Here is a 288,358-nt window from a genome sequence, read left to right as displayed (position 1 = left end):
TAACATTGTTATTAGTATAGACAACTACTGTGTTAAATATTCAATCCTGAATTTGAGGGCAGGATTACTAACACTCTGCACCATGTTTGCTCCACAAAAGTGACGCAAACCAGGTGTTCCAACTCGAATCCTGCTTTAGATAGTAAAATAGCGATAAACACTTCTGTGCATGAAGGTGGCGTACATGGGGTTCACCTGGAATCACCCATGGGCTGTGATGCTAATCTCTAGTGGGCAAAGTATTTTACTTGTCAAAGCATATTATTTTATACTGGATGGGGCATCCTTCTGGTACAAAACCTATGCTTGACATGCACACACTCTTGCACGATGGTGCAAGGGTGTGTACATTGGTGCAAGGCATCCTAATGTGTGCCACCAATAATGCTAGCCAGAAAACAGAAATGGGCCTTGACTCAAAATCAGTCAGGCTAAGTCAAAATAATCTAAAGAACAATATGTGTGCCAGGACTGATAGTTGTTGGAAACAGAAACTTTGTAATGGCCCTTATGAATGAAACATAAATGTCTGCTTAATCATTTGCATCATTTAATGATATAGCTTGCATTTTTCTTTTTTGTACATTTTTGAAAGAAATATTCTTTGTGCAAAAAACCTTATATGACAAATTCTATATACAAATATGTACACAATATACAAGACATTTACAATTGAACAAATTGCACTTACACCACATACATATCTTTTTCAAACTTCACATACACACTACACAATGGTCCCTAGGTACACCATAATAAAGTCAGAAATTACACATCAGGAATGAAACCGATTGTAATAAAACATTTAAAATAATTTTTCGATTTGTAACTGTAAGTTAAACTAAAGAAACAATGATGGCTCCTCAGTTCGTGTGACCTGGGACCAGGTCGATCCGTTTCAAACCCTCAAACTGGTGGGGTTCTCATCAGGACCAAAAAGACTCTAAAAGACAAAACCAAAAACCTATTTGAGGAGTCCTGTGCACTTTGCATGTTCTTCATCCGGGCTGTACTACAGCCTGGGTGAAGAACATGCCCTGGCCGCCAGTCCCTCTCTGAGTGCTGAACAGCGGCACTCAGACCAATCACAACTCGGCTCAACAGCGTCGTGATTGGCCAGGGGAGTCTGGAAGCCTGAGTGCTTATTGTTCTGAGTTCCTGTCCCTGAAAGTGGGCATAGAGGACCGCGCGGCAGCAGCCTGCCTGCTGGTACATGCTTTTTAAATGAATTATTTTGTTTTGTTTACCCCAACCCGAGAGCCCCTCCACCCCCAGCGCACCCCCACCCCTCCACCCCATTAAGTTGCGACCGCCGCTGCTTAGGAAAAATAGCAATTAATGATGGCCATAATGATAATTCAGCGGGCAACAGAAACCCCTTTTATTCACATCTTATCCATAACCCTAATAATTTATATGAGCACGCTTGTTGGAACCTCACTCATTTTGTGCCTGAATGAACTTACATCTAATTTCTCCTTTACCCTAATTTTATCTTCTGCACAAATCAAGTTACCTCGTAAGCTCGTAAGCTGTGCATTATTTCACCCTCCTGAGGCGGAAGCCGGGAGGTTTTCTACTCTCTATTTTATACCCTGTGTGTTTTTAAACTTGTCACCACCACCTTATCTCGCTCGATTTACAGAGCGTTTTAGTGCCTCCTAATTTGTGGTGCCTTTCCGCTTGATTTAGAAGCGTTTCCTGGCAGACACCTCAGACGCATTTTTCCGCTGCCTGGGCCCGCTCTCAGCTGAGTACTGACACTGAGAGTGTGGTCCCGGGGAGTTGAAGCCCAGACAGCGGCCATCTTGGGTGGGAGTAAGCGCTCTGCTGCACTCTAGCTTCATAAAAAAGGGGCTTCTTTGCTATCAGCGCCCTCGTAAGCTTTGCATTATTTCTACCTCCTGAGACGGAAGCAGGGAGGTTTTCTCCTCTCTATTTTATACCCTGTGTGTTTTTAAACTTGTCACCACCACCTTATCTCGCTCGATTTACAGAGCGTTTTAGTGCCTCCTGATTTGTGGTGCCTTTCCGCTTGATTTAGAAGCGTTTCCTGGCAGGCACCTCAGACGCATTTTTCCGCTGCCTGGGCCCGCTCTCAGCTGAGTACTGACACTGAGAGTGTGGTCCCGGGGAGTTGAAGCCCAGACAGCGGCCATCTTGGGTGGGAGTAAGCACTCTGCTGCGCTCTAGCTTCATATAAAAGGGGATAGCCGTTCTCCGCGTAGTGGACGCGTCTGGCGGACGCGCCGTACTCACGCCGGAGTCATGCCAGAGTCCTGCCCGTCTGCGCCTGTCAGTGCTAAGGAGGCGCTAGGGGCCATGGACCCTGTATTATTTACATCCGCTGGTGGTCTGTACACTAGGGAGGAATTACTCAGTCTCCGGCCACTGCCTTCTAATTGTGCGCATCCCCCTTTTGATCCGCTTTGCGGCCCCTCTCAGTGCTCATGTAACAACTTTGTGCTGCCTTCCCCCGCTCCTATTAGCGTCTTAACCAAGCCTCCTCATATTGTTTCCGCACCCCCTAAGCATGCGGCTGCCCGTGACCTAAGGATCTGGCATCTTAACGTTAGGTCCTTGGTCAAACATCTTGCCGAAATCCATGACCTTGTTATGGATGAGGCCCCTGATGTTTTCTTCATGACCGAAACCTGGTTGCATGATGATGCCAACGTTGTGACGAACCTAGCGACCCCTCCGGACTATTCGATCTACACCCAGAATCGCAATTCTAGGGGAGGGGGCATTGCAGTGATGGTTAAATCATGCTACCCCTGTGTTTGGAAAAAACTAGTTGTAGTCGGCTGTGAGAGTGCTCAATTTGCCATTTCGATTAATGATCACTTTACCTTTTCAGGTCTTCTGATCTATAGGCCTCCTAGCAGTGACAGTATATTTAGAAAGACTTTCCCAGATATAGTGAGCTCCTTGGCTGTTGGGTATTCTAACTTTAGTGTCTCCGGCGACCTTAATCTTCACTTCGAACTTTGCCACTCCTCTGCTATCAGTGGTATACTTGCCGACCTAGAGGCACTGCAGTTGAGACAGGTAGTCACTTACCCCACACATGAGGGTGGGCATACCTTGGACCCTATATTTACCAACCTGACTGGGGCTGTGACCTTGCCGCCAATTCCGTTGGCTTGGTCTGATCATCATCTGTTGAAATTTCAACTTGCTATCAGTGCCCCCCCTTTTAAAATATCAGATAGGGTCATTTTCAAACGTCCTTGGAAGAAGTTAAAGCTCGAGGACTTTCATCGTTTGCTCGGCGAACATCCGCCTGGCCCTTTCAATGACGTTGAATCTGGCTACGATATCTTTTGTGACTGGGTCTCTCGGGCCCTTGATCTTCTGGTCCCTGCAACTTGGAGTAAATGTTGCCGTGGCGAATCTAGTCCTTGGTTTGATAGCGCCCTCTTGCTTTTAAAAAAATCATGTAAGCAAGCCGAAAGAGCTTGGCGTAAAACCTATGAGACAGAGAAAAAATCTCTTTACTTAGCCAAAGTTAAGATATACCACAGGGCCATCTGCAGGGCCTGTGCGGCCTTTTACGCTCAAGAGTTCAAGCGTGGCTCCAACCCCACGAAGCTGATTTTTAAGGTCCTCAAAGATCTGACGGCTAAAAAAGCCCCAGCAGCTGAGATCTGTTCTGAATCTCACTGTGAGGCACTTGCTGGCTTCTTCCTGGAGAAGGTGCAGGCCATCTATCGCTCCTTTTCTAGCACTGCCTTCCAGAGTGAGGATCAGACGCCCAGTCCCACCATCAGTGTGGCCTTGTCTATACTCCCAGGTATCTCTGAGGTGGAGCTGGACAGGCTGGTGGCAAAAGTCAAATCAGGGTCTCCGGCGGATCCACTTAGACCTGCGCAGATGAGTGTCGGCTGCTATGTGTCTTCTTCCTATACGGGATCTTATTAATCTTTCTTACTCCACTGGCATAGTCCCCACTAAATGGAAACAGGCTCTATTAAAGAAACCGGTGCTGGACCCACTTAAACTGGAGAATTACCATCCAATCTCTCTCCTCCCCTGGGCAGCTAAGCTCGCTGAGGCTCATGTGAACGAGACCCTGTCTAAACATCTTCAAACTGCCAATATCCTTGACCCCTGCCAAAACAGGTTTCGGCCTGGTCATAGCACTGAGATAGCCCTCCTTGCCATGACGGAACACCTACGTACCGTGTTGGACTCCGGACAGACTGCGGCACTGGTGTGACTTTACCTCAGTGCCGCGTTTGACACGGTTTCACACACGATACTGCTGCTTCGTCTAGGAGAAGCAGGTGTCTCAGGGAGGGCACTGGATTGGTTTCGATCTTTTCTATCTGATCACACCTTCCGGGTTGCTATTCCCCCATTTGAGTCCAAACCCCATTCCATCGAGCAGGGAGTACCTCAGGGGTCGGCACTCAGCCCCACGTTATTCAATCTTTATGTTCAGCCGCTGGCTGCGGTCACCAAGCAGTGGGGCCTGAATATGGTCTCCTACGCTGACGACACGCAGCTGGCAGTTGCCCTCAGTGGGGATGCCGACTCCATGGCCTCTAGGTTCAGAGAGGGTCTGATAGGAGTGGCATTGGATGACGGAAAATTGTTTGCAGCTCAATGCAAAGAAAACAGAGGTTTTAATCGTGGGTAAACACAGCAACCTCTGGGGCGATCATTGGTGGTCATCCGAGCAAGGCCCTACCCCCATTCCAGTGTCTGAGGTGAGAAATTTGGGTGTCTAGCTGGATCCTGCTCTTAGTTTCTGCGGACATACCAAAAAAGTAGCTGCTACCTGGTTTGGTATTTTGCGTGAGCTTAGGCCGGCCCTGAGATTTTTTGACTCCCTGACCAGACAGCTGATAATCCAGGCTGTCATATCCTCGTGATTAGATTATGCGAGTTTACTTCTGCTGGGGGCCAATCAGGCAGAAATCATTTGTCTGCAGCGTTTACAGAACGCTGCGGCGAGAGCCTTGGTGGGCCTACCCAGGTTCTGTTCGGCAAAAGCTACTATTTCTAAGCTCCATTGGCTACCTATGGCTCAAAGGATCGAGTTTAAAACTCTCTGCCTTTCTTTTAAAATTCTCAAATTGTCTTCCCCCTTGAATTTGGCTAACCTTCTTACTATGTATGTCCCTTCTCGTTCCTTAAGGTCATTGGGCCAAAATATGGTGATAGTTCCACGGGTCAAACGCTCTCGGGCTGGAGGCCGATCTTTCTGCTACCTCGCGGCTAAGCTCTGGAACTCTCTACCTGCCCATATTCGTGCCCTTGAAGACTTGTATGCTTTTAGGAGAGCCATCAAGACATTCCTCTTTCCTTCTGGCCCACTATAGTTTTCTGGTTTCTTTCTGTGCTTGTTTAGTTGTGTTTTGATATTTTCTGCTGCCAGCTAAAGCGCCGGGACGCCCCTTTGCTGGGACAGCTGTTTTGCGCTATAAAAATCTCAATAACATAACATAACATAACCTTTTGATGTCCTAGCCTTTGCCTAAACACTTTTGTGTGTCTTTGTATTGTTGTCCTCCAAACCATGGTCTTCTGATATAGGTAGCACACCGTCAGGGGTGTTGGGTCTCGTTTCACTCTTGCACACCACCCATCCTAAAATATGAATGACCCTGAAAACTGTGCATACCGCGCCCTGTCGGAGCTCTAGCATAAAACAAAAGAGCTTAATTTGCAAACAGTCAAATCACCCTGTAGTACGGTTGGGAGATAGCAACGTCTGGTTCCCCCACATACTTGAATGTTTTTGTGAGATGACAGCAATGTTTGCGTCTTCCTTCCCCCAAAATCACATGCTCTGAATTCTTAAGGTCAGATCTACTAACGCTTTACACCACGCAGCAACCAAAGTTTCTGCGCTGTGAAGTAGCGAGAGCAGAACAACAACACATCTCTTAAGTTATGGCGCTGTTTTCCTCTCTCCCTGCTCTGGTACACTTTCGGCAGCCATGCACTAAAGGAGATGCCCTTGCATCGTAGTGCAGGGTGTGTGCCTTCTCTGGAGCATTGGTTTGGTCCTGGAAAGAAGCAGAGACTTTTTAAGTCATGGGCAAAGTGATCTCTGGCCCAGGGCCTCAGCCTTTCAGGGACCCCCTCACAGAGCCAGCACTGCTCTGCAGAGAGTCTTGCCCTGATGACATTGAATAATTCTTAAACATATTGTATTAAATACATTTTCCTTTCATTTATTTTAATGTGGGAGATGTGTGAGTCTATTACAGACATTTTGCAGAGCAATTTGACGTTTGTTTCATGCAATATTCATAAAAAAGTTATTTTAGATCAAAGCAAGACCACGCATGTGAGAAATGGGGGGGGGGGTCATAGATTATTTGCAATAATATCAGTGAGCTGCTGTTGTGGTACAATATTGAAAACACAGGTCACTATCCAGTGGTGCAACAAGAGCTCCTGCGGTGTGGGGGGCCCAAGCTCCAGGGGACCCCCTCAAGCACTGTGCACGGATGACAGGCCCCTGGTCTGAGAGCTCCTGACTGGGTCCGGAGCGTGGTGGGGGGGCTTCATGTACTCTGCCAGGGCCCCCCTCAAGTTTTGGTACATCACTGTCACTATCCCTGGATATTAGATTTAAACACATTTAGAATTTGGACCAGTGTGTGTCTGTGCACTATCAGTGACCTGGCGAGAAGGAACTGAATTTGGATCATAAATTCAAAGCTATTCCAAACAGTGACCCCCAAAATACACATGGCCCAAGGCCCCTAATTTAAGATGTCCCTAGAAGGGGCCCTTCCAGTACAAACGCTATGCTTTAATACATTTCCCACTTTGTGTGTGTGCTCTACAGCGAGGCACAGAAGCAAAGTTGGAAAAAAATGTGGAGTTTTTTCAAACCTGTTCCACAGTTACACATTCCTGTCTGCCAATGTAGATAAAGATTTGTGTCAAAATCGGTTGCATGGGAACACCTGTTTCCCACCCATGGAACACCCCATTCATACAAAGTACTGTGTTGCTCTGCTTTACATTACATTAGTCACATTTCCACCACAAATCCTGATTTGTGTTGGAGAGTAAATAACAACACAACACTTTAAGCTGGCTTTCCCTTATAAAAGTAATTAAAAACCGGAGCAAAGCCTTAGTAAGTGTGGGCCTTGACTTGCAGATTACCATGGGGGCATATTATCAAGAACAGCGTTAAAATTATCGCCGCTTTAGCGGCAGGAAACTGCCGCTAAAGTGGCGATAATGGGCGTGATAATATGCCTTAGAGAATTCCCATAGAAGCCCATGTTCACACCAGAACATGGGCTTCTATGGGAATTTACAGGGGCATATTATCAAGCCCTTTATTGCCACTTTAGCGGCAGTTTCCTGCCGCTAAAGCGGCGATAATTTTAACGCTGTTCTTGATAATATGCCCCATAGACTATGGTGTTCTAAACTATGTTGAAATTACCTTCCGTTGCCAAATGATTTCCAAATATATTACAATGCAAGTCCAATTGTGACCACGCGAGGGCACTGTGGTATTGTGAATTGGATCAGCGGAACCCATTCCAAGCCGGTTATCCAGGCGAATGCGTAAAACTGAGCAACTCGTTTGGAACCTGCTGGAATGAAAAGCAGGCATTAGACCGGGATAAACAGAGTCAGTGGCGGGCCCTCCAGGTGGCTTCAGAAGCTTCTCCACCAGGCTGGCCTGTGTTATTGATGCACGTGAAACAGCGTCCCGTGGACTTGCCTAATTCATAAATGGAATCTCCCTGGACAAGCCATAGCGGCGGCCCCACCATCAGAGCAGAGGAGTGCCGCCACCACCCACCACTCCCCGCAATCACCCGCAAACAAAACTATATTAAAACGGGTTTTCATTTTTAAACCCCTTTTATTTTAGTGTCCCAGGACCCGCCCCCAGGACTCTGACTTGTCTTGGGGTCGGGTCCAGGAGATGACACTTCTGGCGGTGGGGGGCACTCCCTTTATTTTATTTATTTTATTTTATGTAATGCAATTTTATATAGCGCTGACTTCACCCAAAGGTGTCAGAGCGCTTTACAATAGAACATCGTAAGTTACATGAGGAAATGTCCATACCTACACGTTAGTGATACAAACGAGATAGATGAAAAAGTAAAATAAAACAATAGGTGGCAGTCGCACAAAAATCAAAAGCACATTAGGATTAGGATCGTACAGGCATAGATTACATATTTACAACATTGTAAGAACTTCCTTGAGGGACATGAAGAGGGATGTATTCATTCTGGAAGTGTCTTTGGAAGAGAAGAGATTTGAGGTCCGTTTTGAAGGTCCGGTAGAGGTGGTGGTCGGAGTCGTGGAGGAAGCGAGTTCCATATTCTAACCGCATTGCCTGAAGGATTGAGCCATTAAACTTTCCATTTTGAAGGTAGGGGGCTCAAGCAGTAATTTTTCCACATTACGTGAAGGTCTAGAGCCTACAGAGATTTAGGGCCCGATGTAGGTAATTCCTATTTACCGACTCTTAAATACCGAATCATACCGATTCGGTATGTAAGAGTAGGTAGGTAGATTCCTATGGGCCATGAAGCCCATAGGAATCAATGGGAAATACCGAATCCTGCAAGGGTGCAGACGGTGTCACTTTGACACCCTCTAACACCCCACGTACAGGCTTGTGTGACATGTGGCACACATACATGCCCTAAGGGCATGTCTGTGTGTCACATGGCACAAGTGTACATGCACAGATGTGCATGTACACCTGAATTCGGTATTGTACCACCCAATTGTATTGAGTGGTAAAATACCGAATTCTGAAGGCCTGTAGCACTGTAAACAGTGCTACCTACATCTGGGATTTACCGAATCGGTAAAATTACCGATTCGGTATTTTACAGAATCGATAAATTTACCTATTCGGTAAATTTACCGATTCTGTAAAATAATGCCCCCTACATCTCAATCACCAAATACCGGTCGGTAACGGCCGAATTCGGCCGTTACCGACCGGTATTTGGTGACCTACATCGGGCCCTTAAAGTTTATTTGCCAGGTATCGAGCAGATGAAGTGTGCAAGGCTTTGTGGGTGATACAGGCAATCTTGTAAATTGAACTTGCTTTGATGGGAAGCCATTGAAGAGAAAACATGTATGGGTGTGATTGGATCAAGGTTTTTAGGTCTTGCTCCAGAAAGAAACGTCGAATCCCCCAGGGAAGGCGCAGTTGGTAAGTTGCATTCTTTGCAATGGAATTGATGTAGCAGAGTAGATTGAGCCATTTGTTAAATATGACACCAAGAGATTTAGCGCTGTCGACAATGATAGGAATGTTGTTAAGTAAATTCAGCTTATCCATCCGAGATGCATCAAGGGGAGGAGAGAGTGAGGTAGAGAGGAGGAGGGATTCAGTTATGGAAGGATTCAGAATGCATTGATGTGCTTGCATCCAGTTTTTAATAGAGTTGAGAGTAGTGTTGAGGATTGAGATACGGTAGATGTGGGTGTTATCTGCATAGAGGTGGTAAAGGATCCCAGATTTCCTTAAGAGATTAACCAATGCTTCCAAATAAAGATTGAACAAAGTGGGTACAAGGATAGATCCTTGAGGGACGCCTTGACCTACCGCTATTGAAGACGAAAGGCTGTTCTCTATTTTAATCTCTTGAGATCTGTCCGAGAGGAATGAAGCAAACCATTGAAGCACTGTGCCTTCCAAGCTCATTCTCTGTTTTAACGTGTTTAGGAGAGTGTTGTGATTAACAGTGTCAAAGGCTGCAGAAAGGTCTAGAAGAATCATAAGACAAGACTCCCCCGAGTCAAGTAGACACAGGGCATCATCGATCACTTGCAGCAGGGCTGTTTCAGTGCTGCAGTCTTGAATGAAACCAGATTAGAATTCGTCGAGAAGATTATTATCCTTAAGATGTAGGGAAAGTTGTTTCGCTACACATCTTTTAGGAGGACACGTAAAGCCGCCCAGCGTGGCTTTTTGTGTTGTTATAAATACATACTCTTTTCACACAGCACTGTGTGTGAAAGGGGTGTCCCCTGGGTGTTGCTGTGGGTGTTCCCATGCAACACTCATGGCTTCTGATGCATTAGCAGATTAACAACCTTTCATAATCCTCGGAATGAATCAGAATGTTAGGCCTCCCCACGGGAGGCATAACGAGGAGAAATATTTTAATTTCTCCTCATGTTTTCCTCTTTCAATGAATGCTGCATTCTGCAGCACACATAGAAAGAGGAACTCATCTCTCATAATTGTTTTTGTGAAGTAAGGTGTCCCTTCCTGCACAAAAATAATCTCCCCTGAAATGCAGAGACCCTGGCACCATGGTGCAAGGGAGACTGCATTGGGGAATGGCAGACCATTGTGCGCCAGCACAGGGAAAGCAGAGGGATGCAACATTTTATTGTAAATATGTCGTATCCCTGAGCTTTGAAAGTGACAGTACGCAAATGGCTTGGGGTGCTACTCTGAGTCACTTTCTTGTAAATAAGGCCCTGGAAGTCAATGACGCCTCCCAGACAACCACCTGGCATCAATCGGTAGTTATTTGCACCAAAGTATGCCGCACTGTTGCAAGAGGAGGCTAGGGTGTCTGACAAAGTATCCTCTCGTCCTTGGATGGGATGTGCTGATCATAGCCACCCGAGACCTTTTCATAGAGGGCATGTACCAGCCCACTCTACAGGTAGCACTCTACTGCCATCTGGCGATACTGGCCAGGAAATGGTGCCTCGAAGGAACACAATCCCCCTCTAACCTTCCGTCATCTGTGAAAGTGCGAATAGCTGCATTCACACGTGCGACTTTCTGTGTTGGATCACTTGCTGCCTTAATTATGATTCCTGCCAGCCCCTCTCCATAGTTGTGACCACTGTCCCTTCCATGCCTTTGCACATTACATGTTTCTGTTAAAAGTTTCTTTTTCTTAGTTTGTTGAACAGAGTGTCAATACTGCTGCTGATTATCTGGTGCCTGTTTAGTTCAATACAGTACTGGAACGGAACTGTTCACCTACTGGCACGGTAGACGCTTTGAGCCAACCCTTATCTTCTTTCTATGGGAAGACTAAACTCGTAAAGACTAACAAACATAAAGACCCCTGGACCCAACTAGAAACTATCTGTGGGTCTGAAGGATTCCCTCACTGCTCAGCCTCCTCTGTAACACACAACCTCAGGAAGCAGCCCCAAAGTGTCAGCAGCTTATCTGGACCTATCTCTTTCAAACCCCCTCCCAGGATCATGTTTCCCCTTGCTCACCGACACCACTATTTTGAGACCCAGGATAGAAGTAGACCCTCCTGTCGGTCGAGGACATTCTGCTCTCATGTTAGCCCTTGTGGCCCTATCGGGAGGAGATCTCAGCCTTGACTCAATATAATCCTTCACCCAGGGAGAGGGAGACCACACCGCAGAGTTGGGATGTCAGACTCAGAGACAATAAAGCATAAGCTGACCCTGTGCCTAATTTGTAAAAACATAAGTGCCAGGGCTCTCGTAAGGCCACTGCGGCTTGCACCACACATTGCCCCTGCCTTGCTAGCAATTATATTAACAACACAACTACTAAGTATCACACTCCTACAAGTGTGACAATTCAGACTCTTCCAGGCCCCCAAAGCCATAAGAGTGTCTGTTGTTGGTGTCATCTCTAAATTAGCCAGACAGCACCATCTTGTGGCAGACTGTCACAAGCTCCATCAACAATTGGGGCAATTCTTTTGCCCCAAACCAGTGGCGACAGCTTTTTCTCAAAAAGTGCATTTGCCTCTATTCACTTAACGCTCGTGTATTTTTAACCACTATTAATTAAACACGTTCATCCAAAGAATTCTTTTCTCCATTCATTGTACATCCTCCTGCAGCTTGATGCAATTTCCAAAGTTTCTCATGCTATGGTCGGCCTTTCGAACCTTTCACCCCAAGCACGCACTGAAGCATGGTTCTTCCAAAAGCAGTTTATTAAAACCCAATGCATTTCAAACCCCACCGGGTTCTTCGTCAGGGGTGCACTGTAAACAACAATAAGACAAACTTTGTTTTAAAAAACTGATATATGTACATATTCTCTTTGTTTTCTACCTTGATTAAAAATATGCTCACATTAACATTACTTTTGCAAAACTATTTACTTGCTTTCATTTTTAGGTGTAGCCCTTCTTTACCTTCAGCTTGTTATCAATAACTGCTCACTCCTTAAAAATACACGAGCGTTAAGTGAATAGATGCAAATGCACTTTTTGAGAAAAAGCTGTCGCCACTGGTTTGGGGCAAAAGAATTGCCCCAATTGTTGATGGAGTTTGGTTCAATACGTGCTGTTTGGGCTTGGTACGTCAACAGTGAGCACGCTACCACGAAGAAACTGTTTGATTACATTGGATTTGAAATTTGATAAAAGGAGTGCAACCCGTCTAAATAATGAAGACTGTCACAAGCACCTGTGTTGACAATTAAGTGCCTACATCAAAGGCTGCAGATGTGCCTATCACAGGTCACAGAAGGGCCTACATCAGAGGACACAGAAGTGCCTACACCAGAGGCCACAGAAGTGCCTACATCCGAGGCCACAGACGTGCCTACATCAGAGGCCACAGACGTGCTTACATCAGAGGCCACAGAAGTGCCTATATTAAAGGCCACAGAAGTGCCTAAATCAGATGCCACAGACGTGCTTACATCAGAGGCTACAGAAGTGCGTCCATCAGAGGCACAGAAGTGTTGAAAGCAGAGGCCACAGAGGTATCTACATCAGAGGTCACAGATGTGTCTACATCAGTTAAACAAAAACGCTGAGACAGACACTGACGTCTCTCCTTGATATCTCCAAGTGATCGTTACGGCGGCACACACCCTAAATCATTCCACCAGCCGGGGAAGAAGATCCCTACTAATCAGATAAGATTTGACCACTTCAAGATAGCCTTAAGAGGGTGTCGGCTAACATCCCTGCTAATAGGACCCACGTAAGACATTTATCATGTGTTTTCAGGCTGTCCAACCTCCCCCCCAGTCCTGATGAAGACCCGACACAGATGCATATGAGTCTGCACTACTACATAGGGTTGAAACGTTGACGTTGCTTATGTCAATCCGTCCACGCAAGGTCTCAACACAAATAAGGAAATACTTCATCCTGTTGTGGCTATTGTTCTCAAAAGTGGACACTTAAGAACAAATGTTTTAGCTTTGTACATCACTATGTCACCAATCACGACCAGTCACAAAGTGTTTCACAGTCTATGTGTTTCTCTGTTGCGGAGAGCTATATATCTTTTGATTGATTCAGAAAAGGTATATACTAAAGATTTACCTTTGGAACTAAAATTCAGTGTTGTGTGTCTCTTTGTATAATTCATTTGATGTGTTTCATGATATGTATTAAGTACAGTGAAACAAAGTATTTGTGATTCCCGACAGAAGCACTGTTTTTGTTTAGCTTTAATACTCAGGTTCTTGGGGTTACTGGGTTACCACATTATACACTCACACGCCGAGGGCTTACCGGCGTCTTCCTACGATCGCTGTCGACATTGCTGTAGCTGTTGCTGCCCTTTGCTACAACTAGCCGCACCCGCTCCGCGGGTGCCGCGTCGCAGTTTTGGTTCGTGAGGCTGTTGGGAGCACGTTTGCTCACAGCCCTTAGGAAGGACTCGAGGGAGCAGGGCCACGCTCTATCCTCCAGCGCTGCCGCTGCAGGGACTCAACTAACCAGGAGCCCCTGCGTTCCGGCACACCTGCTGACCTCTTGCCCCTCCCACCCCTCGCTCAGAGGGTGAAAAAGAAGCAGAACCCTCCACTCCAGCGGGACACTCACATGCCGAGGGCTTACCGGCGTCTTCCTACGATCGCTGTCGACATTGCTGTAGCTGTTGCTGCCCTTTGCTACAACTAGCCGCACCCGCTCCGCGGGTGCCGCGTCGCACTTTTGGTTCGTGAGGCTGTTGGGAGCACGTTTGCTCACAGCCCTTAGGAAGGACTCGAGGGAGCAGGGCCACGCTCTATCCTCCAGCGCTGCCGCTGCAGGGACTCAACTAACCAGGAGCCCCTGCGTTCCGGCACACCTGCTGACCTCTTGCCCCTCCCACCCCTCGCTCAGAGGGTGAAAAAGAAGCAGAACCCTCCACTCCAGCGGGACACTCACACGCCGAGGGCTTACCGGCGTCTTCCTACGATCGCTGTCGACATTGCTGTAGCTGTTGCTGCCCTTTGCTACAACTAGCCGCACCCGCTCTGCGGGTGCCGCGTCGCAGTTTTGGTTCGTGAGGCTGTTGGGAGCACGTTTGCTCACAGCCCTTAGGAAGGACTCGAGGGAGCAGGGCCACGCTCTATCCTCCAGCGCTGCCGCTGCAGGGACTCAACTAACCAGGAGCCCCTGCGTTCCGGCACACCCGCTGACCTCTTGCCCCTCCCACCCCTCGCTTCACGCTTCCACAAAGGAACGCCTCCATCCCGCTGTGCGGGAGCACGCGGGAGCATCGCGGGAGAAGCCCGGGACAAGGGCGGGACCATCTTTGGCCATCAGGGGCCAGAAGAGGCCGGGCCGGGCCACATCTCTTGGCTCTGCTAAGCGGGCACGCGAATCGCAAGAGCATGGCCACAGGCACTAGAGCAAGCAAATCAAGGAAAGCTGCGGGAGACGTTGTCATAGGCACAATGGACCAATTTATAACTCGGGCTGTCTCCATTGTAGAAAAGGAGATAATCCTTGCTGAACGAAGATTATCCCGGGACTCCAGGGGCCTATCTTACAAGCACTCATCTCTGGGCGCCCTTGCCCTAGCCCCCAGCCCTGTAAATGTACCTACAACACCATTGGTGGTAATTGACTCCCCGGACATTGATGAGAGAGTGAGTCGGATTAGGGCAAGCCTAGAAAGGGTAACTACCACTGCACCAGTCATTGCTCATGACTCAATACACCCTAATCCACTCGACCAAACTGACCCTTCCCCGGGGGCTCAAAATTATGATCTTGATTCCGAGATCAACAATGCCCTTAGCCCCTCTGCGTTGCCCAATGAAGCCCCAAATCCTCCCCTCACAGTCGTACCTATCGAAGCTAGCACTTCCCTAGCAGTGGCTCAAGAAACTACCCCATTAGGGAAACTTGCTCCAGGACTAGTTGCACAAAAGAAGAGAAAGCGTCCTGCCAGTCCTCGCAGGGGGGGCTCTCAAAAGCCGCACAGTAAAGTAAGTAGGCACAATGTGACCAAAGGGGGTACCACTACAAACCATGTCCCACACCCAAAACCTCTACCACCCACACTAGAGATATTGTACCTGAGGGCATACCAGGCCCGTTGGCTTCTCTAGGTACCACCACACTCCCCCAGGCTGTGCATACTGATCTAGATGTCGAGAACATAATCAGGTCTGTGGTGATGCCCCTTGTAGACAAGATTGACAGTCTCACACGTAAACTAGCTACCCTTGAGCAGTCAATGCTGGATAATTTTTACGCTGTGAAATCACTGGTTAAATTCCACGCCAAGGCACAGGGCGAAGAAAGTGGCGGGTCAAGGAGTGGTGCTGTCACCTTAGTTCCCTCTGAGTCAATGTCTCGCCAAAAAACGCCTGCACCGGGGGAGGCCACTCAGTCACATCAATCCCACACTGGAACCATCCCTGCCCCACAAACTCCTACTCTTGAGCCCAGCTCGGGCCGCCAAAAGAAAAAACCCAGTACCCAAGCGCTTAAGGCCCCCAAGGTTAACTTTGCTCCAAATCCCAAGCCTATAGCGTCCAACTCTAAAGCAACAGGAAATTTGCCGACCACGCCGAATGGAAACATAACTCCATCCCTTTCCACTCCTGGCAATCAGGCTGCGCCTAAACCCCTAGCCAAACCCTTAGCTAAATCCCCGGCTAAAACTCCAATAGATAGGGCAAAAAGGCACACACCCAATGCTAGCCTCCCCCCTGGTTGTAAACCGTATGTGGTAATTCTAACGGGAGTTCCGGAGCTCGAAGAGGGTTCTTGTGAGCTGTCCTCTGATCTTAAACACAAGACGCTCTCCTGGCTCAAAGCAAATAGACCCCTCCCAGGGCACATTGATGGCAGAATAGCCTATGTTCGTCGTGTGGGGTGGATCGGCAATAGACGTAAGGATCTAACTGGGGACTGCGTGCTGATCAATTTTAGCGATCCTAGAGCAGCAGGTATGATCTGCAGCCAGCAGTCGCATCACAACTTTTGCGACATTCAAACTAGGGACTTGGGGTACTTTTACCGTCCCCCCCTTCATCGGGGCACAAGAAGTTTTTGCCGGATGGGGGCAGAGGCGCATGGTTCCCGCATTACCCAACCTTGGACGTTAGAGCAAGGGCATGGACACCGACTCAAGCAGCCCCATCACAGGGTTGGGGTTGGTGACTTGGTGATAAAGTGGTAATAAACGCCCCCCCACCTAGGGTTATTACACCATGCATAGCTGGGAGGGCCTCCCCGTCACTAGCTAACATCCCTGTGCCCCAACCCACGCCCAACTCCCCCATTCCCTCTTCCTCAGGCTATCGGACTGAGTCCACTGAGTCCGTGGATGGAGTACAAACTTTGGGTGCACAGGGTGGGGAAGCTGGACGTGCTGAGTTTTCAAATTGCCCTACCCTGAAAGCCATCAGCTGGAATGTGGCAGGCTTAAATAACAAGTTGGATGCCCCGGACTGGGTGGCGCTCACTGAGCCCCACGCAGTCTGTGCATTCCAAGAAACGTGGAGTGTGGAACCAAGGCATAGAGTAGGTTATGCTACCTTCTCTGTCCCGGCAGGTATTCCAGCATCGGGAAGAGGGCCCCCATTTGGAGGCCTCCTAGTCTGGGTAGATATATCTTTAGGTTGGAGAGTACACCATCATCCCCAAAAATCTCCAGACCTGATGCGGCTCACTGTAAAATGCCCAAGGAAAGCTGAAAAGCTGGAGATTTTCAACATTTACACACGCGGGGTTTCAGGGAGGGCCTCGTCACCAACCCTCATGGCGTTGGAGGCAGCTTTAGGGGAGTGCCGTGGAGACTCCCTAATTCTGGTTATGGGGGACTTTAATTGCACATTTGAGCCCCTGTTGACCGACGAATCCTTGGACCTGTACGACGAAGATTCAAGGAGAGGCGTCCCGTCCCTTGATCTTCCAATCGTCAAAAGATGGACCCCTAGAATTGTTCAATTAAACTCCCTCACACTAGAGTACGGCTTGAGAGCAGCCAACGGGAGAACACGCTCAGACCTAGCGGGGGCACACACGTACAATAGGGTGGGTCACTCATCTAGGATAGATTACATCCTTTTAAACTTTCCTTTGTGGGCCCACATGAAGGACATGATAGTTCTACCTTCCTTGGATAGTGATCATAATGCACTCTCATTATCCCTAACATACTGGTGGAGGGACGGTGGCTCATCTTGTGGAGACCGTGACGTTTCTGAGCTAAGGTCATCGGGGGGGGTGGTCCCCTCAAATTGCCTCAGACGCTTAAAATGGGACAAAGTGGCTATCGATGAAGAAAAATTATCCTGCATCAAAGCCGTTACTGCTGCAGCTTGTGAACTTCTGGAAAGTCAGCCTCCCAGTCCGCACAAGATTTCAGCCATGTTTAGTGAGGTTTCGACGTCGATTGGGGATTTGTTCATGGTTAAACTAAAAAAGGGAAACAATAACCTTGACAAGCGACAGGGCAAATCAGGCTGGTACTCGTCGGAGTGCCGTGCTGGAAAGAGAGCCTTAATACTGGCAGTAAAGAGCGGTGATGCAACATTAATAGCTACCAAACGCAAGTGCTACAAATCTGTGCTAAAGGCAGCAAGGAGAGACTGGGAAGATGCCTTTTGGCAGGAACTCCGTGTCGCCAGTGTAGAAAAAAATGCTAAAGGTTTTTGGGACTTATTGCGAAAGAAAAACAGACCCCTAGACACTGTCATCACATGCAATATAACCGAAGATCTGTGGTATTCACACTTCTCAAAACTGTACACAGCATCTGCAGTAGAAGCGATGGACTTCCCACTACCACAGATCCTTCGAGGTGATGGGAGCTATGAGGAAAGTCTGTTTACCAGGAAAGAAGCTGAAATTGCTATAAAATCTCTGGTCCCTCGTAAAGCAGCTGGTCCTGATGGCCTTCCTGGCGACCTTCTTCGCGCAGACACAGGTGATTGGGGTATGCTAATCGCATCGTTACTAAACGCTGCTATGGCAGGGGCCCCCCTCCCTGCTTCATGGATGGCCGCCGAGGTGGTCCCCCTGCACAAGAAAGGCTCAAGAGACGACCCAGCTAATTACAGGCCGATCAGCCTGATAGATTGTTCCCAAAAAGTAGCGGGCAAGGTCCTCTTATCCAGAGTTCAGCAATGGGCAGATGAAAACAAGATACTCTCGGACTTCCAGGCTGGGTTCAGAGCTGGCACAGGAACAATAGAACAATCGCTAAGGCTGCTCATGATCCACTGGAAGGTCGTCACGATTGGGAAGGGTACCTTATACCTGGCCTTCATCGACCTCCGGACGGCTTTTGATTTGGTACCCAGAAACAACCTATGGAAGGTACTGTGTGACCTTGGTATGCCACCCTACTTGCTTCATTTGATCATGAGGTTCCATGAAAAGAACTACGCCCAAATACGCTGGGGGCCAAATGGTCAAAAGACCCCAAGAATAGAGGTGAATAGAGGTGTGCGGCAAGGTTGCGTACTTGCCCCAACCCTATTCTCCCTCTATGTAAATGGGGTGGTGGACTTCCTGACCAAGTTACCAGCAGATGCGCCCCGTCTGGCAGGCCGTCTAATCCCTACCTTGCTCTTTGCTGACGATACTTTACTACTGTCAAAATCTCCAATGGGCCTCCAGCAGCTTCTCTCTGGTTTTGACGATTTCTGCAAGCAGAGAGGTCTCTGTATCAATACAGATAAAACAAAGTATCTCATTTTGAACCCCCCGCAAAAACTCGGCCCCCCTCCAACACTGGGGTCCGTTGCATTGGAAAGGACCAAGATGTTCGACTACCTGGGCATCCGGCTGGTGGACTCCATGAAATGGGACTGTCACTTGACCAAAATGTTGTTGAGCCTGAAAAGAGGGACTGGGGTCCTGCTGAAAGAGCAGAGAGCAGCTTCCACAAAACCAATAGCAGCAGTAATGGACATTTACTCGGCCAGAGGAGTAAGTGCAGCACTTTATGGGGCAGAGCTCTGGGGGATGTCAAATATGAAAGAGCTAACTCGAGCTGAGAACATCTTCTTGAGAAGTCTAATGTCTCTCGGTCCCTCTGTCCCTATCCTACCATTGCAACTGGACATGGGCTGTCGGGCGATTGAAGACCAAGCAAAGTTACGCCCCCTGCTATTGTGGGCCCGCATCTGGAGAGTGCCAGAGCTCTCAAGTTATGCGGATGGCCTTCGGGAGATAATCAAATCCACAGGTTGGGCAAAAATAAAATGGCTAAGGGACATCAAGGCCCTACTTGCCAACCTGGGGCTGGAAGAAGCATGGCATCAACAGTCAGCCCCGCCCAAATCTACGTTAAAACAACTCTATTGGACATGGGTGGCAAACAAAAGAAACTCTTCGGCAACGACCTGCAAATCGACTAGAAACTTTGTGGAGTTCAAAGATGTCCCTATCAGAGAGTTGTATTTGGACATTATCTCCGCCCCATGGGAAAGAACCCTGTACTTTAAATTCAGGATAGGTCTTCTCCCTGTAATGGAGCTCACATGCCACTGGAAAATTCCTTATCAGACTGCTCCATGGTGCCCCTTCTGCCCTCAGCGCCGTGAATCTGTCCCCCATTTGTTATTCGAGTGCCCTGCCTACAAGGTTCCTCGTATGAAATGGATTAAACCAATGTGTCTCACCTTGGGCACCAGACATTGCAACGTGGCACTAAGAATACTACTTACAGACACTCGCACATTTTTTGCATGCGCCACCTCGAAATACCTTGGGTGGGCATGGCGGATTCGGTCAAAAAGACTTAGGCAAATTGTTTAATCATGATTTTAAACTTATGGTCTGTTTTCGGCCTATCTCTTTTAGGTAATTTATATAATTCCCCCTCCAGAAATTGTAGGAAAAAACGCTGATTCCTAGTACGTAAGGGGTTTTTTATGCTTTTTATCTAGCAATGTTTAAAATTGAATTTACTATGTATTGTATGCTTTTTAAGATATTTTTTATGTCGAAATAAAGCCTATTTGACTTGACTTGATTATAACTAATGGGTGTCTACATCAGTGGCACAAAAGTGCCCTCATCAGAAGCCACAGAAGTGCCTACATCAGAGGCCACAGAAGAGGCTACAGAAGAGGCTACAGAAGTGCCTACATCAGAGGCTACAGAAGTGTCTATATCGGAGGCCACAGAAGGGTCTATATCAGAGGCCACAGAAGTGCCAATATCAGAGGCACAGGGATCCCTACATCAGAGGCATAGAAGTGCCTCCATCAGAGGCCACAGAAGTGGCTATCAGAGGCCACAGAAGTGCCTACATCAGAGGCCACAGAAGAGCCTACATCAGAGGCTACAGAAGAGCCTACATCAAAGGCCACAGAAGTGCCTACATCAGAGGCCACAGAAGTGCCTACATCAGAGGCCACAGAAGTGCCTACATCAGAGGCCACAGAAGTGCCTACATCAGAGGCTACAGAAGTGCCTACATCAGAGGCTACAGAAGTGTCTATATCAGAGGCCACAGAAGGGTCTACATCAGAGGCCACAGAAGTGCCTATATTAGAGGCACAGGGATCCCTACATCAGAGGCATAGAAGTGCCTCCATCAGAGGCCACAGAAGTGGCTATCAGAGGTCACAGACGTGCCTACATCAGAGACCACAGACTTGAAAGATAAAGAAATAACCTAATGTACCAACAGAGAGACTCACGTATCATTGAACTCACGTGACTCCTCTTCACTCACCTCCGCCCTCTGACCCTCTGGAGTCCATTTCAGAAAACCCATAATTTCAAAATTATACTCTCAAACAATAATATCTTTCTACGTCAGTACTGAAATCGCAGGCTTGAATTCTTGCTTGAAATACATAACCTGAGCCACCCTTGCAGTTTTATAAACTAAAAAAAACAAAACCACATTTATGAGCTCCTAATGCAAAAGCAAAGAGAGCAGGCTTGTAACGCAAGTCCCAGAATGCATTTGTAACGGGGCAAAGCAGTCAGGAAGCCCTGGGTGTTAAATATGTCTCAGATTACCATTTAGAAAAATAGTCAACAGCTACAATTATGTATTTATTTCCATTGCCTAGCACTTTGTATGGACCAGCCTAATCAACTTCAATGTTCTCCCAAGCTCCTTTCGGCCATTCAACTGGACACAAAGGAGAACTGGAAGGTTTCCAGGGCTTACCTGAGCTTAAAGATGCGCCTAAACATTCATGACAGCCCTCAACACATTTCTTAACTTGCCCATCAATGCCAGGCCACCAGGAACATTGCTTAGTTTTTTTTTACTGTAGCAGGCATACCTAAATGTCCAATGTGTACCGTTGAAATAATTTTATCCCGTGATCCTACTGATGGCACAAAAACATCTTGTCTAACACCAATGTCATTGGCAAGAGAAAATTCAGCTGAAACTTGAGAAAATGCCTTTGTTTCAGCAATACGAAACTGAGAAGTAGCATCAAGAACCGTCCTGACACATTCATCCTCATATTGGTACTCTTAACTTGCTTCATCACCTCTCACAGGAAGGCGAGATAAACAGTCCGCCGTATATTTTTGCCACCCAGAATATATAAAATCTCAAAGTTGAATTCCTGAAGTCTTCAAAGTAGCTTGAGCAAGCAAGAGGGAGCTTTATTCAAACAGCTGCTACCCAACATATAAATATGGGGCTTGTGGTCAGTGACCAAATCAAACTTAGCTTCCCAGATGTACATCTTGAACTTTTCCGCCACCCACAAACACGCCAGGGCCTCCCTCTCAATTGTGCTATATTTCGGTTGAGCATCCTAGAAGCATCTGCTATTGTTCTTTCTTCACCATTTACAAACTGGCTATGTACAGCACCCACACTCTTGGCACTCTCATCAACTTTTCTTCTTGTGTGAAAGGCCTAATGGCAGATGTTTTAAGGACTACATTTGTGATACCATCAAAAGCTAATTGAGCTTCATTTGACAACATATATTTCATTAAAAAACGTCTTAAAGGGTGTAGTGTTAAAGAATATCCCTGTACAAACCTGGTGTAATATTCGCCAAGACCTAGGAACGATCAGAGGGAATCTATCCTCAGGAATAGGTGCTGCACTAATGGTTATTAAATGCTACACTTATTTTTCAATCTTTCAGGTGACAAATTAGGCCTGGGTTCCTGACGCTGGTTGTTTCCCTCGCCGCCGTTGCTCACCACCTAGCACGGCCGCCGTGGTGGGAAACTACAGCTCCCAGCGAGCTCGGCACTTAGCACCGCCCACTTCCTGGTCAGTCGCGCCCGGAGGCGCTTAAACGGAGAGAGCTCCCACAGAGGAGCGGGGGACACTGCTGACAACCTACCTGGAGGGTCGCTCCTGCCACGGGGATTTCCGCTGGGTTCCTGACGCTGGTTGTTTCCCTCGCCGCCGTTGCTCACCACCTGGCACGGCCGCCGTGGGGGGAAACTACAGCTCCCAGCGAGCTCGGCACTTAGCACCGCCCACTTCCTGGTCAGTCGCGCCCGGAGGCGCTTAAACGGAGAGAGCTTCCTCCGCGTCGCAGACGCGCGCGGGTGGCGCCGGGCTAAGCCCGGGCAAAGGGCGGGCCCTCTGTGGCCCTCGGAGGCACAAGGAGGACGGGACGGGCCACCACTCTAGGCTCCATCACAGGAGAAGGTACAGCCAGTTTTTATCCTTTCAACCCCTACCGTTCTAACTGCCTACACTGGTCCCCGGGATCCTGTCTTCCACCTACTATGTCCATCTGGTAAGAGCTGAATGCCCTGTGTGGCACAAACTATATCCCGGATGCTTCAACCCCCCCCCCCCCATAGTGACCAGAGTCACTGATCAAACAATTTGCATCCCCAGGCATCCCCCAATATTACCCTCTCTCTATCCAATACCTGCAGCCCCTCTATACCTGGCCCCAACCCAGCCTCATCAACGTTGGATAAAGCTGAGACCCGACCAAATGACTTTGTATCCCCCCTACAATCGACCCTTTTGGCCCAAATCGAGCGCCTGCTATACACTGCTCTATCTCCATTGATAGCAAAAATCAATGATTTGGGGGACAGGCTGTCCAGGATCGAAAAATCTGTAATAAGGTCATATCCACCAACTGGAAACACTGTTATATCTACATGTTCTATCCCCACTAACATCCAGGAAAGGTCTATCAACAATGCTCCCAGGATACCTCAAACTTGTGACTCCCCTGTCATACCACCCATTCAATCTGGTCGCAATGATACTCTGAATCCCGAACATGCCCCACATAGAGTTCCTATTATCTCACTAGAAAGAGGGCATCGTATTGATCTACCCCCTGAAGCCGCCCCATATGTTACCGTTCTTTCTGGGGTCCCTGCACTCAGCCCGGGCACACGCGAATTACATCAGGACCTACTGAATAAAGCCATTTTTTGGCTCAAAAACAATAGCCCATTACCATCCGCGCTAGACGGTGGGATACTGAGTATCAGAAGGGTGGGGTGGCTTGGTCATCTGCCCAAAAATGTTCCGGGGGACTTGATTTTAATCAAATTTAAACGCAGGAACATTGCCCCCTTTTTGCGATCTACCCAGCCCAAACTTGGAGATGGCTCCATCTGTATTTGGGACCTGCATGACTTTTACCCTGGTTCCAGAGTACCGAATTACCATAACACTGGATGAAAAAGGGGGATTCTGTGTATTTTGGGTTATTGATTTGTTTTGAATCGTTGATTTGCTAAACTATTTTAGTTGGGTTAAATGTATTCCCTTTTAATTATGCAATGTTATGTTGAGTTATCTTTGTATTTATGTATTTGTTTTTGCTGCTTTTATGGTTTTAATCTCAAAAGCCGAATAAAGCTTATTTGATGATGAGGCCCCCAATAATCAATACTGCTTCTCATGAATTTACATTTTTCACAATTAACTGTCATACCATATTTCTCTAGCTTCATCATGACCATGTTCCAAGGTTCTAAATGGTGAGGTCATCATCAGAGTATATAAGTATGTCATCCTACAATGCCTGAATATCATCAAGCCCATCAAAAATGTGATCTATTAACCTTTGGAAAACACTTGCAGCGCATGTAAACACAAACAGTAACCTTTGTACATAAAAGCGCCAAAGGAGGTAATGAATGTGGTCAAATGTTGAGAACCCTTACTGAGTGGGGTCTGGTGGTAGGCAGACCATAGATCTATGGTTAAAAATACTTTACTGGAACCAAATTCTACTGGCATATCATACATGTTTGGGACTGCATGATAGTCCACTAAAATATTATGGTTCAAAACTCTCAAATCCGCACTGAAACAGATCTCACCTGTTCTCTTTCGGGCAATTACAGTAGTGGCAACCCAACTGGATGAGTCAGCAGGAGTAATAATACCTTGGTTGCACATGTTATCTAATAAATCTTTCAATTCGTTACGCACAGACAATTGTAGGGTCTGACTTTTTGCACTACAGGAGATGCATTTGTTTTTAGTTTAATAGAATGTTCGAAACTTTTAATAACACCCACTCTCTCACTTAATACATGGGAACATTTTCTTAATAGAGTGTCATGTTTTCAAAACAAAGTGCTCAAAATACTCGTGAAACCACAGGTTTTTTCGTGCGGTTTTCTTCAAGTTCACGTGGCCACAGGCACGCGCTTTTGGGCCATAAACTTTCACGGCCATCTGTTCCCCAATGTCCCTCCCACCCTTCCTTTGATCTTGCCGCGAGTTCTTACAGGCTAATGGCCCTCCCCCTCCCCCAGCACAGAGCGCGCATCGCTTGTTCGATTAGCAATGCAGACAGCAAATGGTCGCACGGCGTGAATAGGCGTGCGTGGAGCACTGGTCCTTTCAATTTACACAAGAATATAACTATTGGGTGCAGGAAAGTATGTCAATTTACTGACTTGTTTAAATCTGAGTGAAATATGCGAAATACCAATTCTTGTAACTGTTTGAGTTTTGTACCTCGCTTAGAAATGGGTAAACACTTCTTACACATTTGCGACTATTTTGAAAGTAAGTTAGCCTTTCATTTGGCTCCCCGAGTTTCCTCATTCATAAACTGTAGCACTACTCTCACTTAATTTTCAGTTGGCGTCATTAAGAGGTGACGTCACTTTCCTCTCGTTTGCTAACTTCCTTCCGGTGTCGTGTCACTTCCGCGAAAATCAAAAATAGAATGGACACTGGTATCTACAAAACCTTTGGTTTGTATTCGAAAACCCTCATAGACATCCTGGTTTTATCGTTGCGGTGTATCTTTTATCCGCCCCCTCAGGAGTCATGGAGTATTCATAGGGTAGTCGATTAACGTGCTTGATGCCTGCCTCACCCGAGGCTACCTCCGGTACAGGTGGAAGTGTCCAGAGATAATAGAAAAAGATAAAAATTGGATAAAAATAGTGTCTCACCTAAGAATTTATTATTAGAAAAAAGAGGGGTAGGCACTATTGATAAAAGAAAGTGCGATATGATGGTAATCGTGTTACTGGATTACCGCATGTCTTAAAAAATGTGTCAACATGTTTCAGCTCTCTCGGCCCAGCCGGGTCTACAGAGCTTTCGTCAGGACAAAACACAAACGAAAAAAGGATAGACAGTTATTAACTCACACCACTTATGTAGTTTTGATGATAAGTATGGTCAACTTATACTTAGATTCCCTGTGCTGTATTGAGCTCAATGGTAGCTTCAACAGGGGTCGGAGAGTCGCTTGTGGTCTTTGCCACGAGGTTCGGCGCTGTGTCCCCTGTGCTGACTCTGCCCCTGGCTATGGCAAGTGTTAGTTTTGTTGATGTGTGATCCTCAGCATGGGATGAAATAAACTCACATGGAGGTGGTATGTAGGGGCAGCAAAACTGGCGGATCCGTCACCTGACAAACTATGTGATCCTGAACAAACAGGCTATTTCTCTGCGCGTCAATCCCATTATCTGCCAAGCACTGCTCTTTTCGGGACCGTCGGCGTTACTTGCGCTTGCAATAGGTGTCACTTACAGCTGAAGCCCGGGGCTATGTGACTCTAACCCAAAAATTTTGTACATGGGTCCCAGTGTGCGCCTTGGGGGTTTGGCCTCTGAGGACGTTTGAGGTACTTTGTAGGTGCGCCACTGCTGCATTTCTGCTTTCACCCCAAAGTCAGAAGGAACCTGTCACTCTGCCAGCCCCACTTTTTAGGTCTCGCCTTTTCCATACCGAAGGAATGGAAAATGGAGAGATTTCAAGGCACGCGCTTTTGGGCCATAAACTTTCACGGCCATCTGTTCCCCAGCTCCAGCACCTCCCGTCTCTCTCCCCGCACACAGCCTTACTTGGATTTCTCCTCCCCCTCCCCAGCCAGCTTCCCCCAGGCCGTGTTCCCTCCCACCTTTCCTCCTCTCTGTCCCTTCTTTCATTCACAACTTGTTATATAGATTATTACTGGGCATACAAATTTACAAATCTTAACACTAAAACTGCACAGTTTTTTGTGAATGGTTAAATGTATTTTCCTCTCCTAAATGCGTCTTCCGTGTATTGTTTATTTTATAAGTGCAGACGCGCTGCGTTCATCGCGACCTAGCGTCTCATGAGCACCTACGTCTTCTACCATTTTGAGATGATGAAACACTGTAAAACACTTGTGCTTTTCCGGATATCTTAGTCCTCGTTTATTATATTAAACATGTATTTCTCTACTTCTCCCGTCAATTGAACTGTTGTTGTGCAATTTACCTCATGTTACTCTAATTTCCTCCTGTGACTTTCAAGGACGTGCCATTGTTTCATTATTTTATGACACTTTAGTCTGGTGTTTCCTTCAGTTGCCGTCCAAGTAGTATATGACTGGCGTATTTTTTCTTCTTATCTTTACGCTTTTTTTATTCAGTGAAGTCATGCCCCCTCACATTTGATTTTGGCTGCAAAAATGCGGCTGCCGCCAGTATCAGCTCACTGTACACACACACACAGCACATGTCACTTCCCCAGCCGCCGGCCCTTCGGCGCTTTTTACCAATTAATGCGAGAAATTGCACAATTGTTCTAACAAAGTCTGTGCCCCTCCCCTCCAGTCCGTGTGTGGAAGGCGTGCCCCAGAGCAACTGTATGTTCAGGAAGGCTTCCCCAGTTCGACTTTACTGAGAGCGTTGCATAGAGTGCTGCGAAGTCCTGGTGATGGGTGCTTTATAGCTCCACCCGAAACTGCCTCATTTGGGTGGTGTTTGCCGCTTCTGTGAATTCTCATCGATAAATCACGGCTTTGCTGCAAAGAAAAATATACATATATATTCTACCCGTTATATCTGGTTGTGCGTGCACGTGCTGGCAAGCAGGAGGAGGCGTGGCGTCAGCAGAGATGCAACATTGTATTACTTCCTTAGTTCATCTTCCGTGGGGACTCTGCGGTTAAAGAGTTCAGCTGCATAGGATCTCTGCACATTGTTTACAATCAGGTTGTAATTGTAGAGTCCGGGCAGTGGGGGAGGGGAGAATGCCCCCCCTCCAGCTCAGCGCTACACTGTAATAAATAACAGAGTGAATGGCGACGCTACATCTCCAGGCTGAGCCCAAAACCTGTCTCCTAGGAGCCAACAGGTAAGATGATCTAAAGTCATATTGACATTAAACTTACACTATTCGTTGTTTTAACCCGAACGGGCTAAAATACGTTGTATTTAAAGCACAGTTTTGAGATAATAGTTCTTGCGGGGTCAACAAACGCCGAACTTCCTTGTGGGTGGCAGTACCTTAATAGAGCGCGGGGTACAATAAGTTGGATTTCTTTTCCCTTGGATTTGAGCTCTAGTTCCTTGATGACGGAATTGAATATCGTGATTATCTTACATGTATAAAGTGTTATCAATTTTAGTCTCTGCTATATCAACTGAATTTAAAAACTGCGTTTTTAATTAACTGTAAAAATTGATTACCTAACTGTTTTGGTTTGGAACGCCACCCGGATTTGTTTACATTTCATTGCCGTTTTTTTTTTTTTACCCGGGCCCTCCTGCTGGCCTTCCACCTACATATCCCCTCAGTGTTTCGTGCTTTTGTAGAGGATTGCCACCAGCAGCATTTCTCCTCCCCTTGCCTCCGAGAGCTTCAAAGGGATCTGCTTCCCCGCCCACTGCTTCACACTTCACGGCCTGGCGGCCGTGACTCGCATCAGGTCTGCAAAGCTACGGCCAGCTGCTGGGCAGTAAGGTTGCCTCCCCCCCCAACCATGGGAAGTCCCTCCAGTGAAAGCGCAAAGGCATATAGTGGGTCAGCCCCTGATTTTCAACACTGTTCTGTATCAAAACGCCAATACTTATTGTGGGTTTTATTAACCTGCCTTCAAAATATTTGTTTTGGTAAAAGTTTCCATAACAATTATGCTGAGATTTAGTTTGTTATGCAAACGCCAGATATTAATTTCTACCCTGTTTTCTGTGCCACAGTTTTTCTATTTTGCCACTATTTTATCTACTTCGGACCATTGCCATTATAAATTACAATCACCTTTATTTATGTATTAATTATTTAAAAAAATTAAAAGCCATTGTTATTTGTAATATAAATACATCTAAGTCATGTCAATACAAAACATGTGGCATTACAAATGTGTCACATTTGCTAAAGTTAAAAGAATTGGCATTGTAAATCACAAAACATAAATATAAAATGTAATTTACAAAACTAATAGCTCCAACTTTCCTACTGCGAGACCTATTGGCAACGCCAGTGCTTGTTTATGTCCGTTATAGATGAAACTGAAAAGTCACCTAAAACAACAAGCTTTTTGAAACCTGGTCTCAGGGTGATGCCTAAGCTTGCTTGATCCTGCCACCCCAAAATATCACTTCTGTTTACAGGTACGTAAACTTTCGTAAAAATGTTTCTACCTTTGGACGCAACAACATCATTAAAATACCCCTTTATAAGAATGTCATAATCTCCTAATGCCTTTGGATTGACATCCGCCGGAATCAACTATTTTCTTTACCACAACCTTTCAAAATATTTATCAGCAAGAATGGTAATAGGTGAACCCAAGTCCACCATTACACCCAATTTAACTGTGCAGATAGTTACATCACAAATGGGCTCTCTGCACCTTTTTCTTTGACACTCACAATGTTGATATCCGCTGTGCATCATACATTGTTTTGAGTTTCAAATAGTGTCTCCTCAGCAACATCACCCTGGTTAAATTTGGATTTCGGTTAGTGTGATTTAAAAACAGAATAAAAATGCCCAATTTTCTTGCAATTAGCGCTTCTTTACCTTGTGCAGGACATGTAGCACTATTACTCATGTGAGATTTTGACCCACACCTATAACGTCCAGCAACCTTTTTTCCTGTGTTTTTTTAAGACACTCTTGTTTTCAACAACATTCACTTCCATATCATCAGAATCTCCTATAGTAGCAACATGTGAAGTAACATGTGAGTCACCAGCCTTGATTCTGAGATCCTCTGTAAGAATCTTAGAGGATATGACAGAATGTCTAATGCGGACCCACGCCGGAGCCTCGTTTCCAGCAGACTGAACCCGGCTGCCGCTGCTATCGCCGTCACAACTATGGATGCATCTCCCCATTAAGTTCCCATGCAGCTCTCACTGCAATTGAGCTCACCCACTGGGCACACACCGATCTCACCTAATTGTCCAGCAAACTGACCACGAAGTTACATCGGAACAGCACCTCGCTGCCTCACCTGATACCCACCGTGGCTTACCAGTAGATTCATCCTACATTGTATCCCAAATTTGAAACCTGATGATGGCCTAACATTGTACAACGGCCGAAACGCCGTCGACCCCCACGGCGTAATTCACAGCGCCTTCCTCTGTGATTGCCCAGAAGGAATAATTTGTCCATAAATGTACCCGTTGTACGGGCATAACAAATGACAAAACTGTATATATAATTTTGTTGGCACCTCTTTCCTGCTGTACATATTCCTTTACAGGTAACCAGCGTCGTTCACCTTCACGAGCCCTTGTGCACAGTATCAAAGGTTACATGACATTTAATGTAACACAGTGCATTTCTGATTGTTTGTTTATTCATTTATGTTTTGACCGTATAATCAAATATATGTGGAAAGCAATCCCTTACATTTTTTCGCTCCACAGTCTTTTGTTTATCTGCTCCCCTTCCCTCGTTCTTGGCAATTCATTGTGCTTCTCAAACAATTTTCCTACCAAACTACACCCCTTGAGACTCTGGATTATGCTACACAACATTTAATGCAGCACAAAATAGCCATGACCTCATCCAGTGATGGATTTTTACACGTTAAAATACGTTTTTGAATCTTTTTACTATAACAATTTAAAAACAACTGATGACGCAAAGAAATGTCAAGACTGGGACCAAACTCCCACTTAGCAGCCACCACTCTAAGCACGGCTAAATAGTCTTCAATTGACTCATGAATCATTTGCTTTCGCTTAAATAAATGGTGCCTCAAGCATAACTGAAGGTTCATCAGTGTAGAGTATGGACATGCTAGCTACAGCTTCGAGATGCACATCCCAAGGAGCATCTCGAGAAAGGGGTGGACATACCACTGTTAAGTTATCAAAAACCTGCTGACATGTGTCACCTAAATTATTAAACATTAAAGCGGAATGACGTATAGTATTATACTCAGAAGCATCTATAGCAACAAGGTCGTTTTCTATAACCCCAAGGCATTTCCTCCATGGCATTGATGGTTTTCCAGGATTCTGGAAAATGGAGGTGGTTGTACCACATTGCTTGAAGAAGCCATGAATAACTAGGTAAGTGCATCAAATAAGTGAAGAAAGAAATGTATAAAATATTATAAAATAGGAAATAACAAAATAATACCAATTCAAGTGTGTTCCTGTCATTTGAGAAACAACTAGGATCCGTGAAGTGGGCCTGTCACTGGACAAACAAAATGAGCTGGTGCTTTAATACTTGAAAACGGAGCGTGTGTCAGACATCTAAGAACAAATAAAACATCCAAAAAGCTGATCTAAATGTTGAGATAACCGTGCAGAACTTGGAAAGAACTTGGAAATAAAAACAAGCATTGGAAATGCAATAGGTCTCGCATTAGGAAAGTTTGAGCTATTGGTATTGTAAATGACACTTTTTTTTATGTATGTGTATGTGAAAGTAGCAAAATTAATAGCGTTGTCAGTTACAATGTCAATAGTTTTAACTTTTGCAAATGTGACACCTATAGCATTTGTAATGCAATGTGTGTTGTATCTACGTGACTTAGATGTATTGATATTACAAATAACAATGGCTTTTAATTTTGTAAATAATTAATACTTAAATAAAAGTTATTGTAATTTATAATGGCAATAGCTTAAACGTTTGTAAATAACTTTTATGAAGATTATGTTCAGTGTATTTTATTGTGACGACAATCCAAGAACATTGCATTTGCACCTACACACACAGAGCAACACACATGTAGATGTGGTGGTGGTGGATCTGGGGGATATGGTGGTGGTGGATGTGGTGGTGGTGGTGGATGTGGTGGTGGGTGTGGTGGTGGTGGTGGATGTGGTGGTTGTGGATGCGGTGAAAGTGGTGGTGGAAGTGATGGTGGTGGGTGTGGTGGATGCGGTGGTGGATGCGGTGGTGGATGTGGTGGTGGTGGATGCGGTGGTGGATGCGGTGGTGGATGTGGTGGTGGTGGATGCGGTGGTGGATGAGGTGGTGGTGGATGCGGTGATGGATGTGGTGGTGTTGGTGGATCTGGTGGTGGTGGATGTGGTTGTGGTGGATGTGGTGGTGGTGGTGGATGCGGTGGTGGTGGATGCGGTGGAAGTGGTGTATGTGGTGGTGGATGTGGTGGTGGATGTCATGGTGGATGTGAAGGTGATGGATGTGATGGTGGATGTGGTGGTGGATGTGGTGGTTGTGGATGTGGTGGTTGTGGTGGATGCGTTGGTGGATGAGGTGGTGGATGAGGTGGTGGAGGAGGTGGTGGATGAGGTGGTGGATGTGGTGGTGGTGGATGCGGTGGTGGTGGATGCGGTGGTGGTGGATGCGGTGGTGGATGTGGTGGTGGTGGATGCAGTGGAAGTGGTGGATGTGGTGGTGGATGTGGTGGTGGATGCGGTGGATGTGGTGGTGGTGGTGGATGTGGTGGTCGTGGATGCGGTGGTGAAGTGGTGGTGGATGTGGTGGTGGTGGATGTGGTGGTGGTGGATGTGGTGGTGGTGGATGTGATGGTGGATGTGATGGTGGATGTGGTGGTGGATTTGATGGTGGATGTGGTGGTGGATGTGGTGGTGATGGTGGATGTGGTGGTGGATGTGGTGGTGGTGGATGTGGTGGATGCGGCGGTGGTGGATTAAAGAGCCTTCCAATGGGACAGCCGCCCGAGACCAGCCAGCTACCAATCATCGTAAAGCGCGCAGATGAGCCGGTAGTCCACAAGCATATTTATTGGCTGTGTTGTCGACCAATCAGCGCCTTGCTTGCTAAGGCAATTCCGCGGGCTGAGCTGATTAAAACAGGTGAGCGCGTCTCCACAGTTCACTGCGAGTCAGAGGCGGGGAGCAGGGGGTGTTTGAAGAGCTCGCGCTGGCCGAGGTAGCAGATTTAACTTCACAGGAGCGCCGCGATGAGGAGGTCCAACAACACTAAGGACAGAGAGCCCAGTTTGGCAAGAGCGCACGACTCACTTGGAATCCAATAGAATAGTGCACTGCTGCCTCAAGGCTCACTGGTACAGGAGAGTGCTGCTGTCCAACTGGACAGAGGAGCGCAACCTTAAACACCAGGTCAACCAAACGCTTGTTTTTGCGCGACCTGAGTAAATACTGCCCCAGAATAACAGAAACCGTGCTTAGACAGCGTAGGGCAGTGCGACGACCTAAGAAGGCACGAACAGCTGAGCTGGCGCACAGAAGTTTAACGCGGAAGAAAACGACCGGAGGAAAGCACATGAAAACACACCACATTTCAGTAAGGAGGAACACAGCCTCAACAAAGCACAGACAGCAATTCTCGAGGGTGTAGGAATCCAATAGAATAGTGCACTGCTGCCTCAAGGCTCACTGGTACAGGAGAGTGCTGCTGTCCAACTGGACAGAGGAGCGCAACCTTAAACACCAGGTCAACCAAACGCTTTTTTTTGCGCGACCTGAGTAAATACTGCCCCAGAATAACAGAAACCGTGCTTAGACAGCGTAGGGCAGTGCGACGACCTAAGAAGGCACGAACAGCTGAGCTGGCGCACAGAAGCTTAACGCGGAAGAAAACAACCGGAGGAAAGCACATGAAAACACACCACATTTCAGTAAGGAGGAACACAGCCTCAACAAAGCACAGACAGCAATTCTCGAGGGTGTAACAGAGTCTGGGCTAACATTGCACAAAAGAGAACAGCATAGGCCAGGAGAGCACAATTAGGGACCAAATTGCACTTATTATTATTGTAAGAGCACAAGCAAATTGGACTTATTGTATGAGCACTACGATGCCACACAACGCATGAGGTTGTTTCTTAGCCGGTCATGGAACTCGCCACCCAAGGAAAGAGACTCCGCACCTCCGACTAGAGTGTCGCTCCATGAAAGCGAGCAGTGTATAACCAACTGAGAAGCGACCAAGGCCACATCTGCCCGAATACGAAAGGGACATACATCTATTGGCTCCTCGTAGAAAGACAACGCCTCAACTCTCCTAATTAAACAACATTTTCAGCCAAGACAAGGAGGAGGCAGCGAGTCAAAATGGAGGGCATTGCTGTGGGGAGGGGGGAGGAGAAATGCGACGCGACATGGCAGGCAGGGGAGGGGGCGGAGCGGGGGTGTGGGAGGAGTGCGGGAACAGACGGCGAGGGGAGGAGAGTAGGAGGAGGAGAGTAGGGGAGCTGTGGGGAGGGGGGAGAAGAAATGCGACGCGACATGGCAGGCAGGGGAGGGGGTGGAGCGGGGGTGTGGGAGGAGTGCGGGAACAGACGGCGAGGGGAGGAGAGTAGGAGGAGGAGAGTAGGGGAGGCACGGCCTAGCGGCCGTGCAATCAAGAAGTGAGGGGGCGGGAGAGTAGGCAAGGCAGGCGGCTGGGGGCATGTGCACGCGCTTTTAAGCTCAATGCGCATGCGCATTGAGCTTAAAAGTCACAGGCACTGCAGGGAATCGCCACGATTCCTTGCAAGTTGGATAAAGAGTGGATAAGCCCCCATAGTCTCGCTTGCTCGATGCGCATGCGCATCGACAGGCGAGACCTAAAGCTGTTTTCAATAAGAAAAATACATCCAATATGGGCGCCGAAGCGCGTGCCAAGCATGCTTTTGAATGGAAGTGGAGCTTGTTGGGACAACATGCTGTTTCTCGACGTGCAGAGCGTGCTTTCCAAAGTGAGTGGAGCTTGTTACAAAGGCGTGCTGCGTCTTGATGAGTCACTAAGAGATTCAGCGTCAAGGCATAGAGGACGCAGGCAGCAACATGTGCAATACACCGCACCAGTTTCGAAATATGCAGTTGCCACACTCCAGGCTTGAAGGAGACGCAGCAGGGCACAAGTCCTAAAAAAATAAGTGGGGGAACTAACCTAGTTTGGTAGTATGGAAGTGACATCACGGCATGTGACATCACGGTGCACGACACTGCGACACACAACGTCATGCATGGCATCACAGGAATTGACATCATGGAAAGTGGCTTCACAAGCCATGACTTTACAGGAAGTGGCATCACAGGAAGTGACATCAAATCTAAAGCCCTCACATATATGTTTAGCAGGTCTATCATGTGTATGTTTGGTGCATTGCGAGAATAATAGCACAGTGAGCTTTGGAAGATGATATAGGACTTCTACACCCCCCACTCTTATGTACCATATCCTGTTCATTCATTTACAAACGTATAAAATGTATTGTACATGTTATATGCATATGTTGATGTAAAACGCTCTGACACCATGCATTGGAATGAATAGTGCTATACAAGAAAAAATAGTGGTACTTTAATTATTTCAACGCCTCCAATGGGGAAGTAAGCTCTATATAAATGCAATTTGCTTTGTGTAAATACTGGGAAAGACCAACACATCTGACATTCTTTCAGTGGATGCATATCTCCTAAAACAGGGACTGAACAAAGTGAAAAGCTGCCTTTCTTAAGTATGTGTGAAGTGCTAGCCTTTGTTCCCCTCCACTTCATTTGCCTCAGATGTGAGACTCCTGACTGCTCTAAGCCAAGAGACTCACTAAAGGAGGCCTGATGACCCCTCAAATGTGACCTTTGTTATGGGCCAAGCAGGAGTCTTAAATAAGAAAGCACCATCCCCGCCTGCACGTTGTTGCTTGTTGCAGATGGAAAGCAGACAACGTGCAGGCGCTGCTGAAAGTGTCCCTGTGTTTGGAAATTACACCGGGACGAGTTCAGCACATTATTCAGTGGGGCCCAAATTCTTGGCAGCGTTCACCCTGTGAAAAAAGTGGGTGGACACTGTCCACACCTGTGTATCCCCAACTTGTGTCCTGGTCGGCAGTACCAGCAGCCCAGCTGTTCTGGTTCCAATATAGTATTAAACAGTAAGCACTGTGCAGAATGCAGCAGCCAGACTACTCTGGAAAATTCCCATCACTACTCCAACTACCGAATACATTAGGAAACTACACTGGTTAAAAATTGAAAATCGGGTCAAATTCAAATCCCTATGTTTCATGCACAGGATTTCCACCAATACCGCCCCAAAATACCTACAAAGCCTGATGCGCCCCTACCGTCCCTCCAGATCTCTTTGTTCCTCTACGGCAAATAATTTTGAAATCCCAAAGATCAAGCTGTCACGCATGGGTGGCAAGTCCTTTTCATTTCTAGGACCCACACTTTGGAATTCAATGCCTCACACATTGCGGTCTGAACCAAGCTACATCAAATTCAGGAAAGCCCTAAAAACATGGCTATTCAACATCTAATTCCTGTAACCACATTGACACTGGGATCTGTTGCGCTGGGAAACCCTTTGTTGGGTAGCTGTGCGCCATATAAATGCAAACAAATAAATAAACTGTAAACACGCCTTCATGCTTAAACCTGGCGTCTTGAGTATATATCCAGAAAAAATAGCAGAAAAATAAAAAATAAATATGCAATAGGGCTCTGCAGAGTTTCTTTAAGAAAAGAGGGTAAATCCAGGAATACGCAGGGTGTTAGTGGGTCACAGAAATTCCCAAATCACTTGTAGCCAAATAAATGTGTGTTGTGAATAACACAAGTAAAATTCCAACACTGAGTAGTGTTTCCATAAGAAGGTGTTTATTCCAATACAGGACCCACAACAGCTTCCTTGCTTAACAGTCCATGAAGTGACAGCTTCAGGTTACAATCTAGAACTCTCCACATTCCTTATTAACAGCCTACATTCCACTAAAACCCTAAAATAAGCAAGGTAATAAAAGAACACGCCCACAGCATACAGGAACACTTTGCATACTCCAACACTACTACCAGATCATGCACCAAACTATATAATCAATACATATAAGAACACTGATTCCTAAACCCCTTTGCTGCGCGCGTCGGCCAGCGGCCGTTGCAAGCATTACCTCGGTTGTGCTGCGCACGTCCGTTGGCCGATGCGTCCCCGCCCACTCGGAATTTGCGCCGCGGTTAAGCGGTTAAATGTCATTAAGTTTCTTGAGCCTATATTTCATCTGGAGGGGTCTGTTAAGGAACTGGTTTCTGACAATGGCGCTCACTTCATTTTGGATGAAATGTCTACTTTACTTCACTCAAGGGACATCACACATATTAGAGTTCCTCTATATAGCCCTTCGTCCAACGATTTAGTGGAAAGGGCGAACTGCATGCTTAAAGAAGGCGTACAGACTGCAGTTTCTAATAATTTAAAGTCAGACAACGTGAACATTAGTTTAGTTTAAAAATGTGACACTCCTAAGACTGGAAGTGTATTGGCTCAGGGGAGTGCATGCTATAGGTGTGGTTCACAATACTATTTAGGTGATAATGTAAAATGTCTTGCTCAAGGGAAAAAGTGTAGCAAGTGCAATATGGTGGGACATTTTGCAAAAGTGTGCAAAGGTACGCATGCTAGCATGACGGTAAATTATGTTCCAGAGAAGAAGAAAACAGGATGTAAGTGAGTTTGAGCGTCAAGATGTGGTAGGCATTTCTACTACCACTGTTTTGACTGTGGATGTTAATGTGGATGCTGGAGATATTGCCAGCAAGAATGGACCATGCTGTGACACGAGGATCGGGGAGGTTTGTGAGAATATTATGGTGGACTCTGGTTCACCAGTAACTATGTTGTCGGAGAAAACTTTCTGTGCTTTATGGAAGGACATGCAACTTAATGCACCCGATAATAGAGCAATTGCTTGTGGTGACAATGAAACAGAAACTTTAGTTTTTTTGGGGGAGTTTTCAGGACAGAGCTTTTAGTTCCAACGTGTTTGTGGCAGTAAAAGGTAATGATATTCCAGGATGGATCGATCTAGGAAAGTTGGATATGATTTTAAAACCGGGTACGAAGGTTCCTTTTATTTTGATTGATAAAGTCTGCGATGAAGTAGGTGATATGGATACTATTTTAAAAAAATACCCCCAAGTTTTTGAGGACAAGATTTGAGAAGTGATAGTATTTTAGCATGAAACTATCTTAAAACAGAATGCTACACCAGTGGTGCACAAAGTACGCAAAGTACTCTTGAGTGTTAGGGAGGAGTTAAGGAAGCATTTGGATCAATTATGTGAAGATGGTATTATTGAACCTGTGAATGTGTCTGAATGGGTAAGTGCTGTGGTTATAGCAAAGAGGGAAAATGGTGGTATTTGCTCATGTGCGGATTTGTGTGCATTATATAAGAACATTATCGTAGATTGTCATCCATTACCTAAAATCCATGAGGTGTTAACATTGGGTGGAGCGATGCTTTTTACCAATATTGATTTAAAAGCTGCTTACCATCAGGTCAGATTGAAGAAAGGGACACAAATGCTTACCAAATTCATTACAACAATCAGGCATTTAAATATCTACATTCACCTTTGGTTTAGCATCTTCTGCTAACCTTTTTCAGAAACATGTTTGGTTTATTTGAAGATATACCTGGGGTGCAAGCCTTCCAGGGGGATATTTTAATCGATGCTAAAACCACTGAGCAACACAATTGTATGGTAAACAAAGTTTTATCCATTCTCTGTGAAAATGGCATGCCAGCTTCAAAAGACAAATGTAGATTTTTGACCAAACTTGTGGATTATTTGGGGCATTGAATAACAGTTTATGTTGTTAAGCCTGAAGAGGATCTTATCATAGCTTTGAGAGATATACCATGCCCGCAGAATAAGGATGAGCTCAAGTCATTTATTAGGTTGAGTGATTACCATGCGAGGTTTGTGAGTGAATACGCTACTCCTATAGCACCTTTGAAGAAACTTTTATGAAAAAAAGAAACATTTTTCTGGGACGGAGAACAAAAACAAGTATATGAGGTAATTAAGTCTACACTTGCTAAAGTGCCAGCGTTAAAGACTTGTTGAGTGGTGCACCTTGTACCGTATCTGCTGATGCTAGTGCAGTTGGGCTTGGTGCTGTCCTTTGTCAAAGAGTTGGTGCGGAAGAACATACTATAGCGTTTGCATCCAGATTTTTATCATATGCAGCAAAAAGATACAGCACAATATAGAGGGAAACTTTAGCATGTGCATGGGCTGTTGAGAAGTATAAAACATACCTTTGTGATACCAAGTTTGTTTTGTGTAGTAACCCTAAGCCGTTGATGTACCTGCTGAATGATAAGAGGTGGTCCGCTGCTGCTTCCAGGCTTATCTGTATTCTTTCTTAGCTACAGGAGTATCATTTTGAGATCAGGTACATTTCAGGAGGTAATAATGTCAGGGCGGATTATTTATCACGATTGCCCTTGGCAAGTGAGATGGAGGAATCTGTTAGTTTGAGTTCAGAATTTCTGGTTGCTGGACTTGATGTGGCAGAAGTTTGTCAAGGAACTATTACTGAGGAGCAATGGAACAGGGGTGTCCCAGAAGATGCCTGTCTTTGGAAGGTGATTGATTTTGTTAACAAAGGGTGGCCAGCACATAAGCATTTGCAAGGGGAATTACATCGCTACAGACAGGTAGCTTCCCAACTTACAGATGAATCTGGCATTTTGTTAAGATCAGGCAAGTTTGTTCCTCCTATTAGCATTAAATGTAAGATCATTGGTTAAGCTCATTCTGTACATTTAGGATCTAAATCTACCAAGAAAGTATTAAGATGTCATTTTTGGTGGCCTTACATGCAACAAGCAAGGGGAGAGGATGTAGCCTAACGGCTAGGGCAGTCGACCTAAAATCTGGGGAAGTGGGTTCCAGTCTCGGCAACGGCGCTCAACACCCTGTGATTCTAGGCAAATCACTTAATCTCCCCATGCCATTACAAAAATGAATGTAACAAAACTTGCGCTTATGTAAAGTGCTCTAATACCTTCGGGTCAAGTTTGCGTTATATTAAACCGAGGAAAAAATAAATAAAAAGTGCAAGAATTTGTGGATAGATGTGAGAATTGTTTGCTTTCCAATAAGCATTGGAGGACTGATACCTACTAATTTTTCTGAATATCCATGGAGTAAATTAGCTTTGGTTTTTCGGCACCCATTTCTCAACTAGCAGAGGAATGAAAATATATGATTATTCTAGTGGATTACTTATCCAAGTGGTTTTATCACACATTTGTGAGAGAAGTTTGTGTCTTTTTTTTTTTTAAAAAGATTTTTATTGCATCACCAATATAATTGTACAGACAAGATATTCAGCAAAAGTAGTATGACATGGACCAGTTCAATTGGCGATATTCGTGTTTCGTCCTGGGGGCTTCCCCCGCTAGTGATGCGGGTGGCTTCATCTCCGTCTCGGTCTCGTACTTCTTACATTGTCTGACCGCTTCATTTTGCACATAACCCTGGAGTGCTTTTGTGGTTTACGCCCCTCCCCCTCCCCAAATTTCGGTACCCCAACTTCCCTCCAAACCAGCTTCCTACCCTCCCTCCCCCGTGGTCGCGCTGCGCTTGAGTAACCATGTATCAGTGCTTGGTGTGTTGCAGGAGGAAGCAAACAATCGCTAAGGTGTGTTCTCCTGTATAGTGTTAGGGTCTGCTCCGGCTAGTTCGCTCTCGCCTTCCTGCCCCTCATCGTCCACATCCCTGAGCGCCTGCACCATCACCTCCCATGCTGTCGCCCTTTCTAGCGCTTTCTCGTCATTCGACCTCCAGGCCATCTGGTATCGTAGGGTACTATCACACGCGGCCCATCTCAGACACTCCCCATACCATCTTTTATACGTGGGCCCCACTCTGGACTTCCAATTTCGTGTGATCTCCCGCTTGGCCAAGATAAGCCCTAAGTCTATAAATTTGCTCGACATCGTATTTCTAGGTGTGTGCGGGAACCAGTGAAGGATGCCAACTGCTTTAGTATACTGGATATCCCGGTCCGTCGCACCGTTAAGGGCCCGCCCAACTTCCTGCCAATAGTCGCCTAAAGAAGGGCAATCCCACAGCATATGACACAGATCCGCCCCCGCTGTATTACATCTGGGGCAAGCAGCGTCGGCCGCCCCAAAGTACTGTTGGATTTTCCCGGGCGTGAGGTATGCCCTGTGGATAACATAAAAGTGGATCAATTGGAACCTGGCATTCCTCGAGCTCTTCCGCGCCCTCCTCAGCAGTTGGCCCCAGGTCGTGTCTGGTATCTCCACCTGGAGGTCCAGCTCCCACTTGGCCTTCAGGGCTGCCAAAGGTTGCAAGGCCTCCCGCTGCATCCTCGAGTACAGGCATGTGACGGCCTTAAAGGTTCCCGCCGCCATCATGGCGTACTGGCAGGCCATCGAGGTACCTGGTTCCTGCAGCCCTTCCCCCCAGTGGGCTCGCATGGCGCCTGTGACTGCCGCGTGCAGCAGATAGTCACCCCTCGGTAGGTCAAATCTCTCTTGCAGGTCCCGAAACGGCAGCAACACCCCATCTTCGTAGAGGTCACCCAGCACGTGTATTCCCGCCTCCTCCCACCCTAGCAAGCGTGACCAGTCACCTCCATGTGGGAGGGCAGTGACCATCCCCAGCGGTATTTCGGGGGCGTACATAAGGCGGACACCCGCCCGCTTACGGGCTCGGTCCCAACATAGACGGAAAGACTGCTCCTCGACCGTCAGGTCTCCCACTCGGAGTTTCCGGTGTAGCGTGATATAAGCCAGAACGTGTCGCGGGGTGCCTTCGACTCTCGCGTCCTCGGGGCCTCTATATACTCTCGCCACCTCCTGAGTAAAAGTCTGCAGCTGGGCAGCGAGGTAATATCCCTCGAAGTCCGGCACTGCCATACCTCCCTCATCTTTGGGGCGTAACAGCGTGTCGAGCGCTATGCGTCTCCTACCCGTGCCCCACAGGAACGCTATGATCAGTGACCTCAGGCGTTTGAAAACCGAGCTCGGGATCCATACCGGCAGTGTCCTAAAATAGTACAAAAGCCTGGGCAGGGCTATCATTTTAAGCAGGGAAATTCTACCAGCCAGAGAGAGCGGTAGGGTCGCCCAGAAGTCCATAGATCCACGCAGGGCGTTAATACAGCGTGTTACGTTGCCATCCAGCAGGTCGGACGGGGTGTGGTAAACATAGACCCCTAGATAATGGAGGCAGCGCGGCTCCCACCGGAGTTCCTGAGCAGTGAGTGGGCACGGCTCCCCCGGCCTCAGGGGAAACAGACAGGATTTAGGCCAGTTGACCTTCAGGCCCGATAACCTACCGAACTGCTCCAGTAGCCTCCGCGCCCCCTGTAGTTCGGCACCGGCATTGGCCAAAAACATCAACAAGTCATCCGCATAAAGGGAGATGAGGTGCGGCCTCCCCCTAAAAGGCAAACCTGCGTAGTGGCGGCCCAGTCTGGCTACCGCAGCGAAGGGTTCCATCGCTAACGCAAACAGTAGCGGGGATAGGGAACAACCCTGTCTAGTTCCACGCCTGATCGGGTATTGTCTCGAGATCAGCGCACCCACCCGGACCCTCGCTACCGCCTCAGTATAGAGGACCTTGGTCCACTGTAGAGAGAAGTTTGTGTCTTGAGGACGTTTTTACATTACAAGGTAATCACTTAGAGCTAATGGGGTGCAAATAATAACAACTCAAAAAATTGACACATTTCTTAAAGACAGAGGATCAAAAATTATTCTGTTGCACTTTGCAGCCCTAATGTCAATGGAGCTGTTCAGAGTGTGAATAGAATACCTAAAGAAGGGATTCAAATGGCTGTCACTTGTGATGCAGATTTGAAGACATTTTCAAGGAATAAGATGTGGACTTATTACAACAAACCTCACTCTGTCACTAGAATTTCTCCTTTTTCATTGCTGAGAGGTAGGGAAGCTCTTTACAGGTTTGCTACCCACATGGTTGGACGATAAAGTCCCTTCATGAGTGAAGCAAGAAAAGTTAACGTATGAAGAATTGAAATCTAAAGTAAAAAGTTCACATAAGAACAGAAAGTACCTTCAAGAGTGAACCAAGAAAAGTTAACGGATGAAGAATTGAAATCTAAAGTAAAAAGTTCACTTAAGAACATAAAGTACCTTCAAGAGTGAACCAAGAAAAGTTAACGGATGAAGAATTGAAATTTAAAGTATAAAGTTCACTTAAGAACATAAAGTACCTTCAAGAGTGAACCAAGAAAAGTTAACGGATGAAGAATTGAAATTTAAAGTATAAAGTTCACAGAAAAAAACAGAATGAAAAAATGCCAAAATCAAACACATTGTTTAAGTAATACCAGAATTAATGTCGGTGGTTGGGTGATGTTATAAATATGAGGTCTAAAAGGTCAAAAGCAGATTTTTATTTCAATGGACAATTTAGAGTCTAAAGTCGCTCGTACCTTTGGTCAGTTAGAAGACAACCGCTGGTGGTCAAAAAAGAATTTAGTTATTTTGCAAGATTTTCAAAAGAACATTCTTATGAAAAGGTTGAATATTCCTAAGAATAATATTTTTTTTCCAGTAGAAATGTTTCAAGACTGTGTTTTTCTAGACATGAAGATATAACACACAGGAATCTTCTAGGGGTTCCTGCAAATTATTTTGAGGAGTCGTCTTCACTAGAAGGATCTGCTTGGATTTCTCGTGATGAAGAAGTTGCTGTAGACAAATGTACGGAAGTTATCACTACTAGGTCTGGTTGTGTTTCAAAGAAATTGGGCTATTTACGTGATTATGATTAAGACTCCCTGTTTTCTGTGTTTACCTATTTTTACAGATAAATACAGACAGAAAACATTTATTTTCTTGTCTATTTATTTTTAAATGTGGATAAAAACGGAAAATGGGTTACTTTTTGAGTTACTCTAACTACAGTCTGCCATGACTGCCAGGCCAATAGCTTTTGGATTGATAGGTAAGGGAAAATGGGTTACTTTTTGAGTTACTCTAACTACAGCCTGCCATGACTGCTAGGCCAATAGCTTTTGGATTGATAGGTAAAGAGGCTTAAACAGCAGTAGAGATATGCACAAGGTTGATACTGAAATTTACATATTTTCTTAAAAGTGCATTAATTTATCTTCTGCAGGTGTTTACAGCATTGAAGCCTAGTAGGCATTTATGCACAAGTGCATATTTACCAGGTAAATAAATGTGGCAATATAATATTTTTAGCTTAATTTTTCCACAAAACCCAAAATAAATATGGATAAATACAGATAAAATTTGCAAAAAATAAATATGGATGAATGCAGATTGAAAGTTCAAAAATAAAGACTATAAACCCGATATTCCTAATTATGATGTATATTATGTGGGACATAAGTAATTATATCTCATGTATTTGTTATTATTATTGATAAGCGTGGCTCAAATCCACCCGAGTGACTTACCGCACTCACCTATAATTACCAAGTAAGAAGTCAGTCGGACAGTGGAGAAGAATAAAAAAGTATTTTATTAGGCCACAAACTCCCATTTGAGAGGGCCCTGTCCGACCTCACCCCTAGGAGTGCGCCGAGAGGACTGACTCATCTCATCACAGCAATACATTATAACATGCTACAGCAGAGTAAAACACGCCCATACTGGAAAAGTACTGGACCCGGGAGAGGGTGAACAATGGCCTCACACAAGAGGCATCTGCACCTGCAATAGCAACATTTGGTTATCTCTGCCCAAGGCCGCGGAGCCGGGCCTCAGCATCTCCAGCGCATGGGAACATTACTGATTAGGTTTTTGTTATTAGTTTCGGTCACAGTTAGCTAAGAAACGAAAACTGCTGCGTTCAGGGTTTTTCCTATTCCTACGGGAGGAGGAATGAGCGAGTGCGACTCGCACGCAGAGAGAAGCACCCAAAATGGTGGCACACAAGCTAAGCTAAGAAAACTGAATAACATCACACGCGTAAATGAATAATAAGATGGAGAATGCACACATAAATGCATAAATGAATACATCATTAGTTAGACACATAATGCTAACTCATAAATGTAAATGTAAGTGGGCGGGACATCGGAAAATGAAACCTATCATTATACATTTTTTTTCTCTTTCTTTTCATTTTCTTCCCTTTTTTTCCTAGCTTTTTGTTGTAAAGAGGGAGTTGTTGTATCCTCATATTGGGGTATGTTGTTTCTTTATGGAATATGGAGTGTGTGGGTTCTTGGTGTGACTCAGAGATTCCAGCTGTGAGGGGATTCTGACATAGACATTTGGAGATGCTGGCTGGTGTATATGGATTAAGACTCCCTGTTTTCTGTGTTTACCTATTTGTACAGATAAATACAGACAGAAAACATTTATTTTCTTGTCTATTTTTTTTAAATGTTGATCAAAACGGAAATTGGGTTACTTTTTGAGTTACTCTAAATACAGTCTGCCATGACTGCCAGGCCAATAGCTGTGTGGATTGATAGGTAAGGGGGTGAAAAAAGAAAGGAATTTTAGTTAAGAGGCTTAAACAGCAGTAGAGATATGCACAAGGTTGATACTGAAATTTACATATTTTCTTAAAAGTGCAATAATGTATCTTCTGCAGGTGTTTACAGCATTAAAACCTAGTAGGCATTTATGCATGAGTGCATATTTACCAGGTAAATAAATGTGGCAATATAATAATTTACCAGGTAAATAAATGTGGCAATATAATAATTTTAGCCTAATTTTTCCACAAAACCCAAAATAAATATGGATGAATACAGATACAATTTGCAAAAAATTAAATATGGATAAATGCAGATTGAAAGTCCAAAGATAAATACTATAAACCCGATAGCCCTAATTATGATGTATATTATGTGGGACATAAGTAATTGTATCTCATGTATTTGTTATTATTATATATTTTTTTTCTCTTTTCATTTTCTTCCCTTTTTTTCATAGTTTTTTGTTGTAAGGAGGGAGTTGTTGTATCCTCATATTAGGTTATGTTGTTTCTTTATGGAATATGGAGTGTGTGGGTTCTTACATATTTTCTTAAAAGTACATTAATGTATCTTCTGCAGGTGTTTACAGCATTGAAACCTAGTAGGCATTTATGCATGAGTGCATATTTACCAAGTAAATAAATGTGGCACTATAATAATTTTAGCTTAATTTTTCCACAAAACCCAAAATAAATATGAATAAATAGAGATAACATTTGCAAAAAATAAATATGGATAAATACTGATTAAAATGTCAAAAATAAATACTATAAACCCGATAGCCCTAATTATGATGTATATTATGTGGGACATAAGTAATTGTATCTCATGTATTTGTTATTATTATATAATTTTGTTCTCTTTCTTTTAATTTTGTTCTCTTTTTTCCTAGTTTTTTGTTTTAAGGAGGGAGCTGTTGTATCCTCATATTAGGGTATGTTGTTTCTTTATGGAATATGGAGTGTGTGGGTTCTTGGTGTGACTCAGAGATTCCAGCTGTGGGGGGATTCTGACATAGACATTTGGAGATGCTGGCCGGTGTGTATGGATGTGCGGATGAGTCTGCCTGGTTTACTCATTCAGAGGAACCAAAATAAAGAAGATTATCTTACCTGGCTATTTGTAACTCATTATAATGAACACTAGCAGTGGCTGGTGACCCGGAACCTCCCACAGAGAGTTCAACAATAGAGTACTTCATTTCCTGCATTCACCCTGCCACTCATGTGACATCACAATGCCGCCTACAGGTCACCAGGAGGATCCTTTGTCTCATGGCTGCCTGCTGATGATGTCACTGAGCTCTGCAGGCAGAGCCCTGTCCCTGGGATAGCTCCAATGTCCAGTGGGTCATGTTGGGTCCAGCTCAAAAGCGGAAGCCATTCGTGTGATCCTTCCAGCCTCGAAGCTTCCTTGCGCCACATTCCAAGATGTCTCTTGGCAAGGCTCAGATTACCAAGCCCGCCCCCGATTTCCAGGCCACGGCGCTCATGCCAGATGGACAGTTTAAAAAGGTCAAGCTGTCGGACTACAGGGGCAAGTACCTGGTCTTCATGTTTTACCCCATGGATTTTACCTACATTTGCCCCACGGAAATCATCGCCTTCAGTGACCACATTGAGGATTACAAGAAAATAAACTGTGAGGTGCTGGCTATCTCTGTGGACTCGCACATGGCCCACCAGGCCTGGGTCAACATTTCCCGCAAGGATGGTGGGCTAGGGCAGGTTGCCATCCCCTTACTGTCGGATCCCACGCACATCATTTCTAAGAACTATGGGGTCTACAAGGAGGATGAAGGCGTGGCATTCCGGGGGACCTTCATCATTGATGACAGTGGAATGCTGCGGCAGGTGACCATCAACGACCTCCAGGTTGCACGCTCGGCGGACGAGACCATGCGACTGGTGCAGGCCTTCCAAAAAACTGACAAGTACGGAGAAACATGTCCAGTGAGACCACAGGACCCTGCCTCAGCGGCTACAATGACGCCGATGTCCTCGCGTGCCACCACTCCTACTGCTTCCCGTGGCCCCACACCTGCTGCTTCCCATGCCCCCAGCCTTTCCTCTCCACAGAGCCCCAGGCAGTCCTCCCACCACAACCCTAGCCATTCCACCTCCAATGCACCCACTCTAAGGGGGCGTGGTCCATTCTGAGGCAAGGTGAATTACAGAAATTTGCAGAGATTAAAGTGCGTGCAAAATATTGCGCATTCGTGGCAAACGTGTAAAATGCAACCAATTAAATGACTTGCTGGTAACGACATTCTTGATAGGGGTGTGCATAGGTCTTCAGTGTGTGCTTTACTCTTAGTGAGTTCCCATCTCATCACAGTCCTCCATGTGCTTGTGTGTGTGTATATATATATATATATATAGTGAGAGAGAGTAAACATAGCCAAAAGGCAGTGGTACAACATACAGGGTCAAAGACAAAGATATAGTCCGCGTTTGATTGGAGAAGTAGCTGGTGTCTAAGAGTGACAGTCAACTGCATCATGATGTAGTGTTGATGGCTGTATCTTCAGAGATTTCCTAAATTCTAACAGGATTGGGGGACTCCTGATGGACACGGTTCATTTCTGATCCCAGGTTAAGTGATGGAGAAGTTGCCTTATTGTTTTCTTTTTTTGTGTGCACTTCCTCCTGTCCAGTCTGATGGTTTCCCCTCTGCGGGTGAGCCGAGAACCACCAGAGCGGTCAGTCAGAGGCTGGTCTTGATGGTTTTGTAGATGAAGCAGCTTATGTTGAGCAATCGGGCAGCGTCAGATGGGCCAGTCATACATTACGAAGAAAGGGTGCTCACTCAAATTGTGATAAGCTTCTTTTAATAATAGCTTAAACCCTCACACAGCAACAGGGAAGTGCTGACACGCTCGAGAAACTCTAGCTCAGCTCAAGACACAACATCACACAGGTCACTGTGTAGGCTGGTTTTGTGGGTGATTGTTGGGCTGTTTTGTTATCGTGTTGGTTTGTGGTTTGTGGAACAGTGCTATGAACATCTTTAACCCCTTGCGTGCTGCCGTCCGCCGTTGGCCGTCGCGAGCACTACCTTCGTAGTGCTGCGCACGTCCAACGGCCGACGCGGCCCCGCCCGCGCAAGCAAACGCCCGCACTGTGGCAGAATTACCGCCACGGTTAATGGGTTAAATAATGACCATGAGTCAATCGTAGGATTCAGGGGGCACAGAGATGGATGTATCACATGTTTTGCAAAAAGCGGCTTTGTGTCCTACCTGGTGTGCATCGGCATGCAGTGCAGTTCGAATTTGCAAATAAATCAAGTACCACCGAACCCCTATGACTGCCATACACAAACCACCCCCAACTTCCCAACTCTATCCTGCCATTAGTCACAAGGCCACCGAATACACCCTTGAATGCCAAATGCCCAATCCCAACTAAAACGTGGCAGGGTCTGTCAATCAGTGCTTATATGGGGGTGCCCAAGTGGTAGAGGACTCTGTGAGCCAGGCAGACAAACACGCTACTGTTTGATATACATTTTCTTAGTTTCATAGCCAAATTGTTTAAATATTTTGAGAAAATGCTCGAGTGTTTAGTGGTAGAGAAACATTCCTCAATTCTGCTTTCCACCCTTCACTATTGCAATGGCCTCTGCACTGGTTTCCCTAACAAATCAGTATTCAAACTCTGAAGAGTGCCCGACCACCCTGCTTGTCTCTTGTTCAGCCTTAAACAATATTGTATTGTATTGTATTGTAATTGCATTTATATAGCGCTTACTACCCCTGATAAGGCGTCAAAACACTTTTTCGGCGAATAGCACGCTACTCCGGGACCAATAATAGGATTAGCATTGAATTAGTATAGTGAAACATGCAAGTACATTTTAAGTGGTGAATAGGTTAGTCAGTTATTTGGATGTGGAATGATAGCAGAATGATAGAGGAGGGAAAAGGTTTGTATTTATATAGCGCTCGTTACCCTTAATGGGTGTTAAAGTGCTTTTCTGGCGAGTAGCACGCCACTCCGGAACCCTTGAAAGGATTAGTGTTGAAATTAGTATAGTAAAATATGAAGTATTTGCGTAGTGGATATGTAATTTAGTTATTTGGGTAGAGAAGAGTAGGTGGCGGGATAGAGGAGGGAAAGAGGTTTGTATTTATAGAGCGCTTGCTACCCCTGATGGGGTTTTGAAGCGCAAGTAGCTCGCTACTCTGGAACCCATCAGGATTAGTGTTGAATTAGTATGGTGAAACATGAAAGTAATTTTAGTGGTGGATATGTTAGTCAGTTATTTGGATTGAGAAGGGTTGGGAGGGGTCAAAAAGGGAAAAGGTTTGCATTTATATAGTGCTTGTAACCCTGATGGCGCATTGAGACGCTTTATTGGCGAGTAGCACGCTACTCTGAAACCCAATAAAGGATTCGTGGTGAATTTGTATAGTTGAATATGGAAACCAGTCAGTTAATTTTGATTGAAAGGGATAGTGGAGGGCTAAAAGAGTGAAGGATTTTTTTTTTAGGTCTTAGCAGTGGGAGGAGGCTTTTGGATGAGTAAAAAGGAGTTTTGGAGGGGAGGAGTCAGAGGGAAGAGTGTAGAAAGGTTTGTTTAAGGGGATCAGTATAGTAAAAGAGGTGTCAGATGCTGCAAGGAGGGGTAGAGTAGGAGAGAGTCTAGAAAGGGTTATTTTGGCAATCATAGTAGTGGTATGGGGTTTGGGATAAATGAGAGAGTGGGTGTAGAGGATATATTGATAGATGTATAGGATGAGAGATAGGGTAGTGCATTGGAAGGAGTAGTAGAAAGAAGTTTGAGATGAGTCAGAAGGTTGGGCTAGAAGATATAATGAGTGAAGTATAGGCTGAGAAATTGGGTAGTGTATTGGAAGTGCTAAATTAGAAGAAAGTGATAAATATATAGATCCATAAGTACATTGAAAGTATATAGATACATAAAGGAGGTATGTATATGTAGATTAAAGATATTGATAGAGGCACAGGATGAGAAATAGAGTAGTGCATTGTAAATGTAAATGTACAGGGATTTATATAGCGCAAATCACCGACTGATTTCTAAGCACTTGCTTAGGGAACCCGTCCTGGTATTCCCCTGTGAGAAAACCCCAGTAGGGTATCCGCAAGGTGAAAGCCAGGCATCCCACCACAAGGGGCCGTTGTGGAGATTAAGCAAGCTATTGCCCAGAGTCGCAGAGTGTGAATCCGTGAATCGAGTAGGCACCAGAGCGAGAATTGTCGAGTCCATGGACATTTTAGGACTCAAGACCCCGCTGAGCCGGGAATTGAACCCTGGTCCTGGGCTGACCTCTGCTTCCAGGTCTGCCTCCTCTAACCAGTGAGCCACATATTGGACATGCTTTTTCAGGAGGAAAGTAACAGACATACAGATCCAAGTACATTGCAGGTACATAGATGCACAATGGAAGTATGTACCTGTAGACCAAAGATGATTTCTTTTTTTTTTTTAATTCTCTCAACAACATAATTATTTTACATGTTTATACAACATAATACACAAAGATAGGTACATATCTATAGAGAAAACAAATGATTATATACAGAGGGATATGCTGTAAATTTCTGTTTGTGTATGGTGCTTATGTGGGGAAGAGCCAATTCTTGAGTAGTTTTCTGAAGATAAGGTGGTTGTTGGTGGACCTTATGTTGGAGGGTAAAGAGTTCCATAGTTTGGCTGCTTGAACAGAGAAGGATGTGCCACCCATGGTTTTTTTCTTGTATGGTGGGATTTTGAGGCGATATGCTCCTTTATAGCGCAGGTTCCTTTGTTGAATGTGTTTGGTGATTTTATCCCCGATGAAGAGCGGTCCCATTCCATGTATCGCTTTGTGGGAGATACAAAGCTGCTTGAACGTGGATCTTCTGGCAACCATAACCAATGCAGGGCTTTCAAGGCAGGGGAGATGTGGTCTCGCGGTTTGATATGCAAGAGTAGTCTGGCAGCCGAGTTCTGAATCCATTGTAGTCTTTTCATGGTTGTTAAAGGTGATCCGGGGTGGAGGCTATTGGTGTTATCGAGTTTGGACAGAACAAGGGAGATGGTAGCTTGGACCTTGTGTGGAAATCCCGAATGAGGGAAAATTAGTCGCAGCGTTTTTATAGTGACAAAACTTGATCTTGCTAGTTTGTCCACTTGGGCACAGCCACGGCCTGTGGAGGGAGTTTCGGTGGGGCGGAGAGGCGGGGCGGGTCAGGGTGGTGGGGGTGCTAAAAACTGGAGTATGGATAATTGAAGGTAAGTAAACAATTTAATTGATAAAAACAAATTTTGTAGCGCACCCTGCATCGCATGTTGCTGCTTGGGCATTCATTGACAGCTTGGAGTCCATGGTCATTCAGAGGTTTCTTACTTCCTTCGATACTTTAGGCGGTGATCCCAGTTCATTAGGCCATGCGGCAAGTGGGTCGTAATGTTTCCAATCATTTTTGAAGCATTCAATTTTAGATGGCTCCAAGTCATCCACTGATCCACGGCTCTGGGACAGCTGTAAATTGGTGATTATCCTATGTCTTTGGGGCATTCCAGTTGAAGGAGTATTTGCGTGTCATCTGCATAGTTACAGCACGTGAGGTGAAATTTATTGATCACTACTGGTAACGACTTCATGTAGATGTTGAAAAGCAGGGGCGCGATGATAGAACCTTGAGGGGCCCCTGCTTTTGTGGAATACGGTTTGGACGAGAAAGGTGGGGTATGGATGACATTAGTTCTGTTTCGAAGGTAGGGTGCGATCCAGTCTAGAGCAGTTCCCTCCATGGCGGCTTTATAAAGTCTTTGTTTCAGAGTGTCATGGTCAACCGTGTCAAAGGCAGCTGAGAGGTCCAAGAGGAGTAGCGCAACGGTATTCTTCAGATCATCCCAGATGGCAAGGAGGGCAGATTCAGTGCCTCTTCCCGGATGAAATCCTGTTTAGAAGTCTGAAAGGATGTCATTCTCTTGTCCAAGTTTGTTTTCTTCAGTAAAGGGCGTATGTGTGATTTTTTGAGTTCTTCTGGAAATATTCTGGTAGTTAAGGAATCGTTGACGATTCTTCTTACTGGAGTGGCAGCAGAGGTTGTTGAAAGAATTGTCTTGAAAGTTTGTGGTGGACAAGGGTCAGAAGGGCTGCCAGCAGGCCTGCTTGCTTTGACCAGGTCCATAAATTCGTGTGAGATGTGTTGGAAGGAACAGAGAGGCTTGGTTAGAGTATTCTTGGATTGTTGTTTTGTACAAGGGTTAGTGCTGGTGCTTTGTTTCTATTTTAGTAGGAGTCCAACGTGTCTGCTTTGTCCGAGTAATGATTTGCCAGTTTGTCTGTGAAATCTTGAGTAACTGGATGAGTTCCTTCTAGGCAATTTGGTTTGCAAAATTCATTGAGTATTTTATAGAATTCTTTATTTGCACATTTAGCATTTTGAATTCTGTCTGAATAGTACCTTTTCTTAGCTTTTTTGATAGCCGACTTGTATAATCTGTTAATTTTCTGTAGGTGAAGTTTGTCTTGTTTGGCGTTTGTTTTGAGCCAGGTATGTTGCAGCTTTCTACTTTGTTGTTTTATGTCTTTTATTTATATGTTTCTCCAAGGCGCTTTTTTTCTTTTGTTCTGTTGTGGGGTTTTGAGTGGTATCAGGATGTCAAAAGCTTCCTGTAGCCATTCATATAGATTTTGAACGGAATTTATTGTTTCCAGATCTGTACTTGATGTTAGTTGTGTTTGTAAGTGTTCCAAATTGAGTTTGTTCCACGGCCGATAGGTGGATGAATGTAAGGTAGTTTTAGGTGAGTCGCTTAGTGTTGTTTTATGATGGAAAGCAAGCAAGTGTTGGTCTGAACATGTGACTGGAGTTATAGTTTGAAAGGTAACTAGTTCAGTATTAGCAAAAAATGACATCTAGTATATGTCCAGCAGTGTGTGTTGGTTTGTGGACAATCTGATGCAGGTTCAGTGAGTCTAGGCCAGTGATTATTGATTTTGGATGGGTCATATTGGGTTTGTCAAACCAAATGTTAAGGTCACCCAGAACGCATAGGTTGGAGTGTATTGTTATCAGGTTTGAAGCTGTGTCTAAAAGTGCATCTGGGAATGTTTCCTTGCTAGGTGGAGGTCTGTAAAGGAGCAGGAAGTTACAGTAGGAAGACGGTGTAGGATTGCATCTTTATGGAAGAGCCTCACAACAATTCTTTATGGAGATGTTGCCAATTTTAGTGCTATGTGTTGTTTGCCTGAATACAAAAGCTAGACCACCTCCTTTTTTGGCTATACCATTTTGGGTGATTGTTTGATAGCCTAGAGGAATGGCTTCATGCCGGACTGGAGCCATATCCTCTCCCAACCATGATTCGGTTATGAATAGTATGTCTGGTTTTACATCAGTGAGAAGATCGTAGATGTGATGCTTGTTTTTAGAGAAGGATCGAACATTTATTAGTAGACAGTTTAGGTGATAGTGGGACTTTGTTTTGTAGAAGAGTGATCAGTATTGTGTGGGTTTGTAACAGGTGTGTTTTTAGTGCTGGCATTTGCTGTTTTGGATAGCAATTGTGTAGCTGTTCTGTATCGTGTTCCTCATCCAGCATGTTAAGAAGGCATTTTGATGGGTCTGCGTGTGTATGTGGTGAAGTTGTGAGGTGAGGCATGTTGCTTATATTTTTTTCATGTGTTTAAGGCGGAAGGTGTATGAGTCAGGGGAGGTGGTGCAGCATGTGGGTCATGTAGTAAGGTTCTAAATTGTCCAATGGATGAGAGACGGTTAGAAGAGAGTTGCTGCGTTGCTGTATCTGTGTTAGGTGTGGTAGAAGAGAGAAAGCTTGGCATTGGAGTTTGTTCCTTTGTGTGGTTGGAAAGGTGGGTAAATATGTTTGTATTTTGTGATGGTAAGTATTATGAGGTGTTGAGTTTTGAAGATCGTGTTGTGCTGGTGTGTGTGATGTGTTTTGTTTTTGGGAGTAGTGAAACGGGGTGCTGATGTATATGTTTCATGCAATGGATTTGGTTGTATAGTATTGTTTGTAATAGGAGGTTGTGAGGTAGAGGGGGTGGTGATGTGTTTATGAGTAGCGTGTATGTTGTGTGTAAGAGGGAATAAGTAGAGGTAAGAGTGTTTGTCTTAGACTGGTTTGTTGCAAGAGTTAAAAAGTGTGGTGGTGTGCAGCGTGTGTGTTGTGCATTAGTGTTATTATGGTAGAAGGGAGAGGAGGGTGTTTCTTGAACAAATTATGGAAGGATGATTATATGTTTGTTTGTGATAAAAGATGGTCTGTTAGGTGTAATTACAGCAGGGAGCGTGTGTCTGGATGGGATGTAGTTATGTATGGTGTTGATTGGCGTTGTGTTAGTGATGAGTGTATTGGTTAATGGCATAGGATAGAGTTGTGTACTGTTTGTAGGTGATGGTGGATATGTGTGGTAGTTGGGATAGTACGGTGTATAGATGTGGTTTGGTTGGGTTTGTAGTGCATGCTGGTACATTAATCTGTGCATAGGGTTGTGCGCGGTGTACATTTAAACAGGCAACTGCCCTTGTCCTCTCTGCCCTTAACAGGCTCAAACAGGCAACTGCCCTTGTGCTCTCTGCCCTTAACATGACAACATCACTCAATGGCTCCCCAGAAAGGAAAGAGGATATTTTAAATCATCAGCCTGATCCACAAAGTCTTAGATGCCAGAGTTCTAAATTCCATGTAAAAGTTGTTTCTCCCTTTCCTTCCAACCATGGCCCATTTACATCTAGGACACACTTTTAAGCATTCACACACAGGGACAGTGTGCACTATTACAATGAATGCGTTGCCCTGAGAGGTAGCTTTAAACTTGTGCTGCCCAGGGGCAGCACATTCAGTGAAAGTGGTCGGAGTGGCTGGTTTAAAGCTGCTCTGTGTTTTTTCTGTGCAAGCAGCAACCCACATGCACTTTAAAAAGGGGTAAGAATCCCCCCTGCAGGTGGGTGACTGCACCTGCCTTCAGGAGGATATCTGGGGTGGTCCATGAGACCCCCTTTCACCCCTCGAGAGGGCTACACGGAGGCGGCGCACTAACAGTACACTACCTTTTAGTGGTGCAGTGCCAATGCGCCTCCTCAGGGAATACTTGCCTCTGCACGGGCATCGGTAATAGGGCAGAGGCAAAGTGATTTCCTCATTTGCATGGGGCCACACCCCCATGCAAATGAGTGAACATCCTCTGAGGATAGTCCTGGTGCTTTATGTGTGCCAGCGCTATCAGTATTACAGAAGGGCTTACATAAGCAGATGCCACCCCTTTTTTAATACAATAGCACCTTCGGGAGTCGTAAAAAACGAGCTTACCCCAGGGCACCATGTGTACAAGGGCACCTGAGGACTCTCTTGCAATCTTAACCTACTGTTCATAACTTAAACTTGTTACAAGAAATTTGAAGCAATGTCCTTTCATGTACAAGGCTAATCCCCTTGGAACTCTTTACTTCTCTCTCTATACATGGAATCTACATTGCTCAAATTCAGGAGATTACCACAAAAGAAATCAACAAAAAAAAATTCTTCCCATTTCTAGCAGAATTTTCACTAGCTCCCACAACCTCCTCCTTTGTTCTTCTTTCCTTAGGTCTGTTGGTCAGATGGCTAAAATTTGTTTCAACCTCTTTATCCTGCAGATTCTTCACAAGGCTTTTTCAACTTTCTATCAGCATACGTGGTCGGGTGGATCGCTTCAGATGCTAATACTCCTCTAAGAGATGTTCAGTTATTATCCAGAACTTAATCCATTTCAGCCGTCTGTTTATCTGTTTCTTGCCAGATTGAGGCGACAAAATATTTTTTGACCGGGCTCAAGAAAAAACTAAAGAAATAGGAGGAAGGTAAACTAAAATAACTCTATAAAATAAGCAAGTGAGATAGGGAGTCAATGAGCATGTTCTGGTTGACTATTTCGCTTATCATGGGATCCTTTTAGATTCCTGACCTTTTTGGCAACGTCTTTAAAAGAAGAATTCCCCCAATCATGAAGCGGCTGTTACTGGGGTTGGCCTATTGGCAAAGCGTCTGGGTCACACCAATGTGGAGGCAATGATTACGGTCTTTGTGGCCAAGCGTGTGCCGTTGGCTTGTTACGGGTGTGAAATCTGGGGCTATGTTCCTGCTTCCCATTCTCAGGTTGTTGAAAACGTATTCTCAAAAGCTTGTTTAAAGTTCACTCTAGCACTGCTTCTGAGATGCCTCATGAGGAACTGGACCTGGGGTTTATTTCAGATTTCATTCGCCCCCTACTATTGTGGTTGAAGGAGGATCGGACTCTCAAAAGGCTTATCCTACGAGGTTGTTTGGCCTCGGACGGCTTGTTGAGTATTCCCTGACTTGACTATATTACGCGGATTTTTAAGTCCCTGGGACGTACAGAGTTGTTCACTAACACAGAATGTATAGCTAGAAGGGACATACCTTGGCTCAAACAAGCCTTTACCGACAAGATGGCTGCAGAACGCGAGGCCGCAGCTCTCCATAAACGTTCTGTGCATCATTTGGCCATTGTAAAATCAGCTCCTGGAGTGGAACCCTACTTGACACTGGAAATGTCCAATTTTCATCGTAGGCTATTAACCTGTTTTAGATTAAATTTTTTCCATCAACTTCTGCTGCACCAAAGGGTTTTAGTGTAAAGTCTCAGAACTACTGGCATGCTCATGTGACAATTTTTACCTCCCGGTCATTTTTCATATCGTCGTGGTATGGCCAAGATTCAATTACCTTCGCCACTGTTCTATCTGCCCGCTTCTGTTGCCTATGAATTTTACTCTATTGAATCTGCCTTTCTCTCTCTTCAGCTGCTAAAATCCCCTACCTGGTTTTATCTGACTTACTTTTTATCTGGGGTTGTCCAAGGGCAGTGATTGTTTGAGATTTTTAGAGGGCGTTTTCGACTGTGTTTTAACTTGCCATATGTTGTGTACTTTTCTTTTAGCATGTTTGTTAGTTTGTCATATCTTTTCTTGCCTTTTCCATGTTTTTATAACATTTGTAATTTGTTGTGGTGGTGATTGCATGTGTTCTTGCTTTTTGTATTATCATTGCACTTTTGTGGTTTTCTTCAAAAATGTAATAAAGTTTCACTATTACTGTAATACACTAGAATCTTCGGGAGTGGAAAACGCGAGTGCACCCCAGGACACTATGTGTAATAAGCCCCCTAGACTTTCTTGTAACCTTAACATACTTTTCATAACTTCTGCTTGATACAATACATTTGACGCACTGTCCTTTCATGTGCAAGGCTAATCCCTGTGTAACTCTTTACTACTGTGTCAATGCAATTCAGGAGATTACCAAAAAAAATATGCTTCCCATTTCTAGCAGAATTATGACTAGCTTCCCCCCACCCCTGCCATTGTTCTTGTTTCCTTAGGTCTGTTGGTCAGATGGCTAAGCTCTGTTTCAGCCTCTTCGTCCAGCAGACTTCACCAAGGCTTTTTCAACTTTCTATCTTCATTCTGTATATCTGGTTCTTGGCACTTTGAGGCTACGAAACGTTTTTAGAAAAAACTAAATAAATAGGAGGAAGGTAAACAAAAATAGCACTATAAAAGTGATGCCAACCAAGTTGTAAAAGTGTTTGTATTTATATAGCGCCTTCTACCCAGAAGTCTCATAGCGCTGTATTCATACCGCCGTGGAACCCTTCCTGGCTTTTCCCTGTGAAATGTCCACTCCTGGGCACCACCAAGGTGAAGCCAGGCACTGCTGGTGCCATTGTGGAGATTAAGCAAACTATTGCCCAGAGTCACAGAGTGGGACCCATGATTAGACTAGGTACCGAGGCGAGAATTATCAGGCCCGGGGAGGTTGAGTCCAAGAGCCGCCGAGGCGGGAACTGAACCCTGGTCCCTGGCCAGAGCACTGCATCAGGGTCTGCCGCTCTAACCATTGAGCCACGCTTCTCCACAGATAGACAGGCAGCCTAGGAGCTGGTTGTGGTTGATGGTGTTGAGATGCAACCGAGATGTCTTAAAGTCAGGATGCAGAGTGTGTCATGATCCCAGCTATTGAGTCGCTTGTCCTGGGTATTGATGACTGCAGACTCTGCCCTTAGGAGGTTTAGAACTAAATTGAAATTTACTGAGACAGTCATTGGATTCCAGATCAGAGGAAAGTTGACTGAAGTCTCCCATCTCAAGTGTCTTTAAAACACAGGCTAAGCCTGATAGAGTTGGTACTTAGAAAGATCACGTAGGACCGCCAAAGGTTCCTTTATGCTATGGGTTGATTGATTGATTGATTGATTGATTGGGAATTTATACCGCGCAACTTAGCCCAAGGGGATCAAGGCGCACAAACTAAACAGGGTGATGAGGACATGTTTGACGTCTTGATCCTGTATGGAGAGAGGCATTGATGGATTTGTGAACAATATCATTTATTTATTTTATTTATTTTATAGCACTTATAAGGCGCGCAGCTACCCACAAAGGGTTTCCCGGCGCCAAGATAACAGAGCCCAAAACACAACAGGAGAGGAGACAGTCAGCAGCCAACTATTTGTCAAACAGCCAAGTTTTAACACTTTTTCTAAATCTCAGATGATTTTCTTCTTTGCGTATGTGGGGGGGGAGTGTGTTCCAGAGGGTGGGCCCTAGGTAGGAAAAGGATCTCCCACCCATTCTGGCCAGTTTGTACCTGGGAACAGCAAAATTCGCTGCTGTACAAGAGCGAAGGTTGCGGTTGGGGAAATAGGGCTTGGCAAGATCTTGTAAGTACCTGGGGGCAGTGCCAGCTTTGATTTTAAACAGATAGTTCAGGGCTTTGAATCGAATCCGATTTTCCACCCTTAGCCAGTGCAGATCCCTAAGATGTTTTGTGATCCTAGCAGATCTAGGGATTCTGCATAGCAGTCTAGCAGCAGAGATTTGCACAAGCTGCAGGCGTCTTATCACTGCTTTGGTGGAGCCCAGGTAGAGGATGTTCCCATAGTCAAGCCGAGATGTAACTAAGGCATTGACTACGGTCTTCTGGGTAATAGGCGGTAACATCCAGACAATTTTGCGTAGCCATCTAAGAATAGTGAAGCACATGCCTGCCACTTTGTTGGCTTGCTGCGTCATAGATAGTCCATCATCTATGATAACCCCAAGGTTTCTAACCTGGGTGGCTGGTGGTGGGAGCTTACCCAACGACGTCGGCCAATGGGGATCACTCCAGAGATCCTTGCTTTTCCCTAAGAGGAGGATCTCCGTTTTCTCCCCATTAAGTTTTAATTGGTTATACCGACATCCAGTTAAAAACTTCGTGAAGGCCTGTTTTGAGTGCAGATGGGGCAGACGGATCAGATTTGGAAAGTGAGAAAAGGATTTGCGAGTCGTCTGCATAGGTCATTAAAGCAAGACCATAACTCTCTGCAAGGTCAGCAAGTGGACGGAGGTACAAGTTGAAAAATAGAGGACTCAAGATTGAGCCCTGTGGCACACCGTGGGGGGAGTAGAGCACATCAGAACATGCCAAGGAAGAGGAGATCTGAAAGGTACGAAGGGATAGGTAAGACCAGATCCAATTCAGTGCCGTGCCACCGACACCATTCTCCTCCAGCCTGACAAGCAGTCTGGAGTGAGAGATGGTGTCAAACGCCGCACTAAGGTCCAGCAGAACCAATGCGACCGTTTGGCCGTCATCCATTAGCTCCCTGATCTTTTCTGTGACCCCAAGAAGGGCAGTTTCTGTGGAATATCCAGTCCTAAAACCGGACTGGGAAGAATGAAGCAGATCATTATTTTCCACGTAGATTGAGAGGGCACTATGCAACATTGCAGCGAGACCCAGGCTAATCATGTTTGCTTTACAAATATCCCATGACCAGGAGTGTTTTTTTGAAAGACATCCAGACTTTTCCAATAAATTGTATGGTTGGTAATAATTCCTAAAGAGGGGTAGAGCAGGGTACCATATGAGACGCTGACACAGGAGGAGGGGTTGCGCCGGGACACTTCCTAAGTCACACCACTTGGATTGGCACATTACAGCGCCACTCTGGGGCAAGGTTACACAGGAACTACCAACTCACCTCTTCCTTCAATATTTACATGTCATGGGAGAGGGTCGGCATCTCGCCTGATGGCTGGTGGACGCGCTTCGGCTGCACACTGCCTCAACATTGACCTCACTGCGGCATCGCTGGGAGATGGATGGGACCAGTCCATGCACCTTTAAGGAATGGGAAATGATTCTGGAAGGTCCCACATATGTCCCTTGCAATGCCAGGTTCCGGCTGATACAATTCTACATTATACATAGGGCGTATCTCACCCCAGAGAAAAGCAATCGTTATTTCCACAGACTGCACGTGGCCTGCCCCCCTGGCAGCCATCTTGATATGGATATTTTACATATGTTATGGTCATGCTCCTCGTTACGGCAGTACTGTGAGGAGTAACACAACATCTGTCAACCTGCACTGACCAGCAGTTTACTTGCATATGGAAAGGCCTGTATATGGGGCATCCTTCCAAGAGACGAGAAGCACAGGGCCACTACATTCTTTTTGGACCCCGGTTTTCTAGTAGGCAAGCCTCATCTTGAGTCACTGGAAGTCTAGTGAACCGCCGTCTAGAAGGTCCTGGTCACACCCCATCCTCACCTGGGCTAGAATGGAAGGGGTTTCTCTTCGTAGAGAGGGCACACTAGGATTATGCAAATACCCCATCCCCTCCAACTAGGACGCGATCCCGACTGCCCTCCAGGCTGCATAATGTTCTAAGATGGATGGCAGAGTTGACTCTGTAACTTAGCTTGGACCTGAACAAATATATCCACCCATGCTATGATAACACTGCCAAAGATGCTTCATTGTATATAAAATGCGTACCACACAATGCTGAACTTTTATTGAGAAGATAGTAACTCACCCAAAGCTTATTGGGAACTGAATTGAGAAACAGCGAACCCTACCTGTTTTCACCCTGTCCCCAAACCCCTTACCCTCCACCCTCTACCCAAGATGTTCATATCTGTTCTCTTCAAGCTCTCTGGTTACTCTCAGTTAAGTAGATTAAATAGGCTTGGTGTCTTTGCCAGTGAATGTTGCAGACAGCATTACTGCACACTGACCATCTGCCCTGGGGACACCTCTCTTCCCAGACCAGTTGTGCCCTGCTCGTCCACAGGTCTCTTGTCCTGACATGGTGTTACTATCTGACTGATAGTAACACCCTTGTATTTTTGCTGTGCCTACATTTGACCTGTAACTTTACCATGAAAACTTAATAAACAGATCAAACAATAAAAAAAGAGGGTAGAGCAGGAAAGTACTACTGGGTAAGGGTTGTTATAAACAATGAACATAAAAAAATGACTGTGCCCATCTGCAACGAAACTGGTGCTCATGTAAAGCGCTCCGATACCCGATGTCTCGGGTCTAATTCGCGCTATATAAACAAAACAAAAAAGTCCTTGAATTTCCCAGGAGTCTTGGTTACGCATCTCTCATGAGCACAACCATCTTCCCCACTCACAGTTTTTGAGAAGGCAAGAACATAGACTGCTCATTTGAGGGTACCAGGAGGCTTGTATTTAGATTGTGTGTTTGCAACTCCTTAATGGCATGAAAAGAATATTTTGTAGAATGATCTGGCTCTTCACTCGCTCCTGGGAGTGTTCTCCTTCAGCAATGATGCAAACTGATTTGTAGCCCCTAGAGTGCACCGTGCCTGCTGGTGTCTCAGTGAACTAAAGCATCCACTGCAGGGGCCTGTGTTCGACCTCATGGTCACAGGTTCGAATCCCGGCGGGTCCAATCAGCCTTGCATCCATCTGAGGTCGATAAAATGAGTACCATTGAGTTGGGTAACAATAAACATCTGTTATTCAACGCCACAAAACCTTTTGATGAACATGCGCTTTATAAATACACGTTATGTTATAATGAAAAGTTTGATTTATTCCAATGTCTTCTCAGTGGTCCACCTTGACCTTTGAACTGGTAAAGGTTATTGCTTGGTCCTCATGGGCTTAGGCTTCCACGTGGACAATGACATTTTTAACATGTATCAGAATTCCATTAGGTGTCTTCAGAGGGGATCCACTGAGCCCCAGAGCAGTTTAGTGAGGTCAGAAGGTTAGGGGTGACCTTTCTGTGGAATGCAGTGTTCTGGGGCAGAAGAAAGATTAGATAAGTTAATTAAACAATGACTTCGAGGTGATACAGTAATTGTGGAAACTAGGTTGAGGCCATGCTGGGATGCTGACAGGCTGGAGGAAACCAAAGAGTGTCCATTTCTTCAATGATGATTTGACTGTGCAGTGATAATCTGTCCAGATATTCAGTAATGGGCAGACGCCGCAGGCCTACTGGTAGTGAGTGCGCAGTGGTACAAGCGAGGGCCGCACAGGTCCTACTGAAAATAAGGAATTCATCACCACAAGCCAATAACTGAACACCACATTAGACCACCTGTTTCTCTATTGCTTTACCTCGCCGCCCCTTGCATCTCCCCATCCTTTATGTCTCATTTCCCTCATCCATGTTCTTTCCTATGCTTCATGTCTTCCCTCCACCTCTCTTTCACTTTGTCTCTCCTCTTCCCTCTGCTGTACTCACAGTTAAGATGGCAAAATGACTTTGTCAAAGGACTGGGGAGTGAAAAGGAAGGGGGAGGTGGCAAAATGCTCCCTCTTTCTGGGTAGGGTATTCATGCCTTTGGTGTGGGAGTCCATGGGGTGTCACGGAGATGGGCTTTGCCTACACACTGTGTTAAGTTAGCATGAGCTTATTAGAAGTTTGAAACACCATCTTTCCTTTCTGCTGCTTTTGCACACGGTACATATTATAAATGTTTAGACTCTAGCAGAATATTTTGCTTCACACGAGAATAATATGTTTTCCTATAGTATCAGCTTTGCTTGGTAAGCTATGTCTGAACAGTGAGTGCCGAGGCCTTCAAGGTTATTTCAACACAGTGCTTGTTGTTCGGTCTGATCAGTGCACGTCCTAGACATAACACATATGCAGCTGTTGTCGTAATTTGACAATGATCGGGTTAGCGTTAAGTTTTGCTACACATTACTCCCTTATCTTGACCATAGTTGTAAACGCCATTTTGTATGTTACGGCGGCCATTTTAGAGAATGCGTCGCCTCGTGGTCAGCATGCCCTTTTGTCCTTCCTCTGTACCACTGACCACTTGAGTTTGCCCAGCAACAGGCTATTTTTAGTAATGGTCAAGCCCGCACATGCGCAGTTCTGACTGATCAGTCATCACTTAGGAATGTTCCGCCAAACTGACCAGTGGTGTTGTAGCCCCTCCCATGAGTTGGCTGTGTTCCAAAAATGACCATATATGTACTTAAAACTCTGTAACCATGTACCGCCCATCTTTTAATGTCTGTAAAACTGTATAAAAGAAGGACTTACACCGATGTTCGGTGTGATACTTCTTGCATTGCCGAAGGGTGCTGTAGGAATGTCCCACCACCCCATGGGGTCTTAATAAACTTGTCTTTTACATTTTCTAGTTTCCGTGCCAACAGTTCTTATGGTGTAGAGGGTATTCTGCGGAGTATGTAGGCCTGGAGAACCCAATACCACAAATTGGCGACCACGAAGGGACTCATCGGCGACTCGGATGCCCGAAGGAGAGGTCGTGACGAAGGATTGGAAACTCGCCATGGACACGTACGCTGCCACTGAGTGACCCGAGTCTTGGCACCCACGGTGTTTTCTTCCCTTCCTTCTGATCTGACCTTCCAGGTGGCGCCGGTCCCCGACTGAGATCCTGCTCGTCTGAGTTGTCGTACAGTGCCGGTTTGGCTGATTTGATCAAAGACCTTGGCAGTTGGAACCTGGATATTTGAGATTTTGGTAAGAATTGTGATTGGTAAGGTAGTCTGCGGACGCTTACTGTGGTTCTATGAATATGAATATGTTTTGAGTTAGCTAACATTTGGTTCTATGAATTGATGTATATGTGCAGTGCACTTCACATAGGCAGGCATGTAGAGATGTTTCTCTAACTTTGTTTGTGTTTTGAGCGGCACATTTTGTGTGAAGTACAGTAAGTGCCATTTTTACGGTGTCACGTTTTCGTGATACTTTTTGAACATGCCTGTTTTAAGCACACTCCGAGGAATGTGCTGTCTTGGGAATGGTACCACATATCGACTAAACGAATCTCAGCCGGCTCCCCCAGAGGGGACTCCCAATCGTGAAATGTATATTAAATTTGGCCTTCCCCCTATATTGTATAGTAAATTATGGAACAAATACACCAAGTCTGATCCCGAGTTGCAATGGCCACTACATGGGTCGTTTGATTTACGAAAGGTTCAGTTTGTGGAGCAATGTTTGTTTCAGCGCAGGTCTAGACAGGATATGTTTGACTGTGTACGAATGTGGGAGAAAGCAGTGCGTGAACGGATGAAGCGTGAGATTGCCTTGGCGGAAAAAGAGCAGCGCAAGGCTGCTCGAGATAAAGCTTTACAGCTGGAGGAGAAGGAGTTGCAGGAGAAGAAAGAGAGGGAGGCACGGTAACGTAATTTGCAAACGAGCGGTCAATTTCCTATTCGGCGTTCGCTTTATCCGGTCCTTACTAATGAAGCTGATGATTTTTCATTATTAGATCGGTCTCCGCATGTTCTGCCTACGGCTCCGGGCGAGGATTTTGGCGATGAAGATCAAGATAGTGCGAGTACGAGGTTAACTGCTGGTAAAGCCGCGGATTTGCGCAGTTTCGCTAGGAAACTGAATTTGAATAAAATAACTATGTCAGAGATTAATGTTGAAAGGAATAAGTGGACAGAACGAGAGCAGTTGTATTTCTTAAGTGCTTTTGCAGATGAAGCTGTTGAACGATTTCGTAAGAATTCAGATGATTTAGAACCTAAGGATATATCAGTCCATCATGAGAATATGCGTAAAGGTCTATTTGTTATTGCAGATGCTTTTTTCCTACGATTGGTCCAGCTACGGGATGAGGCGTCCAGATTGCGGGAAGCACGAAAAGCATCAGAGAAGTCTGCGCAGGGGTCGACGGAGCAATCCAAAGAGTGTTCTATCTTTGGAGCAGATAAGAGTTCTAAAGTGCATGTTATGCCCATGCGTGAAGCTGCACCTTTGTATGTTCCCCCTAAAAGGCAAGGTACCAGTGATGATAAATTGTCTGGGGATGCAAAAGGGTATTTCATATATAATTGGGTGTATACGCCTTGGAATAGAGCGGATGTTATGGCATTGAAAAACGCTTTGCCCGATCCCCGTAAAAATCCGGCAGCTTTCTATGAAGGAGTGGAGGGGGCTATTTCTTCTTGTGTTATGACGCTGGTTGATATTGATCTTTTCTTTGGGATGATACTGCCCCCTGACATGTGGAGAGCGATTCGTAAGTATGACGATCAAGCGCTTTTAGGAGCAGACTGGAAGGCTATAGTCCAAGCTGATTTAGATAGGGAGCCTGCATGCAAGCCTTGTCAATTAATTCTGGGTCTCCCAACCGCTATTTTGAATAAATTAAAAACGCTCGTTCCCCCTAAAAAGATTGATTGGACTATGTTAGCCTCTTGCAAACAGAAACAAGATGAGTCGGTGTCTGACTTCTTTTCACATTTTGAAGAAGCGTTTCATGATTACAGTGGGCAATTATTAACGGATGATACGGGTAGGCATCTGTTTGTCGATAAGTATGTGGCTAATCTCCTACCGGAGATTGCAAAACGATTGAAAACTAGTGAAAGTTCCTGGACCACGGCGACCCCTGCGTCTTTGTTAACTATGGCTCAGTATTATGAGCGGCAGGAATTAGAGGCTAAAGAAAGTATTGATAAGAAAGCGAAGGAGTTGAAGACGAAGGTGATGTTGGCACAGGTTCGTGGTGCGCAATCTAGAGGGAATGATAGAGGCAGGCGAGGAGGGGGTAATACGTCGTATGGTCGTACCGACATTGCTGAGGACCAATGTGCATATTGTAAAGAGTTTGGGCATTGGGCTGAAGATTGTCCGGTGCTTCGTGAGCCACGTAGCCAGCGTGGTCGAGGAGGTGGAAGGACACGGAATAGTTATTTGGGAGTGAGAGGTGGAGGAAGTGATCGTGGTAGGTTTGAGGCGAGGGGTCGTGGTCAGGATGAATGTAATACTTTTGATCGACGAAATCAGTACCAGATATCGGAGGGTGAGAACGTGGAGAGTCAGGATTATGTGCACGCATAGGATTGCGTAGGATGGGGTGTGGAATCGGTTGAAGTGCCAGTAGATCAAAGAGGTCCATATGTATCAGCGGGCGTTTTGGGTTCTACTGATCAGTTTTTAGTTGACACAGGAGCTACTCGTAGTGCTTTGTCTAAAAACTTGGTTCCAAGGGCTCCCCTGTCTGGCGAAACGATTACATGTATAGGGTTCGATGGCACACCCTCTCAAAGCCCATTGTCACAACCTCTTGCATTTTGCATTGATACATTTTTTGGCCTGTGCATATTCTTATTGCCGCCTCATACCCCAGACAATATTATGGGCATAGATTTGCTCAAATATTTTCGAGCGACAATACGCTGCGCTCCTGAAGGAGTGCGGGTTATTTTGAATGACAATTATCCAGACGCAGGCAGACTTTGTACCATGCAGGAAATTGAAGCGCTAGCCTCTCTCCCACACACGTTATGGGCGACATCAGATACGGATGTGGGACAGATGCACATTCCGCCTATTCGAATTACTGTTAAGGAGGGAGTATCTTTGCCACGTGTACCTCAGTATAAAATATCTAGAGAAGGTGAGATTGCCCTGACGCACATCGTTTAGGATTTGATAGTTGCAGGAGTAGTGGAGGAAGTTCCTTACAATGTCTGTAACAGCCCTATTCTTCCGATTCTCAAGAAAGACACTGACGACAAAGTCTATCGGTTTATTATTGATTTGAGAGAAATAAACAAAATTGTAGTGCCCCAGTACCCGGTGGTGTCTGACATCACCACCTTACTTACTTTGGTCCCCCCCACTGCCACTACTTTCTCTGTCATTGACCTTAAAAATGCTTTCTTTTCCATTCCCATCCATCCCGACAGCAGATACCTATTTGGTTTCACGTTAAATAATAAATCGTATAGATTTTGTCGTGTTCCTCAAGGCTATACAGAAAGTCCTAGCATTTATAGTCAGGCTTTAAAATTACAGCTCGACTCTTTTGAATTGCGGTCTGGAGTAGCTCTTATTCAATACGTTGATGACCTCTTATTGGCTGCAGACACCTATGCACAATGCGAGGAGAGTACTCTTGCTTTGCTCTCCTTTCTGGCTCAGAATAATCACAAAGTTTCTAGGAAAAAGTTACAATATTGTAGACCAAAGGTGACCTACCTCGGTCATCTTTTGTCTAAGGAGGGACGTGCATTAACATCTGATCGAATTCAAGCAATTTTAGATACACCAGTCCCCCGCATTCAGAGAGATGTGCGTGCCTTCGTAGGATTAACGTCCTTCTGTAGACAGTGGATAATGGGGTTTTCGCACATTATAAAACCTTTGTTAGCGTTATTGTCCAAAACAACACCAATGCCCCTTGAATGGACAGATGAATGTCAGAATGCTTTTGAACAATTGAGACAGGCCCTTTGTTCTGCACCAGTGTTAGGTACACCAGATTACACAAAGATTTTCACGTTGTATGTGCACGAGAAAGATGGGTGCGCATTGTCGGTGTTAGTGCAGACACACGGGGATAAGCAGAGGCCCTGCGCATACTTTTCGGCCATTCTTGATCCTGTAGCACGAGGATTACCTGGGTGTTTACGAGCAGTTGCAGCAACAGCAGTAGCTATACGACAGGGTGAGGGAATAGTTTTGTCACACAAACTGTTGGTTTTAGTTCCCCATGCGGTAGACGCTCTGCTAAACCAAACGAAAACCCAGTATCTCACGAGTGCACGTTTAACAGGATATGAGCTTACACTTTTGGCGCCGCATATCACACTAAAGAGATGTGCTACCCTGAACCCTGCCACTTTATTGCCGTATCCGGTTGCGGAGGGCCAAGAGGAAGAACACCATGACTGTGTTTTCCTGACTGAAGAGCATACAAAGGGTCGCGTCGACTTACAGGATACGCCACTTCCAGATGTGGATGGGGAACTGTGGGTTGATGGATCGTGTTTAAGGCTGCCAGATGGCACAACTTCTGCAGCATATGCGATCACGACACTTAAAACAGTGGTAGAAACAGCACGAATACCACAGAAATCGGCCCAAGCAACAGAGTTAATAGCTTTGACAAGAGCCTGCGAATTGAGTGCTGGCTTATGTGTGAACATCTACACAGACAGCTGGTACGCCTTCGGAGTAGCGCATGATTTTGGCCTACTCTGGAGAGAGCGTGGGTTTTTGACTTCGCATGGAGTACACATTATGCACGGAGAGCTAGTGCGTGATCTCTTGAATGCGTTGCTTTGCCCAAAGAAAGTGGCGATAATCAAATGCAGTGCACATAAAAAGGTCACTGACAAAGTGGGACAAGGCAATGCTTTTGCGGACAGTATAGCAAGACAAACAGCTGTGTCACGAAATGACTCTCCAATGTATGTGGTGAAGTCGCAGGCTGAGCGATGGCATGATGCTAGAGCGGAGATATTAGACATTCAGAAATCAGCGACCGAAGCAGAACTTGCAACCTGGGCAGCAGAGGGAGTGCTGGATGATGAGGGTTGTTGGAGGAGTAAAGATATGGAACGATGGAAAGTGCCTGCAGCTTACTTGCAAGCGATGGTCCAGATGACACATGGGTTGGCACATGTTGGAGCTCTTGCAATTACTCGATTGCTAACACGAGTTTGGGAGCATCCTGAGATTGCCAATACGGCCAAGAGAGTAGTGCAGACCTGTCTGATATGTTTACAGCACAATCCTGCAAAAGGGACGCATACTCCGAAAGGAGGGTTCGTTCCACCTACTGCACCATTTGAAGTGCTACAAATGGATTACATCCAGCTTGAGCGTTGCAATAACCTTAAGTATGTCTTAGTGGTGGTGTGTGCTTTCAGCAAATGGGTTGAGGCCTTCCCCATGAAGGATAATACAGCATTGACAACAGCTAAGGTTTTGCTCAAGGAGTACTTCCCATGCTACGGCGTTTGCAAATTTTTGTGGAGCAACAATGGTCCTCATTTTGTTGGAAAATTGTGGAGTACGTGTTGAAGGGATTGGGAATCCAGCAGAAGTTTCATGCTGTGTTCCATCCTCAGTCAGCAGGTCTTGTTGAAAGGTATAATGCTACTCTGAAACTAAAGTTAGCAAAGATTGTGGCATCCACGTCTTTGAAGTGGCCGGATGCCCTGCCTTTGGCATTACTCTCTATCAGATCAGTGCCCCATTCTCGAACTGGCCTCACACCTTATGAAGTGGTGTTTGGAAGGCCGATGAACATATGGGGAGTTCCTAAGCCTCGATTGTTACATGATGTGCCTTGTATAATGATGAACGATTATTTGGCACGATTAACAAATGATTTACTTTCCATTCATCAACAGGTTCGAGAAGCGCTCCCTGACAACTCCATTGGAGAGGCTCACAATCTTCACCCTGGGGATCATGTTATGATCCGCTCGTTCGAGAGGACGAACAGCTTGGAACCGAGGTGGCGTGGCCCCGAGCAGGTATTGCTCGCAACTCGAACGGCTGTGCGAGTTACCAACAGGAAGCGGTGGGTGCACTCCACTCACTGCCGTCGTGTCTCTCCGGATCTGGTGAGCCCAACTGCATTGTCTGACTACCGAGATATCCTGGACGAGGAGAAGAGCCCAGCTGTAACGTCTGCCGAATCGGAGGGAGCCTTCCCGGACCACACTGTTTCTGAACGAGAAAGATACAATCTATGACCACGATAAGAAGATTTTTTTTTGGTGCGAGACTGGTTGAGTTACCGCTCTGGGGTTTGTGAAACGGAAGCCGGGAATATCAAGGGGGGGGATCTGTTCTGCCAAGTGTAGCAACACCCGTCTTGACCCCGGAGAAGAAACCAACGGCTACCTCGGAGCTCAGCACTCATATTTTTATTTTTTAGCTGTGTTTTTTGAGACATTGTGAACTTTGAACTATGGCGTCTTCTGCAGCACGAGACAAAAGAATTCTTGGTGCTGTATTATTTGTGTTGACAATTGTGGTAATAGCTGTGATAGCCTGGGTAGTAGAACTTGTGGTGCCTGTGCGAGAACATATGCTGCCGACTACCCCGGCTCCATCTGAACATTTTCATTTCACTCTACCGTATCATGAAGAGCGACACCAACAGACTTACTTGAACAATAGTTTTATTCAGATTCTGCATCACACTCACAATATGACGAACACTTCTAACTGCTGGGTATGTGGGATGTTGCCTGGACATCAGAAGAAAGGGGGCACACCGCTTATCCCACTTCCGTTTTCTCATAATGGGTCTTGCAATGCCTGGTACACCCTCCTGTTCACCTTGCGATGGCCAACAAAAGGGGGGCTGCTTTTTCGTCTTAACAAGATCTGTTTTAATGATCGAGACGGCTATCCGCAAGCAGAAGGAACTAAGTTTGCATGGGAGGAGTACCGCCCGGATAATGTGTCTGCACCACGAGTCTACAGTAATCATCCAAGTGTCAACATGTCCAATTCTCATGTTATTAATGTTATTGACACAAAAGCTGATCTCTGTGTACGTAATAAAGGTACAATCCCAGTTGGCAGAAGTGAATGTAACACCACTCTCACCTTTGATACCCCGAATGGCATTTCATTTGTAGCCTCCCGAAATACGTACTTCATATGTGGTAATAAAGGTTATCATCATCTCCCTTTAGGATGGTTAGGAACATGTTACATATCTTTTGTATTGCCCCCTGTGTTTATTGCTCCGCCCATGTACCATAATAATTATATATTTATATCATGATTTTATATTGAATAGGGTTAAGAGAGCAGTAGTTCTTGATGAGATAGATCAAACAGACACTGCGTTGCAACAATATGTCGATTTCAATTTGGGTTTGTTTTCTTTTGTGGGAGCTGCTCTGAATATCCGGAAAATACGACGGTTAACACGTGTTGTTGAAGCTGTTGCCAATGATACTGCTTTTGCATTAGGAAATTTAACTGAGGAGCTTCAGATCTCTAGAATTGTAACGCTCCAGAACCGGATGGTTCTAGATGTAGTCCTAGCTGACCGGGGGGGGAGCATGCCTCATTATCGGAAGTAGTTGCTGTGTTTATGTGCCAGATAATTCACCGTCTGTGTATGGTGCCTTATCCAAATTACATAAAATTGCAGCTGAGATACACCCTGATAATGGTACGTGGACCTTTTCGGGGTGGTTTTGGTCAATGCTTAGTACATGGGGCTGGAAGTTACTGACGATTCTATGTATAATAATTGGGATATTATTCTTCTTATGCCTATATATTCAGTGTGGCCCTGCATTATGTTCTATGTGTCTATCAGCTTGTATTCCATCCAGACGAGCTTTTGCTAAACATGAACAAACAATTCATAAGGAAGTGGCCCAGATTATGTCTATTGATATAGAAGATAAGTATCCTGATTATGTCCATTATGAGGTAGCTTCAGCTAAACGCTAAAAGGGTCGTCTGTCGTAATTAGACAATGATCGGGTTAGCGTTAAGCTTTGCTACACATTACTCCCTTATCTTGACCATAGATGTTATACGCCATTTTGTATGTTACGGCGGCCATTTTAGAGAATGCGTCGCCTCGTGGTCAGCATGCCCTTTTGTCCTTCCTCTGTACCACTGACCACTTGAGTTTGCCCAGCAACAGGCTATTTTTAGTAATGGTCAAGCCCGCACATGCGCAGTTTTGACTGATCAGTCATCACTTAGGAATGTTCCGCCAAACTGACCAGTGGTGTTGTAGCCCCTCCCATGAGTTGGCTGTGTTCCAAAAATGACCATATATGTACTTAAAACTCTTTAACCATGTACCGCCCATCTTTTAATGTCTGTAAAACTGTATAAAAGAAGGACTTACACCGATGTTCGGTGTGATACTTCTTGCATTGCCGAAGGGTGCTGTAGGAATGTACCACCACCCCATGGGGTCTTAATAAACTTGTCTTTTACATTTTCTAGTTTCCGTGCCAACAGTTCTTATGGTGTAGAGGGTATTCTGCGGAGTATGTAGGCCTGGAGAGCCCAATACCACACTGTGGCCAACTCTGGTTTGGGCGCGTTTAATAATGCACTGCGCAGAGCATGCAAACACACTTGATGAACATTCGCATGCAGAGAACTGGTGTAGAAGATGATGTGATCCCTTTCTACTAAGACCAGCGGTTTGGGGCCGTCCTTGTAAACCCAAAGAGACCTTCTATAGATATAATATACTAGCAAGGGAGGGTAAGACTGAGGTGCTATTTAGACTTATTCCCTTTAGCATTTTAAAATGCTTTCACCCTTTGTATTTTATGGAATAGTAACTATGCTGATAACCTTGTTGCTTATAATATGTTTGCTTGTATTAGCAAAGATACTGCGCCTGAGAACACGGCATTAGAAATAAATATTTCAAACTTGCACATGTCTTCATTTACTCCTCGTTTTGGACTAGTATGATAGTATAACGAAAGAGTGTTCATGTGTTCCACGTTACCTGAGGTGTTCTAAGTTCATGTTCTGGGTTGCCTAATCATTGGGGGGGGGGTGTAAGAACCAATGAGACACTGATCGCTAGTCTGGTAGGGGATTTTGGATACTAAGGTGAGTTTTGGCACACCCTAATTCACTGAGGTTCCAAGTCTCTATGCACAGTTCTGTGTAGGTGCAGAATCCCTGCGACATGGCACCCATCGTTGGTGGTATTATTACATGACGCTCGAGTAGTGCTTATATCAGTCCTTAACCTCCTTCACTATTGTTTCCGGGAGACAGCGGTGTCGGACAAACCTACCTTTAGTTACATAGGTCTTTTCAAGCTTGAATCTTTTCAAATGGTTTCCTTTTGAATTGCTACCCAGTTGTGCTATGTAGGTTTTTATTGTACCTCTTTCTTACTGTGTCGTTATGGCTGACGTTGACATACCGCAGCATAGTCGAATTGCGGTTCGCAATCATTTGCAAGCTTAGAACGTCGGATTAGAGGGCATGGCAGTGATTATGGTAGTGAGTGCGGAAGTAGCTTACACTTTTGAGATTTTCCACTCGTGGGTGACCTTCCCTGCTGTTAACACAAATACTGGTGTGTTCGACACTTATGCACCAACTGTTGTGCCGCAAGGATATGTTCCGTATAGGACATAGGAAGTTCCGATTAATGCTTGGCAGCACCGAGTTTGGTTTAATGGAGTCCTCCCCCACTCTACCGGTTATTAGGTTAGGTCCTTTGTCCATTCCAGGTGCTACTTGGCCTGTTTTGGCTGGATTTACACCGCATCCTAGAGCAAGAGCGGTTCCCGTTGCGGATCTGCAGCAGCTACATACTGTCGCGAATAGTGTGATTAGGTCGTTAGTACAATACATTACCCGCAATCTCCCAGGCGGGGCCCCAGGTGTTGCGGTGCTTCCAGCCGGACAGAGTGGAATGAAGCTTAGTCCTGTAATGCAGTGATGGGCAAGAGCCCCCAGGATAAGGATGATATGCCTTTCTGGCTTGCCGAGAAATTTGACCAACTGGAAACAGTATTTCCTAACACGACTCCTGTTGAAAAACATAGGATTCTGACAATTAGTTTGCTTAAGGACTTTATACCAGAGGCTGGTGACTGAGTCTTGGGGTAAGATTTTTGCGGCGGTGCATATGAGGTGCTTCGGCACTCCGTCAATGACCGTCCTACCCTCGGTCATTAAGCGTGTTCAAGATGAGCACGGACCGGAGGCAACGGTTGAATTGGGTATGCGGCTATGCGGCAGTTTTGACATAGTTTCTGATCTCGTCCTTGCGAATGTAAAGGGAGATGCGGTAAGCTTTCATGTTTCTAATGCTTTGCAGGCTGTTCCCGGTGCCGATAAACCCTGACAGTTACAGAGAATTATTACGGCAGCTTATAAGACCATGGGCCGTAATAGTTTGGGTGTCACGCCTTTCTCTACAAAAGAGAAGAAACAACCCCAAGAGCAGAAGTCGGAAACAGACGACCAGCCCAAGGTTAAAAAGCAAAATTGGCCAAAAAAACAGAAACAGGGTAAACAACAGCAACAAAAACAGGAGTCACATCCTGCATCACCAGTGCCTGCAACTACAGAAAGTGTTTATGACTTGCGCGATCGCGCGACGATAAAATCACCTGATCGTTTTCAGGTTTCTGAACAACGCTCTCCTCGTTCTTTTCAGGACTCATCAGCCTCATCGACCGGTGGTGGAGGAGGCGGCAGAGGTCGGGTGGCCAACAGGGACGTGACCAGCCTCGTCCGAAAGACACAAAAGGCAAGCAGGACGATTCGACACCGAAAAGACCCCAGTTTCAGAAGAAAAAAGTTGCCGCTTTAACAACGAGATATGCCACAGATAGTGAGAACGCGGCTTTGGAATCTGACATGGGCGCTGATGTTGTTGGACAGCGCGGCGGCGATTACCATAGTGCAAGAGGCCCTGCATCCACTACTGAAGGTGACAGCGACTGATCAATATGTTGTTGTGGAGACAGCTGATACCAGAGTAGCACCCCCTGATAGACTTTATAACATAGTCCTTTTAATTGAAGGTGACATACATCGTACCATAAAAGGGGTATTTTGGGAAAATCTTACAACTACATATCACATTTTGTTGGCGGAGGCTGACTGGCCCCCACCTTTTGTTCTCGCAGCTCCGAGAGGGGAGGAGGTAATCCTCCCTTGTTTCACGCGCACAGTCTCGAAGTAGCATGCGCTGAATTTTGCAGAAGAGTGGGCTAAGGCCCTTGCGCCGGCTCTGTACCGTACACATTGTGGTTGAGATACATTTTCCCCACACCACGAGATTCCTTTACGGTCTATGCCAGAGTCTCAACCTCAATATCCCATCCGACGTGAAACTAAAGCTTCCGTCACGGAAATCCTTGAACAATTGGAATATCAAGGTGTAATTGAAACTTGTGTGTCACCAATGAATAACCCACTTTTTACTGTTACCAAGCCTGATGGTTCCTACCGTTTGGTATTGGATTACCGGCATTTGAACTCGCATTGCCGTACCTGTGCAGTACAGAATACCCACCCACGGCTCTGCTTTGGTGGATGGTCTTGTGCGAAAACGGTTTAAAACCACACTTGACATTTCCAACGGTTTTTTTGCCCACAATTTGGATGGTCTAAGTTCCCAGTGGACCAGTTTTACCTGTGACGGCAAACAATGCCAATTTAAACGCCTAGCGATGGGCTATAAGAATAGTCCAGGCGTGTTTGCTGCCCGTATAGTCTCTCCGTTTGGGGGAGACGACACTGATGCGTGTTCGTATGTGGATGACATATCTCACAGACGACGAGTTTTGGGCGCATCGCTGTCGCGTTAACAGCATAATTTGTAACTTTGCGGACTTTGGTTACAAATTCAACTTTGCAAAGTCTCACATTGCAGAGTACACAGTGTTGTTCCTGGGCTACGATCTCAACAATGAAGGTTGAGGATTGGCTCCTCACTTGGAGAAATGCGCACAACTGCGCGCTCCTACAACTCTGAAAAATTACAGTCCTTGCTGGGATTTTTAAATTTCGGGTGTAAATATATTCCCAAATATGCCCAGCGTATCAAGCCTTTGTATGCTTTGATACAACCTACTTTTACCAAATCTTGCTGACTGCCAGAACATTCAGCTATTTTGCAGACTTTGCAAGCTGATCTCCTTGAATCTAAATTCTTACTGACTCGAGATAACCACACCAACCTGGTGATAAGAATCATCCCTGGGGCGGTGGGTTTCACGTACCTTACTTTTAACGAAGGAGACACAGTACCTACTGCATAAAAGTCATACTTGTACACTTCGGCTGAAATGCGGTTTTCCACTGTGGAAAAAGTTTTGACAGCAGTGCAAATGGCGATTCTTAAGGAACGTGCAATGTCGCAGGGAAAACTCATGTTGGCTGTTACCTCTTATCCTGCACTAGAGGCAGTGACGAAGGCCAGTGTACCAAATTCTAAAGCTTTGCACCCACAGTGGATACAATGGGCAGCATCATTGCATCTCTGGATGTCACGTTTATTTTTGATGCCTCCTTACAGTCACAGGAGTTTTTGCAGTACGAGTTTGTTCATCCTGCGCCATTGACTATGCGGTCTTTGGAGGATTTCCATTGTATCATATACACTAATGGTTCAGCGCAAGTTGCGCATGGGTCTAAGCACGCATATGTTTCAGCTTGCGCCATTGTGGTAGGTGCCATGGTGAATGATAAATTGAAGTCCAGGGTCGCGCACACGCAGACTTTAGGGGACTGGACCGCACAATTGGCAGAGCTTCGTGCTCCGATGCTTGCATTGGAGTACGCTGATCCTAGTGTGACGACCCTTATTGTGAGCGATTCTTACTACTGTGTCAAGTCTTACAACGAAAACCTGTTCTTTTGGATTCATAATGATATTCGTGATTCCAAGGGTAGCACAATAAAACATAAAATGATCTGGGTCTGAGTGGCTGAGCTTAAAGAGCAGTTGCCGCTCGTATTTGTAATTCACACTCTAGGTCATCAGTGCGTGGAAGTTCACGCTGTTGGCAATTCTTTGGCAGATGAGGCTGCAAAATCAGCAGTATCTACATATTTGGTTGCAGCAGTTACACGTTCCAAAGTAAGATTGATGACGATATCTTGGCAGCCGTTTTGCCACTGAGAAGAGAAGTAAATATCCTAAGGGATTCCCTTTGAAGTATTCATACCACTTAAGTCCTGATAAAGTTCCTTATGTGAAAATACAGGACGTTGGTAAAAGATTAATTCTCAACGCTGACCGCAGGCCAACGCCGATTACAGCTGCACATGAAGGTGTGTCGTCTGCACATGCAGGCGTTTTGGCAACTGTATCTCAGTTACGTTTCTGGTGGCGGGGACTGTACAGACGCGTGATTATGTACTTCAATGTGACATTTGCCAGCAGATTAAGCCTTAAACTGCTACGCGTCCCCCCCAGACTCAGTTGTACATTTCTAATAAACCGCTTGGATGTGTTTATTTGGATCACTGCGGTCCTTTTTCTTCGGATACTGCGTATAAGTACATCTTAGTAGCAGTTGATTCATGCACACGCTTTGTGTGGGTGTGGCCACACCGCAGCGCTGATTCACGAACTGTCATAAGAGACTTGCGTGTCTTTGTAGGGATTTTCGCCTGTGGTACCTTCCATTCGGATCAGGGTCCGGCTTTTGCCTCTAAGGCATATAAGGATGCCATGACTTTGTTGGGGGTCCAAGTCAGGTTTTCGTCTCCATACAGACTGGAGGGTAATAGTGTTGTGGAACGAATGAACCAAGATTTAAAGCAGTCTTTGAAAGCTAGAGTTATAGGCACTGGCAGGAACTGTCTGGCCCACCTCACTAGCAAGCAGCGTGCTCTTAATATTCTCCCTAGAAGGTCTCTGGGTGGGCGTACCCCATACAAAATGCTCTTTGGTGTCAAAATGTTTGTCCCGGACCTTGACGGTCTAGACAAGGCGGCGGTTGCTGCCCCCATTGACCTAGATGAACATTGCCATGTTTTACAGAATCTACAAGAGACGAGAGACAGTCTTGCAAAGGAACACTTGCCCTCCACCTCGGATGATGCGTTGCAGATCCCGGTAGTTGGCTGGCTACCCCAAGTTGGAGAACTGGTTCGGGAGAAGATCGAAAACGAGAAAGAATTTGGTCCCTCTTATCGAGCTCCAGTTCCAGTGCTTGGAGTGAAGGGCACACTAACAGTCATTTTACCACCACTTCCAGGTCGTAAGGAAAACAGGTATATCTCCATTGACAATGTCAAAATACACAGAGTGGCCGATTCTTCTTAGTATGACACCGGCAGTCTAATGTCCTTCGATTTTGAGAAATTCTGTTTTGGCCCGGCTTCTAATCCAATGCCTGATGTTGCCCTTGAGATGCCTGCAATTTCTAGTCCTTTATTGAGTACACTGCCTGATGCTCAACTTGATGAAACTTACTACACTTACCCAACTGACTTATCAATGCCTGATTTGCAAACTCGCTTGGCTACAGAATCCAGATTTTCATTTGACACTGATTCCCTCGCATCGAAAAAACCTTCAAGAATTTTAGTTTTGGCAAAACTATTTAAAAATATTTTTTGATTCCCCTTGGACCTACATTTGGTTGGTGTTTTTTCAGTTTACCTTGTCATGTCAATTGGCTTTGTGGTGTATTTCTTTCGACTTGTCAACGGACACTATGTCGAGGAGAGAACATGCATTTGACATATCAATGGAACATTGGCTCCCCATTCCTCATCACACAGATTGAAGAGGGACTTGGCTTTTGTTAACATCACTGCTTGGCCTGTCTTAGATGGGATTGTATCGGATGCTGTTCGATTTCTAATTCATGGGCCCACTGAGGTTATAAATGTCCCTAATGTGCTTAGAGTTTCTATGGGGGATGTAATTAAACAAAATATACGTTCTGATGATTGGGATGTTCAGGCTGTAGAAGCCTTGTTTTCTGATTTGAAATATTATGCTGCCTTTGATGCTGAAGATTTGTATTTAGAGTCTGCTAATTACGGTGATTTATATAGTTACCAACATTTGGGCAATCATTACCTCCATAAAGCTAATACCAGGAGCAACACTGTCAATTACACGCAATGGAAACATTGTCCAGCTCCTATGCAAGGCAGTTCTGCTTCCATTTTTAAAAGGTTCACTTACTTTACCGATTTTAATCAGTCGAATCCCAATGCATTTTTATTTTAAAATGACTGAAAAGTCCACACCCAAAGTTAGACTTACTGATACTAAATTATTGTATTCAAAGTCCTTTCTAGACCAGTTAGCTGTTAGGGGCTACGAGTTGCGGAAGGATACCATGGACCTTAAATCTGTTTGGGGTTCTAAAAGCTGGCAAGTGCAAGGCACTGATGCGTTTTACCGTGCATGCCTCATCCTGAACCATATGTTGTTTTTGAATTCTACAATTTCACAGACGACTTGCTTTGGAATGGCTACTACTATGAAATGCTCCTTCTTTTCCTGAATTAGAAGAATATTCCGGTTGGAATAATGTCACTACATTTTCAATTGGAGAGTTACAAACTCTATTGCTAAATTCTTCCTTTAACATATCCAGTTTAGATCCCAAGGGTTGGTTGCTCTGGCACAGAAGTGCAGACTCTTGCCACCATCGTTTTCTGGGTTTGGCTCATGGCTTTACACAGGTCAGGGTGGATCCCCGTTTTGAAAATGGCCATTCTGTGACTACCTATTCTGTAGGCAAATTATGTCAGAATTGGCTCAAACATTCTACCTTGGCGTCAGTTAAACTGCATTTGTCTAAACTGACTGACAATGTTGATCTGAATTATTTTTATAAAGGGCCCGGCTAACGGTAGATCTAAAAGATGGATGTATGCTATTTACAACGAAGTCTGGAAAACGTCCCAGATTGAGGCGGCTACCTGCATTAGAGCTTAGATCAGGCTAATTCAGAGAAGGTGCTAGCAGTTGTAGATAATAGCATAAACACGCTTTCTTCCTACATTTACACATTAGACAATATTGTATCATCTGTTGTTGATATTGTGCAGGATGAAGTGTGTTTTGTACAATGGTCAGAATCAATTGCGTTCTATTATGCAGTTTGCATGGACACTCCAGACCTTGAAAGCAGGAAAAGTGCCCTGGCATTGCATGAACACGTCATCCTTGTTTGCCCCATTTAATTTGACCGACAAACAGCGTTTACTGTCAATGAAGGATGCTTCTTTTTCTATGTTGCACATTGAAAGGTTGGAACCTTTACCATTTTCAGTGGCTGAAGCCAATACCGCAACAAGGCTTATCCACAGGTTAATAACTCTCCCGTTTCCTCTATTTATGTTCGAGTCGTGTATGAAGTACTTTGCCATTGGTAGATATGAGCCTCTTGGCAGTGCTTATCTCCATGAAACTTGGTTGCTTCCATTTACCTATAGATGCCTTAGGGAGGGTAAGGAAGTTTATTTGAATGGTGAAGAATGCACTGAAACACCAGATCACTCATTAATGTGTAGACATATCTAATTACATGGCTCTTGTAATCAGAATGAGTCACATTTAGCCTGTATTTTGAAAGGTACACCTGTGCCTGCTATCGTACCCACATTGGCATTGCTGGCGAACAGGAGTTATTTACTTTTAAATCATGAAGATTGTTGTGGGTTAGTAGTGGGAATTGCTTATGTCGTTACCATCAGTGAGCGTGTGGTTTGCTGTAAAAATGTAATGTATCCTCCTCCGCAAGGGAAGCTTGATGTTTCCATCTGGCCCAAGATTCCGACCTTGAAAGCAGAGTTCAACAAGATGAGTCACTTAAGAGCTCTATTGTCCCAGAAAGAAGTTGCCCTCACATCTGCTCGTGAGACATTCGTCTTTCACAAGGCAAACGCCCGCACAGAAGTGCATGCTTTATTGAATACTGATTTGCCCTTGCATTTCGGTGAGTTAATTCACACTATCTTTAATGCATCCTCCACCACAGGGCTGGCTCACTTTTTTAAAGTTGTAAGCAGTGGCCTTGTGACTTCTTTTCAGAATATTTTTGGTGTGTTCCCAACATTTTTTCATTCTATTTTTTCAAGCCTGTTTGGTGGATTTCCCTTACTGCTGGCTCTGGCTGCTGGCGTGCTTCTACTGTTTTGCTTGTTTCAAAATGGGTGCTCATCCTGTGTTACAAGAAGGGCTGTCACGGCTGGGGTTGCTTCGTACCCGAATGGTTGAGTACTATGGAGCTCTGCCTCTTGCTACTTTGCGTGCGGCTTATGGATTATCGTTTCGATTTTCCTACTTTACATGCGTCCAGCCTGTCTTTCATTGCATGAGTTGCGATTTCGACTGGGCCCTGGATTTGTGTCTCTGCAATGCGGTGTCTCCCGATGCGGATTATAATCAGCTTATGAGCCCCCTAGTGGCTCATGAATTGCTTTGTTCTGATGGAGGGATTATGGCCTTTGCAGCGATGCATGGAGTTCTGGGTCGTTGGAATGTGTTCACAGTGGCTCAAGATTTCTTGGCACGCAGCTTCATTGAAAACCCACGAGTTGTCCTCGGATGGTGCTAGAGGCTCCGGTAATTGAGCAACATGTGTGTTCTTTCCCTTTGTTAAATTGGATGGCCGAATTATTTTCAGATGAGAACAGTGACTTCTTGTTGGAAGCTGTTGCTGCATATTTTGCATATTCATTTTTAGAATGAGATGTGTTTTTATCTCTCACTTCCATGACCGACGGCACTTATTGGACATCGGATATTTTTTTGCTTTTTATTAATTTTTCTCAGCACAGACCTGTTGACTTCACTATATCCATTGGCTACATTCTTTAAAAACAGTTGAACTATTCTCGGACTATAAGGTTTTTTAATTCTGATGACATTTCTTTTATCCCCTCGTCCAAATTTGGGACTGGTTCTGACTATTGTTCTTGAACTCTGCATTCCAATATTTGCCCCTTATCTTATCTTATCCGTGCTCGGATCAAGGGAGGGTGTCACGTAGATGGGCTTTGCCTACGCACTTTGTTAAGTTAGCATGAGGTTATTAGAAGTTTAAACACCATCTTTCCTTTCTGCTGCTTTTGCACACAGCACATATTATAAATGTTTAGAGTCTAGCAGAATATTTTGCTTCACACGAGAATAATATGTTTTCCTATTGTATCAGCTTTGCTTGGTAAGCTATGTCTGAACAGTGAGTGCCGAGGCCTTCAAGGTTATTGCAACACAGTGGTTGTTGTTCGGTCTGATCAGTGCACGTCCTAGACATAACACATATGCAGCTGTGGCCAACTCTGGTTTGGGCGCATTTAATAATGCACTGCGCAGAGCATGCAAACACACTTGATGAACATTCGCATGCAGAGAACTGGTGTAGAAGATAATGTGATCCCTTTCTACTAAGACCAGCGGTTTGGGGCCGTCCTTGTAAACCCAAAGAGACCTTCTATAGATATAATATACTAGCAAGGGGGGGTAAGACTGAGGTGCCATTTAGACTTATTCCCTTTAGCATTTTAACATGCTTTCACCCTTTGTATTTTATGGAATAGTAACTATGCTGATAACCTTGTTGCTTATAATATGTTTGCTTGTATTAGCTAAGATACTGCGCCTGAACACAGCATTAGAAATAAATATTTCAAACTTGCACGCGTCTTCATTTACTCCTAGTTTTGGACTAGTATGATAGTATAACAAAAGATTGTTCATGTGTTCCACATTACCGGAGGTGTTCAGAGTTCATGTTCTGGGTTGCCTAATCAATGGGGGTGTATAAGAACCAATGAGGCACTGATTGCTAGTCTGGTAGGGGATTTTGGATACTAAGGTGAATTTTGGCACACCCTAATTCACTGAGGTTCCAAGTCTCTATGCACAGTTCTGTGTAGGAGCAGAATCCCTGCGACAGGGGGGCACACTGGATAAGCAGCAGGGGGTCTTCCTACGGACCTCGATTATTTACTCACAGTCGGAGAAGGTGCAACTTATGCCAAAGACATTCTGCCCGCAGCGCTGCCCATGCAATAATGTTGCCCGGGGCCAGATAGACCTTGCTCCCACCCACTGCTGCTATTTAGCAATTTCATACAAGTCTTAGGTGGTGGGGTGGCCCCAGGCCGTGCACTTGCTCCAGCCGGCACATTTCAGAAAATATAACCACACCAATGCCCTGCAGACCCCAGACCAGGCAGTTTCCTTGTCTTCTCCACCTCAGGTGGCATCATGTGCCTGCCATGGATCAATCGCGATCACACAGAAACAGGAGCTATCCCTTCAGCTGTATCCTGAGCCAAGTGTCCAACAACTGGTACACATGAAGGCAGAGCAAAGAAAACCTCACAAAATGACACCAGGTGCGAATGCTGCTGCTAATACCCTGCCACGCTTCTAGGTTGTATTTTCTAATTTAACTTGGTTGAGAGAGAGTTGTCAGTCTAGTGATAGAAGAGGAAGGAAGAGGGCATGACCTGTGCAATCCACCCATGTGCGCTGCCTCAGCTTTCTAGCTTCTAAATGCAGCCACCAGCTGGATCCACCATCACAGAAGACAAGCAAAGCCATTGCCAGGATTGCAGGGCCATGTAACCAACCTCCCAAACTTGGTAGTATGTCCAGAGTGTTGTAAGATGGCCAGAGGTAGGTCAGCCACTTTTGCTAAAAGTGAGATCCGGAGTTCTAGCTCCGTGGCCTGAAAGTATCGTGCCCACGAGCAGCTCATGTTTTTATGATCAATGTGGGTGCATGTGTAGACACACACAGACCTAGGTTTTGTGGTCCTACGTACCACTTCTCAGCAAAGATAAAAGCTGTCCATAGCAGCTCCTTCATTTTGGAACTGACATTTCTCTATTTTTAGGAACTTGGCTTTCTGTGAACAGTTGTATACAGATTGAATGCAGAACTCATTGAGGGTTTGCTGTATACCTGTGGTTGATTATTAATGTGAACTATGCCAGCTGTAAACAATATAGGGTCAATGTTGCACATAAGGCCTGCTTTCTACACCTAGGGAAGTTTTTTCTGTGATGACACTAATAATGCTCGAAATTCTCCCGAGTTATTTTGTCTTGCTGTCAGGCCTCTAATGCCATAGTAATATTAATGCACGTTACAAGTGCCCACCCTAGAAGAAGCAAAGGCAGCAAGACTCCAGTCTGCCACTTCTTTGTTGCCCTTAGTTAAGTACTATAGGAACACCAAGCACAGATGCATCTTACAGCTATATCTGTTGAACAATGGCAAAGTGAGAGGGAGGGGCACCAGATTGAGGGGATGCAGAAGGTGCATTGTGGGTGCTATGTCATTAAAGGCAGTGTCGATGGACCAATCGGAGTTAGTGAGTTGAAGAGTGGGATGTGCCAATGCTCTTTTCTTTTTTGATAGGGAAAGAACTTGAGGCCAGATTTAGGAAGAGATTCTGCCATCACAAATCCAGCTGGATTTGTGATGGCAGAATATCTTCCTAAATCTGGCCTCAAGTTCTTTCCCTATCAAAAAAGAAAAGAGCATTGGCACATCCCACTCTTCAACTCACAAACCTTTTAATAATGTTGGTGCCCGGGCCAATTTTGTGCTCCGTCTGACCTGGCAAAAGAAACCAGAGCTATTCCATCAGGTTGAGGGTGATGTGGTCATTCTTGTTCAGGCTTTTTATGAGCCGTGCAGAATGCCCTTACAGGTGGTTGGGGGGGGGGGGGGTAAGCAGTGTGGAATATGGCAGTCCTGGGGTAGAGCAATGCCACCATCAAGGCTTGAGAGTATGAGGGCTTCAGCGCCAGGCCTGAAGTCACTTTCTTTAGTGGAGAGCTGTTTTGAAGGGCTGATAATCTTAGGTTGACTGAAGTTTCGTCGCTCAAAATCTTTCACCCGTCTTGCCTCTTAACCCTGGTTGTTGAGTGCTTCTGGTCTAGGAGCTGGGTTTGGAGACTCCCTTCCACTCTCTGGTCCTCGCTCTGCCTGTGCACTGTGAGGTGTTGCTGGAGCATCTCTGCATGGAAGCTGGTGCTTGTAAAAGGGGTCTGTATTTAGGGGAGCATTTGTATGGGTCATATTTCTCCAGTGACTTTTTGAAGGGTTCCTGTACCTCCATAAGTGATGACTTAAAACATGTAATGAATGCTTAATCCCCTCCTTGAGACTTATTAGGCTCCAGGGATCCCATCACCTGGGGAAATACCAATTAAAAAAGGGGGTACCATGTGCCCCCTCAGCCTTATTAGGCCTGGAGGACCCCATTCTCAGTTCATTATGTATTTTAACGGGGAGAGGGGCCACATGGACCCCTTTCCCTGAGCTTTATTAAGCCTTGGGGACTCCGTCCCCTAGGGCTGTTTTTCTTATTGATTTTATGAGGGGGGCCGCATAGCCCCCCCCCCCCCACCTCCCTGAGCCTATTATGGCCCTGGGGACCCCAGAGCGCTATATATATATATATATATATATATATATATATTACCTACTGGCAGACGCTAGTAGGTAGTTATAGTTAGGACCTATTTTCCATAGGAAATCCAAAACTTTCTATTTGGAATAACTTTAGAGCCAGTCGACGAATCTTCATGAATTTTTTTTAAACTTATGGCCCACTCCGGTCTGCTCCTACCCTGAAAGTCTCGGGGTGATTCGTCAAGCGGAGGCTAAGAAAAAAGGTGGGTCCCAAAACGTGTTTTCCCTATGCAATTTTCCATAGGAACCTTTATTCGCAGCTACACCCCGAACTGCTGAACAGAATTACACCACATTTGGCAAAGAGGTAGTCCTTGGTTCACACTCGTGCCTTTTGGTTAAATGTTGTAAATCTGTTCAGTAGTTTTTTAGAGATTTTAGATATTAAAGGAAAAAAATACATATATATCTGGGCAGAGCCTAACGACATCTCATTGTGCGATCTGATTGGCTGTCAGCACTTCATCCAAGAAGTGTTGGCAGCCATCTTGGGACCAATATACAGGATAGCACCACATTAAAAAGCATTGTAGTTAATAGAGGGTTTTAGGACTTTAGTTACATTATAAATCATTTGTTGATGGTACCATACTCATTTTAGGAATAGTGGTGTGGTCTAAGGTGATTTTACCATGTGAAAATCCTTCTGCTGGGATATCATGAAGCGTGTTTGAGAAAAAACTATTTTCTCATGCTTTTCCCACAGAGGTTTCGAAGCTGATCTATAAGCTAAACTGAGGATATATTTTCTGTAAATTCACATTACATTCCTCAGTCATGTGAGAATGAAGTCTGACATTCTCAGTAAAACATGTACATCCAACAAGGGCAGAGACTGTCAGCTGATTCCTTTGTGTTCTACTGCAGCTTCCTAGAGTGTTCTAAAGAACAACTAGAGTGCCAACAGCCTTACTTATGACAAAAGTATAGCACACCTAAAGCCATCTTGATTGGAATAAAGTGGTAACTTTTTATTTTTGTCCTCATTTGCCTTGCCCTCTTTAAGGAAATGCCGACCACCTTCCGTGTCTTACTTTGAGAAACAAAAGATTTGTTATCTCTCATTCCAGGACCCGATTGACATTGGCGGAAGAAGAATCCAAAACAAGAGGGGGTGATGGGGGCTAGCAGAATTACTCCAAGGTGTATTTCAACCTGTTGGGCCGTTACAGTTGCCGGGGAGACCGATGACACAAGGTCCGTGAAGTAGGCATAATCCTAGGACCCGGGGAGAAAAAAACCCCGGAAACCCCATCTCCACTGTACCAATAAGTCCCAAAAAGCCAATTTGTTTTTTACTACATGATCTAGCCAAGTCCACCTTAGATGTTGCGTATAGAGACGTCAGCCAGCTGAGTGCGTTGGTGCAACGGTATCTACTCAGAACTTACAGATTTGTCTTCTTGCTAGAAGAATTGCATAAAAAAAGGAAAGATCTTGCCTGACCGGAGATGTTTTCATCCATGCCAAAAATATCTAATGGCAGAGTAATAAACAATGATGTATTGAGAATAGAGTTCAGCGACGACTACTTCCTCCCAAAATATGCAGATGGGGGGGCCAGTCTTTAAAAATATGCACGTCCGATGCTTCAGGGAGATTCATTTGTTACATCTCTTTCCTGGCTGGAATATGGATAGCCTTAGGGGGGGGAGAGGTAAGCACAGTTAACCGTGAAAAGGTGGTTGCGCCTCAGCCGTGCTGGTTTAACAATCTTGTACAGAAGGGTGAATGAGTTCGTCTATAGCTGCTCACACGGAAGACCCAGCTCACCCCCCCTCCCCCACAGTTCATCAGGGAGGGTAAAATCCCCACCAACCTCCTCCAAAATACTCCAGTACCAGAAAGCGACCTCTTTACCGCCCCCTTGCCTCACCACCAGCTGGTGTTCCAGGTTGCTGACTTTCCCCAGAGGGACACCTTTCCTGCACAAGGCCCGAGCCTAGCTATCAAGCTGCATGTGTTTAAATCTAGATAGGCCAGGGCCTACCCTGTCTCGTAACTCTTCCCATGTCACCATGGAACCCCCTGCCAGTAAATCTCCCCATCTTACAATCCCAGCATCCTTCCTGGGAGTCGCCAAACTGTCCTTTAAACACAATGGTAAACCTGGGGAGTCCAACAAAGGTGCAACATTTGAAAGGTAAGGAAGCCCTATTTTCTTTTTAATCTGCACCCAGGCTCTATCCAGAGATTGGAGAATGTTTAATTTGACTTTCTTAAAGAATTTTTGGTCCCCGAATTTAAACAAAAAACCATCAATTGGTAAATCCACCCCAACTAACATAGCCTGAAACATTATTCCTATCAACAAACTAGATGGTGTTTTCAAAAGCATTTTGGAATGGGACATCTGAAAGGCCCATGCATAGTACTGTAAATCGGGTAATGCCAGCCCACCCTTTTCCCTCCTCCTTCTCAACTTCTTCCATGCCAATCTAGTAGCTTTATATTTCCAGATAAAAGAATTGATCTCTCGCTGACTTATGTCTAGTTGTTTAGTATCAAAGGCCAGGGGGATGGTGTTAAAAATAAATGTGAATTTAGGAAGAAGACATCTTCGCCAGGTTTATCCTCCCCAGTATGGACAATGGGAGGTAGACCCAAGATTTTAATTTTTTCTGACATTCTTTGAAGACTCGGTCTAAGTTATTTTGCACGATGTTTCCAACCTCTTGAGTGATCCGAATTCTGAGATATCACATGGAGGTCACGTCAAGTTGTATGTTAGTGATATTCCAGACCATTATCTCAGTTTTACTTGCGTTTACCTCGTACATAGAAACCCACCCAAACTCCTCCGCCCTCTTAATAACTGTAGGGAACGCTAAATCGTTGTCAGATGTAAAAATAAGAATGTCGTCTGCGTAGAGGGCTACCCGCCTTTCCCACCGTTCGAATTTAAAGGAAGGAATGTTGACCTCTTTTCTAAGAACCTGAGCAAACGGCTCGATGTACAAATTAAAGAGAAGGGGGGGAAAGCGGGCAGCCCTGCCTTGAGCCCCTTGTAAATTTAAAGGGCTCTGTCAGAACATTGTTAACTAGCAGTCTAGCTGCTGGGGCCTTACACTGGAGAGCAATAACCCGACAAACTATCTCCAAAATTGAATTTTTTCAAAACCGCAGCCAGATAGGGCCAATTCACCCTATCCAAGGCCTTGGTTGCACCTAAAGTGAGAGTTGCCAAAGGAAGAGAGAAGGTAGAGGCGATTTCTATGGCCCCCACTAAGTTGTGCGTGAGATCAGCTAACTCACGCCCTTTTATAAACCCTTTTTGATCTTGATAAATAATTGAGCCTATTACACTCCCCAACCTATTAGACATAATAGCGGCAAAGATTTTATAGTCGTTGTTGAGGAGTGAGATCAGGCGGTAGGATCCGCACTCAGTCGGATCCTTCCCTGGTTTAGGGATCAGGACTATCGTTGCTTCACTCCACGACTTTGTAGGGTCCTCCTCCATCAAGAGAATACAGTTGAAAAGGGCCGTCAAAGTTGGTACGATAGCTTCACTTAAAACGCGATAAAGTTCTCCTGGTAGACCGTCAGGGCCAGCCGCCTTCCCTTGCTTAAGTTGTCCGATGGCTTTACTCACTTCTGCCTCTGATATTTCGGTCTCCAAGCGCCTACTTTGCGCAGATGAGTCGGCAAAGAAATGTTATCGAGCCAAGAATCACTTGCGAAATGGTCATCGATGATGTCCTCTTTATAGATAACCTGGAAAAAGTCCTGAGAAGCACTCCCAATATCAGCGTTTGAGATCCGGGGAGAGATGCTTCACCTTCCAGCTTTATCTCTCTAATAAAGTTTTGTGCTTGGTCTGATTTTATTCTCCAAACCAAGACCCTGCCTGCTGCCTCCCCAAATTCAAAGTGGGAGATTTTGCTTACCTCCCATCTTCTGGCAACCCTTTCTTGTAGAGTGCTTTCAAGTTGTTTTTTCAACTCAGCCAGCTTCTCTTGCTCCTCGTTAGAACCTAGGGAGGTGCCGAGCTTTTGTTCAATAAAATTCATTTCCGATTCGAGATTTTTAGTCTTCTCCCTGTATAGCCTCCGTCATTGAGAGGCTTCATTAGTTATACAGCCTCTCCAAAAGGCTTTCAGAGCATCCCACACAGTAGCGATAACTGCAGAGTCAAAATTAACCTCCAAAAAGAGTTTAGACTCAGCTCATAGGAAACTAATTTCGGCATCTTCTAATAAGATAGTCTGGTCAAAAGACCATGAGGCATGTCTGATCTGCTGGCCAGATTTTAAGGAAAAAAGGATAGCCCAGTGGTCGGAAAGGTGAGAAGGGAGATATACTATCTCCGCCAACAAATCTTTGACTTATGCATATATTTAAGGTCCCGAAATGAAACCCCCAGTTTATTGCCTGTCCTTTCCCTCCATAAATCAGCTAGGCCTAGCTGTGCCATTATTGACACAAGGATTTGCCTTGATTTAGAAAACACACAGGCTCTAGAGTTGGGCGACTTATCAAGCTTAGGATTTAGCACAATGTTAAAGTCCCCAACCCAAATAACAGGGTCCTGAGAGGTTACCAGGTGGCTCTGAATAGTATCTAAGTAGGATGGATCGTCTTGGTTTGGGCCATAATAGCCCACCAATGAGCAGATCAAACCACCTAACGATACTCTTAGTAGCAGCCATCTCCCGCTATGATCCTCTTTATAATCCAATATCTGGGCCTTTGCTTGTTTCTTAAAAATGAAGAGGATCCCTCTTATTTTTGCAGTTTGATCTGTACATACAAATGTATCGATCCATTTCTGTTTTTTTAGTAGATTGATAGTCTCTGCTTTGAGAAGAAGTGTCTCCTGTAGGACGATGACCTGAGTGGGGGAGTCTCTCAAGTATTGAGTCAAGTCAAGTCAGATGATTTATATAGCGCACTACATACCCAGAGGGTCTCAAGGCGCTTGAAGAAGGGTGGGGGAATTACTTGTCGAATATCCAAGTTTTGAGTTGCTTTCTGAATGCTAGGTGGTTCTGAGTGAGGCGAAGGTGCGTGGGAAGTGAGTTCCAGGTTTTAGCTGCCAGGTAGGAGAAGGATCTACCTCCCATGGTGGTTTTGTTGATGCGAGGTACAGTAGCAAGGGCTTGGTTGGAGGATCGTAGTTGGCGGGAAGGGGTGTAGAAGGAAAGTCGTGTGTTAAGGCATTCGGGTCCAAGTTCGTAGAGTGCTTTGTGTGCGTGGGTTAGGAGGCGGAAAGTAATCCTTTTATTGACGGGGAGCTAGTGGAGGTTTTTCAGGTGACCAGAGATGTGGTCTTTACGCAGGATGTCTAGTATGAGTCTGGCTGAAGCGTTCTGAATGCGTTGGAGTTTTTTCTGGAGGTTTGCGGTGGTACCGGCGTATAGTGTGGTTCCATAGTCCAGGCGGCTCGTGACCAGAGCCCCTCATGCGCAGGCCATTGACATTCCAGGATAAGTATTGAAGTGAGTTTATGTCAACACTTCCCTCTCCTCACCCCATCCCACCCGGTATCACACATCTCAAGCCCACTCAAAAGCGATTCTGACAACACAAGGCTTGGAAACAACCGCTACCGGAACTCAAAGAAAACTGAAAGAGGGCTGACCTATGAGGATTATTAAAAACAAACTCTCCCACCACCCTGTGTACCCCTACCCCTACACTCCCCCCACCCCCTGAAAACCCTTACCCACTTACACTGGCCTGATGTATAAGTGGTAACTCTTAAAACATTTAATTTAAAAAGGAACACAATGAGGGTGTTCATTTTGCCATAGAAAGTAGGATTAGTGCTGCAGAAAGAAAAATTTGGGCACATTTTGACTTCTCAAATCCTCTTCTATTTCATAAAAAAATTAAGACATGCAGACTGAAACATGCACTTTGAATACCAGCAGCAGACTTCCCCGGTGAGCAGTAGCTTTACTAAAGATATCTAATGAGCAACTAGAGTGCTAACATTCAGAATTTATGGCAAATGTGTGACATCTGAATGCCCTCTTGATGGAACCAAAGTACACAAGCATTGAAAATGCAATAGGTCTCACCCTTGTTTAAGTTAAGGCAATTCTCTTTGCAATTAGGTGGCTTTTTAGCTTTGCTTTTATTAGTGTTTTTCAAACTCATTTACATAAAATGAATATGTATGCATATATGTATATGTATGCATGCATTTATATCGATATGCAGATTATATATATATGTATATATATATATATATGTATACACACATATATATGCATGTATATGTGTGCGTGTAGAGAGGTAGATAGAGGTTGATAGGCTAGAGGTGTAGAGGTATAAAAGTGGAGAGTAGTAGAGAGAGGTAGAGAGTAGAGAGTGAGTGGTAGAGAGTAGCAGAGAGTGAGTAGCAGAGTGAGTAACACAGTGAGTAGCAGAGTGAGTAGCGGAGTGAGTAGTAGAGAGCGAGTAGTAGAGAGCGAGTAGTAGAGTGCGAGTAGTAGAGTGCGAGTAGTAGAGAGCGAGTAGTAGAGAGCGAGTAGTAGAGAGCGAGTAGTAGGGAGCGAGTAGTAGGGAGCGAGTAGTAGGGAGCGAGTAGTAGGGAGCGAGTAGTAGGGAGTGAGTAGTAGGGAGTAGTAGGGAGTGAGTAGTAGAATGTGAGTAGTAGAATGTGAGTAGTAGAGTGCGAGTAGTAGAGTGCGAGTAGTAGAGTGCGAGTAGTAGAGTGCGAGTAGTAGAGTGCGAGTAGTAGAGTGCGAGTAGTAGAGTGCGAGCAGTAGAGTAAGTAGCAGAGAGTAGTTCTAGAGCAGCTCTGCTGACCCAGTCCCTTGGCTCTAAAGCAGCTCTACTGGCCTGGTTCTCTGGCTCTAGAGTAGCTCTGCTGACCTGGTTCTCTGGCTCCACAGCAGCTCTGTTTCTCTGGCTCTAGAGCAGCTCTGCTGACCTGGTTCTATGGCTCTAGAGCAGCTCTGCTGACCTGGTTCTATGGCTTTGGAGCAGCTCTGCTGACCTGGTTCTCTGGCTCTAAAGCAGCTTTGCTGACCTGGTTCTCTGCCTGTGGAGCAGCTCTGCTGACCTGGTTCTATGGCTCTAAAGCAGCTCTGCCGACCTGGTTCTCTGGCTCTAAAGCAACTCTGCGGACCTGGTTCTCTTACTCAAAATTAGCTCTGCTGACCTGGTTCTCTGCCTGTAGAGCAGCTCTGCTGACCTGGCTCTCTGGCTCTAAAGCAGCTCAGCCGACCTGGTTCTCTGGCTCGAGAGCAGCTCTGCTGACCTGGTTCTCTCCCTCTAAAGAGCTCTGCTGACCTGATTCTCTGGCTCTAAAGCAGTTCTGCTGACCTGGTTCTCTGCCTGTAGAGCAGCTCTGCTGACCTGGTTTCTCTGGCTTTACAGCAGTTCTGCTGACCTGGTTCTATGATTCTAAAGCAGCTCTGCTGACCTGGTTCTCTGGCTCTACTGACCTGGTTTTCTGGCTCTAAAGCAGCTCTGCTGACCTGGTTCTATGGCTCTAAAGGGGCTCTGCTGACCTGGTTCTCTGCCTGTAGAGCAGCTCTGCTGACCTGGTTTCTCTGGCTTTACAGCAGTTCTGCTGACCTGGTTCTATGGCTCTAAAGCAGCTCTGCTGACCTGGTTCTCTGGCTCTACTGACCTGGTTTTCTGGCTCTAAAGCAGCTCTGCTGACCTGGTTCTCTGGCTCTACTGACCTGGTTTTCTGGCTCTAAAGCAGCTCTGCTGACCTGGTTCTATGGCTCTAAAGCGGCTCTGCTGACCTGGTTCTCTGCCTGTAGAGCAGCTCTGCTGACCTGGTTTCTATGGCTTTACAGCAGTTCTGCTGACCTGGTTCTATGGCTCTAAAGCAGCTCTGCTGACCTGGTTCTCTGGCTCTACAGCAGTTCTGCTGACCTGTGTCTCTGGCTCTACTGACCTGGTTTTCTGGCTCTAAAGCAGCTCTGCTGACCTGGTTCTATGGCTCTAAAGTGGCTCTGCTGACCTGGTTCTCTGCCTGTAGAGCAGCTCTGCTGACCTGGTTTCTCTGGCTTTACAGCAGTTCTGCTGACCTGGTTCTATGGCTCTAAAGCAGCTCTGCTGACCTGGTTCTCTGGCTCTACTGACCTGGTTTTCTGGCTCTAAAGCAGCTCTGCTGACCTGGTTCTCTGGCTCTACTGACCTGGTTTTCTGGCTCTAAAGCAGCTCTGCTGACCTGGTTCTATGGCTCTAAAGCGGCTCTGCTGACCTGGTTCTCTGCCTGTAGAGCAGCTCTGCTGACCTGGTTTCTATGGCTTTACAGCAGTTCTGCTGACCTAGTTCTATGGCTCTAAAGCAGCTCTGCTGACCTGGTTCTATGGCTCTACAGCAGTTCTGCTGACCTGTGTCTCTGGCTCTACTGACCTGGTTTTCTGGCTCTAAAGCAGCTCTGCTGACCTGGTTCTATGGCTCTAAAGTGGCTCTGCTGACCTGGTTCTCTGCCTGTAGAGCAGCTCTGCTGACCTGGTTTCTCTGGCTTTACAGCAGTTCTGCTGACCTGGTTCTATGGCTCTAAAGCAGCTCTGCTGACCTGGTTCTCTGGCTCTACTGACCTGGTTTTCTGGCTCTAAAGCAGCTCTGCTGACCTGGTTCTATGGCTCTAAAGCGGCTCTGCTGACCTGATTTTCTGCCTGTAGAGCAGCTCTGCTGACCTGGTTCTCTGGCTCTACAGCAGTTCTGCTGACCTGTGTCTCTGGCTCTACAGCAGCTCTGCTGACCTGTGTCTCTGGCTCTACAGCAGCTCTAAAGCAGCTCTGATGCATTCAAATTTATTCGCAAATTAAAGTTAAAAAAGCATTTTAAACTTGCACATGCCCAGGAAAAGGCCACTACCATCAGTAGCTCCTTACATCCCTCCTCTGTGTTTCAAGTGGCAGACATAGGGGCACTACAGACGGCTCATGAACTGGCATTGGATGAGAGTTTCTCTAGCATCTGTACTCAGACTAAATGTGACAGAATGGGGGTGAGTATCAATGCACCGAGTGAAACCCCATTTAAACCTAAATCCACATTTATGCCCCTGATGCCAAAGGATTCTATTGACACTTTTAATGATATGATCACTGAGGATCTGAAGGCTTTGCAAATTAACACTTCCAGGAAAAACAAAAGACTAAAATACATGGAAAAACAATATTTAAAGTTAATGAAAAAATTGCGGAATAATTCAAATTTGATTATCAACAAGGCTGATAAGGGAGGCAATATCGTTATCTGGCCTAAGGATCAATACCTGTTAGAAGCTGATTGCCACCTATCAAATCCTTCCTGTTACCGTAAAGCGAACTTTGGGGAAGTACGTAACCTTAAAGAAAGAATCCATAAAGAACTCAATCAATGGAAGAGGGAAGGTCTTTTAACTAAGCAAGAACTGGGGTATTTGAAAGTTGATCATCCCTTAACCCCTACCATGTACTTAATACCCAAGATTCATAAACAAGTGTCTCCGGTTCCAGGCCGACCTATAATCTCAGCCCAAGGTAGTCTTATGGAACCAATGTCTAAATATGTTGATTTCTTTTTGCAGAATTTTGTTGTTAGTTTACCTTCCTACATCAAGGACACTGGGCACTTCTTGTCTAAACTCAAAGAGGTGGAATGGAGAGAGGGATATAGTTTGGTGGCCCTTGAAGTCAGCTCCCTTTATACCAGTATCAAACATACAGATGGTCTTAACGCTGTACAGCATTACCTTAGTCAACGTAACCTAATGTATAAGAACCACAATGAAATGTTGATTACTATGATTAGGTTGTGTCTTATGAATAACTACTTCTTATTTAATAAGGAGATTTATCAGCAGTTAAGAGAAGTAGCTATGGGGGCATGCTTCTCTCCAACCTATGCATGCTTGCATGTTGGGTGGTGGGAGGAGCATGTCCTCAGGCATCTCCCAGATTTCGCCAATAATATCGTCCATTATTGGAGATTTATTGACGACATCTGCATGATTTGGAGAGGGGATGAGAAATCTGCCACTGACTTTGTCAAAATCATCAACAACAATGACTTGAACCTTGCTTTCACTAGTCAGATCAGCAAAACTAATATCCAGTTCTTGGATGTTGACATTTACATCCTGAACACCCTAGCCACCAGACTCCATCGAAAAAATACGGCGGGCAACTCAATTCTGCACGCCTCTAGTGTGCACCCAAAACACCTCATAAAAAGTATCCCTTATGGGGAATTTATACGGATGCGCAGAATCTGTAGTCTAGAGTCTGATCTGAATACCTGCCAGGAAGAGGCAATTCAGAGGTTTGTAAAACGTGGTTATGCTATGGATGATCTTTTAGCGGCTAGAGAAAAAGCCAATTAAGCCAGTATTGATGATGTTGGAGGAGAGGGTTCTGAGATTATCAATGAAAATGTAGAGAATGCCCCTAAACATGACATCAATACGGTCAGTTTAATTACCACCTTTAATACTGAGGAGAGAAAAATAAGGGGCATCCTCAAGAAACATTGGCCTATTCTCCATACCGATATTAATCTGTCTCCTCTACTACCCATTGAACCCTCCATCATATTCAGGAGAGGAACCTCGATGAGAGATTATCTAGTAAGAACTAGCCCAGAAGTGAGCAATAACAGTCAAAATCTCCAACAAAAAGGGTTTTCATAAATGCATTTCATGCAGAGCGTGCAAGTTCGGGGCAAATACGGAGGAATTTCAATCTCCTTTTAATCCCATGCCTACACCCATTAAAGAACTGTATACATGCCGTACAGATCACGCAGTATATGTTTTGGAGTGTACGTGCAAACTTAAATATGTGGGAAGCACCAAGTTACAGTTGTTTAACCGCATATTGCAACATCTAAGGGCAATAGTGAACTCTGATTCCAATTATCCTGTTGCCCGGCATTTCGAACTTGTACACGCTAAAAACTTGAACCATCTCACCTACTTTGTTATTGACTCCGTCCCCAAAAACATCCGGGGGGGGATCGTGAAAAGATTCTGAGACAATTAGAGAGCAAGTATATTGTCCTCTTAAATACCAGAATACCCAATGGGCTTAACAGGGGGGAAGATTTGCAAGTTTTTCTGTAAATACACCTTTAAATCAACCCCTTTTTGTGTAAACTTGATTTGAGCAGCCATTGAAAGTAACCTTTGTTTCCCACTGTAACATGTGAAATCTGTTCTTTGAATGTTGTCCTAATTTTCAGTAGATATTGTACAGTTATTATAAGCTTGGCAAACCATTTTCATTTTTGCAATGGTCTTGGGTGTTTACACTTTATTTAGTCACTATGGCTATAGTGAACTTCGAGCATCAGCAGTAATGCCGATTTGTTTTTAACTGTGGTGGGTTTTTATAACACTAGCGCAGGTACATTGTGCTACATGACATCTTTGTGCTATGACTTATTGCTTTCATAGCATACATGTACTTACTGCGAATACTTTATGCACTTCGGGCACTTGAGCACTCTTTTTCTTGATAACATAAATGGAGGTCGTGTATTATGTTTTTTGGACATGCTACGATAATATTTTGCACATTTGTGTTGACTGTCATAATATTTGATATGAATTTTATTCTCTCAATTGACATCATTGTATATATCTTGTAAATACGTTTATTAGATAATGCACTAGCACTTTATTCAATTTTCATGATTTATCTGAAAATATTGTAATGTCCATTTGAGTTAATGTATTGTGTACATATGTGCAGAGCGGCAGTATTTTCTCTATGTCCTTGACCCCTTAAGTACATTGTTATCATTTCTACCTCTATGTTTGACACAGTATTTAAACACCCCCATTGGCAATCTAAGGCCATGTGATCAAGGCCGTTTTGTGACGGCCGAAACGCGTCATGCCGATGGCGAGGGAAAAATAAAGCCACATCTTTGAATAATCTACTTTTGGTGTTTCGTGAGATCTGTTCCGCGGTGGTGCGAGGAGACGCATTGCAGGATCTTTTGTTTTGATATATATATATGTATACACACATATATATGCATGTATATGTGTGCGTGTAGAGAGGTAGATAGAGGTTGATAGGCTAGAGGTGTAGAGGTATAAAGGTAGAGAGTAGAGAGTGAGTGGTAGAGAGTAGCAGAGAGTGAGTAGCAGAGTGAGTAGCAGAGTGAGTAGCAGAGTGAGTAGCAGAGTGAGTAGCAGAGTGAGTAGCAGAGTGAGTAGAGAGCGAGTAGTAGAGAGCGAGTAGTAGAGAGCGAGTAGTAGAGTGCGAGTAGTAGAGTGCGAGTAGTAGAGTGCGAGTAGTAGAGTGCGAGTAGTAGAGTGCGAGTAGTAGAGTGCGAGTAGTAGAGTGCGAGTAGTAGAGTGCGAGTAGTAGAGTGCGAGTAGTAGAGAGCGAGTAGTAGAGAGCGAGTAGTAGAGAGCGAGTAGTAGAGAGCGAGTAGTAGGGAGCGAGTAGTAGGGAGCGAGTAGTAGGGAGTGAGTAGTAGGGAGTGAGTAGTAGGGAGTGAGTAGTAGGGAGTGAGTAGTAGGGAGTAGTAGGGAGTGAGTAGTAGAGAGTGAGTAGTAGAGAGTGAGTAGTAGAATGCGAGTAGTAGAATGTGAGTAGTAGAATGCGAGTAGTAGAGTGCGAGTAGTAGAGTGCGAGTAGTAGAGTGCGAGCAGTAGAGTAAGTAGCAGAGAGTAGTTCTAGAGCAGCTCTGCTGACCCAGTCCCTTGGCTCTAAAGCAGCTCTACTGGCCTGGTTCTCTGGCTCTAGAGTAGCTCTGCTGACCTGGTTCTCTGGCTCCACAGCAGCTCTGTTTCTCTGGCTCTAGAGCAGCTCTGCTGACCTGGTTCTATGGCTCTAGAGCAGCTCTGCTGACCTGGTTCTATGGCTTTGGAGCAGCTCTGCTGACCTGGTTCTCTGGCTCTAAAGCAGCTTTGCTGACCTGGTTCTCTGCCTGTGGAGCAGCTCTGCTGACCTGGTTCTATGGCTCTAAAGCAGCTCTGCCGACCTGGTTCTCTGGCTCTAAAGCAACTCTGCGGACCTGGTTCTCTTACTCAAAATTAGCTCTGCTGACCTGGTTCTCTGCCTGTAGAGCAGCTCTGCTGACCTGGCTCTCTGGCTCTAAAGCAGCTCAGCCAACCTGGTTCTCTGGCTCGAGAGCAGCTCTGCTGACCTGATTCTCTGGCTCTAAAGCAGTTCTGCTGACCTGGTTCTCTGCCTGTAGAGCAGCTCTGCTGACCTGGTTTCTCTGGCTTTACAGCAGTTCTGCTGACCTGGTTCTATGATTCTAAAGCAGCTCTGCTGACCTGGTTCTCTGGCTCTACTGACCTGGTTTTCTGGCTCTAAAGCAGCTCTGCTGACCTGGTTCTATGGCTCTAAAGGGGCTCTGCTGACCTGGTTCTCTGCCTGTAGAGCAGCTCTGCTGACCTGGTTTCTCTGGCTTTACAGCAGTTCTGCTGACCTGGTTCTATGGCTCTAAAGCAGCTCTGCTGACCTGGTTCTCTGGCTCTACTGACCTGGTTTTCTGGCTCTAAAGCAGCTCTGCTGACCTGGTTCTCTGGCTCTACTGACCTGGTTTTCTGGCTCTAAAGCAGCTCTGCTGACCTGGTTCTATGGCTCTAAAGCGGCTCTGCTGACCTGGTTCTCTGCCTGTAGAGCAGCTCTGCTGACCTGGTTTCTATGGCTTTACAGCAGTTCTGCTGACCTGGTTCTATGGCTCTAAAGCAGCTCTGCTGACCTGGTTCTCTGACTCTACAGCAGTTCTGCTGACCTGTGTCTCTGGCTCTACTGACCTGGTTTTCTGGCTCTAAAGCAGCTCTGCTGACCTGGTTCTATGGCTCTAAAGTGGCTCTGCTGACCTGGTTCTCTGCCTGTAGAGCAGCTCTGCTGACCTGGTTTCTCTGGCTTTACAGCAGTTCTGCTGACCTGGTTCTATGGCTCTAAAGCAGCTCTGCTGACCTGGTTCTCTGGCTCTACTGACCTGGTTTTCTGGCTCTAAAGCAGCTCTGCTGACCTGGTTCTATGGCTCTAAAGCGGCTCTGCTGACCTGATTTTCTGCCTGTAGAGCAGCTCTGCTGACTTGGTTTCTCTGGCTTTACAGCAGTTCTGCTGACCTGGTTCTCTGGCTCTACAGCAGTTCTGCTGACCTGTGTCTCTGGCTCTACAGCAGCTCTGCTGACCTGTGTCTCTGGCTCTACAGCAGCTCTAAAGCAGCTCTGATGCATTCAAATTTATTCGCAAATTAAAGTTAAAAAAGCATTTTAAACTTGCAAATGCCCAGGAAAAGGCCACTACCATCAGTAGCTCCTTACATCCCTCCTCTGTGTTTCAAGTGGCAGACATAGGGGCACTACAGACGGCTCATGAACTGGCATTGGATGAGAGTTTCTCTAGCATCTGTACTCAGACTAAATGTGACAGAATGGGGGTGAGTATCAATGCACCGAGTGAAACCCCATTTAAACCTAAATCCACATTTATGCCCCTGATGCCAAAGGATGCTATTGACACTTTTAATGATATGATCACTGAGGATCTGAAGGCTTTGCAAATTAACACTTCCAGGAAAAACAAAAGACTAAAATACATGGAAAAACAATATTTAAAGTTAATGAAAAAATTGCGGAATAATTCAAATTTGATTATCAACAAGGCTGATAAGGGAGGCAATATCGTTATCTGGCCTAAGGATCAATACCTGTTAGAAGCTGATTGCCACCTATCAAATCCTTCCTGTTACCGTAAAGCGAACTTTGGGGAAGTACGTAACCTTAAAGAAAGAATCCATAAAGAACTCAATCAATGGAAGAGGGAAGGTCTTTTAACTAAGCAAGAACTGGGGTATTTGAAAGTTGATCATCCCTTAACCCCTACCATGTACTTAATACCCAAGATTCATAAACAAGTGTCTCCGGTTCCAGGCCGACCTATAATCTCAGCCCAAGGTAGTCTTATGGAACCAATGTCTAAATATGTTGATTTCTTTTTGCAGAATTTTGTTGTTAGTTTACCTTCCTACATCAAGGACACTGGGCACTTCTTGTCTAAACTCAAAGAGGTGGAATGGAGAGAGGGATATAGTTTGGTGGCCCTTGACATCAGCTCCCTTTATACCAGTATCAAACATACAGATGGTCTTAACGCTGTACAGCATTACCTTAGTCAACGTAACCTAATGTATAAGAACCACAATGAAATGTTGATTACTATGATTAGGTTGTGTCTTATGAATAACTACTTCTTATTTAATAAGGAGATTTATCAGCAGTTAAGAGAAGTAGCTATGGGGGCATGCTTCTCTCCAACCTATGCATGCTTGCATGTTGGGTGGTGGGAGGAGCATGTCCTCAGGCATCTCCCAGATTTCGCCAATAATATCGTCCATTATTGGAGATTTATTGACGACATCTGCATGATTTGGAGAGGGGATGAGAAATCTGCCACTGACTTTGTCAAAATCATCAATAACAATGACTTGAACCTTGCTTTCACTAGTCAGATCAGCGAAACTAATATCCAGTTCTTGGATGTTGACATTTACATCCTGAACACCCTAGCCACCAGACTCCATCGAAAAAATACGGCGGGCAACTCAATTCTGCACGCCTCTAGTGTGCACCCAAAACACCTCATAAAAAGTATCCCTTATGGGGAATTTATACGGATGCGCAGAATCTGTAGTCTAGAGTCTGATCTGAATACCTGCCAGGAAGAGGCAATTCAGAGGTTTGTAAAACGTGGTTATGCTATGGATGATCTTTTAGCGGCTAGAGAAAAAGCCAATAAAGCCAGTATTGATGATGTTGGAGGAGAGGGTTCTGAGATTATCAATGAAAATGTAGAGAATGCCCCTAAACATGACATCAATACGGTCAGTTTAATTACCACCTTTAATACTGAGGAGAGAAAAATAAGGGGCATCCTCAAGAAACATTGGCCTATTCTCCATACCGATATTAATCTGTCTCCTCTACTACCCATTGAACCCTCCATCATATTCAGGAGAGGAACCTCGATGAGAGATTATCTAGTAAGAACTAGCCCAGAAGTGAGCAATAACAGTCAAAATCTCCAACAAAAAGGGTTTTCATAAATGCATTTCATGCAGAGCGTGCAAGTTCGGGGCAAATACGGAGGAATTTCAATCTCCTTTTAATCCCATGCCTACACCCATTAAAGAACTGTATACATGCCGTACAGATCACGCAGTATATGTTTTGGAGTGTACGTGCAAACTTAAATATGTGGGAAGCACCAAGTTACAGGTGTTTAACCGCATATTGCAACATCTAAGGGCAATAGTGAACTCTGATTCCAATTATCCTGTTGCCCGGCATTTCGAACTTGTACACGCTAAAAACTTGAACCATCTTACCTACTTTGTTATTGACTCCGTCCCCAAAAACATCCGGGGGGGGATCGTGAAAAGATTCTGAGACAATTAGAGAGCAAGTATATTGTCCTCTTAAATACCAGAATACCCAATGGGCTTAACAGGGGGGAAGATTTGCAAGTTTTTCTGTAAATACACCTTTAAATCAACCCCTTTTTGTGTAAACTTGATTTGAGCAGCCATTGAAAGTAACCTTTGTTTCCCACTGTAACATGTGAAATCTGTTCTTTGAATGTTGTCCTAATTTTCAGTAGATATTGTACAGTTATTATAAGCTTGGCAAACCATTTTCATTTTTGCAATGGTCTTGGGTGTTTACACTTTATTTAGTCACTATGGCTATAGTGAACTTCGAGCATCAGCAGTAATGCCGATTTGTTTTTAACTGTGGTGGGTTTTTATAACACTAGCGCAGGTACATTGTGCTACATGACATCTTTGTGCTATGACTTATTGCTTTCATAGCATACATGTACTTACTGCGAATACTTTATGCACTTCGGGCACTTGAGCACTCTTTTTTTCTTGATAACATAAATGGAGGTCGTGTATTATGTTTTTTGGACATGCTACGATAATAGTTTGCACATTTGTGTTGACTGTCATAATATTTGATATGAATTTTATTCTCTCAATTGACATCATTGTATATATCTTGTAAATACGTTTATTAGATAATGCACTAGCACTTTATTCAATTTTCATGATTTATCTGAAAATATTGTAATGTCCATTTGAGTTAATGTATTGTGTACATATGTGCAGAGCGGCAGTATTTTCTCTATGTCCTTGACCCCTTAAGTACATTGTTATCATTTCTACCTCTATGTTTGACACAGTATTTAAACACCCCCATTGGCAATCTAAGGCCATGTGATCAAGGCCGTTTTGTGACGGCCGAAACGCGTCATGCCGATGGCGAGGGAAAAATAAAGCCACATCTTTGAATAATCTACTTTTGGTGTTTCGTGAGATCTGTTCCGCGGTGGTGCGAGGAGACGCATTGCAGGATCTTTTGTTTTGATATATATATATATGTATACACACATATATATGCATGTATATGTGTGCGTGTAGAGAGGTAGATAGAGGTTGATAGGCTAGAGGTGTAGAGGTATAAAAGTAGAGAGTAGTAGAGAGAGGTAGAGAGTGAGTGGTAGAGAGTAGCAGAGAGTGAGTAGCAGAGTGAGTAGCAGAGTGAGTAGCAGAGTGAGTAGCAGAGTGAGTAGCAGAGCGAGTAGTAGCAGAGCGAGTAGTAGCAGAGCGAGTAGTAGAGTGCGAGTAGTAGAGTGCGAGTAGTAGAGTGCGAGTAGTAGAGAGCGAGTAGTAGAGAGCGAGTAGTAGAGAGCGAGTAGTAGAGAGCGAGTAGTAGAGAGTGAGTAGTAGAGAGCGAGTAGTAGGGAGTGAGTAGTAGGGAGTGAGTAGTAGGGAGTGAGTAGTAGGGAGTGAGTAGTAGAGAGTGAGTAGTAGAGAGTGAGTAGTAGAATGCAAGTAGTAGAATGCGAGTAGTAGAATGTGAGTAGTAGAATGCGAGTAGTAGAGTGCGAGTAGTAGAGTGCGAGCAGTAGAGTAAGTAGCAGAGAGTAGTTCTAGAGCAGCTCTGCTGACCCAGTCCCTTGGCTCTAAAGCAGCTCTACTGGCCTGGTTCTCTGGCTCTAGAGTAGCTCTGCTGACCTGGTTCTCTGGCTCCACAGCAGCTCTGTTTCTCTGGCTCTAGAGCAGCTCTGCTGACCTGGTTCTATGGCTCTAGAGCAGCTCTGCTGACCTGGTTCTATGGCTTTGGAGCAGCTCTGCTGACCTGGTTCTCTGGCTCTAAAGCAGCTTTGCTGACCTGGTTCTCTGCCTGTGGAGCAGCTCTGCTGACCTGGTTCTATGGCTCTAAAGCAACTCTGCGGACCTGGTTCTCTTACTCAAAATTAGCTCTGCTGACCTGGTTCTCTGCCTGTAGAGCAGCTCTGCTGACCTGGCTCTCTGGCTCTAAAGCAGCTCAGCCGACCTGGTTCTCTGGCTCGAGAGCAGCTCTGCTGACCTGGTTCTCTCCCTCTAAAGAGCTCTGCTGACCTGATTCTCTGGCTCTAAAGCAGTTCTGCTGACCTGGTTCTCTGCCTGTAGAGCAGCTCTGCTGACCTGGTTTCTCTGGCTTTACAGCAGTTCTGCTGACCTGGTTCTATGATTCTAAAGCAGCTCTGCTGACCTGGTTCTCTGGCTCTACTGACCTGGTTTTCTAGCTCTAAAGCAGCTCTGCTGACCTGGTTCTATGGCTCTAAAGGGGCTCTGCTGACCTGGTTCTCTGCCTGTAGAGCAGCTCTGCTGACCTGGTTTCTCTGGCTTTACAGCAGTTCTGCTGACCTGGTTCTATGGCTCTAAAGCAGCTCTGCTGACCTGGTTCTCTGGCTCTACTGCCCTGGTTTTCTGGCTCTAAAGCAGCTCTGCTGACCTGGTTCTATGGCTCTAAAGCGGCTCTGCTGACCTGGTTCTCTGCCTGTAGAGCAGCTCTGCTGACCTGGTTTCTATGGCTTTACAGCAGTTCTGCTGACCTGGTTCTATGGCTCTAAAGCAGCTCTGCTGACCTGGTTCTCTGGCTCTACAGCAGTTCTGCTGACCTGTGTCTCTGGCTCTACTGACCTGGTTTTCTGGCTCTAAAGCATCTCTGCTGACCTGGTTCTATGGCTCTAAAGTGGCTCTGCTGACCTGGTTCTCTGCCTGTAGAGCAGCTCTGCTGACCTGGTTTCTCTGGCTTTACAGCAGTTCTGCTGACCTGGTTCTATGGCTCTAAAGCAGCTCTGCTGACCTGGTTCTCTGGCTCTACTGACCTGGTTTTCTGGCTCTAAAGCAGCTCTGCTGACCTGGTTCTATGGCTCTAAAGCGGCTCTGCTGACCTGATTTTCTGCCTGTAGAGCAGCTCTGCTGACTTGGTTTCTCTGGCTTTACAGCAGTTCTGCTGACCTGGTTCTCTGGCTCTACAGCAGTTCTGCTGACCTGTGTCTCTGGCTCTACAGCAGCTCTGCTGACCTGTGTCTCTGGCTCTACAGCAGCTCTAAAGCAGCTCTGTCCACTCCTTCAATCATCCTGACAGAGGCATGTCCTTATCTAATCACTCTGCTGAAACATAAGTGCTTATAAACGTATCCTGCTGTCAACTACGAGCACTCCAGGAACCCAGTCATTGTCTATGCACTTGCAGAATGACTCAGGCATTGAGACAAGCAGTGGTACAGTCAAATGTGCACAATATATGTGGTCCCTTAACACCTTGCAGACTACTGAGTCAGTCCTGCAAAAGTCCAGGTGTTAGATTTGGGGGGTCTCTAGTTGGCACAGGTAGGTACTTGTGACAAATAGTGGAACCCTCTCCCTCTAGTCAGGATAAGGGGGATTACACTCCTAAAATAACCCCTGCTCACCCCCTTGGTAGCTTGGCATGAGCAGACAGGCTTTACTTCAGAGGCGTTGTAAGTTAAGAATTTGCGACCACATACAGTAACCCAGTGACAACACTACAAATAGACACCACACAGGTTTTATATAAAAAATAAGTAGACTTTATATAGAGAGTTACCACAAGACCATAAACGAAAAAAATACACAATACTATTACTTTAAGATGGTAGATTTAAGCTTAGTTCAGTTTTTAGATGCAACACTCTGCGTCAATGTACCTTAGGTTGCTTTGCGCTTCCACGACGAGCAATGTCGCAGCAAAGGGAAATGCGGCAAAGTTCAGGTGCAAAGAAATAAAGACGTGAAGATCTTCCAGATGCGGCACGCTTCTCGGGGATGCGAGAAGTTCTCGGTTCGATGCATGGACTACAGCGGTGACATCCAAGATGCCACGGCAGCAGCTCCAGCGGCGACACTCTTCTCCCACGATGCGTGAAGCTTCCGCATGATGAGACAACTACAGCGGCGACATCCAAGATGTGACAGCAGCAGCTCCGACAGCGGCGCTCTTCGCGGATGTGAGGTGCTCTTCTTCGATGCGGTGCAGTGAGACAGTTCCAGAAGCGACACCCTCCTTTGGAGTTGCGACAGCAGGCACAGCGACCGCGACACTTTCCGACCTCGTTGCGAGACTTTTCTCCTGATGCGGTGCAGTGCCACAGCTCAAGTGGCGACACCCTCCTTCGTAGTCGCAACAGCAGCAGCAGCGACGGCGACACGCTTCCTCTTCATTGCGGCACGCTTCTCTCTGATGCGGTGCAGTGCGACAGTTCCAGCGGCGACATCCTCCTTCGGAGTTGCGACGGCGACACGCTTCTTCTTGTTGAGTCGTGCTTCCAGCTCCTTGCGACAGGCAGTTCCTCAGAAGGCCCAAAACAGCAGCAGGCACTTCCAAAAGAACTCTGAGGAGCTGGGGGTTGAAGCCTGTTGTCCCTGAGATTTCAGCAGGAGGCAAGCTCTTTTTCAAGCCCTTGGAGATCCTTTAAAAGTTGAAAGCAAAGAACACAAAGTTCATTTCTCCTTCCTTTGGCAGCAAGGCAACCACTGCAGGCCAATCCCCCAAGCAGCACTTCAGCTTGGGAATAGTCTCTCCTCAGTTTCTTCAGGTTCCTCTCCTCAGTAAAGGTTTCTTCTTGTAGTCCTAAAGTGATCTAATTTCATAGGATCAGGGTCCCAATATTTATACCCCAAAATCCTTTGTTCTCTGAGGAGAGAGGGGCCTTTGCCCAGTCAAAACCAGTTCTGCAGCACTCTGTTTACCAGACTTCTCCTTTCCTTTCACAGTGCAGGGCAGAAACATCAGCTTTGGGGGAAGGCAAGTACAGTCGTGGAGCACTTTGTTTACAGGACTCCTTCTCTTCTGCCAGTGTGCAGGGCAGAGACATTAGCCGCTCCCCAGGGGGTGGAACCAGCATTACTGAAGGCAGGCACAGCCCTATTCAAGGTTCAGGTGCAACTTCTCCCTCCTATCTAGATTCAGATCTCTCTATTCACCACTGGGTGACTCAGCCTGTCTCTTGGAATCCTCCAGCCCCGTCACTAACAAAACCAAACAAAGGAATACACAACATAGCAGAGGCAGGTTTGAATGGTTAGACAAGCCTATACCTACTTTCTAAAAGTGGTATTTGCAAACACAGAATATTAAAAATACACTTCACTAAAAGATGTATTTTATTATCCAGGCATACTAAACTCGAATTTCTACCATGTTCTGAGTCTGTTAGGATTATAAACATGTAATAATCTAACAGCCCATTCTGGCCTATGGAGAACAGGTAGCCTTGCAATAGTGAAAAACGAAAATGGCTGTAATTCACTATTAGAACATGCCACACACATTAGGGCTTGTCCTACCTTATACTTACAATGCACCCTGCCCTTGGGCCTACCATAGGGGTGAATGATATGAAAAGGGAAGGTTTAGGGACTGGCAAGTGTGTGCACTTGCCCAGTCAGCATGACCGTATCAGACTGCACGCAGGCTCTGCAATGGTAGACCTTAGACACATTTTACACGCCCTGGGCACACTCAGCGTACTGTACTAGGGTCTGACAAGTAAACCAAATATCCAATCATGGAATCACTAATACATACATCAATTTACAACAGGGAGCACTCACACTGTGGCACTGGACAGCAGTGCCCAAAGCATCTAACACCAGCAAAAATACACGAGGCAACAGCAAAAAAAATGGAAGGGAGACCCATGCCAATGATGCCAGGTCTAACACCAGGTAATAGTCATGTTTGTCTGGAATCACACTGTGAGAGTCTGTGTCCACTCCTACAATCATCCTGACAGAAGCATGTCCTTATCAAATCACTCTGCTGAAACATAAGTGTTTATAAATGTATCCTGCTGTCCACTATTAGCACTCTAGGAACCCAGTCACTGTCTATGCACTTGCAGAATGACTCCGGCATTGAGACAATACCTAAGCACTTCTAAATTAACTGAGTACTCGGTTTGCAGCACTGTCATCATTTTAGTTACTAGTGATGTTCTTATAGAATGACCTAGGCACCAACACAAGTACACATACAATATTCTGTGCACAATCCCTAAAAACCTCTAAGCAGATACACACTATTGGTACACTCCAATGAATACTGAAGTAGTACTCATGCAGCCTAGGATACCTCCTGTCAGTCTCATGCAGTTTGTCAATCAGCCATCCAGCACTATGTTCTTATTGTATCATTCTGCCAATACCTAAGCACTTATGGGGCAGATTTACAAGCCCCCTGTGCCACCAGTACCTCACTTTTTGTAACAGTGATGGCACTGGGGACTCCTCCATATTTACAAGGAGAGGAAAAGCCACCCTGCGTGGCTTTTCCTCTCCGTGAAAAGACAACACATTCAAACGCAGCACTTGGCATTGAAGGGGCTTTCCATGGGTGTTGCTGCGTCTGTTCCCACACAACACCCATGGAATAACACATCTCAAGACTTAAGAGAAAGTGTAAATCTGTAGATACGTGTGAATGGTGCGCCACCCTAGAGGTGGTGTGGCGAGGCACAGCAAGGAGAAATGTTTTCATTTCTCCTCGTTTTTTCCTCTTTCAATGCATGCTGCATTCCACAGCACACACTGAAGGATGAAAATCCCTTTAGTGATTGTTTCTGTGCAGGAAGTAGTCCCTTCCTGCACAAAAACAATCTCCCCACGACACAGAAATCCTTGCACCATGGTGCAAGGGTGCCTGTGTCACTGCATGGCTGCAGTTTGTGCGCTAGTGCAGAGGAAGCACAGAATTGCGACATTCATGTAACTATGGAACATCCCTGTGCTTCAGAAGTGCCGCAGCACGGTGCAGCTAAAGGGCTTGCAGTGTCACGCTGCAGCACTTCCTCATAGATCTGCCCCTATAAATTCACCATACAGTACTAATGCATTCTTTCAGTCAATCATGCTTTACACATACATTCAACCAAACTTTCAGACATTACCATGCAATTATATTTTTTTTTAAAACCAGATAAGGTAGTTCTGAACTTTTTTTTCTTCTCTTTTCTATTTTTTGTAGTTTTTTTTAATTTTGTACTTTTTGTGGTTTTTTTTAAATTTAACAAAAAGAACTAAGTAAACAGTTAGCTTTTGGAATTCAACATCATTCCAAAAACAAAAAAATAATTTGCATTTGTGGTTCTGTTGAGCTGCACAAATAGTGTCCACTGACTGTTCACCATAACAGATGATGGTTTTGCACTTAGTGCAGTGCTGCTGCAGAAAAGCAAATTCAGGGCAAATGTCTACTGGTGGTGCTGAAGTGGACTCTCTGGAGGTGCTAGCAATGCCTGGTGGTGGATTTTTTGCTGCACGCCTCATTATTTCTCGTACCAGATTCTTTGGGTGAATGGTCCGCAGATGTTTATACATACTCACTGTTCCACAGGAGTATTTCTTGTCACTGCCTCGCGACAGGACCCTGTCACACAACAAGCATGTGACTTTTCTTGCGTTGACCTTTTTTTCTGAAGCAGGAAAGGTGAAAAATGTCCATACCACTGATTCAGGCCTCTGCTTGGGTGGTTCTTCCTCCAAGCAAGATATCGTCATCTGAAGAATGATGAGGAGCTTGCGAACCAGATGCCATTTCTCCAATGCAATTTTTTAAAAACACCAAAAAAATTCCAAAACCAGCTCTGGAAGAAGAGATGTCTCTCATAAACTGCTCCAAAAAGAATAATTAAAATGGATAGGGTCCTTCAATAGTTACAGTGGCAAATGTTATGAACCAATCAAGTCTTTTTTTTTAGGTCACATTGGATCTGCGCACCGTGCGCTCACGAAGCACGTACCCGACGCGACTTCGCGAAAATATATTTAAAAATAATATAAGTTTATTACAAGTAGAAATATTTTATTTTTATGAATACCTTAGATAATCTTTTGCCCTAATATGTACATTAAAGACACGTACATATTTTAGAACATAAAAAATTTCACAGGAGTCGCGCACCCAGCACGCCCCAGCACGTATATGAGGTCACGTGGAGCCCATCACCACGCAAGCAGCGCGTACCGTATTACACATGTGTTGCGAATGCGCTGGAGCAGTAGTCGCGGACCGGTTGCATACCGATTGCGCACACCACGTAACATTGTACGTGTATGACGTAACTGGGAAAAAAAAAAACGTGGTCGCTCACCATACACGGATCCTTCACGACTTTTCCAAAATGGCAGCTAGAAGACGCAGACCCGGTGTGGTAGGTACGCTTTGGGTGCGCAACTCCCCCCAAAAATTTGAAAAAAAATGTTTAAGAAAATTATATAAATATATTAAAATACAAAAAAAAAATTACAAATATTTGTTTTAAATTTATTTAAATTGTTTGTAATTTTCAAAATATATAATGTTTAATAAATAAAATATTTATAAATAAACAGTTAAACTGTAGAAATTCAGTACAAAAAATAGGTATAGCTACTATTGCTCCTAAATATTTGCATTTAAAAAACATTTGCAATTCACTGAAAAAAACATAGGTTTCATGAGTGTTCTAGTTAGGTGGACATTTCACTCGTCCAAAACCATAGAAATTAGTTGTGCTAACTATAACTTGCGCGCCCTCAATGCCCTGCTGATGTCCAATATTACATCATTCATGACATGGTCAGTGCCATCACTAATGACATCCCAAATGACATCACTGATGACATCATCCACGTGACAATCTGATACACCTCATCACACACTAGTATAACCTTTGATTACTCACTGTAAAATACATAGTACCAGATTTGAAATCATTGACACACACATACCAGTTACTACATACGCACTCACTGATTCCGAGGTCTACATACACAACTGTCCATTCACCCACAGAATCACTTATACATGCAGGCACTGATCAATGGTAACACTATCAAATGTACTCATACACCTATACAGACATTGACACATCCGCAGTCATCCTAGTCAGTTATGAAGTGATGCTACTCACTCCTGAAAAGAATCAAATACACTTACAATTACTCACCTACACACACAACGCCTGATTTATACATACACATACTAAATCATAGTTACTATGTTAAAAAATCACTAATACAATTATACACTCATTCATACAGTTACTCACAATCATTGACTCTTACGTATACTTATTTATATACACCAACTCCTATACAATGCCTTTTATTTTTATACTTTATTGGAGATGTGTCACTGACATATTCACTTACCAACACACAAATAAACACACTCAGACACCAAAACAACGGTTTCCATAAACACTCCAAAACCCATATGCCTAGACAATCAACCACTCACAACACTATGCATAGAGTTACAACTCCCCCACCCAACCCCAGATATACTCAGTCTCCCTTACAAATACTCAGCCAACTAATCAATAACTAATATAGACACTTGTGTAGTTAGTGACCAATTGATGCAGCAGGTTATACAACAACAGAGGCAGTGATCCACACATTCAATAGTTTGGTTACTAACCCATATATTTAGTGAAACACATTTAATTACTCACTTAACAGTCAGACAGCTACTAAAACTCCATCCAGACAGTTATACATTTATTTATTTATTTATCTAAAGGTTTTGTAGAGCGCGCAGTAACCCTGGAGCATCCCGGCGCTCAATCTTCAATACAGATTGGTATATAAATATATATAATAGATATTTAAAATCCAAACAAAACCACATTCACTGGATTATGTCATCAGTGATGTCACTGACCAGGTCATGAATGATGTAATATGTAACATCACCACCAGTGCATTGTGGGCGCGCAAGTTATAGTTAGCACAACTAACTATAACGGAGGAATTTCTATGTTTTTGTGCGAGTGAAATGTCCAGCGACTATAACACTCATGAAACCTATGTTTTTTTCAGTGATATATAATATATATATATATATTAAAAAAAATGGGGTGGGGACCCCCGCTCCCCTTATTTGGGAATTTTTGCCCCAGGGTTAGGCTCACCAGGACATATAATGGCTTGGGTAGTTGGGCTGCACCCACCCCTCCCCTTAAATAAACAATGCTCACCTGTGTCTACAATTTAGGAATGCGGCCCAGTCACCATTTGGGGTAATTTTTCTGCCCCCACCCCCCCCGCTCTGGAGTCCTGCGGCAAAGCAGAAAAAATTGGAGACTTAAAAAAAAAAACAAGCCAGGCACTGGCGGTGGTTCCCTCTCAGTCGCCCCCATGGGGTTGGGGGGGCAGGGTATCCCTGCCCCCTTATATGTTCAGAACAAGGGACTAAAAGCCAAATCCTGTAATGGCTTCAAGCAACATTTTCTCATGTTGCTGGCAACCAATCAGAGAGTTGACTCTCGCAGGAGTCTTACTCCCGCTGGAACAAATTGGCCCAACCGAAATAAATCTCCGTGGGCCAATCAGAATTCTCTATTTTTAAATTGGTGAACCCGCAAGAGTTTCCAGAGGCTCTTGCAGACCCAACAGTCCAGATATATACAGATTTTTGACCCTTAATGTCTCAAACTACTGAACGGATCGACACAAAATCCCAAAAAGCGAACCAAGATCTAGCATCCTACTGAATTTGGTGTTATTCTGTTCAGCGGTTTTTGCTGTAGCCCTTCCTAAAGAAGTCAAAGGAAAATGCAGGAGGAGTTTTCTGTTTTGGGATCTCCTTCTCGCACCTCCCCCCCTTTCAGTGATGGGATCACCCCAAATTTTTACCTGCACAAATTAGGCAAAAAAGAGCACTTTTTTTTTATAAAGTTTCATGCAATTCATTGAATGGGACAAAAGTTATTAGCGTCACAAAAACACATTTCTTATGGAAACGCAGACCTAACTATACCTACCCAATGATGACCACCACTGGGTAAAATATTATATATATTCAATGAAAAAACACAAAGGCTAATGTAACATTACAGTTAGGTGAATTTGTCAATGACAACATTAATGTTTTGAATAATAAAAAAAACACAGCTATTCACTAGTTCGCAGCACTAACTAGAACTTGTGCACCTGCCATGTATTGCTTGCTTATGACCTCATATAGGACATCACTCATTCCATGTTCTATGACATCATTTAGGTCTTCACTGATGTCATCTCAAATGACAACTTTGATGACCTCACTAACTATATCATCCAACAAGGGTGCTAGTTTGTTTTATAGCTCACATAGTGGCAGGTACCATATCACTTTTCGACCTAATTTTGTGCAGCCTGGGTCCAGCTAATGAGTGTTCTCATAGCTATGGTGCATTAGGATCAAGTGTGTTTTATAGAGGTATTGACCAGGTTAAAAATCCTTGTATTCAAGAGTAACTGTGTTTAGGTGACAATTGACTTGTGTTCATTATGTTCCACTTAAGTTTGTTTGTACTGCAGAAAAATATTAGGAGTAAAATTCTACGTTGTAGATACTAACTTCTGTAAAAGCGCTGCAAGGCCTCCGGGTAGTCTATACGCTATATAAATATAATTTTTCATTTCATTTCTGTAAGCAGCCAGGAGTTATTAAACAGAATTGTGTCACCATGTACGTGTGCTTGTTTTGCTTGAGAAGATGGACTAGCTGTAAAGTTTTCACACCAGTATAAAGGTGCAAGTAGTCGATCTTTAGCACCTTCAGATCTTGGTTATTTTGAGTAAATGTCTTATTTGGCAACTGTTGCATAGAGTGTACACTGTTCCTAGTAGTTTCTTTATAATACTCTGTGGTGTGTTTCTCATGAAAGTTTCAATGGTTCCAAACAGTGTGGTATAAAGTAAACTCTCTCCATAGAGTAATTACTGTACACAATTTTCTACTGACATCAACTTCATTTCTCAATGTAGTTTTGGCGAGCTTCAGGTGTTTGATACAGATAAAGGCTGGCTGAAATAGGTCATTCGTTTTGGAATGGACATTTTTACGAACTTTGCTTTCTGTGAACGGTTGTATAGAGATTGAACGCAGTACTCATTGAGGGTTTTCTATATACCTGTGGTTAATTGTTAATGTGAACTATGCTAGATGTAAACTGAATGGTATAGGGCCAATTTTGCACACAAGGGCTTTCTACACCTAAGGGAGTTTTATCTCCGATTGCAGTAATGAGGGCTGATATTTTGTCTTGCTGTCAGGCCTCTAATGCCATAGTAATTTATAGAACAATACGCAGGGAAACTAAGCTTGGATTATGTCTTCAGAGATGTCATAGAACATGTCATGAGTGATGTCATATGTGAGGTGATAAGCTGTGCATGGCAGGGGCACAAGTTCTAGTTACTGCTGGCGCATTTGTGGGTTTTTTTAGTTCAAAAAGTTGTCATTGACAGATTTACTTAACTAGAACGTTACTTTAACTTGTGTTTTTTAGTCAATTTCTTGGGTTTTAAATGAAACCACCAGTCACACAACCTTCAGCCGGGCAAGGTGGGGGGTTGGCTGCAGGGCACTATGGCCAACTCCAACATGCAGCCACCCCTACGCTGCACACAGCCATCAGCTGTGCACGGTAGGGGGTTGGCAACAGCGCCTAGCCCTGGGGACCCCAGCCCCCAAGGTCTTTCATTTTGAAGGGGAGAGGGGGCCGCGTGTCCTTCCAAACCGCTTTAGGCCAGAGGATTCCATCACAAACATACAAGTTAAAAGAGGAAGGGGGCATGTGGTCCCCCTCCATGAGCCTCTTTAGGTCATGGGGACCCTAACCCCCTCAGGGCTGTATATTTTTTTTAAGGGGAGGGAGGACCATTCTGAGTTATTGCCCCAGAACCCCATCTCCTGTGCCACTTATTTAAATAAAGGGAAGGGGGGCTACAAGCCCTTTTCTCAAGCCTTGTTAGGCCATGGGACCCCTTCACCCAGGGTTACTCTCTTAAAAGGGAGGGAGGCATGCATGCATGCATTCATTCCCCTCCCCAAGCCGCTTTTGGCACCAAGGATCTAATGTTCACTTCCGGCAGGTGGGAGTATTTTTTAAGGCCTCGCCTACTGTGAGCGGACTTGGTGCTTGATCCCGCTTGGTGCGAGTTTTGAAAATGCTTCCGTCAAATGAATTTAAACACAGGTTTCCCTGCCGGTGCGGGCAGGAAAACTGTCAAGTCCCTGGGGTGGGCTCTTCAGGACATAGCTTGCTTCATAGGGCCTTAAGATGAGCGGGGTGCGCCCCCCTTCCCATAAAAAGTAATTTTGCCATGGGGTGGGCTCCCCAGGCCTTGAGGCACAGGGATCTGGGATGTGCAGCCCCCCACCCTCAGATGAGCAAATCTTAGCCCGGGGGGCCACCCCTTGGGTCCCTCCAGGCTTGGGGGCAGAGTGTCCTCCCTCCCCATAAATAATATGTTTGGCCCTGGGGGTGGGATCCCCAGGGCATTCAATGGCTCAGGAAGGGGGGAAGCAAATACACCCAATCTCATAAACCTTGTTTTTGGCCTCTGGGTGGCCCCTCTCCCCTATATGATCACTGCCCGGGGGTAGGCTCCCCAGGGCTAATAAAGAAATGCAGCAAGTGCTGCATTTTTTTTCTCCATCCCACAAGAATCTTTTGGCACTTTTCTGTTTTTTTGCCCGGTGGAGTTGGGGGTTTCAATGGTACCCCCCTCACTCCCTCACTTGGGGAATGCCCTCACCCTTGTCAGTATGGCAAGAACGTAGGGGTGCTAATGGACACTGCTCTTTCCTTTGACCGTCCGGTCAATAGGACTGTCTCCACCTGCTGTGGCATTATTAGGGTTCTTAGAAAGATCACTCATTATCCTTCCCCTGCTGCTCGCAAACAGGTTATGGTGGCATTAGTCTCTTCCAGACTGGACTATTGTAATGCACTTTATCTGGGCATTAACAAGAGCCTTATCCATAGTCTTCAAATGGTCCAGAATGCTGCAGCGATGATGGTCCTGAACCTCCCTAGATGTGCCTCAGCCACGGCTGCTCGGGAGAATTTACACTGGCTTCCCATACACTGTAGGATCACTTTTAAAATCCTTTGTCTATCTCATAGAGCTTTTTATGGTACGGGTCCAGAGGGGATCAACTCACATGTACATCTCTATACGACCATTAGATCCCTTCGCTCCTCTGACAAAAACTTTCTTGAGGCCCCCAGGTTCGTAAGAGCAAAATGGGGAGGTAGAGCGTTTTCCTCTGTGGCGCCCAGATTGTGGAACTCTCTCCCCCCTGAGCTTATAGGGCAACCCTCTCGCTCTCTGTTCCAGAAGGCCTTAAAAACCTGGCTTTTCTCTGAAGCGTACTTGTAAAGCTGGTTCCTCTGACTGGGTTGGATGACCTGCTTTAGCGTCTTGATGTCCTTGGGCTAAGTTGCGCTTTATAAGATTCAAAATAATAATAACAACTGAAATTCACCAGTTCTAGTTCTCAAGTAACCATAATTTGTGCCATAGAATAACTAACTCACGCCCCTGCCATGCACAGTTCTCATCAATAATTTCACTGCAAACGTTGCAGTGTTATCAATAATGTGATAGAAGTAGTCATGGGAGATGTAACACATGAGGTAATTAGCAGTGCATGGCGAGGGCACAATTTATAGTTACCTTAGGGCACAAGTTATAGATACTTGAGATAACTATAACCATAGCTGATGAATTTATATGTTTTTTTGAGTTCAAACGTTACTTTGTTATTAAACACTTCATCCAACTATGCAGTTTTTTCAGGGAATTTCTAGGTTTTTTGAAATATAAATATTGAATTACAATACGTAAATCTAACCTCCCGCCATGCACGGCCTCTGGCTGTGCGCTGTAGGCAAATGGATGCAGGACCTGTGGATCAGGACATGTCCCAACCCCTGTAAAGGCAGCCAACTCCACACTGCGCTAGCCCTTTGGACATGTATGGTGGGGGGTTGGCCCCGGGACTTGGCCTGGGGCCAACAAACATTTAAGCCAATCTCACTGCCGTCGGTCATGCACAGTGAGGGTTTGGACACAAGTCCTGGCCTGTGGCCACCCCTCGATGCATCCAACCTCCCATTCTCTCGGGCTGATTTCAGACCTGGAGACCAGCATTATTGTTGGGGGGGGGGGGGGGGGGCATGCAATCTCCCCCTCCCCAAGCATCGGCCCGGGGACCCCATCACCTGGAGCCTGGTGTGATTATGAGGGAGAGGCGCACAGTTTGTAAAAACTTCTTCCTCCACCAAACTTGATGTAAATCCATTGAGCGGTTTAGGTTACAGCTGTGTCTAAAGTTCATATGGGAAAATGAATGGGGAAAACGTGCCTTAGGGCTCCCCCCCAATTTATCTTGCCCCCCTCCACCCCCCACTTGTTGGACCTCCCCGAAACTTGCCATGCATCAACTAAGTAAAAGAAGAGCGGTTTTGAAAAGTTTTGTGGAGATTTGTTAAACAGCGCCAACATTATTACCAACACAGAAAACGCATATCCTATGGAAACGCAATCCAAATTCTAACTACCCTTTGGCGACTTATCCACCTCAGCTCCTTTCTGTAAAGTTTCAGGGTGACATGTCAAGAAGAGGCGGAGAAAAATAAAAAGGGAGGGTCCCAAAATGCTTTTTTCTCATTGCAATTTCGATAGGGAATTTTAGACAGTGCTGCAGCAAAAACAGCTGAATGGAATTACACAACATTTGGGGGAAACTTCGATCTTGACCCCGAAAGGGTATGTTTTGTGATTTGGTATAAATCACTATAGTATTTTAAGAAATGGAGGCTGAAAATGTATAGAGATTGTCAATTGGGCTGAAATTAAAAAAATGTGAGCCTTCTGATTGGTGGGGCAGCTTTTCTGAAGTGAGCGCACTGATTGATTGGCCGCCACATGAACAGAAAAGCTGCAGATTTATTGGAGGCAGATCATATGCATGTCATCCCCACTAGAGCCAACTTTTGGCCTCGTGGGCGAGGCCCGATGCAAATTGTAAATCCTGCCAATCAAGCCATGGGTGATGTAATATGTAATGTTTATAAGAAGTGCATGGCAGGGGCCATGCTAAGGTTAGCTCAGTAAACTGGTGATTCAGTATTTTTTTTTTATTAAGTTTAATTTTTTTTTTTTAACTGACATTTTCATCTAACTAACTTAACTTTAAAATGTATATATGTATATATGTTTCACAGTTGTGGTTGCCACTGTGTTGGTATACTTAGGTCAGGCTTTCCATGGGAAGAGCTTTTTTAGTTTTGCTAATACATTTTGGCCTCATATGACAAAATCTTAATGAACATTTCACCCACTAAAAAAAACGTCAATCCACCTCAGATCCTTACTTTCCAGAAGGTTTCAGGGTGATCAGTCAAGCAGGGGCCATGGAAACAATGCTTTGCCCCTATGCAATTTCCTTAGGGAAAATTAGACTATGAACAGAATTAAACTGAATTTGGAAGAAAGCTAGATTTTAATCCAAAAATCATGCTTTTTGTTATTAGGTGTGATTCTTTTCAGTCAATTTTTGAAAAATTAAAGTACAAAAAACTGTGATATTCAGTGCCGCTGAACTCGCGTGGGACCCAAAAATTGGAAAATAATCTGAGTTGGCAGGCCTCAACATCAGATGTTTGGCGGCAAAGTTTGGACTCTGTGCCCATGTCCAACACTTGACATCTCAAATGACAGATATTGCAGGTGACATCATCCAATATATGTCACACTTTGCTATATGCTGATCATAAAGATAAGCTAGTCAGCAAAGTACATCTAGAGCCAGTTTTATGTAGCCTCCATTGCGAATGGTTGTAATTATTTGCAAAATGTGTGACCTCCTAATGGGCATGTAAAGGGAGTGAGATCTTTTAAGAGTTGTATACAGGGCGAAGATTGTTGTGTGCGGCAGGACTTGCCAAACCATGTTTTAGATTGACCGCGAGAGGCTGGCTATCCCTAAAAGGCTGCTACAGGACGTGCTGGACTTATGGACTTATAACTGCTATGGAACGTCCAGCTCCAGTGCTGGACGTTCCATTGCGCAGGTGCAGTTCGAACGGCCGACGGCAGCACTATGGCGGTAGTGGTGCCGTCGGACGGTGAACGTGCGCAGCACTTAAGGGGTTAAGGAGGACTGAGTATATGCAGGGAGCGGGCTCTCCATAAGAAGCTGTGCATAAGAGTGCAGACCGTCCACACCAGGTACTAGGCCACCCATGTGTGGTGGATTACCCTCAAGCGATCTGCTTATTCATGAAGGGTTAAGTACGTGGGAAGGCTGTCCGCAGGGTGAGCATGACCTTCCAACGGGGCTGGGGTGCTCGCAGTAAGCGGGGCGAAGAGGATGAGAATGGAACATGGTATACCATTCAAACAATCACACTGAATTGATCTGCTTGAAAGTGAATTAGTCACTTGTTACATCTTCTTTAACAATGTCTTATGTCTAGGCCTGGGCGGAGTTCGCAGAGTTTTACTCCGTGGAACTCTGCGAAGTGCCAGAAAAACTCGCTCCGGAGTTCTGCTAATGGTGGAGTCTGTTAAGTCACGCTGCTCGCACTGATTTTTAGCACAGAGAGTTTTTCCACCACTGTAAAATCTGTGCGAACGACACTGTGCGTAGTGCCAGAGGGCGCTGCCGATTTCTGCTGCTCGAGTAGACATTGTTCTCATGCGGTTGCAACACACTGCAACTGCCAGCGTTGAGAAATCTCGCCAGGAGGAGGTCTAGCATGTGATTTTTTTCTTGCAAGAGCTCACCGACTTAATGTTGGTGAGCCGCTCAAGAGAAAACACTATGCTCCACGTCACTTCTCGCAGTGGGTGAAACTCCCACCCCTACTTATGTCCCATATATTTCACAGAACTGCAGAAATGTTTGCATTTAATTAAATTGCCCTTTTTATTCAGTTTGTTCAAAGCACCACAGGCCTGCTCTATCAGGTCACCTTGCTTACTTTAATGTATGGGTGACTTTTTTTAAGAGTAGCTTTATTCTTTCACTTAATTCCTTGAGAGCAACCCACTGATTACATTCAACCGGTCTTATAAAGTATCTCTCAACTCTTTGTATATGTGCATAGCGTATTTTTATTCCCGAATAATTGCTGGGGCTAAAAGCTTAACTAGTAGTTTTAATGAGCACCATTTGCATTTATCAGGCCAATGCTATTACTATTAATATTTTAAACATGCACACACTTTTAGTTAATATATATGTTACATGATTTTGGCGCATTTAGCACTTACTTTTATATGCAAAATACTGTAATGTTTTATAGTGCAATCTGAAGATCATGGTTTAAATGATGTCATCAATAATGTCATTTTAGATAGAGGGATGTAATAGGTAAGGTCACAATCAATGCATTGAGAGGGCAGAAAGCTATAGTTGGCTCACTGAACTCTTTATAAATAAAATAAATAACTGGTCAATTCCAGTGATTTTTCAGGTTTAAAAAATTACGGTGCGAGTGATATTGCTACCCAACTAGAAAGTAGCTTTACCATTGGTTTTTTCCAGTGAATGTATGAGCTAGTACATTTTCATTAATGTGCTTCAATTTTTCAACTTAATGACTGGTAATTGGTTTTTGTTTTTGACTTTCCAGAGGTTTTCCTGGGCCTCCACTGTTTGGTAGGTCCGACAGGACTTCTGTGTAGGTTTTACTTCTTGTTCCGGGTCTGCGAACTCCTTAAAAAAAATTTTTTAAACACCTTTATTAACATAGTCCAAATCATACACAGCCTCCCGCCAATTTTAAAAAGTTGTGTTGTAAAAATTAGGGCCACCAGAGAAATAGATTTGTTTAATCTCCCTGTTCAGATGTTCCATTTTTTTCCCTTTAAGTTGAGATTCCTCCAAAAATGTTTTTAAAAGTTGTAAGCCCCCCTCTTCCTCCCCCACCCAAAAAAAGTTCCTTTATTTAGGAGAACCAACTATGGGTTTATAAATGGAAAAGGTTTGTTGTCTGTCTAGGTTAGTGTCTTTAGTATGCTATTCATAAGAAAGGTAAGCATACTTAAGTTTAAGTAAACTTCAAACACAATAGATTTGGGACACATTTACAAACATTGTGTTGGGTTTGAATTACTTTAACGCAGACCCAATGCAAAATTCAGGTTGGTATTTAGAATGAATGAGTGGTGGGATTTATAAAGCGTGCAGCTACTACTAGAGGGTCCTGGCGCTTGACTCAAGACAGGCAGGCCTACTCAGTCCTTGTACAGGTGGGCTTTCGGATGTTTACGAAAGGTTCTTTTGCTTTCTCGCCCCAAGTGCGCCAGCTATGCCCAGACGTGGGTCCCGTGCTCACTAAACCACTTGAGTCAAGCTATCCTGGCTGAAGACAGCCGATAGCCAGAAACTGGTCCTAGGATGCTTCATTTCGGTCCAGGGAAGACATGGCTTGGCAGTTTGGGCTGGACTGTTCCCATGAGGCACAGGGTCAAGAAAGATTTGCAAATGACCATGTCTGAACTGGAGTGGCTTGGTGAGCAAAATAACAATGGATTAAACCCAGATCTGTGACTGGGGGGGGAATGTTTTGCCATTGTGCAACATTCCGTCCATCATCTTGTGTGTTTTGCTGTTCACCCAATGTGGGAAGGGTATGCCCAGATGTGGGTCCCGTGCTCACTAAGTCACTGGAGTCAAGCTATCCTGGCTGAAGACGGCCGATAGCCAGAAACCGGTCCTAGGATGCTTCATTCCGGTCCAGAGAAGGTATGGCTTGGCAGTTCGGGCTGGACTGTTCCCATGAGGCACAGGGTCAGACTGATTTGCATATGGCCATGTCTGAACTTGGGTGGCTTGGTGAGCAAAATAACGATGGATTAAACCCAGATCTGTGACCGAGGGTGAATGTTTTGCCATTGTACAACATTCCGTCCATCATCTTGTGTGTTTTGCTGTTAAGTAACTTTAGGCCATGAGTTATACCTTAACAAATATTACTATAAGTATAACTATAACTGCTGAATCCCTATGGGTAAAACATCAACTTAACTATAACGTCCCTTTAACCTTCGTTTTTTTAAATATGTATACACATACAGAGCACATTTCAAAAGGTAACAACAAGGATGATGTAAAGTACTACAAATGTGGAGAGGATACTTGGTGGGTAATAAAAGGAAGGTCAGAGGTCACTGTGTAGCCTTGGTTCTCTCCACCAGTCTCACATGTGACAACACTTTGGAAACTGAGCCAAGAGGTGTAAGGCAAACTCTTCCCAAACCATCTCTAAAGCGAGGCCCTACAGTCTTCCCCATCCACCTCTTGACTTGGTTAGTTGTGATGGAGCGGAGTCCACTCTTCAAGGGTGAGTGGGGGCCGCCATCTGCAAGTATGTGCTAGCACTGGATAACTCCTAGGATGGAGAGACTGGGTGGTCCAGGGCGCTGGTGGTCGGCACCAATGGATCGAAGCAAGACTTCGGTGCAGTATATGGTAGTAATTACCACTTCATAATTGCACATGTCCCTAGTGTGCATAATGCCTTGGTTTACTTTTCAAACAGCGGAGATAATGCAACTTACAGCATGATGTCCCATCACCCACCTGATGCCCAGGTAAATGCCTGGCCGGTCTGCATGAAGGGACATTTCTATTTACTCTAAATAGCGTGCGGGCTGCCACTTGCCGAACAATCTAAAGAGTCCCATCCCCACCGGCTCAAATTAAGTGCATTGACCTACTCCCTCCTCACCCATAACACAAAACTATCTTATGACCCTACATTTTAAATGACCCGGGTAGCCACGTAACCGTGTGTACAGGCCGCATTGCTATAGGAAGTGATCCCTGAACCCTGTTATTTAAAAACTGCGCTTCCACTCTTCAAGTCCAGAATCCGCAGGAAGTTTCCTCGAAAGTCAGTCAGTCTGTGGGGAAATAACCTACTCTGATGAAAAACATACAACGCCACCAGAACATGAGAAATACAAGAGAATGCAAACCAGAAATTCATAATAATTTTATTGATTAAAGGCCATAGCTGGTCACTCACATTCCATTCACAGTGAAAAATTTAACAACAACAACACAGGACGCCACAAACACTACAGAAATACCGCACAATGTCAATGAGCAAGGCCAATTAAAAACAACAACAAAAAAGACTGGTGTGGAGTTAACCACATGCGTCCGAGGAGATTACAAACCACAACAGGCGGGAATACCAAAGTAAGACAGATGACCACGTTAGAGAAAGAATTAAAACAATCAAATCAGTGAGAAAAACTACAAAATAGCAAAGAAGTGACAATTTTTCAGACAACCAAAGAAAGTGACCAAAGTCATGCAGCAAAATTCATTTGCCAAGTGAAAATATTAGCACAGAATAGATCACTGTGGTAAGGTGAAGACTGAATACAAATACTAGTGAGCATGTTACGGCCCAAAGTAACCCCCCCCCCCCCCACCTTCAGAAAACAAGACAAAACTGCAGCAGCTCTTAAAATTTAGATTATCACATTTATTCAGAGGCGGTTTACATTCTCAGTCGATTAAAATGCCACCCTAGCCTCTGGCCAGGCCTGCCTGCATCTGTCATGAGCAACCTGCGACCAGGGTGGGGGGTAGATAAGTGTATAAATAAGTGTTTTTTAATATAAAAGGCACCTTGTAGTTTATGCCCAGTTCCCTAGGGGGCATCACCCCCAGGGCAAAAGGAACATGGCAGGAGAAGTGCATACCTACAGTGATAGTGCTTAAAAACTAAACCAGACCACACAGAAGAGTTCAAACAGCACTAGTGTTGGGTGCCCAACAGGCTTCCCTTCCGCCGTCACCTCCCACCCAACAAACAGATTTTATCCAACTTGCAAGAGGTCAACGGACATTCACCGTGAAGGGCTGATGTGCCTTTGTGTGTCATAAAACAGTTACAATAAGTGCATGTTTAGGTACCCCCGCCATGTTTGGAGGTCTCCCCTGGACCTGCCATCAACGTGCAGCTAGACTCCACAAGCAAAATGGCTCTTTAATGCGATTTGCCCTTTTTGAGAAGGACTTCGTGTTCAATATGCCATGGATGAGCTTGAGAGATCTTGATATAGCCCACCCTAAACGGCGGCCTTAGATTGGTCACCTGAGAGATCAGATACTGGATTGTGGGGTTGAAGGGCCATCAACAACTCCACCCCATCTCCTTCATTAAAATAGTTCTGTGAGAACAAGCACCTTTTTCACCCAAGAAAGACCTCAACGGCTGCAGAAGAGTCTATGGAGGTCTGGAGTCAGCAGGTGTGGGCAGCCGCTCCTGGGCATGGGCAACACTCCACCCCATTGGCATGATGTGAAAAGGGCAGAGGATTGGCAGAATCCAACGAGCAGATCTCCACACCCTCCCACTCCACAGCACCAGTGTTTGGAGGCAAGAGATATCTTGAAAAGTTTATCCCCCCCCAGAATTCCCTGTGAGATCAGGGTACTGCTCACATCAAAGTCACCATAAAAATCTCAGTTCTTTCCGCACGCCTCGTATCCCTTCAGTTTTGGAGAAGATCTCCGGGGGTTATCGTTAAAGCGTTTGAAAAAGTTGACAATGGCAGAGCCTTCGGTGGAAGGCTTCTGGCTGTCCCTTTTGTTCTTCGCCCACAAATGTTTACCAGATTCTGGGGTCAGCGTGTAGTCTTTCCTATTTAAAGTGTCCCCATATCGAAATGCTGGCGTCCTGCTGAGGTGTTTATCCTCTCCCACTTTGGGTGTCCTTGGAGATTGGCTCTTATCTGGAATCCAAGACTTCATTTCCTGCCCAAAGAGACCAAGTTTATCAGGGCGGGGGGATGGGCATGCCACCTCTTTACCGATTTCGTTGGTGTGTAAATTTGAGATTGCTCCTCCCAACATCAACTGACCTTCCACAAGCTCTGCGTTTTCCTCCACCGAGCGGGCCCTGCCCAGGAGGAAGAGTGGAGGAGGACGCATTCGGACTGTGCAAGATTTCAATAAACGCTGTCTGTCTTCTTCCGTGCATGGAAGAACATTAATTGTGTGTCGCCGGAGAAGCTTTGCCATTGCAGCATCACTGTCCTGGCTGCTGAATGATTGGTCCTGAATTTGTACCTGATCAGGGTTCTGTTCAATACTGTCAACAGGCGGGCTGCAGCTTTCCTCTTCAATAGGCTCTGCAATATAGGCAATGTCCAGCAGGCCAGGGGGCTCAGAAACGCCGGGAGGCTCAGGCACGCCAGTTGGCCCAGGCACGCCAGGTGGCCCGGGCACGCCAGGTGGCCCAGGCACGCCAGGTGGCCCAGGCACGCCAGGTGGCCCAGGCACGCCAGGTGGCCCAGGCACGCCTGGTGGCCCAGGCACGCCAGGTGGTTGGGGTGCGGCACAGCGATCCTCAGTGTGGTCCTCTGTATTGGGTACGGCCTGTGTGCTGCCCATCTCTGTAGGAGCAGGGACTGGCTCCTGTTGAGCTGAAGGGCTTTCTGGCTTGTTGGTCTGTGGGACTGGGCGTGGGCTTCTGCTCGGGTTGCGGGTACGGGGTCTTGCTTCTGGTGGGGAAAGCTTTGATGTTCGCAGGCTGCGACTCCTGGGACCTGGCCGAGGGTTCCGCATGAGCAGGAACTCAAGCTCCACATCCTGCATGTCCTTATCGAGGGTCGAGCAGGTGGCAATGGAACGGCGCTTCTCCAGGCGCTCCTTCTTCAGCTCCGCGTTCAACCGATCCTTGTTTTCCTGCAGAACAGAAGAAAGAGTTACAAAGATGCACCCCCAATAGTGATGAACAACATTACTCCTAGCTCGGTGTGAGAACATAGTAGCATGACAGTCTACTGAACTGGATGCTTTGAGAAGTAGCAGAGAACTCCGAGCTGGGGGATTTAAACACATTTTACCAACTCAGCACCAGGAAACCTGGAGAACAACAAGCACAACCAGAGAAAGTAGCTTAAATCACTGGCCTGAGGCCAGGACAACCCAGGAGGGTTTAGGATATGGCCCAACTCTGTCTAAACACAACACCGAGCAGAAAAGCCTAATAGTAAATATAACCATGTGAAGCTCTAGTAAGTCAAATGTAGGCACATACAGCAAGGTGAGTAGTGACAAGTGTGGGCGCACAGCAGATCTGTCTGTATTGATGTGCTGCACCCACATTTTGTCAGGAATTGATAAAGGGGAGAGACACTATCTGCACTCTTCCTGAGAAAATGGAACTTTAGAAAAAAAAGAACAGTGAAAGGGGCTGAACTGTGTTTAAATCCACATGTATGTGGGACTGTGGGAATCACAGAGATGCACTTGTGTTTCCTAGTAGTCAAACTCCCTCCAAATGCGAATGGATGGCGGTCTAGACTTTGTGCATGCTGTGGCAATCTCCTCAATCAGCTGCAAAATCTTCTGGAGAACCATCCAAGTTATGAAGGTCGCCTCACTCACCTGAGCCACAGCCCGCTCATTAATGATGAAACACCAAGAAAATGCTCTCAATAGGTCACCTGTGCTAGTCAAAGCAGGCAGCTTCAGGGCGCCAACACCTGCTTGCGTAACATTGGCTAGTCCAAGGTTGCTATAGAAAAAAGAGCACTCTGATGTCACGTAAGCATCTGAGGTCACACAACACAAAAACACCACTGTAAACTCCCTACTGCCATCCAACCAAAGGAGACCAATCACAATAGCAGCCTTGGGAGGGAACTGAAGAGACAAGTTAGCTAACTGTGACCACCATTCATTAGCAGACACAATCCTGCTTAATCATAGGTCATGGACCTGTAACAGTTGTTGCTATCTGGGGCAATCTAATCAAGCTCCCCACCAGCCGAGCTTCCCCCCCCACCAGCCAAGCTCCCCCCCCCACCAGCCAAGCTTCCCCCCCCACCAGCCAAGCTTTCCCCCCCACCAGCCAAGCTTTCCCCCCCACCAGCCAAGCTTCCCCCCCACCAGCCAAGTTTCCCCCCCCCCCAACAGCCTCCCACCAGCCAAGCTCCCCCTCCCACCACCAGCCAAGCTCCCCCTCCCACCACCAGCCAAGCTCCCCCTCCCACCACCAGCCAAGCTCCCCCTCCCACCACCAGCCAAGCTCCCCCTCCCACCACCAGCCAAGCTCCCCCTCCCACCACCAGCCAAGCCCCCCCTCCCACCACCAGCCAAGCCCCCCCTCCCACCACCAGCCAAGCCCCCCTCCCACCACCAGCCAAGCTCCCCCTCCCACCACCAGCCAAGCTCCCCCTCCCACCACCAGCCAAGAGGTTCCCCCCCCACCAGCCAAGAGGTTCCCCCCCCCACCAGCCAAGAGGTTCCCCCCCCCACCAGCCAAGAGGTTCCCCCCACCACCAGCCAAGAGGTTCCCCCCACCACCAGCCAAGAGGTTCCCCCCACCACCAGCCAAGGTTCCCCCCATCACCAGCCAAGGTCCCCCCCCATCACCAGCCAAGGTCCCCCCCATCACCAGCCAAGGTCCCCCCCATCACCAGCCAAGGTCCCCCCCATCACCAGCCAAGGTCCCCCTCCCCCTCCCACCATCAGCCAAGCCCCCCTCCCACCACCAGCCAAGCCGTTGCCCCCCCACCAGCCAAGCCGTTCCCCCCCGCCAGCCAAGCCGTGGTCCCCCCCACCAGCCAAGCCGTGGTTCCCCCCCACCAGCCAAGGTCCCCCCCCCCACCAGCCAAGGGGCCCCACCACAAGCCGTTCCCCCACCACCAGCCAAGGTCCCCCCCCCCACCAGCCAAGGATCCTTCCCCCCCCCCCCACCAGCCAAGGATCCTCCACCCCCCCCCCCCCCACCCCACCAGCAATGGCTGTTGCTCAGCATGCACCACCTCCAAGTGACAGGCCTGGCAGATGGTCCTTCAAGTTGAAGTGAATTATAAAAACCAATTTGAAAACCCTCAACGAGCAAAACCGATTATTAGGTTAAAAGGCCATGCCCGGTAAAAAACTAGTTTCATTTTCAGGAGTCCTACAATATGAGTTTATATTTCAGTGTGGAATTCAGGGAAAGGGTGGGTTACTTGCAACTCAAGAAGATAGTCAAACCCTTGAGAAGCACTGATGCTGGTGTGCACTGCGCCACTGCAACTCCCAACTGCACTGCGCCACTGCACCGTGCAATAGCCTGAAGCAGCAAGCATGCTCTAGTGCTGTATGGACCAGTAACACTCCAAGGGCTGCACATCACTTATCAAAATGACTCCTTCGGCCTTAAATGTACAAATATTTAAAGCAATGTTACTATTCCTTCATCCACAGTTTATAGTAATAAAGTTTTGGAAAAGTTCATGAGAATTCTGCTACACTGGGAACAACTGCGATATTAGATCTATCCAGAAATACGTCTGCCCTACTATTGTCATTAAGAAGCAGCTCCTGCAGTACGAATGGTCAGGCAGCCGCACCCCAACAGTCCTTCATAGGGAGGGCAGGCTTCCCCCACCTCAGCAGGACCGAACAGGTGTTGTAATATAGGCTTATAGCCCGCATTAGCGGGCTATACAGTCTAGTAAAGGCCCGCTCAATCGTTAAAAGTCCGAGCCAAAGGTGAGGGACTTTAACAAGGGAGCAGGATTTTAATAGCCGGTATATCCCAGCTACGAAGGGCAATAAGGCTATTGGAACATTCTGCCCTCTAGTGGCAGAATGTTCTAACAAATAAAAAAAAAAAGCCTCTCGGAGTTCGAGGGGTTTAAATAGTGGCCTTTGAAAACAACATTGGAATGTTGCTCTGCAGGCCTTTAGCGGCCTGTAGAAGCAGGGAGCACTCCATTGTCTTCAATGGAGCTCCAAACATTCCAATGTTCTAATAAAAATTATGCACATGAATATCCTAGTCTATAAAATATTATAGGAATCAAGAACATGCAAGACGAGTAAGGAGTGTAACAAATCCCATCTTCTATAGACTATTCATATAGTAATAGTTACACTTGCTCGTCAAACACCAACATGAACCCATGCTAAAACATGAGCTGAATATAAGTTACCTTGATTGCAGTGAGAAACTTTAAGCAGAATGTTTTGAAGATGGAGCAACACTCCTCCAGCTTGAAGAGGGCCTCGTCCTCACAGAAGAACTCCATCAGGGTCATCTTGGTATCAGAGAGCCTTCCCAGCAACGCCTCCACCTCTGCCAGCTCCACTTCCGCCATCTAAAGAGTCAGAGCAGAATGTTGGTTTGGGAGCCGGAGCTTAGATATTTGAACAGTCAGTGAATGTGTAGATGCCTGGAAGAGCATCATTAGAACCACCCAAACCCAAGCCTTGTCAGGACGAGAACCGGCCAGTCTTCTGCAGAACTGCCCCAGCCTCACCCATGAGGACCACCCCAAGCTTCTGAAGGATAGCTGCCCCTGCCTCACCCAGGAGGAACACCCCAGGCACCTGCAGGATAACAACTGCCCCAGCCTCACCCAAGAGGACCACCCCAGGCACCTGCAGGAGGAGAACTGCCCCAGCCTCACCCATGAAGACCACCCCAAGCTTCTAAAAGATAACTGTCCCAGCATCACCCAGGAGGACCACCCCAGGCACCTGCAGGAGAATAGCGGCCCCTGACTGACCCACGAGAACCACCCTAGGTTTCCGCAGGAGGAGAACTGGCCCAGTCTCACCCAAGAGGACCACCCCAGGCATCTGTAGGAGGAGAACTGCCCCAGCCTCACCCAAGAGGACCACCCCAGGCTTCTGTAGAAGAAATGCACCATCCCCAGCCTCACCCAGGAGGTCTGCCCAAGCCTTCTGCAGGAGAAGAACTACGAAACTCCAGCCCTGCCCCCAATTCTTATGTAAAGATTATTTGGAAAGCACACTATCACCGGTGAGGGTATCCTGATGCTGAGCAGGTGTGTGCCTCGCCCTGTGCCTATGGCTGGGTGGGTAATTGAAAAGCAAGGTCTTTAGCGTCTTGCTGTTTTCAAGAAGAGAGGCAGCAGTCCAGAAGTGTTGGGGGGAGGCCGTTCCACTCTTTAGAAGCAATGTAAGAGCAAGCCCATCCTCCTGATCTGGTTCTGTTGGGGAGGCCGTTCCACGCTTTAGAAGCAATGTAAGAGAAAGCCCATCCTCCTGATCTGGTTCTGTTTGTGTGTGGGACTGTGCGAGTAAGAGTACAGTGGAGCCTGGGTGGTTGATGGAAGAAGGTGAGACTGTTCAGGTAGGAGGGGCCTAATTTGTGAAGTGTCTTGAATGTGTATGTGAGGAGGGGATCTCTAGTTGGAAAGCATGGCTGGGTCAACAGATGTTTCTGGAGCAGGGGATTGACTGTGGAATGTTTCCAGGTGTCCAGGAACGTGGCTGAGTCAATGGAGGCGATGAAGATAGGTGTTAGTGCGTCACTGATGGGAGTCCTTTGATGAAGGCCTGGTGGAGGAAAGGGCCAAATGACCCCCCTCTAACCTCCCCCAAAGTGGATGATCTTTAATGGTAGCAGTGATTGCAACAGTGGTGATGGTGGGCTATGAGGTCAGGGTTTGTTCTTGGGCTGTGATGGGTAAGTCTTCTAAAGTAAAAAGAACTGACCCAGCCACATACAGGAGGAGCACCGCCCCAGCCACGTACAGGAGGAGCACCGCCCCAGCTTCGTACAGGAGGAGCACCGCCCCAGCCTCGTACAGGAGGAGCACCGCCCCAGCCTCGTACAGGAGGAGCACCGCCCCAGCCTCGTACAGGAGGAGCACCGCCCCAGCCTCGTACAGGAGGAGCACCGCCCCAGCCTCGTACAGGAGGAGCACCGCCCCAGCCTCGTACAGGAGGAGCACCGCCCCAGCCTCGTACAGGAGGAGCACCGCCCCAGCCTCGTACAGGAGGAGCACCGCCCCAGCCTCGTACAGGAGGGGCACCGCCCCAGCCTCGTACAGGAGGGGCACCGCCCCAGCCTCGTACAGGAGGGGCACCGCCCCAGCCTCGTACAGGAGGAGCACCGCCCCAGCCTCTTACAGGAGGAGCACCGCCCCAGCCTCGTACAGGAGGAGCACCGCCCCAGCCTCGTACAGGAGGAGCACCGCCCCAGCCTCGTACAGGAGGAGCACCGCCCCAGCCTCGTACAGGAGGAGCACCGCCCCAGCCTCGTACAGGAGGAGCACCGCCCCAGCCTCGTACAGGAGGAGCACCGCCCCAGCCTCGTACAGGAGGAGCACCGCCCCAGCCTCGTACAGGAGGGGCACCGCCCCAGCCTCGTACAGGAGGGGCACCGCCCCAGCCTCGTACAGGAGGAGCACCGCCCCAGCCTCGTACAGGAGGAGCACCGCCCCAGCCTCGTACAGGAGGAGCACCGCCCCAGCCTCGTACAGGAGGAGCACCGCCCCAGCCTCGTACAGGAGGAGCACCGCCCCAGCCTCGTACAGGAGGAGCACCGCCCCAGCCTCGTACAGGAGGAGCACCGCCCCAGCCTCGTACAGGAGGAGCACCGCCCCAGCCTCGTACAGGAGGAGCACCGCCCCAGCCTCGTACAGGAGGAGCACCGCCCCAGCCTCGTACAGGAGGAGCACCACCCCAGCCTCGTTCAGGAGGAGACCACCCCAGCCTCGTTCAGGAGGAGCACTGCCCCAGCCTCCATTATGAAGGACTGTCTCAACCTCCCCCTTCTTCACAGTTACCCTGGCACACCTGCAAGAAGGTCTCCATCTGTTGTCTCAGGTCAGCTTCCTCCTCCATGTAGTCTTTGGCTTGGTGGACCCGCTGCGAAAGGTACTGTATGTCACCCTCCACCTCCTGCAAAGTTATTCTGTGAATGTAAAGACAAAGTCACCATTAGCAGAAGAGTACCACGTTGCATCTGAACAATTCCCTCAATAGGGAGGGAGAAGAGTTGTGGGGCATGCGATGAAGCAAAGAGAACAGGGAATCATGAAGGTGATGGAAGGAAATGTTCTGGCAAAGAGGAAACAAATCTGCTGGAAATCTTGCAAAGAGGGGCCTGCCTTAGGAGAAGGAAGAAAACAAGAAGGATGGAAGGCGGATTCAAGTGGAAGGCAGTAACCATCAACTGCAGAGAACATACGGGGTTAACCAAAGGCAGCATGTATTTTGCTTACATTATTTGGTACAGTGGAGAACCTCCATAACTGGCTTACAGAAGGTTGTAAACACCACTCATGAAACCAATTTGATATTGATGTACAATAAACCGCACTGACGTATATAGGCTCACAGAATTGAGGAATACCTGGAAAACAGACATTTTCCTAAGACTATTAGATCACACAAGACAAAGAAAGCTCAACGACAAGAGTTCAATTAATTTCCCAGGGACAACAGAAATGGACGCATTCTAAGCTTCTTTCTGAAACTACTCAATGAGGGTGTGAAGCAGGTTTTGGGAGCAACATTAGTAAAGGGACTAGTAACTGGCAAGTCCTAAACTGGAAAATGTCCACTTTCAGAATGTCCTTCCGATACACAAGTCATGAGCTTCCAGTTACTACCAGTTTAGAATCAAGGGGTGAGTGAGTGTGTGTGTGTGTGTGTATTTTTTAAAGCAAATCTGATGCAATACTCCATTGATAACCAGTGAAACTTTTTTAAAGAGTGTTCGATAAGTACAGTTTCCTACAACTGAAAGAATTGCCTTTGTCATCTGCAGGAGTAAAAAGGTCTGTACAATTTACCTAAACACAGGCTGGAATAGAGGTTTCATTCCCCCCCCAAAGAGGTGTATGATAGTTCCTGAGGCACAAACCAACACAGTTTTGAAGGGACGCAGTTGGAGACATGCATCTTTCATGCATGCCTCAATCGCAAAAAGGCAACTATTGAGGTCTCGAGCGTGGTCTTTGGACACCCTAGGGTAGAATAGGGCATAAGTGAATGTTGTAGTCATACTGATGGACAGCGACTCACAAATCTGTCTGACTGCCATTGGTCTCTACTTGTTTACTACCCAATTCATCCCAGACCTTTGGTGAACAGTACAAGTATTTAATGGACAAGATGCAATGCTAGTCCCACACTAGTCCATTTAAGCGGCACGGATGGCCAACAAAGCCCTGTGGTCCACAGCATCAAAGGTCGCCGAGCCGCAGCTTTCCACGTACACATGGTCATCGATAGCCCAAAGCACACCACCCACCTCCTCCTGAGAAGAGGTCGTGTGTGGTGTATTCCAAGGACAAAATCCAGCTGATATGCAGGAAAATCATAATATGGTTACTCATGACCCCTTGTCACAGGGCTTAACGCTACTGAGAGAAGAGTAGGGTATACGCTTAGGTAATGAAAACAACTACCTATAACGTTTCTAAATTTGGGTCCTAGAGAGCCTAATATTGAGGACAAAATCCATCATTTTCACAGTAGAAGCTAAGGATGTGGTTTGCTTCAACAGTAGAGAAAGGTGGGTGGACCTCGTGTCCATATCAGCTTTCCCCAATAAAGATGGACTCTGTACTGCCGTTCAGCTGGAGCGGACTCTGGTGCATCCAATGTTGGCATTTAAGTAGCAGTTAAAGCGCATACGTGGTATCAGGATTAAGAGAACCAGGTGTACGTGTTTTATCCACGTAAGATTGCACGTTGACTTTCGAGTTACAGAGAAGCAATATAGGCACTGATTGAACTGGGGATAAAAGGGGTCCCCAAGGACACTGCAGCCAAGAGTAGCAGAAGGAAGCAAGCCCATGAGTTATCCAGGGAGTCACTGGTCCAAAAAGCAAACCAGCCTCAATGCTACCAGGGCAAATTCTCTCAACCTGGGAGCTGTAGGAGATGAATGAATAAACTGGCACGCCCCCCTGTTCGAAGGATTCCTTCTGGATCAGGGTAATTTAAAGGGTGGTACCATTATCCACTCACTGGATGGAAACCGGTGAGACAGAGGTCGACTGTCCTTGCAGCATTCTACAGTCCAGGTCACCGCTACCCTAACCGATAGAGTGATGGATGAGACTGGATGGTTGGCAGTGCTTCCCACAGTGTCGGGTCCATTTCTGAACAGGACATTTTCATTCAGGCTCCTCGAGGAATGATGGAAAGACCTCTGGTGTGCCCAGCACTCCAGCCAGTCTCCAGTGCTAAAGTATGTACCAGTGGCTTGCGGAAGGAGTCATATTGCATTGCCTTGCTCTACGTTACACTTAGCGCAGCAGGTGGGTTCTGTCCCATGACCACTTTAAATTATTAACCAATTATACAGAAAAAAGAAACCAATTGTAATCACTGTTCCCAAGGCAGAGAGCACCAGGTGAGGACAAATGAGATTCAATTTCTTGGCAGTGAAACTGAGCTGTGCTCCCCCTCACATCATTGCACGGGTGCTCCCCCTCGCAGCATTCCACGAGTGCTCCCCCTCGCAGCATTCCACGGGTGCTCCCCCTCACAGCATTCCACGGGTGCTCCCCCTCACAGCATTCCACGGGTGCTCCCCCTCACAGCATTCCACGGGTGCTCCCCCTCACAGCATTCCACGGGTGCTCCCCCTCACAGCATTCCACGGGTGCTCCCCCTCACAGCATTCCACGGGTGCTCCCCCTCACAGCATTCCACGGGTGCTCCCCCTTACATACAACATGTAGGAACCCTAGGCTAATTTGAACCTCAACTTCCCATCAAGCATGGACCCACGTGAAAGGCACATTGAGGTGTTGTGCAATTTCAGACATTGTGTGCAATCTACATAATGTGTAATCTGATTTTGTGCATCAAAGGACAAACTTATACTAATTACCAGATTGACCAACATTTTATTTATGGAGTCTCTCAAAGTGCAAATCTCTTTGCACAAGCTGCAGAGAGCTTTACACCAAACAGCAGCCATCACATTTCATCCAAAGGTGTATTTGTGCGTCTCCTTAGTAAACGGGACAAATAACCGCCTTGATGCAAGACAAGCATGGACAACATCAACTTCTACTCTCCAGAATGCAGACAGTGACCGCTGAGTGTTAGAAGGGACGGAAGCCTTGTGTCCAATCTACCCTCCACACCTGGCCACCTGTCTAGTGAGCTCCCTTCTGTATGCACAGGGCATAAGCTAACTTGGGCATAGCTGGATGGTAAGCAGTAAGAACAGAACACAGGAGGTCCCTCCTACCAGAGCGATTATCGTTTGTTAGAGAAATGGGCTTATGAGCATTTAAGTCGACTGTAGGTCTGGGACTATGAAATATGCGGCTTGAAGAAACATTTGTGTGGTGTACCGACCACCATACTTTCGATATCGGCTACCACAATGCAATGGGCAGGCGTGTCGGAATGCTCTTCACGTGTGAATGTCACGGTCAAACAAGACCTCAGCGCCCCCCACGCTGAAGATACTGCAGCTCCAAGGTTTTCAGAGCTATCAAAATCAGACTATGATGAACCAATTTAAAAGATCTAGATTTTGGGATTTTGTTCGAGTGATTGCAACTTTTGCTTACAATGGAATTTTGAAAAGCATGAAGCAAGCATTTCCATTGTATGCAGGATCTTTATCCCCTTTGTCCCCATGTCTATGACTGAAGGCTTTTGTACCGCTTGTGGCCGCCATAAGTGTGGCAGGGTATGCTCAGACGTGAGTCCCTTGCTCACTTTGCCACTGGATTCAAGCAAGCCGGGCTGAAAACGGCTGGAATGCCAGAAACCGGTCCTCGGAAGCTTGTTTCCGGTCCGGGGAAGACATGGCTTGGCAGTTCTGGCTGGACTGTTCCCATGAGGCACAGAGTCAGACTGATTTGCATATAGCCATGTCTGAACTGGGGTGGCAGAGTTGGCTAAAGAACGGTGATGGATTAAACCCAGATCTTTTGACTGGGTGTGAGTGTTTGATGGATTCAGATGCTTCGTCCATCACCAACCCCTTTTGTACGACTGAAGGCTCAGCACTGTGAGGTCTGCATAACCACTCGAGCTATAGAGAACCCATGAGTGGGTGCAGCCTCTACTGACCGGATATAATGCCAAATGTTCCACATGGTGAAAATACATCACAATTCCAGCTAAATCTAAAACAATCTAATCTCAGGAGCTGCGAGAGAAGCCTGGATTGAAATAGAATGAAAATGCTTATATAATAGAAAGGATGCACAGATCCATTTCCATCAGGGTCTTTCAATATCAGACCAATAAAAGGGTAACACACAAAGGAATTAAGGGATGATAGACTGGCTGTGGCAAGGATGCGTGGATAACTAAGTTGAGTCTTACCGCGAGGCAGGACCGATGTGCTGCAGCTTCTCTGGAAAGACCAGGAGACCTTTGTCTTTCTTCTCAGCTTCCTGCGAAAGCAAAGAAAACACAACAGAGTGTACAGACTTGCTGCCATGTTTATACGCTTTACCATTCAATCAATCCCTGGATGATACAGCTTTATACAGAAATCCAATGACAATCCATCCTCAAGCCCCCATTATGTGATGAGCTCACCATAGCCACAAAGTGCATGAGGTTCATTCCAGGTTTGTTGGCTTTTGTATCTGCCAGTTTCAGAAGAGAAGCCATTCGGAATCCGGCCGCCTTCCCTGCGTATCCGCCCTGCGAAGAGAAGCAAGTCCTGCTCAGAGACCAGTATCAGCCAAAACCTAAATGCAAAGTTTCACCTACACCGGAGTGTCATTATGGTGGCCATTGAAACTCCTCCACAGAACTCATCTTCCAACCTCTCCAGGGTCCCTTACACCCAAATCTCCAGAAACTGTTTAAGCATCCTTAGGAAAGATTCTCTCCAACTCCCTTGATCGTCCATTCACACAGCTATTTGTGTGACATCCATCAGGGATTGCATTTATAATCACTCAGAATACCTCCTAATTCCGGTTTTAGCCACATTTAAAAATAAATCCAGGTGTTTAAGTCGAGGTTTTTCTTTCTGTATTTATCAGTAAAACCAGAGACCTGGGAGCCTGCGTGCTACATCCAAGGGTGTCTGCATGCCTGCTTGTGGATAGAAGGCATTTTAACCTTTAGCAGCTTGTATGAAGGCACTGCAAGTTTCTTGAGCGGGCGCTCAGCAAACTTTTTTTTTTTTAAAACAAGCTTCCATAGTTTTAGTTGGTTTTGGAAAAATAAAATATGATTGACCCGACACCCTGGGAGTTTTCTCCTAAGATGTACAGGGCGGTCAAACTTTCTCCGGGGATCTCAAAAGAGAAAAAGAAAACAAAAGCACACCAGAACATGCCTGAGAAGCGCCTGGACCGACAGCCCATTGTCCACAGGCATCTGGTTTACATCAGCAAAAACATGACGCTTTGCCCAACTCTAAAGAGAGCGACAGGCCAGCAGTGTCGCGGAATGCCCCGCACTCCTCTAAATAACCCCAAAGTCTTCCGCGAGAGGATTTTCTGGATGCCTCCAGATCAGCTATTTTAGTGTCAAGAAACCTGTGTGTGTTAGTTGTGTGTGAAGCATCTACAAAGCAGTCCTCCATGTTCTACAGGGGGGGCCTCCAGGGTTTTCTTGATGCACTGGTGGTGAGCAACAGCTTAGTGAGGACAATCTACACGCAGCAACCGAGCTACAGGAGATGGTGGATTAAAGTATAAATTAGTTAAGATCTAGAAAACCTATCAGGCTCAGAGTTAAGGGTTCACTGCTCATCTGCAAGTCATGCGGTGGAATTTCAGTTGGGCAAACTCAATAGTTCATCCTTCGGGGATTGATAAATTGAGAAACGTAAAAAAGGTTAACATTAACAACTGTTATTCAAAGGGTAACAGTGCAGCGTGCAATGCCAGGTCTTTTATTTTGGCAAACCTCTCCCATCCCTTACTCGACGCTATCCTAGAGTTCGCGAAGAATCGCTACGCGTAGCTACACAAAGTTTACTTCCCTCTACGTGAGCTACGCATAGCACTACGCGAATTGGGTAGTACCCTGTTCGCACTGTGCAAGATGCCGTTTTCAATGATTACACAGTGCAGACAAGCATCCGGCACTGTGCAATCATTGAAAACGGCATCTTGCACAGTGCGAGCTGTAGTTTTCTGCCCCTTGAGTAGATTTGTACTCGAGCGGCAGCTTTCTCAATGCTGACTGGTCGTTTCTGGTCGCGAGCATATGCGACCACTCGCAATGACCTGACACCCCCACGTTGAGCATCTCGCTGGGAGGTTTATTTTCCACGCTCGCGATAGGCAACTTGATGTTGCTGATCGCGAACGCGGAAAAGATCTTGCCGGGATGTCATTTTGCTTGCTCGCAGTCGCCAATCTTGACATTGAGGACCGCGAGCAAGCAAAAAATGATAGCTGCACTACGCTACGAGTGTTTGCACTGTGCTACGTGCAGTTTGCGCTACTTCCCACTACGCAAACTACGCAAGCGTAGCATAGTGCTTTGCTCAGGTTTAAGCCTAACCCCCTTTAGTGAAATAATGCACATGTGAGCACATTAGTGCACATCAGAGCAGTACCACTGGACAATATTTAGCAGGACACTAATGGCCAATATACAGAGCATTTGCAGGGTTGCAAGTAATCAAGAGTTTCATGCCAGGTGCTTCACTGTTGAATACATTAGCCACAGCATTTGTCAAAATGTAACTCTTCAAAGGGGTTTTAAGAATGCTCCCAAGAGGTGTTCTGGAAATATTGTGAAACATTTTAAGCACAAGACCAGTGGTGCACAAGTCTCCCAGTGCAAAATGGAATTAGGGGAGAACCCTGGAGAGGTGGGGAAATATGGGTTGAGTTGAACTGAAGTATGAAAAAGGAGTACGCCAATATACTGTAAACAGAAGTAAAGGAAATGATAAAAAGAGGAGTAAACAGAGGGAGAAAGAAACATGTTGAGGTAAAAGCTGGATATGGGACAGTGCTTAGTGTAGGAGTATAAACATCAAGCAGGTGATAGTACACTCACAGCGTTCATCAGGTTTCCCGCCTGCAGGACTAAGCGGATGATCACATGAAGTTCATCACACTCCAGTAACTCTAGGAACCAAAGAGAAAAAAAAGTTGTTAATGGGAATATAATGGCAAGAACATCCTGAGAGCAAAGCAACAAGGACTCCTCCTAAACCCAAACTCAGCATAAATGGACGTCAAAGCACTTAAAGCTAAAGGCCTAAAGCTTGTAGCAACCCCTCTATTTCTGGGCTATCCATAGACTGATGACTTGGATCAAGAAATTTTCTCTGATGCCCCCTTTTTCTCCAGAAATATGCTCTGCTTCACCAACGTGAGTTACCAGGTATTCATTCCTTCCACAAATAATCCTGGCAGACCACATGTTTACGCCGTAGGGCATCCACATCAAACGTGACCATCAGCCGAACCCAACCCTAAACCAAGCAAATGACACAAACTTAACAAAGGAGACTTATGACCACTCTAGGACTCACCATTCCAACTCTCCTGCATGGTGTGGGTAAACTGTGTCAACCCTCTGTACTCCTTCCCGCCCAGCCATCATTTCTACTCCTCCCCCACCTCTATGCCCCCAACAAGGTCTACCAGAGCATACTCGTACCACGGGCTCCTTCCGTCAAAGTCTCGATGGACGACCTAAGTGAATGCAACTGCGGAAAGAACTCCTCCTTCAGAATCATGCTCTCCAGCCGCCAGAGGTACCTGGAAAAGAGGAAATCACAACGGGGTCATTGGGAGCATCAACAGAAACTGCAGAGGTGTATGGACGGTGTGGTCAGAACTAGTGGACGTAATGTTAGACGCATCTCTCAGACTGGCACTACTTCATGATGTGTCGGACAGTGTAGTTCCCGCCAATCTCAGGAAGAGATGGGCGACGAGGCTAGCAATGTCGAAGCTACGCATTCTTAGATTATGGAGTAAACCCATAGGAGCCGAGAGGGAAACCTAGTTATCGAGATGAACATCGCAGACTGCGAAAATCATAGTCATGACAAATGATTAACTGGAAATGTATGAACATGTATGGGAACCCCTAAGAGATCTAGGACTTGCTGTGGGATAGTCTGCTCATGAGAAACTTCTGGCGATCGGACTGTATCTGATATCATGGATTAGTTACATATTCGAACATGCAGGAATTGAACGTAGGCAAAACAAGACCTCCTGACCAAGCCTTGAGGGCTGATGTCCAGCTTCCAATCACATTTTTGCAGTATGGGTGCTAGGACTTCACACGCGCTGTAGTATGGAGCATGGGGGATGCTGTTCCTGACAGTTTAGTCTTAATGGTTAGTTGGATTGCCAGGGAGCTTGTGGATAAGCAATCAATATCGGACGAAAATTACATGGGAAAGGATATTGATGTAACCCTTAACCTTTGAAAGAACCCCATATCCAACCCCCCCTATATGTTGTAAGTGGTGACTGTAGAATAGTTGCTGTCTGTGCTGTGTGCAGAAGAAAGGAAGACAGGCCAATCGGTTGAACACTAGTTCCTCACCACTTCTTACCTCACTGATTTAATTTGTTTCTGAAAGTAAAATCAATAGGCGAGGACTATCCATTATGTACTATACGTAGACTGGGGAGGGTATTTAGTGGATATCAATAAAGATTGCAACAAAGAAACCGTGGCGGTGATGGGGATATTTAGGAGTCCTCTTCATAATCCACACTCAAAGAAAAATGTGTGGCCACAGGTTCTACCGCGGGTTTAAGAGCAGGGAAGGAGAGCTCAGTGGATGGAGAGGGGTCACTTTGATAAAATTAAAAGAGAAGGGATGAAATCCAGCAAGGACTATGATCACGCCTAAAATTCTCTAAAAGAAACCTTTGATCTCTGTCCTTTGATACAGGAATATATGCTCAGTGTTGGGGGGATACAAACTGCATTCTTTAAATGGTACCCAGCTGAAGTTAGCTGATCATTAAGGGCCAGGTCTGCTTAGCCAGAAGTTTGAGAGTCCACAAAGAACAAGTGATGAAAATAATGAAGCCACCACTTAAAGGAATGCTGCCCGTGGGCATTTTTAGCAGTTCACCTTCAAACTGGACCAGCCACATGCAAACCATGGCACCACCCTGTGAAGTGCTGTGCAGGTCATACTTGTAAGACTCCAGTCAGAGGCAACCCAGGCCTTGCTACAGCTCATTGGTGCTCAGTGAGGTGCAAAGTCTTAAGTCTGTATCTCACCACCGAGGCCTACTTAGCCGAAAGCCAACCTGGAGTGGTGAGTTTTCTAGAGAGGACTGAATTGGTATGGGGGCGCAAGGGTACCGCCACGGGGGCGCAAGGGTACCGCCACGGGGGCGCAAGGGTACCGCCACGGGGGCGCAAGGGTACCGCCACGGGGGCGCAAGGGTACCGCCACGGGGGCGCAAGGGTACCACCACGGGGGCGCAAGGGTACCGCCACGGTCTCTTTTGGGGCTAGGATCCAGCTACTTTGCAAAGGAGCAGAACACAGAGCGGTGAGAGGTCAACAGAAGTCTCGAATATTAACCGCCAACTCACACATTGCCTTTCATCGCTTTGATGTCGTATTGGCGAGAGGACCAGTTTTGAGGTGTGTGATAAACTCTAGGTTCACATACCGCTCTTGAATGGACTAGGTTTCCTAGACCATATTTAGAACCAGGTCTGGTAAACACCCTCCTGGTAACATAATTGCAACAGGCAAGCACCAAGACAAACAAGCAAAACGCAAGCGCCAACCTCCATGACCTTTGAAAACAAAGCCCAACCCATGTTTCGAATGGTCTTCGATGGGGCGTTGCGGTGGAGTTTCATCCTTTGTCGCCCCAGAGCAGCACGGGCACTTTGTGAGCAATTCCACAGCACAAGAGTCTAACGCTGCAAAGTGACAACTGCGCATGTCCAGGAGGAACACTCAATGGTTAGGAGAAAGCGGGGCTAAGGAAGGTACAAAAAGACCTGTGTGGAGTTTGCCAAATGAAGATTTGTTGGATTTGTAGCCTGAACCAACTTGTTATTAAACGAATAGCTACCCCTTGGATACCCTACCACACTAAATCGGAGAACCTCGCATCGGATGAAGTTTTCAGTTGTTCTCTGAAGACTGAGCTACATAGGTGGAGATACACCTCTGAAGGTAGCGCATTAAGTCGTAGAAGCCTATACCAGATTATATAACTCCTTGAAGACCAGAGAGGGGATGCATGATGAGCAGGTACCAGGTGCTACATCACTGCCCGACTGGGAGGAGCAGGGGTGCCTGCAGTTCAGGGGTCATCGGAGAGTGGCATCAGGCAGTAGAAGACACTGAAGAGGGCTTCAGGAGAGGCTACTGATGCATTCTTCAGAGGTGAAGCCCCATCTCCCTTCACCACAAAGGAGACCATGATCTCTTTACACCTCCAAAGAGTGTTGCATGTTGAGTGACGTGGTTCACAGATTAAAGGCAAGAACCCTAGAGCTAAGGGAATAAAAGCATTTCAGCAGCATAGAACACCCCTGGGCTCTCCCTACTAATGCGAGATCTTATGGATGCAGAACCTACCTTGTGGGGACAGGGAGACAGTAACTGGATGGTTGAAAGACTATCAGGCTGGGGAGGGGATGGATGCAGAATGCTTTGGCAAGGATGTAGGAGCTCTTTGTAGGTGATGAAATAACCGTGGGATGCAGAAAGTATCAGCCTTACCTGGGAACGTCCAGTAAAAGCAGCATGAAGAGTTCCGCTTCTGGAAGCCGTGACCTGTCCCCCTGGAAGCTCTTCAGCTTGGTCAACTATTAAAAAAAGCAACAAAAAACACGTGATGGATGTGTGGATAAGTCTGTGTTTAGTTAACGTAACTAGTCAGAAAGCAAAAGCAGAATTTGCCCCTTCAACTAGAGCCCCCTTGACATTCATCAGTCCCATCTCCATGCCAATCCCATCGCACCCCCCGCCGCCCTGAGAATGCTTTACCTCCTCCTTCTCCGGCAGCATTTTCATCAGCTCCCCCAGCTTGTCTGCGCCGTAGGCCGTCGCAGACCCACAGCGGATGTCTTCCACGATCTTCGACATGGGTCTGAGGGAGGGAATAAAAGAATAAAGTGATGCTCCTTGAAGAAGGTGCAAGCAAACCCCAGGGCAGGGTGCGGTGTGTTCCATCAAGTGCTATAGCAATGTTAGGGTTACCCCATCTTCAGAGGATTGCGAGTGCAAGTCTTCTCTGAAGCTCCTGGATGTGCAGAGACCCTACGTCTTCGACTCGCAGTGCATACTTGGGATCCTACATTTAACCTACAAGAGCGGTTCCACTGGACAGTCTACGGAGACCAGACCAATTCTGGGGGACTCTACTCAAGAGTCAGGAGGTTTAAACTACAGCTGAACCCCACAAAGGATGTTTAAGGGATTGATCTCTTGCACAACACTTTCAAAACAGAACTTAATTTATGTTTTTTACCTAATGAATAGTCCTGGGGTGGTCTTGGATTTGACACCAAGGCACGTGAAGGCAACGTCACCTGCAGACTACTGCGCTCAGACAAGTGGGCTTGAGAAGTACTACGAGAGATTTTAGGGCATTCGCGAAGCATCCAAGGAAATTTATGAAAATTTACCTGCATTGCATCCTCTGAAAACAGGTGATGCACTGCCATTCAGAGGTTGTACGAGTCCTGGGCGCGCCGTCTCCGCCTTGGAATAGAATGCATTGTGCAGTAATGCATGCAGTGCTGTGCTAAGAGTGCGCGATCTCAGATAGAGGCAGCACACACATGGATGAACAGATGTTTATAGAACCCTCCAGTAAAGGACCAGAGATGAAGGCCCCCACGCCTTGTGTACTCCGCATGGTCAAGAGGCCCAGAACCTAATTTGTGAGAAAATAGGTCCTGGGGCTCTCGTCAAGAGGCCACTACAACTTGCACCAGCACATTGCTCCTGTCAGCACTGCCTATGACAGAACCAGCACAACTACTACCCATGAAACCTTACAAGTGTGACAAATCAGACTATTTCAGGCCCCCAAATCTGTAGGAATGGCTTGGAAGGCAAGCAATAGCCAATGTAAGTTATAATGAATTAGCCAACTGTTGTTTTGCTTGTCTCTATATGAGACAAACAGGGCCACCATGTGGCAGCCTGTCCTAAGCGCTACTGTTGATAATTAAGTGCCGGTGCAGAGCACCAGAAACTACCAGCTCAAATTTAGCAATGAAGAGTCCCTTAGTACCCAAGGAGATCACATTTTCTTGTAGATGTTGTCCTAAGGGTAGAAGATCTGCATCTTTCAAGGTGGTCACCAAATGACGTAGGAGTTGGTTGGCGAGGGATAATGGATTGGTACTGCTGGGAAATTTTATTCCACAAAAGGATAATTTTTTTTCCAGCAAGGCAAAGGAAAAACAAAACCGGCGTCCACACAGAGTCACCCCAGAGCACTGATTGTATGGAGTACAGCATGTGATGTCAAGATATTTAATCACTTTTCAGAAAAGAATGCATCAGTGAGGGAAGTGTTGGAAAAAGTGCAAAGTAGAAACTGGATCAGAAATGCCAGATATTTGGCAGAAGAATGTTACAAAGGAATTTGATATAAAATGGAGAACCATGCTGACAGTAGATACTTTTCTCCCTGCAGGCTTGTGCATGAATCCTCACTGGATCAGGGCTATTGCGCATGGACAAGGCTGGGGTGGTCATTCCACTGGATTACCTTCTAAGTCAGCAAGCAGACATACATGGCTTTATTAGCAAAGTGTGTTGGTGGCCAAGCTGCTGCTTCCTTTCTGCAGGTTGGATCCAGAGGACCTGGTGGGTTGACCTTATCCTTGCAGGAGAGTCATTCTCCTAAAGTAGCCCTGCTCATCTCCCATCATGGGTGTCCAGCCCATGGTCAGACCACACCTACTCACCTGTACTCCCATGTTTCCCCTCTTTCACGCGCCTACCCCTGAAAGCAGGAGGCTAGTCTTACCCCCAGGCAGCAACCCTTGTATGCAGCATACTCTCTGCAGGGATAGGGAAGGGGAAGCAGGGGGCTCTGCCTGTACTCCTACCCAACCAGCACCCCACCAAGTAAAGGTACCGGATCCCCATCTCACCCAGTGATGCCCCTGTGGTGCGAGTAACAAATGGTCGCGGTTCACAGCCGGTACTCACTTCTTAAACTGCTTCAGGAGGATTGACAGGTTCATGCTGCGCTTTGGGTCCAGGAGAGTAGTCTATAAGAGGAGAAAAAGCAGAGGTTACAGTCTGGGGAAAGGTTACATTCTACAGACCTTGTATTACAGATTTAAAGGGCACTTTCTTTTATTATTAACACAACTGCATACAGCAACATAATCGCATCTTTGTCTGCCCAGAGTGCACCTCTCAGGTTTATGATGGGAAAGAAACCTTTGGCATCACATTTCTCGCAGCCGCCCTTCATAAAGTTAACATGGCGTCTCCTGAAGAATTCAAATCTGGCTTCACTGGAGCGACGTCAGAGGTGGGAAACACCACAAACTACCAAGCAGTGGAGGAAACAAAATTATAAATCTCAGCTCCCTGAAGAGGGCCCACCATGCTGGCAGCAGTCATTATCTATTCAAGATGAACAAACAAATGTGGAAACAGTCATTGAAGCCATCAGAGCATTTATGTAACACCCTCAAGTGTGGAAAACTCGCCGAGAGCTTCAAAACTCCCTACGCAATCGCTGCTTCTTTGATTAAATGCAATTACTATTGGTAGCGACCAACACCCACAATCTCATATAAACCCTGCTGCAGATGCACAGACTGCCCTTTTACCAGCTTCCAACTAGTTCAGCACATTAATGCCAGGTTTCTGGTCAAATCAGCATCTGCATACTTTAACCTGTACAAAGGCAGTAAGACTATCCCAAAACTGCAATTAAATATTAATTAAGTACTGCAAATCACCCGGGCACTGGAGCTGCTAGCGTTTTAGTAGTGCTATCCTCATTCAAACAGCCAGGTCTTGGGTCCTGTCCTGAATTCCTGGAGGGATGCCGCATTCCTAAGGTGCAAATGAGAGAAGGAGCGTCCTCCCGTGTTGGCTCGGCGGATTCAGGGGGTATCTGCGAGCCGACTGAGGTGGATCACAGGTGTCTGGTCTGTTGGTGGAAGGTATAATTGTGGAGAAGTGTGGCTCAATGGTTAGAGCGGCAGACCCTGATGCAGAGGTCTGGCCCGGGACCAGGGTTCAATACCAGACGCGGCAGGGTCTTGGACTCAATGTCCGCGGACTCTATAATTCTCGCCTCAGTGCCTACTCTAATCATGGGTCCCACTCTGCAAATCTGGGCAATAGCTTGCTTAATCTCCACAAAAGCCCCCTCGCTGCCGGGTATGCCTGGCTTCACCTTGGGGGTGCCCAGTATGGAGCATCTCACAGGGAAAGCCAGGAAGGGTTCCACAGCGGTATACAGCGCCAGGATGCCCCGAGATGGAGAGGCAGTGCGCTTTACAAGTATACCCACATTTACATTTACATAATAATGCAACCATGCCAAAACGGACAAAGCCACCATCCACTCTAGGACGAAGATTCTATCCCACACCAATAGGGGGGTCACGCTACATTCAATATCTTGTGCTCCGAGAGGCGTGTATACAGCAGTGGTCTGGGCAGAGAAGAGACGAGAGGGGGAGTTCTTTGCCCCTTCCCTAGACTCTGCTCTTAGGAATACAGAGAGGTTACTAATAGGACATTCTTGTCAGAGGAGCCCTGACAGGGTGTAATTAAGGAGCCTTACTCAGGACACCCTTGACACAGTGACCACACCCGTGGATTATAGATAGTCTTTACGAGCCATTCTAATGCAAATCAGATGTATTAAGGTTATCTCCTTAGTAACGGATAACAATAAAAAAAAAACATGGGTGGTGGAATCTGTTCCTCTACCTAATTTACCAACAATCCCCAATGTATTAGCCATGCTTTCTGGTAACGAGTCATCCAGTGGCCCCGCTTGCGCACACCTGAGGGTCTACAGAGTGGGGTCCCTTCAGGTAACATGTCTCCTGCAACTCGTGATGAGCCTCGCTCTGAGGGGTGCTTACAGACCCCATACCTGTGGGAGGGAGGCGCTCACTCAGATCCCCTCAATGGGCACCTACATGATGCCTTCCTTAGCAGCATCTGCAGTTGGTATGTGTAATACTAGAGACCTGGCAAGAACACCTCAAGAAGATAAGTCTCTTTAAGCTGCAGGTAATGAGCAGTGCGGAAGCAGGAGGCGCGACAGGATGCACACAAAGTGAAACATTGCTTGCAAAACGTGGCTCGTGGAGAACAAACTCCAAAGCAAACTCATGGTAAGCAAAAGCACTAAGTACTGTGAAAGTGTGGCAATGGATAACGTTGGACATTGCAAGGGCTCTTTATCTTTACTGACTGGAAACCGATGGCCTTTCACGAAAGTACTATTGATGAAATTGTCCCTCCACTGGCAAATAAACTATCTTCAATTTAGGTGTGGCACGTTACCCATAAAATAATTTACTTGTGCATGGCAACAGTACAAAAGTCCATACGGTGATGTGTGTAGGCAGTGAAAGGTGTTCTGAATTGGTTACCCATGTTCTGCTTTTCTGTTCTTTTTATAAACATAAAAGTGCAAAATTGATTGTTCCCCTGTGCAAAAGTCTGAGTTGTATGGAGCTTCAGGAAATGTTCAGAATACTGCAGTGTGGCACTAGTCAGACTGTAGTTTTTTTCTGGCTAGGTTTTTTAAGGCATTTTGGATTCTATCCCTACAGTCTGCTATCGACCTTTGATAAGAACAGCTTGATGTTTGTGAGGTTTCGTGGTGGGATATTTTTATGCTGTAGATTATATTTGTGATCTTTTTTTTATATTTTTAGACTCATTTTTTTGTGGTTATTACACTGAATTTTTGTCTGATATTTATATTTGTACTTCTATGTATAGGTGTATTGGGGTGGTCTTGTTTGTCTTTACTTTTATGATCCACAGAGATCGAAATAAAGTTCTATGATGATGAAAGCACACAGTGAATAAATAGTATATTAAATGCTCCAGCCTATTTCTATTAAAGTCATAATAAACACTTAGGGGGCTTAATAGAGCAGACACTGACCCCAAGCAGTAATCGCCGAGCTAATCCCGCCAAAGACGGGAGCTTTGGACACCAAGGAATGAACATTGATGAAAGAATCCGGCATTGGCAGCAGCCTGGGACAGCCCACAGCAAGACTTGTAAAGGCACCAGTTGGTCACCCAGGGAGGCAAGAGACGAAAACAGGAGTGATCCCACAACATGCATAGTAAAAACAAAACATGAGGAAACAAGAGTTCGTGGAGACATCTCGGTACGAGGCAGGTAAACAGAGGGACTACAGGGAGAAAGAAGAGTAAAAAAAAGAAGAAAAAAAAAAAGAATTTGAGATATTGACGACCACCACGTGACTAGGTCATGGAGAAAGTGAATCTTGGAATGGAAAATGTGCAGGTGGTGGCAAAAAACCCAACCAGTGCTCCGTTGCCTTTAGGGAGGTTCGCACTGCATGCATAGGGCCACAGGCACCAATAGACGCAAATTTCGTGGGTAGTGGGGTCTACCACAGGACAGGTGGCAGAGACCTCTTCAAAATCAGTCAAAATCACTTGTTGAGAAGGGGCTCTTTTTTGTTGTAACCCGCACACTACCTGTAGGACTCTTTGGAAAATGACCAGTGGCACATGGTTACTTATTCTGTTGCTAGTACTTTTCTCAGTACACACCCCCTTACTTTATCTGCAGAATAGAACAGCTCTTTCTCTTAATGGGGGAAGGTTGCGTCACGTCCGGGCTCTGTAGCGCCCCGAATGCTGAAGCTTCCATCCAGGGTATTACATGGGGACCTGGAGTGCCTGCTTCCAATAAATATTCACAATTTTTAATATGCTTGGGAACTTCTAGTTATGCGACCTCCAGCAAGTGTATGGGCTTTTCAATTAGTTTGTATGAAGACAATATTAATGCAAATACTTTGACTCGATAAGGAGTCATGATTGTATACAATAACTTCGAGCTATGATTTAATCTGAGCAACTGCTTGAGTTGTAGATTCTATACGGAGCTAGATAAAGGAGCTCCTTGTGAACATTGTTTTTTGTACTAATGTACTTACTTACCCAGCTCACAAGGACGGATGGGTTGCTGTTATGTTGCCCTTTAATTCCTTAGAATGTTTTGTATGTATTCCACTGTATCCTGGTTTCCCTCCCTAGCAACCGGGTAGTTGCTGATGAAGAAGTCCTGTGTAGGCTGTTCCCTACCTTGCTCCTGTGTTCCTTCAATAAACTACACTTCTAATCCTAATTGTGTAGTTTCAACTTTACAATTTTGGCGACTTGGCTTAAAGGAACACCAGGAATCTAAAGAACCCATTTTTCTACTATTTTCTTCTTATTTTTTTTTTCTTCAAAAAAAAAAGAGAAACTTAAAGGAAAATTCATCCTTGATACTTCTGAAGAGAACTCTTATCTACAGGAAAAAACTTCGACCTGTTTTCAGTCGAGTTTCACCGTACAAAAGGTTTGATGAACTTTTCCTGATGGTCACTTCGAGGAACCTGTGAGTAATTTTTTAATTATCTACTCCGTTTCTCTCTGCAACCTCAAACCATGCCTTCTGAACTATTCCTGTGGTTATAGACTTTATCTGAGTTGAAGATCGTAAATTATTGACTTTTTCTGAGTGTTTGGAGATCGTAAATATACTCGTTGTGGACGCATCTTTTGAATTCTGTAAACTATCGTTTACCTGCAGTGCTTCAGCGCGCAGCGCGTTCGATGCTCGCCCTTCATTTCATTCCTGTGTTATGACGTCAACCCGTCTTCACAAGAGAGCGTCTTTCACGCATTGACGTTCGCGTCTGGAACGATCGTCAACCTCGTTCTCCAAGGGTCATTTCCATGACAACCCAAGCGTCCTCCAACAGAGCGCCGTCTACGCTTAGACGCTAGGATCATCTCCATAACAACCAAAGCGTCCTCCTACAAAGCGCCGTCTACGCATAGACGCTTGACTTCATCTCCATAACAACCCTTCGTTTCTTTACGCGTTTGTGAACGCGTTTTTGAGCAATTTCACCCGTTTATTTTCCCATTTCTTCACGCGTTTGAGAGCGCGTTTCAGAACACTTTGCTATACTTGGGGAAGAATTTATTTGTATTTTCTAAATATCATAAGGGTGAATTATTTAATTATTAATTTCGTTTTTCTTCGTTTTTAAGTGCACAGTCAAGGATTCTTCTACACCAACCTGATTCTTCAAGTAAGATTTTATTTATTCTTTGTTATTACTTTCATACAAAATGACTTCACAGAATTTTACAATTCAGTCACCACAACCCTTTTGGCCCACTGGTTTGGAACCTTGTATGAAATGGCTCCAGTGGAAAGCGTATTTTATGAACTTTATTGACACTATTGATGAGGATGGTAAGATGAAACCTGAAAGAAAGAAAAAACTATTCTTACACTCATTAGGTGCAGGTGGTCTTAAAGTTTATGAAGAAATGCCTAAAAGTGGTGGTAGTGGTGATTCTAATGTCTTTGATGACATTCTAAAAGACTTTGACAGTCATTTTTCACCTAAAGTTTGTATAGGTATTACTCGTTACAAGTTTTTTCGCAGGAAACAAAGACCTGGAGAAAACATTGATGTTTATATTGCTGAACTTAAAAAAAATTGCTGAGGATTGTAAATTCGATCATCTTCAAGAACAGTTTATCAGAGACCAAGTAGTTATGCACGCTTCTGATTCTTCCATTCAGGACAGACTTTGGATAAACGGAGATTCAGACCTCAAAGATATTTTAGCCATTGTCAGAAAAGCAGAACTTTCTGGTCGAAGTGCCAAAGCTATTAAAAATGAGGAAAAAGCTATCTCTGACTCTAAAACTACTAACGATCAAACTGTTTCAAAAGTTCAAGGGAAATCCAACTACAAACAAAGGCTTCAACATAAAAACAAACCTACTGAATTTAAAAAGAATGATAATTTAAAATGCTTTCGTTGTGGGAGCAGTTCGCATTTAGCTAACTACAAACTTTGTCCTGCATTGAAGGAAAAGTGTTCTAATTGCAGTTTAATTGGACATTACTCCAGAGCTTGCAATAGACTGAAAACCAAAAAAGTTAAAATTGTGTATGATTCATCTTCTGATGATGAAGAAGATTTAAGTGACAAAGTTATGCATTGTTATGTTGATGATGATTGTGTGAAGAGTATTACACCTTGCTCTATGAATGAGATCTGCATACCTAAACCCCTTGAGAAAGTTTACATTTTTAATATTAATGACTCAGGGAAAAGGAATGTTCTTAAGAAGCCTATTTGTAATATGCTTATTGGTGGGGTCCCCATTGATATTTATGCTGACTCCGGTTCCCCATATACCATTATTAATGAAAATGTTTGGAATTCTAAGTTTGTTCAATATTTAGGAAATGATCTCTATTCTCCTGACATCTCTGCTGAAGGATTTTCCGGTGGTAAGATCGATGTAATTGGTTACAAACCTTTATTATTCAAGTTTAAAGGTAGAGAAGCTTTATGCAAATTGTATGTTGCTAAAGTTGGACCTTCCGTCCTAGGATGGAGAGATCAGTGGGATTTAGATATCGTCTTGAATCCCAACAGTCCAGATCCAGTTTTGGTTATTAATGAGGGAACTGAAATTGGTGATACCATGCTTAAAAAATTTCCAAAGGTCTTTAGTGGTAAAATTGGAAATTTTCAAGGTTTTTCCCACCACATCGTCTTGAAAGATAACGCTAACCCCAAAATTTTTAAGGCTAGAAACATTCCTATTTTGGTTCGGGGCGATGTTGAAAAAGAATTAGAAAAACTTGTCAAGGAAGACATTATTGAACCAATAGAGTCCTCCAATTGGATTTCTCCAGTAGTTATCGCAAGGCGGGCCAATGGTAAAATCCGTCTTTGTGTGGACCTCCGCCACTTAAATGAGAATATTGTTGTTGATAAATTCCCCTTACCCAAAATTAATGAAATGTTATCTCTAGTTAATGGTGCTATGTATTTTTCTACAATAGACTTATCCTCCGCATACCACCAGATTTCTTTAGACACTGAGAGTAGACAACTTACTGCGTTTATCACTCCCGTGGGGTGCTTCCAATTTAAACGCATGCCATTTGGCTTAGCGTCTGCCGCTGCCATTTTCCAGCGCATCATGCACCAACTTTTCGGGAAACATCCTAAAGTTAAATTCTTTCAGGATGATATTCTTGTTTATGGTAAGGATAAAGATGAACATAATACTATTCTAGAAGAGGTTCTGGGTATTCTAGAGAGTAAGGGTTTAACCATTGAATATTCAAAATGCCATTTTGCAGTTAAATCAGTGACTTATCTTGGACACGTGCTGTGTTGTGATGGTGTTTCAACCAAAGCTAAATTAGTTGATGCTATAAAAGATGCTCCTCCTCCCGCCAGTAGAGATGATGTACGATCATTCCTAGGGATGGTAGAATTTTATTCTAAATTCGTTAAAAATTTCTCGTCAAAAGTATTTAACATTAGACAACTTCTAAAAAGCAAAGTTAAATTTGAATGGTCTCCTCTTTGTGAAGATGAGTTCAACAGTATCAAACTGGACATCGTTAATGCTCCTGTACTATGTCCTTTTGATTTAGATCTAAGTTCTGTAGTCACTGTTGACGCTAGTAACAAAGGCCTGGGAAGTGTTTTATCCCAGATTGACAGTTCAGGTAAAGAACGCATTGTAGCATTTGCGTCAAGAGCACTTTCTGTTCCGGAGAGTAAATTCTCAGTTATTGAGAAGGAAACTTTGGCTGTAGTTTGGGCTCTTGAGCACTTTCGCAGTTTTGTATGGGGAAGAGAGTGTATAGTACGTTCAGACCATAAGCCTCTCACCAAACTCCTTTCTACTGAAGGCCTGTATAATGCTACTGCTAGAATTGCAAGAATGTCCATGCGGCTACAAGATTTTGTTGTTAAAATTGAATATCTACCTGGTAAAAGCAACGTTATCGCTGACTTTCTCTCTCGGATGCCTACTGATCTACAAGAATGTGAAGTGAATGAATGGGATTCCCTCCACGTTGCTTATGTACTTGATGGTAATCCTTTTTGTATAGATAAAAAATTGTGGGAGGATGATTATCTCAAAGATAATACTTTAACTTCTATTATCACCTCCATTCGGGAAGGTTGGACAGATAAGAAGGATTTATCGTCCGATCTTAAACCCTATTGGGAAGTTAGAAATGAACTAACTGTTTGTGATGATACAATTTTTAGAGGTGAGAAAGCCATTCCCCCTTCTTCTTTAAGGAAAGGCATCATTGACCTGTGTCACAAAGATCATTGTGGTATTGTAAAAACCAAACAAAATGTCAAACAATGGTATTGGTGGCCAGGTATTGATGTCCTTACTGAAAGAATTGTTCGTGAATGCGTCACTTGTGCTAATTCGGACAAAGTTCTCAACACGCTTAAACCCGACATGTGCGAACCTTTGGTTCCTGAAGGTCCTTGGCATACTGTTGCCTTAGACATTATGGGACCAATTGGAGTCGATCATAAATTTATAATCTCTATTATTGATGTATTTTCCAGATGGCCCAATATCACCATTGTTGACAAAGTTGATTCTTCTTCTGTTTTGAATTTTATTGATAGAGTTTTCATTGAGGAAGGCCTGCCCAATCAGGTCATCAGTGATAATGGCGTTCAGTTCACGTCTAAATTAACTAAATCCTATTTTGAACGTGTTGGTATTGTTCATAAGACTACCTCTCTTTACAACCCTAGCGGTAATGGACTTTGCGAAAGGTTCAACAGAGTCTTGAAAAATGCTATACAAATAGCTGTACAAAATGGTGAGGATTGGGAAACCTCAGTTTTCAAAGCTGTCTGGTCCTATAGGACCAATATTCATGATGCTTTAAAAATGTCTCCCTTTGAGATCATGAGAGGTCGTGTTGCCAGAACCAAATGCAATCCCAAATGGTTACACAAAAAATCTTGCTTAGACATTTGTATGAATAAAGTCAGATCTGATGTTATTGATAAGCACCTTGAGTATAAGAGAAATTTTGATAAGAAATGTTGCTCTAGCACGGCAGAAGTCAATGTTGGTATGTGGGTAAAGGTAAAAAAACCCTGGAAAGTCCGTAAAGGTGATTCCCAATTTTCTGAACCTCTTATGGTTAAGAAGATACTTCGAAATGCCGTCCTTCTTAGCGATGGTAAAGTGTGGAATCTTAAAAGAATTGCCATCTACAGAGGTAAAAAGTGTTTAACAAATGACTACTCTACTTCTCCTGACCTGCCATGTACTTCCACTCCTAATTCTACTCCTTGTGAGGATCATGGTGGTTTTAGTGTTTCTGAAAATCTTTCCTCTAATTCCAACCCTTCCTCCTCCAATGTATGTAATGTTCCTCCCAATGCTAATGTAGCAAATTCTCCCTCCAATTCACATGGATCAGTTCCGTCCTCTAGTGTTCCTGCTACCTCTGATTCTATTCCACCGAATCATGATGTCAATTCCACATCTGTTAATGAACTCCCTTGTAGCAGTGATGTATTTGTAAACCGGAAACGCATTTGCTCTAAACCCAAGTGGTTAGAAGATTTTGTTTGCTGATTGTCTGATTTCCTCAATTTGTTTTTTTTCTTCTTATCTCCTTTTGCAAAAGGGGAAGATGTGTTATGTTGCCCTTTAATTCCTTAGAATGTTTTGTATGTATTCCACTGTATCCTGGTTTCCCTCCCTAGCAACTGTGGTAGTTGCTGATGAAGAAGTCCTGTGTAGGCTGTTCCCTACCTTGCTCCTGTGTTCCTTCAATAAACTACACTTCTAATCCTAATTGTGTAGTTTCAACTTTACAGTTGCTCTTGTTTTCTAATATATGGGAACTCCTGGAGCCTGAAGGGCCAACCAAGTTTAAAAAGATGGTGGCAGCAGAAACACAGACCGAAGCCGGGCACGAGGAGGGATCACCCGTGGGGCTGGCACAGAACAGACGGGCCTCAAGCAGAGGTACCCAGTGTGACCGGCTGCTAGATCATGTTTAACAGGGGGCACCCCTGCGCCCCCTGGGCTCCAAGGACAAGGGGGCAGTGGCATGAAAAGAAATGTAGCGCCAAGAATCCTTTCCCTCTAGCTACATACGGAGCAGTAACGGGGAATGGGTTTAGAAACTAGAGGGTGAATGAAGGGCGGTCAGGGGGTGTGTGATGTCATCAAGGACGCTGGCATCTCAGGGAAGTGACGTCCATGACAGAACAGAGCCGGGGCTGAAACTTGGCATGAAGAATCACTACTAAAGCTCCTGTCTGAACACATGTTTTAAAGATGCCCTCTTGAACTCTCCTTTCAGGAAAACGGCCCATATTCTATAGCGGCTCAGGGAAAGGTCCGTATTGGCAGAACAGATTTTCCAAAAATGATTTTAGATTCATAAACACTGACCGGTGTCTAGCAGGAATGCTGGGCGAAGTTTTAACACTTAAAAAGTTTTTAGGCAAAGAGTAGTAACAGTGCGAGGAAAGAACTGAGCTGCACACACGACCATCTGTCTGCTCCTGCTGCAGCTTAAAGGTTGGGCTGGATCGATGGGTGTTCAAAACTACCACCACCCTTGCTTGCCTATCAAACTGCCTCTTGCTCAGAAGAGACCGTGTTCCATCTACCTTTGAATCAAAGGTAGATAGAACACGATCTCTTCTGAGCAAGAGGCAGTTACCGTGGGGCAGTAAGTACCACTGATGCTAGCCCGGCCCACTGGAATTTGCCAGATGTGACATTCATCCACTGCTTTAGATTGCTTCGCCAGCCTACGAACGTTCCATTTTCAACCACTAGATGGGGATGCAGCGCCAGGAATGAGGTAGTAATAAGGCACGTGTAACAAGCACACGTGCTGTACGTGTAATAGCCAGCACCAGCGCCTCTTTCACACACAAACTTGTCTCGGCGCTACAGTGTGGGGTTCGCTTCGGAGAATTCTGGGAGGAGAGCGAGGCAGGGTCTGATTGGAATCACATTTAGGCCCGAACACTTCCAAAAAATATAAAAGTGGAGAGAATTCAAAGGCACTGGAGCAATTACCCTGAGCACCACCTAGGTTGAACTAAATCAATTCCGTTTTTATTTAGGTAGGGAGATTAAGTGATTTGACCCAAACCACTGGCTGTTGAGCTGATGCAGAACTGGAAAGTACTTCTCCAGTTCTAAGGTCAGCAGCTGACGCCACATAACGCTACATCATATGCTTTTTTAGGTCTTGCTGAGTCAGCGCATGCGCTGTCCTGCGAGACATTTTGTAGGTGAGTTTTCAAAGTGCTACTGGCTGGCCTAGCGTTTGCGTTCACGCGAGCGTGCACGTGGGTAGCCGCCATCTGTCTTTCACAGGTCATTAGCACCACTAGGCGTACGTCTTGTGGCTCCTGCAGGTCTGCTTTTGACCCGCACGCGCACCACTCGGCCGCATGTCTTTTTTTTGTGTTCTTTTGTACAAAAACATTTCACAACCCTCCCCTTCTCCACATGCTGCCTCTTGCCTTGCTGTCTTTCCAAACTCACCTTTTCTGTTCTCGTTTTTCCTTTCCCCTCACACATATTGCAGTCCGTGCCCTTTTCTAAATCAAACAAAAAAATGCTACCCACGTCCAGTCATAAGCGCGTGAAGGTTTGGTGCTGCAAACGCGTCCATTCGCCCTATGAAACGATGCAGCAAGAGGCTGTGTAATTAAACCTTTTACATGGTATTCCCCCTTAAACATCCATTCACTAGGGTGGTGCACGCGCCTCGCTGTTTGTGGCCCAGCGGCTTGCTTCCAGCCAGAGAGACTGGTAGTGACCTCACTGTCTTCGTACATGGTCTGTGGGGTCCGTGTCAGCTGCTTTCACCGTAGAAACGATGCTTCAGAGGCTGCTGTGTGGAGCCGAGCAGAGGTGTGCTAACATAAAATCCACACTGCTGCACTTTATTGATGTCACAAGTCACCTGGACCAGCACTAGGGGTCACTAGCCACTGGGGTCACTGACAGGAAACTGGGCTCCACACTACCTCGCCCTCTCTAAAATAAGTGCTTCGAAGCACTCCCGCTGCTCTGATTGTGTTCAGCCGCAGCGCCACTTGTGCACAGTGCACTTGTGATATTCTCTAGTGGCGGAGACCCCCCCCCCCACACACACACACGCAGACACAACGGAATGATATTTACTCCCGCAGTGTCTGATTGAATGTGTTGTGTCCGTATTTTGTTTTGGTTTCACACACACACGTATCAGGCAGCCTTTGCGAAAATAGTGCGATTCTGTGTGCGCTTGTGCGTGTTACTAACTCCCAAGCTTGGCTCTAGAGTTTACATTGAACACTATCTCCTTGCTAATTGGGGATCTCAAGCACAAGATACCATCTCTGTAGCTCCTTGGCTAAGAGTTTACCCAGTGTAGGCTTCGCAGCGCTATTGGTCACTGGACATAAGATGGCCGTTTCAAGGGGTCTAATTTGATGTGCCTTTACTCTTGGGAGGTTATGCGAGTGTGAACTGCTATGGTAGCACTGCAAACTCGTTTATTACGGCTGCCCCCTTAAAGCCAAAAATACTGCTCGTTAAAAATAACCAGGGTCAATGAGCGCCAATGTACGCTTTTGCGCAGAGGGGGCGGGCCGTTCGTAAAATACATTTGGAAAACCCCTGCCATCAGCTACTAGAGTAAGCCATCTCTGCCTTGGTTGATGCGGTGTTAGGGCATGGGCCCTGAATGTAGTCGCCGAATGGATTTTAAATTATAAACATTTGCTGCCTGAAAGCCATATTGTAGCGTGATCTACATACTACACAAAAAAGGTGTTATTTTGGCCGACTGTTCCTCTAAATTGTAATACCTTGGTATAATTAATGTAATACATTATCTTAGTTTCTTTTGCACCTGAGGTTCGGTACTTTTAGGGATTTTGAAAACTGAGTAAAAGCACAGCACTAATTTGCTCTAAATTGTTTACTTCAAACAATAAGACAGAATATTTTCGATTGTAAGAGGGCGTTTTTAAAAACGCATTACAGCCAGTTTGTCCGAATCCTTGGCTGCTTTCCAGGACTTTAAATTTAGATAGTCTGCATTAAACAGAAAGCACAGAGTACTCTTTCTGTGGCATTCGCAAGCTTAATAACAAGCATTGGCATAGCCAATAGGTCTCGCCTTTGGGACCTTATAAGTGTTTAGCCCATCAACACTTGATGTTGTTGCACCAAGGATATTGTGCTGCATAACTAAATACTTATAAAGGTCCCAAAGCGAAACGTATTGGCTATGCCAATGCTGGTTTCCCTCTGGGATAGGGAAAAAGTGAAATCACTGGTGGATCAGGCCATTCACCCTCCCCCCCCCTACAGGAGTGCAAATACTTAGTCATTTGGCAGATTTGGTAGATACTGGACTAAAATGGATACAAGCATTAAAACTTATAGACAAGCTGAACCCAACTTCACTTATTCACAACCTATTGGTGCTCAATGTTTACATACACCCGGAAAAGAAACATAAAAAGGAAAAGTTGTTAACATTACTAACCATAATCAGGGCATTGCAAAGCACTCACGAATCATTCTCTATGATCGTGTATGGGGATTTCAATAGTAACCCAACAAAAGATGACAAAATAACTCAAGCTTTCGGAGAATTGGGCCTTTCAATTTTGAACAAAAGAGAAAAAGGGGACAGAGGCATACACATAACTTTTGTAGGCGGAAACCGAAAGTCTTGAATTGATTTTACAATAATGAGTAAAAACTTGATATCGAAGGTGAGCTCATTTATAGTTGGGCAATGCCCAGAAAGCGAACATCTCCCATTAATAACCAAAATAAAAATGTTGGTCAACAAGACTGAAAAACAAAATATCTTCGTTCAGAATACTGAAAAATTCAATCTTCGCAAACTAAAATGGGGTGGTAAAAACATAAGACCAACAATGGATAAGTTCAAAAAAGAATTGCTCCGATTAACACCAGAGGAAAAAGAAAACCCGATAAAAACATGGGAATATTTATGTTAAGTCCTAACTAGAAAACCACCAATTATGAAACATAATGCGAGAAGAATTGTTACTGGGGAAAAGCCTTGGTACACCTTCACCATGCGAGAGGAAAAAAGGAAAATTACACGTGAAGTCCGGAATCAGGTAATAGAGTTAAAAAGTGGGGGAAAAACCGGACAAGACCAAACTAAAACTCATGCGGAAAAGATACAAGCGTACGCTGAGTAATGCAAAGATAACGTACCAAACTGGAATTTGGACAAAATTATTAACTGCCGGGAAACTCAAAAATGCCCGAACATTCTGGGGAATCATTAATAAACTGACAAAAGGCAATAACCTAAGACAGGAGGCAGGCATTGAGGAAAACAAGTGGATCCAGTATGTTAAAAACATGTTTATGGACAGAGAAGACGCACAAAAGGTGCACTGTAAATCAGAATGCGAACTATGCACTAGAAACTCCGTACATGCGGGAATCATTCTAGGTAAAGAAAATAGCGCGCCGGAAGATACCTTAAAACCACCGGCGGGCTGTGAAAATCAGAATAAAGGGAAGGCAGTAATTTTACTTGCTACAAAACCAGAAAAAGCAGAAGATAGAGCAGCAGACATTCTAGCAACAACCGCCCAGCTAAAAGCCATAATAAACCTTCTGAAAAAAGAGGGTGCAGCAGGCCCAAATGGGCTTCCAAACGCTATCTTTAAATACTCGCCTGAATTCTGGGCAGAATACTTAACACCAATTTTTAATTCAATTTACAGCCAGAATAAACTGCCTAAGTCCTGGAATGGGAGTATAATCCACCCTATTTTCAAACAAGGTGATCACAACGAGCCGGGGAATTATAGGCTGATATCGCTGATGGATGTAGAGGCAAAACTATATGGGTCATGCTTACTGTCACACCTTCAAGACTGGATGGAAGATTAAAAAATAATACCAATGTTCCAAACGGGGTTTCGGCTAAGGACCGGTACACTAACAAATCTGATAACCCTGGCTCTCCTGAAGGAAAAAGCAGAAAAAAGAAAGACGAAACTATACGCTTGTTTTATAGACCTACGCACAGCTTTCGACAGGGTGAATAGAACCAGACTATGGGAAAAATTAAGAACATGGGGCCTTCCGAAGAACCTATTGGAGGCAATTATAAGCTTGTATAGTAACACCTGGGCACGAGTTAAATTGGGAGATGGAAGCAGCATCACAGCTGAAATTAATACACAACAGGGCTTAAAACAAGGCTGCGTACTGGCCCCAAGCTTATTTAACCTTTATATGGTAGACCTAGTCAGTCACTTGGAGATCGGGGAAGGCCATCCACCATACTTGTCAAAACGCCGATCCCCTTCCTGCAGTATGCGGATGACATAGTTGTTCTGAGTCAAACGCCAATTGGCCTGCAAAGGATGATCAATAATTTGGAACACGAACGGTTGGAATTGAATAATGATAAAACCAAAGTGATACGCATTGTGGACCCGAAAAAGTAAACATTTAAATGGTACGCAAACAGTACCCAGATAAAGGAGGGAACATCATATAAGTACCTAGGACTGAAACTGGGGCGAGGAGTAACGAACAAAGAACATAAACTATACCTAAAAGCAAAAGCACAATCCCTGATTTACGCATACCGGCAACTACAAAAAAAATTAAACTGCCCAAACTATACACACCTTCTGAAAGTGATAAAAGCGCAAACTCTACCCACCTTGTCATAAGCACTGGTCCCTGGTGTGGCAAAGAAGCGGGACTGTTAAACCGCCTACAAACAAAGGTATATAAGGCAACTCTAAACCTTCCAAAATCAGCATCACCAGCGCAGGTTCGTTTGGAATTCGGTCTGCTCAATCAGAAATTCCGCAGTATGGGAACTTTTGTGAAACTGTCATAAACTACGTATGTCTGAAGACGGCTCACTGGATAACCTGGGTTGGAGAGAAATCATCACCCAGCAAAAACAGCACGTGCCAAACAGTTGGGGAGATTTTTTGTCCCAATCCTTGAATGGCATAGGACTCGAAGCAACATGGGATCCGACCCCAGACAGAAATAGCTTTGACAAGATTATAAATAACGCTGTCAAATGGGAATCCTATCTGGAAGACAAAATAACTACCGCAAAACGACGACACGGGTGGACTGTGATAAACTCATACTTAGGGGTAAAGCCACAGTCTTTTCTGGAAAGTCACTTTAGTAGGCCACTAAAACAAAGATACATAGAACATCGACTGGGCCTACATTTTTCAAAGGACCTGCTACCATCTTGGAAAGGTAGTCATGCTGACCCTAATTGTCGCCTATGTGGATATCAAAATGAAACTTTAACCCACTTACTATGTGCTTGCCCGGCACTTACGGATTTGAGGAGACTGCTTTTAAAGTCCATTTTTAACAAACTGAATATCCGAACATGCAGGCAAGCTGTAATTCGATGGTTAGATGGATCATCTCCCATGTTGGCATGTAGGGGGGTTAAATACATGAAGTCAGTCCAATCACTCCTACAACAAGCGGAACAAGGAACTACAATACCACATCGAAATATATGAGCTCAAATTATCTGAATGGACTATTCATTTTAATTAATCATTTAAATGTTAATATTTGCCTAATATTTTAACGATGATCCAAATGTATTTTGTAATAATTTTTATTAATTTTATACAAAATTGACTAGTCATTTGGCAGACTGACATCATCTCTGAAGATGCCCTCAAATGCATTCTCGAAACGAAATTCTCTAACCGTTCCTTCAACCCCATCCCTACTGACATTGCCATCGACTTCTACACCCACACTCTTTCCTATTGGACCAGTCTGGTTAACCTCTTCCTCAGCAAAGGCTCCCTTCCTGTTGCCCTTAAAATAGGACAGGTTACCCCACGTCTTAAAATACCTTCCGCTGATGCAAATCACCTCAAAAACTTCCGCCCCCATCACCAACCTCCCTTTTCTTGCGAAAATCACAGATGTGTAGCAAAATAACTCTCCCTTCATATTAAGGATAACAACCTTCGACGAGTTCCAATCTGGTTTCATGCAAGACTGCAGCATTGAAACAGCCCTGCTGCAGGTGATCAACAATACACCCTGCATGTACTTGACTCAGGGGATTCGGATCTTCTGATTCTTCTAGAACTTTCTGTATCCTTTGGCACTGTTAAACACAACACTATCCTAAACACTTTAAGCACTGTGCCTTCCAAGCCCATTCTCTGTTTTAAATAGTTTGCTTCATTGCTCGGACAGATCTCAAGTGATTAAAATAGCGAACAGACTTTCGTCTTCAATGGCGGTAGGTCAAGGCGTCCCTCAAGGATCTATCCTTGCACCCATTTTGTTCAATCTTTATTTGGAACCATTGGGTAATCTCTTAAGGAAATCTGGGATACTCTACCACCTCTATGCTGATGACCCCCAAATCTACCTTAAAGTGTCTTCCACACATGCCATCTCAATCCACAACACTACTCTCAACTCTATTAAAAACTGGATGTCAGCTCATCAACTCATCTGAATCCTTCCAAAACTGAATTCCTCCTCCTCTCTACCTCACTCTCTCATCCCCCTGTTCATTCTTGAATTGATAAGTTGAATTTACTTAACAAACCTATCGTTGTCGACAGCGCTAAATCCCTTGTGTCATACTTGACAAAAGGCTCAATCAACTCTCTCACATCAATTCCATTGCAAAGAATGCAACTTACCAACTGCGTCTTCTCTGGGGGATTCGACATTTCTTTCTGGAGCAAGACCTAAAAACCTTGGTCCAATCTCTGGTTCTCTCTAGATTGGACTATTGCAATTCTCTTCTTGCTGGCCTCCCCAAATCCCACCTTTCCCCTCTTAAAGCCATACTCCATTCAGCAGCTCATTTTGTTTTTGGGGCCATAAGAAGTGACCACATCACATCCATACTGTTTTCTCTTTGATGGCTTTACATCGAAGCAAGGTCAATCTACAAGACTGCCTGTATTACCCATAAACCCTTGCACACTTCCTCCCTTCGATACCTGGCAAATAAACTTAAAATCTCTGGAGGCTCTAGACCTTCACGTAAAGCGGAAAATGTACTGCTCCAAACAAACATTTGTAGAGCGCGCTACTCACCTGTGAGTGTCTCAAGGATATGCGCGGGGGAGGGGGGAGTACATACTGATCACACAGCCAGGTCTGGAGGAGTTTCCGGAAGGTCAGCAGGTCCTGGGTCTGTCGCAGGTGGATGGGAAGGGTGTTCCACGTCTTGGAGACGAGGTGTGAGAAGGATCTGCCGCCCTTCGGGGAATGCATGGGACGGTGGTGAGTCCAGGTCAACGGGGGTGTAGAAGGGGAGATGCTTGTTGAGGTTTGCTGGTCCGGCGTCGTGGAGTGCTTTGTGAGCGTGGGTGAGGAGCTTGAAGGTGATCCTCTTGTTGACGGGAAGCCAGTGTAGGTCCTTCAGGTGGGCAGTGATGTGGCTGTGGCAGGGGATGTCGAGGATGAGGTGTGCGGAGGCGTTTTGTATGCGTTGGAGTCTCTTCTGGAGTTTGGTCGTGGTTCCTGCGTAGAGGGCGTTGTCGTAGTCCATCCTGCTGAGGACAAGGGCCTGGGAGACTGTCCTTCTGGTTTTGGTGGGGATCCATCTGTAGATCTTGCGAAGCATGCGGAGGGTGCTGAAGCAGGAGGAGACGGCGTTGACTTGTTGGATCATTGACAGAGAGGAGTCTAGGATGAGCCCCAGGTTGCGTGCATGGTTGGTGGGTGGGAGTTGGTGTAGCTCCCAACGAGGCTGGCCACCAGGAGTCGTCCCAGGCAGAAGGGTTGGAGCGGAGGATGAGGACTCCGTTATGTCAGAGTTCAGTTTCAAGCGACTGCTCTTCATCCAATTGGCGACGGCCTTCATCCCTGCGTGGAAGTTGGTTTTGGCGGTGGCGGGGTCTTTGGTGAGGGAGAGGATCAGCTGGGTGTCAGAGTAGGAGACTATGTTGAGGTCATGCGATTGGACTATGTTGGCGAGTGGTGTCATGTAGACGTTGCAGAGGGTCGGGGCTGAGGGATGATCCTTGGGGTACGCCGCAGGTGATATTTGTGGCTTCAGATTGGAATGGAGGGAGGCGGACTCTCTGGGTTCTGTCGGTGAGGAAGGAGGTTATCCAGTCCAGGGCTTTGTTGTGGATCCCTGCGTTGTAGAGGCGTGTGTGAAGGGTGTGGTGGCAGACTGTGCCAAAGGCAGCAGAGAAGTCCAGGAGGATGAGGGCAGCGGTTTCGTCGTTGTCCAGCAGGGCCCTGATGTAGTCTGTGGCGGGGATGAGGGCAGTTTCTATGCTATGGTTGCTGCGGAATCCGTATTGGGACCAGTCCAGGGTGTTTTCTTCAAGGAACTGGGTCAGTTGTCTGATGACTATCTTCTCGATGTCTATCTTCCCGATTACTTTCGCTGGGAACGGCAGCATGGAGATGGGCCGGAAGTTCATGGAGATGGGCCGGAAGTTCTTGAGGTCCTTTGGGTCAGCCTTGGGTTTATTGAGCAGGGCGTTGATCTCTGCGTGTTTCCAGATTTCCGGGAAGGTGGCGGTCTCAAATGAGTTGAAGGTCATGCGGAGTTGGGGTGCGATGATGGAACTCGCTTTGTTGAAGACGTGGTGGGGGCATAGGTCAGATGGTGAGCTGGAGTGGATGGTGTTCATGGTCTTGATGGTGTCTTTGTCATGGATGTGGTTCCAGGAGATCAGACGGCTGGTGTGGTTGGGGGTCAGTGAGTATGGGGTGTGTGCGGCTGTCTGAGAAGTTTGAGTGTTGAAGCTGTCGTGGATGTCTGCGATCTTGCGGAGGAAGAAGGTAGCTAGGGAGTCGCAGAGGTCCTGTGATGGCGGGATGTCGGAGCTGGGGTTGGGGTTGGCGAGTTCCTTCACGATGTTGAATACCTCTTTGCTATTGTGTGCATTGTTGTCGATGCGTTCCTTGAAGGAGGTCTTCGTGGCCGTACGAATGAGTTGGTGGTGTCTGCAGCTGGCGTTCTTGAGGGCTGCATGGCTGTCCGGGGTTTGCTTGTGGCGCCATTTCTTTTCTAGTCTCCGGTGGGTCTGCTTGGATGTCTGAAGGTCAGCAGTGAACCAGGTGGCTCTTCGGTCAGTGCATCTGTTTGTGGGTTTCTTGATCGGGGCAAGAGTTTTGGCGCAGTCATCAATCTATTGCTTGAGGTTGCGTGCAGCTGTTTTGGTGTGGTCGGTCAATGGGCCTCGGGCGAGAGTGGCAATTAGCTGGTCTTCAGTGACCTTGTTCCAGCTGCGGTGGCGGATTCTTTGCTGGTGGTTGTGTGCAGTGGTATTTTTGAAGGTGAAGTGGATGCAGCGGTAGTCGGTCCAGTGGAGTTCGGTGGTGTGGCTGATGGAGACTTGGCTGCTGGCAGAGAAAATGGGGTCAAGCTTGTGTCCGGCGGAGTGGGTGGGTGTCATGACGAGCTGTTTGAGGCAGAGGTTGGCGAGGTTGTCTTGTAGTGCGGTGGAGTTCTTGTGGTGGGAGTTAAGGTCTCAGAGGAGGATGTATTCTGTGGAGGCCAGGGCGTGTGCACTGACGGCGTCTGAGATGGAGTCGATGAACTGTGGCCGGGATCCAGGGGGGTCTGTACACAAAAGAGTTCTTCTGAGGGTGGTGTTGTGATCGATATAGATATGGAAGTGCAGGTGTTTGGAGGTGCTGAGGGTGTGTTCGAAGTTGGTCGAGATTCTGAGGGTGTTTGTGGACGATGGCGATTCCTCCTCCTGGTCTGTTGGTGCCGTCCCTGCAGGTGACCTTGTAGCCAACCGAGATGGCTATAGCGATGTCGGATGCCAATGAGGAGTTGATCCAGGTCTCCGTCAGGAAGGCGACGTCCTGGGAGGATGAGTCTAGTAGGTCCCAGAGTTCGACAGCGTGCCTATGGACAGAGCAGTTGTTGAGCAGTATGCATCTGAGGCGATAGTGGTCTCCTTTGGTGGGGTGCGCAGGAGGTGCTGGTTTAGGCAGGTGTAGCTGCAGTTTAGGCAGGTGAAGGGTCCGTGGGTGAGCTTTGGGGTGGCCTGGAAGCAGGTGGAGGATCAGCCGGCGTAGAGTACGCGTAAGGTGTTGGTGTTGTAGCAACATCTGTCGCTGTGGTGCTCGCGGGGGCAAGGGGGTCTGGCGCTGGGTGTAGTTGGGTGCAGACGCAGCAGTCTCCATGTGAAGGGGAGGGGGGCGGTAGCAGAGGCGGCGAGGCGGCGAGGCGGGAGCGGCTGGGTCAGGGATGGGGCCGCAGGGGCAGTAGCAGCGGGAAAAGGGGCAAACAATGCAAACAATGAGGGGACAAGGCAATAGCAGAGGGGAGAACACGTAACTCAGAAGGAAACAATACAACGAAAAATACAATCAGAAAAGAATACAACCACCAACAGATGGGGGAGCAATGGGGGTCACCAGGAGGCAGAGGCACCCGGGTGGACCCTGGAGTGCAGTGCCGGGTAGCTGGATCGAACCGTGCTCTGGGATGGGCTCAGTCCTGGCCGTGGTGAGGCGGAGCTGCTGGGGAGAGAGCAGGCCTTGGCCCTGAAGTCTTGAGCCCCCCACCTACGAAAGGGAAAGATCGATGGCTCAATCCTTCCCAGGCAAAGCGGTTAGAATATGGAACTTGCTTCCCCCACTACTCCGAACCACCACCTCTACCCGGACTTTCAAAACTGACCTCAAGTCTCTTCCCTTCCAAAGACACTTCCAGAATGAATACATCCCTTGTCATGCCCCTCAAGGAAGTTCTTTCAATGTTGTAAATCAGTAATCTCTGCCTAATCCTAGTGTGCTTTTGATTTGTGTGTGCCTGCCACCTATTGTTTTATTTTACTTTTTCATCTATCGCATTTGTATCTGTAACATGTAAATATGTAAATTTCTCATGTGACGTACTTGGTTCTATTGTGAAGCGCTCTGACACCTTTGAGTAAAGTCTGCACTATATAAAAATGCATTAAATAAACAAACCTCACTGCGAGGCTAATGTAAATCAGTTGAAGTGCATTAAATCAAGTGTGGGAACGGTGATTCTGCAAGCAATGGGGGTTGGGTGAGTGTGGTCAAAAGCAGGGCTAAAAACCAAAGTATTCTTTAACTTTTTTTGGCCATTCACCTTTAGGTAACTAAGTATAAAAAAACAGCTTAAATGAAAATTAAATGCTAGTTATGTTAATCAGTGGGAAATGCACTGTCCTACATTATGAAACCTCTATTAGTTAATGCACTGCCGAGGTCTGGTCGTGTAACCAGAGAGCCATGTAATTGAATCCTGGTTGATACAGTGGAAATTATGCAAAATAATCAATTGGACGGAATACTGGACTATACAAACATTCACCCCCAGTCAAACATATCTGGGTTAAATCCATCATTCTTTTGCTCACAACACCACCCCAGTTTGGACACAGCCATATGCAAATCAGTCTTGACCCTGTTTCTTGTGGGAACAATCAAGCCCAAACTGCCAAGCCAGGTTTTCCCTGGACCGGAAACAAGCATCCTGGGACCGGTTTCAGGGCATCACCCTTCAGCCAGGCTAACTTGAATCCAGTGGTGTAGTGAGCACGGGACCCACGTCCGGGCATACCCTTCCAACTTAGGGCGACAAATGCAAAAGAAACAATTGATGGACGGATGCTGGACAATGCAAACATTCACAAGGATGCAGTGGAGAATACGGACTTCTGTATGTTTAGTGCTATGAGGCCCCGTCTGATAGAAAGCACTGAACATGCAAGTCATTGCTTTAAACTTTCATTCCACACATAAGATAGGCTACTACAAAATGCGCAAAGACCTTTAAGAAAAAAGTGCTTCCAAAATATCCATTTTAGTAATCCCCAGACTGCACAATTTATTTTACTGTACTTTGAAAGCACACTCTTCGCAACTTACCTTGTAGCTCCGTTACAAACACTCTCAAAAAGAATAAATGTGGTGCATCAGGAAATTCAAGTGATTCCATTAGTCAAAAGTCAAAACAGACTTCCGAGCTCCCTTTACAATTGCAGAATGACCACATTTACATTCCTTAGCTAAACAAGCATTATTTCTAGTGTGCCTGCTTGCCTCTGTCTGCCTCTCTCTAGTTTACACAGCACAGCAGACTCCCTGTCTTACACTTCCGCTGAGCCATCTCAAATGTTGGAATTAACCATCTGGGGACAGTAGTCTTTTCACATTAAAGTAGGGGAACCATTTTTCTAAACTTGAAAAATTACGGGCACTTTGTGCCACTTAGATCCCCCACCACCCCCACTCCGACCACCGATGCAAACACTCCGCCCTCCGCTCCACCAAGGCCTGAAAGACACTGGGACTGAGGCGACCTCTCATACACGCCAATAGACCGGATTCAGACCAATTTTTAGAGGCAAAAGTGGCTTATTTGGCTGTCTCCTGCCTGAAATAGCCTCTGCTTTAATAGAAGTCACTGGGAGAAATGCACTCTCCCGATTTTCTTCAAAATCTTCCACTTTCATCTTAAAATGTTGGCATGTATGACACCTGGCCTCCAACGAGGCCACTTCTCTTACTAAACCCCTCTCCATCTGATTATACTCTTCTTGTTACACATCAAGGAATGTGTTCTCAGTCATCAGTTCCCGATATCAAAACTAGCAATCAGTTCCCGATATGTACTGTCTTCTATTGTAATCTTTTGTTTTTTATTTTTTTCCTCTTCCCCCTTCACCCTTCTCTTAAGTACTATCCCTAGACTCACTCTGCTCTCTTGCTTCCTTTTAGCTTAATTCACTATATTTTCTAATTTACATTTTGTTATTATTTTAGACCATATAGTTGTATGTATTTTTTTTGCATGTATTCAATTAAGGATTATGTCTTGAAGTGTAAAAGGTTTTGTTAACCCTATAAAAAGGCAGAGATTATCATCTCACTTGGCCAATTATGATCGAGATTTCGATCTTCATAAATGCACCTTAAAGGATTGGAGGCCTTTAACCTTAAACGTAGTTTGGTGGGTTCAGTTTTGATATCGCCTTCATCTAATAAGAAAGGAGTAATTCTCGTGTCATACACTGAAATGTACAACTGTTACCCAAGAAGCTGAGGCGGAGGGTAGATGGCTTATTGTTAAAATGCTGATACTCCTTTAACAGTTTGTAATTTTTATGGTCCTACCAGACTACTCCTTTTGGCCCCAACTTTAGAGGAGATGTCTTGAGTACAGCAATGACTTTCATATTAGTAGAAGATTGTAATCAAATTATGGACCCTTTTATAGATTGCCAATCTCAGGGTAGATTTAGGCCCCATAAAATACATAAACCAATTCATTCTACAAGATTTAGGGAGACTCTCTAACCCATCAACTAGAGAGCTTGCTTTACTCACTGCCTTATGGGTCTCTTGCACACTTGACCACATTTTTGTTAGAAAACCTTCATATCCAAATCTTATCAGCCCTACTATTGAACCTATTGTGATTTCGGACCACGCTCCAGTTATCACAGATCTAGATTTACTCCTGGTACATCCCAAGTCCTGTAGATGGAGATTAAATAATTCTCTATTATTCGATCCAGCTTTCTCCTCTTCCTTTTGTTCTTTTACGGAAGAGTTCTTTAAAATGCAACCAGATACCAGTACAGCTCCCCAGTTTTTATGGGACGCCTAAAGCTGCAGCTTGGGTTATATAATTTAACTTTTAAGAGAAAGTTTAAAAGAGAAAAAAAAAGACAATTTGCCCAAAAATTTGAATCCCTACTTTCCACTGTAAAGCACTTCGAACATCTGCTTTATTCCTCAGCTACTGGAACTAATTTACAAGAACTCATTAAAGCTAAGCTTCACTTTAATAAAATACCTACAGACCATGTGTCCTCTATTTTACTCTGTAGCAGCCCTTGCCACTATGGAGGTCATAATAAAGTGGGAAAACTCCTTGCTAATTATTTGATGGTCGAAAAGCTACACTATTATCGAGCCTATGGACTCTTCGATGATGAAGCAGGTGTTTAAGGATCACGATATCTTCCAGGAATTTACAACATTCTATTAAAATGTATAAACTCCAAAATCTCTTGTACATCCTTCTCTTGTTGATGCTTGTTTGGCAAACACCATTCCTTCTAATCATGACCTACTTTGAATATCTTGAGGTTGATTTATCCATCTCAGAACTTCTCAAAGCACTCCAATCACTTAAACCATTAGGACCAGGAGTTTGGCCAGTTTTTACTGTAGAATTTTATTTACATTTTTCTAATTTACTACTCCCTAAACGTCTGCAGCTTTTACAACTTTCCTACAGCACTGGTGTGACTGAGGCACTTTTCAAGAAGCCACGATCTGTCTTATTCATAAGGAAGGTCGAGATCACACACAGGGCAAAACCTATCGGTATATTTCTCTTGTTAATGTGGACAATAAAATCTTTGTCAAATTACAAGCTCTTCGACTCAAAACATTTTTACCCACATTGATAAGCAAGTAATCTAGTTTTGTCAAAGGTAGATTCACTATGGATTAACTCAAGAATATTCTTTAACATCTTAAACAAAGCTTCCTCTTTATCTCATCCTTTAGCTGCTGTTGCTATGGATGCGAAAAAAGCTTTCAATAGGATTGATTGTACCTTTTTACTGAAATCCCTTATTTGGCATGGATTTGATCCCAATATCATTTCACTTATTTACCCACTTTAAATCTCCAAAAGCTTTAGTCTTGGTTAATGCAAAAGTTTCCAATATTTTCAATTGCAATGAGGAGTTTGACATGGGTGCCCGTTATACCCCCCTTATTTGTTCTAGCTCTGGAGCCCTTCCTCTACTGAATTTGTGACAATACTCTCATAACAGGTTTAATATATGGAGATAAGCACCTGAAACTTTACACGTATGCAGATTTTTTTTTATATTCCTAATCCTGATCAAATTATCCCAGTTATACTCCATGAAATTCAAGATTAATTCAGACAAAACCGAATTTCTACCTATCTCTAAATTCTGTCTCAAACATTCCTTTGAATCTACTGGTTTCCATTGGAACACATTCTAAAATTAAATATCTTGGTATTTGGTTCACCAACTCTATTGAGGAATCTGTTGCAATAAATTTGAAAGAAGGTCTTAAAACAGAATTGACAAACTCATAGCTTCTTGGAATCAGTTATTCCTATCGTGGTGGGGTCATCTTGACTCCCATCAAAATGATGGTAACTCCTATTCTGCTTTACATCTGATCTGTGATCCCAGTGTTTATACTCCTTACATGTTTTTTAAAAACTGGATTGTATACTTTATAAAGTTCTGTGGCTAAATAAAAGATCCAGACTATCCTTACAACTCAAAAAGACAGACAGAAGGCAGCATTCATTTTCCAGACTTTTGGACATATCAAAGCTTTCTGTTCAAAACAAGCTTCTAGTTGGCTTTCCTGATCATCTTTCTTACATACTCCCTTATGACTCGATATCGAAAACTCCTTCCTCGCTCCTTTTTCACCTAAATAAGTTCTCCCTTTTTTCTCAAAGAATAAGATTACATCTCTATTACTATTTGAGCATACCTGCTCGCTGTTGAAAATGTTACAAACCGCAAATTGTGTCTCGAAACTCTTTTTTACAATCTCCCTTAAGGTAGATTAATTAGAAAAAACCCTTCTATTGGAAGACTTGGAGGCAAAAAGGTATAAGATGGGATCAGTATTTAACTGATGGTATTACACCATGAACGTTCCCGCAATTTCAGGCATCTTTCAATTGTCCGCGTACCATTTTGCAAACGTTTTCCCTTCTCATTAATATCATTCTAGGCATTATTAATTTGCTGCCGGCAGATCCCATCACACTTGCACTTTCGTTGCCTTTATATACTTTTCTGACTTGTACTCCGAAAGCCCCTGTAATTTACAAGTACTTCATTTCACAGGATATAGCGAGAGTTAAAACCAAACGGAACTGCGCTGGGAAGCAGATTTGGGATGTGCTTGGCCAGTCTCCTTCTGGAATAAAGTATGGTCTAGACTTCACAAGGTTTCCAGAGCAGCCACCACTAGTCAGTCTTTATACTTTTTATATCATAGGCATTATTACGCTCCTATTTCTATATCTAAATTATCAAAGACCAATGATCGTGCCTGTAGCTCATGCAGTCATCCTAATGGGGACCTAATGCACCTTTATCAATGTCCACCTACTGCATCCATTTGGAGAAAGGTTTGGTCTCAACTCACAATATTATTTAATATCCAAGGCTTTTTCTCCCCTTTAATCCTTTTGTTAGGAAGCCTTTCTGATAATACCTCCTTAGGTATACTTAAACTATTAGCTCTCATGTTGGCCTTTCAGCAAGTCACGATTAGTTGGAATGCTGTAAAATGTCATTCAAAGCTTGGTGGTATAATGTTTGTCATTATCATAGATTGGATACAGCCTTTGCAAATGTAATTCTTCCACGGGTTGAGATTTATATTGGTTGCCACTTGTTAATTACTTAGATTCCATTGTACCAAAAGCCAGTTATACATTTTCAGAGAACTTTAAATTGCCATAAAATTTTACATTCTCTGCATACTCTTCGTTTTGCTATATTTAACAACCATATCTCTCTAAGCTTTATATTTTACTGCATATTTAATATTATTTGGTCTCCAATATTGGCCTTTTCCTATATCCCTTCCCTCCTCCCCCTCAAATTACAAAAATTAAAAGCTTTATATCCCTTTAGCTTCAATGTGGACATATATCATCATTATAATCTATGGTTACAACTTTTTACTTTGAATAAAGTTATTTAAAAGTTAGAAGCCCCCCCAACCCCCGCACCTAAGTAGTAGAACAAGAGCATGCATCTGGAGGGTGCAACATGGATATGTGCACTTTGAGTGTCTGGGCACCTCAGTATCACAAAAGTAGCTGTACACGATTGGGCTTATCTTCTGCCAGAGACACTTTCAAGATGCAAGTTTTGCGCTAGTACGGTCCCTCTGGGACTTTCCCTCAGTGGCATGGCGGTGGGAAATAAACCCATGCAAATGAGGGAATGCCTTTGTTCCTGCACACATTCCATGTGGTTTAAATTTGTGCAGGTACTAACACTTGGGAGGTGCACAGACACCTCACAGCAAGTGATGCACAAGAAGCGTGGCTCAATGGTTAGAGCAGCAGACCCTGATGCCGAGGTCTGGCCTGGGACCAGGGTTCAATTCCCGCCTCGGCGGCTCTTGGACTCAATTTCCCCGGACCTGATAATTCTCGCCTCGGTGCCTAGTCTAATCATGAGTCCCACTCTGTGACTCTGGGCAATAGCTTGCTTAATCTCCACAACGGCCCTAGCAGCACTTGGATGCCTGGCTTCACCTTGGGGGTGCCAAGAAGTGGACATTTCACAGGAAAGCCAGGAAGGGTTTCACAGCGGTATGAATACAGCGCTACGAGACCTTAGGGTAGAAGCGCGCTATACAAATACAAACACATTTACATTGCACCCAGAGGGTGTCTTGAGAACAGTGCGGGGCGCCTGGTTCCTCCCAGGCAGGGATCCCTTTTCTAGTCTTTAAACTCAGACCAGCCCCCTCCATCGAACAACAGTTTGAAATCTCTGGTCCAGCGATCACTGGTTGCTTGCGTTGGGGTTTGGAGAGGACATGTCCTGGAAGCCGGGGCTGGACGGTTGCTATTGGAATAGGGTCAAGGCTGGTTTGCATACGGCCGGGTCCATACCGAGGTGGCATGGTGAGCAAGAGAACGATGGGTTGGAATGCTACGCCGAGCGGTTGCCAGTGGATAGACAGATTGCAAGCATCCTCCACCTTTTCTGTGTTTGATGTGCCATCTATCACGGCAGCAGCATCTCTAATGCGGGAGAGTGCGCTCCTGGGATGACATTAGCACATTTTCCATAACTGGGCGCGTTGTCACGGTGTGAACCAGGTCACAGAACGAGATGTGTCAAAGAGCACACAAGGACTGCACACCCGGATCTATTCCAGTTTAAATGAGGACCTGTTTCTAGAAGCATCTTTTGCTACCCCATGTAAGCTTACTCTGGATTTTTTTCCCCAGCCATCTTTAATAAAGTTTGTATAGGCCATTAAAAGCATCTATGACATAACGTAGAAAAGCACATTTCACCGTTTATGACACATACAGGTCGATGTTCAGTCGTGGCTCACATGACTCTGGGATCGGGGTAAAATAAACGTACCTTACCGGGTCCCGCACCGCCTCTGCACCTGGGCGGGTCCCGCGCCAGCGTTTTCCTGCTGCTTTCCTGCTCACCTGACTCTGGCAGTACTGAAAGCAGGCATCCCCCATCCCTTGCCCAAGCCAATCACATTGCTGCAAAGGCAGCGGTGCGGACAACTCCCAACCGGGCACCTGCAGGGAGGCCATTTTCTCTGTGCATCCTGCATGCAGCCTACCATAGAAAATGGAGTGCGCATGACTGGTTTGGTTGGCCCCAGAGGGCTGACCAAACAGTCCGGGCCCACATGACTCTGGGATCGGGGTAAAATAAACGTACCTTACCGGGTCCCGCACCGCCTCTGCACCTGGGCGGGTCCCGCGCCAGCGTTTTCCTGCTGCTTTCCTGCTCACCTGACTCTGGCAGTACTGAAAGCAGGCATCCCCCATCCCTTGCCCAAGCCAATCACATTGCTGCAAAGGCAGCGGTGCGGACAACTCCCAACCGGGCACCTGCAGGGAGGCCATTTTCTCTGTGCATCCTGCATGCAGCCTACCATAGAAAATGGAGTGCGCATGACTGGTTTGGTTGGCCCCAGAGGGCTGACCAAACAGTCAGGGCCCACAGCATTAAGCTAGCCACTCCTCGCCAACCAGGCATACCCTCCCACCCGCCCCCAACCAGGTATAACATTCTGTTTTCTTGCAGCACAAGAAGCAGAAACATAAAATGGTATTTAAAATACCAGGTTTCTGCTTTTCGCACTGCGAGAAAGCAATGAGGCAACGCTCCTCCGCCTTAATGGAAGCCCGCCCCCGTCGATGTTGGCAGGTAGCTTGCAATCAAAAATGGTGTATTAATATAGAACCATAAGAATCAGACCTGTGAGCCTGGTTTTCCAAAACACATCCAATCAATTGCTGGAATGGTGCATCCGTGCCAGCAGGCCGCCTGGAGCAGGAAAAGGTAGAGGTGCATTATTGCGCATATGAAGGCCTGTAAGTGTTTTGCAAGAGAAAGAGTGTCACGCCCTGTTCTTTCCTAATGCGGTGCTTCGCCTTCCAGTCTCTCACTTGGGGAATACAAGTCACTTGTAAACAAGTCTGTTCACACATTGGTCCTTCTGTGTTCTCGTCTTACAGTCAAATCTGTTATTTTAATTTTCTCATTTAGAAATTGAGGTCAGTCATTTTGGCCAAGCATATTTTCCTGAAGATGGCCTCGCTTATTCATTTACAGACCGAAACGTTGGCACGCCCTTCGCTTCTTGCCACGCACATTATAAGTGTCGACTTGCCAACAACTCATTGATATTGTCTAGACTTTAAACTATGCCAAGTGGTGTAACACATGCACCTGTGCATTGCATTACTGGTTCACCACTGAACATATATGTGCATTTGCTGCAATATATCAGATTGCGTTTTCAGTATTGAATTAACGTGACGGCTGAGTGATTAAAACTGATTATAACTCATGCCTGTTTCCACAATTGACCTGCGCATTGACCAATAAATCTACATTGATCGTTATACTGAGGTTTGATATTTCCTCACTTTCTGCTTCTCGAGTCTTTCCAACAGACAAGTGTTGAAGTAATTGCTAGAGGAGCCATGGTTTATATTGTAAACTTTTCTAATCCTAACTGGCTACCAAACTATACAAGGAAGCCTCTCTGGCACACACTCCGGGTTCTCACATCGCGAACCCCAACCAACGAGGTAAGAATCAGACGAAGGACCTATGGAGAAAGGGATTTCGGATCTGTAAATAAGGTTGAAGGGGAAAGGGGTGCATAGAGGAAGTGGAGGTGAAGAGCTGGAATGCTAGGGGGTCTGTTCCGCAGACAGGTCTTACAGCTGCCTTCAGCACGCGGCTCCCTGGGAAATAAAATGCGTTGCATGATTTTTAAACAGTGAATCATCAGAAAATTTGCAAACAGCATATTTTACTTACTCAAAATTCGAACTGCAGGTTCTAAAATTAATACCCAAGATAATTTTCTATGAGTTTTCGTGCTAAACTAGATTCCAATGGTGGTCATAGTATAAGCAATAGAGAGTGCAAACCCCATCCACGCGCCCCCCCCCCCTCCTGGCCCAGCATGCACCTCTGCACCGGTGTGCAAAATCAGGTGTCCACTCTGCATGTACACTTCATCCAGCCCAATTAGCAAACTGCACGTAAAACTACCTCCATGATTGAAAATGAAGGGAATTCTGCAGTTTACCAATATTAGCTGAAACAGGTGAGCGACCTAGCTTTATGTTCCAAACTGACCGAGACAGACCTAGGCTAGAGGTCATTAAAGGGCAACGAGGCACTGTGCACCATAGCTCTGTCAGTCTCATCTTTGCATCATATGGAATCTGGACTCCCTGAATGGCACTATTGAGATGGAAACCGGTATAAAGTCAGAAGCTGCTCCCAGACTGAGGCTTCAGGAGAACTTCCCAAGACCAAAATAGTCTCCATCCTCCCGGATTTGTGTTTTAGTTGTCTACGCTTGTGTGACCTGCGGTGCTGGACAGTCTACGCATCGGCTGGTATCTGCCATGAGCGAGGCCGACGCGTCCCGGCGGTGGATTTTGCCCAACGACCACCATCTAGAAGGGTCGGGCACAAGATGAGGAAATCAACCAGGTGCAGAAGAGCTCTTCACCCATTGGCTGAGGCAAAGCCACCCTCACCTCCTATATGTCAATGTTAAGACTGGAAGGCCCACGCTCTGTAGTCGATGCACGCAGTGGTGTGACATTTGTCCATCTCAGACTCCCCCAGGAAGTCCTCAGGGTTGATGTAGCGCACCATCAGGTCAAAACACACTCCGGTCAAAGAATACTCGTGAAACGAGACAGGGCAGCAGCTGTGCAAAGACTTTTTAATGCACAGCAATCGGTGGCAACTATTGGGACATTTCAGCAGCTATCAAGGCCAGCTCTTAAGAGGGATTCACGAATCTGTCCATCATTACGATCCTACCCCCGCTTCCCCTTACCTGGTCGGACCACTATTTAATCCCCTTTAATCTGACTACCCCTTCCTTACCGGCCGCTTGTAGTAGGGCCGAGAACCATGGTAGAAAGTGGTAGAAAGTTACCTGTGACTCTCTCGAACCCACTTTGGCTAACCTGAATTGGCAACCTTCGGACGATTTGAACGCCGATGTTGCTAATTTTAATATCCACCTCTCCGCAGCAATAGACGCTATTGCCCCCTTACAACCCCTCTCATCAGCCCGTTCGAAACACTCAGCCCCCTGGTTCTCTCCGGCCCTGCGCGAAGAAAGAAGCAAATGTAAGAAGCTCGAGCATCATGGGAGACTCACCTATGACCCTCCTGGTAAATTCATATATAAAGCTGCCTTAAAAAAATTCCACAAACTTAAGCAGGCATCTAAGAAAGAATATTTCGCTAACAAAATTAACTCTGCGGACAATTTGGCCAAAATTCTTTATCAAATTGTGAAGGACTTCACTAAACCGACAGCTCTTACTAGCCCTATGAAATCTAGTCAAGAACTCTGCAATGGCCTCTCTGACTTTTTTCACAAAAAGATTGATATTTTCTCCTCTTTTAATCATACTGAAGGGTCTCGTGAGGGGAGTCCCCCACAGGACTCTACCCCTTCCAGTGAAAAGATGTTCTGTGCCTTCAAAGCAATCTCACTGGACACAGCCCTACTGAAAATTCAGCGGTGCAAATCAGGTTTGCCTCTAGACCCGGTCCGCGCCCAGGTGTTCACTACCCTGGCACCAGTTATCGTCTCCCCTTTAATTTCAATTTGGAATTCCTCCCTATCATCGGGCCAATTTCCTACAGTATGGAAGCAGGCCATGCTGATCCCCATCCTAAAAAATGCAGAGGCTGATCAGTCAGCATTTAGCAACTACCGGCCTATATCTCTCCTCCCCAAACCAGCCAAGTTATTGGAAAACGTTGTGCAAGAACAGCTGGCCGACTATTTGGAATCTAGAAAACTCCACGATTCACAATCCGGATTCAGATCCGGGTACAGTACGGAGACAGCTCTACTAGAGGTAACTGAGAAGATTAGGGAGAGCTTGGACAGAGGCGAGGTAGCCATGCTGGTGCTCCTCGATCTGTCCGCGGCTTTCGAAACCGTCTCTCATTCCATCCTGCTGGATAGACTTCATAATGCAGGGATACGAGACACTCCCTTGGCCAGGATAAAATCATTTCTAACAGATAGAACGCATCAGCTTTGGTGTCGGTCCTATCTGTCAAAAGATTTAAAAAACCTTAGTTGTGGAGTCTCTCAGGGGTCGGCACTTAGCCCCCTTTTTTTCCAATGTTTATCTTTCACCACTGGCGAGTGTAGTAGAGGCCTATGGGGTCAGAGTGGTCTCCTACGCTGATGATGCACAGCTAATGTTTTCATTTAGAGATCACTCGGACAACGGACTATCAAACTTCAAAGCTTGCCTCTCAAACATTGTATCATGGATGACTACTAATACCCTGAAGTTGAACACCGACAAAACCGAGGTGCTGTTTTCCCATTGCTACCATCTATGTGGTGGCCGTCCGAGCTGAACCCTCCCCAGTCTCCCGTTAAATCTGCTCGGAATCTGGGCTTTTTGACAATGAATTGTCATGTAAAGCCCAAATCCATAAAGTCATCTCTGCCTGCTTTGGCAAATTGCGCAGGATTAAAAAGATCTTCCCCCTACCTGCTCATGGATTCAAAGAGGACTATTGTGCATGCCCTCATTACCTCCCATCTGGACTATTCTAATAGCTTATACGTGGGAGCTCCAGCTTACCTTATACATCGGTTGCAGATTGTTCCGAATGCTGCTGCCAGGCTGATATGTAACATTCCCTATCGCCACTCTATTACCCCTCACTTGAAGAACCTTCACTGGCTCCCGATATCTTCTCGCGTTCAGTTTAAAGCCCTGGTCCTGTCTCTCAGGGCTCTGAATGACAAGGGCCCAGGGTATCTCAGACGTAGACTGACGCTAGTCCACTCATCTCGAGCTCTCAGATCCAACCACCTCCGTCTCTTGCTCCCCCCCCGTTTCTATAATTCAAGAAAAGGGGTAGAACTTTTGCGGTGGTCACGGCAAAGCTATGGAACTCCCTTCCACCAAATCTTCGACTGATCGAAATGGAATCTCTGTTCAGGCGCAGCTTGAAGACATGGCTGTTTTCCAGTTACTAGGTTTTCTTTGGTTTCTGCCTTTGTTGTCCACAGCACCGGGACACCCCCGTTGGGGGTAGCAGCGCGCTTAATAAATTTCATAAATAATAATAAGTTAAGCTGCAACTCAAAGGCAGCCGAAAGGGTCTAGGGACCAGATACTAAAGAAACCCAATCCTTGGCCCCAATTCAGGTTACTGCAGAGGAGGAAACAAGTCTGGCTGACCAGAAGGTAAGACAGAAGTTTAACAAAAGGAGACCATCTTGCAAAGTAGGAGCTCATGTCCGGTTGTAGTCGAGGGCTGGTCAGCGACAGCTAATCTAGGAAACAAACCTACAGCAGAAAACGACGCTCAATCCATTCAAGAGGGCCTGGCCAAAAAGAAATCATGGTGCAAACCCAGTGGGCAGGTCGAGTCTTAAAACTTGACATCAAGAATGGACCATGGAGTCCACGCTGCAGCAGAGGAGGAAAATAAAGATATGGTGAGAGCATGATGACACGTGTCGGCACACCCGGACAGCAGGAGCAGCTCAGTTAAACCGGGGACAGTTTAGCAGTAAAAGGGTAATTTTATTTTACGCCATTGGCAGAAAGGTTTACTTTTCATGGACACCAAGGACCATGCGTTGTGCATCGGTATACAGGGGCGATCATATATACAGTCAACCCACATCATGATTTCCAACCATCAACACTTTAAATAAGAAAGAGAAAGCGACTTGCCTCGCAGAATCTTACATGAACACAGATTTACCAACTAAAGTTGTAAACAAGACAATGAAAGGGTTGCGTAGATTATGAAAGCCTCCATTTTGGTAATTTACACCACACATCCTTCCCTATAGGAGTGAAGTATAGGAAATGTTTTTGGGAGGCTAACCCAGGACCTACAAGCCTACAGCGTTGAAAGAAATCTTTGACTACAATAGAATTTATCACGAGAATTGCACATGCCTGGTCAGAGGAGACCTTGTCTTTGGAGGAGTCATTTGCTGTCTTTCAACCAATCATTAGACACGCTTCCCAATTATTTGCTTTCTAAGATTGTCCACCTTTTTTCAAGGGTGTTAGTGAAGAGAATCAAGTACTCACCGCTGCATTCTGTTGTTCCTGCGCATACCGAGCACGGAAGCTCCTCCGGGTCGTCATCTTCCGCTGCTCCTCTTTCTGCCCAAACAGCTCCTCCATGTGTTGTATGTCCAGTTGGAAGTCATCCACGCAGTTGCTCAAAGTCCAGATGTTCTGCTTGCCCCTCACCTTCTCCTCCGGGATGGATTCCCAGTTAAAGTTCCGCAGCTTGGACCGCCGATTCTCCCCGTTTCTTAGAAGAGTCCCACCTGGGGACCGGGTTCCAGCAAATATATTCCTGGGAGGAGGCATCGGAGGGGGAGGGATAGCATTCCCACTGTGGAAAAGTGGTGGTAAAGGCAGTGAAGGGGGAGGGGGAGGTGGTGGTGGAGGAAGAGGGAGGAACGACAAGGGGAGGGGAGGAGGTGAAGGAGGGGGAGGAGGGGGCGGCGGTGGTAGAGGGATGCTGGAGTCTTCCAGAAAGGGCTGTGCAGGCAGAGGAGGAGGAGGTGGAGGAGGGAGCAATGGAAGTCCATCACAACTCACTGGTGAGGAGGGCGGGCTGGACAGAGGACTCTTCATGGTCACCATCATCAGCCTGCGCCCGCATCCAGCGCCCGCTCTCAGAGGAGTCGCCAGTTGCGACAAGTGCCTTCAGGTCGTGCCAGACCAGCAAGAGATCGCAAGCTTCTTCTGGAGGTGAAGATCCAACCCAGCTCTGCTTCAGTGTAGGGGTATTCCAATCTGAGTGATCTAGGGAAAAACAGCAAAAGCAAACTTTAATATTTAACAACACTTCTGGGGTTTTGCTCCTATTCATCAGCCACTCTGTGCACCAGGCTAAAAGAGTCCAAAAGTATGCTTGAGAATCAATGTTTTCTCGCTGTATCACTACATGCCGCCCTGCCTCCAGCGGCACTGAGCACAGCTCCTTTGCCCACAGTACACTATGGACCCTCCGCGCTGCTCCCTTGGCACCACACTTGGCCTTACGTATGTGGAGTCATCAAGCCAGAAAGCTTCTGGTTGCACAATGTGCCACTGTGGTCAACCTACTTCTCAACACTACAGGCACAAACACCGAGGCCTTCTGAAACTAGGCACCGCAGCCACTAGCGCCGGACACCGCGGAGGACCAGCTTTCCACCTGGTGACCAAGCGCTGCCCAGCTGTGGAAGCCTGTCTGGGCGTCCAGGCTGCATCCCAGCCCCACACATTGTATAAAGTGGTTATCGCTGTATTGACACAAGCCGGCGTACCGGACAGCGTACAGAGAACATACTTGAAGTGCCACAATCAGTGCACCTTTGTTTTACTTTATGAGCTGCCGAAGCCAAAAACAAAGTGCAAGTGTCCAGCTGACCTCCTAAGTGTATACAGACCGGGCGCAGCTCAGCCCCCCCATTGATATTGAATAACCTACACCCTCTGGAATAGGACACTGGTAAAAGGCATCGAGAGTGGAGCACTGCAAGGAAGTAGGGGGGTTGCACACATGGTGAAAGTGACCAAATCAATGGCAGTAACTTACATTAACAAAAAAAGCACAAATTAAGCAGGGTTACTGTGAATATGTTCATTGTTCAATTAATTAAAATGGTTACAATCTGCTGCATTTTCATACATAGAAAAGAGAGAAGAGAAGAACAGAAAAGGATAAAAACACAAAAAAATTCAAAAGTACATAACCATCATGCAGATTCAACCTAAAATGTCTGGATTCACTAAGGTTTATAAAATCATTAGTACAACATTGAAATAGCAGTTGCGAGTATAGTTCCTTTATAACTTAGACAGGCCCTTTAACCCCATCGCCGCTGGGCTAATTCCCCCGCGGCGCGGGGGGGAGGGGGGCCACGTGCAGTGCTGCGGTGCTGCTGATGAGGTCGGCTCGTCATGCCAGTCAGCACGGTGGCCGTGTGCTGGTGATGAGCTGAGCTCGTCACGGCCACGCCCGCTCAATGGAACGCCCAGCACAGCGGGGTAATTATCCCCGCGTGGGCGTTCCGCAGAGGCCATGACAAGCTCAGCTCGTCCCCAGCACACGGCCACCGTGCTGCATGACTAGGTCAGCTCGTCAGGAGCATGCAAGGGGTTAATGCAGCGGTTTAGTGTTAGTTTTATTGCACACCTTCATCTTTTCCAACCCTCGGTTAGAAGTGTCTACGAAAGGAAAAAAAAAGCTGGCATTTATGGATATTCGCCTCAGTTCCGTGTGTTTGGTTGGTCTGGCATTCACGGTTGATCTACTAAGCTTAGTTAATTGTATTTCCTATATTTCGCTATATAAGCAGTGGAGCTGCTCTAATTCTGGCTGGATGCCCATCTAATTGCTACTGGTGGCTTTAGTTGCATTTGTAAGGGCAACCAGGATTGAATCTGTGAATTTCCCTAATCTGGCTGCAATTTGTACCGTTGTGGCAGAAAAACCCATGTCTGAGACTTCTCTGCAGTGTCCAAGACCATGGGTCCTGCAAATGGAACAACCAGACTGTCGCTCACTGGTCAACTTTGGACAGCAGCACAAGAGGTGAAACCAGGATTCCAGTTGGTAGCTGCATAGTCGACAAGCGATTCGATTGTCCCGCCGGGCCCAGGATGGATTGAAGCCGCGACTGGTAGTGCAAGAAGCCTCATGTACGAGATTTTGTTCCGGCTTCGAACTGTCAAGGCTTGGTCTAAGTAAGGCTGGGGTTTCAGGATATAGGAGGCGTCCAGTCTAGGGAAGTTGGGTTGGCGGCATAGGCTTTCCAAATCTCTTTCAAATTAAATTTCTCACCTGTGCATTCACTGACTTTCCAGGAGGTGAGCGGGAGGTCATGGTTTTGCAGGTTTTGTACTTCTATTTCAAGTAGATTTAGGACCTCTGCCAGCTGGGCCTGCCATGGGGAACCAGCCACTTCAAAAATTGTTTTGATTTGGGCTTTCAATGAGAAAGCTGGAACATGCAAAGTGCTGATTTAGTATTTAGTTATGTCCCCTGAACATATGACATCCGGGCAGGCAAGTCCCAGCTCCAATCTAACTGTGCATCTCCTAACCTGTCAAGGTAACGATAGAACCTTTTAGTAGGCGGAAATATTCAAATGCATTAGAAACCTGTTGTAGGCCCTGGGAAATGCAAGGTGACCATAATTGATGAAGGGAACGAGTTTGGAACTCTGCACTTTCAGAATGGGATCTGCGGTGGGACTGTTTAGCTGGTGATCTAGGCGCTTTAAACTGTAAATTATGCTGATCCCCTTACTTCTTAGATGTTTTAAGTGAGCTGTTGGTGTTGTCCCGTCTGATAGTCTGACCCCGAGGTAGTTGTAGCTTGTGCGTGTTTTTATTTGCTGATTGCCAAGCCACCAATTGGCAGTTTTCTTTAGAGGATACTTCCCAAAAATATCTATCTTGGTCTTTTCCTGGTTCACTAGGAGGCTATTCTTCTGATTGTAGCGGAGGAGTGCGTATAGAGCTTTCTGTAGGCCGGTCCGCGTGTGATCCATTATTGTGATATCAGCATACTGAAGAATTTGAAGCCACACTTTCCCCAACTTCGGTGTTAGCAGGCATGCATCATCCAGGGCTTTGCCCAGGTCTGCTGTGTGTAAAGTTTAAATAGTAGTGGGGCAAGGACGCAGCCTTGTTTCAGGCCATTGTTGATAAACACCTTTTCTGTTGCATCGGATTGGCTGGTCTTTATGCCGACCCAGGTTCCCTGGTGTTCGGCTATTATTGCTTTTAGTAGCTGCCATGGGATTCCCTGGGAGTCTAGTTTTTCCCAGTTTCCCTCGGTCTACACGGTCAAATGCTGCACTGTAATCCACAAAGCAGCAGAAGAGGTGCAATTGTGTCAGCTGTGTAGTTTGATATGCCATGTAACCCAATGCTAGGATGTTATCCGTGGTGGAACCTTTGGGCCTGAAGCCGGATTGAAAGAGAGGAAGGATATTGTTCTTTACCCAAGCTTCTAAATCTTTCAGTAGTATCCTAGCATAAGCTTTGGCTTCTAGGTCCAATAAAGTGATAAGGCGATAATTACCTGGTTTCGTGCAGTCCCCTTTGTGGTGAATTGGAAGGAGGATGGAACCTTTCCAAGACGTTGGAATTATTGAGGTGGCATAGGCATACTTGAAGAGTGGTGTGAGCGGACGGGACCAGTATTCTTGTGAAGCTTTGAACACTGACGCCAGGACCCTATTGGGACTTGGGGCTCCATCTGCCCTCATTTTTGTTATTAGATCTGTTACCTTGGCCTCAGTGAAGTTGGGTGTTCTAGTGGCCTGATGTGTTACTGGAGAAAGTTGATGTGAATTAGTGTATGGTGTCGTCTGATGGTTACGGTATAGCTGTTTTGCGTAGTTGACCCATTCGTCTGCTGCCACCCCATTTTCTTTTGACTGACCGGTGTTGCCTTGGTGATTATGTTTCCAGAGATGTAGGTGTCCCTTTTCTTTAAGAAGAAGAAAGGTGAAGATTTTCATCCATTCCGCCTCATTCTTCTTTGTCTTTATCTGCCAGACTTTCTTTCTGCGCTCTGTTCGGAGGGCTGCAATTATATGAGATCGCTGGTTTTTGTTCCCTTTTTTTCTTGCCTTCAGGACTTTTGAAAGATTGTTTGCAGCGGAGATGAAGGAAGCCCTTAATGGGGTGGTTGTGGATCTAGGCAGGCCTGAGAGGATTGCACTTCCTTAGTTTAATCTGGGAATCACGAGGGCTTGCACTGCAGACTTGAAGTAGTTTTGTTGGAGGAAGGGTTTCTGTGTTCTTAATATGTTCATTTGTAGGTTTGCCCCTTTAGTAGTGGCACCAATACGCTTCTGCACGTTAAGGCTTTTGTGGAGAGTTATTCACAGTGATCTTGCTGAATCAATTTGTGGTGTGCAATTACATGCTGTGAACGGCTTCATCCATTCATCCATTGACAGTGTGTAGCAGATTGGGGTGGAACAATCAGGAGGAGTTCGGCTTTTAGATGGTTAGGTTTGAGGTGGTTTCATGACAGCCAGTTTGGGGTATTTTGAAGAATAGGATTGAGGAATCTGATGTCTTCAGGGGAGGAGATTCAGGTACACTTGGATATCATCAGCGTAATAATGATAGTGGATGTTAGAGGACCGGAGGATTTCTGTTTGTGCTTGAGATGGAGGAACCTTGTGGCACCCAAAGTGTGACCGGAGCAATCTTAGAGAGGGACCGATTTACCTTGACTTTTTGCGTTCTATTTTGAAGAAATGAGGCGAACCAGTTTAGGGCGGACCTGGACATTCAAAGCCTGTGTTCTAGCACGTCAATAGGTAGTCAGGCATCACCGCATCAAATGCTGTGGAGAGGTCCAAGAGGATTAGAAGGCATGATTTTTTGGGGGGTCCAACATTTTTAGAGCATTGTCCACTGTGTCAGGGCCGATTCAGTGCTATGCCCGGAACGGAAGCCAGATTTAAAAGATAAATAAATAAATAAATTTACAATTAAAAATTTAAAAAAAATCGGGTCAAAAAGACAGAGGTGCTCAATGTGGTACAGAGTTGGACGTGAACACATTTTTCAAGAAGCTTTGCCAGAGTAGGCGAGGAACTGGAAAAACCAGACGCACATTAACTGCAGCGCCTGAACAGACGTCAACATAGTGTTGTCACCAGTATACGTGCACCTTCATTGCTGCCGATGAAATGTATTCTTTCAGCACCACTTCTGGTGGAGTCTGTTTCCACAGGAAAGGCTTTTTTTTAAATTTAACTTTGACACCGTTCAATAATTCTGCATGAAAGTTTGCGATCAGTAAGGGAATAGTAATAGTTGTTATGGTTGGCATTGTTTTAACACATTTTCATATATTTAAAAAACCAGCCTCAAATGTACCTAAATATGCAGGGTTAAAATCCAGTTATTGTCACGAATTGAAACCAAGTTGTTATGACCACAATCCATAACTCACAAACAATTGCAATGCTTATGACCTGCATTTAGGCCAATACAATAAATGACATCTTAAAGCAAAAAGGTACTAAAGTACTTTACATAATCAAACCAATTCATGATGCTCCATTCGTAGCTCTCTCTGACAAAGTGGTAAGGGTAACCAGTAAGATTGTATACAATTGTAATCATTCTTATTATTAATCCATTTAATGAAGGGTGAAGTCACAGTCGTTGCATTAGGTGTGTGAGTTATGGTTGGCATGGCAGGTGTACAAAGTGATTGACCACCATTCCTTCAATGTAACCTTTTCTTCTTTCATTACATACATAAATGTACTTATAGGGGCTTTCAGCCAGCCCACTTCATTTATCAGTCGGTTTCTTCCATCTACTACAGCATACAGCGTGGGCCAAAGAGTCAGTCATTGGCTATCATCACAGTGAGTGGCTGCGTTCTGCTCTCACAAGGAGTACATCTGCCCATCCGCACAAAAGTGGCTTCATTCAGGGCACTCCATGCTCAGACAAATATTTTGGTTTGAGCCAATGCTTTTAAAAAAAAATTTAAACGGTGAGGGCCAATAACAGAACATGACAACTCAAGCAAAGACAAAAAGCTGGCTGCTAACACCAGACCTGTTGGCTTTGCCAGTCCTTGTTTCCTGTTTCACGGCCCAGCAAAGGACTGCATTGAACAGCTGTGGTCGTGAGTCCCAAGGAGGGATTTTGGCAGGACAAATGGAACTGGGGCACAGTTACGATCATTCAACTATTATGGAAATGGGGGCAGTAAAGTCATTAATTTCTATTTAAAATCTTTTTTGTCCCTCCTTTCCTCATCACTTCCTAGAAAGAGAGCTCCCAAACATTTTAAAGAGCAAGAGCAATTTGTTAACCATTTATAGCCACCGGAATCCAACAAACATGAGGGTGTTCACTTGTTTCCCCCCACATTAACACAGGCCTTCTCCACGAGATGCCCACGGCAGTGCCAGGACGGCAGACATGGAGGTCTGGCAGGAATCCAGACACTGGTACAAGCGGTTGCACAGCTCCGGTTTATCACGAAATCACATACATTAAAATTCAGTATTAGGTGAACGCCTATTAAGGTGAGTCAGAGCACAACATTGCATACCCACAATAAAAATACATCCACTCATTCATTTACATAAACAGAAACAGCAACAGCAAGCTACCTTGTCAGATAATCCAATCACAGCGGCGCTAATCATAGATGTCGACAGCCAGCAACATGCCAGCGTTACCCGTAAACCATACAGCGACGTCAACTTGCAAATCACAGGTGAGATGCATTTGCATACCCTTAATTACACAAAGTCTTCTGATAAGTGTCATCGGGGTGCCATGCCTCACTGGGGCACGGCATTAGAACTTAGGGCCACCATATCTCCGGTGACTACGGCAGGAGCAGGGGATGGGGGCGCGAGCGGAGGGCAGGAGTCCTTCCGGATCAAGGTGAGTGACAGAACAGGCCTACAAGACTGGTGCATCCCTTCTGCTTCAGCGGTTGACAGTTGCGGGCAAATGCAGATTCCATCCTGATAAAGTAAATGAAATGCCAGCATTTGTAAAGTGCACAGCTACCTCCAGAGAGGTGTCCCGGCGCTGGGGGCCTTTGGGAAGATTAAGCGAGCTATTACCCAGAGTCACAAGGTGCTGGGCTAACCTGCCGCCTGCAAAAACCACAGTTGGACAGAATGCAGAACAATGTCATACATTCACCCCAGTACAGAGATCTGGGCCTAAATCCATCGTTTATTTGCACTCCACACCACCCTAGTTCAGACCTGGCTATATGCAAATCAGTCTGACCCTGTGCCTCATGGGAACAGTCCAGCCCGAACTGCCAAGCCATGCCTTTCCTGGACCGGAAACAAGCTTCCGAGGACCGGTTTCTGGCATTCCAGCCGTCTTCAGCCCGGCTTGCTTGAATCCAGTGGTGTGGAGAGCATGGGTCTCACGAGCATACCCATGCCACTCGGGGTGACAAATGCAAAATCCACAGTTGATGGACAGAATGCAGAACAATGTCATACATTCACCCCAGTACAGAGATCTGGGCCTAAATCCATTGTTTCTTTGCACTCCACACCACCCCAGTTCAGACATGGCCATATGCAAATCAGTCTGACCCTGTGCGTCATGGGAACAGTCGGCACCGGAGATCGAACCATGAACCCCGCGGTCCGGAGTCAGGCACCCTGGCTGCTGCGCCACACCTCTTGCCTTCTATCAGTCTATTGACTCAATGCTGGCTCTCAAAAAGGCTACTCCGCATCAACTCCCAACGTGGGCCAGCCCAATTTTATGTTGAGAATTATTACCATGGTGAGCGCCTTTTCCAGGTCGATAGGCAGAGCAGTGACAGGCCTCTCTCAAAAAGACCACCATATCAGACATCAGGCCGAAGGGAAGGAGGACTTGCGGATATGGTGAAGCTTCCTGCGGCAAGTCAACGGCTCAGTGGTTTGGTGTCTCCTCCTGTCTCCAAAGGAACTCTGAGTCTCTTCTGATTCAGCTGGTAGGGTCGGCTTCCAGCTATATAGGTCACAGAGCGGTAAAGGACAGCCTGGCCTGCGTCTTGGCACAACAGTGGGGTTACAAGGAGCATCGCCTTCCTCGAACCATTCCAGATTATTGTTGAGGGACAGAAGTGTTATCTTCTGGTCCGACAACATGTCCATAGTCGAAGCCATTAATAGGCAAGCGGAGTCCTGTAGGCAGGTTCTGAAGATGTTGAAACACCTGGTTTTACTTGGGTCTTAAAAACAACATTCAGTTTCAAACCAACCTGTTAATACACTGTACTACACCATATTTGACAAATCTAGTGTAATTCGATGTATTTTTCATCTTTAACAATTACATTTTCACTAAAACGGCTGTGTGCCATGGTAACGCCTACAAATTACTGCAGTTCTTAAAAACTTTTCCTAAATGCGCAGTTCTCCCTAAACTGCTACAAAAATATATCTAAAATTGTAAATACATTCCTCCAACTATTATCACTTTCATACAGTAATAGCATGTAGGAAACAAGAATAAAACCTAATAGTTACCCATTTATAAGGCCCTATCCCGGAACGCAGTGAAAGTGTACAAAAAACTACGTGGCTGCCTTTTAATTTATGCAAACAGCCATTAGCCAATTAGATACTGCCTTGTTGTATTACTATTTTAACACTAAAAGCTTTAACACTACTTACACCTGCTACCAAAATTAGCAAAGACATCTCAATCATATTCCTCGCACATTACATCTACATCCGTTTGCCCACTTTCAAGAAAAAATGGTTTCAAGTACCACACGTCGCGTCACTCCGCCCGCCCTTGCAGTGTACACCACCCCACGCCTCTGCAGTGGGGGATAGTCAGCACCACTCCACTGTATGTCAGTAGACTTCACTATTGCACTGCACGCTATAACACTCTATGCCACTCAACTTTACTCCACTATAAACCAGTTTCCCACACTTTAGGGCCTGGCACACCACTCCACCATAAGCAACACCAGTCTACTCTACAACACTAGACTGTAGGACACTCGATTGTACAACACTATCCTTCCCTATTCTCTATGACACTTGACTTAACACTCAAATGGCACTTTGATTGGAAACCTTTTTATTAAAAATAACCATTTAAATGTAATGAAAAAAACAAAGGTTAATGGGGAGTCACTTAGGAAAAATGTTATTCTTTCTATACAAACTAAACTTAAACTATACAAACAATAGAAATTCTAAAATTTGTTATAACTTTATAATTTACACATCACCGTCAATTTAATATACCTCTGTGCACTGTTTACATTAACTATAACTTGTCCCTTACATTCAGAAAAGATATGTGGTCTTACATATGAGTTATGATTCTCTCTCCTATTCATATACAAGGGAGGGGTATATTCAGAAAAGACTGTACAGTTTATCATGACCCTGTCAATGTCATTATTACTCCTTGCAGTTGATCATAAAGTGTGTTTAAAAAAAAAACGTTAACTTGACCCTCCACCATGCATTCTGTTCTACAAAATGATATAATTTGAGATGTAATAAGTTTCATTATGACTGCATTGATTCCAAATGCTATAGGTCATAATATGCAAGGGTAGAATGAGTGCGTGGAGAAGGGGCGAGTTATAGTTAATGTAGTGGGGCGAGAAGACTACAGATGTGCGTTAGGTATAGTAAATTGAAGGTGGTGCATAAATTATAATTGCAAGTTATAACTAGAATTGTGGAATTTCTAAAGTTTGTATAATTTATGCTGGGTTGGTATAGAAAGAACACAAGTTTTCCCCAACTAGATCATGCCTTTAACATATATAAACACACATATACACACATACACATACATATATACATATACATACATATCTCAAACCATTCTCCTCCATCTTGTGAATTGCAGCTTACCTGTGCCCCAGATTGCAATCAGCAGAGTCCAGCAAGTGGTAAGGAGACAGACTAGTGCTGTCTCTTCCCAAAACAAAAGTTGTTTAAAAAACGATTTTCCCTTTCTGCGATTACTGTCTGCATTTGGTTGGTACAGTTTAAAAAATTGCAGTTTTGACCTGCCTGTGATTGCATATTTTATCACCTGTTTTGTGTTTTGAACTTGTGGTTTTCCCTGCCCATGATTGCTTGCATTTAACGTGTTGAATTGTGGGATTTGCAGTCCAACCTCTGTAGTTTGTCCCTCTCATTCCTCGGTGACAAATCGGTTTTCCCTCCAAATTTCTCCTTTGCTCTGTGCTAAGACCTGTTTGTTAAAACAGTGCACCCCCAGCCACCATTTTGTGTTCACAAGCAGTGAGGCCAGCCCCCCCACCCACACCCCCAGCAACAGGGATATGCTACATCAGAGGGTGCTTCTGTGAACTGTTTAAACTGTATTGACTGGGGTCTGTGCACTTCAGTTTTTGGCCAGCAGGGGGAGTAAAGTCTTATTCAAACAGTATTGTTAGATTTCGAGTTAGTGAAGCCTTTACCTGCAGAAGTCCAAAGTGTGGATTGAGCCTGTCTCCTAGGAGATTCTGAACAGGAGAAGCAGCTTCCAACTCCCTGACCAGCAAACCTTGTCTGAGGTCGCTGGGACCTTATATGGTCTGCTAGTGGTTGGCACATGTGTACACTGATTGGTGGTTGTATCTGGTTTTTCTTTTGGGTTAGGGTTAATGTCCTCATTGGTTGGGTATTTGAGGTTTCTTATTGGTTTCTGGGTCTGTGATTCAATCATTGTAGGGTTGGGACTAGGGCTAGGATTTCTATTGGAAGTAGGGACTAGGGTTTCCTAGGTTATTGGTTGTTGGGAGTAGGGTGGGACTAGGGCTAGGGTTAGACCTTTAATTGGAAGTAGCTATTTAGGGCTTCTGCTGTGATTGGTTGTTGGACTAGGTGTGGGACTAAGAGTAGGGTTAGGCTTTCTATTGGAAGTAGGGACTAGGGAAACCTGTACCATTGGCTGCTTGGACTTGGGTTGGGCCTACTGGTAGGGCTAAGGCCTTTTTTGGATGTAGAGATCAGGGTTTTTTAACTAATTGGGTGCTTGGACTAGGGCTCAGATTGGCTGTAAGGTCCTGGTCTCCTATTGGTTCTAGATTTTAGGGCTAGTGTTGGGATTGGACAGTGCTAGGGTTCCCATTGGCTGAAAGGGTAACCTGATTACTAGGGCTATACAAGGTAAGGCTTAGGGCGTCTCAGCCCTTGCGTCTCAGCTAAGGGCGGAGAGGACAAGGGTAGTTGCCCGTTTGAGCCGGAACAGGACCAGGGCCAGAAATGCTGCCCTTTTTCTCATTTAGCAATACCCAGCCCACACCATCCACATCCACAAACCGAGCATTGTGCATCTATGTACCGTCCATGTACTTGGATCTGTGTGTCTGTTACTTTCTCCTGAAAAAGCATATCCAATGCACTACCCTATTTCACATCCTGTGCCTCTATCAATATATTTAATCTAAATATACTTACTTCCTTTATGTATCTATATACTTTCAATGTACTTAAGGATCAATATATTTATCACTTTCTTCTAATTAAAGCATTTCCAATGCACTACCCTATTTCTCAGCCTATACTTCGCTCAATATATCTTCTAGCCCAACCTTCTGACTCATCTCAAACTTCTTTCTACTACTCCTTATCTCATCCTATACATCTATCAATATACCCTCTGCATCCACTCTCATTAATCTCAAACCCCATACCACTACTATGATCGCCAAAATAACCCTTTCTAGACTCTCTCGTTCTACCCCTCCTTGAATCATCCAACACCTCTTTTTACTACACTGATCCCCTAAAACAAACCTTTCTAAACTCTCCCCTCTGACTCCTCCACTCCAAAACTCCTTTCTAACTCATCCAAAAGCCTCTTCCTACTGCTAAGACCTAAAAAAATAAAAATCTTCACTCTTTTATCCCTCCACTATCCTTTTCAATCAAAATTAACAGACTAACCTGTTCACTTCTCAAATTCCATATTCAACTATACTAATATACTGCCCAAATAACTAAATAACATATCTACTACTCAAATTACTTCATATTTATACTATACTAATTTTCAACACTAATCCTTTATGGGTTCCGGAGTGGCGTGCTACTCGCCAGAAAAGCGCTTCAACACCCATCAGGGGTAACAAGTGCTATATGAATGCAAATCTTTCTTCCCCTTCTATCCCTCCGCTATCCTTCTCACTCCAAGTAACAGACTAATATCCACCACTGAAATTACCTCATATTTCACCACATTAATTCACCACTAATCCTTTATAGGCTTCCTGAATAGCATGCGTCAACAAGCGATAAATAAATACAAACCTTTGTCCTCCTCTATCCTTCTGCTATCATTCCAAATTCAAGTAAATGACTAACCTATCCACCACTTACAATGTACTTGCATGTTTCACTATACTAATTCAACAATAATCCTCTATGGGTCCCGGAGTAGCGTGCTACCCGCCGAAAAAGCACTTTGACGCCTCTTGGGGTAGTAAGCACTAAATAAATGCACTTTTTCCAGCTGTACCTGTAATAATAAAGAAACCTGTAACTGATCCAGTGGTCCGTCTCCTGTGTGAACGCCTCGCCGGTCCGTGTGGAATTGAAAGTGGCGTGGAGGAGTGTATATATATATATATATATATATATATATATATATATATATATATATATATATATATATATATACATACACACCACTTAAAACTCGGTACGTAGCTGTATCAAGAGCGAGCATGTTTGCAAACAAAGAATACAAATAAAAACCTCTAGTGCAAAATTAAACATACCGAAACCTGATCGATTTATTGCAAACAGATATTAGAACCAGTTCAATACAAGTCAGTTGAAATAAAAATAAAATAGCTGCGGTACCTCAGAAGGCGTAAAAACCTTCAAAAAGATTCTAGCTTTTGTCTGTCTAAGGAGTGCAAAAATAAACATGTTCTCCCTAAACAGCTGCTCCAGTTATACTCCCTGACCAGACCTGCCTTTTCATCTCAGCTGCTGGCAGCAGGCATTGTGACATCAGAACAGGACTGAAATAACTTCTAATAGTTTAGTTCGGATGTCTTTTCTTTATAATCAGTATCTGGGTGCATCACAAGTTACAGATAATAAAGAAATTAGAGTCTGGCATTTTTACAGGGCTTACACAATTATATAGATTAGTTAGAGTGATGTTGCAATAACACAAACATTTACAAAAAAAATGCAAACTGAAATTCACCAGTTATAGTTTACTGTGCTAACTAGAACTTTCTCCCCCAACTTGCACTGACTATGACTTCCCCTATTACATCATTTATGGTATTTTGAATTACATCATTAATGACCATAAGACAAGACAATAGTCATTTACACCATAGAGTCACTGAGGGTGTACATGTGAATCCATAGCAAAAAAATAGGAAAGCCTTAGAGGCAATTGTAATTATGCGTGTTGAAATTGATATTCTACACGGTTTGCAAATCACTAACATTTGGGGTGGAGTAGTGCTCCAAGTTAAACAAGGTAAAGGCTGAGCACACATGATGTGGGTAGTAGAGTGATGAGAGAAAGTCGGCTGTGGCTTAAAGCCAAATCTCTGAGAAAGGCTAAAATTGCTTTTATCAACAGATTACCCACTATTGGATATTGGAACATGTGCACACACTAAATAATTGCAATACACAAGTATGTCATATCATAATCCTTATATTTATAAGGTGTGGATGTTTATTTCCAGAACCTGAATACTTTGGTGCATTGTAGATTTTAGGGGGATCCTACGTTGATGTGGTTTTTCTCACTCGGGGGTTGTAGTGAGGTAGCTAAGTTAGAATAGTGCAAAATGTGATACCAACATGAAACCTTGCACAGGTATTAATGAAGAAAAAATGAGTGATGATATAGACCCCAAAAATCATATCGTAAAAGAAAATGGCCGCCGCTATTATTTGCCTAGAGAATATGAATCTAATGTTAGGCATCGATCACCTCATTCAAATGTTTTTCGGGTCAGGATTGACAAAAGTGGTACAAATTCTGCATTTTAGTTGACCCATGATGAAGTATGAGAAGTTAATGGATCAAGTAAGTAAATACCTTATGATGTAAATATAAAAGTATGTTGTACTGCCCTTGTAAACTAACACATTGTGAAAAGATTATCCACTGTCAATGAGTAAAAAGGTCTACCAAAATATGTGAATTTATAAATATTATTGAAGAGTTTATATCTAGTACACAAAATGTTGGAACAGATATATTGGAATCTGTGTGTATTGTGTCAAAAAGATTTACCAGAAGTTTTAGGGTGTCCAGCAAATAGTAAACATTCAGATAAAGGGATTGGGTACAAAATTTTGCTTGACGATCTGCTAGCTTTTGACGAAATAAAAGGACTTCCATCAATCAAGACAAAATTGTTAAAAAAACCATGATGTAGTTGAACTGTTAAATGAAAACTGTGGAAAATTTCATAAAATGTGTAGAGGCAAAATTTGACAAACACAAACTTGCAAGCTTATAAAAAAAATAACTAAACTAGTTCAAGACAGTTTTCAATAGAGTACTTCAAGGTGTACATGTGCTTCATTTTTAGTTGTTGAAATGAAAGATACAGGTTTCTTCTCTGACAGAGTCAGAGGTAGAGTTTATAAATGTGCGTACACTTGAATTGAGTAAATAAAGTTTGAGAGGGTGTAGTTGCATGAATGGACTCAAAAGTGCTCACCAAGTTAAGTGGTGATTAGATGTTTGTGACTGAAGCTAAATACCACAAAAAGTGTCTTGTTAATTTTTATAACCAGTTCAGCAAATGCAGAACAAAGAAAAAAGCAAAGACAACAAATTGACAATCTATGGCATGGAATTTGGTGAAATTATAAACTCTCTAAGATACACTATAAAATTCGGAATTATCACCAGTGTGGACTTTATCAAATTACTCATAGTTCTTCGTATGACAGAATTAGGTGTCAGAAATGCAGACAAATATGTGCACGGCGCACAATTAAAAGAAAAGATTTTTGCATTCATACCAGAACTTACAGCTGAACCAAAAGATAGAGATCGTCTTCTAATACGCAAAAATGACATGGGAGAAATATATTCAGTATCTGTCAACAAAATGCTCTTAAGGATGGTGTCTGCCTGGCCAATGCAGCCATCATTAAAAACAATGTTTCAACTTGATGTAGATGGATTTAGTGTACAATTTGAGCAAAACGGCCAGGCAAAGTCAGTAGAGACAGCTATGCTAAATCTAATACGATTTATTATGGAAGATTTGTAACATTTCAAATAACAGCACAATAATTGATAACATGAGTGCAGCTTTGTCAGTCTCACAGCTTGTTAGGTATCATACCAGTAAGTGTTAAAAAGCAAATCCTAAAGGAAACATCTGCCACAAAACTGATAATGAAACTCCACTACCTCTTTATATTGGATTAATGGCGTATGCTAAAACTCAAATACCGGAATCAGTTGACAAACTGCAGAAATTGGGCTTATGCGCATCATATTAGCGTGTTTGAGAAGTGTCCACAACAATAACAAACAATGTAAGCAATTCTGCAATGACAGAGTTGTGTGTCAAACAAGACTTCAACTCTCCACTTTCACTTGTTCTGCAATAGACAATATTGATCACAATCCCTCGTTCTCCTCATCCACTTAGTCATTCAATGGAACAGCCACATCTGATACAAAGAAAATCAGATATCCTCCTTAAAAATTAAGGAAAATGAGTGGTCTAAGAAATGCACTTCATCCCTACCAGAGTGGTATTTGCAGTTATCTTGTACAGCGACAAAAAAAACAGGCAAATAATAAGTAATATTAATGCCTTCCAGCCGCCTCCTATTCATAATGAAACTATGTCAGATGAATGGCTGCAGAGGATACGAACTCTTGATCTCCATAATCTAACCAATACAAGCCACAGCAGTTGGGCTGCTTCCCACTCCAGCAGAAGTGGTTCTGTCACAAAAAAACATAGTGCATTGCTACCTTTGCCGAGTCAATAAATGTTCCTTCTGTGGTGCACCACTGCTTTCATATACTAAAGTGCACACTGGCCACAATTAATCCTAATCAGACTCCTGTGGGGACATGTGATCAACCAGTCCATGCAACAGCTAAACAATTACAGTGGTTATTTCCAAAATTGTATGGGGAAGACAAACTTGAGGTCATGATGGGAGCATTACACATTGAAATGTCTACTTGCAGTTTTGGAAGACTGGCAGGACGGTAGCGACATGGGCCGATATTTTAGTTGAAGCCAATGTTACCAGTGCGAGTAAAGTTGCACAATGTCTAAAAGGGTCTCATGTAAAATGATCTCGCTACATACACGAAGTTAGTGTTGCATCACTGTATATACTTTAGAAGAAGGCTTAGGATGTATCTACTGATGGGCAAATATCCATGAACTAATGGATTAAGCGACGATTTGCAGAGTGTTCATTTCAAATATTGGTATATTACACTTCAACTCTAATTACTGCTATTCCAATTTCTTGATAAAATTGGATGGGCAAATTTTGAGAAGTTTATTGTAACCCTGGAAATGATCTGTCCTTGGGCATTTGCAATGGACCAGTCCCACTATGCCAGGTAGATGCCAGTGTTCTTTAAAACATTTGTCAGGCTGAAAGCAAGAATTCCAGATGCTTATGAAGAATTTTCAAATGTATATTTTGTTGCTTGTAAAAGTGGTAGACTTTATTCCTGCATCTCTCATGATCATATGCATGAGCAATATAACAAGGATATCTAATCAGAAGGTGGTGCTGTTGGTATTGTTGATATTCCTAGTGCATTGGTTAAATAGATGGTGTCTGGACCTGTAATTGTAAACTGACTGGGACAATTCTATAAAGAAATGAGATTCAGTGAAAACAGAAATAACTGTTCATCATTAAGACAACGTCTCATGACAACAGAAATCATTATGCCTGTAGTATTGGTGAAAATCTTATGAATATTGCATCCAACTTAATCATGAGTAATAATGCGAATTAATCTGTGTTGATTGCCGACGACGTGGGGAGAACTCAATATGGAACGTTTGGTACTCTGCGAAAATCTATTTTTGAACCTATTTGTAGAAACAAGCTATGTTCATTTCATATTTTTGTCCCAAATCAGTGAACCACAAAGTACCCATCTTAAAAAGTGACTGCTCACTTTTCTCTAGACTGTACATTGCTTGTCAAGCTAGAGAAGGAGAATTTAAGAAATGTTTTGCCCATGAGAATCTGGATTATCTCCCATCACTTCCTGAGGGAAGAGTGCCAAGAAAAGGGATAAAGTCTGACAGCTCTCGTTTGGAAAAGCATAATGGTGCTGTAGATAACATGAACAACATCCCAGACACCGCAAGTTGTGTTATTATGGATAGATCAGCAATAATCCATTTCTTAAAACCAGACAACATGCACAATTTTCAAGACTACAGCACCTATATATTCCAGCCTTATGTAATGAACATACTTAAATCAAAACGTGTAGACGTAGTATTTGACCGTTACAGAGAGGGGTCTCTGAAAAATAAAGATAGAAATAGGTGAGGTTTTGGAGCACGCTAATGTATAAAAGGTTAGAAAAATACCAAAAAAACTGGACTACTTTTCTATGATTTGTTCCTACTGTTGACTTCTAACGGAGTCTTGAGACACCAGAGAGTAAAATTGTAGTACTGGCAAAGGATGATAACATGGTGAATATTCCCAAAACTCTGAATGTATCTAAACTCAGACCATGTTATCAAGAAGTTGATACAAGAATATTATTATGTGCAAAACATGCTAATGAAAGCGGCCAGAAGTCTAGAACTATACGGACTGCTGGTTCAGATGTAGCAGTTATTTCTCTTTATGAATTTAGCAGCTTTAATCATTCAAATTTGTGGATTGATTTTGGTACTGGGAAACATCAAAGGCTACTGCATATCCACAAGTATTCTAATTAACATGGCAAAAGTGTGTTATGGTATTTTATTTTTCCATCCATTTACAGGTTCGCGACACTATCTGCATTTGCAGGTTGTGGAAAGAAAAAAAGGTTAGGAAACCTGGCAAAATTTCCAGGCTGTCACAGAACATTTATTGAGCTCTCTCATTGCCAAACCAGATATTTCAAATAACAGTTTGTCAGCTTCCGCAATTTGTAATAAGATTATACAATAAGAACACTATAACAGATTGTGTTAACGAGTGTCAAAGAGTGGTGGTGACCCAACTTAATCACTCTCTAGAAAATGCTCCACGTGAAGCGGATCTTTTACAGCACAGCAAGAGAGCGATTTTCCACACCGGTTGTGGGTTGTCTCAGTGGTGGAATTCGTATCCAGATATACATGTTCCAGCTCAGTGCGGATGGCTGAGGTTAAGTTCTGGATATGAACTTCTGTGGTCACTTTTGCCTGATGCTTCAAAATACAAGGAACTTGTCAAGTGTGGATGTAAAACATTGTGTACCCATGCTTGTAAATGTAAACAATTGTTTCTTCCTTGTACTAGTTTTGGTGTCTCTGATGGACAATGCAATCAGGAGGAAATGTTTTTGATGACTGACCAAATTTTAACCTTTAATAAAACTGTAGACTAAAATAACAAACATTAACAACAATATCATTTGTATCTTCATTTTTTTCCGATATGAAATGTTTGAATGCTCAAATGTTACAAAATCCATTTTTATATTAGAACGAAAAATATAGCCCAAATATGCAGGGTCTCATTTACAATTTGTAATCGTCTTTTGGTACACCCTGTATATGGGGCGTAAGTGCCCCATGAATAGTAGCACATTAGATTTTTTTTGATGAACCATGATTTTTGTATGCAATTTGTCTTTAACCATTCAAAGGTTAAGGAGGTGAGCAAGGTATGCTGGGATACCCTGTATAACTACGATATATCTAAGTTCTTATCATAGTGGTCTATGAGGAGTCAATTAAATACCCAAAAAAATTAAATCCTTGGCTAAAAAACAATTACAATGGTGTGCTGGAAGACTCGTTACATTTATGCTAATTTACTGGTCCTTGTGGCAGCCATTTTGTATAATGACAATCACACACCTAAAATTGGGGGTCAGATTTTTGGGGTCTATATAAAAAATTATTTAAAAAAAATCTATGTTCATATGCCAAGTGCAATATCACATTTTGTACGATTCTGGTGGTTTGACTCCAAGCTACCTCACGATTGTAAGCATGGCTGTAAGCCACTGTGCCCATCTCAGGAACGTAGTGTATTTTGAGGGTCGTTGACTAGGTGCATCTGAGGGATGGCCACTAGGTCTGGCCTGGCCCCAGTCATCAGAGGGAGGCTATCCCAAAGTTGCCCATGACCAAAACCTTTGGGCGTGCACAGTCGAGGGTTGGGCACATTGGCTGGTTCCAGGCTTAGCCCTGCGCCCACCTCTGGCGAGAGTCCAACACCTCCGCCACGCACAGCCAAAGGCTGAGTGCAGCAGGGGGTTGAATGCAGGGCCTGATCTGTGGCCAGGTTCTGCACCCATCCTCCTACTCAAAATTGTTCCCCCCACACTTTTGTTCTGCAGCATGGCTGCATTAGTGTCACCAACACGTTAACGCAGGACTGTGCAGGCTTTACTTACAGAAGCTTGTGCAGGACTGTGGTACTGTGGGAGTGCTGTTTGGGTGGTGGTTCCCGTGGTATCTCACATCAGGGTCGTACTAGGTCCCATGGGACTACCACAGCATGATGTATTGTGTTGTTTTTGGCCCCAGTGGTGGTAAATGGGTTCCCTATGGGCCCTCCCGCCACCAAACATGTGGAAGGGAGTTACGGTATCCCTACTCTGCCCTCTTATCTGTTTGTTCAAAAATGACCCCATGGCCTGTAATCGCAACCAACATCTGTCTTTAAGTTGCTGCCAGTCAATAGGATTGCTCGGTACCAAGGGACTAGTTCCATAGTGGCAAACAGGAGAAAGCTCTCTCAGCCGATTAAATCCTTAATTTTTTTTTGCATTTACGGTACCATGGGACCACAAGTCCAGATATCACAAATTTTAACTTCATGATGACTGCAAGCGCCTCTTTAAATGTGAATTTCTCCTAAACGGATTCACAGCAAATGAAAAGCCTGATTTGAGAAAAGCTCCAACCTTCTGCCAAATTTGGTGCAATTCTGTTTTTTCTGCATCACTTACTAAAATTTCCTATGGTAGTTAACATGGGAAAAGTGTTTAGGGATTTCTCTCGCACTGTCCACTATTTTCTTGGTTCAAAACTCTCCAAGAAGGAGCGCAGGTGAATTAACTACTGAAAAATCAAAGAGGTGCCAAAGTTATCAGTGAAACAAGCCAACTCTTCCTATGGAAACTCTGACCCAATTCTCTACACAGCGGCAACCGCCACTGATATATAGATATATATAACCTTTTAGTAACATCAAAAGGCCTAGGTTAATGCCAGACCTAAAAAGGAAAACCACTAAGAGAATCTCTTCTAACAAGTCTGTGTGTTTGGGGATGAAAGGGTGTTAAACTACACCATTGGACGTTCAAAGGTTGGTAAAAAGATTCACATGGTGATGAAAATATGGCTCAGGAAATTAAGTGCCTTAAGCAGGATCATCATTATGTAAGTGTGGAGAAAGCTGGTCTAGACCCGATGTCTTCTAGTTCCAGGGGTGGAAGCGTGGCCACTAGGACGCTCTTTAGATGAAGGCGCTCCTTCAAGTACTCACTAGAGAGTACTCCTAGTCTTTACCCGGGTGCACATATCCGGCAACACCCCAGTGTCTGTCCGCGCAAGGCCTTTAGCCCAAACTCCTTCCACGGGATTCCAGAAGCCAAACATCTGCTAGAAGGAATTTCCGATACAAGAGAGACTCTAGCTCCTGGGGTTCTGCTCCAGACGGATACAGCAGTTGCAGCTGTTGCAGGGCAACCAGGCTACATTTACAAAGATACAAATTGCATCAGTCACAATTCTGAACAGGATCAACAATAACTCAGATTCCCGGCTACACCAAGATTGAAACGAACGCAAAGACTGGCCTAAAACTTTCACGTAGAGCCATGGTTGCCTGGCACAGGTACTTCTTAGCTCCTGAATCCACATTCTTCCATGGCAGCAGTAGACAAGCACCCTTTCCCCTAACATACACTTGCAGTCTTCCTGGTCTATCAAATTCATCTAGACCAAAGCCCCTCCCGACGCCAAACAAGAACTCCACAGAGGGCAAACAAACAAAAACACTAAAGAACAGACGCATCCATCACATCTTTCAAGACAGTGGTGTAACAAAACCCTAGTGGGTGCCCTTGCAAGAGATGCTGAAAGGGCCCCTCACATCAGTAGGGGCAGAGCCCCCCCCCGCCCCTCCAGTATGGCGAAGCTTGGTGGGTCCCCCACACCACAGGGTCTGCGGGTGCCTTTGTTACGCCCCGGTTTCAAGACCTACATCCACTGCTGCACCACAACTGGAACAGATCTGGAGAAGAGGAGTCAGTGCCACTGGAGTCCCTGCAGCCGGTCACAGAGGCCCAGAGTCTGCATCAATACTCACCCTTCTTTGCACTACACCTAGGGCCGGTTCTAAGACCTTTGGGGCCTGGGGTAGAAGGGGAATATGCGAGCCCCTCTTAAGTTACATACAACACGGAGTGCCATCAATGGACTATGTTTGAGCAACTTTGCAAGAAGCAACTTTGATGTGACTATTCGTAAAATAAAATAATAAAAATATGACGCTAATAAACTAAGTACATGTATCTTACATTTTAATTTACTGGAAACACATATTATTCACTCTAGATGGAATAGTTTGGCCTAGGTCTCGCCAAAACATAAGTTAATTTGTTTCCAGATTAGTGCAGAAGACATGTATTTATGTATTATTTATATATCGCAGACCTGGCTAAAAGGCTGCAAAGCGCTGTACAGGATCAAAGACAGTCAACAGGCGATGGAAGGAATAGTTGGTTTGTGAACTGTGACTGCATAATGATTTTTTAAAACAAAGTCGACTATTCAGCTGTTTGGGTGCGCACATGCGCACTCGAGCTCGCGAGATTTAATGACTTTAGTGTACTTCACTAGCGAGGGTTAAGCCCCGCCCCTCATCTATATTGGCTGGCCTCCTAAACGGTGGCCAGCCATTGGAGAAGAGGTCCTAGTGACGTTCTAATTTCGATCTAAGCCTAGTCCTTTTCAGATTGGGGGCGTGTTTTTTTAACTTTCTTTTTAGGCTGTAAACAACAGTCAAAAACACGCCCCTCAGTCTGAAAAGGACAGGCCTTAGATAGAAAGAAGAACCATTTGTCTCCAAGCCCCGTCCTTTTCAGACTGAGGGGCGTGTTTTTGACTGTTAACATCCTGGAAAGAAAGTCAAAAACACGCCACCCAGTCTGAAAAGGACGGGGCTTAGAGACAAATGGCGAGCACTTGTTTTTTTGCTGTCTTCCTTAGACAGCCATTTTCACAAACTAATTGCGCAGTGCAACAGGACAGTCGCCTGGTCATTGGTTTAAATGAATTACTGCAAGCTAATTTTCACTGACTTCGGCGAGAAAACTAATATACAGAGTGCTGCATCAAGTGGGCTCCCCCAGTTACCCTTAGGCAGGGATGCGGAGCCCGCTCATCGCCTCGGCTGCAGTCCGTCTTGGGAGAAGGGGTAAGTCAGGAATGGATCAGCGGGCCCTTTCGGGGTCGGGGGCAACGCAACCAGGATACTCTCCGCCGTTGGAATTTCAGCGGAGTCGGGTTCAGGGCTCTGGCCCGCTTGAGCCGGATGTTGCATGGGTTGAGGAGGGCTAGTACCCCCCCCCCCCTCCGCTGCCCTGGGGTTTAGTCGGTGTAGGCCCCATGTCGGGGGGGTGGGAGGGGGGAGAGCTGCAGGCTCCGCGAGGCTCCCCCTCACTTGGGACTGCAAATATCCACAGGCCTGGTTACGACGGGGGAGAGGTCAGTGGAGACGCGAGGCCCCCTCCCCGGTTTGCTAATCTCCGAGGCCTTGTCTGGCAGAGGTGGCAGCAGTTTGCGCTGCCAGGAGCAGTGCTAGGGGCCCCGGGCAGAACCATCTGCTCGGTGGTGTGAGGTCGTAGGCGTCTGAAGGCAGCTCGGAGCTTGCAATGCGGCATACGCCCCAGCTAGCGTGCCTCCTCCCGGCTAAGCTTGCGGAGATACAATGATCGGCGGGAGAAAGTCCGACTTCTCGATGCCCACATTACCGTCTGACTTTTGCCCCTGCCTGCGGTACCTGGAGGGGGCCTTGGTAGCTGCTGTGAGGTGGTCGGGCAGCACCAGTTGGGAGGCAACGGCTTTGGGAAGTGTCTGAGACTTCACCTAAGTGCATGTGGAAATAGCGTCCGACAGTCCAGTGGACTGCGAGCATTTATCCTACCAAAGTCGATTAATCGAGCCGCTACCCTAATTTGGGTTCAAAGGCGTGGACTGATTGAGAGGGCATTCGGAAGATAGTTAGGGGCCTTGATGTCTTGGCTTCGGGGCGGGCACGGTTTGGCTATATCAGGACAGGCCGTGTACCTGTGCGGGACAGGACGGACTGGCCTTTCCGTAATTCGGCTGGTACAGCGGCTGCTGCTGCCTGATTGAGGCAAGTTTCCCAGCTTGCTAGGGGTTTAGAGAGCTGCTTTGTGGGGGCCCGCGACGTGGTCAGGCCATGTGTAGGACACGTGGTCAGGCCATGCGTAGGACACATGGGCAGCCTGCCAAGGGTCAGCTGAGGGTGAAGGTACAGTTGGTAGTCTGTGAGGCCCCTAGACGGCCTGCCCTTATGATTTTCTCTGGCCGGAGATGAGTGGAATCTTGCTTGCGTTTTGTCCGGCCTGGGAGCAAAGCGGGCTATCCTGACAAAAGACCTCCACCACCACGTCCACCACCACGGCCACCACCAGCACCACCACGGCCACCACCACGGCCACCACCACCACCACCACCACCACCACCTCCACCACCACCACCACATCCACCACCACCACCACCACCACCACCACATCCACCACCACCACCACCACATCCACCACCACCACCACCACATCCACCACCACATCCACATCCACCACCACCACCACCACATCCACCACCACCACCACATCCACCACCACCACCACATCCACCACCACCACCACATCCACCACCACCACCACCACCACATCCACCAACACCACCACATCCACCAACACCACCACATCCACCAACACCACCACATCCACCAACACCACCACATCCACGAACACCACCACATCCACGAACACCACCACATCCAACACCACCACATCCAACACCACCACATCCAACAGATCCACCACCACGTGTGTGTGTGTGTGTGTGTGTGTGTGTGTGTGTGTGTGTGTGTGTGTGTGTGTGTGTGTGTGTGTGTGTGTGCGCAAATGCAATAGGTCTCGCATTTGCGAGAGATTAAGCTATTGGCATTGTAAATGACAATGCCATTTATTTATCGGTTTTCAAAACCAACACAAATAAAAAATGTGTCATTTACAATGCCAATAGCTCTAACTTTTGCAAAGGCGAGACCGTTGCATTGTAAATGCTTGTTCCAATTCGAGCTGGGTTCAGGCTGTCGGGATACATACGGGGATATCATTCCAGATCCTTGGGGCATAGAAGGGAAAGGCCTTTTGGTGGGGTTATCTTTTTTGCATTTCTTCTATCTGACAGTGTCCTTGTTGCGGGTGTGTGGAGAGGCACTGGATATGGCGAGCTCGTCATTCAAGGCGGCAAGGATGTCAGTCGTATAGTGCAAACCTCGCCAAAAGGCAGCGGATCACTGCACAGGATCAATGACAAGCATAACGTCAAGGAGGGATGGGAAAGGTCGCTGTTTTGTGGACTGTTAATGCATTGTGATAAAATTGCAGATAATGCAGCGGAGCTTGAAGATGGTGCTGGCCAGCAAAGAGGACCTGTGGAGTTCCAGTATGGTGTTATGATGTGGTCATACTTCTTCATGCCCTAGTGAGGTGTGCTGCAGCATGTAGCATGCCCTTAAAAGGGGCCAATATGGATTAAAATTCTTAGATGGTTTTTCAGCAGCCCAGTGAAAGAGAAGGTATGTTCAAGAAAAGTATAAAAGTAAATGAAGCAGTTGAAAACATCTTAACGTCTATTAAAGGCATCGCCCAAGTCACTGTAAAATACTAGAAACTACCAGAATACAGTCATATGTAGGCTAAAAAGTGTTGAATGTTATGTGCGGTGAGCCAGGTCTACAACACATTCAAAGTCCTCCGAATCCTCCAAGAGTTCTGATACTACCAGTTTACACTTAGTTGGTTCCAAGTTCATTTTCTAAGTTAGCGTGATGCAGATTAAATGAACAGATTTGAGATACCTCTCCTCTCATTTGATTTCTCCCACCTCGAAAGTGCACCTTCAAATGCAATCAAATAATGCTGCGAGCCTGGCCCACTAACCGGCCCATTCCCTCTGGCCTTACGTGATTGAACCATCTATGGCTGTAAGGCCCTGGGAGGGAGGCCAGGCCTCTAGGGTTCAGTCTAGTCTGTATTTGATCATCACAGACCGCATTTTCAGGTCTAAAGTAGAGCAAAAATTGCCAATAGAACTTCTTGGGATATAGCCACATAGAACAAAATATCCATGCCTCATAAAGCAAGTAAAAACTGGAAGTGCGCAAAATATATTTATTTTGAAAGTTTTATATAGCGTGAACAATGACACCACAGAATCGACAGCACAACAAGAACACAATCTAGAATTGTCCAAGAAACTCGTGAACCAGGCGGCTGGGCCAGAGTCAACAGGTATGGACCCAGAACCAAATGAAGGAGCCATGCTAAGGAAGAAATTTCTTCATCAAGAGTGCTTGAACTTCTTTGAAGAAAACAGTGGAGGAGTTCACCCTGACTTCGGATGGAAGGGAGTTCCAGATCCTCAGAGCCATCCCTGAGAAGGTTTGATTATAGGTCTTTTTTTCTTGAATTTTTATGGTTTTAGCAAAAGGGTGCTGGCACTTCTGGAGGCGCTAGAACCGCAGGAGAGCTCCAGTTTCCGAGCTATATAGACAAACTGTGCAAGCCGAGGTCTGGTGGGCCACATCTGACCTAAAAGGGGGGGGGGGGGGAAGAGTGACACCATCCTCAGCAGTGGCGGAGATTAATCCAAGCTTTCCATCTATCACTATCTTGTATACTTTAGTGTGTCTCCATAAGTAGGACGAGTATGCCCCGACGTGGGTCCCATGCACACGGTCACTGGAACCAAGCTACCTGGCTGATGAGCTATAACCAGGGCAAAGCCAGCACTGGAATGCTTGTGCTCTAGTTCAGGGAGGACCGGGTTGGATCTGTTCTCATTAGAGCAGGGTCCAGACTGATTTGCATATGGTTGGGTCCAAACTGAGGTGGCATGGTGGGCAAAATATCATTGGACTGGGATGCTGATCAAGTGTTTATCAGTTGCCAAAATGAATTCAAGCATTCCATCCATTACTTTCTGTATACTTTTTTGTGGACAGAAAAATGCAGCCATAATTTGGTTGCATTGGACCCATAACATCGGAAGGCCACGGTTCCACTGCACTTGCTGCAATATTGATAGCTCTGATATGGATAGCTCTGCCCTTCAGCGGGGGTTCTTGCCCTGGGCCTCACAGCACTGGACCATGGTTGGTAATACTAGGGTTGGATGGGCCTTTCCTGACCTTCACAGTTCAGGATCATGGCTGTGCTGTGCATGAGAGAAGGGACCAGTGGCATATTAATGTAGCCCTAGACCTTGATGCAAGAAAATGATGCTGACAGTATAACAGACATAACATGGGTGCATTGGGTTCCTAACATCCATGAGCCTTGGTGCCGCTGCACTACAGATAGCTACACCCCTGAGAGAGGACCCATCAGCCTCACAGCCTTACTCCTGTACTGAAAGGTTCATGGTCTAGTCCTTCCTCCCGAGTGTCTAATCCCAGCAGGCTGCAACGGCCCCGGGAGGGAGGGTCCCAGGCCTCACAGCTCTGGAACGCCATTGTGAGGCCCATGGAAGACCGGCAAGTAGCACAGCAGTGGTGCCATGAGGGCTGTGCAAAGTAAAAGCGTCCCTTCACTCTTGTCCACTGCCTGCAAAGTCAAATAAATCCATAATTTGGGAACATTGGGCACTTTATATGCCTGAGTCCAGTTCCACTACATCTGCGGATGGCTATGCCCCCGACTGATGTCTATGCCCAAGCTGAAAGGAAATGTGCGAGCTTTCTCTGGTCTGCATACAACATGAAATCATAGGAAATTACATCACAGGACATGTACATCGGCTCATGCAGAGAGCTGCGAGTTTCAAATGGACCCAAATGAGGGTCCCACATGTAGCGCCCCCGACACCTGGGCCTCTTCGACATGGTGTAGCACTTAGGAGAGGAAGGACACCAACCCATGAGCCATGCAGCACATTAACAGGACTGCGAGGCCCAGAAGAGAGGGGCCCTCCCCATGGACTTGCAAAGCACCACCATGGCTTTGAGCAGTAGGGTGGGGACCTCCACTCCCCAAGGCCTCACAACCATGGTCTAGTGCTGTGAGACCTTGGAAGGAGACTTAGAATAGGAGGGCCATCTATCATCAGCTTCACAACAATGGTGTAGCACTGCAAGCCCAGGAGAAGGGTGTTCCGGCCCTTCGACCACCCCATCGTATTCCACAGCTGTGAGGCCAATGGGAGCATTGTCCCATCCCCATGGCTTCACAGCTATATCTAGTGCTGCACGGCCAATGGGATGAGACTCCATTGCCCTGGGCCTCTAATCCATTGACTGGTGCTGTAAGGTACAGGGGGGAAGAGTCCCCTTCTCTGGGCCTCACACCTATGGTCACCAATCATCGCTGCAAGGGCAAAGTAGGGGGGGGCAATTTTCCATTATCACTTCACAGGACCATTTGTGCTTTTGGAGAGAAACTATACGTGTGGAAGCAAATTGTGAACCAGCATTTCCAAGAGACTTAGGGAGTTCAACTATTGGCGCATAAAAAGCAGTGTTGGAGCATTTTGTAAAAAAATAAAATAAATACATTTTAAAAAAAGCAGCGCACTGTATCTTGAGACCTTTCATTCCGCCTCAAGACCAATCTTGAATGCTTCCCCTGCAGCCGTGTTTGCGCAGTGGCCATTGCCAATGGTCTGCTCCTGCTCACACCCAATCCGGGCTGGACTTGGCCCATAGGATGGGTGTTTAGGAGGGAGTTGTCGCCATGTCAGTCAGTGAAGAGGATAGGTGGCAGGGTCCCGCGACAGTTACCTAGAGATGGGGGGGAAGGCCCAAGCACTTGGAGGGAGAGCAGGGTGCGCGGTGACGTGGCACACGTGAGGGACATCAACAGACGCTCAGAAAAGTCTGAGCAGCAAAGTAGCACAGCTAATAATTTGTGCATGCTCATCTGCAAGTAGGAAGTTCAAGGAACACCTTCAGTCAGGTGCAAATTCATCACCACTTAATTCATGGGCACATCAGCAGATTGATCCTAAAATGACACAATCCATCAGCAGGGCGTCGGGTAAGGTAGGCCATGGCGTCATTGACATGCAGATGCAGAGATCCCACTTTGATGTATGCAACCGCAGTGAAACCACTTGCAGCTGGTGTGCGCTGCTGAGGAAGGGACGCTGGCACGCACCTCTGAGGCGCTGTCAGTTTTTGGATGGACAGCAATGCTGTCAGCACGCAGGCGTGCCCCGGGGGCATTACTTTCATTGTTTCTGGGCAAGAAGGGATGTCCAGGCTTTGCTGGGCTTCCTGGTCCAGTGCTAGGGGTGGGCCGGTGCCAGATAACTTCGCTACACTGCAGTGGGAGGTGGAGTATTTGCCGAACTCCTCGCTCTAAGCGGAGCGCGGAGTGGGAAAACTTCAGGCTCCACCAACGGAGAGGAGTTCCTGCCTACCCTTACTAAAAGGTTTCCCCAAGCAGGGGAAGAGGAGGTCTACAATGACTAAAGGTTGACAAACATAAATGGCAACTCCTTCCCATGTTCCCATTACATTGCAAGTACGTATAGCAGGAGTCGCTACATGGAGTTCAGCTTTATATCGCAACTTTACAGGCGACATAATTGTGAAGATGTATTCTTTGATTGATATTATTGTAACTTTTACACCTATATTTTTGTATGTTTCAACATTTTAAAACCTGTTAAAATATATATATATATATATATACATATATATATATATATATATATATATATATATATATATATATACACACACACACACACACACACACACACACACATTTTTTTCATCAACAACGTCCAAAACGAATGGCGCTCTTTATCAGCTGGTGCCTGCGGCACGGCTGGACTCTAAATCAATTCACCATCAAATTCAAAATATGATGCAGCACTCTCCTGGGGGTTTGTTCTCAAAATGCTTTATCACAAGCCATCTCCTCCTTCACCTACGCATTTCAACCAACAGGTCTTGGTCACGGTGTATAGCGTTAGTCCATCTACACTTTCACCTTTTTATACCAATTACCCATTTTACCAATTATGATGCATTATGGGAATGGTAGTTTAAATGAAAAAATACAAAACAAATGATATGTACAAGCAATTATTCTCAGTGTTCGGTCTTCAGTATTGTTCTATGATTTAAAATCATCAAAGGTTACATGAGCCAGCTCATGTGCACATCTAAACAATCGCTCATTAACTCCCCAACACAATTATCTATTCTCGGGCATGATAAATGTTGTATGATCTGGGCAATGTATTTTAGTGAAGGGTCCACTCGTTCATGCCGGACTGTTTGTTCGCATGGTGCTATATATGACTAAGTGTCTATACTCACACAAATTGATTGCATCGCTCAGTGCCCCGAGTAATTTAGTATGTGCGACTTGCTAAATTTATAGCTCCTAGCAAAGCCATGCCTTGCTCTCGCTTATTATGGCTTAGTGCTGCTGTTGTGTTGGTATATGTTATTATGATACTGACTAATGTGCTCTGGTTCATTATTATTTCTTCCGATTCCTCACATATTATGTTTCACCATTTACTAGATCAGATACTTTCTTCTTCAGATATGTTCACTCTCTCAATTTGTAAACAATAGTTCAGTTAGTTTCTTCAGGTAGTTCAATTTCAAAGTTTTCATCTCGTTATAGATGTATATACATTTCCTCGTCCCCGTTCAGCCCTGTTGGCATCTTTGTTTTAAATCCACGGATCATTCGTGATTCCAGGCGTCTTAATGTTAAGGTCCTGTTTCCCCCTCTTTCATGTGCTGGCATCGTCACAACGCCAGAGTAGGCATGTCCAGCCATGTTGTACCTTCATGTGTCATTATTTGCTTCACCATTGCGTATGTTACATCCTTGTTTTGAGTTGCCCTAATATGTTCCAGAATCAGTTTCTTCAAAGGGCATATTGTGCTTCCTATGTAGAGTTTCCCACATTTGCACTCTGAGGTATACTACATAGCCGGGTCTGGTGGCTCAGTGGACTAATGCATCTACTGCTGGGGCCTGTGTTCAACCTCATGGTCAAATGTTCAAATCCCGGCAGGTCCACTCAGCCTTTCATCCAACTGAGGTTGATAAAATGAGTACCATTGAGTTGGGTAACAACAAACATCGGTTATTCAGCGCCAAGATAACCGTAGTGGTGAACGACACTTTACAAATACACATGCTATGTTATGTAGTGTTACAAGCGATGGTTTCATTGATGTCAAACGTTTTGCCAAGTGGGGAAGTGATCTTTCTGTTCCTGCCAATTTTGCAAGCTTTGCAATTGCTGCATTTGCTGAAACCCTTTTGTGGTCCTTGCAACCAGAATTATGTCTTTTTCAATAGGAAGTTACTATTTACCAATTTATCTGATAACGATGGTGCTTTTCTAAATGTTATTAGGAGTCGATTTCCCAGTTGTTCACCGATGTTTGGGTCTTTGGTTACTATGTTCCAGTATTTGTGCAGGATTTAGCAAATTTTTAAACTTTCTGTGCTGTAGGTTATGACCATTCTTATTGGCTTTTTTTGGTTCTCCTGTTTTTTTTTGTTCACCAAGGTCTCAGCATGTGTGAGCCATCTTGCTTTCTTCTCTCCACGTTGGAGGTCATATTTGTAACCTCTTTGTAAAAATCTTTGTTTTGTTTCTTTGAATTTGAGATCCATCTCTTTGGTCTTAGTTTTTCATTCTAATGAATTCTCCATAAAAAGGTAGATTCTTTTTGAGGCTGTCCGGATGGAAACTCATTCTGTGGAGCACACGGTTTGGCGCGGTGCTCTTTCGGAGGGCAGTTGTTTCTATTTTGTCAGATTTGACATGCACCTTTGTATCCAAGAATACTAGTTCGATTGCACTAATGTTGTAAGTGAACTTCAGTCCCACTTCGTTATTTAGTATGTCAAAGAACTCCAAGAACTTAGTTTCTGTGCCGTTCGAGAGAAGAAAGGGGTCTATAAATCGTAGCCAAAGTGCCACCATGGCTACATGATGATCATTTTCCTCTCTCCAAGCTATTGATTTTTCCCACCAACCCATCACAACGTTGGCAGAGCTTGGAGAGAAGGAAACTCCCATGGCGGTCCCACAGTTTTGGAAGTACATGGTCATATTAAAGCGGAATACATTGTTCCTAAGGCATAGCTCTATCATTTCGGTGACCATCTGAGTGTGTTGCAATTCCTCTATGGACTGCAGAAAGCTCTTTGTTAATGTAGATGTTTTACACCAACTCATGCAATGCATTTCGGACTGCCAGACTCGTTCACACATACTCGTTCACATTGTAAGGTATTATTCACTATACATGCAAATAAACATTGAGCAAAACATAGTACATCGTACATAGTACATCCCAATTAACCAAGTAATTTACATATAGACACTCATATTCACACATAGTGGCATATGGGAGCAAAAGTGTGACGGAGGTTGAGAGGAGATACTCCCAACCAGAAAAAGAGAGTCTAGCGGTAGTATGGGCCTGCGAACATTTCCACATGTTCATCTATGGGAAGAATCCCAACGCAAAGATACCGCCAAGAATAGAAAGATGGGGAATAAGGCTCATGGACTATAATTTTAAGATAATTCACAAGCCGAGAAAAGAGCAGAACCCTGCAGACTACGTATCACGACAACCTCTGCCACAAAACTCGAAAGTGACCATGATGGCGGAAGAATACCTCAATTTCGCATTGAAGCTCAGCACACCCGCGACGATAACACTGGATGAGGAGACGAAGCAAGACGACACTCTGCAAGAAGCAATGAGGATCACCAAGATGCAAAGGTGGAGGCATGTGAATGGCTACGCCAGTGGGGAAAGAGGAGTAGACAAGGAAGAGCTACTAGGCTTCAAGAGAATCCATGAGGAACTGTCAGAGTGTGAGAATGGGATAATGAGGAGAGGCACTCAGATAGCTATTCCCCGGACGCTAAGAAGAAGAACCGTGGAACCGGCACACGAATCACACCGAGGAATGGTGGCCACCAAAAAAATGCTGCGGGAAAAGGTATGGTTCCCAGGACTAGATAGCATGGTGGAAGACATAGTGACAAGGTGCCACGTGTGTCAGGTAACAGGACTACCTTCAAAACCGGAACCTCTACAAATGTCCCTGCTACCAGCGGCAGTGTGGACAGAGCTAGCAGCGGATTTCTACTGGCCCCTAGAAACAGGAAGCTACTTACTGGTCATAATCGACGAGTATTCAAGATTCCCCCTAGTACGACCGGTATCATCCACAGCAGCAAATGTGACACTGCCTGGGCTAGATGACATCTTCGCAGCATGGGGCTCAAGACGGACAATGGCCCACCATTCTCAGGTGAAGAGTTAAAGAGGTTCATGGCATACCTGGGAATAAATCAGACGGATAACACCTTTGTGGCCACAAGCAAATGGGATGGCCGAACGGTTCAAGGGAACCATCTAGAGGGCAGTGCAAAGAGCAAAACTGACCGAAATAACGATTGGACAAGCACTATGTCAAGTACTACGGGACTATCGAAACAGCCCACAGCTCCACGGGAAGGTGCCCCGCCGAGCTGGTACTAGGAAGGGTGAGCAGAACACGACTACCACAAATCAAAGAAGGAGAGAAAGGAGAACACAAAGACATTGCCACAAGAGATAAAGAACAGAAAGCGAAGATGAAAGCATACGCAGATCGAAGAAGACATGCCACAAGCAACAACATAGAAGAAGGAGACACAGTGCTCGTGAAACAGCGACAGGAAAGTCAGACAGCATTTTCTCCAAAGACCCGCTGACAGTGACGAAGGTAAGCGGGCACATGATCACAGCCTCAGCGGGCCAACACCATATCACAAGAAACAGCTTCTATTTCAAGGAACTAAAACCCAAAGAAGAAGACCTGCCGAAACAAGAACTGACAGGAGATGCACCACTCGAGGAACAACCACAGGGCATCAAAGAACAGCGACCAAGACGAGAATGTAGAAAGCCAAAAAGACTGATCGAAAAGATCTGAAGAGACAGAGATACAGAAGCCGACGCGGCTAGGGAGCAGAACACATCGATCTCTCTCTCTCTCTCTCTCTCTCTCTCTCTCTACCTCTACCTCTCTCTACCTCTCTCTCTATCTATCTAGATCACTTTATCAATATCTCGACGATTGGCAAGACAATGTTTGTTCAACAAGGGGGGAGAGGTTGTGCCACGACAATGGCACTAGGACCCAGGGGACCTGGGTGGGGACAGGGGACACCGGACACCACATCCGGTCAGGGGAGGGGATCAGAGGGCAGAGTGGAGCAGGACCTCTGGGTGAGAGGTCAGGGATGAGCATTGCTGTACCCTTCATAATGAAACAATAAAGAAAGGTACCTTCTACCATCAGCTGGCGTCCTGCGTGTGTTCCTTGGGTCAGGGAACACGACATTCTTGAATATTCATCATCAATATAGTTGGTAGTATGGCATGCTCTGGCCCACGATATCTTCAGGGTAGACTTACTCTTTATCTTCTGAGCAGGAACGAACCCAAGATCCAGCAATCAACTGCTTCTTGTCCTCAGCATATCCGAGCAATTAAACATGGTGGCCGAGCCTTTTCTTACCTTGGAGCGCATCATTGTAACAAGTTTCTCCAGCACATTTGAGCATGCACTAGTCTATCTGGCTTCAAAAACAACCTGAACACATGTTTGTTTAATTGCGGCTTTCAAACCGACCTGCTGTCCCCACACGTGCCGAGATATCCCCGTAGGGATGAGTTGCGAGCTATACCAAGTCCTATATAACCTAGATGTCACCGCAGAACTGTGGGAATCCTCATGTCATGGAGGAATAGACCTAATGTAAGTAGTATTAGAAATAAATTCCCCTATTGTAAATAGTATTACAGATGAATTGACCCAATGTAAATAGTATTACGGATAAATGGACCTATTCATCCGTAAATCTATTTACATTAGGTCTATTCATCCGTAAATCTATTTACATGCGGTGTATTCATCCGTAATACTGTTTACATTAGGTCAATTCATCCGTAATACTATTTACATTAGAACAATATAAATAGGTGACTGAGTGAATGAGAGCGGTAATGACGTCTGAGAGTGCAATTAACAGATCTATGCTTAAAACAGGTCTCACATAAGTCCAGTGGACACACTGCCAAAGGAAGGCACTATACACCCTGCATTACTTCTCCTTTAGACTAAAAGGGTGTTTAATATTCACTGGAAAAAAACATGTTCTGTAAACACTAGAACAGTTGCACTAGAACCACAGTTAGTCTGTTTGAGGAGTAAGGCAGCTGAATAAACTCCGATTTCTAAAGGTTGGGAAAACACTGAGAAAACACCACTGAAATCCACAAAAATAATCCCGGAAGACAGGGCAGCCAATACATGACCTACCATGAGCATACTTGGAGAAAGATTCCCAGTTTCTGTGTTTTGAGGACTGAACCTTGAGGTAAGAGCATTGGGCATCAAAGGCCTCTTCAGTAGGATTCAACAAGAGACCGGAAGATCAGCTGGTGAATTCCACCCAACTTTCCTGGAAGGGCCAAGCCCAGAGCAACCAAAACCCTTCAGCACTTCCAGCACATCAGCAGCTCCCGAGGGCGGAAGCGAAAAGCTCCAGTGGTCTGATGGATGGAGAGGAGAGTCCGCGGCCTTGCTATGGATGGAATTCAGATGGATGAGAGTTCAGGTGTTAGCAAAAGGGGCTTCACTATAGCCATGTTCAGCAAGGCGGTGCAAAGATGTCAGGCAATTGCCAAACCCAGTTAGTGGGATTTCATTCCATGAGACATCAGTGGTAAGCTCCCTTAAGGGGAGCCCTCAGCCACAACTACAAGTGTCATGATCTCATACAAGCCTTGTATGTGGCAGACATGGCTTACTTAGGGATTGGTGTCACTACAACGCATGCTTTTACATCGTATGCCTTTACAACGCGGTTTTTACCACGCAGTCCATTACAACGCATAATGCTTTTAGGCGCTGGATAGTGAATTATTTAATTTACTATTCCAACTCCAGTCCCCGTGGATAGCAGGGAAGGTGTTGGATAGTAAATTAAATATATTCCCTATCCTAGAGCGCCCCCCAGCGCAATGCGTTGTAATGGTATGCGTTGTAATGGTTGCGATGTAATGGTAGTGTGTTGTAAAAAATGCGTTGTAAGTGATGTTCCCCCTTACTTAGACCTATGGTTCGAACCTCTCCACTGCCATCTAAAAATACTACCCTGCCTTAGAAAAGACGCACACAGAAAACAGGAGGTGGGAATGCTATAGTGCATAAATCACACTGGACTTGCATTATTAAATCTACTTTGGTCTTTTTTTTATTTCCCTGAAATTTTTCTGGTTTAGTTTGTGGGGGATAGGATTTTCTGGGTACAACTATAGAAAGCGTACTTCTCGGGGGACCTAGAAGTAAGGGGACTGTTTGTTTCCTGGTGGCTGTCGGCCCAGAGCAGGCACCCAGCACCCCCTCATCTGTGTAAATTACTCTCCAGACCTGCAGCGCCATATTGGAATTACTGATGCTTTGAAGTAAAACTCACACGTTTGGCTGTCTTCTAGCCTTCTCCTGTGCAGGTTTACACTTCGCAAATACTTTTCAAAAAATAGATTTAAAAACTTGTCTGTGCCACAGTTGTGCCGAAGGCAATCCTGTCCACGCCCAGGCTGCAGCCAGCACCAGGACCCCTGCTCATTCACAGAGCCATTTTTGTAATCGCATCACTTACTTGACTGAGCAGCTCCAAAACTTTTCTTAAGTAAATCGGATCTGTGGGTACTATTTCATGGGCCTGTCAAAGCTTTTTGGTACCTTTTTTTCCCCTCGTTTGAATTGTGGCTCGCACACTAGCTAAGGAATTCCCAGCTCTCTCACACCTTTCAAATGTTTCCTTATTAATGTGAGATCATCACTAAAGCATCAACTGGGCAGCTTCGAATTTAACTCACACAAACATGAGGGTTTCTTTTCCCAACAGAAACATGGCTTCATGAGACCTCTGGTTGTGGCATCTACTCCGCTATCCCTCAAGGATAACCCTGCCTTCGGATAAGCCGCATCCATAAAGCTCAAGGTGGGGTTGGTATAGTGTATTAAATCACACTGGACCTTCAGGATCAGACTGTACTCCCTTTCACAGTGGTGAATCTTATTTTGGGCCTCTCCAAGTAAGACTTTCTCTTGCTTTAGAGCACTGGCCTATCCTCATCTCAGCTCCAGGCCTCAGTTGCCAAGCGCTTCGTGGATTCCTTACCACTTTCACTCTGACGACCTGGAGTCTTTGTCCCTTACGGACTCATTCCTTAGGTCTTCCCCAGCTGGTCGCTCCCCCCAAACAGAGAGGGACACATAGGATCCCATCTTTACCTGCAGCAATCCAAGTCGCCTTATGCGCCAGTGTGGTCCGATCATCCTGCTATTCTATAAGCTTTCCATCTTCCAGGGATTGTTGTTCTTTTGACGTTGCCTTGGCCGTTCTTGGTCTAAAGTCACTCCACACTCTTCTGCATGAGCCTTTTGTCGCTCTTCTGGCTCTGATGTACTCGATCCGGTTGATATTTCTAATGCAGCAGAATCATTCAACGTTTGGATCACTTCCATTTTTTATTGTATTGCGCCAACAAAGACGTTGGGATCCTGTTGACAGTGCCCCCTTCTCTGTGGCTGTTAAAAAATCTAATTCTCTTGAAAGAGCCTGGCGAAGGCACTCGCGTCCAGAGGATAAATCAATCCATTGGAAAGCTACCTCAAAAAAAAAAAATTAAATCCAACCTCAAACTCACACCATCCACTTTGCTTTGACTATTCAACAGGCCCAAAACAAGCTAAATCCTGTATCTTGCAAAAAGCATGTTTTTAATTGACATGATCTAGGGAATTTTTTTTCCATTTCTTTCACGATAAAATAGCAAACATTCAACAGAGGTTCCAAGATTCCCTCATGTTTCCCAAATTCAAATCAAGAACTTTCCTGATCAGCTTTTGCCTCCATATCTTGTTATTGGCTCACTCGCTCCATTTTCCGCCTCCGTGCCAGCTACTCGAAAACATGCTAAGTTCTTCCTCGATTAAAAGAACCAGGCACTGATCCGAACATTTTGGGCAACTGACGACCCATCTCTTGCTGCCAAGCCAAGCTTCGGAGGAAGAGGTTATTAATGGCCCTTGTATCTAGAGTTGCATTCCCGACACTGGTGGTGGAAGACAATCTTCGAATTATATTCGATCAGGGGGATTCTGCTGCACTGGTCTTCAATATCTCCGCAGCATGTGAATGGTTTCATATTCCACCTTAATTAAGCGTCTCTGTGAAAAGGGTTTGTTCGGTCAAGTGCTTGGAGGCTTAAATTTCTTTTGCACCACCAAAAAATTAGATCTACTGCTGCCTTGGTGCTCTGAGGAGAACCTCTATCTGTCGAGAACCTCTGAGATGATCTTTAAACTACACTCGGTTTAATTTCTATATCTGCTCATGCCTCACTGATCACAACTTTTGGGTTTGAGAGTTATAAATTGTGGTCTCAATCTCAGATACCAGAGCCTAAATACAGGCACTGTTAGGTCATGTCTGTATGCAAGCAAAGGGTTTAAACATTAATGGAAAAAATATATTTATCTCAAGCTCCTTTTGGTGCTCAAATCTGTGAGGTCTGATGGGCTGCTTAGTTGGGCTTCACACCCGTTTCTTCTACTATAAAAAACAAAGAGGCATTTTCTAAGACCACGGGCTCACTTTCTCAACAGATCAATCTTGCAGTTGCCACTTGGTTCTCCTTGTTCAAACTTATGAGAATATTTGTCTTTCCCATCCCGGACCATGTCAGTAGAGTGGTAATTCAATTCTTCATTTTTTCATATCTGGATTATGGCAATTCCATTTATCTTGGTCTTTCTCATTTATATATATTTTTAAATCTCTAACAGATGTTTCAGAATGCTGCAGCGTTGACCTTTCTAGAGTTGCCTCCTCGTCAACCGATTCCCGCTCACCTAGGCGATACCCATTAACTTCATGTTCAGCAGTGCTCTTTATTTAAGGCCATGTGCTTGACATTCTGAGCAGGCCACAAGATGTCTGCCTTGGATAACGAGGACCCTTATCTCCAGCAGCCTAAACGGACCTTAAGATAGTCTGGTGTTAATCGGTGGGCCATGCCTCCTATTGAAGGATGTAGGTTGGGAGAACGTTCATTCCTCTTCTGGCAGCTAAATGATGGCACACTGGATTTAAAATTCATCTCTTGCCTTACTGTGTTCTGGAGAAATGTAAGACTTTAGCCATTTCATCTCCTTTGATTTAGGAAGTTCGCATGATTTTCTTCATTTGCAGAGCCAGGACTCCCTTTTTAGGGTAACCAAGCGCTATAAACATAACATACTTTATTCCTTCTCCTAATTCAAACTGCTAAATTAGCTTTCTCCCTAAGAAACATGGTTAACTCCAAAGCATCATGGGTAATGGTTTGTTTATTGCGGTCAGAAAACAGAAACTCATGTCAAGTGTGAGTCACAGATCCCAGAGAAGCACCTGACCTAATGAGAACTTGGACAATGTTACCCTCTGAAAGGAATAAGCCCTTTCTACACAAAGCTCTTAATGGATTCCATTGGGACAGAAAAGGCCTTTACGCTCTTTGGAATGAGTCACTTTCATATTTGATGACCATCTGCCATCTTTGTATGGTACAGAGCTTCTATCCATCTGGGATGGCGGTGGCTCATTCATGTCTAAGTTCAACAAACCACTCAGACCAGTGTGGCCACTGACCCATCCATCAGCCCTGCACACAGCCAACTGAGAGCAATAAGCATATGTGCAACACAGAAGAACAGTAAATTTAAAGTAAAAGCTTCCAAAATGAATCACACACGTCAGCTACTGGATTCATTTCCATCCTAGCCTCATTTGTCGTCCAACCTGAATGGCAGATTATTCATCGGTAAGTCACTGAGTTTGTTGCAGGACTCGAGGTGCATATAAATGATGTTCTGGCGCGTTACTTATTAACAAATCAGAAATCGGAATGTGCGACTGAAGAGACAATGGGATAAAGCGGTGAGCAATTCAGGAAGGCAAGCACAATAATTGCACACAAAGCTCTGCTAATTGGCAGTGTTCTATTAATCCCATATAAATTTATGAGCAATCAATCCAAACAGGAATTTTCTATGAAATTCCCTCCTTGTAGCTGTCAAGGGAGTCATCTCAGCAAAGATCCCATCAGCAAGCTCATCATTTGCACTTCACAACAGGTAAGAATACAATTCTAAAAAGCTGTATCCTGATGAAGAACAAACACACTGCAAATGAAGTTGAAACACGAGTCAACAGTCGGAATACGGATTTAAAGTGGAGATGCAGCAAAGAAAAACAAGCATTGAAAATGCAATAGGTCTCACCTTTGATTAAGTTAAAGCCATTTGCTTTAACAATGGTATTATTTAGCAAAGCAAATGGCTTTAACTTAATGAAAGGCGAGACCCATTGCATTTTTAATGCTTGTTTTAATTGAGATGGGGCCTCTGGCTAATGGAAAAGATATTCCCTGACACCCCTAGATGGCTACTCCCCACTCTTCAGGTAGGAGAGCGAGCCTCTCCCTTTTTAAATGGACATTTAAATTGAAAGCCACAGAATGAGAGCTGGGTGTAATTACACTACACACCCTTTAACTTGTCAACTTGTAAATCTAAAAAGGCCGTCAATCATGTAGGAAATCAATCTAAAATCCCAGTGATTGGCAGGGAGCACTTTTTATGTAAAGAAAACAAAAACCTGTCGTAAAGTGGCCGAGAACGCATTTAGAAAAAGAATGTTTTACATAGGCGAGCAAAGAGCCAATAATTACCCTTCCAGAAGACAGCCACCTGAGACTAAGTACCTTCCCCACACTTACGGATTTTTGAGTTGCTCTGAAACTTCAGCTAACATTTTTATTAAAAGACTTGGGTTTTTTTTGTGTTTTTTTTGAGAGTTCATAAAAAATAGGTAAACATTATATGTCAATTTTCGCATCAGAATTGAAAAAGTGCAAAATACATTATCCAAGAATAGGCAGGCTGAGAGTAGATCATACTAGTGCAAATACAGATTCAAATTCTAAGAGAAGATATTCTTTTAAAGTGCGATGTGCGAAGTACAATATATTGATAATAAAAAAAAGATTTGACAATACATTCCAGAAATATGTACACAAAAAAAAAGAGGAAAAAGTTAAAAAACAGTGACTAGCATTCAAACACACTCCAGTATTTATCATATTTTCTAAGAACCCCAGATCTCAATGCATATTTTTTTTCCCTTCCTTGAATTGTCAATATTTTTGCCTTCCATGCATTCAGAGTAGGTACTTTATCCGTTTTCCACAGTTGCAGAATAAGTGATTTTGCTACCACTGATGCTATGAACAAGGACTCATCGTACGGAGTTGAATTAGGGGAGCATGCAAAAACTGCAATTAATTAATTAAATGTAATTGCAACATTGAATATATTTCTGAGATATTTACTATGTCTTTCCAATAGTCCTGTATTTCTGTACATTCCCAGATTGTTTTTCCAGGTACCCTTTTGTTCGCAGCGAACACACTTATCCTCCACTTGAGGATATATATTGTGGAGAAACGAGGGTGTTCTATAAATTAACCATTTGCTGAAGAATTGCATTCGCTTAAAAATAGCACCTGGGAAAATTAAATTCATTAACTTTATCCCATGTTAATTTGTCACTCAATATCTTCTCTCTTTCTCCACCTGTCTCTAGCCTTATTATATAATGCGACTGAGTTATCTTCATTAAGATTTTTTATCCAAGTGCTAATTTTCCTCTGCGTCACACTATTTAGCGCTTCATTTATATGTATTTTATCAAATAAATTACCTATATCTAGCTCTCTTAGTTCAGCATGTAGGCTAATAAAGGACCATTTCAGGATTGTATTAGAGTGCTGAATCACCCTTACGATTTCCTCCCAAGATTTCCATCTACTCTTTATTAAAAAATCCTCAATTCTTTCAAAACCGTTATCCTTCCAGAGTCTCAGAATGTTTTTATCCAAGGTACCCATCTCACCTATGTTTAAATTCATTAAACTTGTTGAGCTATTCTAAGAATGTTGTAATATTTCAGGAGCTGTTTTTTTTTGCTTAAGTAGCCACTGTATAGACTTATAATGTACCTTCTTTGGGTATTTTGTGATTCTTACTGGGTCATTTATTTTGAGTTCAATCAACATCTTCCTCATAAAAAAATTATCTGCTTCATGATTTTGTGTGTAAAAAAACCGAAAACTATGATGTGCAAAAGTAGCATGATAATAATCTCTAATATTTGGAAGAGACAGCCCTCCCTGTGTGGTCGGGAAGTTGAATGTACTAAGTGCTAATCTCAGAGTCTTATTTGCCCATAAAAAAGGAAGAAAAAACATAGCATCCACTTTCTTAAAAAAATGAAACCTGAATTGCACAAGGAGCTGCACTAAAAAGGAAAATAAAATAGACATGCGAATTAAGGCGGCACGACCCATTGATAAAGGCAATTTATTAAAAGAATTGTGAATGTATAGGCTCTTTGAGCGCCTAATAGATCAGCGTTTTCACTTACAATAATGTAATCATTTTTGCAAATAGGAGATTTAGCTATTGCTTCCCCCTTCCAAACATTAAACTCTCAGTTTGTCTTTTGTGTGAATTAAGCAAAATTACACCCAGGTGAGCAATATCTGTCTGCTCTCTCCGCCAGCACTCCCACTCAGGCATAATATTTATTATTCCTCCCATTTAGTGAATTATTCCCGGAACCCTCCAGGAAAGAAACTGTGTGCGGATGAGGGACCGAGTCACGAAAGGTGACCACGTCTCCTTGGCATTAAATCTGTGGCGGCACCTATCTGATGTCAAGTGTAATCCCCAAGATACACCGCGCATGCACATCTTCTGTCCGTCCGCATGCACGCTTTGGAATCCGTATTGATTCCAAAAAGCCCTCGCATGGTGAGAGCAATACATGCGCGCTGCAACTCCAGGCGAGACCTAAAAAATATCCATTTAGTTTTTGTAAGCTATAAACACCCAATTAGCAATTCAGGGAATTCAATAACAAAAGTAAGTCTAGCTATTCTAGTGCCACATTAGAATCAACTGGATTCAGGGGATACAAAAATAAAATAAATGAATGTATTTGAACTACCCAACAATCTCTCAAAAACACACATTAACTGTACTCCAGTGAATGCACCGTTTCATTGTCAAGTGGAATTTCAGCTAGGTAGGAGAGTCTTCGATTGATCATGACAAATTTGTAGCTCACCCTGCACCATGAACTATCAGGGATAAAAGGTTTCTGATCTTCCCCTTTGGCCCAGAGATTTTGTACCCTGCTCCTTCCCTCCCCAAATACCTCAACCGCCCTATATACGTTTGGTAATCGCCTCTTTTAGGCGGGACTCCTGGGACCTGGGCTGTGTAATGAGGTCCACGGTTAGATTTACACATGGATTCTGATCTGGCCACAGATTGCACAGTGAAGGATGAAAAGCGGGCTCGGCTTCACGTGGGTGCGCCAGGCCTCCCTGGGCACTGGGGTCCTCCTCCCGATCTACAATAACCACAGCCCTTTCAACACACCAAAGCGTTTGACTGGCTTGTTGTGCAGCCAAGAGGCGCAAGGTAACACAACAGGCGGAACAGGTGTGATCTGCAGAAAACGGGGACATTGGTCAGGCTGTGCCCACCTTTCGACCCACCAAGGAGGGCACAAGGACGGGGGCAAAGCCAACACCTCTTTAAGCCAAGGAGAAATTATTTTTGGCTGCATGAGGTGTCATTGTGAAACCTCCGAGTGCAAAGTCACTGTAGTTACTTTCGCCCCATTTCATGGCAGAGATGGAGGGCAGGGGGCACACTCAACGAAATGAGGCAATGGAGTAGAAAATGTGGCTGGACTAGCTAAATAATGACACAAATTAAGCATCATATTACACGAATTAAAGCAAATTATGCGGAGTATTCTGTGACATTTGACTTATTAGTACAGTTTGAAAGTGATCCCACAGCTAAAAGAATAGGTTTATTAAGGAAAAAGAACTTCACCCATTCAGCAGAGGATCTTATTGTACATGTGTCACCAATAATCATTGATTTACCCTCATAACTGTCCGTGTGCCATGTTAACACTACCCTGGAATGCAACATTTTCTAAAACATCTTCATTGTTACACTGAGCAGAACAAGGCGGTGTGTACCCATTCCTTGCAATAAAAGGCAAGACTCATTTGTTTGCAGCGTCCCCCTGACAGTTCAAAACTGGCCTTTTCTTTTATATTTACCATTTCTTCACACTACAAGGTACCTTGAAGCGGTCACTTCCATGAATTGACCACCCTGATGTATGTTTCCGATTGGTTTTACACCAGTCTTTCTTGTGGTAGTTCACAAGTTAAGGCATCAGACCTCCGCTCTGTCCATCACTGGGTGATTTTGCACAATGTCAGTAAACCGGTCACTCCTAACCGCAGCAGTCAGTAGCCGGGAGGTATCACTTAACTTCCGCACATTGCAAGGTGCGGCGTTGCCCCCAAGCCCCAGTGTAAGGTAGACTCGGGCCGCTTCTTTCACCTTCCTCACGGCCGAGCCTGGAACGCCCTGCCATTCCACCTCAGACAGACATCTCTCCCCATCTTCGCAAGAAACCTCAAAACCTGGCTCTTCGACAGACCCCCACCCCCCTTGATGGACTGGAGCCTGATAATCCCACCCCACCCCCAGCACCTTGAGACCCTACGGGTGAGTAGTCATGGTTAACAAACGTCTGATTGATTGAAATTCGTAGTTCCATAGAAAAGGCCACAGTACCAGTTCATCTTTCCATTGGCTCTGGCCATCTGTCAGGGGCGTTGACCAGACAGAGGTCCGAAATGTGCCCCCGAGACATGGAAAGTGTTAGGGTGGTGGGAATAGGGAAGGTTATAAGTGGGAAAAAAAGTCTAATTAATGCAGCTATGTGTCTGCGTAGGGTCGGACTGGCGTATAGGGCAATATTGTTCACAAAATTAAGAATTGCACTCGTGTGGGAGAGGAGAAAGAAAAGGTTTCCATAGTGAAGACCGTAGGGTACCATCTCCCTTACGTATCACTTAATAAAAGGTATCCTACCACCTTATAATCAAAAGTTTTAAAATAACAGCTTTGTCCCGTTCCGCCAATGAAAACATACTCTGGCCCCTATAAACCGGGGGGAGGTAGGGGGCGTGGGGGGCTCGACCATCTTTCAGGGAGCACTTTGGATTCAGGTCTAAATCCAATGGGCAGAATACATAAAAAAAAAAAACACACACACACTAGGGTTACCCATGTAACGCTTTATTTTGGGTACCACTGGTATAATTGAAATTACTTAAAATTTAGGTCAGGGAGGGGGTTACTGTCCCTGTACTTTATCAAAAAGCCGACACGTTTCAGCCCTTTCTTGTAGCCCTCACAGGGTACTGGGCTTTCATCAGGACTGATAAAATCAGTTCTCACAAAATTACTGTCATGGTTGGGCGTCGGCTGTTTTTGGCTATTCTGTTTGTTAGTCACGTGTAGGGCATGGTCAAACATGATGAAAGGCTGGCCTACTTGCCTGGGCCTCTAGTGAGGAGGCATGCCATTGCGCCTGGCTGCGGAATCATAGGACGGGGACAAAATATATATATATTAAAAAAAATACCAATACAGAGAATTCCATAAGCTCCGAATATTCCGAGTGATTATCTTAGGAATGGATGCATTTTAGCTCACCCTCAGTGTGCATGCTCGGTCATGCATCTTCAGTGATTTTGTGGTCGGACTCACATTCTATGGAGTTGTGTGTGTTCATGCCAATGGCATGCATTGTATTGCAGAAAGGAAAGAATGTCTTTTCCTTACATTCATAACAGTGTTTACACAGTGCACAACACATTTACACACACACACTATAGGCAAGCTGATTTTTCTTAGTCATTTCCAATAAATGGTCTGTTTAGAATAGTAGATATTATAAAATTATGGGTGGTTCTCACCCTCCAAGGTGTCTCCAATCGCAATAGGCGTGCTGGCGGGACACGTCCCTGTAGTCACACTCTAGTAAGATGTACATTTGAGGCGGTTACTATGGTCTACTTTCCCCCTGCCAGATCAGTTCTAGGAAAATAGGAGACATGAGCAGGAGTGGCTCGTCTCACCACTCCAAGAGCTGGGTGTCACTGGCAACCCGTCTTTCCACCGCAAAACGCCCGTGCTGGAGTCCCTTCTAGTCTCAAGGAAGCTACTATATGACCAATGTTGAATAAGGCTGGCCTTTTTCCGGCAACTCTGAAGAACTTCACCCCATTGCATGGTCAGCCTCTAGATAGATGCTGGAAAATGTCAAAGGCAAGCAACAATGCCTCCTTCTAGCCAACCATACTGTGTTAAATTGAACCTAGACGGGCTTCCTATTGGCACATAGTACTCTGATGACCCCCTATCAGAGTTTGATGCAGGCCATATCAGTGCCACGTTTCCATGGGACCTACCACTTGCCTTTGATACGGGGGATCTCGCCATTCGTTTGGACCATAGAGAGGCAGCATTTATTGGTGGCACAAAAAATGCGATACCAAAGGGGATGATGGACAGGGCGTTTGAGCAAATCAAACACTCACCCCCAGTCAACTGATCTGGGTTTAATCCATCACCATTCTTTGGCTCACTCCACCACCCTAGTTCATCATCCCCTTTGGTATCACACTGTATTGGTGGCACAGCATAGACACGGCTTCAGTAGTTTCTTGATAACAGAACAGAGGCCGTTACGATTTCACCGTTCACCTCTCGAAATGTGAGGTTCATCACCAAGTTCCTCAGGGCTCATCTCTTTCACCTCATCTATGTAACTTCTACAGGGTTCCATTAGCTAAAGCCTTTGATGAAATGGGTGTCAAGGCCTACATGTACGTCGATGACACAGAGATTTGACTGCTCTTGAGAATATAGAAGCCTCCTGGTCTAATGTCGTCTTCCAGCCATGAAAGGCCAGGTCGATAGTTCCAAAGCTTAGTTGCCAAAATTCTAAATGCTTGACCGCCAGTACCACAGTTTTTAAAAAAGTGGGGATATTCAGATGTTAGAGGCGGAGCCTATGTTCCTACGGACGATTACACAAACAGTATTATCTAAAATGGCGGCTCAAAATTCAGTTGTGCCTTTACTACCGCACAAAGGACTTTCAACTTGATTCTCCCCAACAACCAAATTTGTTGACAGACAGCAGTCGGGCACAGGGGAAATGCTCGGTGAGGATGCATTCTGAATCAAACCTGCATGCTGCTCTTCAAACCAGAGTTTAATTCAAGAGGATCAGCGATGTCCTGAATAGAGGCAAAACCCTACTGTTGCTGTCAACTATTCCAACTTTAGCAGACCTCAAAACAAGTATCTGCTCTCAATAGAGTTCATTAGGCCAGAAGCACACTCAGCACGAGAAATCAACAAAGCCACATGGAGATCAACATTGATTGTCAAAAAAAGTGTTAGCTGAACACAAAATATTTAAGTCATGGGGCATAAGTATCTTGCCCCACCAATGTATAGGATACCCCTCCCCATTACTCCCCTAACTAGCAGCAGGACAAAAAACACAAATCACAAGGGAATGGGTGCATAGTGATCAGCACTGTCGACCCCAGCCCCTATCGCAGCAAACAACTTTGCATCCCGACATTCGGTGGATCTCCAGAACCATCAACGGGCGCGACGATCGGCAATGGCAAAATCTGCAACAGAGAGGGTCGTTCACACAGACCAAACAAACCCTCCACCTTTGCTCATGGAACATGACAATCTGGCAAGGAAAGCTATGGACCTAGAGTTTTTGCATTATATCAAATCGTTTGACATAATTGTGCTCCAGGAAATCTGGACGGCTGAACCACTACAAGTACAGGTCTGCATACGCTTCTTCACGCCAGCAGTCAAACGATTGCAATACGGCCATCAGGCGGGCAGGCAACTTACGGGTCAACAACCTGCACAACCACCGCAAATTAGATTTCCTCTATTTCAACGACTGTTAATAGTCAAGACTGTCTTCATCCTTGATGGGAAGAAGGAGGAGGTGATCATTTTCAATGCCTAGGTCAACCCAAAACATCAAATCCAAGATTCAAGGCAACTTGTGGACCAGCTTTTTAACAAACAAGTAAACAAGTTACTCCTAACCTCATCCTCTCAGAGGACTTGAATCTACACCTCTTGGTTTCCTCCGCAGATGACGAGGCTTTGGTCCAGTCCTCACTCTGGAATATACCCGAACAAGGGAGAGCGAGCAAAACAGCCGGGCGCCTGCTGGATGACCTGGAGCATATTAACTGCAGGGTACTCCATGGCAGATTCCATGAAGATTCTCCACCTGCAGCCTCCTTTTACTCTGAATCTACACGCTCAAAACTATATTACACATTGGTCTCCCTTCCATGCTTCTACGGCGGCACAACATTCGACCTTGGGGACAAAGGGGACAAAGACCACCGGCCGCAGGAGACACTTCTACTAGCAGCTGCACCAGCATTGAACATTCTGCCGGGCGACCTCAATTCATCTACACGATCAACTTCAAGAGAATAAAATCATCATTAGCAAAGCAGTGGAGGTGTTTCAAGCACCAAAGGTTCACTACAGGTACAAGGTGTGCTCACAAGCAGGCTTACCAGCAAATGGGAAAGCTTCACCGTCGATCTAGCAAACTTTTTCGCTTCGCTAGTCAAAATCAGACCGCTTCAAAATACAAGGGAAGCAGGATAGATCCCAATCACCCTGAGGTAACTGAGGATTCAAAAAGGCCATAAACAACACGACTCTAGGGGACTCGATTCTCCAACCCCTACTGCGCCACAGATACTCGTCTAAACTAAAATGGAACATCAGCAGATCCTGGGAAGACGAGTTCCGGGCAAAACTGCTCTAGGACATTAAATCCAAAAACACTCTTTCGGACCTCAGTGAATAAAATATTGCGCCCATTGCATGGGTGTATGGTTTCCTACATTTCTGGAGAGTTCTGGGCAGACTTTGACAATTCATTTTAATCAACAAGCTGGGAGTCGGCCCACAAGCTCAACGACCAAGGTAATCATTATCGCAGATCTTCAGACCACCACCACCCCCGGAACTACAGTCAATCATCAGAATGCTGCTAGGCCATCCCACGCAATTGCAATCAAGCTTCAAATTTCAAAAGGCAGGAGAGAAGGGGTCCCAAGCCCCAATGGGTTCCCACCAGACCTCTTCAAGCAAGATGCAGACCACTGGGCAGAGCCTTTAGATCCTCTTCCGGGAACTCATACTACCGGGGAAAGTCCCGTCCTCCTGCAAGGGCTCCGTCATTTCTCCAATACACAAGAGTGGGGACAAATCTTCACTGAAAAATTACAGCATCATCGCTCTGCTTGACAACGAGGCAGAATATTTTGCAAGTACTCTACTAGATGAGCTCCAGGGCTGGGCAGAGGTGTACGCAATTAGAGCATTTAATCAAACCCCATTCTCCAAGATGACAGGCAGAACAACTAACATCTTAACCACGTCAGTGCTCATAGATATGCTTCGTAGACTTCAGGGCAGCATTTGACAACATATACAGAGCTACGCTTGGGATGCAGTTGTCCCACTGGAGGATTCTGCAGCTGCTCCAGGATATGTTAATGCTTCTCCACACAGATACCTGGTGCAGGTGAAACTGGGTGAGGGCACACACCTCTCAAGGCGTATCTCAGGTCACCAGAGGGCTCAAACCAGGGTGTGTGCTCGCCCCCACACTGTTTAATCTCTATGGGACTGACATGACGGAGACACTCAACTCCTGCAATTCACATGCCCCCAGGCTGGGGGGGGGGGGGGAGCAAGGCTTTACCCAGCATTCTATATACCGATGACGTGGCTTGGGCAGCCACACACGTGGGCATGCAACGCCTCCTCAATGCATTGCAGGCATATGTAGCGGATAACTGACCAGTTTTGCTTCAACTTAGTTACAAGGGCACACTTTCAATAAGCTTTAAGGCGTTAAAAGAAATGTTCAGGAATGAGCTTGAAAGTTACATAAACAAAATCCCTGTGATTAAGGGGCGTAGAGCGAGGTTTTAATACAGCAAAACTTGAACTTTAGTTTGTGGATAACAAGGGTGTAACACACAGGGCCGGCTTTAGAGCAGGTAGCCCCCGGTGCGACAATGTTTGTTGGCGCCCGCCCAATGACCACCTCCACCACGGATTCCCTCACTACCACCCTTTAACAGTGCTCAAGTCTCCATTACCCCCTCTCTTAAATGCATATATAGCGCCACTCATATCAGGGTAGGGTGTCAGAGCACTTTGCATCACACACACATTACACAGAGACAATCAATAATACGTGTGTAACTCGGCGTATAGGAAATGTTCCATAAGACAGAAGACTACAAGGTGTAGGAGTCATATGTCATCCATATTGGTAGGCAGTACAGTTCAATAGTGCTTGGTCTAGAGAAGCGCAAACTCTTAAAGAGAACACCCAACTATGGTGTTGCTTTTTAAATTATGAGAATAGGTTTCTGCCCAAATTAATCCTTTTTCCAACATTAATCTTTCCTCAAATCTATACTTTGCAGCTTGCATGCAGTTCTTTCATAAAAGTTAATAGTTCAGTACAATTAAAAAGTGCAAAGAATGTAAATAGGCCAATGGGTTACTGCTGTTAAAAGAGACATCATTTTGATACTTGCAATTTATAAGATCCAATCTTATATTAGGATAAATTGCAAGTTACAAAATGATGTCCCTTTTAAAAGCAGGAACCCACTGACCTATTTACATTCTATGCACTTTGTAATCTGCTCGGTATTTGTTTTCTGCCACAGGTGCATTAACCCTCTGCACTACTTTAAAGTGAGTCAAAACAGCAATTAAACAAAACTACAATCTCTCTTCAGGAAGACATTCATCACCGGATTTATCCGGATATATTTTTGATGCGTGGAAATTGCTGGAGGAAACGAACGCTGCAGCAGGTGCTTTCACTTAATAATAAACTTGCAAACGCTATGGCGCCCCCCCGGAAGCCAGCACCCGGTGAGGTGGCACCGGTCGCACTGCCCTACACCGGCCCTGGTAACACAGGCTCTAGTGTTTTGCATCCCCGCCTTTTGTGCGGCCCCAGATTTAGGCTGAAGCCTTTGCATGTCTGTGAGATGGAAGTCTCTGGAAAGGGGCCCTCCCCTACTTTTCCCACTGGTGAGGCTCACCCAGTCTCAGGGGTCTTTCGTGCCGCCTCCACTTTGACCGTGCACCTCTAGCATTTCTCATTCCTTGCTCAAACGCAGTTGGATCAGTGACACCATCTCCCAATTCATAAGAAGGTTGTAGGACAGCAATGGCTGTCGTTCATGTGCAGGTTTTAAGTTCAGAACCAAAAAAGGCCTAAGCAGCCCATCACCTTCTTGGAGACGCAACGTTGCTACCATCAGTTTGGGAAATCGTTACACTGGTCATCTAAAGAGCTTAGAAATAGAGGCAAAGTATGAAAAGCTGGATAAAAATAAAAAGCAGTAAGAAGTTATCTATTTGTAGCAGGAGGGCTAGCCCCAGCTCCTGCCTCCACCAGTAACTCAATGACAGATTAATTCAAGGAAATTCTTCAATGACTATTTATAAAGCACGTGGCTACTCAAGAGTGTCCCGACACTCCAATCTACACAACACTTTTACATCACTCAACTCTATACCACGCCACAACACTCCACGCTAAATCTCTACTCTAGCCATCTACTCCACTCAATTGTATACCCTTTTACTATACAAACACTATAGTCCCTACATTACACTGCAGATCACTACACGCCACTCCATAGCACGCCATATCACTCAACACCACTCTACTCCATAACACTACACTAGACTTTACACCAACAACTTTTAGCCATACTGAATAGCAGTCACCTTTGAGCAGTACATGGCTAAAACATACTGGCAAAGCCATAGGCAAGCCCTATTGCCTATGCCAAGGTTTGTTCTAAATTGATTTGGGAATTTTTCTTGTGTTGGGTTTTCACTGTATTACTGTTTGAAGGGCTGCATAAGTGCTATATCATCTTAAGTGCTTAGAAATAGAGGCAAAAAAGGTATGAAAAGCTGGATAAAAATAAAAAGCGTTAAGAAGTTATCCATTTGTAGCAGGAGGGCTAGCCCCAGCTCCTGCCTCCCCCAGTAGTTCAATGGCAGATTAATTCAAGGAAATTCTTATGGCCGGCAGCTTTTGTGCCAATCTACCAGAGGGTTAACCATAGGTACATTAGTGGTTCACCCTTTTGGGGATTGTAGCTGGTGCTTGAGCAGAGTTTCAGCCCCCCTCTACCATCCCAACCAACAACCCAATTTCTCACAAGAGCCCACTCAACTAGTGACCACTCATACTCCGTGCAGGCACCTCCCTAGACACACTTATCCACATCAAAGTCAAAGTTTTGTTTCACTCCACTCCTCGGGCCTACTTTGGATTGAATATTTCTTGGTAAAGTTGACATAGTCAATGCTTTAAAAGGCAACCCCTACTTGACAAAACACCCCATCAGTCGTGGGCTGTGGAAGTTGTTATCTCCTGACATTTAAATAAAAATAAAAGAAATCTCTGAAACATGCTATTGTAACCAAACAAACCTTGATCACCTTCAGTCTTTTTGGGCTGCCTGGTCCCCTTGAAGACTAAACTAGTTAAAACAAGACATTCAACTAACCTTTGATTCAATAAGCTCCTCAAATCAGAAAATTGATAGATAAGAAATTACCTCAGACAAATGTGGAAGTATAACCACCTGATCAATAAAAAAACATTCTAGCAAAATTATACCACATGCAAAACAATACCCGCTAATTTATAACAGACATACTATTTTAACCCATTGGTGCTGATGCGGACTTCAAATCCTTGCAGAGTCTAGTTGACTCCTCATCAAAATGTTCCAAGATGAAACAAAGAAAAATCTAAGATGATCTGCATGACTACTCGCTTGCCTCAACTCCAATACTAACTCCTCCCTCATCAAAATGATCCATAACACGGCTGAACTGCCGTCCAACACGGTAAGCGATTAGGTAGACTTGGGTCAGTTTACTCCCATTACACAGGAGGGGTGTCTTACACATTAATTCTACCAAGGCCTCAGGCTCCCCCTTTGGCTGCTTCCCTGCGGCACATCTGAATTCTTTAAGCTGCACAATTGGCCCCTACATCTGCCAGGTTATCCTCTCTGGCGGGTGGGCAGGCCCCACCTACATCAAAGAAAGAAAAAAAAGAGGCGAAAAACACAATCAGAAGAAACCATTTCAACCCCTCAGACCAGTTCAACATCAGGCCTGTCCTGATCTTCCCTTACACAGCCAAGCTAAAAGGTGGTTCATGAGCCTGCAGGACTTGGTTGAGCACAACCCCCTCCCCAATTGGTTTCTGGCCGGTCCTCTGCCTCGAGCACATTATCACTTCTGTCATTGATTGCTTGAGATGAATTGTCAACAGCAGAAGCTCAGGAGTGCTCATGCTCCAGGACCCATGCGCTGCATTCGACACCATCAACCACCACATCTTGCTAGGCGGTCCTAGAGCCTTAAAAACCAGAGCAAAGACCTTCACCTGGCCTACATCCTTTATTTCAGAGAGATCCCAATAAAGTCAGTTGGATCATTTTGTTCCCACATCACACTGCTTCAATGGGGTGGTCCGCAAGGGTTGCCCCTCTCTCCTTACTATCCAACCACTAGCTTCCTTTCATAATTAAACAGTTTAGGGTCAAACCAGAACCATGCTGAGGACACCGAAATTATCATCAACTTAAAGGCCCTTTAAATCTAGTTTCAGGCCAACCCGCTCTACAGGCTACCAACGCCGCTTGGATGGACAGGCCTACCCTCTCTACAGGCTACCAACGCCGCTTGGATGGACAGCAATTTTCTTTAACTGAACCCATCGAAAACAGAAATTCTTCCCAATTACAACACTATTAACTTTTGGGACTCTTCCGAATAGCCAACACATTTAGGTAACCGCCCTAACCCAGCATCCCAAGTCGAAACACTTGATCTTAACCTTGATAAGCAAATTTCCAATGCTACTAAATCCTGATCTTTGCAGATTCCTGTTCAGAGACATATTCTGCCATTTTGCTCATTTCCCATAAAACCATCCTGATAATTGCATTTGTCCAGTCACGCCTGGACTATGCAAACTGGCTATTTAGGACCCCCCCCCTCCCCCAATGTATGCCCTCTCTAGATTTCTTCCATCACCCAACAAAACCAACATCGAAGTGCCCAGTTGTGAATATCAAACATTGAGAGATGGGGCATCACTGCTTGGCCGCCCCATCCTTTCAGGTGGCCCGGAGCCCAACGTGCCCTGGGCCACCACAAGCAGGTCAACGGCTAGCGAGCCAAAGAGTTTTGTGGCCCTCAACCCAGTGGTCCGAAGAACACTCAATCCAGCTCGCCTCTGAGATTCCCTCACTCGACCACACTCCAACTGGAAACTACAGACCTCCAAACCAGCACAACCACCCTGCCGATGCTCACCCCCTCGGGTGACGCAGCAAGTTTGCTACAGTTGGATTAAGGCGCTACACACAACAAGAACCTGTCCCAAGTCCAGTAGAACAGTGAAAGGGTTTACGTCCATGGTGTACAGACAAATGCAACTTTCAGGTCACAGGTTCGAGTCCTGGCCTGGCTCCCAAGACCTTGAATCTGATAAAGGTCCATACATGGACCTATACCCAGCTGGCCAACAAGTTAATGCCGTTAGTATAGCGCTTAGAAGCAGGGGACAGATGCGCTCACTGATCACACCAAAAGAGCAAAGCTTTGTAAAACCAGCTTGACGAACCTCGCCACAAAATGTCAGAGTCAGAAGAAGGGTTAACGCGGCCTGTGCCAAGTTCAGCTCACTGAGACATTGAATTTACAACAGTTTTGGAAAACATTACACTGCAAGTTCTGTTGCTCTTGAACAAGCATTAGGTTTCGTTAACCAAAACCACATCAACAAAGTTGTCACGTGACCGAACTACCAGCTCAGACGTGGCAGCGGTGCGATAAAGCGCACAGAGTCGGCGGGGGGCGCCTTGAAGTAGCTTACTGGGACATCAGGGCATGGGGGGCGGGGTGGGTACCAGAGAACCCGGGCACCACCGGAAGGGCATCAGAGCGCTCTGGAAGACAGCGGAGCGGCCCAGAGACCTAGTCAAAGTTTTTTTTTTGTTGCTTTTAAAAAAAAAAAAAATGTATTGAAGAAAAAAGGAATAAACTATACACAAGGCAATAGTACAATTCGCACGGACATGATTCATAAAGGAAGGACTTCTGAGTACAGTTTTATACAGTGTATGAATAATACAGGGAGCGGGGGGTCAGTGGGGAAGTAAGTCAATGGCGACACAAAGCGAAAGATACATGGAATGTCGGATCATGGGGAGAGGGAGACATCTGGGATCTCAACGAAAGGGGGTATACATATATTTCCACGGTAAGCATTCCACTGGCTCCAGATCTTATTCCATTTTCTGGGTTTACCCCTTGCCACATATACAGTCTTCTCTCTAAACATACACCAGTCCATATTTTCCTTCCATACCGATAACGTGGGCGGCCGCTGGGAACCCCACAACTGTGCGATGTCTCTCTTAGCAATCATGTTTCCAAGGGTCGTCCACTGGGCCTGAGCAACATTATAATCATTCGGTTCCCACACATTTAACAGGCAGCGCCTGGCTTCAGGCAGTAATACCACTCCCGTGACCCTTTCCATCACTGCATGCACACGGTTCCAGAACGCAACCACTTCCGGACCCTCCCAAATTATATGAAGGAAGGTTCCAACCATTCTACAGCCACGCTTACATAACCCATCGGGGGAATAACCCATACGAACCAAGCACGGGCCAGTAACATACACACGGTGGAGGATTTTAGGTGAGACGGGCAGGTATAACCACCTCCTTGGGGGAAGATAACGCAGATTGCCAGTCCTCGTCGTCCAGCTCCAAACCGTCACCAGTCCAGACCTCCCTGAGACGTACAAGTAGATCAGCCCGATTGTTGATCAACTTCTTGTATATTAACAAAATCGTGCTATCGGGCACATGACCATCAAGCACCCGATCCTCGAGCGGGAAGGACTCAGGGATGTCGGCGCCCGCAGTGAAAACAGAGGTCAAAGCATGGTGAATCTGCGCATACCTGAAAAATTTCCTGTCACTCAACTCGTATTCTATCTTTAATGCCTCAAAGGTCTTAATTTTGCCCTTGGCCCAAAGGTCGCCCACCCTGCTAATACCAATCATGTCCCATTTCTCAAAACCTTTCGTTTTCCAGAGATATCCCAATCTTTCAGACGCGTATAACGGGGTTGCACGGGTCAGTCGGTCTCTCCATCCCAAAGCCACATTCGCATCATGCCATACTCGTACAGCAATCTTGCTAGGTCCAGTTAATTTTCTCCCTATTGCCTTAGAATAGATCGCTCTGTTGTAGTTCCCGCCCGGTAACAGATACTTGTCCATCTCGAATGCTGGGTTAGGACCAGGTGCATACATTGCGTGATTGATCACACTCAGCTGAGAGGCCCAATAATAGCGCCTGATATCCGGAAGCGCCATACCTCCGTCGTACCAGGGGAGCGTTAGCAAAGGCGATACGCGCACGTCCGTCCCAGACTAGCCGCCTCTGTAAGCTCTCCACCTCTCGAAAATAGCTCGCCGGAATAATATCGAACGTATTCTGGAGAGCGTACAAAAATCGTGGCAGTGACATTTTGAAAAGCGACGCGCGCCCGAGCGGTGACAATGGCAACCTACGCCAGCGCATAACATCCAGTTTCAGCCACTGAAGAGGAGGGGGGGGGATTAGATTGTGCTCGTAGCCAACTGCGGGGTCTAGAGATACGAAGATCCCCAAATACTTGAAGCCCATCTGCGAGACCTGGATAGGAAATCTACGAGGCAAAGGGGGGAGACCACCCGAAAGCACATAAACACAGGATTTAGTCCAATTGATAACAAGACCCGAGTTCTTTCCAAATGAAGTAAGCACAGCAAACAACACATTCAGCGATTTTCGGGGGGACGTGAGGTACAACAAGATATCGTCTGTGTAAAGCGATACGCGATCCTCAAAATCCAGGGTCCACTGGATACCCTTTATCGAAGGCTCCCATCGCAGCCAGGCAGCCAGTGGTTCCAGAGCGAGGGCGAAAAGCAGGGGGGACAAAGTGCACCCCTGCTGTGTGCCCCTCCCAAGGGTAAAGGAGTCTGATACTCAGCCATTAACAACTACCTGAGCGAGCGGCTTCTCATAAAAGTTTCACCCACCCGATGATCCCGGAACCAAAATCAAATTTCGCTAGGGCGGCCCAGAGATACGGCCCTTCGATTGTGTCGAAGGCCATCGTGGCGTCCAAGGAAGCAAAGATGGCCGGCTCATGAAGAGACGCCGCCCTCGCTAGGACGCCGTGTAAGCGCCGCAGGTTAAGTGCAGTGTTGAGATGCGGGATAAAACCAGACTGATCCGGGTGGATCAGGTCACTAATTACCTTGATCAGTCGGTTGGCTAACAACTTAGCTAGAATTTTGGGTTCGGTATTTAAAAGCGAAATGGGCCTGTAGGAAGCGCAGCGATCCCGCGGCTTCCCCTCCTTGTGGATAACTACGATCGTAGCGAGACGCTGATCATGAGTCAATTTCAGTCCAAACAGCACGGGCCTGGAATGCCTTGCCGCTCTCTCTGCGATCAGCAACTACATTGGCAGGATTTAAGAAAGGGCTAAAAACCCATCTTTTTAATCTTAGTATTTAGTTCTCTGCTTCTTTCTTTTTGGACTGGGTCAGTTTAGTGCCTACATATCGCGCCAGGATACTCTGTAGTAGCAGAGCGCGTAATAAAATATTTTATAACATAACATAACATAACATGAGGAAGGGAGCCAAAGTCTTGCGACTCCAGGAACATATCCCGAAGATACGGCGCCATTTTGTCTGGACGCAGTTTGTATAGTTCAATGGGCAGACCATTGGGACCCATTGCCTTGCCGGAGCGAACGGAACAAATAGCGGTGGAAACCTCATCCGCCGAAAGTGGTGAATCCATTAGGTCTCTATCGACCTCCGAGAGGCGCGGCAATGCGATGTCGCGCAACAACAGATGAGTCTTCCTCAGCCCTATCAGAGATCGGAGTGTACACCGTTCGAAAATGTTCCACAAAAAACTCAATCTCAGCCGGGTCCGTCACACACACTCCATTAGGTTTCTCAATCACGGAAACACGACTCGCCCTTTCTTTCTTTCTTATCAAGCCACGCGATCAATTTACCAGCCTGGTCACCAACATCATACAATCTGCCCTATTCATTACTTTGGCAGCGTCAGTCACCAGGGCTCTGTAATCTAGCTGCTTCAGGCTGTGGGAATAAAGTTTAGCATGAGTCACGCCAACCTCAAGGTCACTCTCTAGTTCGGCTATATCCGTCTCAAGACGAACAATTTCTTCATATTTAGTTTTCTTAGCACCAGCGATTAGCACAAGAGCCGGTCCATGGATAACCGTCTTGAAAGCCTCCCACAATGACAGATGAGGACACAGACCCCACATTTTCAAGAAAATAGTGATAAAAGGACTTTATCAAATCAGTGCGGGTCTTAGGATTGCGAAGATACCAAGGGTTTATAGGAGCGACCCGTCCTTCGCTACACACTTCAGTGTCCATGCAGAGCCACAAAGGGGAATAGTCTGATATACCCCGGGCAAGGTGTCGAATTTCTCTAACAGAGGAGGATTGCGCCGCCGGCATCAGAACATAGTCCAGTCTGGAGAGACTGCCGTGGGCCCCAGAATGGAAAGTGTATTGTATCTGCTCAGGATGCATCAACCTCCAACAGTCTACCAGACCAAAAGTCTCCAAAAACCCACTCAGCCATGATTGAGACTTAGTAAGATCTCTGGGGGGTGGCGATCTATGCTGCCAGAGACAACCGAATTGAAGTCTCCACCCATCACCAGCATACCATCAGGAATGCCTAGCACAACACGCCCAATATCGGCAAAAGTAGAGGTCTGTAGACCCAGTGGGACATATACTGTGATTAGTGAAACAGTCCTTCCCTCCCATCTACCATTGAGAGTGGCATAGCGCCCCCTGTCGTCAAGGATAACATCATCTATTTCCAAAAGGAGAGAGGACCGGACAAGGATGCCCACACCCCTAGAACGAGAAGTAAATCCAGAGTGTGCAGCAAGACGATAACCCCGCCTGTTCATAGCGTGACACATGTTCCCAATCAAATGTATTTCCTGTAGGAGAACAACATCGGGGGAAAAGCGTCGCAAGACTGTAGCACCACCCCCTGTTTTATCCTATCACCCAACCCATTGACATTCCACGACATTAGCCTCAACCCACTACCCCCCATCCCGGTAAGGAATGCAGAATCCAACCCATAGAGAACACAATGACCAGTTTAAAGAAGAAAACAATACGTTGCCTTGAGAGAAAATAACAAACACACAAACCCCCCCCTCCACCCCCCAACTTGAACCCGTTACAACACCCCACACCCTGCGTTAGACTCAAAAGCCACCCCAACTTGCAGTGTGCCTGTCGCCCTGACATTAAACTAGTCTACGAAAAGAAACCCGGAGGAGGAAAGAGTCTCATTTCCCCCGCCACCCTCAGGCATACATCAGTGAAACACAATAGTAGTAGAATCATCGAACCCAGCTGTGTAATAAGTCAAATGTTCGGAAGTCGGGAACCATAGTGTCATTCTTGCTCCGGGACACCACCCTCAGCACCACCAGGGTGCTCAGTTCGATAGTTCTGCGTAGGTAGAGCATCCAGCTAGTCACTAACACTTTCAGGGCGGTCAAAGAAAAACGTCTGGTCCTCGTATTCGACACAAAGCCTAGTTGGAAAGATCATCGCATATTTCAGGCCCACGTCTCGCAGTCTTCGCTTCACTCCCTGAAATACCATCCTTTGCCTTTGAACAAGCTGGGTGAAGTCAGAGTAGAAGCTCAATGTTGTGTTTTCGAACTTTACAGGGCCGCTCACCCTAGAGGCCTGCAGGATAGCGTCTGTCTCTGAAATGAAAAAGCCTGGCAATGATAGGCCTCGGAGGGGCACCCGGCTTCGGTTTCCCACCCGGCACTCGATGGGCACGCTCCACGGCGAAGAATTTGCTCAGACCTGTAGGGGTGAGGTGATTTAGGACGAGGTCTTCAACAAGGAGATCCGTTGCAGGATTTTCGGGGGTTTCAGGGACACCAATAATGCGTATGTTGTTACGTCGAGCCCGGTTTTCAAAGTTTTCGAGTCGGTGAGCCATGAGGTTGTTGGAAGCTCGCAGATTACCCATTTCAGTCTGTATGTCTGACACGTCGGTCGTGAGGCTAGAGGTATTTAAATCTAGCGACTTGACCCTTTCATTGGTCTTGGACAAGTCAGCTCTGATCAGGGTAACATTGATGGCTACCGTGTCGATTTTAAGAGCGAGAGCTTTGAATTGCTGGCCAATGGAAGCCTTCATGCTGGCAATGGCGCCCATAACATCCTGGAGAGTCAATTCGGCCGACCCAGCCGGGTCTTCCTTGGCATCTTCCAGAATACGGCTGGTGCCACCGGGGGACCCCTTAGGATGGGTATAGCAGTCCATGACATTAGTTTGGATTGGTCCCCTGCGTAGAGGCGTCTTGGTTTTCCGCTTCTCATTGTCAGCTCTGTTAGCCATCTTGGAAAGTGCGCCCCGAAGGGGCCCGCGAGACCTGGTGAAAATGCCCGTTCACGAGCAGACCACCAGAGTCTTCAAAAGTGGGTAGAAGTGGCAAGGGTAACAACGTAGCTCAATACAAAAGCACTCACGACCGCCGGCACACGATGGAGAGGCAGAGCCAGGCTGGGCCTCGGGCAGACCGGAACAGTCTTGCGAACTGATAGGGCCAGGACCCAAAAACGAAAAGTTAGCGCGAGCTGTTTGGGGGGGGGGGGGGGATTCCCTCAGGCCGTTGTTGTTCAACTACTTTCCGGCGTCCTAGCTGGTCGAGCCCCCGGCTTCGCCGTGGGGTGGGCCTCAAAAGTTCAGATCAACGTAGCTGCGGTTCCCGAAGTCCAAATTATATTTTTTAAAGAGCAAAAGTGTCAGCCGAAGTTAATCTCCGATAACCCATATATAGAATCAGGAGATGTGCGAAGGGTGGCGAGGGTCTCGGGAGCCCTGTGCTCACGCGGCCATCTCGGATGCTCGCTAAACAGTACAACCTAGTCAAAGTTTTAACGTTTTATTCAGATGGTGGGTCTTTTAAAACCATTACACTAAAACAAAACTTTACAGGCCAAGAACATCCTGGGAAAAATCAATGATGGAAAGTTAAGACCATTGATCCTTATTCTACATTTAGTGGACTCAAGTAAACTTTCAGTTATCCATAACATAATTCAACCATAAAAATAAACACAGATGGTAAAACTATGGTTCTATAACGGCTCATTATCTTTGAAAGATTTTGTAAAGAATCTGTTTGGGTTTCCACTGAAATATGACCCAATTTCTTTTAGTCCAGATGTAAAAATGTTACCCCCCCTGTCAAACTAGGGGGAATCGAGGTCCCACCTAACCAGGTGAATACTGCTTCTCTGCATGTTCGAATGTTTATAAATATTTCGTTTACTAATATCTTTCTTCTAATAACTTTTCTACACACACAGAACGTGTTGTGGAGATTCATATTCATAATCACACAGTCTGCAGTTCCCGTAGTCTAAGGCTAGCCCCATATCACCAGGAATGGAAAGAAGCATTGGAAGTGTCAGGAGGAGGTTTCTCCTACCAGCTGCAGAAGGATCTAATCCAGCAACACAGGAAATCTATCAACCTGTTACAAAACCCGGAGACTGACAATACAGTCTTAAAAAGGAATAGAAGCATTGGCAATGCCAATAGGTCTGACTTTGTAGGAATGTTGCTTGGGAATGTGAAGTATTACAAACAGATAGCACGGGAGTGGATATGTATCTGTGCCGAAGCAAATAACCGTAGAAAAATAATATTGGTTCAAGTTAAAAGGTCAGCTGACAGTTGACTTTTAAGACCGACCTAAACTTCCATGTAAGTTAATGATTGCCCTCAACCATCTGTGCCACGTCCATAGAAAAACACCATAAATTATATAGTTATCCAAGACACTCACAATATTACAAGGTCATGTGTGCCCCTAAAGGGGTCAAACTCAGGCAGCTGGATAAATAAAGTGGTTGCAGATGCTAGAGAAAAAGCAATTTTTTTGTGGAAGCACTAAACTTCTGCCTAATAAAACATGTACTCCCGGTTTCCAACACATGGTGGACTCAAAGTCCCTCTCTAGTGATGCTCACATAATTTTGATTTGAAACATTAAAAAAAAAAAAAAAAAAAAAAAAAAAAAACACATGCTTTCCTCAAATAGGAGGGAATCCCCTGAAAACCATTTGCCCCAATCTCTGCACAAAACCGCAGCTCACTCACTTTCTTCTCAGTCTATCCAGCGGCGGTGCCTCCATCGCTCTCCGCTGAAGAGCAGGAAACATGAAAAATAAAAATGGTAATAAAACAGATTTTACCATTTTTAGGTCTCGCTTAGCATTGCTGCGCACATGCGCAACTCGCTCGGCGAGATTTATTGCTTACAAGGACTTTCAGAAGAGGGCTTTAAGACCCGCCCCTCATCTCCATTGACTGGTGTCACCGTTTATGCAAAACCGTGGCCTGCCATTGGAAATGAGAGTTTTTGGTTGCTGCCCTTTGGCTTGCGATCCGGACTGGGTCTCCTGCTTTGCGGCTGTTGTGAAGCACTTTCTTATCTTTATGGGGCCATGTGTTAAAACACATGGCCCCATAAAGACAAGAGATCTCCATGCTCCGGCGCGATCCCGTTTCACTTTCGGGACCGAGCTGGTTGTGAAAAGTAGTTCTTCGCTCCTTCTCTGGGCAAAAGCTACAACCTCCTCCCTCCTGCCTGCAGCAGTCCATTGGCTGGCTTGTATTTGCAGTCTTAAAAGCACCAAACATGCTGGTGTTTTTAATACTGTATAACAGAACTACATCCATTTATGCAAACGGGGAAGTGGCTTTACAAAATGGAATAATTTAAGATTGTTGCATCGGTCTCCGATCGATTGGTTGAGTCTAGAATATCGCCAGAGTCTGACTCTTCTGTCAGTGCAGTGACTGACATGTCCACACGTATCTACGGGAAGACAGACCTGGCACACAAGCCAATAGTTGTGTGATGGTGAAACTCGCACACCAATGGGTAGCTAAGTGCACAATATAGATCAGCTGGTTAGACACCCGCTGTAGATGTTGACATGCCCTCAATCTGCAGGTCGCACGTTTGATTCTGAAATGGGGGTAGGGTAGCCCTGCCTCAGGTCCTACAGCGGCCCAATGAGGCGGGTAACAAAAAAAAAGCTCATTGTGAAGAGACAGCTCGGCTTGCAGTGTGTGCGCCTTACGAACGGGGCATTAGCCGTACTCGATAGGCGAGCCCTTTGACACCCCCAGTGAGTAGGGCTTCTTTACAGCCCACATATCCAGGCGCCCTGTGCGCAAACAGCATCTTCCCCATTTGCCCCACCAGGCCTTTGTGAGCACAGAGCAGGCATTGAGGTGTTTGGAGGGGACGCTCGTACGGTGTGTTCAGGCCAGAAAGTGCCGGGGTGCTCGGACCCCGCTCCATTACCACTCAGGCCCATAAATCAGCCACGGCGTCCCTGGGCTTCCAGAGGCGCTGTAAATGGAGGCCCTTCTTCCACTCTCCGTCAAGGGCGGGAGGAATGCGGCCCACCTTGGGCAGATGAAGATTCCATCCACATCTGGAGAGCCAGCCCTAGGGCAAAACAGCTCTGCGGGTTAGCCTGCCTGCTGCAGGAGTCTCTGCAAACTGAGTCGGAGGGGAGCGAGCACTCGAGTTGGAAATCACCGTTTGTTACTGTTCCTGCTGCAGAGATATGTGAAAACTGTAAGTCAGATATTCTTCCCACGGGGGGAGGGCCGCCATGTGGTAAAGCAGCTGTGTGGGTTAGTGTGCCTGCTGCAGATGCTAGTGCAAACTGTACGTCAGTTTCTTTCCAAGGGCTGAGAGTGCGCCCTCAAGTAACATAGCACATTGGGGTTAAAGTACCTGTTTCAGAGGTGTGTAAAATGGACGTTAGGGAAAAGCGCACACAAGTAAGAAAGCATTGTCGGTTAGTGCACCTGCTGCAGAGGTCTGTGTGGACAGCAGGGCAGCACTGTGCATCTGTAGGTAAGAGGTGCTTTTTACTGCGGTGCTCTATTCAGACCGCCATTCTTCCAAGATCGACACATTTAGCTGAATAGCTCAGAGTAGTAAAGTCATTAAGCAGCAGAAGCCATTCAGTTTATGGCCTGCCCTATAACGTCAATGCCATGCTGCCTTTGCCCTTCTCACCCTAGTTTCCCAGAATCCCATCTGACATGAAGCTGGATGAGGACATCTAAGGAAGCGAAGGGGTGTATCGGGTGAATTCCTGCCAGGCGCCAGTGCTTCGTATAAGACTGCTGGACTGGGGCAGAGTAAGCTTGTAGGGACTCTGCCCAAACCGTAACATGTAGCACGAGGCAGCAGGTTTTTTTTTTTAATTGTTTAACACGCTGACAGGCACTGAGAGGACTCGCAGTGTCTTCAGTCTCAACGCTAGAACTCTCATCCATGGCCCATGATAAACACGTTTTAAAACTGGCCACAAGTGAGTGCTTTGGCTTGGAGCCGATGGGCACCGCTTGTTTTTATTAGTTCGTGGGTTAAAATTCGCCCACTGCCCTCCCTTGCCGCTGACCACCTCTGCGTCCATCAACTTTATTTCCATGATTTTTAAAGCTCATGGCTACCTTAAAAAGGTTTTCAAACACTAGCCTCACTAAAGCAAACTGGCATTTCCGAGAGCCTCGGTTAGCTTGAAGAGGTGGACACATCCTTGTTTTGAGCAAGTTGCTGAAAGCGGTGCGCGATTTGAAGACTCAATGTTTGTGGCAAGGTGTTGCACTACTTTCAACCCAGATACACAAATGGCCAGCCACCTGGACTGGTTCTCTGGATTCAGGGAACCCCTCTCAGCTCCAGATGGCTAGAGCTGAATGAGCGTTTGGATGTATACCAAGTCACCAAAGGTCTCAGGTGCATGGGACCTGTATTGGGAAGGCACTTACGCATTCAGCATAAGACTCAGAATTGAACCCGACGTTCAATGGGCAGCCAGTGAAGAGTATGTAACATGCTAGCTGAAGAGGTGAATCTGGGTAGTTGAAGGAGAAGGCGTGCTGCCTAAGCATGAGCGGATTTTGCGGATTGGCAATCCGCGAATTTTGCGGATTTGCGGATTCGCAATCCGCAAAATCCGCGAATTTGCGGATTTTTTTTTTTTTGTGTTCGCCCGTGTTTCTGCCAGTTCGCGAGGGTTTTTACAATTTCGCAATTTGCGAACTTACCTGTCGGGTCGCAAGTTTTGCGAACTTGTTGTTTCTACGTGTCCAGCCTGTTTGGGACACTCTTCTTCATCACTGCCACTCTCTGTCACCACTGCCACTCTCTGACTACTCATGCCACCCTCTGGCCCACCCATGCCACCCTCTGTTTCATCACCACACCCTCTGGTTGTCCAGTGTACATTATTTTCGGCAAAGCAAAGCACACCTTCCCTGCCTCAAGTGACCTGAATTAATTTGGGGCTGATTGTGTCACAGAATATTTTTTTAGCTGGCACCTGCTTCCTTAGTGCGCCCTGATTAGTGATCTTTTGCACTTGCTAAGTGCTTTCATTGTTGCAAAATTAGTTACAACACCTGCCCTGCCCCAACTGACAATAATGAATTAGGGGCTGATTAATGGATTTTAACTTCCAGCCTGGCTCCTGCTTGTCTCCCTTAGCTGTAATTCAGGACCTTTGTGGCATATGTGTAACTATTCTGAGGTTCAGAGCAGGGTCACATAATAGTTTCAACTGGCAACTGAACTCTGGAGGGGCCCCTCAGGAAGCACTACAGGAAATGGCTACTAATGATGTGCCTGAACTTTTGAACCTGGTAAGTAGTTACTTTCAGTTTTGCTAAGATCGTATTTCTGCAATTTTGCACTTATTCGCGGGGCGCGAACTCACGCGAACAGTGCGAGCAGCGCGAGCAAAATCCGCTGCTCGCGGATTTTGCGGGAAATTCGCAAATCTCGCGGATTGCGGATTTCCCGAAAATCCGCAAAATCCGCGAGCGTAACGGATTTTCCGCCCATGCTTCGTGCTGCCGCATTCTATACGGTCTGAAGCTGTTTGAGCAGAGAATTTGCAGCACCCAAGTATTAGACATTACCGTAGTCCAGTCTGGAGATTACCAGAGCCTGTACTACAGTTAATGGAGGACAGACTGGGAGGAATAACAGGATTTTCCTCAACCCATTAAGGATGTCAAAACTGGCAGATACTTTATTGATCTGGTGGCTCAGACAGGTCTTCATCGAGCCATACCTCCAGGTATGTTTCCAGATTAACAGGGGAAGGAGCGATACCCATATTTGATGGACACAGATGAGGACCCCAAAGGTGAGGGTGGTTGCCAACCAGCAGAACCTCGGTCTTGTCCTCATTAAGTTTCAGTGAGTTCATATTCATCCATGATGAAACGGGTTAAAACAGGTGTTCAGGGATTCTCCCCTTACCACAATTGTTAGGGCTTCCTATGAAAACAAGAACTTTTGCAAGATAACAACAGGCTTTCAAGCACATCTTGCATACATATCTCCCTACAGAAATGTTAGCCCCTCAGTAAGACTCCCCAAATCCCGCAGAGTCCACTGCTTGACCCATGACCTGAGTTGGTATGCACCCTACAGTCAAGATTTATATAGATCGATGAACTGCCTAAATGTCAATGCCACCCTGTTTATGCTTCATTGTTCCATGTCAAAATATTTAAACACACTTTTTTTTAAAGGCAAGTTTTTATTTTTTTAAACAATGAATTATTTCCTGTAATTCACACTGATTAATTGATTTGCAGGACATTTAGTTTCCCTAAACAAATGGAGTAAAACAGCATGTCATCTTTGAGTGATGGTGCAATGACAGTGATGCTCTTAGAACATTAATCAGCACACAAGATAGGTTCACTCTTGCAGCCCATCATCGGTGCAAGCATCTACCAATGAAACCGCCCCAATGTGTGAAACAGACAAACGCAGACCCCTGCCTATCCCAGAGTGCACTTGGTTTTGTTAACCCTGCTCTATAGCATCACTACGACAAAAGAAAATACAGAAGACTAAAAAAGTGGAAAAAGATATCTAATTATTTATCCAATAGGGGACTCAAAATTCTCCTATCGTTTGTGTCACTTGTCCACTAATCTATAACTAACAAATTACCAAAGCCATCACTACTATGCGAGGACGTAATTACACATTTTATCTATTGTAATCAAGCAGAATTATTCTCCGCAAAGTTCTTCATCAAAAGTTGTTTTCACTACACACAAATATACATGCATATGTACACAACTATATACAACACATACAAAACAAAAAACATATAGCATATAAAGTTTATACGACAAAAGAAAAGTACATTTCACAATAACCTGCTGCTATTCTTGCGTAGCTGGCCAATGTGGGGACCTCGGCCTAAGGAATCACCGCATTTGAACTTAATCTAACTTTTGTGCGGGTTTAAATGCGGAATACCCATCTGACATTCCTATCTCGCTGACCAATGTGGTAAATTTCGCCAGCTTCCTTTGTATAGCCGAATATACCGGTTTAATTTGCATGAACTCGACTTCTGCTTAACTCGTATTGAATCCGACCCTGTTCTGCTTTAAATTAAAAATAACTAGCGGGTAACCGACCAATGTGGTAACCGCAGTATGCGTCATTTAATAGACAATTATATGGTTTTAATTTGTATGAACTCCATCTCTGCTCAACTCGTATGAATCCAACCCCGTTTCACTAATTGTATTTGCGGTTTTACTTTGTACAGGTTTTAAATAAACAGTGAAGTATTATTATTGTTATCGCTTTTCATAATGCATATTTTTATCTTCCTTACAATGTGCTTTATGTATAAGATTTGACTCGTAATACACATTGTTGCATAACATACATTTCAAATATTAGCATATTATCCCCAGCAAAACACACACATTTCCCAAACCATTAACAGACATAGCTGCAGTCTCGGGCAAATAATGAACCCTAAACTGCTGATGCTCAAACCCTTTCTAAAGACTGGTAAAGTCAATTAATAAATCATGTAATATTTTACCAAGTACAGAATATGAAATTGGAGCCTTTTGCCAAATCTGGGTTCAGGTGACATTTATAAATTACTCAGCATTGTGGTTTGTGCAAAGTAATACCAAAGGGGTTGATGGACGGAGTGTTTGAGCAAATCAAACACTCACCCCCAGTCAACTGATCTGGGTTTAATCCATCACCGTTCTTTAGCTCACTCCGCCACCCCAGTTCAGACATGGCAAATCAGTCTTGACCCTGTGCCTCATGGGAACAGTCCAGCCCGAACTGCCAAGTCATGTCTTCCCTGGACCGGAAACAAGCCTCCTGGGACCGGTTTCTGGCTAATAAACCGTCATCAGCCAGGCTTGCTTAAATCCAGTGGGAAAGTGATTAAGGGACTCGCGTCTGAGCATACCCTGCCAATTTAGGGCGAACAAAGCGATACCAAAGGGGTTGGTGGACATTATCCCCAGCAAAAACGCACTCATATCTCAAAACATTGACACACATATCTGTAGTCTCAGGCAAATAATGAACCCTAAACTGCTGATGCTCAAACCCTTTCTAAGACTGCTAAATCAATTAATAAATCATGTAATATTTGAAAAAGTACATAATATGAAATTGGAGCCTTTTGCCAAATCTGGGTTCAGGTGACATTTATAAAATCAGTGCCTCGTGGTTTGTGTAGGTCACAAGAACCCCTTGATGGCAATAGCGGTCCATCTTTACACTTTATATATTGTAGATATATTTGTATATACACCCAGCGAGCTGTCAGAGCTGCAATACTATAGACCAAATTATTCATTCACATTCTGCACAGGCCTTCAAATTAAAACATGGGCTCACTTGCGACAGGGTGTAATGTAGATTATCCCAATTAAGTGCCTATGTGCGCTTGTTTACTTTGGAAAGAATGTATGCACAGGGATATTAAGTAATGTGTCCAGAATCACACGATGTTGAGCCAAGGCCAAAACTCAAACCTGGTTCCAGAGTTCCATAGTCGGCAGCTCTGGCCGTAAAGCCAAATCCCAGGCAGAGGTAGGGAAGCAGAAGCCATATGAAAGCTTAACTAGTTATGGGTTTGAGGTTACAACATAACCTCGAGCTAAGCCAGGCCTAGGCTCTCAGTGGTTCGCACCACTCTAGCTTTACATCAGTAGAACAAGCATTGGCAAAGCCAATAGATCTCGCATGCGAGACTAAAGTGTTTGGGGGAGCAAACTGACAATGGAGTCTCTTTGGGACAGTCTGGTGGAAAGCACATGAAATTCAGAGTGGGTGGGAGCGGCGTGGAAGACACAGAGTGGGTGAGAGGTGCACAGGCATGCAGACCAAGGGTGGGCAGGAGGGGCTGGTGGCAAGCACATGGACAACAGATGGGACTGAGAGATGAACACAGAGGGGAGAGAAATGCAAATGGGATACTGCTAAAAAAAAAAAAAAAAAAAAAAAAAAAAACACACACGCTATTGAACACTGCTTAAAAAGAAGAAAATAGTGCCTAAAAAAGCAAGGAATGGACCCAAGTCATGTCATGTTCCAGGGGAGGGACAAACCCCGGAGGAAGTAAGCCTATTGGAGGTAGAAAATAAGAAGCAAGCAGAAGAGTGACAATCCAGCTAACCAATGGAAAGCACTGGGCGGCCTCGAAGCCCCCTGAGAAGTAACAAAAGGTCTTGCAAGAGACCATGCATGCATTGTCTTAGAAGAGACATAAAAATTAAGCACGTCAGTGTTAAAATATATTTTCTATTTGTAAGAATATCATTTTCACTTGTCTTGAGAAAGCGAAGTCATTCAACACGTCTCAATTCTGTCACAGCGGACTCAATCACCTTTTCACGGGAGATAGCGACGCGTCTTGTGTTGCCGTGAGTGTCGGAGGACAGCCTGCTGTTCCCACAGACACTTTCAGTCACCCATCTCATAGATGGTGATCATACCCAGCACACAGATACTTGAAACATTGAAATTAATTTTAAAAAAAATACAAAAAAATACAAAAAAAACACACAAAGCGGACACTCTTCTACTTGGAAATTGCCCTTCATTGGCATAGGGGGCTCCCTTGGTGGGGACAACCCCACCCGTCCTGTCACCTCTAGAACTGCACCAGCCATTACCCCTGCCCACCACAGTTCTACACTGAGGGAGTAAAATCCCATTAACAGCCATCAAAACACAAACAGCACTTTTACTACAGAAGAGAAGCTTTGTGCATAGGTAGGTACCTCCTCAGATGGCAAAGATCTATTGAAAGTGGATAGGTCTTCCAAGATTATAGTTATATCAAGAAAGACATCACCCAGCCAACCCCAAAAGAATCAAGAAAACCTCCAGGAAGAAGAAACCATCTTCACTGGAACGCAAAGATTTGAAGCAGCAAAGGTATTCACCGATCCATAGGGGAAGACGCACCGGTGAGCTCTGCGGGCGGAAATAGAAATCAGCATTTTGAAAAAAACAAGTTAAAAAAAAAAAAAAAAAAAAAAAAAAAAAAGGAGGTTACTGGAGACATCTCTTTCCTGGTTGGTAGAGGGATAAACTTGTGTGGCAAAATGAACAGAAACAATATAGTGTAAAGAGAAAGTGCTGCTCTAAAAAGAAGTTTAAGGTTGGAGGCGCAAGAGAACGCTCCAGTCACTGAAACCAGCAGACATGGCTGCCCTACCCAAAAAAGCCTGAAGACATGGCTCCACCCCAGAGCATGATCCCTACCACTCTTTTTGGCTCTTCTTCCAACTCTGATCCACGTCCTCTGTGATCAGTGGGGCACACGCATTATAGCGCCAGGTTACCCGTAGGGCGATATTATGCTTTACAAGGGTTGATAACAATTACAAGTACCACCTCCTCCATCCCTAGGGCAGGGCTATGATGCGCTCTTGAAGGAATAGGGACATCCGCTGAGGCACCCACTTCCAAACCCTCTGATCACGACTGTGCCACTGCCCATGTTTTTGGGTAAACAAATTAATTAAAGAAAGAAAGTCAATTCCAGAATTCACCTTCCTTTTTGTAACTGCTGATGCAATGGTTCCTACCAGCCTTGTTGCCCACCAGGAGTCTACCCCACCACGGACCCAGACGGTTAATCAACTTTCTTCCTAGCATTAGGAGAGTTTGCAGTTCCTCATTTTACAAATTTCCTTCCATTGTGTTGAAACACAGTGCAGCTTCAGTGCGCTCAACCATTGCCCCTAAGTAGGGACCTTAGCCAAATTACAAATCATTTTAATCCGAGTTCACAGAACCCCCTGAAAAGGTTCCCAATCTGAGGCCCATCTAGGGCTTTATGGTAGAGCAGGAGGTAAACAGTAAATAGACTCGCACCAGACATACACACCTCGAAGTCATGTTAGTGTACGGTAATCTATCTGGTCTCTAGTTGGCACAGGTTTGCACCCTGTCTAAGAAGGGACCACAAACCTAGTCAGGGTAAGCTATATATACACTCTTAGCTTGGCACAGAGAAGTCAGGTTTAATTAAAGAGGCTAGGTGTAAAGTATTTGTACCACACACAAACACAGCAGCACAATAATACACCACAAAAATACTCCAGACAGTTTCAGATTAAAAAAAGATCTGAGTAAACGACCAAAATGACAGATTTATGAACAGTAGATGACCTGATATGATTTTTTAAAGATTAAATGCAAAAACAATGCTTAGAAATCACTAGCGGTCAAAGGGTTACTTGAGGTAGCAAGGGACCATTAAATATCCAGAGTTCAGGCCTGCCACAAATGGAGGGCAGGCCAACTACAGAAGCCATGCACAGTCCCCTGAAAAAGTACCTTGTATGTAGAAAAGAGTTGATGTTCAGGTCATGACTCATCAATCTTTTCCCCATAGTCCGGCCACTGCGTCGTCGGGCTTCATTGAAATACAGGCAATGTGTCATTGTCGGACCACGAAGGCTGGGGATCCACTGTGTAACAGCCTCTGCATCGGCGTCGTAGGGTGATGCATCGGTTGCGACCGGCACAGTGATGACAATGTATCGGTTTCTGTAAGAAACAGCTGCAGAACCCACTTCTGAAGCCCAGGACTTGAGGGGACACCTCAGGCAAGGGTAGAACTCACAGATGGCGCAGTCCAGCAGCACCAGGAGAGTTGCAAGAAGTCTTTTGTTTCCCTGAGACTTCAGAAAGAGGAGGCAAGCTAGCAAGCCCTTAGAGTCACTCTGAGTGCAAGTGATATGGGTCCAGTCCTTGTCCTCACCAGGGCAGATATCCGCAGCAGCAGAGGAAATCAGAGAAGCAGTTCCTCAGAACAGTCAATCCAGGCAAAGTGGCAATCCTTGCTGCACAGCGGTCTTTGCTCCAGCAGAGTTCTTCCCAGGTCCAGTATTGCACTGTCTTCGTAAGGTCAGAGCCCCAGTACGTATGCCCAAATGTGCCTTTGAAGTGGGGGTGACTTCAAAGCAGCTCCTTGAAGTGCACAGGTCCCCTTTCATTCCAGCCCGGTCTACCAGGCTGTGTGGAGGGGTGGGGGGGTAATCAGTGCTTGGTGTTGACAGGACACAGTCTATTCAGATGTAAGTGGGGGCTGCCTCTCCCCCCTCCCACCCAGAAAGGCTATTAGAATGCAGAAGAGTTCTCTGTCACACCCACCCTTCCTGCGTTTGTGGCTGTTTAAAGGGATTGCACAAAGTGTAGCTGTCACCCAGCCCAGACATATATTGGAGGCAGGCTGCAGGCACACAGATGTTAAGAGTGGAGAAATGTCCACTTTCTAATAGCAGCATTTCTAAAATAGTATTGTCAAATCCAACGTTATCACTAAAGAGGATTTATCGTTACCCTTCCAAAGATATCAAACAGGATTTAGCTTCTCCTTTCTAATCAGGAATTACAGCTAAAAGTGTTTTAAGTAATTCCTATGCTAGCCTGATAGGAGTAGACCTCACAGTAGTGAAAAAGAATTTAGCTGTTTGTCACTACAAGGACATGGTAAACTTAAAAGTACATGTCCTACTATCTACGTATACAGCACCCTGCCCTTAGGGCTACCAAGGGCCTACCTTAGGGGTGGCATGTGTAGTAGGTGAGTGTAAGGCTTTGCAAATGGTTTTACATGCAAGTTGAAGTAACAGTAAACTGCACACACAGGCCCTGCAAAGGCAGGCCTGAGACAAGTTTGAAAAGCTACTCGTGTGGGTGGCACAATCAGTGCTGAAGGCAGACGGTATAGCACTTTACAAGGGACTTACAGGTAAACCAAGTATGCCAATCAGGTACACACGAATGTCACCATCTTTTAGGGGAGAAGCACATGCACATTAGCACTGGTTAGCAGTGGGAAAGTGTGGGGGAAGAGGGGTCAATAGATCAGCATGCCAGACAAGATTTTATGAGTGGACAATGAAATGCAAAAGTCCATAGACTCATAGACATTGCTGACTTCCCATCAATCTCATCTAAAGTGCTCAGAGTCCTAAGGCCAACAAAAAGATACAGCAGAAAGTGGAGGTAAGCAGGCAAAAAGACGGGGGAAGACCACCCTAATGAGGACAGGTCTAAAATGTACTGACAACTCATACAGCACAAAGAGTAAAACACGACTTTGAAAAAGAGACAAAGATTGCCAGAAACTTCTGAATCCTGGTGGCAGTTTATGTTAGACTTTGGCGATCACATTCACCTGCAAATACTTGGGGGCTACTTAGGTTGGCCCACTGCTTCCCTGGAGACCGTTGCAAATTCTGTGGCTGATCCATTTTTGCACAGCACTTACAAAAAATACCCAGTCTAACGGCCTCCTTTCCGGAGACAGAGTGTTTTCCCCCCTCCCCTTTGTAGCGGTGCTAGATGTGCATAACTAGGCACTATCTGCCAGGGCTGGTGCCTCAGTGGACTAATTGTGTAAGAAACAAGGACCCCCTGAAAGAGTGAATACTGCAAGTCCTAGGTCAGGGATTAATAGCATGTGAATAAATATATTGTCTCCTTTTATTGCTTTTTCCTATTTTAGGATATACGTGGCTACTCCAGAAGAAGGCGCTGGTCGCCGAAACGCGCGTAGAGAACTATCTGTTTTGCCACTTTTTAAATTGTGAAATGTTATTGTTGAATGTGTACAAATGATGTATTGTTGAATTTATGAATACTTTGATAGTGTCTAAATTGATGGTTATTTTACTTTATAGGTTTTGTAATTAACCTTTTTTAAGCAGGTCAATAATAAACTGACTACAGACCTACTACTTCTTAAATTTATTTCGCTTATCATTAAGATTTTCTAGCTCAAGTGCCTCAGCGGACTAATGCATCTAATGCAGGGGCCTGTGTTCGACCTCATGTTCACAGGTTCAAATCCTGGCGGGTCCACTCAGCCTTTCATCCATATGAGGTTGATATAATGAGTACCATTGAGTTGGTTAACAATAAACACCTGTTATTCAGCGCCAAAATACCCCTTTGGGGTAAACGTGGGCTTTACAAATACACGTTTTGTTATCTGTTGCTGAACTGAGGCGCTAGTTGCAGACTCTGAAAAAGTACCAGGTAAAGAACCATGTATGAACTCTTTCACAGGGGAAGGAACAGAAATAAGCATGAATGAGAAGGGAGGAAAAAATTATCCAAAACATAAGCATCCAGTGTGCGAAACTAAAGTGCTTACAAAAATATTTTTCCAAGAGGTGGCAAGGAGAGGCCCAGGCTTCCAACAGTGAGTACGGATCCTCGGTTTACAGCAGCTAACCCTTCACCAACAACTTCCCCCACTTTCTGCATTCATGTAGGAAGGTGGATATCTGACTATGGTTACCCCCAAACTTTTTGCCTGGTGTTTTGCTGGTTTTTGACTTAGTTGGCCTGGGATCCTGCTAATCAGGGCCCCAGGCTGATTGCTCTCTCCTTAAAATGGACTCCATGTACCTTAGGTGCATAACACAATTGGGACTGGTTCACCTTATGAGCCCCTGTAGTAGAGTACCATAGGTACCCAGGGCATAGGTGTAGCCAAGGCCTACCAGGGGCTGCAGCATGTATTGTGCCACCCCTGGCCTGGCCTCCATATTTGACACAACTGGCTGATCACTCAGCTGGGGTAAGTTGGTGTAATCACCTCTTACTGAGGTACAGTATGCCTGTGCCTAACCCTAAACTGGACACATATGTTCCTATCAGCCACTCCTATGGAAGGCCTCATCAATCCTGGAGGCAGAGTGCTTGGAAATATGTGAGATGGTGCTCTAGCATGAGCTGAGCCTGTCTGCAGCTGTCGGGAACCACTCCCTAAGCTGTTCCGGGATATTGCCATACCATATACTCTTAAGTGCATTATAATCCTCGCGGTTAAATGCTATCTTTGGTTTGGCTTTATCAAAACATGTCGAGTAAGGTGTCATACGAATTGGAATACTATCCCCTCGCCAGTTCTGGCGACGGGGATAGCATTCCACCCTTCTAGAGGGACACGACATGTGTGTAGCCTTAACCCCGGTTAAAGTTAAACAGAGCCTCAGCATCACAAAATGGATGCTGCCACCACAGACACATGTCTGACCTCCTGCTGCTGGGAGTCCTTCCAGCGAGGAGGGCCTGGACAAAGGGTTTCCTGCCATGGGAGGTGCGAGCACCACCCCAGACAGGGTTTTGTGTATTGGGTAGGACAGGGCTGAATAGATTGAGACATGCCTGGGGCACACAAGGTGTCCCTGTGCATAAGCCAGCCCAAACCGGTTCTGGGGCTTTCCAGCCCCAGTCCTGGCGAGGAGCTGGACAAAGGAGAGGGGGTGTAACCACCCCCCTTCCTGGTCCCACCCATAGGGGAGGGACCTAGCAGGAGATCCACCCCTCAGATTGGAATAAGAGAGGGAGCAGTGCCATTGCACAGCAGATCATCCTGAAATCAACTTTAAACAAGAAGAAGACTGGACTTCGACATTCTGCTGCACAGAAGACTGAAGAGAATCTCCCTTGTGGCCTAGGAGGGGCCACCCTGTGAACACAGGTATCACCCAGCACCTCGACGTCTGCTTTGCCGCCGCCTCCCGCCGGAGCCCGAGTGCAGAGCCTGACAAGACACAGCTTCCCAGACTTCTCCTAGCCCGATCCACAGTCCCTGCAAAGAAGGGACCCGTGGAGGCACCGAGAGACGTGGGAGTGGCCATCTTGAAAGACCCCCGAGACGCTGATTGCGCAGCACCCGAGGCACCCTCGACTCTGTGCTTTGGGGTTTGAGAAGCCCCACAACCGAGCAGCATTTGTACCAAAGATCAGCCCTCCAGCATCTCCACGATCTGCGTGGGGCCCTTTTGCTTTTTGCCACTCGACTCGCCATCCCGGCCGCTTGTCACATGGTCAGCGGCCATCTTGGCGACAAAACCTACAATTTACACTGTGGGTCTGGTTGCTCCAGACCTGCCCTCGCTCCTGTAGAAAGGAGTACCCGCTCTGACCTTGCTGGTCCGAGTAATAAGCCTTTTTCACTTTCCCCGTGGCTTGCGTTAGCCAAGGCTTGTTTGCTTCAATCGAGTTGCCGACACCGCCATCAGCTAGAGCCTTCGAGGGACAGCTCGTGATCGACTCCTGGACGTCCTTGACCTCTTCGTGTCCACGTGGCTGCAGAGAGAAGCAACCCCTGATCACCTGTTTGCACCCGACTTTGCCTGGTTCCAATCTGGTTCCACGGTGGTCACTGGTCAGTGACTTTGAACATTGTCCCCTCTGCTTTCAGGTCTTCCCCACTTCAGATCCACCCTTGGATCCACCGGACACTTCTCCTTCACATCGCCTGCAGCATCTTCAGCTTCAAGCGCCAAGAACCTGCGTGTCAGAACCCGACGCCACTTCGACCCTGTGCACCCACTTCCTGTGGGTGAGGTAACATTGCAAAACCGGTGTCCCTACACTGGTACACACCTCTAGGGTCTGTGTCTTAAGTTTTGTTCCTCTAGGTTCAGCGGAAGTGCCCTTAAACTAACTTTGTGTACTTTTTACGCACCATAGCCTTTACATTGGAAAGTGCGTGCACTTTGAACACTGCACCCGAGTCCCGTGGGCCTTTCCCGACTTAGTTATTTCCAGTCTCGAATAGCTCCAGCGATTCCCAAGGCCCTAGGCCTCCTCACTTTCCTATTGGTATCTCTTATACCACTTTCTTAGTATATGGTTTAGGTGGCCCCTAGGGCTCATCCATATTGTGCAACTTTTGTGTATTTTAAACTGTCTTGTGATTTAACGCTTGTGCTTCTGTGCTCATAAAGAGTCCAGGGGATTTTATAGTTAATAAATCAATATATATTTTCAATATATATCTGTGTGGTGTCCCTTTCATTTGGTATTCAAGGGAGTTGTGTATGGTATAACAGCTGGCTTCACATGCCTTTCAGAGTTTAGCCTAAGACTGCTTTGTCCACGTTACCACTAGGATAACTGGTCTACAAGGTTGAATTACAACCATCATCATAAGGGTTGCTTGGCATGGTACAAAGTGATCACTAGAACTAGTGAGCATTATATACCAGGCCAACTTCCCACATTGGTGAGCAGCGGATTGGGATCTGAGCTTGCTGTTGTTTTACCATTACAATCTTTGAGATTATCATCTGAAAGATCACACAGGTACCTGCTAGGTACATATAAAACAAGACTAGTATACTTAAGTTCTACTGAACTTAGTTGTTGTAGAGCAAAGGGAGTAGCACACCCTAGCTACAACTACTAGATAGGTTTAGTAGGTAAACACCAGTGTAGGTAGATTGCAACACATCCACCCACACTAGAGCAATGTCTGGAACAGAGGGGTCCAGTGGACCTACTCCTGTTGAGAGTGACCCTCCAAGGGCACCATCCCAGTTTGCTATTTTTCCCTTTAAGGAATTAAGACAGCTTTGTGTCTTAAGGGGTCTGAAGACAGGGCCTTCCCCTACTACAGACCACCTAAGAGAGCTCTTGGATCAGTCTGAGGCTCTAAAGACCTCTAAAGCAAACCCCACAGGGAATGCTGAAGGAGGCCATCCTTCAGAGGATGATACTGTAGACACCCCTGCCCCTATCATCCTGGTAGATGAGGATGCCTCCACCACTGGAGCTCCTCAGATAGATGTAGAGGAAGAAGAAGAAGAGGGGGAGGAGGTGGAAAGCAGTGAGTCAGATGATGACAGAAATAGTCAGGTGCTGGTCAGTAGACTGAACCAGGCTAACTTAAGTCAACTTGGGAATGAATCAGGTAACAACCCATTCAGACCCCCAGGTGGACTTAACCAGGAGCCTAGGAGGAGAAGGATTCACTCAGGTGACTCTGACAACTCCTATGCTTCTAGAGGTTCTCATGGTCACTCCAGAAGGAGGATGACTAGCCCTCAGAGAAGGGAACATGAGACCAAATTGAGAGAATCTCAAATTAGAGAGGCTGAATTGAGAGTCCAGAGACAAGAGTTAGAAATTGCCCTGGCCCAAGAGAAACTTGCTAGAGCAAGACAGCCTAGAGAGAGTGGATTAGGATCCACTGGTGGCAGCAATATCCAGAAGGATAAAGACAGGTCCTTTGATACAAGAAACCTGAGTAAGATTGTGCCCCCCTACAAAGCTGGGGATGATATCCACAAATGGATGACTGCACTTGAGAGAGCCTGCATGGTACAGCAGATCCCTCAGGAGCAGTGGGCAGCAATCTTGTGGCTCTCCTTTGAAGGTAGAGGCAGAGACAGACTCCTCACAGTTAGTGATGAGGATTCTAGAAACTACATGGTCCTGAAGAGTGCTCTGATTGATGGGTTAGGCTTAACCACTGAACAGTACAGGTTAATGTTCAGAGATACCCAGAAGACACAGACTCAGGACTGGTCTGAATTTGTTGAGTGTGCCACTAAGGCTCTGGAGGGCTGGTTGCTGGGAAGTAAGGTTACTGACTATACAGGATTGTATAATTTAATTATGAGAGAGCAAATCTTAAGTAATTGTCAAAATCAGCTTCTACATCAGCACCTGGTTGACTCTGATCTGACCTCCCCACAAGAATTGGGTAGGAGGGCAGACAAATGGGTCAGAACCAGGATCAGGCCTAAGAACCAGGGTGGTGACCAAAAGAAAGAGACTACCAAGCCTCAAGAGAAGGGTGGGGATAAAAGTAAGGAAAAGACTTCCCCAGGGCCCCAAAACTCCAAGAATGGGGGTGGGTCCCAAGACACTTCTACAATCCAGAAAAAGCCTTATTGTCATACCTGTAAACAGGTGGGGCATTACAAAACAGATAGCTGTTGTCCCAAGAATGGCAATAAGGAGAATATACCTCCAGGTAAGGCTCCAACACCTCCTGTCACTGTTAGCAGTGGTCCCCCAGGTGGTGGGAGCACCCCCAAGAATTTGGGTGGGTTTACTTTTGGAGGGCAGGTGGACTCTGGCCTATCCAGGTCCCCTAACTCAGATACTCTTGTCTATGAGACTGGCATGGGGTTTGCCAATTTCACTGCTTGCCCAAACACTTTGAGCAAGTATAGACAGGAGCCCCTCATCAATGGTTTGAAAGTTGAGGCCTTCAGAGACACAGGGGCTAGCATCACCATGGTGGCTGAATGTCTAGTCCCCTCAAGGCAACTTTTACCTGATGCCAGATATCAGGTGACAAACATTGATGGCATAGAAACCAATCATCCCATGGCAGTAGTCAATCTTAGCTGGGGAGGTGTCACTGGCCCAAAGAGAGTGGCAGTGTCAGCAAACTTGCCTGTAGATTGCCTACTGGGTAATGATTTGGAAATCTCAGCCTGGGCTGAGGTTGAACAGCACACCCATTCTAGAATGGTAAATCTCCATGGAAAGGTTAGTGGGGCTGTGATGGCTACAGCCCCAATCCAAGATGTCCTTCCTGAAAAGGTTGGGAGGGCTGAGCAAACCTCAGCCCCATCTTTAGATAACCTCCCTCCTGAAAAGAGTAGCAGGGCTGTACTAATAACAGCCCATACCCAAACTGAGTCTCCTCCTGAAAAGGTTGGTGGGGCTGTGATGGCCACAGCCCAAACTCAAACTGATACATGGGTAGTGAAGCCTGAAATGATGGATCACTCCACCCAAACAGAGAGCATTGAGGAGGAAGAGAAATCTCCCTCCCACCAGACTTTAGGAAAGGATCAGCCTCCTCAGGGAACTGATCTTACCCCTGATGAAGGAACTGTCCCAGAGGTTGTTAGGCCTGGCCTGACAGAGCCTCTGATGGCAGTGGACCCTTCTCAGGAGGGACCCAGTCTGGAGCAGGTAACCTGCCCCTCTCTACCTTGCCTTACTCAGCCCAGGGCTGCAGAGGACAAGAAGGACAGTGAGACCCAAAGGGCCCCCTGTCAAATAAAGCACCCCCATCAACAGATTAGGGGCACCGAAACTAGTAGCCCTAGTGAGGTGAAAACTTTAAAAACTCCTGAGGGATCCCCCTTAAAAGTAGTTAGGGACCTCCCCCAGATGGATATTGTTGGGCACAGCCAAACCTGGGACCCTAAGGGCCCAAACCTGAACTGTCCCTCCAGTAAGCCAAACAGAGGGACTCAGCCTCCAGCTTTAGGTAGCCAGAGGTTGACCCTGAGAGCACAGTGCAACTCAGTCAGAGAAAGAAAGGCACACATGGTGGAGAGTGATTGGAGGAAGCTGAGCCCTACAGAGGAAACTCACTTCAGTACTCCATCTCAACACCAGCCTTTGACTTTGCAAAGACACACCACAGGTAGAGATTCCCTATGGTGGAGACCCTCAGATACCCTTAGGGTGAGGGATTGCTTAGTGGACCATGAGACAGGGGGTTACCAAGCCAGAGTTGGTACTTCCTTATATGGCCACTTAGGCAATATAGGCTTACCTGGTCAAGGATAGCCTTATCTCCTTTCGTTTGGGGGGGGGGGGGTTATGTAGGAAGGTGGATATCTGACTATGGTTACCCCCAAACTTTTTGCCTGGTGTTTTGCTGGTTTTTGACTTAGTTGGCCTGGGATCCTGCTAATCAGGGCCCCAGGCTGATTGCTCTCTCCTTAAAATGGACTCCATGTACCTTAGGTGCATAACACAATTGGGACTGGTTCACCTTATGAGCCCCTGTAGTAGAGTACCATAGGTACCCAGGGCATAGGTGTAGCCAAGGCCTACCAGGGGCTGCAGCATGTATTGTGCCACCCCTGGCCTGGCCTCCATATTTGACACAACTGGCTGATCACTCAGCTGGGGTAAGTTGGTGTAATCACCTCTTACTGAGGTACAGTATGCCTGTGCCTAACCCTAAACTGGACACATATGTTCCTATCAGCCACTCCTATGGAAGGCCTCATCAATCCTGGAGGCAGAGTGCTTGGAAATATGTGAGATGGTGCTCTAGCATGAGCTGAGCCTGTCTGCAGCTGTCGGGAACCACTCCCTAAGCTGTTCCGGGATATTGCCATACCATATACTCTTAAGTGCATTATAATCCTCGCGGTTAAATGCTATCTTTGGTTTGGCTTTATCAAAACATGTCGAGTAAGGTGTCATACGAATTGGAATACTATCCCCTCGCCAGTTCTGGCGACGGGGATAGCATTCCACCCTTCTAGAGGGACACGACATGTGTGTAGCCTTAACCCCGGTTAAAGTTAAACAGAGCCTCAGCATCACAAAATGGATGCTGCCACCACAGACACATGTCTGACCTCCTGCTGCTGGGAGTCCTTCCAGCGAGGAGGGCCTGGACAAAGGGTTTCCTGCCATGGGAGGTGCGAGCACCACCCCAGACAGGGTTTTGTGTATTGGGTAGGACAGGGCTGAATAGATTGAGACATGCCTGGGGCACACAAGGTGTCCCTGTGCATAAGCCAGCCCAAACCGGTTCTGGGGCTTTCCAGCCCCAGTCCTGGCGAGGAGCTGGACAAAGGAGAGGGGGTGTAACCACCCCCCTTCCTGGTCCCACCCATAGGGGAGGGACCTAGCAGGAGATCCACCCCTCAGATTGGAATAAGAGAGGGAGCAGTGCCATTGCACAGCAGATCATCCTGAAATCAACTTTAAACAAGAAGAAGACTGGACTTCGACATTCTGCTGCACAGAAGACTGAAGAGAATCTCCCTTGTGGCCTAGGAGGGGCCGCCCTGTGAACACAGGTATCACCCAGCACCTCGACGTCTGCTTTGCCGCCGCCTCCCGCCGGAGCCCGAGTGCAGAGCCTGACAAGACACAGCTTCCCAGACTTCTCCTAGCCCGATCCACAGTCCCTGCAAAGAAGGGACCCGTGGAGGCACCGAGAGACGTGGGAGTGGCCATCTTGAAAGACCCCCGAGACGCTGACTGCGCAGCACCCGAGGCACCCTCGACTCTGTGCTTTGGGGTTTGAGAAGCCCCACAACCGAGCAGCATTTGCACCAAAGATCAGCCCTCCAGCATCTCCACGATCTGCGTGGGGCCCTTTTGCTTTTTGCCACTCGACTCGCCATCCCGGCCGCTTGTCACGTGGTCAGTGGCCATCTTGGCGACGAAACCTACAATTTACACTGTGGGTCTGGTTGCTCCAGACCTGCCCTCGCTCCTGTAGAAAGGAGTACCCGCTCTGACCTTGCTGGTCCGAGTAATAAGCCTTTTTCACTTTCCCCGTGGCTTGCGTGAGCCAAGGCTTGTTTGCTTCAATCGAGTTGCCGACACCGCCATCAGCTAGAGCCTTCGAGGGACAGCTCGTGATCGACTCCTGGACGTCCTTGACCTCTTCGTGTCCACGTGGCTGCAGAGAGAAGCAACCCCTGATCACCTGTTTGCACCCGACTTTGCCTGGTTCCAATCTGGTTCCACGGTGGTCACTGGTCAGTGACTTTGAACATTGTCCCCTCTGCTTTCAGGTCTTCCCCACTTCAGATCCACCCTTGGATCCACCGGACACTTCTCCTTCACATCGCCTGCAGCATCTTCAGCTTCAAGCGCCAAGAACCTGCGTGTCAGAACCCGACGCCACTTCGACCCTGTGCACCCACTTCCTGTGGGTGAGGTAACATTGCAAAACCGGTGTCCCTACACTGGTACACACCTCTAGGGTCTGTGTCTTAAGTTTTGTTCCTCTAGGTTCAGCGGAAGTGCCCTTAAACTAACTTTGTGTACTTTTTACGCACCATAGCCTTTACATTGGAAAGTGCGTGCACTTTGAACACTGCACCCGAGTCCCGTGGGCCTTTCCCGACTTAGTTATTTCCAGTCTCGAATAGCTCCAGCGATTCCCAAGGCCCTAGGCCTCCTCACTTTCCTATTGGTATCTCTTATACCACTTTCTTAGTATATGGTTTAGGTGGCCCCTAGGGCTCATCCATATTGTGCAACTTTTGTGTATTTTAAACTGTCTTGTGATTTAACGCTTGTGCTTCTGTGCTCATAAAGAGTCCAGGGGATTTTATAGTTAATAAATCAATATATATTTTCAATATATATCTGTGTGGTGTCCCTTTCATTTGGTATTCAAGGGAGTTGTGTATGGTATAACAGCTGGCTTCACATGCCTTTCAGAGTTTAGCCTAAGACTGCTTTGTCCACGTTACCACTAGGATAACTGGTCTACAAGGTTGAATTACAACCATCATCATAAGGGTTGCTTGGCATGGTACAAAGTGATCACTAGAACTAGTGAGCATTATATACCAGGCCAACTTCCCACATTGGTGAGCAGCGGATTGGGATCTGAGCTTGCTGTTGTTTTACCATTACAATCTTTGAGATTATCATCTGAAAGATCACACAGGTACCTGCTAGGTACATATAAAACAAGACTAGTATACTTAAGTTCTACTGAACTTAGTTGTTGTAGAGCAAAGGGAGTAGCACACCCTAGCTACAACTACTAGATAGGTTTAGTAGGTAAACACCAGTGTAGGTAGATTGCAACACATCCACCCACACTAGAGCAATGTCTGGAACAGAGGGGTCCAGTGGACCTACTCCTGTTGAGAGTGACCCTCCAAGGGCACCATCCCAGTTTGCTATTTTTCCCTTTAAGGAATTAAGACAGCTTTGTGTCTTAAGGGGTCTGAAGACAGGGCCTTCCCCTACTACAGACCACCTAAGAGAGCTCTTGGATCAGTCTGAGGCTCTAAAGACCTCTAAAGCAAACCCCACAGGGAATGCTGAAGGAGGCCATCCTTCAGAGGATGATACTGTAGACACCCCTGCCCCTATCATCCTGGTAGATGAGGATGCCTCCACCACTGGAGCTCCTCAGATAGATGTAGAGGAAGAAGAAGAAGAGGGGGAGGAGGTGGAAAGCAGTGAGTCAGATGATGACAGAAATAGTCAGGTGCTGGTCAGTAGACTGAACCAGGCTAACTTAAGTCAACTTGGGAATGAATCAGGTAACAACCCATTCAGACCCCCAGGTGGACTTAACCAGGAGCCTAGGAGGAGAAGGATTCACTCAGGTGACTCTGACAACTCCTATGCTTCTAGAGGTTCTCATGGTCACTCCAGAAGGAGGATGACTAGCCCTCAGAGAAGGGAACATGAGACCAAATTGAGAGAATCTCAAATTAGAGAGGCTGAATTGAGAGTCCAGAGACAAGAGTTAGAAATTGCCCTGGCCCAAGAGAAACTTGCTAGAGCAAGACAGCCTAGAGAGAGTGGATTAGGATCCACTGGTGGCAGCAATATCCAGAAGGATAAAGACAGGTCCTTTGATACAAGAAACCTGAGTAAGATTGTGCCCCCCTACAAAGCTGGGGATGATATCCACAAATGGATGACTGCACTTGAGAGAGCCTGCATGGTACAGCAGATCCCTCAGGAGCAGTGGGCAGCAATCTTGTGGCTCTCCTTTGAAGGTAGAGGCAGAGACAGACTCCTCACAGTTAGTGATGAGGATTCTAGAAACTACATGGTCCTGAAGAGTGCTCTGATTGATGGGTTAGGCTTAACCACTGAACAGTACAGGTTAATGTTCAGAGATACCCAGAAGACACAGACTCAGGACTGGTCTGAATTTGTTGAGTGTGCCACTAAGGCTCTGGAGGGCTGGTTGCTGGGAAGTAAGGTTACTGACTATACAGGATTGTATAATTTAATTATGAGAGAGCAAATCTTAAGTAATTGTCAAAATCAGCTTCTACATCAGCACCTGGTTGACTCTGATCTGACCTCCCCACAAGAATTGGGTAGGAGGGCAGACAAATGGGTCAGAACCAGGATCAGGCCTAAGAACCAGGGTGGTGACCAAAAGAAAGAGACTACCAAGCCTCAAGAGAAGGGTGGGGATAAAAGTAAGGAAAAGACTTCCCCAGGGCCCCAAAACTCCAAGAATGGGGGTGGGTCCCAAGACACTTCTACAATCCAGAAAAAGCCTTATTGTCATACCTGTAAACAGGTGGGGCATTACAAAACAGATAGCTGTTGTCCCAAGAATGGCAATAAGGAGAATATACCTCCAGGTAAGGCTCCAACACCTCCTGTCACTGTTAGCAGTGGTCCCCCAGGTGGTGGGAGCACCCCCAAGAATTTGGGTGGGTTTACTTTTGGAGGGCAGGTGGACTCTGGCCTATCCAGGTCCCCTAACTCAGATACTCTTGTCTATGAGACTGGCATGGGGTTTGCCAATTTCACTGCTTGCCCAAACACTTTGAGCAAGTATAGACAGGAGCCCCTCATCAATGGTTTGAAAGTTGAGGCCTTCAGAGACACAGGGGCTAGCATCACCATGGTGGCTGAATGTCTAGTCCCCTCAAGGCAACTTTTACCTGATGCCAGATATCAGGTGACAAACATTGATGGCATAGAAACCAATCATCCCATGGCAGTAGTCAATCTTAGCTGGGGAGGTGTCACTGGCCCAAAGAGAGTGGCAGTGTCAGCAAACTTGCCTGTAGATTGCCTACTGGGTAATGATTTGGAAATCTCAGCCTGGGCTGAGGTTGAACAGCACACCCATTCTAGAATGGTAAATCTCCATGGAAAGGTTAGTGGGGCTGTGATGGCTACAGCCCCAATCCAAGATGTCCTTCCTGAAAAGGTTGGGAGGGCTGAGCAAACCTCAGCCCCATCTTTAGATAACCTCCCTCCTGAAAAGAGTAGCAGGGCTGTACTAATAACAGCCCATACCCAAACTGAGTCTCCTCCTGAAAAGGTTGGTGGGGCTGTGATGGCCACAGCCCAAACTCAAACTGATACATGGGTAGTGAAGCCTGAAATGATGGATCACTCCACCCAAACAGAGAGCATTGAGGAGGAAGAGAAATCTCCCTCCCACCAGACTTTAGGAAAGGATCAGCCTCCTCAGGGAACTGATCTTACCCCTGATGAAGGAACTGTCCCAGAGGTTGTTAGGCCTGGCCTGACAGAGCCTCTGATGGCAGTGGACCCTTCTCAGGAGGGACCCAGTCTGGAGCAGGTAACCTGCCCCTCTCTACCTTGCCTTACTCAGCCCAGGGCTGCAGAGGACAAGAAGGACAGTGAGACCCAAAGGGCCCCCTGTCAAATAAAGCACCCCCATCAACAGATTAGGGGCACCGAAACTAGTAGCCCTAGTGAGGTGAAAACTTTAAAAACTCCTGAGGGATCCCCCTTAAAAGTAGTTAGGGACCTCCCCCAGATGGATATTGTTGGGCACAGCCAAACCTGGGACCCTAAGGGCCCAAACCTGAACTGTCCCTCCAGTAAGCCAAACAGAGGGACTCAGCCTCCAGCTTTAGGTAGCCAGAGGTTGACCCTGAGAGCACAGTGCAACTCAGTCAGAGAAAGAAAGGCACACATGGTGGAGAGTGATTGGAGGAAGCTGAGCCCTACAGAGGAAACTCACTTCAGTACTCCATCTCAACACCAGCCTTTGACTTTGCAAAGACACACCACAGGTAGAGATTCCCTATGGTGGAGACCCTCAGATACCCTTAGGGTGAGGGATTGCTTAGTGGACCATGAGACAGGGGGTTACCAAGCCAGAGTTGGTACTTCCTTATATGGCCACTTAGGCAATATAGGCTTACCTGGTCAAGGATAGCCTTATCTCCTTTCGTTTGGGGGGGGGGGGGTTATGTAGGAAGGTGGATATCTGACTATGGTTACCCCCAAACTTTTTGCCTGGTGTTTTGCTGGTTTTTGACTTAGTTGGCCTGGGATCCTGCTAATCAGGGCCCCAGGCTGATTGCTCTCTCCTTAAAATGGACTCCATGTACCTTAGGTGCATAACACAATTGGGACTGGTTCACCTTATGAGCCCCTGTAGTAGAGTACCATAGGTACCCAGGGCATAGGTGTAGCCAAGGCCTACCAGGGGCTGCAGCATGTATTGTGCCACCCCTGGCCTGGCCTCCATATTTGACACAACTGGCTGATCACTCAGCTGGGGTAAGTTGGTGTAATCACCTCTTACTGAGGTACAGTATGCCTGTGCCTAACCCTAAACTGGACACATATGTTCCTATCAGCCACTCCTATGGAAGGCCTCATCAATCCTGGAGGCAGAGTGCTTGGAAATATGTGAGATGGTGCTCTAGCATGAGCTGAGCCTGTCTGCAGCTGTCGGGAACCACTCCCTAAGCTGTTCCGGGATATTGCCATACCATATACTCTTAAGTGCATTATAATCCTCGCGGTTAAATGCTATCTTTGGTTTGGCTTTATCAAAACATGTCGAGTAAGGTGTCATACGAATTGGAATACTATCCCCTCGCCAGTTCTGGCGACGGGGATAGCATTCCACCCTTCTAGAGGGACACGACATGTGTGTAGCCTTAACCCCGGTTAAAGTTAAACAGAGCCTCAGCATCACAAAATGGATGCTGCCACCACAGACACATGTCTGACCTCCTGCTGCTGGGAGTCCTTCCAGCGAGGAGGGCCTGGACAAAGGGTTTCCTGCCATGGGAGGTGCGAGCACCACCCCAGACAGGGTTTTGTGTATTGGGTAGGACAGGGCTGAATAGATTGAGACATGCCTGGGGCACACAAGGTGTCCCTGTGCATAAGCCAGCCCAAACCGGTTCTGGGGCTTTCCAGCCCCAGTCCTGGCGAGGAGCTGGACAAAGGAGAGGGGGTGTAACCACCCCCCTTCCTGGTCCCACCCATAGGGGAGGGACCTAGCAGGAGATCCACCCCTCAGATTGGAATAAGAGAGGGAGCAGTGCCATTGCACAGCAGATCATCCTGAAATCAACTTTAAACAAGAAGAAGACTGGACTTCGACATTCTGCTGCACAGAAGACTGAAGAGAATCTCCCTTGTGGCCTAGGAGGGGCCACCCTGTGAACACAGGTATCACCCAGCACCTCGACGTCTGCTTTGCCGCCGCCTCCCGCCGGAGCCCGAGTGCAGAGCCTGACAAGACACAGCTTCCCAGACTTCTCCTAGCCCGATCCACAGTCCCTGCAAAGAAGGGACCCGTGGAGGCACCGAGAGACGTGGGAGTGGCCATCTTGAAAGACCCCCGAGACGCTGACTGCGCAGCACCCGAGGCACCCTCGACTCTGTGCTTTGGGGTTTGAGAAGCCCCACAACCGAGCAGCATTTGCACCAAAGATCAGCCCTCCAGCATCTCCACGATCTGCGTGGGGCCCTTTTGCTTTTTGCCACTCGACTCGCCATCCCGGCCGCTTGTCACGTGGTCAGTGGCCATCTTGGCGACGAAACCTACAATTTACACTGTGGGTCTGGTTGCTCCAGACCTGCCCTCGCTCCTGTAGAAAGGAGTACCCGCTCTGACCTTGCTGGTCCGAGTAATAAGCCTTTTTCACTTTCCCCGTGGCTTGCGTGAGCCAAGGCTTGTTTGCTTCAATCGAGTTGCCGACACCGCCATCAGCTAGAGCCTTCGAGGGACAGCTCGTGATCGACTCCTGGACGTCCTTGACCTCTTCGTGTCCACGTGGCTGCAGAGAGAAGCAACCCCTGATCACCTGTTTGCACCCGACTTTGCCTGGTTCCAATCTGGTTCCACGGTGGTCACTGGTCAGTGACTTTGAACATTGTCCCCTCTGCTTTCAGGTCTTCACCACTTCAGATCCACCCTTGGATCCACCGGACACTTCTCCTTCACATCGCCTGCAGCATCTTCAGCTTCAAGCGCCAAGAACCTGCGTGTCAGAACCCGACGCCACTTCGACCCTGTGCACCCACTTCCTGTGGGTGAGGTAACATTGCAAAACCGGTGTCCCTACACTGGTACACACCTCTAGGGTCTGTGTCTTAAGTTTTGTTCCTCTAGGTTCAGCGGAAGTGCCCTTAAACTAACTTTGTGTACTTTTTACGCACCATAGCCTTTACATTGGAAAGTGCGTGCACTTTGAACACTGCACCCGAGTCCCGTGGGCCTTTCCCGACTTAGTTATTTCCAGTCTCGAATAGCTCCAGCGATTCCCAAGGCCCTAGGCCTCCTCACTTTCCTATTGGTATCTCTTATACCACTTTCTTAGTATATGGTTTAGGTGGCCCCTAGGGCTCATCCATATTGTGCAACTTTTGTGTATTTTAAACTGTCTTGTGATTTAACGCTTGTGCTTCTGTGCTCATAAAGAGTCCAGGGGATTTTATAGTTAATAAATCAATATATATTTTCAATATATATCTGTGTGGTGTCCCTTTCATTTGGTATTCAAGGGGGTTGTGTATGGTATAACAGCTGGCTTCACATGCCTTTCAGAGTTTAGCCTAAGACTGCTTTGTCCACGTTACCACTAGGATAACTGGTCTACAAGGTTGAATTACAACCATCATCATAAGGGTTGCTTGGCATGGTACAAAGTGATCACTAGAATTAGTGAGCATTATATACCAGGCCAACTTCTCACAATTCACTAACCCAGATTCACAGCACAGGGACATCCGCGACGTCAGACTTTCACCAGCCAGAGAGTGACTAACATCGCAGAGAAACCAGGTGTGGTGACCAGAGAAGACTCCGCCCCCAGGGACTAATTACTGTTATTACCCTGCACAGCATGAGCTCACCAATGAAGAAAAAAGAAAAGTTTGAAAACAATTCCTGGTGCATGTGTGTGTGTGAGGCTTAAGAAATGCCAGTGATGTCATCGAGCAGAGTGAAAGCGGCTTTCTGATTGGCCACGTTGAGGATGCTGAAGTTGGAATCACTAAATGATTTTTTATTTATGCGTTTTTATATAGCGCAAACTTTACTCGAAGGTGTCAGAGCACTTTACAAAAGAACTAGTTACATTACATAAGGACTTCAGAGTACATGAATTACATAAAAGATACAGATAAACTCTAAATTCACATAAAAATGGTAGTAAGTACATAAGTCAAGTACAGATACTAGTCAGTGGCGTAACAAGAAGGGGGCGAAATGAGTTTTGGGGGCAGCGGCCTCCGTGGCTCTTATCTGCGGCCACCGCAGGGATCCCTAGCATCACCCCCCACAATTACATGCCACTCCCGTGGGAGGCAAACGCCACATGTTCCAGCGGTTAGAGTTACATATATACAAGTTGCAAATTCACTCAGGGTTACATTTTAAGAGTTGGAGCGATAAGGTTGGACCAATATATATTACATATTTACACAGCATGATCTTCTCGCCATCGCCGAGGTGCTTACATTTAGCCCGGCCTTCAGTGTCTGGTCGTTGCACTCACAGGTGGTGATCTTGGGCTTGCGGGGATCCCAGAGCTGGTGACGGCCAGATATCCTCCACGCTTGTTGACCCAGATGCCTCAACGCTCCTGGGAACTTGAGAACGGTTTACGGCGCTGGGGTCAATTCAGCGCCGTAGGAGGCTGGTAGCTGAGGAGTGCAGGGGTGAGGACATTATGGCCACCTCATTCTCTTTACTATGGCTGCTGTCGACCATTCCTCGTCCCAGGAGATCACCAACATGCAGGCAAGCAGAGAGGCAGCGTCCAAGCACCCCCTTCGTGGAGTCCATCTTCTCTGGCAAGAGGATGGGGTGAACAGGACAGTAGGACCAGAGGCCATCTGCAGACATCCAGCGGCCGGCAACAGAGGGCTGCGGTGGGCTCACTCCTCCACAGAATGGCCACCAAGCTCTCTCACCCCCAAGACAGGTCACAGGGGATTGGGGGTAGGCAGTGACCTCCCAGCTCATATATGGCTGCTGTGCAAGTGGCGACAGGCGCTCTGGGGTGGAAGGGCAGGTGGCCGTCTGCAGACATGTCTCACACTCACCGGGATTTGTGCTGACAGCAAGCCGAGCCCGTAACCGGGGTATCTCCCTAGGTTCGTGTTACAATTAAATGAAAGATACGTACTCCATAGATGTATATTAGGATCACAACTTTATTCTTCAGATAGGATCCAAGTTATGTCTAAGGATATGCCTCATACAATGCCCCACCAGGAGCAGCCTCCATGCCGCTCAGCCCTTCCACACCAACTGACTCCTCCTTCCACTCAAGCACTCAACATTCTGATGACATCACAGACTGAGCAGCAAGGCCAAGGGCAACAACAGAGAGGATGCATTAATCACTTACTAGATTACAACATATCCCCCCTCATCAGAATTGTAAAAATACAAGCATGCAAGATCATTGTACATACATGCAATATGGATCGTTATACATAGAATGTGCGGAGGTGGACGTACACACATACAAAAAGTCAACAAGCTTAAAGAATAACACAAAGCTTCAAGACGTAACACTATCAGGGTAATTTTGCAACCCCTAACCACAGGGTGATACAATATTTCAACCAAAAACAAGAGTAATTCCAGAGAAACTAAAAAGCATTCTCTTCTTCTCAAACAAGGGTAAATCCAGAGAAGCTAAAGAGCATTCTCATCTTTCCAAAACCAGGGTAGATCCAGAGAAGCTAAAAAAAGAGATAGTCTGCTCTTGCGTGCACCCGTAACGCACAGTCCAACACCTCACATGAAGAAAAAACCAATTCAGAGGGTAAAACCAAACAGGCAAGTCAGAGAAGCTTCAAATGAAGGAGTCTTCTCATGTGCGCACCTGTAACGCACAGTCCAACACCTCACAGGAGGTAAAAACCAATCAGAGGAGCGTAGATAAATAGGACCAGGGACACTATAGTCTATCTCCCTCTAATCATACAGATGCAAGACAAACAAACGCTACACACTCTCACCCCCTCTCAAACAAATTAGGGATAAGGTACCAGTAAATAATACAATCATTGGATAAAAACACACATGAAAGAACTTTTTTTTTAAATGACACAATAAAATCATTTGAGCAAAAACGACAACATAATGAAAAATGTAGTGTCTCAAGAAAACAATAAGCTAAAATAAACAAGGTAGTCACCGTTGTCAGTAAACAGCTAAAGTCTGGAACATGTGAGCCACAACCAAGAAAACAGTACCTTCATTCCTTTAGGATGTTGCAAGCAGCGCAATGCAACCAGAGTCACACCAGAAAATAAGAGAGAACTGCATAAAGTATTCCAGTGAAAAAAACGAGCAGATAAACAGGTCGACATTGCTGCAGACGAGGAACTCTTTAAATGACTTCAAAGACAAAAGTGGATGGCATAAACAACATGCAGGAGGCACAGGAACCAGACGACCAAAAGAGTAACACCACAGAGGCAGATGTGGGAAGGACTGGTGAACGACGAGGCTGTAATAAACTTTATTGTTCACTGAAGTGAAAAGAAAAAGAAAACGTGGTTGGCAAAACAGGAGTGCAGGCAATAACCAAGGAAAAGATGGGTGCCAGCCACAAGATGGCAGCATGTTTTCAGCATCGTTGCCGGGTGGCTCACGGCACCCCGCTGCATGCAGGCTTCGGAATCCACAACGTATAGTCCAGAAATTCGGAGAGGATCCATGGAGACATCACAGTTCTCCGAGAAGCAGGTAAGACTGCGTGCGCCTCATTTTTAAACTGCCACACCACGGTTAAACTGTCACATCCATGGTGTGACGGGTATTGTCTGTGTATAAGACCAATAATAAGACAACAAAGTACAGTCAGCAATTCGCAGTAAGTATGGGGGGGGGGGGGGGGAGAGAATCTGCAGCGCACACAATGATCTTCATCCAGGGAGTGAAGGAAATCTATCCTTTTTGACCAAATTGTCCCAAAAGGTGTAGAATGAAGTAGCTCAACGTAAACGCTGCTCTCAAAGGCAGGCACTGGTCACTCAAAGTTCTCTTTCCCGCGCAGCACAGAAAAAGTACAAAAATGTCTCAAATCTCTCTCCAGGCAAGAGAGTGGTTGTCAGTAACACAGCAGAGTGGTACAGAGTTCACACCAGGGAAACCCCTCTTCAGCCAAGGGTAGCCTACTCTCCGTAAACAACAGAGCTGGAAGAGATCAAGTCCAACAGGGAACAGTGCAGACAGGTAGACAATGAACAGCTCTCAAAAGATAGGCAGGTAGGAAACGGCACCTTTGTTCAGTGGTAAAACGGCTGCAGAAACCAACACTAATCCAAATGTACAGAACACTCTAGTACAGGCAAATTATGTCCAGGGCAAAGATGTTGTTCTCTGTCAACATGTTACAGAACAGGAACAGTTCAGCAAAGACAGGCAGGCTTCAAGACAATGAAGGAAAGTCTAAGACAAACTGGCACTTACTGGTTGGGGCGACCAATGAAATGGTCACTGGTGGGGCATTAGGTGTGCCAGGTTTGTTCAAATCCATAGGTTGTAGTTTCTTCAATTTTAAAAGTCCAATATCCATTGAAGTAGCACGCAGGTTCTTTAAAATCGTCGCCAGTGTTACAATTAAATGAAAGATACATAGTCCAGAGATATACATTAGGATCACAACTTTATTCTTCAGATAGGATCCAAATTAGGTCTAATGCTATGCCTCATACAATGCCCCACCAGGAGCAGGCTCCATGCCGCTCAGCCCTTCCACACCAACTGACTCCTCCTTCCACTTAAACACTCAACATTCTGATGACATCACAGACTGAGCAGCAAGGCAAAGGGCAACAACAGAGAGGATGTATTAATCACTTACTAGATTACAACAACTCTAACCTTTGCAGGGTCCTCGCCGCTGCGACCAGCGGTCAGTAGTCTGCACTGCGTCACAGCTCGCTGGCCAGGTAGTGGCGACCTCCGGGGGGCTTCTTCAGGGGGTCTATGCCGCAAGGCTATCCCTAGCCTGGGAGCTCCCTGGAGTCTCACTTTATTTCCCAATCCACATTTCAATTCCCCCCAAAAATATTTTGCAAATCCCGAGTGAAGAGCAGATTGGGTTTCCAAGGATACTCCAAGGTAGCAGCCACCTCTGAGCCGACCATGTGCATTGGTGCCAAGTCCACCATTATGGGCATGGAAGAGAAACACAATGAGCACATTTCGGGGCCACAGAAGCCCAGGTGATCATGTCTATCTGTTTTTGAAAGCCACATGTGCAGGACTCAGCCTTGACCCTCAATTCAGGGGCAGGGGATAGGAGCTAGCTTGCATGCCCAACCAATCAATTCCCTGGAAATGCCGGGGGGGGGGTGGAGGGATTGAAAAATAGTAGACTGCCTTTAGAGGCAGCAGCTTCTAGGGCGAGAGGGGTGGAAGAGCCCATGTCTTGGTCTGTGAAATTACTCCCGAGTTCAGCCCTTTCCAAAGATTGTTTCCACAACCGTCGCTAGGGGCAAAGCTAGGGATGCGCAGGGACAGTGCCTCTAGGGGCCGATGGCTAGGGAGGTGGCAGAGAAGAGGAGGCCCCCCCTCCTAGTCCACTTGTCTCACAAACTTGCCAGTGGCATCTAAACCTGAAAGCTGCTGGTCACCCAAGCACGGGGCTCAAGGTGCAAAGTTTGTTCCCTGCCCAGACACAGCCCTGGTTTAGCCCATGTTGTATCTGAGATAAGACTCCTGGCTTTGACTGGGGACAGGAATAACCACCTTCTGTCCTGCATTTAGATCGCTACCAGATCCCGGAGGTGTCCACAGCTTGTGCAGCGCAGCCAGTGCCACCTGCACTAGACACCATCACACAACCGCTGTGACAGGCTAGCCAGACTGACCGCTACCAGCCAAACTTACCTTATGGGCTAATGAGTCAATCAGCACCAGAAGCTAGCACTCAAGACCAATAGTCTATGCAGTGGCACCAGGAGACTATGTATGGGGGGGGGGGTGTTCTAGGAGGCTAGAGACGAGGAAAGATATTGGGGGGGGGGGTCAATTGAGAACCTCAATAGGCGTGGTTGTAGGGCAAAAGAACCCAAGAGGCCAGGTACACAATGGGGGCAGGGCAAGGGAGATCCTCTTAGTATAGGCCCAGACCCTTCCCCTACAGGAGCAGGCATCTGTGCTAGAAACTCAACAGGTCCAGGATCTTGTTGCCTCCTGTATCCCTGCGAAGGGGCATCCTCCCCTTTCAGGGGCTGCAGCAGTGGCCGCGTCACATGATGTGGCGCCGACCAACATGAGAGCGTGTGAGACAATTCCTCTCTCTGGGTGGACAGAAGCTCAGAATGTCCACAACATGTCCGAACACCATTTACCACACACGGTACAACAAACCCGGGGGCACTGCCCACCAGCACCTAGGCATACCCTCAGCACAACCTAGGGAAGAGGCACGACTCGCGGCTGCTCAGGACAGAGCAGGACTAAGCTCCATGCAACAAACCAGGAGATGGGCATGGACCCGGAAACGAGCCTGGTCCTTTCCCTCGAGTGGGCTATATATTATGGTACACTTACAATTGTCATGACCTACCCTGTAAGTCCCTAGTAGATATTAGGGAGGAGGGATTACAACTACCTATAAGTCTCTAGTATAGAAAGACCAGCAACCCATGTTGCAGTTACATATGTGCACTCCTGAGGCCTGAGGTCATTTTAAAAGCTGCCATGTGTTGCAGCGCGGCTTTTAAACGTAAATTCCCTGCAAACTCGACTTTGGCAGTAGGGGCACTTAAAAAGTGATAATCTACAATATTTTGGCATATTAGGTACCCCCAGGTGTCGGGAGTCGGGGGTCATGTAAATATATGCAGGGCCTTTATAGAAGAAGTTTTATATGCCCTTATGGCAGAGTCATTGCAATTTCCCCAATTTCCCCATTGCAATTTCCTCATTGTAGCTCCATAAGATAACTTGGCAATAGTTTATGAATGCATAAATATTGTTAGGAATTGTATTCATATCATTTAAGGGCTTAGGAGAAGGGTATTAATAAATCCAACAATATGCCATTGTTGAAATTATCGTAAAATATACAGAAAAGTTATATGATTTTGTAAGCCCAATAAATTAAAAAATTAAATAAAAAAACAAATAATCAGCCATCCTGCAGTCCTCCCTGATTGGTCACGATTAGCCAGGCTACTTTGATGAAGTGGTATGTAGCTCACCCAGGTCCATCTACTCCCATACCCTCTGACCCAGCAAGATGGCAGGCTTAAGGAAGGAGTCTGCAGATGTTAGGGGGGAGGAGAGCTGTGGAAAGGAGCCACACTAGAGGTTGGTTTAGCTTGTTTTTGCTCCCCTGCTGCGATCTCAGCCTTGCTGAATTTTAGAGGAATAGTGCTTTGCACTTTGGAGCATTGACCATGGTCTGGAATGTTACCTTGCATCCCATTGAAAGGGAATGCTCTGATTGACCCCAGAGAACACTGCCCTCTGATGCTCGAGACAAAAAAAAAAAAAAAAAAAAAAAAAAGGATTGTCAAGCAAGAAAATTGATTTGCACCACCAGGCCCTGCATTCTAACTGACTGCGCCTGCTGCATTATCTGGAACTACAGCCCTGTAGATATACCTTGCTACAAAAGGGTTAATGAGTGGACTCCCTGCAAGCTACAGGTTAACAGAGCTCACCTGGACCATCACCACCAAGAATCCCCTGCCTGGAGTGCGCCCAGTGGATTTGTAAGGGTTTTGTCCAGGTGAATTGTGGTCCCAACCTTTCAAGGACCATCTTGGAGCTTCCAAACCCTTGGATTGTGATTTGGACACTTTGCACCCTCAAGAGGAGGTTCCAGAAGTTTGGAGAAGTTTTGAGCAACTTTCGAAAAAAAGCTCCAAAATGGGTACCGACTTAACCACGAGAGCCAAGCCTGCCACATCCAACGGTGGCCCGGATTCCAGGTTTGCCCCTCTGAAAAGCTCTGGAGTTCCCTGAAAGTCAAGCCGGTGAACCCACTCCGAATCCAGCCTAGGAAAGAGCAACGAGTCGGAAGAAAAAGCTCCAGAAGAGTTGGAGTCCAAAGGTAACATTTTGACAGAGGCCTATCGCAAGGGTTACTCGAGCAGGGCTCCTTCGCCGTCGGCCTAGAACTTTGGCGTTGTCCCAATCAAGTGCAACTAAATGTCCCAGAGTGGTGCTATAGGATTTTGAGCACTATAAAATGGTACATACTTCAAAATTCATATCTCTGGTTCCCTACATTGTATTTTTGTCGTTTTGGTCTCCTTCAAAAGATTAAAATTTCTTATTTTTAGAAATTGAATCAGGATTTTTATTGCATTTTACTTCTTTATTATTTACTGAATTCGTTTTTTTAAATGCTTTTCATGTCATTCTCCCAAGATAAGCCTGCCTGCTCGCAGCCAAGCTACCAAGGGTTGAGCAGGGAAACAATTAACAGATCTTTACTAAACCCTAGACCATTTTAGTGGCCTTATTACCAGTGGTAGATGCATATTTACCGCTACCAATACCCCACCTTCCAACAAGGACATGCATGCGCACCGTGATGCAAGCTCTGTCCCAGACCCACTCATCTAAAACATGGGCAGGGGATGCATGCGCACTGCTTACCACGATGCGTCCCAGATCCTGTTCACCGAGAATGAGGTGGGCAGGACACGGATGCGCACCGCGATACATGCGAGCCTCTATAGATGGACCGTGTACATATGCTACTGAGACGCAAACTTGGTGCTACATAGAATTAAAAGTTCAGAAGAATAGACAGGAGAGCACGTGCCGCCGGACACCAGCTTCAGCCTGGATCCCAGCAACATATAATGAGGCAGACAGGAAGTGTGCTCCTAGACAAGGAGGAGTCTGACCGGCTCTGAACACAAGGGTGGATGGGTGGGTGGATGGATGTATGGATGGATGGATGAAAGGACAGATAGATGGATGGATACCAATGCGCTTAGAGTCAAGCTGTCCCTGGGAGCACCAGGTACATGTCCAGGGAGAGAACGAGTCAAGGGGACTTCTGCACAGTAACACAAATGAAGGGTCCCTGGGGGGACATCAAGCATCAGCCAATGCAACACAGGAAGGGCAGCGCTGCAAACCTGGAAACAATTCACGGACTTTATTTCGATCTCTGCCGGATCATAAGATTACACCATAAAAAAAGACAATGACAAACGCACAATACAAATAAGATATGTCACCCTAAATAAACAATCCCAATCTGTCTACAATCTTAGTGATATCAATTGATCAAAATCCGCTAATATTTGTGCAAGAGGGAAGTTGGTAACATAGTAGCAACATAATTATACAATTTACATTGTTAGTTATAAAACCAAACTTCATAAATATTACTTAAAACCAATTGCATATGTTGCAACTTCTTTTAAAAAGGAATTAAAAATGTTAAAAAAATTAAAATGATGTGTTACATCATAGGTACCATTGCATTGTCACTTTCAGAAAAAGACTACTTGGCACGCCCTATCCATAGGGCCATTAGAAACTTTGCTACACAAAAAACAATCATGCGTGTCGTGTTGGTCTTCATTATTCCATGTGCCTCCTCGCATCTCCACAAAGGGGAGATGTCCATTGAAGTCGAGATCGGGATTAGAGGGGGCAAAAAAATAAAACATGATCAGAAGTCTCAGCAGACCCTAAACAACAGGGACAACACTCTTCACCACGCTCCCCTTCTCTACTCCGATTTCTTCTAAAGTGCTTTAGAGGAAGACACCCATATCTAAACTGTAAATACAGGTTCCTCGCTAGCAGGGGCTCAATTTCATCGAATGTGGGCTCAAAATAAACAGACTGTTTAAAATTCATAAGATCAATTGAAAGTGACCCCTTACAATTCAATATCAGGTCATTTCCAATAGAACCCCAGTACATCGGTTTAAGGCTGGGTTTGTTGATCTGACTCAGTTTCTGGTTCACTCCAATGTACAGCCAACCCCAGTTTACCCAGCAAGTTCTTTACTGTAGACATCCACGGGATCTTGTCCACACCAGATACTATCATTAGCTCCCGAAGCCCCACTCTATAAAGGGCAAGTGCTTCGGTAGTCCACAGCCGGTGCCAGAACATAAGCACCGGCAAACCAATTTTATGTGACACCCTCTTCTGCCCAAAATGCAAATAAATTGGACTCAGTGGAGTGGACACTGGAAGACTAACTAAAGATCTAAGAAACGTATGTTCGGTAATCAAAAGTTTATTACAATTTGAACAACCCCAGAGTTCAGCGCAATAAAGGGGTGCCCCTGGAGCTTTAGGATTATACATTTCTAATGCTGGCCCCAGGCAAACCTGGATAGTTCACACCACCCAGGGAAGCACAAAGAACATAATCCAGGCTTCACTCCTTGTCTGGGTCTGGCCGGGGACAGCTTTGGTATTCTTCAATATCCTACTCTGACAATCCTCCAAAGAGATACAACAAGAACAAGAAGGCCAGCGTGGGCTCTGGGCCCGCCCCTTCCAGGCAGTGGCTTTCTGGTGCTTTTCGTGGTTTGCTGTTGCTCGCATGGGCTGTCCATCAAGGCTGTGTCTTGTGGATGGGTTGATTGTCCCCGATACAGCCTCGAGGTGCCCTCTCATTAGACTCCACAAACGTGTGCCACAGACTTTCTTAAAGGTACTGCAAACATGTCCACCTTTTGTGTAAGTGCCACAGCTACCCAAGCACGATCAGGCAGCGCCTACAGTTACAGCGCCTACAAACATGCCCATAAGCACCAGGTCTTTTACTGAGCACAAATTATTCACTTTCCCCCAGCACCAACATGCCCATAAGCAGCAGGTCTTTTACTGAGCACAAATTATTCACTTTCCCCCAGCACCAACATGCCCATAAGCACCAGGTCTTTTACTGAGCACAAATTATTCACTTTCCCCCAGCACTAACATGCCCATAAGCACCAGGTCTTTTACTGAGCACAAATTATTCACTTTCCCCCAGCACTAACATGCCCATAAGCACCAGGTCTTTTACTGAGCACAAATTATTCACTTTCCCCCAGCACCAACATGCCCATAAGCACCAGGTCTTTTACTGAGCACAAATTATTCACTTCCCCCAGCACTAACATGCCCATAAGCACCAGGTCTTTTACTGAGCACAAATTATTCACTTTCCCCAGCACTAACAAACCAGTCTGTAGCTCGGCTCTCGGTCTCCCAAGCATCAGCACAGGTCCTGCCTGGCGCTGCCGCTTCATACAGGCTGCATAAACCATCTCCAGGTGCAAGGAAGCTCCCTTGACAAATGCGCAGGGCGCGTGTTTGCATTAATGCATGTTATTGAACTGAATCACCCTTGGAGCTGAACACTTTATTACATTTCAGCACCCTTCCCTTGTGCAAAATGCTCTCCGTGTGAACAGCGCCCGCCAGTGTCGAAGCCAAATTGCATAACAACGTCAAGTTAAAACCTGCATCTTTAGCAACAACTCCAGCTACAGTAATGATTTATAACAAGTAAGCGGCAAATCTTTTAGTTTTTGTTTTCACTTGATGTATTTGGGATGCATCAGGCCCTATTGTGCCCCTGTGGCGGATCCTTCAGCCCAAGAGCATCCCTGTTCACCTCCCAGGGGGCTCACCCCTCACATGTATGTAAACTCGCAGGACCCTTCAAGGGTGCAGGGACTCAGCCTTCAATGTAAATATGTCGAAGGGAAGTCTGCGGTGTTATCATGCACCTTCCAGGGGGGTTCCCGGTGACGGGCCTAAAGGAAAGGGGGTGAGGGGTGGGGGCACCGACCCCATCCCTGGCCTCCGCCAAGATTCAGACTTTCAGAAACCCACACACCTGGGATACGCATTCTTGTGAATAGATGCCACCGGCTGGCACCTTTCGCCCTCGGTGCCATCTCCTTGCATTCCATCCCCGCGCGGGTCCATTCACAGATTTTGTGGGGCCACGTTTCCACCATGCAGCACTTCATGTACAGACAAACCTCCCCCACTGCTGGCGCATGTCAGAGGGGCTGGGGTGGAGGCAGTGTGAGCATAAGTATGACCAATGCTGCATGTCGTGTGTGTGTGCGTGTCACTTACAGCGCAGTCTTCGCCCCGCCCCCTTTCCGCGGGGTACATCTCACCGTCACTGATATAGTCGGTTCAGCAAAGGAGGTCTGCTCTGAACCAGTGTCCCCCAAGATGTGGCTTCACTGGGAGGTGTCCCCCTTAAAAAGGACACACGGGTTTGACCTGCACTGTTTACACATGGAGCAGCCCCTTCAAAGCTTCAAATTTCGCCTGCCTGCTGCTGACGACCCCCCCCCCCCCCCCCCCCCCCGCAGCCAGTTCGCTCCAACCCTGGGCGCAGTACAGTGTGACAGGGCGCACTTGCCCCCTTTGCGCCCGTGCACCTGTTTTAAGGTGCGCTGTGTGCAAACAAGGAAAGGGCGCCCTAAGTACGACAAGACCCCTGGGAGCAGCCCCGCCCCTCACGAGGGGACATTGACCCCTAGTACAATTCAAAATCTGAGAGATATGGGAGACTCCGGAGCTCTTTTTCATATTTAATTGGGGGGGGGGGCATCATTTTGCGTTGCACCTCTGGTGGGTGGCACTGGAAGGGGCCTGCGGGCCTCCGGACCACCGCCTCCTCCCAGGCCTTCAAAATGGACCTCCAAGCTCTCCTCCTTCAAAGACACTTCTAAATGTAATTCATGCCCTCTCTATTATCTGAAGGAAGACCTTCCATTACTGAAAACTACTCTCCATGACTATGGAAGTGCCTTACCAGTGTGTTCTGGTAGTTTGAGTGTTCCCCATTTATTGCAGTATTCTCCTTGTACCCGTGTATGGTGCCCTTCTGTAACTTGCACTCGTCACTTCTCTCCTGTAACAAACCGTTTGCTTCCCCTCACATTTTGATACTTGCACAAGTGCCGCCATTGCCTACGTAACGTTTGTTCGTGTGCCTCTGTGTCTAGCATATTTTGCAGTAGATTTCCTCTAAATGTACTTTGTTTTCTCTTGCAACCTGCGCACTTGTCACTCTTTCCTCCTGTATTGCACTGTTTGCTACCTCATGTATTTTGTTTGTGCACAATTGTCACTTTTACCTCATGTAACTTATCGTCTGCTTTTGTAATTTGTTCATTTGTAATTTTCTGTTCCGATTGTGAAGCGCTCTGGCGCCTTCGGATAAAGTCCGCGCTATATAAAAACGCATGAATTTAAATAAAAAATAAATCTCAGGCTGGGCGTGGGGTAGGGGTGTAAGCGGGAGATACCAGCCATGGATGCAAGCCAATGATGGCCTTGGGAGCCGAGGGAAGCCTTTGGGGATTGGGGGGGGTAGTAATCGTGCCCCTGGGCCTCGTTCAGGCAGTGGAACGGGCTCCATCGGGTTCTTCATCCTAGGCGCATGCCCGCTGCTCTGCATCCGTGGGGGGCCGTGTGTGTGCAGGGGCCGGGTGGTGTATGCAGGGGGGGGCTTTCATTCTCCCAGGACAATGGCCCCACACAGCACCGAGGCCCGGCGCTGGGAACTGGGCCGAGCTCCGCTGTGATCCCCAAATTCTCAGCGGAAAGGGAGGGGGGGGGGGGGGCTTGTAATCCCCGAAGCCTGCGGAGGCATTATGCAAAATGAGAACACGGGGGCAAGGACGAGGGTCGCCAGGCCTCGCCCACTCCAGAGCGGGCAGAGGCCTCCAACTTACTTTATGACTATAAGCGGCTGAAACAGTCTATATAGCGCCCACTGCGAGCCGCGCAAAGCGCCCACTAGAAACCTTCAAAGAATATAACATTAAGCTTGACATTTTATGATTCTAATCACGAAACTAGCTTGTGTCGATGGCGCTTATGACTGACAGCGCCTCTTCGGGGCGCTATACACGAATCGGTGCAGGCCTTATCCATCTCAATATTTTTCGTTCCATCGGCCTCGGAAGGATGAAAAGTAGAGCCGATCCTCAGAGCCCGTGGCGTGCGGTTACGCGCAGGATAGTATAGCGGTTGAACCCACCGAGCTATCTTGCAGCAGCAGCGCTGCTCCCTGCAGTGAGGAAGCGTCTCCCTGTCTCGCACTTCCAGTTTTCCCAGCACCTTCACTCCCAGAAACTTTGACTCAGCCTCACCCGCCTCCCGCACCTGCCTGGGAGGTGAGGCGCAGCGCCTCGGACAAACATACCTCGGGTCCCGGGATAGCGCCTCGACCACCTGCAATGGAGTAAAAGCGCTTAACCCCCAAACACAGTTTTCACAAGCCGGTCACCGTGTAAGATTCCTCACCAGTGGATGGGGAACAGGACTGTGAACACACAACCTCCCTCCCCCCAATAGTATCACTCATGCACTCACTCACTCACTCACTCCCCTCATCACCAGACCAGTTTTAAAAAGACACTTTGCCCCGGGACACCCCCGCCTCTCCCCGCGGTTCTTCATCACCCCAGACACTTTCCACCCCCTGCCCCGCGCCCCTCACCTCGGGGTTCCTCTCAGGCCGGAGCTGCTCCTCGCCCCCGGGCTCCTTATCACTCCCTCGACTGTCCCTCCGGACCCGCGGCTCCAGCAGGTGTCTCCAATCACCGCCGGCAGCTCCTGCGCTCTCTCACCGCCGGCCCGGCCCGGCCCGCCCTCTTCACGGCACTCCCCCGGGAGGGAGGGAGGCACTCTCGGAGGCAGCACAGGTGTCTCGCATCACAGCCTCGCTGCCTGCAGCTCAGCGGTCTCTGAGACACTCCACTGTCTCACATCACTCCCTGCAGCTCTGTGGTCTCTTAGACACCCAGCTGTCTCACATCACTCCCTACGGGACACCCTCAGACGGGGTGTCTCCCACCCCGCGTGGCTCACATCACACCCTGCTGCTCAGTTGTCTCCGAGACACCCAAGGCTCCCACCCGGTGTGTCTCGCATCACTCCCTGCTCAGCTATCTCTGAGACACCCGCTGCTCCCACACTGGGCACTTCAGATGTCTCACACCACTCCCTGTCCCTCAGCAGCATTGAAGACACCCCCACTGCTCCCACACTGGGCACCTCAAATGTCTCACACCACCCCCTGTCCCTCAGCAGCATTGAAGACACCCCCACTGCTCCCACACTGGGCACTTCAGATGTCTCACACCACCCCCTGTCCCTCAGCAGCCTATGAGACACCCCGCTGCTCTCACACTGGGCACCTCAGATGTCTCACACCACCCCCTGTCCCTCAGCAGCATTGAAGACACCCCGCTGCTCTCACACTGGGCACCTCAGATGTCTCGCACCACCCCCTGTCCCTCAGCAGCATTGAAAACACCCCCACTGCTCCCACACTGGGCACTTCAGATGTCTCACACCACCCCCTGTCCCTCAGCAGCCTATGAGACACCCCGCTGCTCTCACACTGGGCTCCTCAGATGTCTCACACCACCCCCTGTCCCTCAGCAGCCTATGAGACACCCCGCTGCTCTCACACTGGGCACCTCAGATGTCTCACACCACCCCCTGTCCCTCAGCAGCCTATGAGACACCCCGCTGCTCTCACACTGGGCACCTCAGATGTCTCACACCACCCCCTGTCCCTCAGCAGCCTATGAGACACCCCGCTGCTCCCACACTGGGCACTTCAGATGTCTCACACCACCCCCTGTCCCTCAGCAGCCTATGAGACACCCCGCTGCTCTCACACTGGGCACCTCAGATGTCTCACACCACCCCCTGTCCCTCAGCAGCCTATGAGACACCCCGCTGCTCTCACACTGGGCACCTCAGATGTCTCACACCACCCCCTGTCCCTCAGCACCCTATGAGACACCCCGCTGCTCTCACACTGGGCACCTCAGATGTCTCACACCACCCCCTGTCCCTCAGCAGCCTATGAGACACCCCGCTGCTCTCACACTGGGCACCTCAGATGTCTCACACCACCCCCTGTCCCTCAGCAGCCTATGAGACACCCCGCTGCTCTCACACTGGGCACCTCAGATGTCTCACACCACCCCCTGTCCCTCAGCAGCCTATGAGACACCCCGCTGCTCTCACACTGGGCACCTCAGATGTCTCACACCACCCCCTGTCCCTCAGCAGCCTTTGAGACACCCCGCTGCTCTCACACTGGGCACCTCAGATGTCTCACACCACCCCCTGTCCCTCAGCAGCCTTTGAGACACCCCGCTGCTCCCACACTGGGCACTTCAGATGTCTCACACCACCCCCTGTCCCTCAGCAGCCTATGAGACACCCCGCTGCTCTCACACTGGGCACCTCAGATGTCTCACACCACCCCCTGTCCCTCAGCAGCCTATGAGACACCCCGCTGCTCTCACACTGGGCACCTCAGATGTCTCACACCACCCCCTGTCCCTCAGCAGCGTTTGAGACACCCCGCTGCTCTCACACTGGGCACCTCAGATGTCTCACACCACCCCCTGTCCCTCAGCAGCCTTTGAGACACCCCGCTGCTCTCACACTGGGCACCTCAGATGTCTCACACCACCCCCTGTCCCTCAGCAGCCTATGAGACACCCCGCTGCTCTCACACTGGGCACCTCAGATGTCTCACACCACCCCCTGTCCCTCAGCAGCCTTTGAGACACCCCGCTGCTCTCACACTGGGCACCTCAGATGTCTCACACCACCCCCTGTCCCTCAGCAGCCTATGAGACACCCCGCTGCTCTCACACTGGGCACCTCAGATGTCTCACACCACCCCCTGTCCCTCAGCAGCCTTTGAGACACCCCGCTGCTCTCACACTGGGCACCTCAGATGTCTCACACCACCCCCTGTCCCTCAGCAGCCTTTGAGACACCCCGCTGCTCCCACACTGGGCACTTCAGATGTCTCACACCACCCCCTGTCCCTCAGCAGCCTTTGAGACACCCCGCTGCTCTCACACTGGGCACCTCAGATGTCTCACACCACTCCCTGTCCCTCAGCAGCATTGAAGACACCCCCACTGCTCCCACACTGGGCACCTCAAATGTCTCACACCACCCCCTGTCCCTCAGCAGCATTGAAGACACCCCCACTGCTCCCACACTGGGCACTTCAGATGTCTCACACCACCCCCTGTCCCTCAGCAGCCTTTGAGACACCCCGCTGCTCTCACACTGGGCACCTCAGATGTCTCACACCACTCCCTGTCCCTCAGCAGCATTGAAGACACCCCCACTGCTCCCACACTGGGCACCTCAAATGTCTCACACCACCCCCTGTCCCTCAGCAGCATTGAAGACACCCCCACTGCTCCCACACTGGGCACTTCAGATGTCTCACACCACCCCCTGTCCCTCAGCAGCCTATGAGACACCCCGCTGCTCTCACACTGGGCACCTCAGATGTCTCACACCACCCCCTGTCCCTCAGCAGCATTGAAGACACCCCCACTGCTCCCACACTGGGCACTTCAGATGTCTCACACCACCCCCTGTCCCTCAGCAGCCTATGAGACACCCCGCTGCTCTCACACTGGGCACCTCAGATGTCTCACACCACCCCCTGTCCCTCAGCAGCCTATGAGACACCCCGCTGCTCTCACACTGGGCACCTCAGATGTCTCACACCACCCCCTGTCCCTCAGCAGCCTATGAGACACCCCGCTGCTCTCACACTGGGCACCTCAGATGTCTCACACCACCCCCTGTCCCTCAGCAGCCTATGAGACACCCCGCTGCTCTCACACTGGGCACCTCAGATGTCTCACACCACCCCCTGTCCCTCAGCAGCCTTTGAGACACCCCGCTGCTCTCACACTGGGCACCTCAGATGTCTCACACCACCCCCTGTCCCTCAGCAGCCTTTGAGACACCCCGCTGCTCCCACACTGGGCACTTCAGATGTCTCGCACCACCCCCTGTCCCTCAGCAGCCTATGAGACACCCCGCTGCTCTCACACTGGGCACCTCAGATGTCTCGCACCACCCCCTGTCCCTCAGCAGCCTATGAGACACCCCGCTGCTCTCACACTGGGCACCTCAGATGTCTCGCACCACCCCCTGTCCCTCAGCAGCCTTTGAGACACCCCGCTGCTCTCACACTGGGCACCTCAGATGTCTCACACCACCCCCTGTCCCTCAGCAGCCTATGAGACACCCCGCTGCTCTCACACTGGGCACCTCAGATGTCTCACACCACCCCCTGTCCCTCAGCAGCCTTTGAGACACCCCGCTGCTCTCACACTGGGCACCTCAGATGTCTCACACCACCCCCTGTCCCTCAGCAGCCTTTGAGACACCCCGCTGCTCTCACACTGGGCACCTCAGATGTCTCGCACCACCCCCTGTCCCTCAGCAGCCTATGAGACACCCCGCTGCTCTCACACTGGGCACCTCAGATGTCTCGCACCACCCCCTGTCCCTCAGCAGCCTATGAGACACCCCGCTGCTCTCACACTGGGCACCTCAGATGTCTCGCACCACCCCCTGTCCCTCAGCAGCCTATGAGACACCCCGCTGCTCTCACACTGGGCACCTCAGATGTCTCGCACCACCCCCTGTCCCTCAGCAGCCTTTGAGACACCCCGCTGCTCTCACACTGGGCACCTCAGATGTCTCACACCACCCCCTGTCCCTCAGCAGCCTTTGAGACACCCCGCTGCTCTCACACTGGGCACCTCAGATGTCTCACACCACCCCCTGTCCCTCAGCAGCCTTTGAGACACCCCGCTGCTCCCACACTGGGCACTTCAGATGTCTCACACCACCCCCTGTCCCTCAGCAGCATTGAAGACACCCCCACTGCTCCCACACTCGGCACTTCAGATGTCTCACACCACTCCCTGTCCCTCAGCAGCCTTATAGGCCCCCCACTGATCTCACACTGGGCACCTCATATGTCTCACATCACTCCCTTCTAAGATGTCTCTCAGGTATCGACGGCTCCCGCACTGGATACAGATCAGGTGTCTCACATCACTCCCTGCTCCTCAGCTGTCTCTGAGACATCCCACTGCTCCCACACGGGGTCCTCCCCCCAGGTTTCTCACAACACAGACCCGACTCTACGCTCCTCAGCTGTCTCTCGGGCACTCCGCTGCTTACACAATGAGCACTCTAGCGGTCTCGCATCGAAGTCCGTGCACCTGACCTGTCTCTGAGACACCCCCCGGCTCCCACACTGGCCACCTCAGGTGTATCAGATCACAGTCCTCACTCTCTGCTCCTCAGCTGTCTCTCAGAATCCCTGATGCTCCAACTACGCACTCCAAGTGTCTCACATCAAACGCCTCAGTCCGTGCATTCTCTGGAGCCGGGAGTCTCACACCACCAGTTCAGCCATCTGCCAGACACCCTGACACTCTGCACCCAGGAGTCTGACAACGCCTGTCCAACCGTCTGCCACACACCCCACTGTCCTCGCATTGTTCACCCAGGTGTCTCAAAACACCCATCCAACTGTCTGTCAGACACCCCCCACCCCCCACACTCTGTATCCAGGTATCTCAAAGAACCGGTCCAGCTGTCTACGAGACACACATCTCTCCTCACACTCTGCACCCCAGGTGTCTCACATCACATGCATCAGTCTGTATTCCTCACCTGTCCACTCTGTCTCACAACACCCATCCAACCGGCTGTTTTCACACTCTTCACTCTAGGTGTACTGGTAGCTTGACACAAAAGCAGTCAGGCCTAATTTAGACGTAATCTGTAAAGTATTTATGCAGCACACAAACAGTAATAAAGAGAAATCACAAAACAAGAAAAATACCAAACCAATTTAGAAAACTAGAGAACAATTTTATAAATGATTTGTCACCAAAACGACAAACATCCAATTAGTAGAACCGGAGATATGCAATTTTAAATGTTTAGGTAAAAATAGTCGCCACGAAAAAGGAGGAGAGGGTCAAAATATTTAGACTCTACCACCCCAGACCCCCAAGGACCTCAAA

General features: G+C 45.9%; 1 protein-coding gene and 1 pseudogene across 1 annotated transcript; one reads left to right on the top strand and one right to left on the bottom strand.

Moving 5' to 3' along the window:
* Nucleotides 1–46,433: 46,433 nt before the first annotated feature.
* LOC147693378 (peroxiredoxin pseudogene) lies at nt 46,434–47,162 on the top strand (annotated as a pseudogene).
* A 74,895-nt stretch (nt 47,163–122,057) lies between these two features.
* LOC147693377 (uncharacterized) lies at nt 122,058–283,091 on the bottom strand. Its single transcript, XM_086933706.1, has 12 exons — nt 282,964–283,091; nt 179,274–180,002; nt 143,944–144,005; nt 141,760–141,862; nt 141,493–141,578; nt 138,427–138,527; nt 137,818–137,888; nt 135,382–135,489; nt 135,163–135,233; nt 130,648–130,765; nt 128,031–128,195; nt 122,058–124,782 (listed from the first exon to the last, which is right to left on the bottom strand). Exons 2-12 carry the CDS (start codon nt 179,841–179,843, stop codon nt 123,559–123,561), a joined length of 2,679 nt encoding a protein of 892 aa, XP_086789832.1. The 5' UTR covers nt 179,844–180,002; nt 282,964–283,091; the 3' UTR covers nt 122,058–123,558.
* Nucleotides 283,092–288,358: the final 5,267 nt, after the last annotated feature.

This window comes from Lissotriton vulgaris, chromosome 8, assembly GCF_964263255.1.
Source record: "Lissotriton vulgaris chromosome 8, aLisVul1.2, whole genome shotgun sequence".
Taxonomy (NCBI): domain Eukaryota; kingdom Metazoa; phylum Chordata; class Amphibia; order Caudata; family Salamandridae; genus Lissotriton; species Lissotriton vulgaris.
The sequence above is the reverse complement of the archived record's forward strand: the minus strand, read 5'-3'. Positions and strand labels throughout refer to the sequence as shown.

What these genes read in the sequence shown, in the direction of transcription:
- LOC147693377 (XM_086933706.1), bottom strand. Translation starts at nt 179,843, where the DNA reads ATGATGGTGACCATGAAGAGTCCTCTGTCCAGCCCGCCCTCCTCACCA. An exon ending in CTTTTACTGGACGTTCCCAG is followed by an intron (nt 138,528 to 141,492) that starts GTAAGGCTGATA and finishes CCTCTTTTCCAG; the next exon opens with GTACCTCTGGCGGCTGGAGA. An exon ending in TCATGCACTTTGTGGCTATG is followed by an intron (nt 135,234 to 135,381) that starts GTGAGCTCATCA and finishes TTGCTTTCGCAG; the next exon opens with GAAGCTGAGAAGAAAGACAA.